The sequence below is a fragment of the Cryptomeria japonica genome, chromosome 7 (genome assembly GCF_030272615.1).
Source record: "Cryptomeria japonica chromosome 7, Sugi_1.0, whole genome shotgun sequence".
NCBI classification, from domain to species: Eukaryota; Viridiplantae; Streptophyta; class Pinopsida; order Cupressales; family Cupressaceae; genus Cryptomeria; species Cryptomeria japonica.
In genome coordinates this window covers 51,139,834-51,427,976 of record NC_081411.1, presented here as the reverse complement: position 1 = coordinate 51,427,976, position 288,143 = coordinate 51,139,834, and the positions used below count along the sequence as shown (strand labels likewise).

Genomic DNA, 288,143 nt, shown 5'->3' with positions numbered 1-288,143 from the left:
GCCTAGCTTCATCACTTCAAGTTGTTTTAAAAGGTGGTCTTCAAGGGTGGACGCATCATGGAAGGGATTTAATATTTCTTAAGGTCTAAAATCTTGCTTATGAAAATGGGTGCCAACTTTATGAAGAGAAGTGAATTAAAATAAAGGTTAATTAAGCTTTTAAAAGTGGCGCTATCTCTTGGAGGAAAATTCAAATGTGAAATTAGGGCACACTTTCTAGAAGCCTCTAGAGATCCCTTGTTAAGCTTATAAATGGAGGCCTCTTCCCTTCATTTGGCATCTTATGTCTATTGTAATGTTACTCTGATCGGAATGGTATTGGGGTTGCTTTGAGGAATGAATGCCTCCTATCCTTGGCATTGCTTCTTGCTTGAAAGATAGCAACTAGTGGTGATTTAGTGTAGTTGTGAGAGTTTGTAGTGGGGATTGCATTGTAGCTTGAGTTGTGCTTGAAGTTCAGTTATTTGCAGTTCATTTCATTTTTGGGAGTCGCGGTTAGTAGGGCAGATTTGTATTTTCACTCATATATTTCAAAATAAAAACATATTCATTCTAGGTATTGCATATTTCCTCTTTTTTTGGCTGGGCGCTCCTTTGTGCAAATTTGCAAATTCTAGCATGAAGTGTTTTATTTTATAGAGAAGAATCGCCATTCTTGCCTGACGTCACTGCTGGGAATTGCCTTGGGGTTTGTGATAAATAATTTGTTGGGTTAATGTCTAATTTCTTGGTATTGGTTGGGTTGCCTCCTTCATAGGAAGCCATTGCTTTTGGTTTTGGGTCATTCGAACTAGTATTGAGAGAGTAATGAGCATTTTAGTGATTCCATGTGTTGCTGATTAAGCATTTCACGTGCAGGTTTGTCATAAATTAGAATATTAAGATTGATCCTTGAGTAGAATTTCTTGGACTTATCATTTTTGTTAAGCCCAGGAGAGCTTTCTATATTGTTACAGCATTGTATAGTCTTAATCCTATGATCTTGGCAAGCATTTACTATCATAGTGTAAGTTGAACAATAGTACTAGCAGCATTTCTTCTCATTTTCATTTCACGCTTGTTATTTACATTTAATTCCATTTCTAAGTTCTTAGCATCTCCGCCATATGGTAGCTCCATTCCCACCCTGGGTTTGAAAGCACATGCTTGGTGTTGAGTTTTCCTTTCAGCAGTTGTAATTGTAAAGATCCTCCGACCATATGTTAGTCCATCTTGGGCACATTCTTGGTTAGAGTTACTTTCAGAATGCTTTAAGACCCTCTGACCATATGCTCACGCCTTGCCCAACCTGGGATCCTGGTGTACATTCTTGGTTAGAGTTGTTTTCCGCATCATTTTGGTTTAAGTGCTAGCCCTAACGGATGTGTGTTGCATTACTCTTTGTAATTGAAAAATTAAAAAAATTGGTCTGGGATATTTCAGATGTTGTAGATACTTCTGTTAATATTTCTGTTAATATTTTACCTTCATGCATCTGGGATCATGTGGATGGGGTACATTGGGTTCCTTCCCCTCATTTTTCTCTCCCGAGTGGCTCACCTTTAACCCCATCGATTTATTGACCACGACTGTAATGGCCCTGGTTCGTTTTATATTTTCTTTTCTGTAGAATGCAGTTTTGCAAGACAACCTTATTATGGGAACTTTAAGGGAACCGATCTCTAAGTCTTAGATGGAGTCGATACAGACGGCTTCCTTCCTTCCATGGTATAATATGGCTATATGGTTATCCTAACTTTGACTATGCACGAAAGCATTGCTCTGTGTTTGCAGAATTCAGAGTTCAGCTCGTTCTTCCTTAGCTTGGTCAGCATTCAAATAAATCCTTGGTCTCCCCACTCGTTCCTTACCACCTGAAGGATTCACCCACAATTTAGATCCTTGATAAAGAAGTTATGTTTAAATTATCGACAACAAGATGTATTGTTCAAATTATTATTGTAATCCCTTAAGAAGTCAGATTTCTAGCTACCGGGGACATGTAAATTATTCCAAGATTTTCCTTGGGCAAGACCAGAGGTTTTCTTCATTCAGTTCTTTCTTACCGGTGCCCACATCGAACTGAATTTGTACAATATTTATTTCAAAATTAATAAAGTTTACGGCCTCGACCCTTTATCGATCAAAAAAAAATAGTGGTTTCTCTAATCATATGACTGATGATAGAATAAAATTAATTAATCTTGAAAAGTAGAATGGTGGATCAGTGGAGTTTGGTAGTGAAGAGGCTACTCATATTTGTGGCAAAGGGACACATTACTATCTATAGAAAGAACAAAACAAAGGATTCTCTCTATGTTAAAGGACTGAGACATAATCTTCTAAATGCCAGACAAATTGAAGCAAAGGATACACGCTTACATTTCATGAAAATGGATGTGAAATCAGGAAAGGAAGCTCTAGAAGACTAATTGCAGAGGGTACAAGGACTAATGGAAATATCTACCATCTAAAGGAAGACGAAGGAGGAAATTGTCTAATTTCCCAAAGCAATAAATGATGGATTTGACTTGAATGGATGGGACACATCAAATTTTATAACATGGTAAAAATCAACTCTACACATATAGTAAGAGAAATGTTCAAGATTGTCAAGCCTACCAATGCACTATGCAGGTAGCGTCAAATGGGGAAGTAGACAAACACAAGATTCAAGAACAAAGAATATTCTACAAAACTTTTGGAGTTGGAACACATTGATCTATGCAAAACCACTAAAGCAAGATCACTAAATGGTGAAAGAAGCTTAATGATACTTATTCATGATTACTCTAGAATGACATGGATTACTTTTCTAAGAGAATTTTTTGAAGCATTAGATAAGTTTAGAGCCTTTAAATCAATGGTTGAGAATGAAATGGATCCTGATATAAATTACTCGAGGTCTGATAGAGGAGGTGAATTTACATCAAATGAGTGTAACAAGTTTTGTGAGGATCATTGTATTAGAAGACATCGATTTGCTCCTAGGATCCCTCAACAGATTGGGGTAGTAGAAAGGAACAATAGAATAGTTCAAGAAATGGCTAGGACAATGTTAAAAGATGCTAACTTTTTTTATGTTTATCGGAAAGAGGTTGTGCATAAAATAATTTATATTATTAATAGAGTGCAGGTTTGAAAAGGCAATTCAAAGATTGCTTATGAGTTGTAGTATGGAAGGACTTCCACTGTTGAGTACTTCAAAATCTTTGGAAGTAAGTGCTACATTAGAAGAGATGAAGAAGATCTTGGAAATTTTGATTCAAAAATTGATGAAGGAATCTTCCTAGGATATTCAAAAAGAAGAAAGAACTACATATTCTACAACAAACGACTCAAGAAGATAGTTGAGAGCACAAATGTAAAAGTGAATGAAAATTGGAACCAAACCACTTAAGAACCTAAGGATTTTGGAATAGAAAGTGTTTCCTACTTTGTAGAAGAAGAAGAGGAAGAAAAGGAAGAAAAAGAGGAAAAGGAAAAGGAATCAAAAAGACCCATAAACATTTGTCAAGATACGTTCAAAATAATTATTTTGTAGATCATATTATTGGTGATAATAATGGAGGTGTGAAAACCAAAAGAAGAATTGACATAGCAAGTGAACAAGTGAATATTTGTCTTCTATCAAAAGTTGAACAAAAGACACTTTTTTGTGCTAGAGAGGATGAAGGATCGATGAAAGCCATGAAAGTAGAGCTTGATGGTATTGAGAAGAATGAGACATGGGAACTTGTTCCTAGATCTACTAAAAATAATTTTATTAGAATCAAATTGGTGTTTAAGAACAAATTTAATGAAGAAAGAGATTTGGCAAGGAAGAAAACCGGATTGGTCATGTGTAAGGGATATTCTTAAGTCTAAGGAATTAATTTTGAGGAGAACTTTGTGATGATATCTAGAATGGAAGCAATAAGAATGTTTCTAGCATTTTCTACTCACAAGGACTTTAAGGTGTATCACATGGATGTCAAGTCAGTTTTCCTAAATGAAGATCTTGAAGAAGAAATATATATAGAACAACCTGTTGTCAAAAGATCCAAACATGGTGTGTAGATTGAAATAGGCATTATATGGTCTCAAGAAAAACCATAGGGATTGGTATGCAAGGTTGGACAAGTATTTACTACAACAAGGCTTCAAGAAAGGTACAAAAGATAGTAATCTTTATTTCAAGATTGAGAATAACAAACTATTGATATTTGTAGTATATGTTGGTGACATTATCTTTGAGGAGATAATAAGGTATACAAGAGATTTGCAAGAGAAATGTAGAAGGAATTTGAGATATCAATGATTAGTGAGTTCTCTTTCTTTCTTGGTTTTCAAGTTTCTTAGTTAAATGATAGAATCTTTATCTCTCAAGCAAAATATGTTAAGGATATGCTAAAAAAGTTTGGTATAGAGAATGCTAAACCGGTAAGTACCCCCATGGCTACTTCTTGTCACTTGAGAAAAGGATGATGAATATTTGAAATTTGATCAGACTCTCTATAGGTCTATGATTGGTGGATTGCTATATTTGACTACTTCTTCTTCCAGACAAAATATTAGGCATGCAATATGTATGGTTACCACATATCAAGCTAATCCCAAGCAATCTCATGATAAGGATGCTAAAAGAATATTTAGATATTTAAAAGGAACTAAAATTATGGTCTATGGTACAAAAAGATAATGATCTCTATTTGAAATCGTACATAGATGTCGATTGGGTTGGTTGTGTTTATGACAAAAGTACTAGTGGAAGTGCAATTTTATTGGGAGGAAGATTGGTCTCCTGGTTTAGTAAGAAACAAGATTCAATTTTCTTATCCATTATAGCTGCATAATACATTGTTGCAACATCCTACTACACTCAGGTTATGTGGATGAAGCAGACATTGAAAGTTGTTAAGGTAATTCATGGTGAGCCCATTCCTATCATGTGTAATAATACTAGTGCCATAAACATTTCAAAGAATCTAGTGATGCATTCAAGTACCAAACATATTTTTATCTGACACTATTTATTAAAGGAAAAAATTGTAAAGAAATAAGTTAGGTTGGATAATGTGCCCACTAAGGATCATATTGTAGGCATATTCACTAAGGCACTTTCAAAAGATACTTTTGAGTATCTTAGATAGAAGCTAGGGGTTATCTTCCCTCCTTCTAACTAGATGCATATATTGGTGCATCTATCCCAGTGGATAATTTCAAGGCATGTCCTTTGTCTCCTAGATTGATGTTAATTGTTTCTCTTAGGGGCAAAAGATGGTTGGTTATTTGTTGTTGAAAGGGAAGAATAAAATTAGAGAAAGTGAAAAAGGATATGAATAAAGAATTAGATGAAGGTGTAGCGTCCTAAAATTGCGACACTTGCAATTTTGACTGCATTTCGGTCTTCACGATGGCGACGCAACACGAAACCTGAATTGAGAACCCGAAACTTGCTCATGGCATCAAAAACTGCATTTTTCCAGCACCCTACCTGATCCCTCCTTGCACCCTACTGTCTCGGGAGGTGGGACCAGAGTGCCCAGCGCCCTGGTCCTTCAGGACTAGGGCGCCCAGCGCCCTGGTCCCCCAGGACCATGGCGCTCAGCACCCTTGTCCCTGGCCATATTTTTGGGCCCGGTCTCCTATGGGGCTTCGGGTCTTTTTGTTTGTGTTGGTTGAAAATTTTGTACACTTGGGGAAATATACAAAATTGTGGTTTCAACCACAGCACATGAGTAAAAACTCTCCTAATTAAGGGAAGGCTCCCCCTATCTAACTACAACTTGGAAAGTAAAATGGGATGGGACAGCAACCTTTCTTCTTTTTTCAAGAAAGACAATATCCTTTTCTCTTCACAGAAAAGGATAGCGATTGAATAACAGCAGTAACCACTTTAAAGTGAAATAAGAGAAAGGAAATGAAGTTTCCTGAAAGCGCAAAGACTTCCGTCACTTCCTTCGGGACGGGACAGCAATATCAAGCTCAAAGACTTGACTATTGGAAGTCCTATCTACCCTTTTCTATACTAAATTTTACAATGAATAAACGACAACAGCTCAAAGACTGGAATAATTTATTCTTTTAACACAAAGACAAGAACTAATGCAAGCTCAAAGACTTGCTGCTATTTCTTATCAAACAGTAACTTTTCCTCAAGAATAGACGCAAGCTCAAAGACTTGCTGCTCCTTCTAGAGATTTTCCTATTTTAATTAATCTTCTCTACTTGCAGCTCAAAGACTTCAAATCAGATTGGACTAAGCTCCTTTAGAAACACTTTGCATAGAAGAAATAAAAGATTCAAACCCAAACATGTAGCTCAAAGACTCAAAACTTGAGTAATCCTTCTTTATTATTCTTCAAAAACTTTCAATCCACATACATAAGCTCAAAGACTTCTTGCTGTAAATTTGGCAGAGTTTTTGCTTGCTTTCCAAAAGATAAATATTACAATAGACTCCTCCAGTATTTATAGAAGAGGAGCCTTGAGAAAAAGGTGGGAGGATCCTAACTAACTTGAGAGATTCTCTCAACCACCAAGACTCATTCAATAACTAACTGAGACTTCATTAACTAACTAAGAGTTACTCCAACTAACTAAGACTTATTCCAACTACAGTCCTAATCGGACACAACTTGTAGTTGTCTTACATGTAATTACAAAAGTGCAAGTAATGTGTAACTTGCATTTTACAAAAAATATTTTTACATGTAACTTGTCAAAACGAAATTACAAATGCATAACTAAAACTATTCCATGTGTCTAAAGACACGACTCTAACTGCATCATCCTTTGTCTGTGATGATCTTCATGTCGCTTCAGGATGCTAGAACTTGAAGTATTCTAGATTGGTAAAGACATCTTGAACCGGAACGGGAACTTGCATCCTTGTCTTCTTGCTTGGGGTAATACTAGCTTTTCAAGAGGGAACGGGCTGCCTTCCTCTTTTCATGTCATGACCATCTTTGTCTTGAAAGCATTCTATGCTCTCAACCATGAATTGTTGTTGTATCTCTTCTTTGTATCATCCTTCATTCTTGAAATCTTCTTGCAAAATAAGGCCCATGCCTTAATCCATTGATTTGGTAGATCGTGTGTGCAAACCGGACTGACAAGGGAAGGGATAAATTGATGCGAAAATGGGCTCACAAGTGAATTTCGGGTTTTGGAAGCTGCATTACATGTGTGGGAAAAACAAGAGCATTAACTTGCAAATGTGGGAACAAACATGCAACTTCATATGTGTAATGGGTAACTACAAGTTTGCACTTGTAATTGGTCCTTTAAAACTCATTTTCAAGTGTTTTTTGAGTGCATTTTGGACCAATTTCGGGTTCTGGATGGCTGACTGCAAGTAGACTTTAAATGGGGAAAATGAATGAAGGTGTGAAATGAGTGGATGAATTGGTATGTACGGATGAGGGAATTGGAAGCGGATAGGTAAAAATGAATTTCAAGAAGATCACTTGGAACTTTGCCAATGCAAAAATGGGAAGAACTTTCAACTTGCAACCCGGATTTCAAAAAAAAAAGATGGTTAAATCTTTTATCCATAAGGGAAGAACAATGATTTTCATCCAACTTGTAATCGGAATTTAAAATCCCGAATACAAGTAAAGAGGGAAAATGGGGAAGAACAATGCAATTCTAAAATTGCTTTACAAAAGGGAAAATCTCTCTCACAAAATCTGATTTTTGGGGAAGAACCAACCATTTACAAATTTACAACTAGAAAGAAAAAAAACAAGAAAACAAGAAAAAAGAAACAAGAAGAAAATAAATCTTACCTTGCTCCAATGTGAAAATGCCTCTCCAAAAGATAATCAATCTTTGAAATAAAGAAGAATATCTCTTAAAAAGAAATTAACCGTATTCCAAAACCCTAGCCACGTTTTTGAAAAAATGGCAAAAACTGAAAAACGTGGCAGCAAATGCATGAGAAATGGCATGGAAAATGGCCAAGACTCTTTCTAACCTCAATACCTTAGCATACCAAGCCAAAACGATTCATAACATTGCTGATTCGTGGCATTTTTAATGAAGAAAAACGTGGTTTTTTAGCAAAAATGTGTTTGCTGTTATAAACCTAAAAACCAGCAAACTTAACCTCCATGTGGCGTGAAAGGTGTCTAAAAATGAATGGAAATAGGAAGGAATCCAAAACGCCTTCTATCTCCCAAAAAATCTCCACAAAAATTTGCTAAAAATCTTCAAAAAACATGTTTTTCCTTGCAATTCGGGTTTTTTGGAACAAATAGCAAGTTTAAAATGTATGAAACAATGAAAATCGGGTTTTTTGGAGGATATGACAAGTTTAAAATTTCACTTTTTCAACATGTTAGGCAAAATCGGGATTTTTTGGCCAAATAGCAAGTTTAAAATGTCAAAAATGCACTTTATGAGCAAAATCGGGTTTTTTGGAGCAAACTGCAAGTTTTAAATACTTGTAAATGGGAAATAAAATCCCTACAACAAGTTATACTTGCTTGCACATATGTAATGGGGATTTAAAATCCCTATTACATGCAAAAACCATTAAAGTAGGGGTTTTTTCACCAAACTGCAAGTTTACTTGCACATATGTAATGGGGATTTAAAATCCCTATTACATGCAAAAACCATTAAAGTAGGGGTTTTTTCACCAAACTGCAAGTTTACTTGCACATATGTAATGGGGATTTAAAATCCCTATTACATGTGAAAACCATTAAAGTAGGGGTTTTTTCACCAAACTGCAAGTTTACTTGCAGTTGAGCCAAAAAATCCCTATTTTAACTAAAAATGACCAAAAAACAATAAAAAGATAAAAACAACAAAGGGGAAATTTAAAATAAATTACAAGTAACATATTTGAAATAAAAGTGCACATGTAATTGGTCAAAAATTCCCCTACAAAGACCAAAACAATGAATATCATTAAAACTTGCAGTTTGAAGAAAATTCTCCACCTGCAGTTGGGGTTTTAAAACCCGACTGAAGGAAAGACATAGCAAACGAACCCAGAATTTGACGAAATTCGAAACGTAGTTCGAGGATGGACTGAGGATTAAGCTAGTCCAAGGATTAGTCAAAATTCTACCTCGGGAAGCGTGCCATAGAGTAAATTTTTTCATTTTTTCACAAAAATTTCATGTAATGGTCCTTCATTTTTGAAAACAAAAATGAAGACAACAGTTTGCAAATTGGAAAATACTCTTTCCTTGTCAGCCCAAGGTCGGAAAAATCAGTCTATCAACCCTAATTGGCAAGTATATAAACTACATTTCCTCTCCCATTTTGTAAGAGGGAAAAAAGGCGGAAGCGATATTCAAACATTCAAGCATTCCTTCAAGCAATTGATCATTCTAAGTCTCCATTCAAGGCTAAGTGTTGCATTCAAGACAAGGATTCAACCATTGAAGAGGAGATCACATACAACATACAACATACAACATACAATATACAACAACATCTACACCTTCGCATGTAAGAATACAAACATTCTTACAACAAGGTACTAGTACTTGTTTTACAATCATTTACATTTACAACATTTCTCATTTCTTGGTTAATTCCAAAACCGGGGTTTGACCTAAGGGCAAACCCCTAATCCCTAACCCCCCAATCGTCTTCACTTTTTTGTGTGTAGGTTACAGGTACGCGGCTGTAATTGAAGATCTGGAATCCTTGTGCAGAGACGAACAGATCCCCCTTCGTTTCGCGGATTTTTTGGAGGACCATGTGCACGCCGGGCGCCATCGTCCCGTCAACTTTTGCTCAAATTTGTAGGACAGCGCCATCTCGACATTTTACTGCTAATTCAAGGTCCGCATCTTCATCCTATATCCCTATCTTAGTTTATAAGTGAATCTTTGTCACTTTCTATGTATTCCTAGCTTAATCATTCTATCCACATTCTTTACAAAAGAGGGTAGCCTTGCTGTCTTAACCCTTGAAACTCATTTAGAATCCAATCTTGCATTGTGTGGGATCGGATCTTGTGGGTTTCAACCCCTCTTTTGAATGTAAAGTCTCCCCTAAGTGAAAACCGACAATCCTAAGTGACCTCCCCTTTCCCCTTTGGAGTAGTGGAGGGAACACTTAGGGTTCGCTCGCGATTTTCCGCTTTACATTTTGGTGAACCTGACGTGAACATCCTTTCTGATTATTCATGGTTAGATCTGAAAATTGGATGCCTTGATTACATTTCCATGTTTGATCTTTTGCAAATTTTAGAGGTTAATTGCATAAAAACCCTAAATTTTCTTTTTAGTAATTGAGCTTGCGAAATGTTTAATTGTTGATGCTTGTTTCAGATCTACCCTTCTACTGCAAATTATCAAATCATATCTATGCTTTAATTTTGAAAATTAAGTGGTTAAGTGTCAAAACCCTAATTTTTAAAACCCTCTTGATTCAACATTTGTCCGACAATTTCATTGATCAAAACATCTCCAAATCAGCTGTAACTTTGGATTCCGCAATAAAATCATAATATCTTTCATCCCTGAAAATTTGGAAAAAGTTGCGAGGACCGTGTGCACTCAGAGCGCCATCATCCCCAACATTTTTTCCGAAATTTTGGGAGCTAGATCTTACTGTATTTTTCTGCTAAAATCCAGAATTTTGGCTGATTTTATCAATTCTAACACTTTCAAAATTACAGTCAAAGTTGGTCTAGTGATTGCTTGGATTAAGGCTCCTAATCATTCAAAAATTGTTGAAATTGAAATTTTGTGTCAAAATTGTGTTCTTACTATCCTAAATCTGAAAAGTGTGTTAGCATTCATTCGAAATTTCAGTGCTTTATTCAAATTCTTGCAATTTGTGACTTTTGAAATTAAGTGTTCAATTACAACAACTTTGATTTCCGCTTTCAAAATTGAATTTTGCATGAAATTGAGTCAACTTTTAAATTTCAAAACTTTCATTGCTTTTGGTATTCCCTCTAGAATCATAAAATTCAAAATTTCAGTTTCCCTCTCTTTTTCAAAATTCAAATTTTGCATTTTTCGACAATCTGGGTAGGGTTCAATTTTGAGATTGCAACTTTAATTTGGCTTATCTACAGATCATAAAATCACTCAATTTTTTCAGATTAACTTTAAAATCATCATAACTTTCATCCCTGCAAATTTTGAAAAAAGTTGTGAGGACCGTGTGCACTCCGAGCGCCACGGTCCCTGACATTTTTTCCGAAATTTCGGGAGATTGTCGTGATTGCATTTAACAGCTTAAATCTAGAAGATTGGCTGATTTTACTGAAATTTGCTACCTCTAAATTCAAAATCTTCTCTCCCTCTCTAGTGCATGAGTTTTACAACAATAAGCCCTACTTACACTATTCCCGTTAGACGAAGCCTTAGAATTAAGTCCTTCCAAGGTTTAATTACTGAGGAAATGGAACCTAATTTGAATAGCCTTTTTAACGAGGACATAGGTAATTCCTCTAATCCTCCTAATGATGAAGAAGCTCTCCATGAGGTTTCTGTAGAACAACTTTCGAAATTGGATAACCAATTTGATGATTTTCGACAATGGATGTCTCAAGAATACCCCGATAGTCAAGCTCTTCCTTTAATTGAGGGTCTAAAACGCATGCTTCAAAGTGATAAGAATGGAATTGATATTTTGCGTGGTATTGCACACATTGTGGATTCGAATGTGACACCTATGAAGAGTTGTGCCAAAACTTTAGGTTATACACAACCTCCCACTCAAGTCAATCATTCTATTCCTTTGACAACTTCTATTGCTAGCATACCTACCTTTACATCAAACATAATGGCTAGTTCTATACAAGACATTCCGCCTATGATCACCAGTCATGGGGGCAATCCTTCTTCTTCAATTAACCCTCTTCCTTCATTCAATCTGACTTCTTCATTCATTCCTTCAATGAGTGTCCCTATTACATCTCCATAAATGAACATGACATAAGGGGGCAATTCATTCAACCATTCCATTCCTCCTTGTAGTGTTCCTCCTTTCCAATCCTCTCCTATGACTAACTATCATAGTGTCCTGCCACCTTACTCTTTACCTTCTTTCAATAACATAACACCTCCATCTCAATCTAACACATCTAATATGAACTCTTCGACTGAAGCGACCATTAATAATCTTGCACAAACTGTCTCTTCTTTACAGCAACAAATTGCCTCTATGAATCAATCTAAGTTTAGTGTGCCCACATTTGATGTTGCGAGCCCACTTGCTCTTGACATTGTTCGAGCTATTCCCCCTAAACATGTTGAAATCCCACATTTGGAGCTTTATAATGGTAAAGGAGATCCTCTAACACATGTTAAGACTTTTCAAACAATATGTACCGATTTTGCTTATGACCAAAGGTTGCTTGCAAAACTGTTTACTAGAACATTAAGAGACAAAGCCCTACAATGGTATTGCTCATTGCCTTCTTATTCTATTACTTCTTTCGAACAACTTGCAAATACTTTCATTCAACAATTTCAAAACAATATAAGTCCTAAAGTTACTTTGATTGATTTAATGCATTGTAAACAAGGTGTTAAAGAAAAAGTGACTGATTTCATTGGTAGATATAAGCATTTGTATGCTCAAATTTCTTTTCCAGTGCCTAACAATGATATTCAAAGAATCTTTATTTCTAATTTACAAAAAGATATTCGAGACAAACTTCTATTTTCTGAGTTTACTTCTTTCCAACAGTTGTGTGCAACTCTTCACAATTATCAACTGACTGTGAGTCAAATGGAACAATCACATCCTATGGCTCCAAGTGATAAGGGTGATAGTAGTCAACAACCATTTGGGAAGTTTAAACTGAATAGAGATTCCATCAAATTCAATGAAAACATCATCAACAACAATGTGAATGCAGCATCAGGTGTGCCTCCTATTTCTAAGTTTTTCAAGAAAGAAAGAAAGTATACTCCTTTGAATGAATCATTGCATAGTATTATGAATAAGCTATTGGAACAAAATGTGCTTACTCTTCCTCCTATAAGGCAAATAGATCCTGCAAAGATTAATTCACCCTATTTTGATAACAAATCTTTTTGTCAATTTCATCGTCAACCTGGGCATGATACTGAAAAATGTTTTGCTTTAAAGGGTAAAATTCAAGATTTGATTGATAATAATACTATCTCTGTTTTTGGAGTGAATGATAAAGCCAACACATCTGTAGCTCCTCCTAACCAAAATCTTCAGATTTTTACTGATCCATTACCTTCTCATACCTCTAATGCGATTGAGACTAATGATTCCTCTTTCTCATCTGATGGTCTTGTGTCTATGACTCCGAATGTGATTAACTTTGTAGAGCAGCAAGAAAACCCTAAAGAACCTTCCATCACATTTGATTCTAGTGAAACTATCAGGGCACCTAATGGTCCTTTATACATAGTTGCAAAAGTCAAGAATACACCTTGTCGTGGAGTGCTTATTGATCCTTCTTGCATGGTTAATGTTATTACTGAAGAATTTCTTTTTACTTTGCAATTGAATCAAGTGATCTATGACAAAATAGATGTGATTGTGAAATTATTTGATGCATTTTCTTCTCCTGCAATTGGTTCTATTACATTACCTATTGAGGTCCATAACAAATCCCTTGATGTGAACTTTGCTATTATTGCTTCATCCAAACAATTTCGTGTGAAGCTTGGCTATCCTTGGCTATCTTCCATGAAAGCTATTGCTTCTCCTAGTCATAAGTGTTTGAAATTTCCCCATAATGGTGAAGTTGTTACTGTCAATCATAGTCTCTTTAAACCAGCTGAAAGAACTTCTAGTGTTCCTATTGATTATTTTTGGCCTAAACAATTCCAATCCCTTCCTCTGCGAAGTGATCATCTTTTCAAATCTTATCAAAAGTGGAAAACAGATATGATCCTATCTCTAAGTGAACCTAGAACACCCAAACTTGATATTCCTATCGTTCTTGAGAAGGAAGTTCTTCCTTTGAAAGATAAAACTAATGTCTTTCCTCAAGAAGATTCCCAACCCATTCCTATGGATGTGACTATGTCTATGCCTAATAAACTTTCTAAAAGCAGACCTATACCTCCTCGTCATGATGGACTTGGTCTCCTTCCTAAACCAAAAATTCCTCCTTTTTATGGAGCAGTTCCTCCTCCGTCCTTTTATAGAGAGAAGAGACCTTCTTCTTCCCCTATTATCTAGCCTAAGAGACCACAACCTAAACACCCAAGTGATAAGGATGAGAACATTCCTCCTCCTCAATCTTCTCCACTTCCTACTAAGACTAGATGAAATTGTTCTGCACGTGAACGTCGACGAAAGCGTCGTCTTAGAGCTCAGGCAGCTGCTTCTCAAACTCTACAATCTCCAAAAACACCTTCAACAAGCATTATTCCATTTTCTCCAAAATCTCCTAAACATAAGATACATGATGATCTTGATCCTGTGCGAGTTAAAGATCCTATTTTTATAAATCTTGATGATGATATAGATGAAAATGTTATTCATGATGAAAATGTTACTTCTCTTGCTTCTGATAGTGAATATGAACTTGTTGATATTGATAACCATCTATCTAACAAATTTTCTAAAGCACTTATCCTAGCTCCTAGACAAGAACAACGTGGCTTGGAACATGAACATAGCCCTTGTTTGGATCTTGTGATGGCTCCATCTGCTGTGTTGGATGTTCTTCCTCTAGCGTGTTCCCTGCCTTCCCGAAACATTGATCAGCAAGATCGGGGGGTAGATGACATGCTAGACTAGTTACATTAGCATAGCAGACTCTCTCCTCCTCTCTTTTGTTACTTCTTCTATGTGTTATTCTCATTCTTCTATTTGTTGTCCTTAGTGTTGTCTACTTGAGGATGATGCAAAGCATTGAGATCTCTTTTGGTCTCTCTCATGTTGACTCAAAAGACACATGTGTTCCCTTCTTCTAGGTGACCTTCCTTGATTGGGGAATGAAGAACAATTATGCATACATACATATGATATACATGAATTATCATACAGCATACTGACCCTGAGGAAAGCGAAGTCACCTCGTGCTTTGTGTTTTGTATCTATTATCCTTGGGCTTATCTCACACTTGGGGGCTAAATCCTTGTGATAACGTGCTCCTTTCCCTTCTCATTTCCTATATGTATCACTACCTTAAAGTAATCACCCCCGTTGAGGCGTGTGTGATCGCTTTAACATAGGGGGGCATACACCCCGTCTATCCCTTCAGGATACTTGAAAATTTCTTGGCGAACTTAGCCTTACCTTGAAAATTTTTGGTATTTCTCTTACATGACTCATAGTGAGGGAACCTTACTACTGACAGTCATGGTTCTCCCTCGTGATCTTCCCTTTTACTTTGTCAATCGAAGTCGTAAGATCCTTAGTCCACTGGGGGCTTGGTGTGTCTTGCCTCCTTGACGTGGTGAAAGTCTTTCAATGTTGTTTCCTTGTACTTTACTGGAAGTATGAGTGTATGCTTATACTCCCGCTAAAGTGGGGGCTAAATGTAGCATCCTAAAATTGTGACACTTGCAATTTCGACTGCATTTCGGTCTTCACGATGGCGACACAACACGGAACCTGAATGGAGACCCCGAAACTTGCTCATGGAATCAAAAACTGCATTTTTCCAGCACCCTGCCTGATCCCTCCTTGCACCCTGCTGTCCCGGGAGGTGGGACCAGAGCGCCCAGCGCCCTGGTCCTTCAGGACTAGGGCGCCCAACCCCCTGGTCCCCTAGGACCATGGCGCCCAGCGCCCTGGTCCCTGGCCCTATTTTTGGGCCCGGTCTCCTATGGGGCTTCGGGTCTTTTTGTTTGCAAATTGGAAAATACTCTTTCCTTGTCGGCCCAAGGTCAGAAAAATCAGTCTATCAACCCTAATTGGCAAGTATATAAACTACATTTCCTCTCCCATTTTGTAAGAGGGAAAAAAGGCGGAAGCGATATTCAAACATTCAAGCATTCCTTCAAGCAATTGATCATTCTAAGTCTCCATTCAAGGCTAATTGTTGCATTCAAGACAAGGATTCAACCATTGAAGAGGAGATCACATACAACATACAACATACAACAACATCTACACCTTCGCATGTAAGAATACAAACATTCTTACAACAAGGTACTAGTACTTGTTTTACAATCATTTACATTTACAACATTTCTCATTTCTTGGTTAATTCCAAAACCGGGGTTTGACCTAAGGGCAAACCCCTAATCCCTAACCCCCCAATCGTCTTTGCTTTTTTGTGTGTAGGTTACAGGTACGCGGCTGTAATTGAAGATCTGGAATCCTTGTGCAGAGACAAACAGATCCCCCTTTGTTTTGCAGATTTTTTGGAGGACCGTGTGCACGCCGTGCGCCATCGTCCTGTCAACTTTTGCTCAAATTTGCAGGACAGCGTCGTCTCGACATTTTACTGCTAATTCGAGGTCCGCAGCTTCATCCTATATCCCTATCTCAGTTTATAAGCGAATCTTTCTCACTTTCTATGTATTCCTAGCTTAATCATTCTATCCACATTCTTTACAAAAGAGGGTAGCCTTGCTGTCTTAACCCTTGAAACTCATTTAGAATCCAATCTTGCATTGTGTGGGATCGGATCTTGTGGGTTTCAACCCCTCTTTTGAATGTAAAGTCTCCCCTAAGTGAAAACCGACAATCCTAAGTGACCTCCCCTTTCCCCTTTGGAGTGGTGGAGGGAACACTTAGGGTTCGCTCGCGATTTTCCACTTTACAGAAGGTATGCACCCTTTGTCCTTAATTTCAAACGGGGAGATACCATGTGAGAGAGATTCTATTGAAAGAGGGAGAATATGTAGATATGGAGGGAGAGAATATTACATTATATAGATCAATAAGTATTGTTGTTTATGGTAAATGGGGAGATTGTTGGCAATATGTGTTGTTAATGATGTCAACCAAATGTCTGATAATATATGTTGTCTTTGATTGTAGTTGTCGTTGATGATATGGTGATTGGTTGGATAGAGAATTGTTGCAATTGTTGAGGAAGTCATGATGAAGTTGTATACTAATGTTTAATATATATGAGGAATGTTTTGGTAGTTGATTATCATTTGTTGTCATTATGATTTTTATGAGCAGTACAAAGAGGTTGATATAGAGAATAGATGGATATTAGTTACAGATGGAATGTGGATGTCCACCTTCTTGGTGTCTGATGTCTACACTTAGTGAGATGTGTTGATACTAATGATGATGCTAACAATGAGTCTAAAGTAGAGAAAAAGGGGAAAGACTTGGTTAATTTCATATGTTAAAACATAAAACACAACAAAATCATTCAAATCAAACAAATACCTCTTTTCTCACCTCCTTCGATTGAGCTAGAAGTTGAATCATGCCCTTATCTCCATTTGATTTTCTCCTTGATGTTGAGGGATGTGGATTTTGTTAGGATTAATGACAGTTCCAAAGATATTGAGATGGGGGGGGGGGGGGAGGGTGGTGAATCAGTATCTAACTAGTTAACAGAATATTTGACCTTATTATGTAATTTGTATTCCAAAACAATGTACCAGTAAATACAAATTAATGCAGTAAATAGGAACAATAAAGACAACATAGAAAACACACCATAACACAAGATTTTTAATGTGAAACCCGATGTGGGATTTGTGACCCACAATATTCACTCACTAGCCAATGAATGGATATTACTTACAATGTGGTGCCTGCACATGCAAGAAGGCCAACTACCTAGAGCTCACTGTTTAAAAAAAAAATGGAAGTCTCACTAACTTACAAAATAGATTATGAGAATCCAATATAATGTACTACTACAATACAACATCTACTATGCCATGTTCAGTACCGGTTTAAGCTCATACTATGACCATAGCCTTATACAAAATCTGCCTTAATATTCGCTTATCACTTTTGCCTTATCCATCTTCTATATTCTCTATCATCTATATGTATAAATGATTTACAAGATCTCATACATATATGAGTCTATTACAATATGCCATGTTGACTTTACAAAAGCTATTTATAATTAAATATAATATTCAAAAGGTTTATTCATGTCGGCTGGGGTGCCGGTATACATTGTTGTCGCTGTCGATGAAGTGTCTGCTGGTGTTGGTGCTTGTGCCTTCCGGTGGTTTACCAGATGATTGCCACAAGGTTGCCATCAATGACAACACCTTCAATCACCTTCAATTCTCATTAGAGTGTATAATGCCAACAGATTTCTCCCCAAGATACACAACAAGATGATGATGATTGAGGGATGGCCAAATGGATTATATGTGGCAATATTTGGGCATGATAAGGGTATGATGGATGGATTTCTTGGTTCAAGTTGATAACATGGCAATATGAATGAGATGGATGATTTGTGAAGGAAGGAGACTCCAATTTATAGATTTGAGGGACCCAGAATGGATGGTTAGGATTGAAGGAAGATGGAGGGATAGGATTGAAAGAAGGTGAGATGGATTTGAGAGGACAAGTGGGAGATCCAAGTGATTTCCATGAAGGAATTTCTTATCTCCACACTTCTCAAGTACATGGTGAAGAGATCCCCAAGTACCTTGGGAAGAGGAGAAAGGAATTAAAAATTCCTTAGGAGAGGACAAAGGGAATTAAAAATTACGAAGAAAGAGGGGGCATTGGAAGAACAAAGAATAAAGGAATTAAAACTTCCTTGTGAAGAGGGGGCATGGGGAGATTCAAGGAATTCAAAAAAAATTAGATAGACAAAAGTGGGTAGCATTTAAGGCTTAGAGGTGAGATGGGAAAGTCATTTATGACAAAAAGTTGATCCATCCCAAATCATGATGATCAAGAATGTGCAAATGTTTAGTGAGTGTGATTAGGTAGGATAATGGAGGATTAGGATGAAAGTGGATGAATTAGGAGGATGGGACATGAGGAGAGAGAATGAGTGGAGGAATTTAAAATTGAGGGAAATGATGATCATGGTTAGGCTAGGATTAATTAGGCTGTGATAGGGATTAGGAGAACGATTTGTAGGAATCAAGACTTTAGTTAATTAATTGAAATTAATTAACTAATCAAGATAAGGTGAGAATATTGACTAAGGTTAGGAAATTTTAGAAGAATTGGGCATAATTAATTTGATAAATTAATTATATGACTATAGTGACAAAATTAATTAAAATATAATTTAATTAAATTTGAGAAGAGTGAGGATTGGCATAATTAATATGATTAATTATGCGAAAAGGATGAATTAATTAATTATTAATTTAATTAATTTTAGATGTCTACAGAGTCTAATAGAAAAAATAGAAAGATGAGGATTAGATGCATGGCAATAGAATGGAGATGTTGTATTGAGTAGGAAGGTGATGTTTCCAGGAAATTCTGGTCCTTGGAAATTTGATAAAGCAAGTTGGTGCACAAGCATATATTCGATGTTTGTTTGGAATAATTCTCTTCATTCCTCCACATTCCTTTGCATTTGGCGATATGGTCTTGCATACATGAGCATATTGTTTATGCTCTGTGGATATTGTACTCTTATCTTTTTAGGCCCTTGGTGTTGTAGCTGATATGGTTGGTGATTGATGTTGTTAATAGTATGGATGTCTCTCAAAATTAGTTTGGAAAATGATTTGTATTTCTCTATGTTGATGTATCTATGTTTCAAGTGTTGCATCTTGGAGGACATGTTTATAACATTTGTGTTGTGTCTTAGTTTATTTTTCAGAAGTTGGTGTTGTCTACAATTAGTGATAATGGTGCTTTGTATATGATTGTCTCTTCAGAATGAAGTGTGTGGTGCTAGTGTAATTTTAATATGGAAAGAAGAAAGAAGGCTTTGATAATGTTGTTGGATGTTCAAGGAACGTCCCAGGGTGTGATCTGCATAACACTATATAGTCTATTTGATGGAACCTTATGACTAAAATGTGTATTTCAAGGTAACTGCTCTTGTCTAACCCACAAATGTTGTTCTTAAGCTTGTGGTGAATCCTTGGGTGTCTCTACTTGCCTTGAAGATTATGTTTCATTAATGTTGGGTCATATCTTAGCATGTGGGGATTTGCATTGGGCTTGTTCATCTAGACAATATGTTTTGGGCCAGCTAGTCATGTTTTTCTTGGTGTAGCTACACATTAACTTGTTGCTAACCTTGGAGGATGTGTGATTACATGTGAATTGTTTTGAAATACTTAGAAAGAAGTGATACAATGTTTTTAGCTCCTCTCTATCTCTTGCATTAGACCGTTTCACCACATTTATATTTTCATGGCCAACTTGATATGACCTATGTTTTTCCTCTTCTCTAGCCAACCTAGTTGATGTTCTCAATGAAGAAGATGGTATATATAGAAGATCAAATTGATGTTGTTTGTGTGGACGAGTGTGTGGATTAATGTTAGTGTTATTCTTATATTTTTATATCATTTGCATAGTCAATGATGTGAAGTTATGATAGAGGAAGTGTGTGGTGATTGTTGTGAAGTTGGTTGCTTGAGATAAAGATTCAAGGACAACTTCATACTTGGAGATGTCTGAGCTTGAATTTCATCCTTAGAATGTTACTTGCAATAAGTTAGTTTCACAAAATACAATGGAAATGCATACAGGAAATCCAAAATCCACTAATGAAACTACATGAAATACATATTAAAATAAATTATTATTTTACCTTCATGACTTATGTCTCATTGTGTCCTAACTCCACTGTTCCTGGTTGCAGATGGTGTGCTCTCAGACAATGCATTGTTGGCTTCCAAGATGACATATGAAGAATGGACTGATAACTTGTAGTTAACTGATAGTATGATATGAAAAGCTACATGATTATGCTAAAATGATAATACTATATGATTATATTGCTAAAATGATATTTGCTATTTGCTTCAAAAACTCATGGATGCATAAGATTGGCTTGCAAAATGCACTTGTAGTTTCTTGAAGTCTAACTTGAAGATTAACTCTCTCAACTGAAGCTCTTGATTTTATAGACCTTGAGAGGAATAGATGATGTGGCTCAGATCAAGGGTCATGACCAGATTTGCAGATTTGAATGGTTGTGAGCAAAGGTGAAGGTTGAGAGAAAGGGGGAACGAGAAGACAAGTGTCACTCATCTCACCTTGACTGGGTTGCTGACTGAGGGAATCTAGGGATGGTTGGAGGAAATTTAGGCATGGTAGGACAAGTGGACTCAAGTCCTTCCCAAGATGTAGGAGGTGTTGGAGAGAATATAGGAAATGGTTATGAAATATGTGTACGTACACAATTTCATTAATTTTGGAGGTTGAAGATAAATGATGAATTAATATTTAAGAAATATTAATTTCCTTAGCCACATGTTTGATGAGTTGGCAAAGGGAAGATGAAGTGGAGATGGAGGGTGAGTTGGATAAGGGATTAAATAATTTAGGAATTATTTAATATTTGAGACTATAGGATAGGAGAATAACTATTAAATATTATATATTTAATTGTTTGGAGAAGATAATTAAATATTAGATATTTAATTGATTGGAAGAATAGGATAAATGAATTAATTAATTAAATATTAATTAATAGAAAGACATGAAAATGAATTAAATAAATTAATCTTTTCAAATTAATTATTTAATAGATGAATAATTATTAAATAAATATAAAATATTTATTTAATTGCTCATAGCCAGTTTTAGGTGTATACATTTTGCCCCTCTTTGAAGTGAGGTGTGATGACACGTTGATTCAAAGAATAATTTCATTTGATGATGATATTGGTTTGATAGGATGCCCCAGACCTTGTTTGATAAATTGTGGTATGATGATGCCCCCTTGGGAGATCAATTGAGATAATTGATTGGCGAAGCGGTTGGATGATTATGAGATTGATGTCCCGATTAGAAAAGGTTTGATTCTGCAACTTTGATTGATGAAAGTGCGAGTTCTTTGATCACAATGGTTTAATTTTCTATTGATAAGATGAGATCGATAAGATCTAGATATAGTCTGGTTTCAGGAATGACACCTCCTGTATAAGACAAAGATGATCAAGAGTGTCTGATTTCAGGAAAGATATATCCTGTATAAGATGTGATCAGAATGTCTAGTTTCAGGAAGGATACATCCTGTATAAGACATGATATGATAGATCAGATGCGATCGATTGATAGAATGGATTAAGATTGATTGGATAAAGAACTGAGAGTTTGTTGATATCAGGTTGCAGGATCAATAGATATGTTGATGGTGATTTGGTTGAGGGGGTGATATAAGATTGGCGTTGGGTTGACAATATCATGAGAGAGATGAGTCATCAATTTGATTGTGTATACACTTATGATGATGCTTCAATGATTCTTGTGATGGATTTAGCCTTGGATAAGATGAGCTTGTAGGATCCCATTCAAGAATGAAATGCAAGCTAAAAGCAAATGAAATGCAATGATTTATATACAACTAAATGAGATGGATAATGATTAAAATGATTCTAAAAAAATGAATGCACCTATAATGATTAAATGCAAATTGTTTTTGTTGTCCAAGTATACTCAATCTTTATTTATGACCATTGATTTGTTAATGAAATGATATTCTTATAATGCAACTAACAAATGAATGCTTATAATGCAAATGAATAATGAACTAATGAAATGATCTAACTAAAAATTGTACTTTCCATTCTTCATATGCTATCGGGTAACAGTGCTTGTTTTCATCATTGAGCTTTAAAATGTTGTAAGAAAAATACAAGCAACTTGACATAATGATTCAAGATGACTTGAGTATTCCTTACATGGATTTTGATATAGCAAGTTAATACAAGCAACTTGATATAATGGATCAAGTTGACCTAAGTATTGCTTGCAAAATAGACAAGGATTATCTCTTTTCATGCATGACTTGGAACATCCTCCTTGATCTTTTGTCGATCATATCCTGAGACAAGTTCATACCGTAGTAAGAAATAAACTACAGACATCAATCAAAGAAAATAATCATGCCCCATCATATCTCCTCTAGTCATGGACATCCTTGAGTCGCATAGAGTACATGATTAGCAATAAAAATTAAGATATAAACACTGAATCTTGTATGTCATTCACATGTTCTAATGGTCATTAACTGATATAATCATCTTGATGAATGATCTTTGATAATACTTTATAGCTTGTTGATTAATTCTTTAGTTTCTAAGTTTAATGATTCAGTTGTTGATGAGATGCCTTGATTTTCATTGCTTTGTTGCTTGTTATCTATTTCAAAACCCTAGATGTTTTTGGTTTTTCTAAGTTTTTCGAATGTTTTGGATTTTTTAAAGATTCAAAAGATCACCTTAGCAAAAGGAATTAGGATTTTTCCCCCAGTAGAAACAAAAAATTATTATGGATGTATGAATTGATCAAGATCTAAACCATGTCGGGATATAAATGCAGATATGATTGATTTTGATAAAATCTAAGACAGTGACTATGACAAGTATGTCAAAGATTGATAATTGTTAGTAAGCTGCATATTTCTTGCTAATGGTTCAGAGCAATGGATGTGAAAGATGGAATGGATAAGCTAAGATAGATGGAAGCGATAGATGTGATAGGATGGAGTGGATAGGTGTGCAAAGTGATCTCATAGATGAAAGAACATTTTGATTGCACATTTTTATTTGTTTTTCCTGATTTTTGAGAGATGAAACATGTCCTGCCATCAATTGATAAAGATAAGACTACCCAAAACAAAATCCAACAGTCATACTGATCTATGTCATTGTTTTGCTTTGTTTGATGATTGATAAAATTGTCTGGTTTCAAAGAGTGAGTACCTCGTGTAAGACCGATATGTTTGGTTTTGAGTGTACCTATCCTTGTATAAGACATGTTGATGTTGATAGATGGATTGATTAACTAGACATGCGATCAGTTTGATTGCAGTATTTGATAAGTGCAAAAGCTAAAAGTCACTTTGATGATTAGATTTAATGTGTTTGATGCACATGTATGATGAAATAAGTACTTGATTGATTGATTGATTGATGTTGTTGGATAGATTGATTTGATTGATTGATTTGATTACTTGATTGTGTGATTGGCTTGATTGCTCGATAGATTGCTTGATTAGCTTGATAGATTGCTTGATTGATTGCTTGACTGCTTGATGTTGATTTGATAGATTTGATTGCTTTGATTAGCTTGAGTAGCTTGAGTAGCTCTGATTAGCTTGATTGCTTGATATATTGCTTGATTAGCTTCAGTATCTCTAAGAAACTGATTTAGTTTCTGATGTAAGAGATGAGCAGAGTTTTGAGTAAACTCAGTGATTGATAGTAAACCATGATTGATAGGTTTAAAATGATTTGATAGCATAAGTTGCTTCAATTTGATTGGATAGATTTGATAATTGATGATTGATTTAGTTTGATTGGATAGATTTGATTGGCTCTAAGAAACCGATTTAGTTTCTAATGCAAGAGCTTAGCAAAGTTTTGATTGAACTCAGTGATTGATAGAAAACCATGATTGATAGGTTTTTAAAAAAATGATTTGATAGCTTAAGTTGCTTCAATTTGATTTGATAGATTTTATAATTGATGATTGATTCAATTTAATTGCAGACTTTGATAGTTTTCCTATTGTTGATTTGATGGATGGGTCATGCGCTCATGCTTTGATTTTCAATTTTGTTCTTTTTTGTTTTTGTTTTTAGACAGTTTTTATTTTTTGACCTTTTTGGATTAGAAGAAAGATGTATTTGGTTTCCCCAATGTATAGCAAGACAAGGAATGCATGAATTGTTGAGCTGAAGATGAATGGGTGAAAGATGGAGGTAGCTTATGAGGAGACACGTCAAGAGATTTTTTTGAAATCATGTTTTTGTCCTTAGTTTTGATCAAGATCAAGGATGTAAAAGGGGATATAGATAGGAGAAACAAGATCATAGATAGTGATAGATGAGGGAAGAAATGAATAGTTAGGATATATGGTATAGATTAGCATGAAGCAAGATCATAGATAGCATTGGATGAACTTAGATAGAGTAATGGATACTAGAGGAAGGATAATGGGAGATGTGGTATGAAGAATAGAGTGGATGGAATTTTGAGCCCAAGTATAGATGTCTCCATTTGTAAACAGGTGATATGTAAGATTGTCACAGTATTTAGCACCACCTGAATAAATGTTCCTGAACTTTTCAAAGATAGAGACCCAACCCACACTTAGAACCTCTAGAAAATTCAACCAAACATATCTAGCAACTAGGAAGCAGACTCAAAAGGGAAGAAGAATCCCAAATTGGATCATGGTACTTAGGCTTTGATTACCCATGTGTGTGCAATTGGGTTCATTCTAGCTCATATGATCATTGTAATCTTCAGAATCCAACGTGGCTAGCTACATGAGTTATCCTGACTTCAAAAGCATCCTGGATAGAGCCTCGCTGCCAGAAAGAATCCATAGCTCCAACGAGGTTGTCGTTGTAATATCGTAAATATTGCTCCATTGCCAGCCAGGTGTCCATAGCCTCGATGGAGTTATTCGCATATTCCCATAGCCAAGATTTTGATATTTGATTCTTTTCTTTTCTTTTTTGGATATTTCTTTTCCTGTTCATGCTTTGGATCTTTTGATATTGTCTTTTTCTTTTCTTATTTTGATTGCATTGGCTTGTAAGTAATGAAACTTACATGGGTCTGATAATTACAGTGGTGCTGAAGTAAGATTTTAGATTTTTCACTAGCCATGTCTTCGACTAAGAGATCACAATGATTTAGAGAAATTGATTAAGTGTATGAGATATAGTAATCAAAAGGTGTCGGTACCAAGATACGATAAGTGGTTTTCTGGATTGAGCGTGTATCCCAACCAAAAGATAATGTTGAAGAGGAATAAACTTGGATTCTGAATTGTATCATGAATAGATATCTAGGAAAAGGACTAAACATGAGATTCGAGCGTGGGCAAGCATGTGACAAAATGACACAAATGCCTATTTCATAGATGATGAACTTATGCAAAGGATTGAATGAAAGGGATGGAAGGATAGAAAATATGTGTTGGATAATAGATAGAATGTTTGAAGATTTGTGTGAGGATAGATGGAAATGTATTCAAGATGAGTGTTGGTACACAACTTGAGAAGTGATGAAGATATGGAAGAAATTGAATTTTGGGACATAAGAACGCAAAATAAATAAAGAAAATGATGGAAGAATAGTTTTGAAAAGATGTTTAGATAGATTTTTGAAAGAAGTTCAAAGGTGCGTGCCTTTATTGATCTTTTTTATGGATCATTTGAGGTGATGGAATGGTGGATGGAGTGAAGTAAGGACCCAAGATGAATGGAAGGGATAGAGAGTTTGAATTTGGAACGAAAGGACCTAAAATGGATTTGGAGGATGAAGAGTTCGAATTTTGAACGAAAGGACCTAAAATGGATTTGGAGGATGAAGAGTTTGAATTTTGAATGAAAGGACCTAAAATGGATTTGGAGGATGAAGACTTTGACTTTGGAACGAAAGGACCTAAAATAGATTTGGAGGATGAAGATATTTCTTGGTCTTGATCTTGACTTGGAGTAGGACCATTTGAGTTTGTGCTTTGCTCTTGATTTTGAATTAGATTAATGAAGGGGATGGAAGGGATACCATGCTCTTGATTAGGAGGTGGATGTTGAATGGGACTCTGCTCTTGAGATAAAAGGGGATCATCATGGATGGAATACCAGAATTTTAGGGGAACATCATAAGATTCTTGATAGGTAGGATCTTGATAAAAAATGGGATTAGATTGGCGAGCGATGATATATTGATCTTAATTTAGGCTAGGAATCATTTCCTTTGAATAAGCTTCTTCTTTTTCAAGTGACAAGGGATGATCACATGAGTGATCAAAGTTTCAGTTTAGATAGGTTGATGTTGTTGAATTGATGGATACTTCATTTTGGATACTCAAGCTCACTAAGTCGAATAGATGGTTTGTTCGATAGGGCCCTATGACAAAGTATGTCAAATGATATGGATAAAGTCTCTTGATATGGAAAATTGACTTGACTAACTTGAATACCTATCTAGGTATTGTTGTCGTTGAGATAGTTGGATGATATACTCTTGATCACTTGGTTTGATTTGGTGTTTCAAATGTTGGAAAACCTTTGTATTACCCTTTTGATCAATTTTTTTTTTTTTAGCAATTTGTTGGATTTTTACTCACTCATAGATGATAAGCTTCTTCAATTTTTGACCATTTGGAACATGTTACAGACATAGAAGACATAATGTTTAATAAACAAAATGCACAAGCAAGTACAATTCCTATGGTAGGCTGAGACAATAGTTGTTGAATCTCACATGGGGTTTCCCCCGAGGCTACGCTATTCAAAGCGGATATTTAGATGCTTGACCCCACTGGCTCCACCCTCAGCACTCACTTCTTCAGGGCAGCCAAGCACCAGTTTCCATGAAATCTCCTCATGGAAAACTTTATATCTCTACTAGGAACCATATGTGTGTGAGCCACTTCAGAGGTCTGACCTCCTGCGCCAACAACTAGAAGGTTTTTGGCAACTAGTACAAATAGTTTTTAGTAAAGGCTTCCGGTCATGTGGCCATACATGTGGCACTTTCAGCTCTGTAAATACAGAAGGTTCCCAGCCTATAGAGTTTACGCTCCATAGGGTTTATGGGGAAACATAGTGTCGGTATGAACTTGTCAGCACATGTTGTTTGAACTTTCATCACAAACGCGATTTATTTATAATGGATTGGAAGGACTCGATATTAGCCCGTTTCCACTTTAGGTCGTTCCCTTCTCACTGGCCCCCTCAAGGCAGCTCAGGAAGGCAGGCCCTCTAAAGGATTAATTGCTTGAAAGTAAAGAAAGTGTAAAAGAATGGGTTTGGCTTTTTGATCACCCAATCAAGGGGAGAGCATATACCTACCACTTTCAAGACATGGAATACAAGCGTTCTTTTTAAACCTTTTCAAAGCAATTTGTTGGCTAAGTCCTATTTGGAGATGTTGCTCCAACAAGCATGGTGTTCATTTTAGCCCCATATAGCAAATGCTTTTCTAAACTAGGAATTGGAAATCCTGGTCAACAAAATGAAAATTGTTGCAAAAAAAAGTAACTTGCTTTGTAAGAATGGACAAGTTGATTGTTCTTTTTAACTTGCAAAATATAAGATTGATTGTGCTTTTTACTTTTGCAAGAAAATAAAAGATTGTTGTTCTTCTTAGAGCCCAAAATTTGAGGTGTGAATCCTAACCTTGCAAGAAAGTAAATGTTCGATTTGTTGTTCTTTTTACCTTGCAAATGTGATTATTTTTAGAGCCCAAAAACAAGTGAGGTACTTTTTAGAACACGAAATAAAAAATGAAGTTTCTTTTTACCCAAAAGGAAAAATGAGTTCTTTTTAACCAACTTTGAAAAAGCTAGGAAAGAAATCACTAAATCCTAAATTGTCTTCTCCAAACTTGCAAGAAACTGTTAGAAACCTGCAATAAAAAGAAGTTAGTGAAAATCAAAACCTTAGGTGGGCTTCCACAAGCCTAATTTCAAATCGATTACAAGTTTTTGTCAAATGCGCTATCCTATGATTCAAAAGCGCTAACCTGCATCACACACGCGCTAATATTCATTACAAAAGTGCTAACCTGTGTTACAAAAGCGCTAATTTTTAAATAAAAGCACTAACCTGCATGACATATGCGCTAACCTATTGTGCAAAAGTGCTGATTTTCAAACAAAAGCACTAACCTGCATGACATATGCGCTAACCTATTGTGCAAAAGCGCTGATTTTCAGACAAAAGCGCTAACCTACATGACATATGCGCTAACCTATTGTGCAAAAGCACTAACCTATAATGCAAAAGCACTATCAGAATTGGCATATGTGTGAATCTGCATTAAAAATATGTTAATTTTATTTTTATTTTTATTTTTTGCAAAATTTTTAAAGGTATATGTGAGGTCTAGCCCCACAGTGGGTGCCAAAATGTGTGAGCTTGAATTTCATCCTTAGAATGTTACCTGCAATAAGTTAGTTTCACAAAATACAATGGAAATGCATACAGGAAATCCAAAATCCACCAATGAAACTATATGAAATACATATTAAAATAAATTATTATTTTACCTTCATGACTTATGTCTCATTGTGTCCTAACTCCATTGTTCCTGGTTGCAGATGGTGTGCTCTCAAACAATGCACTGTTGGCTTCCAAGATGGCATATGAAGAATGGACTGATAACTTGTAGTTAACTGATAATATGATATGCAAAGCTACATGATTATGCTAAAATGATAATACTATATGATTATATTGCTAAAATGATATTTGCTATTTGCTTCAAAAACTCGTGGATGCATAAGATTGGCTTGCAAAATGCACTTGCAGTTTCTTGAAGTCTAACTTGAAGATTAACTCTCTCAACTGAAGCTCTTGATTTTATAGACCTTGAGAGGATTGGATGATGTGGCTCAGATCAAGGGTCATGATCAGATCTGTAGATTTGAATGGTTGTGAGAAAAGGTGATGGTTGAGAGAAAGGGGGAAGGAGAAGACAAGTGTCACTCATCTCACTTTGACTGGGTTGCTGACTGAGGGAATCTAGGGATGGTTGGAGGAAATTTAGGCATGGTAGGACAAGTGGACTCAAGTCCTTCCCAAGATGTAGGAGGTGTTGGAGAGAATATAGGAAATGGTTATGAAATATGTTTACATACACAATTTCATTAATTTTGGAGGTTGAAGATAAATGATGAATTAATATTTAAGAAATATTAATTTCGTTAGCCACATGTTTGATGAGTTGGCAAAGGGAAGATGAAGTGGAGATGGAGGGTGAGTTGGATAAGGGATTAAATAATTTAGGAATTATTTAATATTTGAGACTATAGGATAGGAGAATAACTATTAAATATTAGATATTTAATTGTTTGTAGAAGATAATTAAATATTAGATATTTAATTGATTGGAAGAATAGGATAAATGAATTAATTAATTAAATATTAATTAATAGAAAGACATGAAAATGAATTAAATAAATTAATCTTTTCAAATTAATTATTTAATAGATGAATAATTATTAAATAAATATAAAATATTTATTTAATTACTCATAGCCAATTTTAGGTGTATACAGGAGATTATCAAAGGCACTATTGTTAAAGGCCTATTTATTTTGATTCCTATATTCATGTACTTTTCTTGGAGATAACATCTCAGCTCGCAAGTCTCTTATATCTTGCCTTGAGGTAGTGCATTTTAGCCTACAAGTCCCTTGTATCTTAGCCTGGGATAGTTCATTTCAGCTTGAAAGTCCTTTAGGGAGTAGTGTGCTTCCTTGGTAGTGAACATAAAAGAATATTGTGAGTTGACTCTCACTATGGTTTTTTTGGGTTTTCCACGTAAATCTAGTGTTCTTTTGTGCATGGCGATTCATTGTTTTATCTTTCATTGCTAATAATAAGGTTAAGATTATTTTAAGAATGAATTGTGAAATAAAGTTTAAGAATTTGGTCTAGACCGATTCACCCCTTGTTATTCCTAAGGTACGTTTAATAGGGTTGACACTTGCTATTATCCAATGCAAACTTATCCCAAAACAAAACCTTTTAATTGAAAATGGGTAGCTTCATGCACCATATGAAAATAATGAGTCACGACATTACTATTTAAGCCTCACTAATATGTGAAGTGGTGCTTTTTGATGTGGGTTTGTCATATTGTTAAACTAAGTCCTCAATCTATTTGAAAATATTAAAATAAAATAAAAAGAGGAATGCAAACCTTAGAAATACAAATAGTTATGATTCCGCCTCAAGGTTTACCATAGATGAATCTACATATACTTCAAGTTCAATGGAGATTTTCTACCATGTGACCTCCACCTATATTAGAAATCACTCATCTAGCTCATCCATGTGTTTTATTCCCACAAAGAAATTCCTCAAAGGGCATACAACTAGCTTATGTATTAATTATATGGTTTATATTATGTTTTGTTAGCTCTATAGTTAGCCCTTAACATATCTAATAGCATTTTATGTTAACACTGTTGGCAAGAGACACTACATGCATGTTTAGATGTTGTCATTGATGGCAACTCATATTAGTTATGGTATTCGCACTTCATGATTTCATCATTTCGATAGATTGAGTGAAGTTTGTTTGAGTCCGGTGGAATTTGGTAAGCAGAGCAAGTCATCTGGTAGTGTACAATTTTGACTAGTGAATTATCTTGGTTGTTTATTTTTCTATCTGGATTTCAGAGATGGTTTGTGGTTATGTAATTCATCTTATTCTAGGTTTATGGCCTCCACTGTTAAGTTTAGTGTTAGTTAGAAGATCTGGTAAACACATTTTTGGTATGAATAGTGCATATCTGTGGTAGCGTGTGATGATTCGCTTTGTGGATCTTGCAGATTGATTTTGGTGATTGTTTGCGTGTTCAAGGTTGATGAGCTATCATGTGGGAAGCGTGTGGACATTTTTTTTGGTCTGCATGTGCATTAAAATTAAATTTAAGCTTACTTATTTACATGTTTCATCTCTTGTGGCATATTCTTGAAGCTAACATGAAATGATTCACAATTTGGTTATGCAAATATATTAGGGGAGTTTATTTGATCATTTTATATATCGATGATTGTGTGGGATGTATGTATGAGCGATTATGCATAGTTTCATGTGTGCATGGTGAAGATTTGTGCTTCGGTATACAACAAAGTATCAGAAAAGAGAAGAGTCACAAAATTGAGTAAGGTCACATGTTTTGTACTTAACTGGAACTATATCCAGGCCTTTGTAGATTTTATCTGGTAGTTCAAATTATTTTGTAATCTCTTACATGCATTTGTAAGGCATTGTGCCTTCTGGGTTGTTGCCCTTATCTATAATTGAGTAGTGTGATATAGGTAGTGTGTCTAAATGCATGTGCATACCTCTTATGTAATATTTTTTTACTTCTAATAGAGTATACTAATATTGTGGGTTTGAATCCCAACATGGTTTTTCCCTTAACCGAGTTTCCACGTAAAAATCCTGGTGCTATGGTGTTGTTGTTCTTTGCTTTGTGTTTCTGCAATTTACTCTCTTTCATATGCTTAAAGTGGTTACAAGATTAGATTAATCAAGTAAGAAATTGTAGAACACTGATTCACCCCCTCCTCCTCTCAGTGTTCATTGATTCCTATAATTGGTATCAGAGCTTAGTTCCTTAGAAGAAGCTTAACAACTTGAGGTTGATTTGGGAAGGTGAATCAATTAATTTCAGTAGTTTGAGATAGCAGTTGGTGGTTTCTCTTGAAGATCTTGATCGTGCACATGATGAAAACCGACAAGTAAAGGCAAATCTTAAATATGATGAAGAATACATTGAGAAATTGAAAGATCAGTTGAACAAGTAAAGGGATAAGAGAAAGGAGCTTGTTGATAAGTTGAAGGAGAAAGAAAGTCAAAGCATGGATGAAGAAGCTCTGAAGCAGAAGATTGAAGAGTGTGACAAACTGAATAGAACCAATATTGTTCAAAAGAATACAATGGAAGCCATTGTGATGAGATTGAAAACAAAGATCGAGGAAACGAAGAAAAATGAAGAAAAGCTTGCTCAGTCCCTAAAAGACAAATCAGATGAATGTTACAGACTTGAAAATGAGATTGGACAGTTGAAAGATGAACTTCAAGATGCTAGAGATCATGAAGAAGATATTGGAAAGAAAGTTCACATACTTAGAGTAGATCTTGATGTTGCAAATGAATACAAGGAGAAATTCTGAAACAGTTCATCCATACTTGATGAGATGCTTGCAAGTCAGAAGAATCCTAATGAAACTTAGGGTCTTGGATTTGGAAAAGGTGAAAGCTCCAAGTTAGCACAACAAAAGAACAACTCAAGAAGGTCTCTGGTGAGGCAACTTAATTCCAATAAATTCAATGGTAATTTCTTTGTTTGCAATAAATTTTGTCATATGGCAAGTCAATGCAGAAATAAGATGATCAATAATGGCCCTACTTTTATCGGTCAATGTTTCAAATGCAACAAATATGATCATAAGTTAAATATGTGCATAATAGCCATGAATAATTTTTAGAATAGGAGAAATATCAGATGATATGCATGTGGTATGGTTGGACACATTGCTAACTAATGTAGAATGAGAGCAAATCAAGTGAATTTCAGGTCTATGCAAAGAAATGTTGTTTGATATGCATGCGACAAATAAGGTCATATTACTAAGTATTGTAGAAACAAAAACATGAATAGGAGTGGTTTGCAAAATAAGAACAAATTAGATGAGAAAGGTAAAGCCAAAGTTGAAGGAATCAGATATCATTTGAAGAATACATAGGTTAAGAAGACTGATTCAGAGGTAGGAAGTGGATCCGCACCTGATTCCGGTACTGGAATATCATCCGGTAACTGAATCTAGGCATTTGGCCTTGGGGGAGTAATAATGCAAATATTTCAAACCCCCTGATTGAGGGTTTGTGCCTATCTTTAGTAGGTTGTAGAGGTATGTATGATGATTTTAGATTATCTTGATGAATCTTCAAACTTCTTGAGCCAATCTGAGGATTCGGAAAGGAATTTCTATTAGACAGAGGATATCTAGAAGAGTCAAGGAAAAGTGTATTTATTGTAGTGAAGAGTTAGGTTTGCAATGGATAAAAGGTAACTTTTTCACTTCATTTCTCACAATGAAAATTGAAGAGAAGAAGCTTAGAGTGTTCTAAGAAGAAGGCGATCAACGAAGTCAAAGTGCATCTCATTTCTGAAGTGCTTTAGCAAGAAAACCTAATCCAACATCAGAGGTATTTCTCAGTATAAAACATTTTCGGTTGATATTTGGAATTCAAGTATGTAAAATGGTTGTGTCTAGTGCTTCAATTCCTCTCTCTATGAGTATCTTCAATCGTCCTCGTCCAAATCTGAAGGATCAAATATTCATTTCCATGGGCAATGATTTGAAGAGTGCCTTTTTGTTAGTACCCCACGAGTTATTATACAAGGAATATGTAAGAGCTTATGTTTAGTGTCTGATTGAAGAGTTGGGGAGTTCCCAGATGCTAAATTTATACAACAAGAAGTTATCTAATGGTGGATCAAAGTTGAAATCTAAATTTCTTGGTCTTGAAAGGAAGGGTTTTGTGTATTTTGCGAAATTCCCGATGGCATATGAGTAGGAATGGATCTGATACATCCTGAGTCGTATTCATGGTGAATCCATATGGTTAGATAAGCTGCACAAGATCATGAAGGGAGTGAATCAGGATGTCACAGGGTTGTGTGCATCCAGTCATCTACCCTCCTTGAAGGTTGCAAAAAATGACATTGTAACAAATGGAACTAGTTTGCAGTTTGATAGGAGAGCAATGACAATTGATCATATCTTAGAAGATGGCATTCACATTGCATCAATGGTTATTAGATATCGAATTTACTACTCAAGTAGAATGAACTTTGTCTCTAGTACCGCCATATATGTCGCATATGAGATGTTGAGAGAAGATAAGCAATATGATCTTTGTGAGCTATTATGGAGGGAGCTTATCAAGAATCTCAAGAAGATCAAAGAGAACAAGAAGAATTCATTCAAGTGTGGATATCTACTCTTTTGCATGTTTCTCTAGTTTAAGAATGAGATTCTGGGAGTTGGTCATGTTCAGTGGGGATTTGATAGACCTGTTGGAGTTTAGATATGAGAGTATCTCTATAGCTTTGGTGATTCAAAAGCCTAAAAATGCAAATTTGTGGGGATATTTCTAAAAATTTCAGATGGAGATGCATGACCAAGAAAGGATTCCAAAATCCATTGTTGAGAAATATGCTGATACAATTTACTTCATGGTTGATATCAACCAGTGCATAATGGAAGTAGTAGAACCTCATACATCATGGATATTATTGATGGATTATGAGGTTGAGGAACAAGTTTGTGAACTCTATGCTCAATATTTGTTAATGCAACCAGTGGATTTAAATGCAAAAAGGTTCAGAACCTATAAGGAGAAGAACCTAAAGTCTCTGGTGCAGAAACTAGTTATGCAGAAGAAAGCAATGAAGGAACCGACAATAGTTGCTAAGCCCAAAGCAAGAACCAGAAGCACTGCTCCTATTTCTCATCCTCCTAAGGCTGCACTTAGATCATCACCCAAGTCATCTGATGATGTGTAGAGATGAAATCAGTTAGATTTGTAGTGATTGATGATGAAGAGACAAAACCTGAAGAGGCTAAGGTAATAGGTCCTAAGGTTTTTGAGAAGCAATCCGACATACCTCAACCAAGCAAGAAGCCCAAATCTGAGCTTGACGAGGCATTGAGGACTAGGAAACTTCAAGGTAATTACACTATTGTGCCTCCCATTACATTAAATCAAGTTGTTGATACAATTGTTAAGGAAGGGAATTTGAAGCATGTATCTGATTGGTATGAGAACATTGATGAAAATGGGAAGAGGACATTAGAAGAAGCCATTGTTGAATATATGAATGTGTACAGGAAAGCCATGATAAAATTATCATCAATGATTCTAAAGGATCTATATGAAATTTTGGATGCCAGAAGGCATACGACTAATCTTGAAGATGAGAGAATGAAAGAGTATGTGAAGGTTATTTTATGCTCTATGATTTCTATGGTAAAAATAGGTAGAATTCTTAAGATTGCAAAGGGTAAATTTAAAAGAAAACGCAAAGTTAATAAGATTATGTATGGAAAGATTGATGAAGTAGTTCAGGAAACTAAAGCAATTTTAAAGAAAGTTTTGATTGAGAACCAGTATGAGGTGAATAAGGTGAATGATGACACCAATCCAGAAGTGCAAACACAAGATGATGCTTCCATTCTAGAAGTACAGATTGAAGTACCAGATGTGCAGCCAGTGAAACCAAGAGAGGATAAGATTGATGAAGCTGCAAATAAATCTGAGAGTTCAAAAGAAGAATTTGAGACCCCTCAGGTAAATGATGTGAAAGCACCTATGGAAAATGTTGAATCAAATAAGGCATGTAGGGGAAAGGTGAAGTTGAAGTTAAGACCGAAGCAAGAGACACTGTTGAGGCATCAAAAGGAAAAGAAAAAGATGATCCTGAATTATTCAAGGACCAATCAATCTTTCCTCCTTGTCTCCTATCCAAAAGTGTTAACTTGCATCATTTGCGCAGGCAAAGTCTAGTGAGGATCTGTTGAAGACTCACATCGAGGATAGTTTGTTATTAGGAATGGCATCAAGCATTTTGGAAAAGATTGTGCCATCGTTTCGGAGAGATCTATTTATTTCCCAATCTGGTAATTTAAAGAATTTGATTAATTTTGTTAGTTCCCATTTTGAATCCTTTGAGAAGGCAGCAGAAGATAAAGTCAAGAATGGGTTTAAAGCTAAAAGGTTTTGTACTTTGAAGAAGATTATTATTGAGGATAGAGATACATTGGAAGATTGAATCATTGAAGGTGGTAATTTGTATAGATCATTTTTATCTTTGAATAAATTTGTTGTTGATATTGAGAAGAAGTCTCAAGAATTCAGGGATGAGTTGGAGAGCATAACTCAGCCAATGGATCCTTTGAATAATTCAGTGAGTATTCATGAAAATGAGGTTATATCACTACTTAATAAGATATGAAGTTTGAGCCATGATAGGGAAATGATGATTAACAGAGTCGAAGAATTCAGGAGTCTCATAATTCCTAAGTTGGATATTATGGTCATTGCTATTCAGGATGCTCAGAATGTTCTCTAGGCAGACCCATTGAAAAACTTGAAGACTGTTGAAGAGCAATCTTATTCACTTAGTGGGTTTATAACCATTTTTAATAATTTTCACAAAGTTTGGGTAACTCATCTAGAATCATTGAAAAACACCTATACAAATATTGTTCCATTTTTGTGAGATAAGTAAGTATGTAGATAACATTTTTTTGGTTTCTGAAACTCTACCTTTGTCATTGATGTCAAAGGGAAGAGAACGAGTAAGTGAAAAATGTTGATCTAAGGGGGAGTTCTTTGATTACTTTATTCTTTAGTATCCAATGATCAAATTTTGGTTGCAATGTACATATTTTGGTTTTGGTCTAACACTTAGTTATTTTTCACCAAGTGTTGCCATCAATGCCAAAGGGGGAGATTATTGGCAAGAGACACTGCAGGCCTATTCAGATGTTGTCAGTGATGGAAACTTAGATCATTTCTAGTATCTGCACTTCATGATTTCATCATTCCAATAGATTGAGTGAAGTTTGTTTGAGTCCGATGGAATCCAGTAAGCAGAGCAAGTCATCTGGTAGTGTACAATTTTTATTAGCAGATTATCTTGGTCGTGTATTTTTCTATGTGTATTTTGGAGATGGTTTGTGGTTATGTAATTCATCTTATTCAAATTTTATGGTCTCTGGTGTTAATTTTAGTGTCATTTAGAAGATCCGGTAAACACATTTTTGGTATGAACAATGCATATCTGTGGTGGTGTGTGATGATTCGCTTTGCGGATCTTGCAGATTGATTTTGATGATGGTTTGCGTGTTCAAGGTTGATGAGCTATCATGTGGGAAGCATGTGGAAATTTTGTTTTGGTTTGCATGTGCATTGGAATTGAATTTAAGCTGACTTAATTACACGTTTCAACTCTTGTGGCATGTTCTTGAATCCGACATGAAATGGTTCACGATCTGGTTATGCAAATATATTAAGGGAGTTTATTTGATCATTTTATATATCGATGATTGTGTGGGATGTATGCATGAGAGATTATACGCAGTTTCATGTGTGCATGGTGAAGATTTGTGCTTTGGTATACAACAGAGTATCAAAAAAGAGCAGAGTTACGAAATTGAGTAAGGTCACATGTTTTGTACTTAACCAGAACTATATCCAGGCATTTGTAGATGTTATTTGATAGTTCAAATTCTATTGTAATCTCTTATATTAATTTGTAAGGCAGTGTACCTTCCGGGTTGTTGCCGTTATCTGTAATTTAGCAATGTGCTCTAGGCTATGTGCTTGAATTCATGTGTATTCCTCTTATGTAATATTTTTATACTTCTAATAGAGTATACTAATATTGTGGGTTTCAATCCCACTGTGGTTTTTCCCTTAATCGGGTTTCCACATAAAAATCCCGCTGTTATGGTGTTGTTGTTCTTTGCTTTGTGTTTCTGCACTTTACTCTTTTTCATATGCTTAAAGTGGTTAAAAGACTAGATTAATCAAGTAAGAAATTGCTAAACATTGATTCACCCCCCCTCTCAGTTTTCATTGATTCTAATAAACAATAAATGTTATTATTAGTATTATTCAAAATTGTTAATGTTTATTTTTATATTAGGTTTCCATTGAGATCTTGTAAGAGGGGCCTTTTTTTTCATTTTACACAACTTTAAAGGGAGTTTATTTTCTTTGCCATAATTTTTATCTATGTAGGCAAAATTTGACAAGATCAAGGTCACTGGAAATTTTTTTTTGTGTCAGTTTTGATGAGTAGTTGGTAGCTTAGGTTTTGCATCACCTTAGACCATTTTTTTTGCTTCTAGTGTAATCGTATTAATTATAGATCATTTTACCAAAATTGTTTGGTTAATAAATTTTGACTAATAGCTCAAAATTGAGCATCATTTTTGCAAAAGTTAATGTTTTGACATTTCCTATGCATTAGTCCTTGATACATTGTAAAAAACACTAACTTAAAGTGCCAAAAAATTGGGTCACCTAATATTAAATCAAGGGGGTGGTCTTGAGTCATAAACATTTCTACATTTCTATTTTACTATCATTTTTCTTGAAAGATGTCCTAAGTTGTGCCATTGTGCACTTTCATGAGTCATGTCATGAACACTTCCACACCTTCTTGAGTACTATGGTACATCACATGGAGATGAACAATGTCATCCTTTTACATGCATTATGATTTCAACATTTGTTGCTACATACGATTTTAGAAATGCTTCACACAAAGAATCAGTGATTCCTTATAACGATATATTCATTCATCTTTTTAAGTATTACATATTCAAAAGACATAATTGAGGAGGACATCAATATCTTTTCAATTATTGCATATAGTTTAGAGTTGCTTCATAGAGAGCATCCAAATATTTAACAAGGGATCACATCTTTTATTCCTATTTAGCATCACTTATTGCATGAGAATTCAAAGGCACTTCATATAGGTTATTTCTAGTAGGACATCACATGGAGCATTTGCACATCATCTTATTGGGGGTTGTATAGTCTTTTCCTTCTCTCTTAAGAGGAGAGAATTCATTTTTCCTTCTATGACCTTATAATGGTGGAAAAAATAGGGTTAGGGTTATATTAAAATAATAAAACCACTAAATGACCTAATTAACCCAATTACATTAGGGAGGAGAGGAATCTAATAGATATAGCCTTGATAGATTAATATTATGATCAAATTACAACCTCCTTGGATAGGGACTTCTCCTCCTTGAGTTGAGTTGAATTGAATTATTGAAGATTAGGGCAAAATAGGTGATTATTGAAGTGATCAGTCAAAAATAGCGAGTTATTGATGTTGTATGGAGACACCAACCAGGTTGTGGACAAAATAAGATGTCATAGATCTATTCCCAAAAGTATGACCTAATTTTTTAGGACCAAGTAGCATCAATTCAACATGGTCCTTCAAATTTCTCACCTTTGAAAGCTAAACCTATTCATATCTGTGAATTATGTCGATCCTCCTGAATGTAGATCTATACTTATTTATTACACATAGAAAGGAGGGAGAAATTGTTGGGAACAAGGGATTGCCTAAGTCAAACCCTAGTTTAGGAATTCAAATTAAATTAAATAATGAAAATATTGAAATAAATGTTGAATAGATATACCTCAGATCTGCAATTGTTGATGATGACACTTTGCTCTTTAAATGGAATCACAAATATTGTATGAAATGGCATGAACATGACAAAAACCTAATCACACACACATGCTTGCATAAGATTGATATAATGTTTCTCCACAATGGTTGATGATGAATATACAACCTTGAAGATTTCTGAAAAATGCTTGATGAATGTTTCACAGATGCATGAATACTCTAGGTAGATAATGGATGGATTATTAGATTTCTTAGAGAAAATAGGTCTATAAAATCTCTTTATACAAGGGTTTCTAGGTAGATTACTGATTAGGCCAAACCCCAATGGTCATGTGGAGCCATGCGAATCAAATCTTACCAATGAGATATAGCCCCTACCCCATTTCAAATTGGGGCTAAATTGAGTGGGGCCATGGTGTTTAGGGGTGCCATGGTCTAGACCATGGTGTTCCATGCCCTGGTCCGATGACAATCAGGACCAAAATAATGCTGAAAGAGGGTGGGTATCCCATGGTAGGACCCACAAAGGTTGTTTATGGCCTAAAATCTAGAGAATAGGTACAAATAGAACTAGAAATGAGATCAGTAAGGATAAGACACACTAAAGTAGGGGCACAAAAATGAGGTGTAAATTGGATCAATGATAATTTGTGATGCTACAAACCTACCTTTTTTGCTTGCACATTCACATTGTATCATTTCTCTTTTGGAGAGAAGTTTTATTTCTATTGGCTTTTCTTCTTTACTTTGTTTTGTGATAAATTTGTACATGGGCACCTAACATGGCTAGTAGTCAGGACCCATTATCATCATGCATACAATACTCCATAAGTTGCACTTAAGGATGATGTTGGTATAAATGGTGACTTTATCAAACTAGTTAGCTATTAGCATGCCTAGAAATAGTCTTATTCATATTACTTAAGTCCCACTTAGGGAGTTTTAGTATTTTATTTGGTTGAGACCTGTGTACTCAATTAGTGAGACACTAATTGCATGTACATTAGCAACTTTCTCATACACTTATCAAGTGTGCTCACAAGTGTCCCATGTTTGGAGAGCTAATCACTTGTTGTATCCAACTTGTCCACTTCATCTACTTTTCCTATACAATCAAGGCTCTCTATGTACATTGCTTACAGTCTCATTGTAAATGATACATATTGCTATTTGTGATAGTTTGGTTTCATTTGTAGAAGGTTGTTGTGCATTCTAATTTTTGGTAAATGTTAATACTTTCAATCAAAACGTTGATCTCCATGCAAACACCAGAACATTTTGGCCAAATGTTTTTATAGATTAAAATGTCTTAGTTGGCCTAAACTTTGATAAAATTTTGAAATTTCACCTTGCACTTTGTGCCTACATTACACAAATATCTATTAACATGTCACATGGATACTTATTGATACATCACATAGAACTTTTATTGCATGACATGTCTACATCACATGAAGATTTTCTGTCACATTACATGGAGAGTTATTATTAGATCGTGTGGAATTACACTATGAAATCAAATGAAGATCAATTTGTTAAATATTTGGACAACTGAGGGTGGGAGAATCAGTTGATAACAAAACCTTTTCTTTAATTCATTCACAGATCTGGAATAACCAACATCATTAATTAAAATAGATATAACATGAAAGCACATGCACAAGACATATCAAACAATGAACACCAGATATGACGTGGAAAACCCAAGAAGGGAAAAACCACAAAGAATGTTAGCTCTCAATATATAGCACTGGTTAAGGTAATTTTTACAAAAGGTGGCTCATTGCTAGAATGCTCACTGCAGGAGGGTTCAATGCCCATAAAGGCTCACTATCGAAAGAAGAAGAAAGAAAAGAGAATCCACCACTACAACATAGTATACAATACCAAATCTACTTTTGGTGCCTCTTAGCAGCAACACATTTCACATATCAACATCAATCAGATTTTTCTTTTCAGTTTCACACATCTTCCATACACCACACACCCTCATCCATTCAGATCATCCTCTTATTTATACCGATCTCCATACAACATAATATTCTAAGTTGATCAAATAGAGATTTGAAATAGGTCCGCATTAAACATTCCAATGGTGGAAAGGAATGAGAAGTAGACCATACCACAAGACACTTCATCAGACAGATCAACATGTTGCATCCATCTGAAATACTAGACCCCAAAACTCATATACTACACAAATGTCATTACTCATTCTCCAATTTTGGATCGAACTGAACCCAAAATAACACTACTCAACTTAACAAGAATACAAGTGGAACCAAGATACTCACGAATACAATCGATCAATACCATATCTAGTAAATAGAAAAAATTGGATCACCAACAATACGATCAATCAACACTAAATATCATCTGTAGCACATCTTCCAAAGCACCAAACATTTTGCATCTTTTGGAGGACCAAACATTCTAGGAAACACATTCCAGATTGCCAACTTAACGAATCAGTATAAAAACAATATGTTGACATCAATGACAACCATCAACATCACATTTGCAACATAATTACATGGCCATATTGCATTGTTACATTACATAGAGTATTATCATTTCACTATCTATACAACCAAACTTTTCTAAACCTTCTCCCTCCTATATTATTTTTATTTCTATAGAGAATTAAATTAACTTGCATCTTTTTCCTTCCTCGAGGATTGTAATAATAGAAGCTAATCACTGCATATCTTTTATTTGTTTGGCAAGTTTCAATGGAGCACTCATACCAAGGGGAATATGCATATGATTATTTATCCTTTTTAAATATAATATGTTATTATACATTCATTTTTTATATTGGTTCTGAATTTCTATATACTTTGAAATATGTGCTTATGTTACAATCATCCACCTCAAAGTGGGGATAAAAATTAATGGTAATATTATTAAACCAATGCTAATTCTTATTTAGTTTTGGGACCATTTTAACGAGAAACATCCTTATACAGTTACATATTGACAAGTGACACATTCCAGTGCTAAATTTGGCTCATACCCTAATCTATATCTATCCCTATTTGCTTCCACTCGCACAACCCATCACATTCATCATTTTCCCCTCATTTAATACAACCATACTTGCACCCTCTTCTAAGAATTTGCTCGTTGCTTGAGATTAACACTTTCATATGATTGTTGGATTTTGTGTTCATTGAGATTGATTAATCTCATAGAGCATGGAAATGAACCTAAAACAAATCAAATTCAAATAGAGGGCTAAGATTGCCACCTCTTTTTACTAGTTATTAGACCGATTAATCTCATAGAGCATGGAAATGAACCTAAAACAAATCAAATTCAAATCAAGGGCTAAGATTCCCACCTCTTTTTACTAGTTATTATGAGCAAACTTAACACATGACATATTATATGTTTTGATATTTAAAGATATTCAATGTGTAATTAGTTCATATAGATATAAAGTGAAATCATCATATTACACGCCAATTTTCTAAGAGAACAAATAATTTTCATGTAAACCATCTACATGTCAATGAATGTTACTTTCAAATCTTTACTCCAAGTTGTAAAGTCAACCTAATGAAGGTTTTGTAAATCCTTGAAAAGTGATGACAATCAAAACAAAAACTTTGAAACATTTTTAACCTTATGATGAATATTTTTGCTTGAAACCTAGCCACAACATGTATAACAACTCCAGGAACTTCCTAGTTAATTTGTTTTGTTCTAGCCTTTCAATTTTTTTTGTTTTAATTGTTTCCATAATATACCTATTTTTTTTTTGTAAATTGGAATCTCCCAAAAGAAAGGAATTTTGGTATAAAATTTTGCCACACCATGTTCAATGAAGTAATAAATGATCTTGTAAAATGATTTTATTATGCTCAAAATGTTTCTTCTAAAATTAATTGTTTCAGTCAAATTGGGTCAAATTGAAGATGGGAAATGCGTAATGACAACATTTTGCAACTACAAATGCAAATTAATGACCTATATTGACAAGTGACTTGACACGACATTTTGATATGATGCATGAATGATTTTTTCACTTAGATGTGAAAATATTTTGTAGCATTGTAAATTGTACACCTTTAATTAGAGTGTCCAATTTCACACTCTCCTAGCACTCATTTTAGTATTTCTCATTCCCTTATGCATTATAGGACCTTTTATGTATTCAATTAATATTTAATTCAATATTATTAGTCATATTTCACTTCAAATACCTCAACACTTTATTATTTGGGTCCTTATTTTAAGGTGGGCCCTTTTATCCTTTATTATTTCAATTCATTATGAATCCTACCCCATTTCAAATCTCAAGACACGAACTTCCCCCATCTAAACATTATATCTTTTCATAAGCATAGATTTTTGGCATTAGGATCCTCTTTTCTCACATCCTTAAAATTTTGGGCCTATTTTGTTGTGACAATGTTGGTATTCCATTAGCATTTGACATTTTTTGGCTAGAATTTTGGGAGGATAATATGTCAGTCTTGCCATTTCTAAAACTATCCCCAATGCAAAAATATGATAATTCTAAGTCGCCCAAAAGGTGATTTTATTATAAATCCTAACAAGGCGTCCCTCTTAATTTATTTTAGTATCTATCATCATCACATTATTACATTATCATTCCAATTCAAGAGCAATACTTCAAGAGCAGATCTAAGTAACAGAGCAACAAAATACATCAAGGCATCTCCACTTATGTTTCAATTAGGATTTCATGATGGATTTTAGGACAATTATTATGTTATTGTATCAACACATGGATGACTTATCCTAAGAGCATTTCATCATCAATCGAAGGCATAATAATTTCAATCAAGCATTTCCTTTCAAACATTTAGCCTCTACCCTCAAAAGACACACTTTTCCTTTCAATTTCAATTTCAATTCAATTAGGGTTAATTCCAAACCTGGTATTTGACATAGGCAAATCCCTATCAACCCAAACACCATTTTTCTCCTCTTGTGTGCAAATCCAGGATCAACTATAGACTTCTGACAAATCAAAGACGAGAAACTGCCAACACCTAGAGACATAGGACCCCTCCAAGTTTCAACAAGAATGGACTGTGGCACAAAAGTGCCATTGTCCTCCCAATTTTGGTTAAAATTTGGCAAGAGGCAAGTACAATGTTTTAGAGCCCTAGATCCAACTTGATATATATATAAATTTATTTGTTGGATAGTGGTGCTAGATTGACATTGTCCATTACATTTTAGCTCAAATTTTTGTGATAGGTTCCTCTACACTCCCTTCCTAGATCTGTGTTTATTTTGTGAATATAAATTCTGCATTTACCTGTTTATACTATCTATTGTCAGTTTTGCACATTGTAGTCCTAATTTTCACATTCAATTCACATCTTTCAATAGTTCATTTTCAATTCAATTGAGGAGTATTGAATTCATCTTGTATTGAATTTTATTCTTATAAGTTTGAGGTTGAGCCTAATGAATTCACTCTCCTCCGTAATGTAATCATTGTGAAATAGGTCTTATTCCTAATTTGCATGCATAAACTTGTGAACCCTATTTCCATACATTACAGTTTTAAAATGCTAAAATTAATATAAAGTGGCCACACATATATTTATCTAAATTATTTTTAATCTTTTATTTACAATTATTTAATTTTTAAAAATGATGTCATGGTATTTTTACCCTAGTTCAATCCCAATTCTCACATTCAATTCACATCTTTTCATAGTTCATTTTCAATTCAATCAAGGAGTATTGAATTCATCTTGTATTGAATTTTATTCTTGTAAGTTTGAGGTTGAGCCTAATGAATTCACTCTCCTTCGTAATGTAATCATTGTGAAATAGATCTTATTCCTAATTTGCATGCATAAACTTGTGAACCCTATTTCCATACATTACAATTTTAAAATTCTAAAATTAATATAAAGCGACCACACATATATTTATCTAAATTATTTTTTATCTTTTATTTATAATTATTTAATTTTTAAAAATGATGTCATGGTATTTTTACCCTTACAATATGGGGGCTAGAGTCCTCCTTATGCCTCAAACCACAATAGCCATTGACTTCAGAATTCAAGCTATTCCTAAAAAAATTCAAAACTCGTAAGCTTGATTAATGGACATAATAGGGTGGAATGGTAGATGGGGGTTTAAACTTACATATTTTGTTCAAAGAATGCTATAAGGTACCTTTTTTTTATGACTTCAAGCTTGTCACGTTCATTAAGGTTGAAGAGTGGAGCAGAGACCGCATCTACACACACCTCTTTGAATGTTAAGTCAACAAACTCTTATTGATGTCTTCTATAAATTTTACTCTTGGATCAGTTGTTCACTTTCGAGATGTAAGATTTGAACTCCCCTCAACAGAAAGAGAACAATACTGTAGAAGCTAAGTTATTACAGTTAGATGCATACATTTATTTCCCGTGCATCGTTGAATGCAGTACTGATTCGTTCATAACAACAGAAGAAAAACAACATTTTGTAGTTTGACAAAGCTCGAAGAGCTTCTTTTTATTCAAGCTTGGCTTAATTTGCAGTTTGATAGATTTTACTGAAGCAGTAGTACAAATGGGAAAAGAGGTTGTGAACAAGCAAGTGCTCTTCAAAGATTATATTGAAGGTGTACCGAAGGAATCTGATATGGAGCTCAAGTCCAGCACTATTGCTTTGGAGGTGAAGGAGGGTACACAGGATGTTCTATTAAAAAATTTGTACCTGTCCTGTGATCCTTACATGAGAGGCAGAATGAGAAACTTCCACAATTCATACATACCTCCCTTTGCCCCTGGATCAGTAAGCACACCCTTTTGCTTCTCCTCCTTTTTCTTTTTTCGAAATTCCCGCTTTGTCTTGTTTTTTTGTTAAATTGGTTGGAGTACAATTAGAGATGCTTGTGCTTGCTCAAGTTGAGTTGTTTGTAGACAAAAGTGGCAATTGATAATATTACTGAGTTAATTTTCCCGTCTGTTACTTCAGTTTATCTTTAAGCATTTTCGGTGCACATTTTTTCATTTTAGGTGACTGATTAAAGATTCTTATAATATTATGAACCCATATAAATTTATCCCTCGCTGTAGTTGTTTGCTTGATTAGACTTTTCAGCTAGTAAGGCTAAGGGATAGAACACTAACCAGTTCAAACTGCTTCTTGTTGTTGTTGTGTCTCCTCTTCTCTTTCCGCTTTATATCAAATGAAGTCAACCAGAGATTGGTTTCCGAATTTAAGCCTGATTTGTATGGCACCGATTTATTAGGAAGTTTTATTTTTTCTGATAAGTATAGATTGTCATGGAGCTACATTTGGGTGAATATTGTTTCACACAAACTATTTATTCAAGGATGCTTCTAGTAGCGCAGACCATTATAATCTATCACAGTTTTTAGTTGCTTGCTTGATTAAAATTTTGACGTGATAAGGCTCAAGGATAAAGCGGTAACTAATAACCATCCCAATTCTAAAACTCAATGGTGGATAAGTTTTCTAGCAGAGGTTACAACCTGCTTACCAAAAGCCAGGGGATCTGGGTGACCCCAGAGATTGCACCTAATGCAGGAGGAACCGATCCAGACCTTAAAGAAATTGATAAAATGCTCATTGATTTCAGCTCCGCATATCCGGCAAGAATTTTTGGCCAAGCTGATTAGGCATCATTCTGGATTGCTCCCTTCCATTCATTTTGAGTGCAGCAGATTCACAGTTCATGTATAGACAAAAATTGTCATTATTTTTTGGTTAGTAAATTATGGGTTGCCTTCATTGCAGTGCAGGTTGAGCTTGGACTACATTCTTGAGATTGTAAACATGGTTTAAGTTTTAATTTACCTCATAATCCTAACACTGCAATCTCACCACATGTATGCTCGATTAATGGGCAATCTTATTGCAATCGAAGGGATTTGAGTTGTGGGTGAAATATATTATTATTGTTGTTGCAACGGATTTTGATGAATTTCTCCAAACTTTCTTCCCACCAATTCTATTTCTAGGATTCTTGTATACATGAGCAGACAATTGTCACATTGGTATTATTTAGTGTAAATTACCACAGTTTCTTGGCATCTGCATTGCTTAAGAGCCAACTAGAACTGTATGTCATCATAGTATTTCATTTGAAGCTTACCATGGTTTAAAGTTGATACTTGGATAACTTTTTTGACACCTACTCACCTTGCAGGATTTTTGTACAAATATGCAGCTAGAGGTCATATTGGCATTATTTAGTTTATGTTAGCCTGAAATCTTGTCAACTTCAACTGGGATTGTAGATTGCACAATATTTCATGAGATGAAGAGCTATAATGGTTTGCGCCTTTGAAGTCAATGCATGGATAATATTCTAGAAAAACTAAGAATAGAATAGACCTTTAGGAACAAGGAATCTGAAATAGGGGTTTTAACTTTTTACATGTTAGTAGAAAACAATATTCAAGACAAATACAAGGTCCGATCACGAGTAGCTATTTACGTGTGGGTGAAATATGACATTATACTTAACTATATTTGTTATTGAAATGCTTATCTTAATATTTCATGACCTTCTATGCTTGTTCCTTGTAATATCCCCTGCTCATATGGGACTCAATATGCAAGGAATATCGTCAAACAATTAGCTAGCAACCTGCTGTTGTGTTATGCTGAAGGGCTGTCTCAGAATTTTCAGATTGATATGGAGGTCATCCAACACATATTACTCATGAAAGATCAATTATGAATGACTTCTAACTGATAAGACAACTATCAAAGATGCACATGCCACTAAATTATGGAGTTTTAAACCAATTTCGACACAAAAACATTCACCTACAGCTGCTGTCATTTTATCAAACAGTTTGCATGAAACTTCTGACATTTATGAAATCAGGATGCAGTCTTATTCCTCCTTTATTGCCGTATATAATGATCAAGCAACTCATACAAATACCTTCAATGACTAGACACTTGATATCTAATACTCAGATTTTTCTGAGGACAATGGACAGCAATGGAGAATTACAACTATTGGAAATAATGTACAGGATGTTGCCAAAAGGAACCTGGAATAATTCGCCCAACTTGATGTGTAAAGAAGCAAGCAATATCATGCAATTTGATGCCTTCAATCTGCCAAACCAACCTTATCCAAAAATCGCTCGTGCTGCCATAATGATGGTCTGATAATAATGGATGAACAGCAGCTTACTTACAATCTTTTTACCAAAATAATCACCTTGGCTTCTCCAATGTAGCACTACCCTTCTCAGTGAAGTTTGATGCTAATATAGGGAGTTATGGGCAAAAATCGAAGGAAATAACAGTCTGCTATGATCTTATTTCAGACTTATTTTGTCACTTAATTCAACTTCAAGCTTCTTCAAAACACTTCCCTAGGTATCGCCCTTCTCCTCCAACGATTCCACTCCCTTTCTTTGTATGATTTGATACCCAAATGCTGAAGGAGGTGCAAAATCGTGGAATGGGGGTGAAGCCCGATTTTAGTTCAGACCTGCAATTCTTATTAGCTGTCACCAATTTAGCTCCTCCAATGATCTTAGAAGAAAATCGCCTTACTCCCTAAAAGGAATCAATGGTATTAGGACTTCCAATATGCTATTCTGAAAATTCCATGGACTTCCACCACCATGACAATGTAGTAACTCAATAAGCTCAATATGGAAGACTGATATGTCTCCCACTCTTAGCTGCAACCCTCGGAAGGTCTTCCACTCCCTTAGTTATGCAATCTATGAGATTTTTTGTTCCCAAAGATGAAGATCTGCAGAAACCCCTCGGTTCCACAAAATCCAATCAATATTCAACTCAACAAAACCAAGCTGCCTTGAAGCTTCAGTTAGCTCCCCCTTTATACTTTTTTTTTAATTCCATCTCTAGAAGCTTCTAGAAGTGACTTTATGATATAATATTTAATTAGTCACTTTATTAAATTAAATAAATATAAAGTCATCTTTTAATTTTTAAATTTATTTGACAACTTTATAAATAATTAACTTAATATTATTAATTAAAATAATTAATTAAGCTATCCATGAAAAAAATAAATAATAATTTGGACAACTGAACTAATTAAATTAATTAATTAATTCTTCTCCAAAAGTGGGGACATTACAATTTGCCCCTCCTGAAATTGCTTGTCCCCAAGCAATGCAAGCATAATCACCTCCACCTGGATCCCATGGAAAGATCCGTGTAATGTCCTTGTGATCACCATGCAACTCCTGTACCACCAACTGAATATGCTGAACCAACTCAATCACTTCATCTCGTGCCACTGGAGTATAAGCCTCATGAGGAAGGAAGTCAAGTGACTGACCATAATTGCCCCCAACCTCTGTACAAAGTGGACCATCAAATAAACCATCCAACACATGTGCCCCTAAATTGTGCATCTAAAATAAGTCATGTACATGAGGATCAAAGGTGAAGTTGTGTAAACTCCTCACTATGTAAACTTCTGAATTTCCCTCCATGAGACTCTTAAGAAATCCTGACGCACTAGAAGAATCCCAATCATCACTATCAGGAGACTAATCCACATCCGAATCATAGAGTGCATTATCCAACAACCATGAAGCATCAAAATCAAACAATGGATTGTCCACCATCTCATGCTCCTCCTGAATAACTACCTGTTTTGTCTTCTTGCTCTTCTTTCCAAAAAGAGAAATAGAGTTCAAGCTGCCATCTACAATTCCCCTCAACACATAATCCCTGTTATTTGATTTAAATTTCATTTCCAACTTAGGTACATTGAGGGTAAATTCTTCTATGTCTTGGAGCCATTTCATTCCCAAGACTACATCAACTGCACCCATGTTGACCACATAAAAATCAGCTTGTAGCTCATAATCATTCAACTGTAAGGTGAGATTTCCTATTCGGTTGGTGCACATGAGAGTATATCCATCTGCAAGTCTAACTCTAAATCCTTCGAAGTCCTCTATTTGCAACCTACATCTAGCCACAAATCCCTCATCAATAAAGTTGCGTGATACTCCAGTATTTAAGAGTGCAATACAACGTTGTCCATTGACTGTTCCTCTGAATCTGAAAATAACCTCATCTTACACGTCAGCAAATAAAGCCATAGGAGATAAATTCCATCCGGCTCAAACTTTGCTGAAGCATTTCCACCCTGATTATCTCTTGAAGCAACTGGCTGATCCGAATTTTTAGATCTAGGATCCTTGTCTTACCCGTAGGTCTCAAAGGGAAATCATGCTCTTTGCTATAAGGCTCCTTGCACCAAAAGCATAGTTTTCTTCTCCTTAGATCTTCTTGTGTCTCCTCCTCATCCATCATGGGTGTTGATTTCTTTTTCTTATCAACAAATTGTTGAGGACTCTCATTGTTGGTTGAAGGAGTTTCTTTATGCGAACCTTTGCTTTTGGGGGCTGCAAAGTCCATACTCCTAGCTTTTTTCATTGCTTCCTGCAATGTAGGTGGATCAAATGCTTTCAACCAGCCTCTTAGTGGCTCCATCAAACTCTCAATAAACAAGACAACCAATCTCCTTTCGCTAATGTTAGGAACCATAATTGATAATCTCTGAAAATCAGCAACATAAGCCTCAAGAGTTCCATGTTGCTTCAATTGTGCCAACTCATGAAAACTGACTTCAGGATCCTTGACATCAAACCTTTCAATCAGCTTATCAATAAATTCATCATATATGGTAATGAGATTGTGGCCAAGTGTGATCAAACCATGGGACAACCACTCATGAGCAGCACCTTCCAAATGTAATGATGCAAATTTAATGGCATCCTCTTCAGGCATTGGTCTCAATGACAAGTAGTTATCAAGCTCTTGCACTGATGACCTAGCTGTACACTTTTTGCTACCATCAAAATATGGCATAGTAATCTTACCAAGTGTTTGCTGATAATCATTTCTTGGTGGGATGTAATGATCATTTCTACCTCCTCTCCTATTCCTTTGATTCATAAATTGATCAAAGGTCCATTGATCCTTCAAATCAGGAGGTAGTACTCTTGGTAAGATTTTCTCGCTTCATCACCAAAAGTAGTAGTTGTAACAACTGGTGGTTGCTCTTCCCTTGATGTGAAAGTAGGGAAAAGGGTCTAGAGGCTGATCCTCTAGTAGTAGCTCTATGGACAGACCTTTCCCCATCATTGTTCCCACTATGTTCAGCTGTATGATGTTGTTGAAGATTACTATTTGTCTGTTGTTCCATCTTTGCCAATAATCGTGACATCATGTCAAGCATAGTATCAAACTTTCTTTCAATCTTCGCATCCTTATCTTCTTCCGCCATGGTCTGAATTCCTTTACCGGTATCTCTCTCCTTCAGCGCTGCTGAAAATGTATCCATTTCAGGTACCTTTGGATTCTGATATTGTTGCCTTCGTTGTTCTGTGTTATAATACCTGGTTTGCCTTGCACTCATTCACATAAATCTGATCACAGGATGGCAGGATGAAAGCTCTGATACCACTCTAATATCCCCTGCTCATATAGGACTCAATATGCAAGGAATATTGTCAAACAATTAGTTGGCGACCTGCTGTTGTGTTATGTTGAAAGGTTGTCTCAGAATTTTCAGATTGATGTGGAGGTCATCCAACACTTATTACTCATGAAAGATCAATTATGAATGACTTCTAACTGATAAGACAATTATCAAAGATGCACATGCCACTAAATTATGGAGTTTTAAACCAATTTAGACACACAAACATTCATTCGCCTACAACTGTTGTCATTTTATCAAACAGTTTGCATGAAACTTCAGACATATGAAATCAGGATGCAGTCTTATTCCTCCTTTTTTGCCATATATAATGATCAAGCAACCCATACAAATACCTTCAATGACTAGACACTTGATTCTAATACTCAAAATTTTCTGAGGACAATGGACAACAATGGAAAATTACAACTATTGGAAAGAATGTATAGGATGTTGCCAAAAGGAACCTAGAATAATGCCCAACTTGATGTGTGAAGAAGCAAGCAATATCAATTTGATGCCTTCAATCTGCCAAATCAACCTTGTTGGCATTGAGTTGTCATTGATGTCAACTGGTATCACAGGCTACTGGTAGAAGTATGTCAAACCCGTATGAAGAAGATTGAAGTGGCCTAAGGAAGATTAACATGAAGGCTTGTCAACCGGTATGATGGAAGACAAGTAGTTATTGAGACTATCAGTGACTTCACCGGTATGAGGTGAGATGCATGTGTGTGTTAGCATGTTGAGTAATAACCGGTAAAGCATAAACCGGTTTGGAGGATGGCTGCCTGTTTATGATGAAGAGGCAGAATGTTAAAATGATCACAAACCACTGGAGGTGAAGATGAGCTACCGGTGTAGTGTGCACTACCGGTTAGCAGGAGGAGAAGGTCTCACCGGTAAAGGCTTCTGCCGGTATGAGTTTGGTGAATGTTCAAGTGTAAACCGACCTTGTGTCGGTGAATTGAGTATATGACTGATGTGATGCCATGTGGAGCTAAGGTGGCAAGCATGCAAAGGTCGGTGAAGTTTCCATCGACGTGGTTGTTGAAACAGCTAGTCGACATTAATGAAACAACCACAAATCACAGAATGATAACAGATTTATGCGGGCTCGAGGAAGAAAGAATGACAGAGAAAGATTAGGGAGTAGTTGGCACCTGGATCGAAGAAAAGAAATCAGACTGCAAGATGACCTCGAGAAGGAAATAGTTGGACTATAAATGAGTCGACAGATTTCAAGGCAGAAAATCATGGACGAGATTGCTATCTTTAGCAAATATGTATTGGATGTTGGAAAACGCGTACAGAGGCATCCCTCGAGTATAGGTGATTGATCCAAGGCAGATTGGATCGGATCTTATGCAGATTTGGTCGGGTGAAGGAAACCCTAACCGCCCTAAGGCTGAAATTGTTTCTTGGTGGGAAAGCTCAAGTTTAAATATGATGACTTGAGACTGTGATTGTTGTTGTTGCAGAGTGAAGGCAAGTGTGAAATCGCTGTGTGAGAGCCAAAGAGATAAACACTTGAAGTGTTTATGAGTAAAGACTAGACCGGTAAGGATAAGCAGGATAAACCGGTGTAAGGAACAAACCGGTGGAGTAAGCATAGAACACAGAGGTGACAAGCCAGCAAAAGCAGTACCTAATAAAGAGTGATCAAGTGTGAACTGAGGAGTGAAGACATTGTGAGAGGGGATTTAGAAAAGTTATCAGCAAAGCCAAGTTGCAGAGTGGGTGGAGAGAATACAGACCGGTAAGGTTGAAACCGATAGAGCAGAATATTGTAAGGTTGCAAAACTTCATTTGCAATAGTGATTTCATTTGTATTACCGAGTTTTATATTGTTTTCACTAAGTTGGAGCTTAGTGCAGGGGTTGTAGCTCCTTTAGGTTGTAGCCTATAAATTGTGTAGGGGTTGGTGCTCCTTTGAGTTGGTGCCCTAAATATTGTAATCAAAGATTCATTGTGAGGCTAGATTGGAGCAGAAGATCTCCAACAACTGTTCTCACCGAGGTTTTTCCCACATTGGGTTTTCCTCGTATATATCTGGTGTTGTGTGATGCTTTCTTGTGCATGTGTTATGTTAATGTTTTAGCAAGTTCTTTCACACACCCTGTTTGCACTATTTGAGCTACCGGTTAGCACTCAGTTTGTTTTATATATTACCGGTATCTCCCTGTTGAAGAAAAAGTGTTTAAATCATTGATTCACACTCCTCTCAGTGATCCATTGTGTCCAACAAACCTTATCCAAAAATCGCCCCTGCTACCATAATGATGGTCTGATAACAATGGATGAACAACAACTTACTTACAATCTTTTTACCAAAATAATCGCCTTGGCTTCTCCAATGTAGCGCTACCCTTCTCAATGAAGTTTGATGCTAATATATGGAGTTATGAGCAAAGATCGAAGGAAATAACAGTCTACTACGATTTTGTTTCAGACTTATTTTGTCACTTAATTCACCTTCAAGCTTCTTCAAAACACTTCCCTAGGTATCACCCTTCTCCTCTAATGATTCCACTCCCTTTCTTTGTATGATTCTATACCCAAATGCTGAAGGAGGTGCAAAATCGTGCAATAGGGTGAAGCCCGATTTTAGTTCAGACCTGCAATTCTTATCAGCTGTCACCAATTTAGCTCCTCCAATGATCTTAGAAGAAAATCGCCTTCCTCCCTAAAAGGAATCAATGGTATTAGGACTTCCAATATGCTATTCTGAAAATTCCATGGACTCCCACCACCATGACAATGTAGTAACTCAATAAGCTCAATACGGAAGACTGATATGTCTCCCACTCTCAACTGCAATCTCTCGGAACGTCTTCCACTCCCTTAGTTATGCAATCTATGGGAGTTTTCGTTCCCAAAGATGAAGATCTGCAGAAACCCCTCGGTTCCACAAAATCCAATCAATATTCAACTCAACAAAACCAAGCTACCTTGAAGCTTCAGTTTGATCCCCCTTTATACTTTTTTTTATTCCATCTCTAGAAGCTTCTAGAAGTAACTTTATGGTATGATATTTAATTAGTCACTTTATTAAATTAAATAAATATAAAGTCCTCTTTTAATTTTTTTAAATTTATTTGACAATTTTATAAATGATTAACTTAATATTATTAATTAAAATAATTAATTAAACTATCCATGAAAAAAATAAATAATAATTTGGACAACTTAACTAATTAAATTAATTAATTAATACTTCTCCAAAAGTGGGGACATTACATTCCTTGCTCTTAGTTCAGGCTTCAGCAGACTTTTGTTTTTGCCAAATACTGGGATGTAGCATTGTAGAGTGACTGAAGCTTATTTGCAGAGATACACATATACCAAGCAGGAGTAGATTGATTGATATTCTCAATATACACTAAATCTGTGTAGGAATCTTGATTTCTTCTGCTATAGCCTATGTAAATGTGTGTGTATATAGTATATACTAATGTATATTATTGAGTAAGGTACAAAAATCTATCCATATTACATCTCCTCCGAAGTCTCCAATTGTTCATTTTGATCCAAGTGGCAGCCTACTTTTTGTTACAAGCATCAATTGCCCTCTTTTGAAGACTGCAACTGTTTTTGGCAACTGCATAGGATCAATGATGTTGCAACCCTTTTGCTTAGGGTACTTAAATTTTTTTCTGCTAATAGACAGTTTATTGTGTCAAACTTATGAAATGAGCTCACCATACTGCAGCCCATAAACCTAGTAATCTGTTTGAACTTTGACAACAGAACAATTATTCTAGGGTTTTGAACAGTTGTCATGGTTTATAATGAATAGTTGCTAGAAAGGAGGAGCTAGTTTGGTTAGAACATGAGATTTTGACATGCCAAATGTTGGGGAGTAACATAAAAGGAACATGGACAAGACAATCACTATCAATTTTTCTGTATTTCTTTTTGAATCTTTTGATAATAAGTGAGCATCAACACAAGCAATCTCACAATGATATCACTACTGTCATAAAATGCTATTACAAAGTAAGCAAGCTGATACAATATAGCTTTGATAAGTCACTTGCCCAAAGCCCCAAATCGATATTCCCACACCTAACTAGAAAACATCAGAGAAGTACCTTGATTTTATGAGCTGGGATGATCATAGCACGTCAAGGAATCATGGCATAAGCTGCTGATTGAAATATAACAGGTCTAATATTGCTTTCAGTCTTAAACACCACTGAAATAGATGCTGGAACAGGGACATATCAGTCTGCGGTGCTTGCTATAAGTGCTCAGAATCACATAGGAATGCACACATTCACACCCCAAACTACTAATGACTGAAATTACTCAACAATGATCCACAATCTGCTTACAAGAGGACTGAAATGTCTTCAAAATCCCCCTTGATATGTGATAACCAGAAGTGTAGGACTTGATATCATTAGCTGGGCTAACTATAACAGGGTTGGGAACACATTGTGAACTGCTGTATGAGGGAATAGATCTGAAACAACTTAACTGAACACTGCTGACATGTCTGGGACAACCAAACAACAGCCCAAGAAGCTCACTAAACTCACCAAAATGACCACAATCTGGATAGACAGCTTGGATAAGAGATAAAATGAATGTTGTAGGTCTGAGTAGCACATTTGCTGCTATATATCAGTCAATTCAAACATAAGACCAGTGTTGGTACTTTCCGGCCAGCCCACAAAATCACCCAATAATCATTCTAATATGATGAAGTTCACCTTCATTGATTGTAATTTGCAACCAGCTTTCCAATGCTGAGACGTCACCAAATAGTAACTATGAGCCCTCAAAGGGGCAGCATTTGACCTGGTACTCTGATGCCAGCCCATGAATAGTATGGCCAGCAAGAGAAAAATGGTACAGCCCCAAAAACTAGCAACCACCTCATATGACTGTAAGGCCTGCAATGACAAATATGGCTGGATCTAAAGCAAAAAGAAATAATTATCATTAAACCCTTATACCTGCCAAGGGTGTACGTGATGGGAATATTGTCATTGATGCCAAAATAGTGATACTCAGAAATATATGTATACAATAAATAGTCAGCAGTGATCAAATACACAGAACAAACTATCTACAGGACTACGATATGTATACAGCAATATACAGTGGTACAGAACAAAGCAACGATATAATGAAGCATATTTTTAAAGTATCAATATAATATAATATCCTGTCAGTACTCCTATGGTCACTGGTTGCAAACTTAGCAAAAATGATGAATCCCCTGATGCAAATCAGACTCTATATAGATCCATGATTGGAAGTCTCTTATATGTGACAGCTACCAGGCCAGATATAATGCAAGCAGTTAGTGTAGCAGCACGGTATCAAGCAGCACCAAAGGAAACACACGTACAGGCAATTAAAAGAATCTTCAAGTATTTGAAGGGTACAATGGATTTTGGATTGTGGTATCCAAAATGTGATGATTTCACTCTGAGAGCATACACAGATGCTGATTGGGCAGGTGACAAGGATGATAGCAAAAGCACTATTGGAGGAGCCTTTTTCCTTGGCAACAACCTTGTATCTTGGTTGAGCAAAAAATAGGCTTCAATATCTCTATCCACTACAGAGGCAGAGTACATTGCAGCAGCAGCATGTTGTATGCAAGTTTTGTGGATGAAACAAACCTTGCAAGATGTTAAGATTGAGTATGATCACCCTATCTCTATCTATTGTGATAATACAAGTGCGATCAGTATTTCAAAAAATCCAGTGATGCATTCTAGGACAAAACACATACCTATCAAAATTCATTTCTTAAGGGAAAAGGTTCTTGAGCAGCAAGTAAAGTTAGAATATGTTCCAACAAAGGAGCAGTTAGCAGATATCTTTACAAAGCCTCTTCCAAAAGAGACTTTTGAGTACCTAAGGGAGAAATTGGGAGTAATATCACTCTCATCTTCTCAGTAAGTGCTTCATATGAAGCATACATTAAAAAGGGGTAGGTTACAAACATCAGAATATCGTTTGCCATTGATGTCAAAGGGGGAGAAATTGAAGATAGGGGGAGTATTGGATTGAGGGGGAGCAATTTGACCTGAAAGGTTGCCATCAATGACAAAGGGGGAGATTGATGGGAATATTGTCATTGATGCCAAAATAGAGATACTCAGAAATATATGTATACAATAAATACTCAGCAGTGATCAAATACACAGAACAAACTATCTACATGACTACGATACATATACAACAATATACAGTGGTACAGAACAAAGCAACGATATAATGAAGCATATTTTTAAAGTATCAATATAATATAATATCGGTAAAAACAAAGAGACTTATATATATTTCAACAGAGATTATATTAGCAGAATAATACCATTGCCCGATATATACCAAGGAGCGGCTATATGCATATGGTCCGATATATTATTGATAAAGACGATGCAAGGTGGTGGCAAATAAACATATTCCAAAGTCAGATTCAAAAAAACATATTTCTATCAAAGCGGTGGTAAATAAAAATCGAAAACCTTGGCGGTGAGTACATCTGATACCATTAATGCTAAAGCAAAAGCAATATAGTTTATCGCATGGAGCGGAAAACAAATATATTAAAAATATATCGACGGTATCATATTTTTAAATACTTCAAAGTATATTATAGTGCACATTTTATAAAGCGTTGAATATTGGCGGAAAGAAAAGACTCTTATTATCGCGGAAGAGATATATGAGCATAAACATCACCATTATTTTATATCAACGATATATTATATCGAATATGATAAAACAAGGCAATCCAAATTATTAAAGACCGTGGTCAAAGATAAAAAGTGGCGGACATAATATATTATCTCAAAATTCGATGGATACAAACATTAATATATTTGCAAATAAAGCCTTAACTAAATAACACTCTTGTTAAATACGATTCAATGAAAAGTCACAATTAAAAACTTGAAGAGTCATGAAAGAAAGAGATGCAATAGTCCACGTGAAAAATCGTGATGCTTGGATAATATATATAAGATGAAAAACAAACACAAATGTATGAGGGCTGAGACTAGCGTAATGTGTGGTGTGCAGACTGGTATATTACTGTGTGTATGCTGTTGGTGAGATCAGAACAAATACAACATAGAGAAAGTGAGTGTGCAAAACAAAAACATATGGTGAATTACTTCAAGCACAAGGGATAATCATACCGTATGAAGGGATATATTGTACAGTGAAACATATAATCAGCAACCTGTCCAAAGTGATCTTTTTCAGATCTTAAGTGTGTTATATGTGAACAAGAAAGATATGCTGAATGCTTGATTCTAAACTTAGTTAGAACTTATTTCAGAAAATATTTTTCAGATTGACTATGCTGATATTAAAAGACATTATGAAGAGAATATGTGAAGATTGAATATACATGTGAAGGAAAGAATAGTTTATGGGGCATACGTGTGGACCTACTGAAATTGTCGCATCAGTTCAGGGACAAACTTATTGATGATTCTGATATACAGTTTGAGGACAGCTTGGTGACTGATTTTGAAATAAGTTACAACAAAGATTTATGCAGAAGTTGGGTGGAGTGGGTGCTTCATTTCTTTATAGTTGGTGCTTCATATTCAGAGGGTTGGTGCCTTGATTTTCAGATTGGGGAGTTGGTGCTTCCAGTGGGTTGGTGCTCACAAACATTGTAAAAGAAATATAAATATACAATATTCATTTTAGTGGTTTTCTCCCTCATTCGGTTTCCACTCAAATTCTTGTGTTATTGTATTTATGTGCATGATTGTTTTGGATAACTTAATTCTATCATATTAAATTGAAAAGTTTCATTATACTGATTCACCCCCCCCTCTCAGTATAATCGTGTGCTCTTCAGTACGACCTCCTGAAAATGAAGGGTATGGCTTGCAATAAGGCTTTCTAGTTGCCCTCAAAATCACTTTAATCTTACAAAATCTTCAAAAAACCTTCATCAGTGCTTGGTAAATTCTGCAACCCTGAAATCTATGCAGAAAACAACAAACTCTATTGAAGCTCCAGTGTGTTTTCTGAAGTGAAACCACCATAAACCAGCTAGGAAGGATATTTCACCACCAAAATCAGCAAACTCAAGAGGGTTTTGTCCTCAAGGTTTTTTTTGAAAAGAACACAAGTTCTCTCCAAAATGCAAAAGAAAAATCAAATTCATCAACTACCCGAACAATGAGCCCTCAACCTCCTTTTGTAACTTTTTGAAATATTAAAATATTACTTTTTTCTTATTTGCTCCAAAACACCCTTTATAAAATAAAACAATTAACTTTATGGAGCACTTCTCACCTTTTTGAGGAATAATAATGTTTTCTCATGAATAAAGTGCCCTTTCCAAGGCATCCATTAGAAATTCAAATAACTTTTCAACGCTTTTATAATGAGCTATTAGCCTATTACACTTAGTTGCCCTTTTTATTATTTCCAACAATAGACACCATAACCGAAATATTAAGTAGAAAACTCAATAATATATTGTGGAGAGCACCCAAATGATATAATTTTGCAATTTTGATCATACCAAAGTGATATTGAAGACTAGGGATGATGATGAAAAGGCAACTGGGTGACTTTCTAAAAATAGTTTTCTCTCAAGAAGTTTGGAGAGCACTCAAAAGCTTGGAAATCAATTCCAAAGCATCAAAGGGCTCCATCTAACCAACTGAACTCAATCCAAAGAATGAATGCTTTGCAAGATTGGTCAAAAGATTCTCCAAGAACATTGGAGTTCTCCCTAACTGACCAGTTATCTTGGAAGTCTTGGAAACTGGCCAAATGTCTACCAATTGGCTAAGGACATTAAATTTTCAGGCCATATTAACATTTCAGCAAAAATTGAATAACTGTAATCCCAAATCTATCAAACTAGGGTTTACTTTTATCCTAAGGAACCGAGAATTGAGTGCTTACAATTTTTTATTTAGTAAATCAGGACTGACAGATGGGCATTTCACCAAACAATTCTTGACCTAGCTTGATCAAGGATTCTTATGGAAAAGATTCTTTTCCACCCTACTATAAACTCATTTTATATCCATATTCATTATTGTAGTGTTATCAATGTTAAATTGGTGTATCAAAAATAAAAGGGAAAAGAGGGCCAAAAACATAGATCTGTTGGGGGTAACACAATTGGTGACAAACCTATCTCGAATCGCCACATTTCTATGGTTTTGTTGCAAATCTAGACTCAGCAAGCCTGCAGTCATTTTGATAGAGATATCTCACCAGACGTCATGTTGTGGAAACATTTGAAACTGAAGTGGATTAAAGGTAGAAAACACATTCCTTCCTTCTAAAAGCTTACTGGTTGAAATGACTTAAACTTTCATATGATAACTTTTGCTGGACTACTTTTAGATTTCTTATTATTTCAGTACTTCTGTTTTTGTCTTTTCAGCCATAGTTTGTTTTATTGTTCTTCTTTCCTAGGTGGAGCCCCCTATAGATTCCCCTAACTATTTAATTAAAGGAGGAGAAAATATTTTGACTGGGAAAATCTAAAAAGGAGGACTAGAAAAATTAATTTGCATAGAGCTAAGGTGTTGCAACGATTATAAATTACTTGTGTCTTAGGATCTCTAAATATTTCAATGGAGGAAAATGTATGCAAAAAAAAGATTGTAATCTGATTTATTTTCTTTTGAAAGGTAATCTCTTACGAGTTTTCATAATATGTAAATAAATAATCATCCCTTTAGAATGCAATTATTTAGAATGCAAACTGTCTCTTTGTATACCTGACCAGCTCTTACTAAGAGTTTGTGATTAACTGTTTGGAATGCCTGGTCTATATATTTTGTTTCCCTCTTTGACATGTTTCATCCCCAAAACATGAGAAGAAGCCAATTAGTATGATTGTCTCAAGTCATGGAGTACCAATATAATGCCATGACGATTCATCCCATCATCTGTAGTTGATCTTCATAGTGATTTTAGCTTGATGGTATCTAGATGCGTTCATTGGTTCACATTTTGTTTCACCCGAACAATTCCATTCTTCATCATAGCATTTCCTCCTTTTTCCACTATTGAATAGCTATTACTTCTTTGATACAATTGGTTGTAGTTCTTTCTTTGATTCCATACAAATCCATAGTGATTGGCTTGTTGTTTCCATGTATTATCATGCCTCAGTGATGGTCTCCTCCATAATTCTTGCCTCACAATGATGTGTTTGCCTATATAATGCACATTTTTCTAGTTTTGGAGCCGTCTTTTATTCCTCACCATTTGTTGCCACTTGTTTTGTTGGGTCATGAAAGGATATACTCTTTTCCTATTTTTCCTTTGCATCATACTTCTCTTCGTTTCTTATTTGATTCTTTAGTGCAATATTCAATAGATTCTTGAACTTGCTCTATCTTGACTTTCCTTTGGTTTTCATTATGCATAATATCTTATAGAGTAACTTTTTTCCTCCTAACCAAAGCTTCATGAACTTCTTTTGCACATTAACGTATATTGTTCTCAAAGATTCTAACCAAGGATAACCAAGAACAATATCCAACCCATCCATATACAAAGCATACAAATTTGAATGCGAAATATAGTTATCTTGAGAGAACTTCAAGCCTTCAAAATTTGAATATCCTTACCCTCTCCTCTATTTGAATATCTTTGTTTTGCTTTGCTTGTACTTTTAGTTTCTTGTCTGTTTCCACTTTCCATGTTGATGAAATTATACTTGTTGCTAGCATTTATAGAAACAATAACCATTGCCTTTTCATACATCCATGAATTGAAGGATTGAATCTTCCTTGGAGCTAAAATGCTTGCAATTTTATTCTTCATCTTCTCTTCACCATCTTTTTTTCCTTCTACATCTTCTCCTTTTTCCTTTTCTCTTTCTTTTTTTGTTAATAATACCGTATTTGGTGCCCAACGATTTAAGAAAGCTTGTTCTAGTTCATCCAAAGAAGAAAAGCTATTATGCAATGGCACATACTATTGCTTGGCTTCACCTCCTCAATGTATAGAAAATTGTGCTTTCTATATTATATTTTCACCATAAGATCTTTAAATTGGTTCCACCATTTTAATGCATCTTCATTTTCACAAAAAATAGGACACCTCATTGAACCTAGAGCTTTAAGAAACAAATCTTTCAATAGATCACTTTTCTACCAAATCTAGCTGACCAAACTTTGACCTAACCTTTTATTGTTGTTGTTGGTCTCAAAACCAAAAATACAAATGAAAGATCCCAAATAGCTTTTCACAAGCTTTCCAAAAATGTAAAAAAAGAAAAAACAGAAAATTTCCATGAGTTGCGGCTTGAAGAGAATTTTTTGAAAAAACATGAATATGCAATAGCTCACTTAATAGTTGATATTGACGATCCAAAAATTGAATTTTGGACAGTAGCTTCCTTATCTGATCCTTCAACTTCAATAAAAAAATTGCAGAAAAATTCTTAACCGAGTGGAAGAGATAAATGAATCTTCAAAAATTAGAGTTTTGTCCTCATCTTTTCTCAAATCGTAGCTTTGATACAACTTGTTATTATTCTCACATACGACAATTGCAATAAGATAATGCAAAATAAATATCATCACAAACAAGAGATGTTTATCGGTTAACATGCCCTAATATCTGTTGATGTGTTTTTTATGCACATGCGAACACATAATAAAATACCATAAGTATCTTATCCTCTCTTGAACAAAATCTCTCAAATGCTGAAGATTAGCTTAAGGATCACTTAAGAAGACTCCAAGGTTCATGAATGTAGGGTCACTACGTGTGGATAAGCTTAGTTGGTTTGATGTGATTATGCTGGAATCACAAGGGGACTTACATTCAAATGCCTGAATGCTTGATTTGCTGGAACTCAAGTCCTATCTACTCAATTGGAAGATAAAAAAGAGCAAAAGAGGGAGGGTTTAAGAGAGTCTATTCTAGTCCTATGAATGTAGGAAGATAGATGAATGACTAGGTGGAATCCTACTAAGCTAGGTCTCACCATCAACTTGAACAATTTGACACAAGCTCAGTGCAATCTTCTAAGGATGTTTCAAAGATTCTCGAATCAATACCATCACACATTGATCACCATTGAAGTTAATGCATAAGCAATGAGTGTAGAACGATTCAAAGTTAAGCTCATATCATTCCAGTTGACCACACAAGGCACACTTACAATCAACAAGAGGCTAGTGGTATGGATTAGGTGGATTCCACATAAATACATTCAACAACTTCTTCCATCCAATCTAATCAACATGAAAATAAATTGAGAAGTAGAACCATGAGGCTTGTTGAAATAACAAATTTCACCATAACTTCAATGAAAAGAGTATCTCATTTACAAGTCATACCAATAATTCTTCCTTCTCTTAATCTACTCTAATTGCTATTCTACTTACTATTAGCTATTCTATTCACTACTAGCTATTAGTCCACTATTCACTATTAACTATTAGCCTTTACAAATGAAGAGCCTGAGCTTTTATAGAGAGCTCATTTACAATGAATGGCCAGGATTTTACAATAAAACCCTAATTAGGGTTTTTTACAACAAACTCTCCTTATCCAATGAGAAAATTACATTCAATGAGCATGGACCAATAGATAACAAGGTTAGGTGCCTCGGATTTCGTGCCATCACTGGTGAATTAGGTACGTTGAATCAAGACATGCAGAGGTAGACCTTCCCTGATTGGCAAGTGGTAACTGGGATGATGATTAGGATGCCACTTCACACTTTGTAGGTTTGATCTTCTAACTTTGATTAACTCTTTTGAAACTGTCTGCTTCTTCAATCGTGCTCGATGTAGGCTTCAATCATATATGTATGAGGTGTAGATCTTACAATTTTCCTCCTTTTGCTTTGCAATCACCCTCTCCCATCTGCAAAACAAAAACAAACATGATATCAAATACATAATATATAACTTTGATAGTTCTTCTTAGCTTGATATATCCCTTGATTTTATGTGTTTTGCAGGTTTGATAAGAAGATCTAGAGGAATTTGTCTTCACGAAGGAGCTTCTTGAAGTTGATTTTTCGCTCTTAGAGAGGATCTCTTTAAGTGTATTCCATCCTTGGTGTTCATTAAGCTTTCCTTGCCTTAATCTTCTTCATTTTCTTGAACTTCGCTCATACCCTTCAAATTGTGAAGTTTTCTCATGTAGGTCAAATCATGAAGTTTACTTTGCATACACTTCGTTCTCCTTGTTTGATTCATGATCTTCACTTCATTCTTTCAACTCCCGAAGTTGTCAACTTCGCTCTAGTCACTCAACTCATGAAGTTAGAAAACTTCGCTCCAAAACCATAACTCATGAAGTCTAACTTCGCTCTCTTCGTTCAATACATGAAGTTGTAAGATTGCTTAAAATCAGTAGCTTGTTAAATGAAAACTTCGCTCCAAATCATGAGTTCATGAAGTAACAACTTCGCTCCAAATTGGTGAAACATGAAGTTGATTTGATTATCTCTCCTATTTATATCCAACTTCATTCACAAATCGCTCTACTTAACAAGATCATGAACGTCGCTCCTTATCCCAAACACATGAAGTAGTAAACTTCGCTCCAAAACCTCAACTCATGAAGTAACAATTTCGCTCCTCCTTAGCAATTCGTGAAGTGGAGGATTTCGCTCCTCTCTGGTCAAACATGAAGTAAAGAATTTCTCTTGAAGCTTGCAGCTGCTGAAGTTATCAACTTTGCTCATAAACACCATTTCATGAAGTAAGAAACTTCGCTCATCTATTTTGATACATGAAGAATGAATTTCGCTCCTAGTTGCTTGAACCCGAAGTTCGCTCCTATCTCCTTGAAGTTGAAGTTGTAAAATCACTCTACTTCGCTCCTCTTAGTGAAATCATGAAGTTTGCTCATCTTTCTCAACTACCGAAGTTAAAACTTCGCTCACTTCCTTCAACTCATGAAGTAAGCACTTCGCTTTTCTCCTTCAATGCACGAAGTTGATTTATTTCACCTATTTATATCCAACTTCATTCCCAAATCGCTCTACTTAACAAGATCATAAACTTCGCTCCAAAGTGCTCAAAAATGTTGTCATTTCGCTTGAAAATGCAAACTCGTAAAGAAAGAAACTTCGCTCCATAGTGGTGAAACATGAAGTTCACTCCTATATCCTCCAACATGAAGTTCGCTCCAAAGTGCTCAAAGGTGAAGTTCGCTCCAAAGTCCTTGAACATGAAGTAAAAACTTTGCTCCTCTCACTCAACTCCCGAAGTTGGAAATTTTCGCTCCAAAACCCGAACTCATGAAGTTGGAAAACTTCGCTCCAAAACCTCAACTCATGAAGTTATTTGATAAGTTAGTCTCTCCGTCAGGATTCATATATGGAATATAACATCTAAGTATAAGTGAGATCACTTATACTTTAAGTTATATTTCATATATATTGTCAGGATGTTTGAGAGTGGTTTCGGACCTCCATGAGTTATAATGCAAAATCTAGTTTTTGGAGGATCCTTCAAATTTCCAGACTTAGTCAAATTTCAGGACATTTCAAGATCAAGATGACATTCCAGACTTCTAAGGGGAGTTCACATTGACCTTGATGTAAGGGATGGGACCTAGGAGGACACTATGCATTCAACCAAGATTTGATTTAGCAACTTGAAGTGTGACCTGGTAGTACACAAAAACCATAGGAATGATCTAAATAACCCCTAATCACTCAACTGACGTGACCTCTTTCACTCCACCTTGAGGAGATCCACCTGGCTTGATGACCTTTGAGAAACTCAATCCCTTCATTGCAAAGGCTAAGACACTAAAACGACCAACAACAAAACTAAAAGAGCTAACTCTAGAAAGCAAAAAGTGGGGGTCCCCATTTGCAATGGGACGATGTGTGAATACCTCACAACAATATCTAGTATATGCCGAAATTTAATGAACCCTTGAGGTTGGGGAACACCATGTAATAGTCCCTATGGAAGAAGACACTCTATGATATATCTCCAAGAAATCCAAAATTCTTCACATATCTGTTGACGTGTATTTTGTACACCATCATACACAGAATAAAATACCTAAAGGCATCTTATCCTCTCTTGAATAAAGTCGCTAACTGCTGAAGATTTCGCAAGAAGGATCAGTTAGGATGACTCCAATGTTCTGGTTAGTAGGGTCTCTACGTGTGGATAAGCACCAGTGGTCGTTGTGATTTGCTGTGTCCTCAAGGGGCCTTACGTTACCGAAGTTTTTGCTAGACTAAACAAGCTTTTCAAAAAATAACAAAAGGATAGGGTTTTGCGAGATGTCTAATCTAGTCTAACCCTAAGAATGACTTCATGTGGACAAGACTTGGCAAGATTCTACCAACTTCAATTTTGCCATAAAATAACAACTCAATTGAAATTGATGCGATCTTCTAAGGTAACAAATGATTTTTCAATGCATCAAAGATCAAAGACACTACCACGAAGGTACATATCCAAGATACAACAACGATTGAAGGTTAAGTGATTCAAGTATCTCCAGTTGACCACGCAAGGCGTTCCTACAATCAGCAAGAAGCTAGTGGTTTGGAAAGCGAATCCTACCAAAGATCAAGTCCCACACTTTGTCCTTCGAATTAACACACTACTTTGATTGAGAATGATTCAAGTAAATTGAACAACCATGAAGATAACTAAGAAAGTTGCAACAAAACACCATAACTTCAATATTTCATTGATTTCAAAGTCATCATGTACAACAATTGTTTGAATCCCTTTCCTCAAAACTCAATCTTGCTACAAAAGTAAATTGCTTCTAAATTCTAATCTCTCTAATACATCAAACTCTCTGATATCTAACTATTATCTAATAACAAAATGAAATGAAATGAGGGTATAAATAGCATCCTCAATTACAATGAATGGTCCAGATCAAAAAGCAGATCAACGGTCAAGATCATGACACCTAAACCCTAATTAGGGTTTGTTACAAATGGCCTCCTTTTTACTGAACAATATTAAATGCATAGCCAAATATTAAATTTGGCACAAAAACCTAGGAGACATAAACCAATGACAATTAAGGTGCCATGTCATCTATAACAACCTCTCATCTAGAATCTTATTCCCTTTCCAATGCTCTTTTTTAGCATATGCAATGAATCTTGACACGATTCCTTCGATCTCAGCAATTGGAATCTCGGGAAGATTCTTCATTCTTTCTTCCAAGTGGATGACCTGATCAAATGCATCTAGAAGAGCTGCGTCCCATGTAAACTCAAGTTCCTTAGTCCTTTCAATCAGGAGCATGGTGGCAAACATCTGGTCATGTTGCTCATCTGTGATATTAGCGTCCTTGCAAAAGATGATCTTGATTCTATCCTCCAATTCCTGCAAATCCACATCTGTCTCGACCTCGATCCTCCTGCCAAGAATGGTACGTAGTACCTCAAATACTTTGTCCTGGATCGGATTGATCACCTCCTCAACATGGCTACATCTAGTACTGATGTCCTCAAAGAGAACACTCTTCATCTGGAGTAAGGTTGACCATTGAAGCAAACTGTGAGGTCCTCCATCCATGATCTTTTCCTGTGCTAAGACCTTCCTCGATGTTTGTCTAATTACTTTCAATACAGGAATGATAACATCTCTGGTATGAGCAAAAGCGGCTACTGTTATCATCAAGTTGTGGATTATCTCAAGAACCTGGATAGCCCTATGAATAGTCTTCATCATCCTTGTTACAAATTCTACGGCAACTGTATGAGATTTGTCCATCCAAGTACTCATACGCTGGACCATACTCCTGAATCTCTCTGCCTCATTAATTGATTGAAGGGGAAGTGCCTGCACTGGTGATCTAGCTGGATCCTGACGCCCCAAAGGCTCATTGAGATGACTGAAATATGTCCTCCATGCACCGACCTCTCTCTCAAGCTTTCTATTCTTCTCCATTTCTTCTCTAAGCTTGTCTTTCAATGCCTCAAATGAATCAGTGGCATCATCTAGTGTCTGTTCGGCTGTGGATGGTCCTAGCTCAAATGTCTCTATATCATATTTCTCTGCTAGGATCTCCCCTTCATACTTGTCCACTGCCGGTGTAGCTATCTGTAATTTTCTGGATCCAGTCTCATCTCTAATCATCTTGGACATCTTGGTAGCCTTCCTCTTCTCTGTTACTTCTTGAGAACGTCCAACAAGGCTCTCTAAATCAATTACATTGTCCTCGTCCTCTATCACGATCACCTTGGTTAATCTTTCCTTCAACCAATCTGGGATGGCCGATCTTGTCTCTTTGACTTGAATCTCCTTACGCAATACTTCTTCTTCTCTGGGAGGAGATGTTGCCTCGTTATCTTCTTTATCTTCATTTAGCTCATAATCTTGGAGAGATCCATCTGGTGACCCTTGCAGTGCTTGTCCTTCTTCCTGCCTATCGTTCTGTACCATCGACTCCATAGACTCTTCCACTTGAAGTGTCCTTTTCTCTGGTCTAGAAGATGTGCTGGATGAACGATCTCGATTGGCCCCTTGCTTCTTCTTGGAAGATTCTTTCTTTTCAGGTCTCTCTTTTCTCTTTGAACCTCTTGGATGGAGATTGCCTTCACTTGCACTTCGAAGGTTACCTTCACTTGTATTTCTAGGATTAGGATTGCCTTCGCTCACACTAGCTCCACCTTCGGCTGGTTTCTCTTCCAAAGTGAAAGTCATAGCTATGCCTTGCTCTCTCAACTTCTGATGCTGCACATCAACCCACCTGCGAGTACAAGACAAGACTGGAGCCATCAAAGCATCTAGATCCACGACCTCGGGCTCATTCCAATCTAACCTTATTGATTTGCTTTCTCGGTCATAGGATGACTGGAGATGTCTGCCACTATCCTGTGCTTGGTCGGCCACTCTGTAAATCCTGCATTTCCTGATGAAATCCAAAGGCAATCTAGAATGCATCTTTCTTTTCACTTCAAGATCGTCTAAGAGATTCATCATAAAATCTTCTATTTGGTACTCATGCTTAAACTTCTTACCGACTGTCTCCTCTAAATATCCGTGTGGATCAAAGCTTTCTCTCAAGGCAAAGGATGAAAAAGAATACAAAGCTAACTCCTTCTCTGCGTCATCCATGGCTAAAGCATTAGGACATACCTCAACTGAATTGCCCAAAATGATAGGTACCGGAACTCCATTCCCATGTCTGTGTCTGAATGCCTTCGCATATGCTGCCAACTGTCTTGTTACTTCAAGTAACACAATTCTATCTGTCGGATATCTCGGCAACATGTATGGAGGTGAAGGACATCCATGTACTCTGATATAAGTAAACTTCGGAAATTGGATAAACCAAGCACCATACCTTTTTACTAGCTCCTGTGCATCCTGAGATAATCTGTTGTGAATCCCACCTTGCAACGTCCTCGTGATGTTCATCGTGAAGGTATCATTAACTAGCTTGTAGTTGCTTCCTGGCGGATGATGCAAGTGGACATAGGAATCACAAACTCTGACCTCACCGGGTCCTCTTCCAATCACTCCTCTCTGAGGTAGTCCTGCGTACTCAAAGATCCTAATCAAGGCATATATGACGTATGAACTCATGTAGAAGGACTTGGTAGCCTTGAGTCTCCTCAACTGTACGTCCAAGCAATGGCTAATCATCCTAGCCCAATGAATTGTTCCTTTTCCTTGAATTATCACCTGGATGAAGTAGAACATCCACTTCTCAAAGTAGAAGGCCTGAGGGGCTCCTGTGACTCGGTTGAGCATTGTGATCAAATCTCTGTACTCCTCCTGGAAATCAATCCTATGCGGTGTGTTCGGGATCTTGCTCAGGCGAGGACGACTCTTGAGTAACTAGTTCTTGTTGATGATGCTTAGACAAGCATCTGGATCATCTTCGTACATTGACCTGGCTCCTTCTATGCTCTTGTATATCATGTCTCTGTGCTCTGGAAGATGAAAAGCCTCACTTATAGCTTCCTCTGAAAGGTACGCCAAAGTGTTTCCTTCATTGGACACGATCGTTCTGGACTGAGGATCATAATGACGAGCACACTCGATCATCAACTCATGGCACTGAACTGCTGGAGGGAAGCCGGCCGCCTTAATGATGCCACTCTCGATTATCCTCCGGGCGACAGGTGATGGCTTGCCAATGTAAGGGACCTCTCGAAACTTCTTCGTGCTGAAGTTGCCCAAGTTGGTATCTCCAATGTTGCTCCATTTGGACACGATCTTGGTCTCCACTTCTTCGGTCTTTTGATCTTCCTTCATGAGAGCTGGATGACTGGTGGATGCTCCCGCCTTCGGGGTCGCCATACCTACACAACATTTCATAATAAGAACTAGATTTTGCAATGCATAACATAGATTAGATTAATTTTAGGAAACCTCATGATAAGTCCTTGAGTTATCATTTCCTAAAAAACGATTGAGCTAGTGGAATTCAAAATTTCAAAATTCAAAAATTGAAGTTATGACGATCAAAAATCAAAACAATAAATCCATATCGCCATACCTTTCTTGAGAGCTAACTCTAGAATGCAAAACAAGGAATTTGCCTAGGCAAAATTAATATTTGATGGCTTCAACGTGATCTCTCTCAAGTTAGCAACTTCGCCACCTTTGGGGGTCCTTGACGTGGTTTTTAATGTCTTTGGCAAGCTCGCCTTAACTCTAACCAAGGTTCGCATGTACTCTCCTTTTGATAATGCTTCGCACCACCTTGCTTTAATGAAATTCGCACTCTTTAAACACAATTCGCACTTCTCCTTCCAAGATTGCATGTGAAAGATGATAAATGATGATGTGAAAATGAAAATTTTCACCTTCCCTTTATAGGCGCTTACCTCCCTTCACTACCTTAGGCCGACTTTTACAAAATGAGGCAATTTAAAACGATTTTAAATAAATAACAAAGGCCGACTTTTATAAAAAATTGAAAATTAAACCCAAGCGCTTAATTTGATTTTTAATTAAATTAATAATTAATCAATTATTGCCTTCGTTTTTTAATTAATAAACTCGATTTTTAAAAGGCAAAAATTAATTAATTAATGTTTTAGCGCAAATTTTAAATGCTTTTTTAATTGAATTTTCAAACTTATCGATTTTTAGCATTTAAAATAAATTCAAAAAATGTTTAGCGCCAAAATTGAAAAAGGTAAGGACACAAACCATAATCGCCCTAGTCCCTGACTGAGGGACATGAGCGAATTACTATTTTGATCTTGATTCTTGTGCTTTTGTCGTTCAAAACCTCCATATCTACGTTGAAACTGGCATATTTGCAAGGAATTTCGAACTTGAATGACTTGATTTCGTAAATGAATGGCTCCTGAGGTTGATATCGCCCTGGTCCCTTGGTGAGGGACAGGAGCGATCCCTATGTTCTAGCCAAAATTCTTCGTTTTGTAACCTTTGTTTCTTGTTCATTGCCTTCCAAACGATATCCTTGATCTTGTGTATCTTTGCCTTGTCATGATTTTGAAGGAAAAATGAATGATTTTGTGAAAATCGCCCTGGTCCTTGCCTGAAGGACAGGAGCGATATAGGTTCCTTGTTCAAATTGATCACCTTTTAACGTTTGGCCTCTTTGCACATCATCTTCTTAAGATACCTTTGATACTTTGCAACCTCGCATAACCTTGACTTGGCGTGATTTTTGAAGGATTTGGCTAGTATGGTAAATATCGCCTTGGTCCTTGCCTGAAGGACAGGAGCAATTTTAGATATTCTGGGCTCATCCTTGTTCTTGTCAACGTGCACTTGCCTTCACAATGTAAAACGAGGTCCTTTGATCCTCCTTGGACACTTGAAACTTGATAATCCTTCAAAACTTAGGCCCTCATGAAGATTTCGCTCTGGTCCCTAACTGAGGGACAGGAGCGATCTTGGGTACATAATGAAAATTTTCCATCATCTTAACTTGTAATTGTCTTCAAAGTGCAAAATGATGTTCCTCACTCCCTTTCGAACAGTTAAAATGCGAATGGCAACCCAAATTTGGCCTCATTTGAACACTTTCGCTCTGGTCCCTGACTGAGGGACAGGAGTGAATTTAGGCATTCTAGTGCAAATCCTTTATCTTTGGCGATCTTCATAACTTCGTCCTTCGTCAAGACGCTTCAAAACATCCTTGCCTCCATGTATCCTGACTTGGAATGGTTTGAACTTGAGTGGAAGGCAAGATAATCATCATTTCGCCCTGGTCCCTGGCTGAGGGACAGGAGCGAATTTGCACTTGTAGGCTCCATCATACTTTGCTAACTTCAAAAATTATCTTCAACGATCTTATTGTGCACCTTTTCATTCATCCTTGGCAGGGAGTTTGTTCAAACTTGGCAAGAAATTGACCTAAGGCAAAAATCGCTCTAGTCCCTGACTAAGGGACAGGAGCGCCTAGGCCAATTTGAGTCTTCTATTGATGTTTTGTAATCTTCAATTTGCCTTCAACGGGTTCATTTCATCCTCCTTTCTTGCTTCAAACTCAAAACTTGCTCAATCTTTACCCAAATTTTGCCCTATGAGGAATTTCGCTCTGGTCCCTGGGAGAGGGACGGGAGCTACACTGAATTTCGCCCTGGTCCCTGGCTGAGGGACAGGAGCGAATTTTGCATTTTTGGTCCGTTTTCCTTCACGAAGGCACTTCAAGTTATATTCAATTGATAAAACATATCTCCTTTGATCTCTTCAAATCGTCAAGTTGTTCAAATCCTGCAAGGACAAGGCAATGTTTGATTTTGAGCTCCGGTTCTTCACTGAGGGACAGGAGAGATTTTTTTACTCCTGGGGCATTTCCGTGCTCATGAAATTCTTCAAATTATATTCAACGGAAAGATCATGCCTCCCTTTACCACTTCCACTCGAAAAATCATCTTGATCCTGCAGAGACAATAAGATTTTGAAAAACGAGCTCCGGTCCTTCACTGAGGGACAGGAGCGATTTTGATCCTACAGGCCAAAATATCATGATTTTAGGATTCTAATCACTTCATAAGGCAAAAACAAGTCATTTCCAATGCCCGGGATCAAATATCAAAAAACTCAAAATTTGGTCAAAATTACTCAATTGGACAAAATTCACAATTTCATCATCAACACTTAGACAAATTTATTCAAAATTCCAATTGAAAATAGACCAACTCACTTAGCCTCTGGCGAATTCACTTTATTCAAAAAACTGCATCCTACGAGAGGAAGCTCAAAAAGCTCTCAAGACTGACTGGATTTTGGCCTGAAAAGATCAAAACGGGAACCCTAAGGCTTGACCCTAATCCAGACAATTGACAAACTACCAAAACCCTAAAAAGCAAAGCGAAAAGCGAGCAAAAACGAGCAAAAAAAAAGGGGGTCCCCATTTTAATGGGGCGATGTGTGAAATGGTCACAACAATATCCTTACAATGATATTCGCTTAGTTCGCATACTCGGACTTGGAGAGTACTTAGCAAGCCCAAAATTTTTGACTCGGCAAAAATTGGGCAACTTAGAAAGTACTAAAAATTAAAATTTCTTAATTTTTTTCTTTTTTGCCAAATTCAATTACAAAATGTATTCAATTAAAAAATGACATCTCAAAAGAGAAAATGCATATTTTTATAGTGAAAAAAGGTGTGAAAAATGCATTTTACTTGTATAGGCGATTTTACCCACGATTTTCTTATATCTATAAAAACTTGCAAGTTAAACTTGTAAAAACTAGCGAAGCAATAAAACAGATTACTTGTCAACTCGGAGAGTACTTATAGAGTTTGCAAACTATGGATCAGCGTCTCCTTTATAAAGAAGGAATGCGGTGGGGAAAACATAATACAATGACAACTGTGATACAGGAATTGGAGGTAAAGCTTTGCTGAGTAAATGCCCCTTGCTCAGGGCTCTATAAGTAGTGTTTTATCTAGTGTTCCAAGGGGGCATGTCCCTTTCTCTTTGGGGATGTTCTAGATGTTTCATGGATGCCAGTGGAATGTACTTTATGTCATTGATGAATAAATCGAAGGGGTCAATAATGTTTGATATTTATGTGTAATGTGGAAGGCTCCAAGGCAGTTGGGATATTCAAAATACAGACACATGAAAGGTAATTAAAGACCTTACAAATATGTTTGAGTTGTAAGTTATAGCATTAGGATTTTTTCGATTCTAACCTCACCTTGCAGATTTGTTCAATAAAAGTATCAAATTTATTCTTTGACATATTTCTGCATCTAGAGATTTGTTTGTACTGATATTGATGCTTGAACATGAGCTTCCTTTTTGTCTAGTGAATGAGGATGGATTTTTTTTTTAAAAAAATATTTCCATGTTAGGATTTTTGCAACTTGTTGATGTGTTTTTTTATGCACATGCGAACACATAATACAATACCCAAGAGTATCTTATCCTCTCTTGAACAAAATCTCTCATATGCTGAAGATTGGCTTAAGGATCACTTGAGAAGAATCCAAGGTTCATGAATGTAGGGTCACTACATGTGGATAAGCTCATTGGTTTGATGTGATTATGGTGGAATCACAAGGGGACTTACATTCGAATGCCTGAATACTTGATCTGCTAGAACTTCGATCATCTGATGTTGCAATATAGTGATGCTCTTTGATCCTAAACTAGCTAGAGTGTGAAAAAATGGTGAGAAGATGGATGAATGATTAGATGGAATCCTACCAAGTGAGGTCTCACCATCAACTTGAACAATTTGACACAAGCTCAGTTCAATCTTCTAAGGATATTTCAAAGATCTTTGAATCAATACCATCAAACATTGATCACCATTCAAGTTAATGCATAAACAATGAGTGTAGAATGATTTGAAGTTAAGCCCATATCATTCTAGTTGACCACACAAGGCGCACTTACAAGCAGCAAGAGGCTAGTGGTATGGATTTGGTGGATTCCACATGAATACATTCAACAAATTCCTCCGCTCAATTTAATCGACATGAAAGCAAATCGAGAAGCAAAGACCATGCAAGTTGTTGAAATAACAAATCAAATTCACCTAACTTCAATGAAATCATTTGTTCTTTACAACCATGTTTGGCAACAATCTTTGCCTTCTCCTACTCTAACTTCTATTTTAATTGCTATTCTACTCTTCTTCTACTAACTATTTTCTACCCACTATTCTAGCATTATCAACTATTCTCCAACTATTAACTATTAACCTTTACAAATAAAGAGTCCAAGCTTTTATAGAGAGCTCGTTTACAATGAACGACCAGGATTAAATTGCCATCAATGGCCAAGATTTTACAACGAAAACCCTAATTAGGGTTTGTTACAACAAATTCAATTTGGCCAATGAAATGATTACAACTTTTTAGGATAACCAATAGACAACAAGGGTAGGTGCCTTAGAGTTTGTGCCTCCATATATGAGCTTGATTCTTTGAACTTAGACACGTTTATGTGGACCCCTCAGATTGGTGGAGTAGTGATTGGGATGCCATCTCAATTCGCTTGTAGACTTGGAAGATTTGATACTCGACATTACAAGCTTGCTCGAAGTAGTGGTGATTGGATATATTGAGGTAACTGAGTCTTTCTTTCATCCTCACTTGCTTACCTTGGAGTGATTGTATAACTTTTCTTTCGCACTCCTTTGATCTCTTCATGTCTCCATGGTGCGGGGAAGGTTGAAATTCCTCTTGGGCAAGAAGTTTCTCCTCTTGCACGGTGGTGTAGGTCTTACAATCTTTCTCCGTTTTTGCTTTGCAATCACCATCCTCTCCCATCTGCAAAACAAACAAACATGATATCAAATACATAATATATAACTTTGATAGTTCTTCTTAGCTTGATATATCCCTTGATTTTATGTGTTTTGCAGGTTTGATAAGAAGATCTAGAGGAATTCGCCTTCATGAAGGAGCACTTGAAGTTGCTTTTTGCTTGTGAAGAGGAGCTCTTGATGTTTAATCCACCCTTGATGTTCATTAAGTTGCCCTTTTTCATTGAAGTCACTCACTTCATTGAGATCATGAAGTTGTTAATGTAGATCAAATCATAAGGTTTAACATGAAATTCACTCATGAAGCTTGATTCATGAAGTGAATATTTGCTCATGCAGCTTTTGAAGATGAAGATCGCTCTAGTTGGTTTGCCCATGAAGTTGTTTCTCTCATCTTGCTCATCAGGTTTGTCTTTCCCTTCCAACTCATGAGGTTTGCTTATGATTTCTAACTCACGAAGTTTGTTTAGGTGAAGCTTGCTTGTGTGAAATTCGTTCCAAATCGTTGAGTTGTGAAGTGTAATTTTTATGAGCTTCTCTCTAAATTCCCCAAACATGATGTTCACTCCAAATCGTCAACTCATGAAGTTGACATTCATCTCACCAACTCATGAAATTCATTCATCTCATTAACTCATGAAATTCATTTATCTCAAATTTGCTTCATTCCTTTATGTCTAATTTTCATTCATGAAGGCTTCAAGGCAAAATTCTCTCCAAATCCCCAACTGATGAAGTTCGCTTCAAACTGGCAACTCATGAAGTTGCAAATTCGCTCCAAATCTTGAACTCATGAACTAGGAGGTTCTCTTCAAAACAGCAAGTCATGAAGTTGTAACATCTCATCCGAAGGGTTGTACACATGGTGTCTTATTTCCATTGCCTTGTTTGCTAAGTTTGCTTGTCTTCTCCAAACATGAAATCCGCTCCAAACTGTTCAAACCTGAAGTTCGCTCCAAAACAATCAAACCTGAAGTTCAACTTCGCTCCAATCCTTCAATTCATGAAGTAAGAACTTCGCTCCAAGTTGAGAGATCATGAAGTTCACTCCAAATCCTTGGGTCAATCGCTCCAAACCTTCAATTCATGAAGTTCATTGGCATTGTATCTACTCAAGGCGATCATTCTTCATCTCTCACTCAACTATGTTCATGCATTGATGAAATTTACTCCAAAAGGTGGAATCATGAAGTTCACTCCTAAAAGCAAAGTCATGAAGTTCAAACTTCGCTCCATTCTTGCAACTCACGAAGTTCAAGCTCGCTCCAAAGGGTGGAATCATGAAGTTCGCTTCAAAATGATGACTCATGAAGTTGTGTTTTCTTATTCGCCTCATCTATTTATACCCAACTTCACTCTTAAAGAAGTAAATCACTCCAATTTGTGAGGTCATGAACTTCGCTTCAAAACACCAATTCATGAAGTTGTCAACTTCACTCCAAAACTCAATCTCATGAAGTTATCAACTTCGCTCCAAAAATCAAACTCATGAAGTTGGAAATTTTTGCTCCATAACCCAAACTCATGAAGTCATCAATTTCGCTCCTCTTGGTCAATTCATGAAGTTTGTATTTCGCTCCATCCTAGCAATTCATTAAATAGAAGATTTTGCTCCAATTTGCTCAAACATGAAGTTGACATTCTCTTAGAGGCTTCAAGCATGAAATTCGTTTTGATCTCCTTGCATCTTCATGAAATCATGGAATTCGCTTCAAATATATCACTCCTGAAGTTCGCTTCACTTCCTTAACTCATGAAGTAGGAAATTTGCTCCAAAACAGCAAGTCATGAAGCTGTGAAATTCGCTCCAAAGCATGAAGTCATGAAATATGATCGCTTCACTTACTTAAGTCATGAAGTTTAGCTTCAATTTGAATCCATCCAAGGTGAAATGTTATTCATCATCCTTCTCTCCTCTATTCCAACTTCGCTCATGTGGACTTGCTCATGTGTGTTCATTGATGAAGTTCCCTCTAAAAGCTTAAGTCCTGAAGTTCGCTCCAAAGTTGCAACTCATGAAGTTCGCTCCAAGAAAGCAACTCATGAAGTTCATCTCTGTGTGAAACTCACTCCATTTCATGAAGTTGATATGAGGTTCACTCCAAAATTCCAGCTCATGAAGCTGATTCTTCTCCAACATGAAGTGAGTGCTTAGATTTTTCCATTCTTCCATATTCATCATGAAGAAGTTCGCTCCTAAACATGAAATTCGCTTTGATTTGTTAGTTCATGAAGTTGACTTCAAAACATGAACTCATGAAGTTCACTCCAAAACATGAACTCATGAAGTTTGCTCCTGTTGACGTGTATTTTGTACACTATCAAACACAGAATAAAATACCTAAAGGTACCTTATCCTCTCTTGAATAAAGCCTCTGAATGCTGAAGATATTGTGAAAAGGATCAATCAGGGTGACTTCAAGGTTCTTTGCTGTAGGATCTCTACGTGTGGATAAGCTCTCTGTGGTATGATGTGATTTGCTGGAATCACAAGGGGACTTACACTTGATGACCTGAACATCTGAGTTGCTTTGAATATTGCTGGAACACAGGATTTTTACTAGCTTAGATTTGAAAAAAAGGAAAAAGGACGAGGGTGAGGAAAGGATCTAATTCTTATACTAAGAATGTAGGAGCAATGAATGATCTTTGATGAAATTCTAACTAAGTCTTGTTTTGACATCCCACGACTATCTCCACAAGGTTAGTGCGATCTTCGAAGGAAAACTTTATGATGTTCAGATCATCACTACATGCATAGACACCATCATGTTGATGCATATCAATGAAGAATCGACAATTGAAGTTAAGCTTAAGTTGAATGATTCCAGTTGACTACACAAGGCAAGTCTACAATCAACAAACTGCTAGTAGTATGGATGTACGAATTTCACCATCAATCAAACACATTTCTTCCACTCATCTAATAACATGAAATCAAATATGAGAAGTATAGAGACCATGCAAATTGTTGAATCGACCCATAAATTTCACCATTTCTTCAATGAAGTTTTACAAGTCTTTTACAACAACACCTTGGCAACAATCTTTGCCTTCTCTCTCTACTCTACTCTAATTGCTATTCTACCAACTTGACTAGTTCACTATTCTAACTACTGACTCTCTATTCACTAACTCCCCTCTAACTGCCTTTACAAAATGAAGAGTCGGGGCTTATATAGTGCCCTTAATACAATTCAATGGCTAAGATCAATTTGAGATCAATGGCCAAGATTCAACAATGAAAACCCTAATTAGGGTTTGTTACAACGATTACATAACATTTAATGCTTGACCAATGATAAAATTACATTTTAAGGACACATGTCTTCTCTGGAAAATTCGACCAATAGATAGCTGGGGTAGGTACATCGAAGTTTGTGCCACCTCCCATGAGTTAGGTACATTGAATCTGGACATGCTGAGGTGGACCACACCGACTGGAGAAGTGATGACTGGGATGCCACCTCGTCTGACACTTGGTTGATGCCAATTTGATGTTGCTGAGAAGCTAGCTTTAATTAACTCTTTTGAAACTATCTGCTTCTTCAACGAACCCTTGCTCTGACTTATTTTGTCTTTGATGTCCAGGATGATGATGAACCTCGCCTTGGAATGCCGGATTGGAGAAGGCCATTCCTGATGATGCTTGACTGAAGAAGGCCATCCTTGTCGATGCTAGACTGGAGGAGGTCGCCCTTATCCTTGCTTGATCATCTTTGATGATACTGAGCAGGAGGAGATCATCTTTGTCCTGGATGGGATCTTCCTTGATGAGAGCCTGCCGACTTGTAGATCTTCAGTCTTAGGAGTCACCATCTTGATACCTACACAACATTTCAAAATTAGTTCTCAAGCATTATATCTTGAAGTGTAGAAATCTAAACTTAAAAGGAAGATTTAAGATTTTAATTAGGAAATTTCATGATAAATCTAGAGTTATCATTTCCTAATTAACCATGCAATACTTAGACTTTTCTAAAAAAATGTCTAAAAATCAAACCTTGAACAAGGGTGTCAAGATGATTTTGCCATACCTCCTCTTGAGTATTAAACTCTAAGAAATGATGCAAAAATAGATGAATGTCGCTAGGCAAAGTGTAGATCAAAGCCATCTCTAGGATGAATTGCGCTTCCTCTAGCTTGAAAAGAATAAACTCCACTTCCTTCTAGCCTTCAACACTTAGTAGAAATTTGCTCCACTCCAGCACTATTTCGCACCTCCAATTAGCTCTCCAATTTCTCACTTAAGGCAATGATTGAATGATTTGAAATGTGAAACAAACCCCTCCAATATATAGAGCGCTCACCTCTCTTCTCTCCAAGGCCGACTTGCCAAATAAAAGGTGAAATAATAAATAAAACCTCAAAAGAGTAGGCCGACTTATCAAATAAAGGCAAAATAATGCCTTGAGCGCTTTATCTTTAATTTTAATTTAATAAAAAATTAATTTTAAATGCCTCGAAAATAAAAGTTTGATTTTCCCAAGGCTTAAAATTAATTTATTTAAATGCCAAAATACTTTTGATTTAATGCTAATTCAAATTTCCCAAATGCCTCAAAATTAGTAATTTTGGCGATCTAATGCAATTTGGAGAGTATGAATTTTAGAACAAGGCTTGATGAAACTCCATGATGATTTCGCCCTGGACCCTCTCTGAGGGTCAGGAGCGATTTTTGAATTTTAGCCTTGAATACTTCGCATCTTGACTTGAAAATCTCTTGGAGGGTAAATTGATATCCAGTTAATGTGTTGCACTTCAAATTCGACATTTTGTATGATGAAAAATAGGTGGAAATGTCAATTTCGCTCTGGACCCTCAGCAAGGGTTAGGAGCGATTTTTCATTTTCTAGCTGGAATCCACCTCAACTTGATTGTTGACCCTTCAATATCACTCCCAAAATCCATTTCCTTGCACTACCAAGTCAATTCATCAACAATTTTGGAGGAAAAAATGTCCTTAAAGGCAATTTCGCCCTGGACCCTCAGCAAGGGTCAGGAGCGATTTTTGCAAATTGGGCTTAATTCTCCATCTCTTTTCATTAAAACTTTATTCATCACTAGGCAATGATCTTGCTTCAACCTCTCCATCCAAATTTGCTTCGTTGTTGTAAGGTAAAATGAGGATTTTCAACATTTTCGCTCTGGGCCCTCTCTAAGGGTCAGGAGCGTTTTTTCATTTTGTGACCAAAATCATCAAGTTTCAAAAGCAAAACATTATTCATCATGCTTTTGGAGGTCTCTTCGTCTTATCCTAACCTTGCCTTAGCACCATTTTGAAGAAAACATGCAGTTTTTGTGATTTTCGCCCTGGACCCTCAGCAAGGGTCAGGAGCGACTTTTTGGTTCTAGGCATATTCCTTCATCTTTTGGATTCCAAATCGCCTCTAAGGCATAAAACATCACATCCTCTTCCTATCCACACAAGATTTTGTCTCAATTCCATAAACAAAGGAGAGAATCATGAAAATTCGCTCTGGACCCTCTCTGAGGGTCAGGAGCGAATTTTGTAATTGCCTTCAAAATCCTTACTCTTAACGATCCTTTTTCACTTCAAGGCAATTTAAACATTATTCCAAACTCGTGCCTTGGCTTAGATTTGTCCAAACTTGGAGAGAAAGGCTCAATATTAGATTTTTTGCCCTGGGCCTTCACTGAGGGTCAGGAGCGATTTTTCATTTTTGGCCTGATTGCCTCTTTGTTGATCATCCAAATTATATTCAACGGGTAGAACATGCTTTCCTTCATCCCTTCCAATCATAAAATCACTTTGATCCTGCAAGAATAATGCACATTTGAAAATCTCGCTTTGGACCTTCTCTGAGGGTCAGGAGCGATTTTTGCTATCTGGACCAAAATTTTTCACTTTTCATCTCAAAATTTCTTTGCTAAGGAAGATGTCATCTCGTTTCATGCTATGAATAGAATTTCATGCCCAAGAAAGGTTTAAAAATGTGCTTGTAAAGAATTTCGCTCTGGACCCTCAGCAAGGGTCAGGAGCGATTTTGGTGATTTCAACAAAATCCTTCATTATTTCAAGCTAAAACTCTTTCAGGAGGCAAAAGGAAGTTGCTCTTGTTTCACTCATGTCCAAAACTTGACTTTTTTCCATGCAAGATGAGAGCTATTCAAAATTTCGCCCTAGGCCCTCAGCAAGGGTCAGGAGCGATTTTGCTTTTATTGCCCAAAATTCATCAATTTGCAAGCGTCCAAACCTTTGAATGATGTTCAACCTTCCTTCTAGGAGACCCTGCACATAAAAATTTAGCCAAAATTAGTGACAAATAGGCTCAAATAAAATTTTCGCTCTGGACCCTCAGCAAGGGTCAGGAGCAATTTTCACAATCTAGGCTAAACTGCTCAATCTTCAAGTTTCAAATCACTTCACAAGGCAAGGTAAGATCGTTTTCAAGGCCAGGAAAAAGGTTTTGAGTTCAATCAAGGTGGCAAACGAAGTTTATAATGAATTTCGCTCTGGACCCTCAGCAAGGGTCAGGAGCGAGATTCGCTTTGGACCTCCTGAGAGGGTCAGGAGCGAAATTCGCTTTCGACCCTCAGGAAGGGTCAGGAGCGAAATTTGACTTTTTGAACTCTCTGTCAGGATAATTTTATGGAATATAACATTTAAGTATTCCATATATACTTTCAGGATGTTTGAGAGTGGTTTCAGACCTCCAGGAGCTATATTGCAAAATCTAGTTTTTGGAGGATTTTGAGTTTTCAGACTTAGTCAAATTTCAGGATCAGGACATTCCAGACTTAGCCAAATTTCAGGATCAGGACATTCCAGACTTAGCCAAATTTCAGGATCAGGACATCACTCCAACAGGGCCTACTATCCAGGTGATCCCCTTGGTGACACTCAAAATGCAAAGGCTAACTAACAAAACCCTAAAAGACCTAGAAAACAAACCCTAAAAAGCAAAAAATGGCAGGGGTCCCCATTTGCAATGGGGCGATGTGTGAAATGGTCACAACAGCTCCAAAACATGAACTCATGAAGTTCTGAAGGTGGAATTCACTCTTGAGGCTTTGAGGATGAAGTTCGCTTCTGAGATTAAGTTCATGAAGTGGATTTCAAACCAAGATCAAACTCCCTTTTGTTCATTTTTGCTTATGCTCTCAACTTCAATACCTTGTAACTTGCTCAACATGAGATCTTAGAGTGAGTCTTCTGTCATGCCCCCTCCTGGATCGTTATATATATACGGAGAGAGAGAGAGAGACCCTAAATGAATAAATTATTATTATTAATTAATATAATAATTACCAATGAATGATTATTTAAAATTCATTAATTAAATATTATTTATGAACATGACTTGAATATTATATATTATCAACATAATTTATATATTCAATAATAAATAATAATATAGTTCAGTGGTTCTATCCACTTCTATCAAAAAAAAAAATATACACATACGTATCACTAAGAGATGCGAATTATCATCTATACGTATTACTAAGAGGTGCAACTCTATTTATACGTATTATGATAAATTTATACGATTTGTTTATACGTATTACGAAGTCAGTGATTTGTCAAGGAGAAGATGCGAATTAATTTAAGAGCAATTAGATTATGAAGTGGTGCGATTTCTTAAGGAAATGTTTTATCTTTAAAACAAATAATTGTTTAATGAAGAGTCATATCATTTGTAAAAAGCTATACCTTTCTAGGTTAAATGCAAGATACTAGAGTGAGAAAAAATCTAGAATGTGGAGGGAGAGGGAAGAATAATAATACGGAAATTATTTCAGACTGAGAAAATATTAGAGTGAAGTGAGATGTTAGATGCTGAAGAATAATCAGAAAAGAAGGTAATACCATTTCGTGGTGTGCATCAGACTGAACACATACAGATCAGCCACAAGAAGAGTTTATATGGAAATGAACAGCAGATTGGACTGAAAATTGTGAGAAGACTATCTACAAGTGTGTATGGTGTACGGAGTTTGAAAAGAAAGACAGATCAAAGATATACACCAAGTGTGTGTATAATAAAAGATCTTTGTGTGAGAGTGGTGTATGTGTAGAGTGAATAAAGAGATCTTTAATAGAATATCTTTCAGTTGTAGCTAAGATGATAAGGAGGACTGCTATGTGGTTAGAGAGAAAGGTCTGAAAGCTACGACAGCCGGTCACGCACAGGTAAGTCATGAATGAACATTTTATTATATATGTTAATAAATATAAATAATGAACATGTTATTACATATGTTAATGAATATAAATAATGAATACTTTAATACATATGCTAATGAATATAAGTAATGAACAGTTTAACACATATGTTAATGAATGATTTTCAGATGTTAATGAATATGTATAGACATATGTTAATGAATACATATCAATGAATAGTTAGGAATATAAGATAATAAATGTGAATATTTGATAATGGACATTTTCTGAATATATGTTATGGAATACATGTTAAGTTAGGAATATGTAAATGTGAATGGAAAGTAGTAATCAATTATAAAATGTAATATAAATGTGATTATATGATGGAGGCTATAGGGAGGAAACTCCCTTAGCCTAATGGAGGGATTATGATAATCCCTGGTAGGCAGTATATACTGAATATCTATATGCATATATATGGCTTCGTTGACTAAGGTCATCCAAGAAGAGACGGATCTGGCCGGTCCCCCTCTGGTAGACTTGGATGATGAGATGCATCATCCAAGGCAAGGAATGGATCATATAGGATGGTCTTCCTTGGTATGGCTTGGGTGTAAGAAATTACATCCAAGACAGGAATCGAATTAACCTTCGATTTCCTGGATGGCTTGGAACCAAGATGGGTTCCAAGAAGGCGAGTTTCACAACCGCCTAAGGATATGTCCCAGTACTGCACTTGTATCCTTTTTATTAAATAAGAATTGAGATTAGCGTTAATTAAGTAATTTAGGTTTAATTGCAAATTAGATTAGCTATATATGTATATTTGTTGTATTTCTAACAATCTGTTTTGTAGGGTAGTGGTCTCTAACTAGTAGGGACATTACATCTTCACTCTGTGGGAGAAGTGTAAGAAATTCACTACACAAGGAGTGTTCATGAAGTGAAGTTCGCTCATCAAGAGTATTACTTGAAGTGACCTGCAAATTGACAATTCTTCTTTACTCATGATTGTACTTTTGACATCTAGACTTAAAAAACTTACTTCACACTCATGCAAGACTATCTACCTGACTCCTTAGCCATTCTTGACGACTTACACCCTTCGAATGCAAAGGCTAATAGCAGAAGACTCGACACTACCTAGAAAGTAGGAAAAAAGTGGGGGTCCCCATTTGCAATGGGGCGATGTGTGAATACCTCACAACTCAACCATTTGCTCGAAGTTTTAGGAGTGAAAATGTAATGTCCCCATTTTGGAGGAGAATTAATTAATTAATTTAATTAGTTAAATTGTCCAAATTATTATTATTTTTCATGGATAACTTAATTAATTATTTTAATTAATAATATTAAGTTAATTATTTATAAAGTTGTCAAATAAATTAAAAATTAAAAGATGACTTTATATTTAATTAATTTAATAAAGTGCTTATTAAATAATATATCTTAAAGTCACTTCTAGAAGCTCTTGGATGTTGGGGTGAAAAAGTATAAAGGGGGATCTAACTGAAGCTTTGAGGCAATTTTGGATTTGGATTGTGATATTGAATTGAGTTTTGTAGAACCAAGAGGTGTCTGCAGAATATTATCTTTGGGAACGGAAACTCCCATAGATAGCATAACTGAGGGAGTGAAAGACCTTCCGAGGGGTTGCAGTTGAGAGTGGGAGACAAATCAGTCTTCCATAGTGTGCCTATTGAGTTTGCTATACTTTCATGGTGGATGGATATTCATGGCTATCTCAGATTTTCAGATCTAGTGTCCATTGTGCATCTATTTTGAGTGAAGGAATGAGGTGATCCTATTGAAGGATATCTTGGAGTTAACTTGTGAGTCTACTGTCATAAATGCCAGGTCGGAAGCAAGTTCGAATTCCTCTCTCCTTGTCCTCGATTTTGATCATATCATTTCATTAAGACAACAAATCATCCTTCTGAGGCCATCGATAGATTGGGAGAAGATAGGCAATACTTTTTTGAGCCAATTGGAGGAGGTATCATGGGAGAATCGGGGCCATATCAGTCTGAAACCAAATCTACCCAGTCAGCCTACTATCTTCGATTCTGCTCATAACTCATTCATTTGGCATCGAATCTCTTCAATAAAGACAGGGCTTCATTGGTAGAGGGAAGGCGATTCTTTTGTGACAAATTGGAGTGTGTTTGAAGGAGGGATTAGAGTCTAATCAGTCTGAGACAATTCGTATCAGTCAGCCTACACCTTTGATTTTGGCGTACAGCTCTTTATATAGGCATCGAACCTCAATAAGAAAGGAAACACTGCTTTGGTGATGATAAGGTGATCATTTTAAGAAGGATTGAAGCTAGCAGCAGGCTGTCATTATTCTCAGACCATCCTACTACAGCAAAGGGGACGATTTCTGAAGACAAAGGTTCTAAAGCTGATTGGAGGTTTCAAAGTCAACGATATTGCTTGCTTTTTCAAGGCGCCAAACTCCAGGTTCATTAGACATTAATCATTCATTGTAATTTCAGTTTGAATGTACTTGTCTTCAGAAAACCTGAAAGTAGATCTTAATAACAGTCCATGTGTCTGACATAAGACTGTCAATGTAATGTCTTTTGATCATCATATGAAAATTAAAAGTGGAAGGAGAATTGGTTGCATCTTCATACATGTTTTTTTCTGAGGATGTATGACAACTGTTTGTCAAATGTCAGTTAGCTGTTTGTCTATGATTGTGAGCCTAATTTAATATAACACATCTCAAGAAAGTTGTTTATGCATTCTTGGCAATCATTCAATCAATTCTAGTCATTGTTAGTAGCTAAATCTGTCAAAACATGTGTTGAATAGCTTCCCTATTAAACTGAAATTCTGAGACAACATATCAGCAAGACATAAACTTGGTATCGGCAGGTTAAATAGACAATTGTTCGCAAATATTCCTTGTGTTTTCAGACATATCACTACAGGGGATATTTCAGAAAATCTAAGCCTATGGATTCCTTTCATATAAACTAAAAGGACAATTTTTGACTGTCAGTAACTCAGCAGTTAACATAGTCACGCATTATGCTGAGCATTTACTGTATAACACTGCTAACAAACCATAATAGGTTACAGAATGCTTAATTATGATCTCTTTTATGTATATACTGTGTTCTTGAAAATTACAAGGATATATAATGTTGGTAGCTGATAAGAATGATGAACATCTCTTGGAAATTGTAGTAAACAATAGACAACGAAGCCCATTTTGTCCACTATTAAGTTTTCTGAATTTCAATTGAACTGTAAGAAATATTAAAATTTTGGAGCTATACTTTCTCTTGGTTTTTGATGTTCTTTTACATACAGGTTCTACAAGGTTTTGTGGTGGCTAAAGTGATTCTTTCAGATCACCCGGATTTTAAAGAGGGTGATTTAGTATCTGGAATGTCTGGATGGGAAGAGTACTCCATAATACCGAAAGGAAAGAATTTAACAAAGATCACACGTACTGATTTACCACTTTCATATTTTGTGGGTATTTTAGGTACAGTTTATAATTTTATTTCACTCTCAATTTTGTACAATGAACAATTTTGCATTTTCTTGTCAATCATATAGTATTGTATTATCTCTTCATATTGCAAATGAACTCAGCTAATGTTGTCTCTTGCCTTATCAACTTAAGGATTTAGCCATATATTTATATCGAGGAATTCATGTAGGATTATTTTGCGTATTTTATAAATTCTTTTAGTTCCGAATTATTTAACTATTTTTTTGTTCGTATTTTTGCTTTGATATCACTAAAGGTTTTTCTCAAACACTTTCTACAGGAACGATCGAATGCATTTATATGCACTTAAGTGTTAGCATATGCTTGGTCTTCTTCTGCTTAACTAGAAGAGATAAATTGTTTATTTTTGCATTTGTGATTTCTATGTAGCTCTCAGTCCATATGCATTGCAAAGAAAATAAAAGGGAAAATTTTGTTTTGAAATATTTGGTTTCATGTACTCTAGAGCGTGACTGAAAGGCTTAGGTATTGTTGGTATGAAATATTGGTCCTTGAAAATAAATGCATTGGGATTCAAGTCAATACCATCAAACATTGATCACCATTCAAGTTAATGCATAAGCAATGAATGTAGAACGATTCGAAGTTAAACTCATATCATTCTAGTTGACCACACAAGGCGCACTTACAAGCAGCAAGAGGCTAGTGGTATGGATTAGGTAGATTCCACACAAATGCATTCAACAAAGTCTTTCACTCAATCTAATCGACATAAAAGCAAATTGAGAAACAAAGACCATGCGAGTTGTTGAAGTAACGAATTAAAATTCACCATAACTTCAATGAAATCAATTGTTCTTTGCAACAAGTCTTGGCAACAATCTTTGCCTTCGCCTAATCTAACCTATTAACTATTAGCTAACTACTCACTATTAACCAACTATTAACTATTAACTATTAGCCTTTACAAATGAAGAGCCTGAGCTTTATATAGAGAGTTCATTTACAATTAATGACCAGGATTGATTTTCCATCAATTGTCAAGATTTTACAATAAAAACCCTAATTAGGGTTTGTTACAACAAACTCCCCTTAGCCAATGAGAAAATTACATTAAAAAATGTGAACCAATGGATATCAAGGGTAGGTGCCTAGGAGTTTGTGCCATCATTGGTGAGTCAGGTTCATTGAATCAAGACATGCTGAGGTGGACCTCTCTGGTTGGAAGAATAGTGACTGGGATGATGACTGGGATCTTACCTCCAACTTGCACTTCGTGGACTTGGAAGATTTGATACTTGATATTACAAGCCTACTCGAAGTAGTGGTGATGGGATATATTGAAGAAATTGAGTCTTCCCATCATCCTCACTTGCTTGCCTTGGAGTGATTGTATAACATTCCTTCTATATATGAAAAATAAAGCAAGTATAGTATCAAATGCATATGATATAAAGCTTATATAATCTCTTAACTTGACATAATCTCGGACTTTGTGAGACTTGCAGGTCTGATAGGTCAGAATTCGCTCTAGGAGGCTCTGCAAGGTATACATTTCAAAAAAATTTGCTCAAAAGTCCTCATGAGGTATAGTACTTGATGAAGTTCACTTTGAACATTTGATAAGGTATACATTTGATGAAATTCGCTCTAGAGGTCTTCCAAGGTACATCAATTAGGTAAGTTCGCTCTAGGAGGAGTGCAAGGTACATCATTTTGTGAAACCCGCTCCTAGTCTCCTATGAGGTAGACAACTTACTAAAATTTGCTCTGAAAAGTGTGTGAGGTACCTACTTGAACAAATTCGCTCTAAAACCTTTGTGAGGTACAAATTCAAAATTTTTCTCTAAGAGCCCTCCAAGGTACATAATTCCAAAATTTCGCTCTGACTTGCTTGTGAAATACACATTTTCACCAAATCCGCTCCAAGCTGCTTGCAAGTTACATGCATAATGAAATTTGCTCTAGAAGGCCAGCAAGGTACATGGTTTGATGGATTCACTCTAGACAGGCTGCAAGGTACATGTATAAAGAAATTTGCGCTGGGACCTCTCTAAGGTACATAGGAAGAATTCACTCTAAGACCCTTGTAAGGACAAGGCAAAGACATGTTCAAATTCACTCAATGACCATCAGCAGATTGTTCTGGATCCTCAACAAGGACAAGGTTAAGGTAGGTAAATTCGCCCAATGTCCTTTTAAGGACATGACCTATATGATCAAGTTCACTTGGTGACCAGCCTAAGGACAAGACTTGAGGTGAATTCTCTCTATGTCCTTAGTAAGGACAAGACCCAAAGTGCAGTTCGCTCTTGGACCAAGGTAAGGACGAAGTTAAGATGTGAGAATTTCGCTCACCGTCCCTGTTGTGAGGTATTCACACATCGCCCCATTGCAAATGGGGACCCCCACTTTTTGCTTTCTAGGGTTAGCTCTTTTAGTTTTGTTGTTGGTCATTTTGGTGTCTTAGCCTTTGCATTGAAGGGATTGAGTTTCTTAGAGGTCATCAAGCCAGGTGGATCTCCTCAAGGTGGAGTGAAGGAGGCCATGTTAGTTGAGTGATTAGGGGTTATTTAGATCATTCCTAGGGCTTTTGTGTACTACCCGGTCACACTTCAAGTTGCTAAATCAAACCTTGGTTGAATGCATAGTGTCCTCCTAGGTCCTGTCCCTTACATCAAGGTCAGAGCGAACTCACCTTAGAAGTTTGGAATGTCATCCTGATCCTGAAGTGTCCTGAAATTTGATCAAGTCTGGAAATTTGAAGGATCCTCCAAAAACTAGATTTTGCATTGTAACTCCTGGAGGTCCGAAACCACTCTCAAACATCTTGACAATATATATGGAATATAACTTAAAGTATAAGTTTCTCTTTCTTATACTTAAATGTTATATTCAAAGTTACCCCGAGTTTTCGAGACGGGGACGACAGGGGACAGCAAATTTTTTTCCCAAATTTGGGGACGGCGGGGGACGACAAAGGGGACGGCTATATAAAATATAGGAAAAATTTAAAATATATAGGAAAATTTCAAAATTCTAAATGTTCATATGAAAACATGGATAAAGCATGCATACATACATTATATTCATATGAAAACAATAAAACATGGATATAGCATGTGTATGATACTATGAAAAGTTGAAAACATTTTAGAATGTAAATTCTGAACATACAACATTGTTACATAAATCAGAATTTCAATTCATTCACATTGTCAATATGCATATCAATAGACTCGTAGGTTAAATTTTCCCTACTTCTATCGATGCAGTTTCCCCCCATATTTTTCAATGGGGGTTTGTGGGCAGCACCCCCAAGGTGGGGTTAAGGGGCAGCGTCCCTTGCGTGCTCCTTGTCGCGATACAGGGCGGGGTCGACGGGCAGCGCTCCGCGAGGCCAAAAAAACTTATTCTTTAATAAAGGTGTTGGGTGTTATTTTTCTATTGACTCGCCGAGTTTGGCGATTTTCTAATCTCTGTGTCAAAATGCCCAAAGGCTATACTGCTGCCATATAGTTTCATTGTCAAAATTATGAATTAAATTAATAAATTTAAAATTTAATTAATGTTATCTTTAATTTTTTTAATTTTTAATAACAATTTTGAATTAATAAGGGGCCTATATTAGAAAATTTAAATAAAAAATTGAAAATACAACTTTTTAAATTTTTTTAATATTTTTTAAGGGCCTTAGATATGGGGGACGTCTGGCCGTCCCCGGGATGGATTGGGGACGTCCCAGCCGTCCCCAGCCGTCCCCGGGACGTACGGACGTCCCCCAGAGCTAGGGCAGGCGTCCCCCCGTTTTGGGGACGTCCCCTCAAAATTTAGGACAATTTGGGGACGGGGGGAAACGTCCCCTAGCCGTCCCCAAGTCCCCGAAATGTCCTCGGGATGGGGACGGGGGTTTTCAGGTCGGGGATGCGTCCCCGGGTAACTCTGGTTATATTCCATATATAAATCCTGACAGAGAGACTAACTTGTCAACAACTTCACCTTTGAGCACATTTGGAGAACTTCGGGTTCAAGACGAAGTGAGCGAACTTTGGGTTCAAGTGGAAGTGAGAAAACTTCGGGTTTAAGACGAAGTGAGCGAACTTCGGGTTCAAGTGGAAGTGAGCGAACTTCATGTTCAAGGGGAGATGAGCGAAGTGCAAGGTTCATGTGTTGAATGAGATAAGCGAAGATTTAACTTCATGTTCGAGAGGAGGTGAGCAAACTTCATGTTGAAGGAGAGATGAGCGAACTTCATGTTGAAGGAGAGATGAGCGAACTTCATGTTGAAGGAGAGGTGAGCGAACTTCATGTTGAAGGAGAGGTGAGCAAATGTAATGTCCCCTACTAGGATTTGGTCTATTTCAACCATAATTAATCTGTTTCAAATTACTTATAGCTTAAACTAACTTGATTTAGAGTCAAGACTACCTTAACATAAATCAAATCTGGATTGTTCAATGTTTCTATAGTCCATCAAGTACTAGCTATCTTACCATACTAAACAGATAATCTTATTCTGATTTATTCACAGATCGTTAGATCGTTAGATATTTACTAATTTATATGAACTATTACTAATTTCTAAAGGTATTATATTAAAATTTATTATTATCAATATCTATACTTACAATCGTTATATTATTCCTTACTCTGATTTGAATATATATATACATAAATAAATAAATAAATAAAGTAATATTGCCACCTATTGTATAAATTACTAATACTACTACTTAAACATTACTTGTTAGTAATATGTTTGGTGGCTGGTAATGGCAGACAGGTCTGACATGTGTCAGATCTGATGTGCCACTGCATATGGAATTAAGGATGACTGTCATAGTTTATACGAATATTACCATTGCATAAAAACATCATCAGACTTCGTATATTAATCATACGTATTAAGCACATCACTATGCAAACCCCCAAGAAAAAGGATATTACTGCCTGTAACTTAATCATGGTTCTGATCTTATATGATCTATCGTCTGATCTCCTTTTGTGAGTACATACTATACGATAATTACCCATCTATAAGATGGTTCCGGATAACCTCCCCGTTGCACACAAACTTCCAACCTTATCTTTTCTCCGCCTAGATGGCACTGATGTTCCCGAATCCATCTTAGACTTGCACAACACAACCTACATTCAAATATAAATGGCCACAAGTCCCCAAATGCAGTTTACACAATTCATGCTACTTCCAACTCTTAGTCTTTCATGACAATTCCAACAATCACTAGCGTCGATATAAATTCCAACAAATGTTGCAACAGATTGAGCCAATATGATTGCCAAAGCTCATGCAAAATATATGTATAAATTTCACACAAAAGCTTGTTTATTCAGAATATATAAAGTGACACATATCAATGTTCACAATCTAGAATATATTAAAACTAATAATAATCTCCAATCCCAATGTCATTATTATAATGCTATTTTTCCTTTACTTCTCAACAACCTTGCGTACTTAGGAATTATATGGCACCTATCATATAGCTTTCTAGCTGTTAGTCAACCGTTTGATCCCGCAGTGTGAATGTGTGATATTTAACATTTATCCCGATATCGATAGCAGGTTGCTTAGTCCTGTGAGTCCACTTCTTTAATATTTACAATATTCCCTCACTCATCATGATCGAATATCGATAGCAACTGGCTCACCAACTATTTCTATGTTGCTCCTAGACTTAAATGATCACTAAGAATATAACACTCCAGATCAACACCCGATAACAAATGTGCGCTAGACGACTCTAGGGGATGTGTGGTACACGGTCATTGCATCGTATTTGTTCAAACCACAACCTTAGACTTCCTTTTGTTTATTCATGAACTCCAATGTTATAAACCTGATTGATGAATGAAGTGCTTTAACTACGTCTTAATGGATTGTGTGTTATATTTCTCATATAATTTTCATATTTACCATAGACAAAACGGGAAACAGAAAGAACGACATTGACGACTTCTCCATCGAAAACAACAGGTAAAAATATACTTTTTATAGATTCCAATTGCATGTATTATCTTTGTGTTTCTTTGAACACAGATTCAAACTCTTTTCTTTTTCCCTCATTTCTTTCCTATTCCTCCCCTCCATTCGGAATTATTATGATCGTCATCTTATATGATGTATTTGGAATGATAAGTCCCTTGGTAAGAGGTGCGTCCCATGTCCTTTAATACTTAACTTTCTTTATACAGCTATTAATCGCACCTTGTGAAATATCGTTAAGATCTGTAATCTTGACTTATGATGATAATAATTATTAATTCCTTATTGAGTTAATAGTTATGGTAACCGTTGTCAAGCGCTATCTATCACCTTGACACCAACTAATGATCATTCTTTCTAATCTCTTCGTATCACAACGTTAATCTCAAGGATGCTTAAGGGTAATTGGAATCGTCTATGTTCACAAACGCTCCCCCTCATACGATAGTTGACTTAATAGTTCTCAAGATGATGGATATCATTCACTCCTAACGTAGCTCTATTCTATGCCAATATGATTCCTTAGCATTACTCGATATTCGAAATGGTCTCCTCTTAAGCTGTAAAATATACCTTCATCAAGATGTGTATGTATTCTATACTCGGAAATATCCGAGTCTATAATATACTGTAGGCTGATTGTTAATAAATAACATAATTAATTTATAATAATATTATGTTAATTTAAGATTATTAATAAATATGTTAATTTAAGATTATTAATAAATTATGTTTTATGTAAGTAATAGATAATCGTAAATAACAAATTAATAAATAATAATATTAATATTATTTTTATATCAATGAATGATTAATATTACTATTAATATTATTAACATCAATTATTAATTATATAATAAATGATAATTTATTATTATGATGAAGAATCACAAAATCTATTATTAATTACATCACCAGGATGTGGGTTTATGACAACCCTCTCACTTTAGAGGAAAATCGTGAAGTCTCATAAATGAGACGATTTTCCAATCTTATTCAATGTTAATTAATAAATGTTTTAATTATCGTATTTAGCTATCGTATGTTGAAGGAGAGATGAGCGAACGTCATGTTGAAGGAGAGATGAGCGAACTTCATGTTGAAGGAGAGATGAGCGAACTTCATGTTGAAGGAGAGGTGAGCGAACTTCATGTTGAAGGAGAGGTGAGCAAACTTCATCTTTAAGGAGAGGTGAGCGAACTTCATGTTGGAGGAGAGGTGAGCGAACTTCATGTTGGAGGAGATATGAGCAAACTTCATGTTGAAGGAGAGGTGAGTGAACTTTAACATTAGAGCAAAGTTGCTTTCTTCACAGGTTTACATTTTAAAGCAAAATTGACTTCATGTTCAAGCACTTTGGAGCAAAATTCATGACCTAGCAAAATGAAGCGATCTTGAGAGTGAAATATATCAACTTCATGTATTGAGCAAGGAGAGTGAAATTATGCTTCATGAGTTGAAGGGAGTGAGCGAGGTTTTAACTTCGGTAGTTGAGAAAGGTGAGCGAACTTCATGTTGAAGGAGAGGTGAGCAAACTTCATGATGGAGATGATAGGAGCAAACTTCATTTTTCACCACTATAGAGCGAAGTTCATTCCTTCATAAGTTAGCATTTTAAAATGAAATTGACAACTTCATGTTCAAGCACTTTGGAGCGAAGTTCATAACCTAGCAAAATGAAGCGATCTTGAGACAAAATATATCAACTTTGTGCATTAAGGAAGAAGAGCGAAGTGCAAATTTCATGAATTGGAGGACATGAGCGGACTTCTTCACGTTGAAATTAGAGGAATGAAGGAAATTTCATAGCATTTACTTTATGAGTTGAGTGAGGAGAGCGAATTTCAAAGAATAAATTTTGTAAACACATCACTTTTGGAACAAACCTCATATGCACACCACTAAGAATGAACTTCATGAATTGAGGTAGGAGAGTGCACTTCATGAAGTGAGGTAAAAGAGCGAATTTCATGCAAGTGAACTTCATGAGTTGAGAAAGATGAGCAAACTTAATAAGCAAGGTGAGAGAAATGAACTTCATGCACATGCCACTTAGGGTGATCTTCATGTTAAAACCCACTTGAGCGAATATCAACTTCATGAAGCAAGCTTCATGAGTGAATTTTAACTTCATGTTTGAGATAAGCAAGCTTCATGTAGGTTGCTTCAACGCAAAATTCCAACTTTACAAACCAAGGGATACGAATGAACTTCAAGAATTAAGACATGAGCGAACTTCATGATTTGATCTACATTAACAACTTCATGATCTCAGTGAAGTGAGTGACTTCAAAGACAAGGAGAACTTAATGAACATAAATAATGGAATACACTTTAGAAGCTCCTCTTCATCAGCAAAAAAGCAACTTCAAGTGTTGCTTCATGATGGCGAATCCTCTCTATATGCTTTAATCAGCCTATATTAAGTATGTGTAATACTTGTTTGTTTCTTTTGCAGGACATGAAGAGAGTCACAAGAGAAAGGATTTGGAGTTTCAAAGGAGAAAGACAACAGTGACATCAAAAGTACATTAGTACTTCAAAACTAAGATCTACACCTCGCACATCTATGATTGAAGCCTACATTGAGCACGATTGAATAAGCAGACAGTTCCTGAAGAGTTAATCAAAGTTAGAAGATCAAACCTACAAAGTGTGAAGTGGTATCCTAATCATTATCCCAGTCACCACTCACTAATTAGGGAAGGTCTACCTTTGCATGTCTTGATTTAACGTACCTGATTCACTAGTGATGACACAAACTTCGAGGCACCTACCCTTATCATCTATTGGTCATGCCAAAGTGCTGTAATTAGTTCATTGGCCGAACTGAGTTTGTTGTAACAAACCCTAATTAGGGTTTTCATTGTAAAATCTCGACCATTGATTTCAAATGGATCTGAGCCATTGAATTGTATTGAGAGCATTATAAAAGGCTCAAGTCTCTCATTTGTAAAGGTTAATAGCTAATAGGTAGTTAGCTAATAGTGAATAGAGAAATAGATGGTTAGTAATAGAATAGCAATTAGAGCAGATTAAGAGAAGGAAGAATTGTTGGTATGACTTGTAAATGAGATACTCTTTTCATTGAAGTTATGGTGAAATTTGTTATTTCAACAAGCCTCATGGTTCTACTTCTCAATTTATTGTCATGTTGATTAGATTGAATGGAAGAAGTTGTTGAATGTATTTACGTGGAATCCGCTTAGTCCATACCACTAGCCTCTTACTGGATTGTGAGCGCACCTTGTGTGGTCAACTGGAATACCATGAGCTTAACCTCGAATCGTCCTATGCTCATTGTTTATGCATTAACTTGAATGGTGATCAATGTTTGGTGGTATTGGTTCGAATATCTTTGAAACATCCTTAGAAGATTGCACTAAGCTTGTGTCGAATTGTTCAAGTTGATAATGAGACCTAGCTTGGTAGGATTCCACCTATAGTCATTCATCTATCTTCTTGCATTCTAGGATCTAGTATAGACTCTCAAATCCTACCTCTTTTGCCCTATTTTATCTTTCAATTGAGTAGATAGGACCTAAGTTGCGACAAATCAAGCATTCAGGTATTTGAATGTAAGTCCCCTTTTGATTCCAGAATAATCACATCAAACCAACTAAGCTTATCCACACGTAGTGACCTTACATTCATGAACCTTGGAATCTTCTCAAGTGATCCTTAAGCTAATCTTCAGCATTTGAGAGATTTTGTTCAAGAGAGGATAAGATACTTTGGTATTTTATTCTGTGTTTGCATGTGCATAAAAAACACATCAATAGTCCCTTGGAAGGACAAGGTCAAGATGGAAAATTTCGCTCACCGTCCTTTGGAAGGACAAGGTCAAGATGTGAGAATTCGCTCTATGACCTTCGAGAGGACAGGACTTAAAGACAAAGTTCGCTCTTGACCCTTGGCAAGGTATGGGAGCTAAATGCAAAAAATCAAGGGATACCATTCAAACAACCAAGGCTTGTTCTTGCAACTAGAAGTATGATCAAATAACACAAGAAACCTAGGCATGATACAAAGGAGTCTTATTTACCTATCATGCTCAACTCTCTTGATTTTCTTAGTTCCTCATTTCAATTATAACCCTGCAAACAAGATACAAGTCATTCATTTCAAAAGCCTTGACAACTGACTTTCTTTACTCCAACCTCAGGAGACCACCCTGACTTGATGAACCCTCTAGCTACTTGAGAAACTCTATCCCTTCAATGCAAAGACTAAAAGCAAAGACTCTAAGACAACCTAGAAGGCAAAAAAAAGGGGTTTCCCATTTGCAATGGGGTGATGTGTGAATACCTCACAACAGGTCCATCGGAAATTTGCTCAAAAACATGGGGGAAAAATGTCCTCCATCGGGAATTTTGACATTTAGACCTTTAAAACTTGTTTTCCATCGGAAAAATGGTGATTTTCACATTCAAAAACATTTGGACACCTCGAATTTCATTATTTTCCATCAGAATTTAGGCCAATTTAATTGTATTTTGAGTGGGAAAATTAAAATTCATCAGGATAAAATGCAAATTTGACTTAGTTAATCTCCTAGAAGTGAAAAGACAACTCCTAAAAGATCTCTTAACATTCAGGCACAAGAATATCACCAACCTACCATACTTAGACGTAACTATGCTCAAAATCAAAACTCATTACAACTTCGTGACTTAGGCAAAATCAGGATCACACAATCATTTTGACATTTTTAAAACACTCGATCCTATTGACTTCTCATTTCAAAACTTGCAACCCTAATTGCAGACCTAGACATTATCATTTCGAGATTGAGACTCGGTCAAAAATTGCCATCTCGCTGCCAAAACCCTAAACTAACAAGACGCGGAAGCAGGAAAGAGGGGGTCCCCGTTTGCAATGGGCAATGTGTGAAAAGGTCACAACACTATGCAAGGTCATCCTCACCTAAGATGGGGTCCTCAACCTTAGTGATCCAATATGATTGTGGATCAACCTCCTCTAGAGTGGTGGGAGATATGTTAGTCCTATGTGTTTCTTGTGAGATAAGTTGCACCTCTTGGAGTGCATGCATTTATGCTTACACCAATTGTATTAGAATTTGAAGTGTTGCATGGTTGGCTTAAGAATTATATTGCAATCCTCTAAAGATCTTAAGAATTATATTGCAATCCTCTAAAAATTTTGCATCTTAGCAGCAAATCTTTGCCAGCATGCATCTGAAAAAAAAAGAACTCAATCTCATTGTTCAAGTTCAAGTCTCAACATTAAGATAAGAAAAAAAAAGTTTTAAACTTATTTATCCTCTTAATAGACTTTTACCTAGCTGCAATGTTGTTTGAGTTGCCTTGCCTGTATCTCAAGTAAAGAGGTCCCCTTTTGTAAGTTTATAGATCTCAATCTCAAAGATGATCTTTGCTCTAAGTTGAGGATTAAGTGCCTGTTGATGTGTATTTTGTACACTATCAAACACAGAATAAAATACCTAAGGGTACCTTATCCTCTCTTGAGTAAAGCCTTTGAATGCTGAAGATATCGCGAAAAGGATCAATCAGGGTGACTTCAAGGTTCTGTATGTAGGATCTCTACGTGTGGATAAGCTCTCTGTGGTATGATGTGATTTGCTGGAATCACAAGGGGACTTACACTTGATGACTGAACTTCTGATTTGCTTTGAATATTGCTGGAATACAGGATTTTACTACCTTAGATTTGAAAAAAGGGAAAAAGACGAGGGTGAGGAGAGGATCTAATCCTAATACTAAGAATGTAGGAGCAATGAATGATCTTTGATGAAATTCTAACTAGGTCTTGTTTTGACATCCCAGGACCATCTCCACAAGGTTAGTGCGATCTTCGAAGGAAAGCTTTATGATGTTCAAATCATCACTGCAGGCATAGACACCATCAGACTGATGCATATCAATGAAGAAGCGACAATTGAAGTTAAGCTTAAGCTGAATGATTCCAGTTGACTACACAAGGCAAGTCTTCAATCAACAAACTGCTAGTAGTATGGATATACGAATTCCACCATCAATCAAGCACATTTCTTCCACTCATCTAATAACATGAAATCAAATATGAGAAGTATAGAGACCATGCAAATTGTTGAATCGACCCATAAATTTCACCATTTCTTCAATGAAGTTACAAGTCTTTTACAACAACATCTTGGCAACAATCTTTGCCTTCTCTCTCTACTCTACTCTAATTGATATTCTAATCACCTTCTAACTACTCTCTATTCACTAACTCCATTCTATTCTCCTTTCTAACTCCTTTTAACTGCTTTTACAAAATGAAGAGTCGGGGCTTATATAGTGCCCATAATACAATTCAATGGCTAAGATCAATTTGAGATCAATGGCCAAGATTCAATAATGAAAACCCTAATTAGGGTTTGTTACAACCATTACATAACATTTAATGCTTGACCAATGATAAAATTGTATTCTCAGGACACATGTCTTCTCTGAAAAATTCGACCAATGGATAGCTGGGGTAGGTACATCGAAGTTTGTGCCACCTCCCATGAGTTAGGTACATTGAATCTGGACATACTGAGGTGGACCACACTGACTGGAAAAATGATGACTAGGACGCCAACTCGTCAGACACTTGGTTGATACTCAATTTGGTAATGTTGAGAAGCTCGCTTTAATTAACTCTTCTGGAACTATCTGCTCCTTCAACGAACCCTTTGCTCTGACTTTTTTTGTCTCTGATGTGCAGGATGATGATGTACCTCGCCTTGGAATGCTGGATTGGAAGAGGTCGCCCTTGATGATGTTAGTCCGAAGAAGGCCGTCCTTGTCAATGCTAGACTTGAGGAGGTCACCCTTGTCCTTGCTTGATCGTCCTTGATGAGAACCTGTCGACTTGTAGATCCTCCAGGCTTTGGAGTTGCCATCTTGATACCTACACAACATTTCAAAATTAGTAATACATCTTGAAGTCTAGAAATTAAACTTAAAAGGAAGATTTAAGATTTTAATTAGGAAACCTCATGATAAATCTTGAGTTATCATTTCCTAATTAACCATGTAATACTTAGATTTTTCCAAAAAAATGTCTAAAAATCAAACCTTGAACAAGGGTGTTAAGATGATTTCGCCATACCTCCTCTTGGGTTTTAAACTCTAAGAAATGATGTCAAAAAAAATAGATTTCGCTAGGCAAAGTGTAGATCAAAGCCTTCTCTTGAACAAATTGCGCCTCCTCTTGCTTGGAAAAGAATAAACTCCACCAGCCTCTTAAAATATTTGGAAATTATCCTCCAATCTAGCAAGAAATTCGCCTCTCCAATAGCCTTCACAATGAATTTCGCCCTCCTTAGTCTCCACATTAAGTAGAAATTCGCTCCACTCCAGCTAGATTTCGCACCTTCAATTAGCTCTCCAAATTCGCACTTGAAAGGATGATTGAATGATTTGAATTGTGAAAAAACACCTCCAATATATAGAGCGCTCACCTTCCACTTACCCATGAGGCCGACCTTAGCACAATAGGCCTTAAAAATAAATAAAATTGCAAAAAGGAGAGGCCGACTTGATAAAATAAAAAAATAAGCCCTCAAGCGCTCCATTTTTAATTTTAATTTCACAAAAATTAATTTTAAATGCCTTTATAATAAAAATTCGATTTTTTGAGGCTCAAAATTATTTTATCAAACGCCAATGTGCCTTTATTAAATGCCAATTTAATTTTAATTTTTTCAAATACCCCAAGTTTAGCAAATTTTGGTGAATTTCAAGGAATGTCAATGTTCAATTAATGCAAAAAATGAAGGATATTACCAATTTCGCCCTGGACCCTTGGTGAAGACCAGGAGCGATTTTTCAATCTAGACCTTGCATATCTCCTTTTTCTTGTCCGAAACTTCATCTAGGCATTAAAACTGCATTTTTAATTGGAATCTTCAGTTTAATTTCACTTGATCTCTAGGAGGAAAGTGCCTTTAGGACTTTTTCGCCCTAGACCCTTGGAGAGGGACAGGAGCGCCTTTTCACCTTTTCTCTTAATCTTTCATCCTTTAATTGCCAACTCTCATTGTGGGGTAAGTAATGATCTCTCTCATCCATTCCATATATGTTTAGTTTGCTTTTTGCAAGGCAAAATAGGTGTTTCAAAGACTTTCCCTTTGGGCCTCTAGTGAGGGATAGGGGTGACTTTTGTGTTTCAGCCTAGGATTATCAAGTTTTGAAGTCAAATCTTTGTTCACTATGCTTTAGAAGACCCTTTCCACCTTTGCACAACCTTGCCTTAGCGTAATCCTGGAGGAAAGTTATTGGTTTTGTAAAAATCGCCGTGGTCCTTCAGTGAGGGACAGGAGCGCTTTTGAGTCCTTTGCACAAATTCTTAGTCACTTCAACCTTCAAATTACCCTCAAGGCATAGAACATCACTCTTCACTCCCTTTTGAGTCTTGGAAACAAAAAGTTATCTCGAAATGCAAGGAAAGTGGGCACACTTAGAAATTTCGCCTTGGACCCTTGGAGAGGGACAGAAGTGAATTTGCAAATTGTCATCAAAATTTGTAATCCTTGCATCTCAATTCCACTTCAAGGCATTTTAAACATCATTTCAAACTTGCGCCTTGGCTTAGATTTGTCCAAACTTGGCGAGAAGGACTGGATATTAGGTTTTTCGCCCTGGTCCCTCAGAGAGGGACGGGAGCGATTTTATCCTCTCTGGCTAATCCATCCAAAATTTAAGTTTCTAATCACTTCACAGGGCAAGGTAAGATCATTTTCAAGGCCAGGAACAAGGTTTCAAATTCAAGTGAGTTGGCAAACGAAATCTACAATGAATTTCGCTCTGGACCCTCAGCAAGGGTCAGGAGTGAAATTTCTAATCTTGGCCAAAATTCATCATTTTCTTCAAGGTGTTCAATCAATTCCAAAGTCCAAACAAAATGCTTTGCAAATCAAAATTTGGTCGAAAAAGGCCAGGAATGAGTCCTAGGTTGATTTTCGCCTTGGACCCTCTGGAAGGGTCAGGGGCGAGATTCGCTTTGGACCTCCTGAGAGGGTCAGGAGCGAAATTTGCTCTGGATCCTCAGCAAGGGTCAGGAGCGAAATTTGACTTTTTGAACTCTCTATCAGGATAATTTTTATGGAATATAACATTTAAGTATAAGAATTCTTATACTTTAAGTTATATTCCATATATACTTTTAGGATGTTTGAGAGTGGTTTCAGACCTCTAGGAGCTATATTGCAAAATCTAGTTTTTGGAGGTTTTTTAGTTTCCAGACTTAGTCAAATTTCAGGATCAGGACTTTCAGACTTAGCCAAATTTCAGGATCAGGACTTTTAGACTTAGCCAAATTTTAGGATTAGCACTTCACTCCAGCAGGACCTGCCATCCTATTGATCTCCCCGACAGCACTCATCTTGCAAAGGCTAACAGATAAAACCCTAAAAGAATCTAAAACGACAAACCCTAAAAAGCAAAAAGCAGGGGTCCCCATTTGCAATGGGGCGATGTGTGAAATGGTCACAACAGTGCCATATGCCATATGACTATGTAGGCCCAATTAAAACCTTCTCATCTGCCTTGAAATCTAGGCAAATTGGAACATTAGTTTCAAGAAATAGGCAGTTGCATGTAAAGGGGCTATGAAACTAATGGTGTTATCATTGATCAATGATGTCCCATATGAGACAATTTATTTCATCAAGATCACTATAGATAGATAATGGTCTTGTTGGTTCTATCCATGCCCTCAAATCTAGTCCATTATGGGCTTCTCTCCATCAACAACTTGAAGGAGAACAACTAAAGGCCATGTAAACTACAGTTTTTATTAAACATTAACATAAATAAATAGAATGGAAAAATCTAAGTTGCCTATTCGGGTGAGGGTATCGAAACCTGATACAACAAATTTGTTTTCCAGGGGTATTGTTGATGTGTTTTTTATGCACATGCGAACACATAATAAAATACCAAGGTATCTTATCCTCTCTTGAATAAAGTCTCTCATATGCTATGCTTCGCGATCGAATGAGACAACTCCAAGGTTACGAAATGTCAAGTCTTGACTTGTGGATAAGTTTAGTGGTTTGATGTGATAATGCTGGAATCACAAGGGGACTTACGTTGTACATGAATGCTCAATCTTATCATGGATCGGGATAGGTATGCCGATAACTTAGGATTTGGCAATGAAGCTCCAGACTTAATTCTTACTAAAAAATGGGCAAAAGGAATACGGTTCAGGAAATCTATTCTAAGCCTAGGAATGTAGGAAATAATGAACAAATCTAGTGGAATCAAACTAGGCAAGGTCTCACAAACAGGTATTGACACAAGCTTAGTGCAATCGTCTAAGGTATACTTCAGGATTTTCAGACTATCACCATCAAACGTTGATACCATCCAAGTTGATGCTTGTCAAGGGACGCGTAATAGTTGAAGTTAAGCTTACTTAAATTTCCAGTTGACCACACAAGGCGCACTTACGAGCGGCAAGAGGCTAGTGGTATGGATTAAGGATTCCACACAAAATATGTTCAACAAATCTTTCACTCAATCTAACATACATGAAAAATAAATTCTAATCTAACTTGGAGGAATGGAGAACCATGAATGCAAAGGCAACACTTGAAGAGCAAAATCACCAACAATTGAACAATGATTATGATTCAAATAGCTGTAGCATATACCAACAATTCTACAAAAACTCTCCCTTACAAATGAGAGGCAATGAGGTATATATAGTCTCAAAAGAAATGAATGGCTCAGATTGATTTGAGATCAATGGCCAAGATTACAAGATAAAACCCTAATTAGGGTTTGTACAACCACCATTACATTGGCCAATAAGAAACGAGGGTAGTGTTGACGTGTATTTTGTACACCATCATACACAGAATAAAATACCTAAAGGCATCTTATCCTCTCTTGAATAAAGTCGCTAACTGCTGAAGATTTCGCAAGAAGGATCAGTTAGGATGACTCCAATGTTCTGGTTAGTAGGGTCTCTACGTGTGGATAAGCACCAGTGGTTGTTGTGATTTGCTGTGTCCTCAAGGGGCCTTACGTTCCGAAGTCTTTTTTAAACTAAACAAGCTTTTTAAAGAAAAATGACAAAAGAGTAGGGTTTGCAAGAGGTCTAATCTAGTCTAACCCTAAGAATGACTTCATGTGGACAAGACTTGGCAAGATTCTACCAACTTCGATTTTGCCATAAAATAACAACTCAATTGAAATTGATGCGATCTTCTAAGGTAACAAATGATTTTTCAATGCATCAAAGATCAAAGACACTACCACGAAGGTACATATCCAAGATACAACAATGATTGAAGGTTAAGTGATTCAGGTATTCTCCAGTCGACCACGCAAGGCGTTCCTACAATCAGCAAGAAGCTAGTGGTTTGGAAAGCGAATCCTACCAAAGATCAAGTCTCACACTTTGTCCTTCGAATTAACACACTACTTTGATTGAGAATGATTCAAGTAAATTGAACAACCATGAAGATAACCAAGAAAGTTGCAACAAAACATCATAACTTCAATATTTCATTGATTTCAAAGTCATCATGTACAACAATTGTTTGAATTCATTTCCTCAAAACTCAATCTTACTACAAAAGTAAATTGCTTCTAAACTCTAATCTCTCTAATACATCAAACTCTCTGATCTCTAACTATTATCTATTACAAAATGAAATGAAAATGAGGGTATAAATAGCATCCTCAATTACAATGAATGGTCCAGATTGAAAGCAGATCAACGGTCAAGATCATGACACCTAAACCCTAATTAGGGTTTGTTACAAATGGCCTCCTTTTTACTGAACAATATTAAATGCATAGCCAAATATTAAATTTGGCACAAAAACCTAGGAGACATAAACCAATGACAATTAAGGTGCCATGTCATCTATAACAACCTCTCATCTAGAATCTTATTCCCTTTCCAATGTTCTTTTTTAGCATATGCAATGAATCTTGACACGATTCCTTCGATCTCAACAATTGGAATCTCGGGAAGATTCTTCATACTTTCTTCCAAGTGGATGACCTGATCGAATGCATCTAGAAGAGCTGCGTCCCATGTAAATTCAAGTTCCTTAGTCCTTTCAATCAGGAGCATGGTAGCAAACATCTGGTCATGTTGCTCGTCTGTGATATTAGCGTCCTTACAAAAGATGACCTTGATTCTATCCTCCAATTCCTGCAAATCCACATCTGTCTTGACCTCGATCCTCCTGCCAAGAATGGTATGTAGTACCTCAAATACTCTGTCCTGGATCGGATTGATCACCTCCTCAACTTGGCTACATCTAGTACTGATGTCCTCAAAGAGAACACTCTTCATCTGGAGTAATGTTGACCATTGAAGCAAACTGTGAGGTCTTCCATCCATGATCTTTTCCTGTGCTAAGACCTTCCTCGATGTTTGTCTAATTACTTTCAAGACAGGAATGATAACATCTCTGGTATGAGCAAAAGTGGCTACTGTTATCATCAAGTTGTGGATTATCTCAAGAACCTGGATAGCCCTATGAATAGTCTTCATCATCCTTGTTACAAATTCTACGGCAACTGTATGAGATTTGTCCATCCAAGTACTCATACGCTGGACCATATTCCTGAATCTCTCTGCCTCATTAATTGATTGAAGGGGAAGTGCCTGCACTGGTGATCTAGCTGGATCCTGACGTCCCAAAGGCTCATTGAGATGACTGAAATATGTCCTCCATGCACCGACCTCTCTCTCAAGCTTTCTATTCTTCTCCATTTCTTCTCTAAGCTTGTCTTTCAATGCCTCAAATGAATCGGTGGCATCATCTAGTGTCTGCTCGGCTGTGGATGGACCTAGCTCAAATGTCTCTATATCATATTCCTCTGCTAGGATCTCTCCTTCATACTTGTCCACTGTCGGTGTAGCTATCTGTAATTTTCTGGATCCAGTCTCATCTCTAATCATCTTGGACATCTTGGTAGCCTTCCTCTTCTCTGTTACTTCCTGAGAACGTCCAACAAGGCTCTCTAAATCAATTACATTGTCCTCGTCCTCTATTACGATCACCTTGGTTAATCTTTCCTTCAACCAATCTGGGATGGCCGATCTTGTCTCTTTGACCTGAATTTCCTTATGCACTACTTCTTCTTCTCTGGGAGGAGATGTTACCTCGTTATCTTCTCTATCTTCATTTAGCTCATAATCTTGGAGAGGTCCATCTGGTGACCCTTGCGGTGCTTGTCCTTCTTCCTGCCTATCATTCTGTACCATCGACTCCATAGATTCTTCCACTTGTAGTGTCCTCTTCTCTGGTCTAGAAGATGTACCGGATGAATGATCTCGATTGGCCCCTTGTTTCTTCTTGGAAGATTCCCTCTTTTCAGGCCTTTCTTTCCTCTTCGAACCTCTTGGATGGAGATTGCCTTCACTTGCATTTCGAAGGTTACCTTCACTTGTATTTCTAGGATTAGGATTGCCTTCGCTCACACTAGCTCCACCTTCGGCTGGTTTCTCTTCCAAAGTGAAAGTCATAGCTATGCCTTGCTCTCTCAACTTCTGATGCTGTACGTCAACCCATCTGCGAGTACAAGACAAGACTGGAGCCATCAAAGCATCTAAATCCACGACCTCGGGCTCATTCCAATCTAACCTTATTGATTTGCTTTCTCGATCATAGGATGATTGGATATGTCTGCCACTGTCCTGTGCTTGGTCGGCCACTTTGTAAATCTTGCATTTTCTGATGAAATCCAAAGGCAATCTAGAATGCATTTTTCGTTTCACTTCAAGATCATCTAAGAGATTCATCATAAAATCTTCTATTTGGTACTCATGCTTAAACTTCCTACCGATTGTCTCCTCTAAATATCCATGTGGATCAAAGCTTTCTCTCAAAGCAAAGGATGAAAAAGAATACAAGGCTAACTCCTTCTCTGCGTCATCGATGGCTAGAGCATTAGGACATACCTCAATTGAATTGCCTAATATGATAGGTACAGGAACTCCATTCCCATGTCTGTGTCTGAATGCCTTCGCATATGCTGCCAACTGTCTTGTTACTTCAAGTAACACAATTCTGTCTGTCGGATATCTCGGCAACATGTATGGAGGTGAAGGACATCCATGCACTCTAATATAAGTGAACTTCGGAAACTGAATAAACCAAGCACCATACCTCTTCACTAGTTCCTGTGCATCCTGAGATAATCTGTTGTGAATCCCACCTTGCAACGTCCTTGTGATGTTCATCGTGAAGGTATCATTAACTAGCTTGTAGTTGCTTCCTGGCGGATGATGCAAGTGGACATAGGAATCACAAACTCTGACCTCGCCGGGTCCTCTTCCAATCACTCCTCTGTGAGGTAGTCCTGCGTACTCAAAACTCCTGATCAAGGCATACATGACGTATGAACTCATATGGAAGGACTTGGTAGCCTTGAGTCTCCTCAACTGTACGTCCAAGCAATGGCTAATCATCCTAGCCCAATGTTTGGTTCCTTTTCCCTGAACTATCACCTGGATGAAGTAGAACATCCACTTCTCAAAATAGAAGGCGTGAGGAGCTCCTGTAACTCGGTTGAGCATTGTGATCAAATCTCTGTATTCCTCCTGGAAATCAATCCTATGCGGTGTGTTCGGGATCTTGCTCAGACGAGGACGACTTTTGAGTAACCAGTTCTTGTTGATGATGCTTAGACAAGCATCTGGATCATCTTCGTACATTGACCTGGCTCCTTCTATGCTCTTGTATATCATATCCCTGTGCTCTGGAAGATGGAAAGCTTTACTTATAGCTTCCTCTGAAAGGTACGCCAAAGTGTTTCCTTCATTGGACACGATCGTTCTGGACTGAGGATCATAATGACGAGCAGACTCGATCATCAACTCATGGCACTGAACTGCTGGAGGGAAGCCGACCGCCTTAATGATGCCACTCTCGATTATTCTCCGGGCGACAGGTGATGGCTTGCCAATGTAAGGGACCTCTCGAAACTTCTTCGTGCTGAAGTTGCCCAAGTTGGTATCTCCAATGTTGCTCCATTTGGACACGATCTTGGTCTCCACTTCTTCGGTCTTTTGATCTTCCTTCATGAGAGCTGGACGACTGGTGGATGCTCCCGCTTTTGGGGTCGCCATACCTACACAACATTTCACAATAAGTAACTAGATTTTGCAATGCATAACATAGATTAGAGAGTAAATTTTAGGAAACCTCATGATAAGTCCTAGAGTTATCATTTCCTAAAAAATGATTGAGCTAATAGAATTCAAAATTTCAAATTCAAAATTTAAGGCTATGACGAGCAACATTTAAAATCAAAACAATAAATCCATATCGCCATACCTCACTTGAGAGCTAACACTAGAATGCAAAATAAGGAATTTGCCTAGGCAAAATTAACGTTTGAAGCCTTCAACGTGATCTTCAAGTATAAGGAACGTCCTTCCTTTCAACTCGCCACCCTTGGGGATGTCTTTGACGTAATCTTTCAATATCTTAATTCTAACCAAGATTCGCACTCCCCTTCAAAGTTCGTATTCCTATTTGATGATGCTTCGCACACTTTGCTTGAAACAGAAATTCGCACCACCTTTGGATAGAAACTCGCACCTTGAACACAATTCGCACTTCTCCTTTGTATTCTCCAAATCGCATATAAGAGATGATAAATGACGATGTGAAAATGAAAGTTTCACTCTCCCTTTATAAGCGCTCACCTCTTATAATTACCTTAGGCCGACTTTTGTAAAATGAGGCAATTTAAAACAATTTTAAATAAATGACAAAGGCCGACCTTTATATCCAAGCGCTCCATCTGATTTTTAATTAAATTTAATAACTAATTAATTAAATGCCTTTGTTTTTTAAATTAATAAACTCGATTTTTAAAAGGCAAAAAATTAATTAATTAATGTTTTAGCGCAAATTTTAAATGCTAATTTAATTGAATTTTCAAACTTATCGATTTTTAGCATTTAAAATAAATTCAAAAAAAATTGTTTTGGCGCCAAAAAATTGGAGAAGTGGGAAGATTCAAACCTTATCGCCCTGGTCCCTGACTGAGGGACAGGAGCGATCTACCATTTTAGCCTGGAATCTCGTGCTTTTGACGTTCAAAATCTTCATCCTTACGTTGAAATTGGCATTTTTGCCAGGAATTTCAAACTTGGTTAACTTGACCTTGTAAATGAATGCCTCCTGAGGTGATATCGCCCTGGTCCCTTGGAGAGGGACAGTAGCGATCTAGGTGTTTTCTCCTTGATCTTGCTTGTTCGATCACCAATCTTTATCATAAGGCAAGCAATAACGTTGGTTCTTCATTCCACCCTTACTTCACTTGGCATCTACAAGACACTTTGATGTTTGGAGGATTATCGCCCTGGTCCCTTGGTGAGGGACAGGAGCGAACCTTGTATTTTAACCAAAATTCTTCGTACTTAATCCTTCGTTTCTTGTTCAATGCCTTCCAAACGATATTCTTAATCTTGTGCGTCCTTGCTTTGACATGATTTTGAAGGAAAATGAATGACTTTGTGAAAATCGCCCTGGTCCTTACCTGAAGGACAGGAGCGATATAGCTTCCTTGTTTAAATTGATCACCTCTTGACGTTTGAAATCCTTGCATATCATCCTCTTAAGATACCTTAGACCCTGTGCAACCTCGTATAACCCTGACTTGGCAAATATGGTGAACATCGCCCTGGTCCCTGACTGAGGGACAGGAGCGAACTTCAATGTCCTGGGCTCAATCTCGCTTCCATCAACTTGCAATTGCTTTCATAATGTAGAATGAGGTCCCTTTGATCCCCTTGGACACTTGAAACGTGATCAACTTTCAAAATCTAATCCTTTGTGAAGATTTCGCTCTGGTCCCTGGCTGAGGGACAGGAGCGAACTGGGACATTTGGTGCAAATCCTTCAATTTGGTGGTCTTTATAACTTTGTTCATCATCGAGATACCTCAAAAATGTCCTTGCCTCCACGTATCTGGACTTGGAGTGGTCTAAAACTTGGGATGAAGGCAAGATAACTAAGATATCGCCCTGGTCCCTGGCTGAGGGACAGGAGCGAATTTGTACTTGTAGGCTCCATCACATTTTGCCAACTTCTAATTTTATCTTCAACAGTCTTGTTGTGCCCCATTTCATTCATATTTGGCTTGGAAATCATTCAAACTTGGCAATAAATTCGTCTAAGGCAAAGATCGCTCTGGTCCCTGGGAGAGGGACGGGAGCTACACTGAATTTCGCCCTGGTCCCTGACTGAGGGACAGGAGCGATTTTACATTTTTGGTCTACTTTCCTTTCACGAAGGCACTTCAAGTTATATTCAATTGATAAAACATATCTCCTCTGATCTCTTCAAATCGTCAAGCTGTTAAAATCCTGCAAGGACAAGGCAATGTTTGATTTTGAGCTCCGGTCCTCCACTGAGGGACAGGAGCGATTTTGACTCCTGGGGCATTTCCGTGTTTGTGAAATTCTTCAATTTATATTCAACGGAAAGATCACGCCTTTCTTTACCACTTCCACTCGAAAAATCATCTTGATCCTGCAGAGACAGTAAGATTTTTGAAAACGAGCTCCGGTCCTTCATTGAGGGACAGGAGCGATTTTGCTCCTACAGGCCAAAATATCATGATTTCACAAGTTTAATCACTTCACAAGGCAAAAACAAATCATTTCCAATGCCCGGGATCAAATATCAATAAACTCAAAATTTGGTCAAAATTCACTCAATTGGACAAAAATCAAAATTTCATCATCAACACTTAGACAAATTTAAACTCTGCGTTCAAAATTCCAATTGAAAATAAACTAACTCACTTAGCCTCTGGCGAATTCACTTTATTCAAAATTGCATCCTACGAAAGGAAGCTCAAAAAGCTCTCAAGACTGACTGGACTCTGGCCTAAAAAGATCAAAATGGGAACCCTAAGGCTCGACCCTAATCCAGACAACTGACAAACTACCAAAACCCTAAAAAGAAAAACGAAAGGCGAGCGAAAAACGAGCAAAAAGAGGGGGTCCCCATTTCAAATGGGGCGATGTGTGAAATGGTCACAACAGGTAGGTAAGATAAATAATATTTGATGTAGTGCCATTTGTCACCTATTCCCTCCTTGAATGAATGTTGACTTGGCACCCTTTGATTGAACGGATGGTGACTAGGATGCCACCTCAACGTGCCTTGTACACTTAATCAATTTGCCTTGTACATTCTTCATCTTCACAATGTTTGGAATCCTTTATGATACTTTGCATTCCATCCTTATGTTAAGGAATTCCATGAACCGTTCCCTCCTTATGTTTGGAAAATTTCCCAATCTTGGAATCCTGAAATATTTCCTTCCTTGATGCACTTTGATATTGGAAGTCCTTGATGTAGTTCTGGATTTCTTGATGTAAAATCCTTTGTGTTCATTTCTTGAACTTGCTTTCCTTCATTTGTTCACCATCAAAGTGAAGTCTTCTTCATGATTGATCTAGTCCTCATCTTCACCTTCTGGAATCTCTATCCGGAAATCCCCATCCAATCTTTGAAGTATTGATCTTCCTCATCCGCATTGCATGCATCCTCCTTCACCTCAAGCCTTGATCATCGTGCTTCCTTTCCTCGTAACAGTTCTGCAAAACAAACAAGCATTGAATCAAACACCCATGTGATAAACTTGATCTCAACCTCGGTGGGAAATCCATCCGCATATGGATTGATCATTGCTCACTTGGTGGAAATTTGATGCCTATCTGGACAACTTACTTCCTTTGTAATTCCACCCTGCAGTGGAAATCCGACCCTCATCTAGACTCATTGTCCTTGAAAATCTTGTGGAGATTGGATCATCATTCCATGGAGTGGAAATCCTGACACCATCAGGACTTTGTTTCTGACATTTGTCCCAACATGTGATAGGTAGTCTTAGAAAATTGTAACACCAACTTTGGAAAATAAGAAGGTCTGGATTGAAATCTGGAAAACTCTCCTCAAGAAAACCTGATTTTCAGACTTAGGATAAGTCTGATCACAATTGCTAAGTCTGAAGACACTCATGTAAACTTAGAAAATCAAGTACTTGGAGCCCAAAAATGAATGTCCAGGTCTGAAAATATCACTTGGAGGTCTGAAAACACTCAGAAAGTGACTGATTTTTGATATCAAAGTTGTAATAAAAGTCTGATTTTCTGATTCTTAAGTCTGAATACACCCTCCGAAAGTCTGAAAATGGCTCCAAAAAGTCTGAAGACACTCTAAAAATGATGAATATCAATGGCTGGAAGTGGTCACAGTCATGTCACATGCTTGCATTTGAATTATTTTGACCTTCAAAACTCAGAAATGGTCACATTTGGGCACAACTATGTGGCTGGAAATGAAGTTTCAGTCTGAAGACAACTTGGTATACTCATAAAAATGTCAAAAATGGTGCCCGGAAGTATACCACAATTCTGAAAATGCTTGGAAAAGGGTGTGGAAAAGTCTGATTTTTAGTTCTTAAAGTCTGAAGACACCCTTCCAAGGTCCAACAATGGCTGCCCAATGTCTGAAGACAACCTGCAAATTCAATAAATTAGTCATTTAAACTTGTCGCAGTCATAGGAAACACCTGTATTTGATGAATTTCACCTTCCCAAAGTGAAGTTTGTCAAATCTGGACACAAACAAAAGGCTGGTAAAAAATACTTAAGTCTGAACACAAATCTGAAAGTGAAGTTTCAGACGTAGATCAACAATGGAAGCTCCACCATATGCCCAAAAAACTCATAAGAAATGACACCCAAGTAAAATTTTCCAAGTTGGCAAGTGGCTGGAAATGAAAATCAGTCTGAAGACAACCTGCAACTATGGAGTTTCAGACTATAACAACAATGGTAGCCCTTGAAAATGCACTGAAAATTCACTGAAAATTCCTCCAAACAGCCCTTTACCAAAATCACCTTAGTGTGGATGAGCTGGGCAATGAAGAATAATTCTGAAAATGTGTTCCCAACCAACAATGGAGGTCAAATCACTCCTAGCAATGGCACCCAACAAGGTCTGAAAATAATGGCAGCCCCTTAACACTCAAAAATATCACCAAATTTCATCAAGATATGGAGGAATCGGCCTCCCAAATAAATTCACCCAACTTCAGCCATGGCGCTACCTCCCAAATCTGAAAATTACTCTCATAAACTTGCTCCATTGGCTGCCAAGAAATATCGCCCAGCTGAGAATGAAAAATAAAACTAACTTTTAGCTCCAAATGTGTCAAGTAGACACTTCACCAAAATCGCCCAGCTGGAGAAAATCACCCCAATCAGCAACTTAGCAATCACACTCAGCAAATATAATGATATTTTAATGCTGGTCACCTCTCTTTAAACATGTTTTCACCTTGAGTTTTCATCACACAAGCAATGTGGGATAAAACATTTGCACTTTTACACTTGTGTTGGAAAAATAAACTTGCCTGGGAAATAATATTTTTATAATTTTTTAAAACATTGCAAATCATTAAATAATTGTTTTTAATTTTTAAATAATCGTTAACACTTGTAAAAACAATTAAATTTGGGGTCAATTCATTTAAATTATTCCAAAATTTAGCTTAAAATTAAGCCTTGGGGGAAAATCACCCCATGTTGGGATAAAAATCCCAATAAAAACTCATTAAAAATCATTAAAATGCTCTTGGGGGAAATTCGCCCCATGTTGGGATAAGAATCCCGACAAAATTTCATCAAACTTGCACATAAAATAGGCCAAGGGAAAATCGACTTGGGCATGGATAAAGAATCCACACAAAAATTCACTTCATTTGCAAAAAAAAAAACCCTTTGGTGGAATTTCGACTTCAGTTTGGATGAAAATCCAGACTCAAAATTCATCATATTTCTCTTAGTGGAAAATCGACTTGGGTATGGACTGAGAGTCTACACAAAAATCCACATTAACTTGTCACAAATACTTGGTGGAAAATCGACCCAGGCATGGAATCATCCTTAACTTCATCCACACTATAGTTTGCACTCCAGTCCGTACTCCTAGTGGAAAATCGATGACAGTCTGGAAAAATCCTGACACTTAACCAAATTTTAGCACTTCCAGGGGAAAAATGACCCAGGCATGGATAAACAGTGGTGGAAAATCATAGCCAGTATGGATTTAAGGGGAAACCCATGTGTAGTGTGGATTTTGAGCGGGGGAAAAGGGTGGGTAGTCTAGAATATGAGGGGAAAAGCACCTCTAGCATGGAATTTGACCTTTTAACCCTTGAAATATGGATTTCCCTTAGGAATTTGACATTTTAACCACTCAAAATCACTTAGAAACTTCAAAAATAGACTGAACTCAGGCAAATTTTCTAAAAAATTGAGCGAAACACTAGGAAATTTTCGGGATAAAGTGCGAAATCAACTTAAATAATACCTTAGAAGCGAGAAAACAACTCCAAAGGGTCTTAAAACACTTTGGTACTTTAAAATCACTGATATGCGTGTTTAAAACATGTTAACGCTCAAGAAGGTCAACACTAAGCAAGAATAAATCAAAACCCTAAGGCAACCCCTAGACTTAGGCAAAACTTAGGATTACTCTAACATCTTGACATTTTAAACACATGATCCTATTCAAAATTCAAAAACCCTCTCATCGGCAAAGGCAAACACTAGGAAATTAGGCAAAACTTCTACTCTAAAAAGCAAAAAGTGGGGGTCCCCATTTGCAATGGGGCGATGTGTGAAGACATCACAACAGGTATATATATATATATTTCAAAATCATAAATTGTAAGAAAAATGATACTCATAATTGCCAATACATAGAATATTTAAGTTCTATTTTTCAATAGATTTTTTATCAACCATCTACAACCATAATTATAATAATAATTAAATATCATTAGTATTACAACTAAAAATATAAAAAAACATAATTATAATACCAATTAATTATTATTATTATACTAATAGTACTGAATAATAATACCAAAAACATAATTATTTTTATAATGCTAAGTAGTCATTTGTATTTTATTTAGTTGTAAATTTAAAAAAGTAGATACCAACACCTATACTGACCATGTGAAAAGACTAGAAAGAATCTACTAGATTGATGGATCATTCATCATCTTCTTAAATTTTTCTCACTAAAACAAAGGCTCAACATGCAAGCATCTGCCCCATTTTGACAATTTCACAGGTAGCAGAGATGTGTGGCCATCATGATGTGTGTATTGCAAGAGGTTGGTAAAGAACTGCTCTGCATTTGGCGGCGGATTTGTCAAGAATCTAGGAGCAAACCTGTAAAGAGCTGGGACCTGAACTAGACCCATATAGGTATGATGGGCAAAACTAAAGGACCTGGTAACATAAGGAAAAATGAACAAAAATAGAATAGAAATATGAACTTAATATCAATGATCTTCACTAAAAGCCAAAAGCTGTGCTTGTTGAAAACCCTATCACCACATCAACCCATGCAATGGTTTTAGTATATGAAGTTGTAGACCACTCTTTGCTAACAAACATATGCCTCAAGGAAGCCTTTGTATAAAAAAAATATTGGAACATAATAAAGTTTGTTGCAAAAGGAGGTATTCTAAGACTCGCTTGTTAAATTAAAAATAATCAATCCAAAATTAAAATAATCTTAGAAATCATTTCCCTTACTATGACCTTTAGCCTATAGGAAATGGGGATAAGCTAGAGGTCTTCTCCATGTCTATATTTCTAAAATGGGACATGACAAGGGCCCACAAAAGAAACATTTGAGCTAAACCCATTATGGATCTAATTAAGATCTTTTTGTTGACTGACTTTGGGGTGAATCCACCAAGCAAAATTTTCTCTAGCACATTTTTCTATTTCCCATTCTTGGCTGGAATGGTCTTGCCTTACTTGTCCTATCATGTTCATCCATAGTCACCTCACCATTATGTCTAAAAACACTCGATTTGATTGTCATTTGTCTATAGCTCCTAGTCTTTCATATTTTATGAAATATGTTTTTGAACAAATCAAGTTTTAAATCCCCATTTACATCTCCTGACTATTAAATTTTAATCTTTGAAGTTTGAACTGTCATTGCTTAGCTTTTTTCTGATGACTATTACTTGCAATTGCAAGCCCTATCAATGAAACTTTTTCTCCATATGAACCTTGACAAGGAGAAGATTTATTTGTGCAAACAGTTTTTCTTTTTGCAAAAAAAATTAGAAGATTAGTTATTTTGCAGCTTTCCTGTAATGTGCCCTTCTTGAGCATGATCAGTTCGAAATGTTCACCCTTGACATTCTTTTTTCTGAAAGTGTTGGCAAGAATGAAATGCCAATATGACTGTTTGCTGATTGTTTTATTTTGCAAGTTCATTCATCATTTAAGACATAGGAAACATTGCATTTGAAGACAATACAAACCAAATTGCACAGAACAACATATTCGCTTTACTTTCATAAGCATAAGCATACAATCTAAAATCAAAATGCAATTAAAATTGCATACCTGGTAATTAAGCCACTGAAGAAGTACTAAAGACCCACTTGGTTCAACAATACATTCCCCTTACCCTTGTTTAAATGGCTAAAGTGCTGGTTAGTACTTTTTTATCTCCACATCTTTCAGCTTCTTGGACTCCAAAATCCCAAACTAGATGAAGAATAAACACTCAGAAATTTTCTGTCATACCAAAAATTGCACAGGAGCAGCAGGGGTGATTTGATAATAAATTGTTTCAATAAATTTCTGCACTTCCAATCCTTACAAACTCTCAAACCCACCTCTGTTATACCTAGGCACCACCAATGAGCAGTTTTTTGCAGCTTCAAATGGAAGATATGAACTTCTTACCTCCCCACTGAATCACTGAAAATGAAGACCAGCACACTGATAAAGCATCCAAAGGTGATAAAATGAGCTTCAAAAGTGGACACCTAGGGAAAAAGGGGGCCTTTACATGATAAAATATTGGAATTATTACTTCAAAACTATGAAATTTTATCTCTAGAAAGCTATATAAGGAGGATGTAGGCTCATTTTTGAGATTAGATTGGGAATATTATGCGCCTATGCTTTTGGAGGGAACCTGAGTTCTTCTTGAGGACAAAAACCCTTTTGGAGTTGTTGGTTTTGGGGATGAAAGCACCCTAGCTAGATGGTGTGATCCTATCCAGGGGTCACCATTGTGCTATAGATTGAAGTTTCACATTTTGGTTTGTGGATATGAAGATATTTGCAGTGTTTCAATGTCTAAAATTTCTTATTTTCTGTGTTGAGATTGCTGAAGATCCTTTGAGCGATTTGAAGGATTTTTTTAAGGATTCGCCATATCATTATTCCATGCTAGGCTGTACAAACTTAGCATGCCGGTATAAGGGTGTTTTATTATAATTTTATTGACCGTTATTGTCTCTATTATCTTTTCTTTGTAGGCCGTTCAAATATGGAATGTAGATTGCAAATTTTTGAGGCCATACCACATGCTGGATTATGCTTTTAAGGGGATGTTTGAACACATGTAATGAAGTGCTGGGGTTTTGAAGCATTTTCATCATAAAAGGTGGCACCTAGATCCCTGAAGGATGTTTGCACGAGTTTTAGGTTGCACTTTTGATGTTAGCATGCTCAAAAGGGGGTTGTACAGTTTCATGGTCTCATTGTTCCTGCTATTTTAGTGTTATGACGGACATGCTTACGTTTGAAAGTAATTTACAGATCGATACATCCTCTTTCCAATGAGATTTGATTAGAGTTGGAGCTATTCTTGAAGTGGTATTCTAGCTTATGTTCATGTTGTGTGTGTTTGGACAAGAGTTGGTGAGATTTTTGGGGTATTTTCCTGCTGTCCAGACCTGTTGCAGCATATTTCCAGTGTATTATCAGACCTGTACCAGCAAAACATTCACCATTCATCAAAGTATATTACTGTTGTTTCAAGCTAGGTGGGTTTGTTCATGATTTTGGGTTCTATTTGGGGTGTTACAGCAGTTCTTTTTTACATCAGCACTTATAATCAGTAGCTAATCATCTTACTTTGGTGTTTATGATGCATATCAACTAACTTTGAAGTGCTTTGGATGATCATACCACTAAAAACTATTATTTCTATGCATTCTATATTGTAAACAAAACATAGTAGTATCAACAATAAGTTAAAACTTGGTTATTGCTGTTGTACTTACCCCACTGAATAAGTGGTTCTCTTGTACTAAGTTTTCCCACTGAATAAGTGGAAGTGCCCTTAAGCTTTCCCACTAAATAAGTGGAACTACCTCTTTGTTTCTGTTGTGACCATTTCACACATCGCCCCATCGCAAATGGGGACCCCCTCTTTTTGCTCGTTTTTCGCTCGCTTTTGCTTTCGTTTTTAGGGTTTTGTCAGTTAGTTAGTCGTCTGGATTTAGGGTCAAGCCTTAGGGTTTTAAATTTTGTCTTTTCAGGCCAAAATCCAGTTGTTTTTGAGAGCTTTTGAGCTTCCTTTTCTAGGATGCAAATTTTGAATGCAATGAATTCGCCAAATTGGTCTAATTTTCAATTGGAATGTTAATGCAGAGCTTAAATTTGTCTAAGTATTGAAAGTGAAATGTGAATTTTTGTCCGATTGAATATTTTGACCAAATTTTGACTTTTTTTGATTTTGATCCTGGGTATTGGAATTGATTTGTTTTCGCCTCGTGAAGTGTTAAAATGTGAAAAATCATGTTATTTTGGCCTGTAGGAGCAAAATCGCTCCTGTCCCTCAGTGAAGGACGGGAGCTCATTTTCAAATATCTCATCGTCCCTGCAGAGTCCAGACAAATTTCAAGTTGGAAGTGATGGAGAACGGCGATATCTTTCCATTGAATATAAATTGAAGATTTTCATGAGCACAGAAATGCCTCCAGGAGGAAAATCGCTCCTGTCCCTCAGTGAAGGACCGGAGCTACAAATTCAATTTCGCCTTGTCCTTGCAAGATTTTGATGACTTAATGATTTGAGGACTTCCAAAGGAAGATGCTTTGCCAAATGAATATAATTTGAGATGCAGAAACGAAGGAGAATGACCTATATTGACCAAATCGCTCCTGTCCCTCTCCAAGGGACCAGGGCGAGGTACCTTGTAGCTCTCGTCCCTCTCCCAGGGACCAGAGCGATTTCCTTCATTATGCAAAATCCAGACAAAGGTCAAGGCAAGTTTACGTTCAAAAACAAGGAAAAACATGAGATAAATGCGTTGAATATAAATTGAAGATTTTTGGGACGTCCATAACAGTGCTAAATGCCTAGTTCGCTCCTGTCCCTCAGGAAGGGACCAGAGCGATTTTTGATATAAATGATTTTCTTGCAAAGTTACAGATGATGTCAAGGCATGGACGAATGTAATGAAGAAGGACGAGTCCGTTGAATATAAACTTGGAACCTGGCAAAGTGAGGTAAAGGCTACAAAAGGAGGATCGCTCCTGTCCCTCTCCAAGGGACCAGGGCGATACAATGGTGATATTACTTCCTATGCAAGTTCAAGGTCGATCCAAGTCAAGACAAGGTGGTGAGGGACACTTCAAGACCTTTTTAGCAAGCACAAACATTCAAGGGTCGTCGCAATGATGAAATTCGCACCCTATAGCCTAGATCGCTCCTGTCCCTCAGGAAGGGACCAGGGCGATGTTGAATGCATTGGTCATTTCATGCAAAAGTTACGTAAGGACAAGATGTTGCAATGTTTTAGAGGGTCCATGGTATGATAAAAAGATGATATACAAGGGTTTTGAACGTAAAATGATCATCATTTTGAGCATGGAGACTATATCGCTCCTGTCCCTCTCCAAGGGACCAGGGCGATTTGCTTTGGATTCCTCGTTTTGCTTCAAAGTCAAGCTAAGTCAAGACGTCATAAGATAGCATATGGTCCAAGGCATCGTTTGAAGATAATTCGCAAGAATGTTGAACGTCCAAACATTGCCAATCAAGGTAAAGGCTCACATCGCTCCTGTCCTTTGGACAAGGACCAGGGCGATACTATCAAAAACACTCACGTTCCTTCAAGATCAAAGCGAAGCGAGGTTAGGAAGAGTGAAGGACGGCGTCTAGAGGACATTGCAAAGGAGATCAAAGTGTAAAGTTGCCAAGGTCAAGGAAAAGAACGTGGATCGCTCCTGTCCCTCTCCAAGGGACAAGGGCGATGGTCCCTTTAATACGTCCAAACACATAATGAAGACAAATGGAATAAGCGCAAAAGGAATGAGCATAGATGTTATTCGCTAACAATGAAAGATCGAGGAGCAAAGATGCATATTGAACGTAGAAATTTGGAGATCGCTCCTGTCCCTCTCCAAGGGACAAGGGCGATGAACACTCAAAAGGCATTTAAGTACGCATGCAAGATGATCAAATTCGAAGGACTCATCATGATGATCGATTTTCAACGCGAAGATGAAGGAGTTGGACGTAAGAAATGCAAAATCAAGACCAAAATCATGGATCGCTCCTGTCCCTCTCCAAGGGACCAGAGCGATGAGGTACGTCCCTTCCTTTTTCCAATTTTGGCGCCAAATAAACAAATTTAAATTTCCTTAAATGCTAAATCGATTAAAAAATTGAAAATCCATTTTATTTAGCATTTAATATGGCGTTATCTTTTATTAATTATTTTTTGCCTTTATTTAAAAATCGAAATTCACATTTAAAAAACGCAAGGCATTAATAATTAATTAATTAATTAATAAAAAATCGATATGGAGCGCTCAATTAAGCAAGTCGGCCTTGTTATTTTATTGCAAATCATTTAAAAATGGTTTTATTAAGCAAGTCGGCCTAAGGGGTGAAAGGATGAGCGCGCTATATATGAAGGGTGAGAGATTTCATTTTCACATAATCATTTTTACCTTTCTTCATGCGAATTAAGAAGAGGCGAATATAGTGCGAAGTGTGTTCAAAGGTGGTGCGAATTCAAACCAAGGGTGGCGCTTAGTTATCAAGGGTGGTGCGAATCTGAAGACCACATCAAATGCGAACTTGAGGATACATTAAGGCGAATTTGCTAAAGACTTGGAGGATTTGTTTGAGCGATTTGTCGAGGGCAAATTTGAAGATCATTTAAGACCACGTCTAAGGCGATACTTGAAGATCACGTTCACTCCAAGGGTGGCAAAGTCAATTTTGAGGAGACCACATTGAAGACTATTTTATACCTCAAATTTTGCCTAGGCGAATTTTGTTTTTGCATTCTAGAGTTAGCTCTCTATTGAGGTATGGCGATTTATTATTATTGCTTTATTCATTCATCGTCGTATTTCAAATTTTGAAGTTTTGAATTTTGAATCTCTTAGCTCAATCGTTGTTTTTTAGGAAATGATAACTCTAGAGACTTATCATGACGTTTCCTAAAAACTTCTCTCTCTTATTTACGCTATTTATTGCAAAATCTATTTCTTATAGTGAAATGTTGTGTAGGTATGGCGACCCCGAAGGTGGGAGCATCCACCAGCCGCTCGGCTCTCATGAAAGAAGATCAGAAGACCGAAGAAGTGGAGACCAAGATCGTGTCCAAGTGGAGCAACATTGGAGATACAAACTTGGGGAACTTTAGCACGAAGAAGTTCCGAGAGGTCCCTTACATCGGCAAGCCATCACCTGTCGCCCGGAGAATAATAGAGAGTGGCATCATCAAGGCGGCCGGTTTTCTTCCAGCTATTCAGTGCCACGAGTTGATGATCGAGTGTGCCCGTCATTACAATCCACAGTCCAGGACAATTGTGTCCAATGAGGGAAACACTTTGGCGTACCTTTCAGAGGAAGCCATAAGTGAAGCTTTCCATCTTCCAGAGCACAGGGACATGATATACAAGAGCATTGAAGGAGCCAGATCAGTGTACGATGATGATCCAGATGCTTGCCTAAGCATAATCAACAAGAACTGGCTGCTCAAGAGTCGTCCCCGTCTGAGCAAAGTACCGAACACACCGCACAGGATTGATTTCCAAGAGGAGTACAGAGATTTGATTACCATGCTCAACAGAGTTACAGGAGCACCTCATGCCTTCTATTTTGAGAAATGGATGTTTTATTTCATCCAGGTGATTGTTCAAGGAAAGGGTACAATACATTGGGCTAGGATAATTAGCCATTGCTTAGACGTACAGTTGAGAAGACTCAGGGCTACTAAGTCCTTCCACATGAGTTCATACGTCATCTATGCCTTAATCAGGAGCGTTGAGTACGCAGGACTACCTCACAGAGGAGTGATTGGAAGAGGACCCGGCGAGGTCAGAGCTTGTGAATCCTATACCTACTTGCATCATCCACCAGGGAAGAACTACAAGTTAATCAATGATACTTTCACGATGAACATCACAAGGACGTTGCAAGGAGGGATTCACAACAGATTATCTCAGGATGCCCAGGAGTTAATCAAGAGGTACGGTGCTTGGTTCATTCAGTTTCCCAAGTTCACTTACATTAGAGTGTATGGATGTCCTTTACCTCCATACATGTTGCCGAGGTACCCGACAGATAGAATTGTGTTACTTGAAGTAACAAGGCAGTTGGCAGCATATGTGAAGGCATTCAGACACAGACATCAGAATGGAGTTCAGGTACCTATTATTTTGGGTAATTCAGTTGAGGTATGTCCCAATGTCTCAGCCATGGATGATGCAGAGTAGGAGTTGGCCTTGTATCCTTTTTCATCTTTTGCTTGGAGGAATAGTTTTGATCCTCATGGACATTTAGAGGAGACGGTCGGTAGAAGATTTAGACATGAGTACCAAATTGAAGATTTTATGATGAATCTCCTAGATGATCTCGAAGTGAAACGAAAGATACATTCTAGATTGCCTTTGGATTTCATCAGGAAATGTAAGATTTACAGAGTGGCCGACCAAGCTCAGGACAACGGCAGGCACATCCAATCTTCATATGATAGAGAAAGCAAAACAATAAGTTTGAATTGGAATGAGCCCGAGGCCGTGGATTTAGATGATTTGATGGCACCAGTCTTGTCTTGTACTCGCAGATGGGTAGACGTTCAACATCAGAAGTTGAGAGAACAGGGCATAGCTATGTCTTTTACTTTGGAAGAAAAGCCAGCCGAAGGTGGAGCCAGTGTTAGTGAAGGCAATCCTAATCCTAGGAATTCAGGTGAAGGTAACCTTCGATGTGCCAGTGAGGGCAATCTCCATTCGAGAGGTTCGAAGAGAAAGGAAAGATCAGAAAAGAAAGAGCCTTCCAAGAAAAACCTAGGTGCCAACAAAGATCAAACACCAGGTACTTCTTCCAGACCAGAAGATAGAACAGTTCGAGTGGAAGAGTCCATGGAATCGATGGTACAGAATGATAGACAGGAGGAAGAACAGGCACAGCATGTTTCATCCGATGGATCTCTCCAAGACTATGATTTAGATAATGATAACGAAGTAACATCTCCTCCCAGACAAGAAGAAATAGTACACAAAGAAATTCAAGTTCAAGAGACAAGATCAAATATCCCAGATTGGTTGAAGGAAAGATTGACTAAGGTGATCGTAATTGAGGACGAGGACAGTGCAATTGATTTAGAGAGCCTTGTTGGACGCTCACATATGACAACAGAGAAGAAGAAGGCTACAAAGATGTCCAAGATGATTCGAGATGAGACTGGATCTAGAAAACTGCAGATAGCTACACCGGCGGCAGACAAATATGAGGGTGAGATCCTAGCAGAAGACTATCATATACAGACTATTGAGTTGGGACCATCCACAGCAGAGCAGACTCTAGATGATGCCACCGACACATTTGAGGCATTGAAGGACAAGCTTAGAGAAGAAGTAGAAAAGAATAGAAAGCTTGAGAGAGAGGTCGGTGCATGGAGGACATATTTCAGTCACATCAATGAACCTTTGGGACGTCAGGATCCAGTTAGATCACCATTGCAGGCATTGCCCCTTCAATCAATCAATGAGGCAGAAAGATTCAGGAACCTGGTCCAGCGTACATGTGGTTGGATGGATAGATCTCACACGGTGGCCATTGAGTTTGTTACAAGGATGTCGAAGGTCACCCATCAGGCTATCCAAGTTCTTGAGATAATCCACAGATTGATGGCAACAGTAGCTGCATTTGCCCATACCAAGGATGTTGTCATTCCTGTCTTGAAAGTTATAAGACACACATCCAGAAGAATTTTAGCACAAGAGAGGATCTTGGAAGGTGATTCTCACAGTTTGTTTCAGTGGTCAACCTTACTCCATATAAAGAGTGTTCTCTTTGAGGACATCAGTGTTAGATGTGGTCAAGTTGAGGAGGTGATCGATCCGATCCAGGACAGAGTATTTGAGGTACTTCGTACCATTCTTGGCAGAAGGATCGAGGTCGAGACAGATGTGGATTTACAAGAGTTTGAGGATAGAATCACGATCATCTTTCGCAAGGACGCAGATGTTACAGATGAGCAGTATGATCAGATGTATGCCACCATGCTCCTGATTGATAGAACAAAGGAACTTGAACCTACTTGGGACGCAGCTCTTCTAGATGCATTTGATCAGGTTATCCACTTAGAAGAGAGTATCAAGAATCTTCCTGAGATTCCAAGCACAGAAATCGAAGGAATCGTGGCAAAATTCATTGCATATGCTAAGAAAGAGAATTGGAAAGGGAATAAGATTCTAGATGAAAGGTTGTTACAGATGACATGACATCTTATTTCTCATTGGTTGATACCTCCTAGATTTTTGTGCCAAATTTAATATTTGGCTATGTATTTAATGTTGTTCAGTAAAAAGGAGGTCATTTGTAACAAACCCTAATTAGGGTTTAGGTGTCATGATCTTGTCCGTTGATTTACTTTCAATCTGGACCTTTCATTGTAACTGGGGATGCTATATATACCCCCATTTTTCATTTCATTTGGTAATTGTTAATAGTCGAATAGTCAGATAAGAGTGAAATAGAGAGATTAGAGTTAGAAGCAATTTCATTTTGTAGCAAGATTGAGTCTTGAAGAGAGAAATTCAAGCAATTGTTGTATATGATGACTTGGAAATCAATAAAATATTGAAGTTATGGTGTTTTGTTACAAATTTCTTAAGTTATCTTCATGGTTGTTGGATGTACTTGAATCACGCTCAATCAAAGTAGTTTGTTAATTTGAAAGACTAAGTGTGAGATTTGATATTTGGTAGGATTCGCTATCCAAACCACTAACTTCTTGCTGATTGTAGGAACGCCTTGCGTGGTCGACTGGAGAACACTTTGAGTCCTTAATCTTCAATTATCATTGTGTCTTGGATATGTACCTTCATAGTAGTGTCCTTGGTCTTTGATGCATTGAACATCATTATTACCTTAGAAGATCGCACTAATTTCAATTGAGTTGTTATCTTATGGCAAAATTGAAGTTGGTTGAGTCTTGCCAAATCTCATTCATGCTAAGTCATTCATAGGGTTAGGCTAGATTAGACCTCTCAAACCCTATTTTTTGCTTTTTTTTTTGAAAGTTCCTTTAGTTTAGTAAAATCTTCGAGCCTTTGGAATCCGTAAGATGCCTTGGAGGAAACAGCAAATCACATCATACCACTAAAAAGCTTGTCCACACGTGGAGACCCCACTAAAAGAACCTTGGAGTCCATCTAACTGATCCTTTTTGCAGATCTTCAGCAGTTAGAGACTATTTTCTCAAGAGAGGATAAGATACCTATTGGTATTTTATTCTGTGTATGATTGTGTATAAAATACACGTCAACAGTTTCCCACTGAGTAAGTGGAGGATTTGTATTCACTCACCACTAAATAAGTGGAAGAGCTTATTTTAATTTCCATAATTGCAAATGCACTCCATTGAATTAGTGGTATTGGCTGGCTTGCCACCCAGTGCTTTACTTTCAGATGCTGCAATTTATTTTGATATGTAAATCTTTTCACCACATGTTATCATCTTGCCCATCATGGGAATCAGGTGATCAGAAAGTGAAAAACATAATTGCATTGTAATCTCACTTTCAGTTGATGTGATTTCAAAAACAAAATCTAGGGTGGTTATTACATCGCCAGACTTTAGAATGCATTCAATATTATTTTGAATCCAGAATCCTTGGTGTTTGATGAGGTGTTTTGTAAAGTATATGCATGAATTCAAATCCTTCCTAAAGCTAAATATCTAAATGAAAGTGAAGATCCAATTAGGGATTTTCAAGAAGAACGACAAATAATTGAGATCAGAAAAAAATGCTAGATTTAAGTACACAATGGCACACTTAAGTAAAAATTTAATCTCACCACACACCTTTTTAATATCCAGAATGATGTTAGATTGTAACAACAATTTATCCGAGTAATATATCACAAATAAATCATCAACTTACCTTGCATTCAACAAATCATTACGTAATCACAATTGGAATTAAACACATCACATATAAAACAATAAAGCAAACCTAATGGCTACCACGAATCTTCTTGGGTAGGCCCTTTCTTGGTTAAATTAATGTATAGATCAGTCTCCTTAAACTGGTACTTGAATTTTATATAATGAATATATGTCTTTCCATGATGAATTGTTGAGTGTTTGCACAAAAACTATTCTAAATTCCATGGAATTTAGTACTTGCCTATCATTCTATGCTTGCGTACATGCTAGGAGTTGTCAATCCTGTTGCAACAAACTGTAAATCAGATTGCCACCTAATTATTCCTAAAACTGCCTCTTTTATAAAATTCCCATTTTTTAACTTCAGCTCCAAGTGGTTCAGCTGTCCAAACAGCTCTTCAACACTACTTTCTTTGATTATGAAACACATTAAAATCTTTGAAACTTTGTGCATGTTTTTGGGTTGTTTGTCATGCTAATTCATTGTGTGGGACTTGATGTCCTAAGCAACAAATTGGTTTGGATATCTGACCAATCCATTTGTGGTGAATATTGTCTTGCACAGTAAAAGAGGTTGTATGTGCAGCCAAAGAGTACGATGTATGACAAAGAGACTGCTTGCACAACCAAAGGAATACCTTGTGCAACAAAAGATACTTGCATGGCAAGACAATCTCTTGTGGAGCAACAAGAAACTCTTGCACAAAAACTAGAATCTCTTACACAACAATAGGAAACTCTTGTACATCAACAAGAATCTCTTGTGCAGCAACGTGAGTGCCTTGCACAACAATAGGAATATCTTGTGCAGGAACAGAGGTGTCTCGCACAGCAACTTCACTTCTTCTTTGCACCTTTACAATTTGTCAAATGCAACTATACATACAACTTGTACCAATTTTGGCTTATCGGTTAATTTCACCATTTCTCACTTAGGAAGTATGTAATGTTCTTGTTGATTAGTCTTTTGTACACGACCAAACACAGAATAAAATACCTAAAGGTACCTTATCCTCTCTTGAACAAAGCTTCTTGACTGTTGAAGATCTCACCGAAGGATCAGTCGGAGCAACTCCAAGGTTTTGATATGTAGGTTCTCTACGTGTGGATAAGCTCTTTGTGGTACGATGTGATTTTGCTGGAATCACAAGGGGACTTACTTTCGATGACCTGAACGTCTGATTTGCTGGAATCACAAGTCCTATTTACTAACTGGAAGATAAAGAAATAGCAAAAGATACAGGGTTCATGAAGTCTACTATAACACCTAGAATGCGAGAAGATGGATGAATGACTAGGCGGAATCCTACTGGGCTGGGTCTCACCATTAGGTTGAACAATTTTACACCAACTCAGTGCGATCTTCTAAGGGATGTTTCAAATATGTCCCAATCGTACACCATCAGATACTGATCACCATTCAAGATAATGCGTGAACAACAGAGGTGTTATGACTCAGGATTAAGCTCGTTCTATGCCAGTTGACCACGCAAGGCGCTCTTACAGTCAGTAAGAGGCTAGTGGTTTGGACTAGGTGGATTCCATGCGAGTGCATTCAATAACTTCTTTCATTCAATTTAATTATCTAACATCTAAAATGAAGATTCAACAAGAGACCATGCATATTGCAAAGAAACAACACGCTTCACCATAACTTCAATGAAAATGGAATTTATTTACAATCAATGGCAACAATTTCTTGCATTGTCCTCCTAATCTACTCTAATTGCTATTCTATCAGCTGACTATTCACTATTTCTAACTATTCACCGACTATTAACTATTAACCTTTACAAATGAGGAGCCAAGGCTTTATATAGAGAGCCCTTTACAGATAGACGACTTTGATTGACTTAGAACCAATGGCTAGGATTACAAGATAGAAACCCTAATTAGGGTTTGTTACAACAAACTTCCTTAGCCAATTATAAAATTACATTCCCGGAGCGAGGACCAATAGGAAGCAAGGGTAGGTACACCAAAGTTTGTGCCGCCTCCGATAAATTAGGTACATTGAATCTGATCATGCTGAGGTGGACCAATCTGACTGGAGGAATGATGACTCGGATGCCACCTTGTCTAATGCTTGTGACTTGGTTGATCCTCTTCTGTCTTTGATATGATGAATGATGTACTTCCTTTGCTTGACCAGGCTTCCTTATTGTCAAGTCTCCTTTCTCCAGTAGCATATCTCGCCCTAAAGTGCTGGCAAAGCCTTTCTTTGTCATCTTGTGGTACAATGAGGTCTTGAGGCTAACTTGAACTCCTTGAACACCCCTAGTCTTCCAACGCTTCAAAGCACCCTGAGTCCTCCTCTTTTGCATGTGGAACGTCCTTGATGATGATGGACTGGAACAGATCGTCCTTGCCCTAGCTTGGTCTTCTTCCATTTGCAAAACCAACCAAAAGGTGATTAAGGACACATAATAAATTCATTCCAACATAACATTTTCTACCTTAAATCACCAACAAGAAGAAATTAAAATGAAGTTCGCTTGAAATCCTTCCCAGGGATAGGCCCCATAAGGGATTTCGCCCTGGACCCTCTGGAAGGGTCAGGAGCAAAATTCTTGATTTAGCCTAAAATCTTCATTTCTGGTGGCCAAAATCCATCCAAGGGCAATCCTAGGGGCATCTCCCAACTTTTTTCACCCTAGTCTAGGCTTGGCTTGGCACACATTTTGGAAGATAGAATAGGTTTTAGGATTTTCGCTCTAGACCCTTCGGAAGGGTCAGGAGTGAAATCCTTGTCCTTGAGCTTATTCCTTCATTCTTCCACTTCAACTCACCTCAAAGGTCAAGGAAACGTTGCTCCATTCTTCCCTAAGCCATAAAAACCAAAAGCTTGACTTGATTTTTGAGGGAAATAGGTGATCTTAGGAATTTCGCTTTGGACCCTTTGGAAGGGTCAGGAGCGAAATTTTAGGTTTTGCTCAATTCCTTCGCATTTGTTGATCACTAGCAACTCAAAGTCATTCCTAAGGACAAATTCAATCCTATCTGACCCTGACCCACACTTGACTTGGCACAAAATTGGGAAAAAAGAATGGTTTTGTGGAATTTCGCTCTGGACCCTTCGGAAGGGTTAGGAGCGAAATTCACACTCTAGGCTTGATATTTCATCTTTTCAACTCCAATCTTCTTTGCAAGGCAAATATACATCACTCTACGTGCATCCACACCATAGGAACCAAGGTCTTGACCTCATCTAAGGAGAAAATGGGAGTTTTCAAGAATTTCGCTCTGGACCCTTTGGAAGGGTCAGGAGCGAAATCCATGTTCTTGGTTGGTTTCTGTTGATGTGTCTTTTGTACACGACCAAACACAGAATAAAATACCTAAAGGTACCTTATCCTCTCTTGAACAAAGTTTCCCGACTGCTGAAGATCTCGCCGAAGGATCAGTTGGAGTAACTCCAAGGTTCTTGTATGTAGGTTCTCTACGTGTTAATAAGCTTCTCGTGGTATGATGTGATTTTGCTGGAATCACAAGGGGACTTACACTCGATGATTTGAATGTCTGATTTTCTTTAAATGTTACTGGAACATAGGATTTCACTAGCCTAGATTTTTGAAAAAAGGAAAAAAGAATGAGGGCGAGGGAAGGATCTAATTCTGACACTAAGAATGTAGGAGCAACGAATGACCTTTGATGAAATTCTAACTAAGTCTTGTTTTGACATCCTAGGACCATCTCCACAAGGTTAGTGTGATCTTCGGAGGAAAGCTTTATGATGTTCGGATCATCGCTACAGGCATGGACACCATCAGGCTGATGCATATCAATGAAGAAGCGACAACTGAAGTTAAGCTTAAGCTGAATGGTTCCAGTTGACTACACAGGGCAAGTCTACAATCAACAAACTGCTAGTAGTATGGACATACAAATTTCACCATCGATCATACACATTTCTTCCACTCATCTAATAACATGAAATCAAATTCGAGAAGTATAGAGACCATGCAAATTGTTGAATCGACCCATAGAATTCACCATTTCTTCAAATGAAGTTTACAAGTTTTTTACAACAACATCTTGGCAACAATCTTTGCCTTCTCTTTCTATTCTACTCTAACTGCTATTCTATTTGTTATTAATCATTAGCTATTCTAACCTCTATGAACTAACTATTAACCTTCTAGCTATTGACTCACTATTCGCCTTTAGAAATGAGGAGCCAGGGCTTATATAGTGCCCTCAATTTAATTCAATGGCTCAGATCAATTTGAGATCAACGGCCGAGATTTTACAATGAAAACCCTAATTAGGGTTTGTTACAAAAAACTCAATTTTGGCCAATGAAATAATTGCATTATTTGGACACGTCTTCTCTAGAATATTCAACCAATGGATAACCGGGGCAGGTACATCGAAGTTTGTGTCATCTTTGATGAATCAGGTACATTGAATCTGGACATGCTGAGGCGGACCAATCCGACTGGAGGAGTGATGACTGGGATGCCACCTTGTCTGACATTTGTAACTTGGTAGATGTTTCAATTTGATGATGCTGAGAAGCTAACTTTAATTAACTCTTCTGAAACTATCTGCTTCTTCAACGGACCCTTGCTTTAACCTCCTTTGTCTTTGATGTGCAGGATGGATGGTGTACCTTTCCTTGAAATGCTGGCAACGTCCTTTATTGCCATCTTGTGGTTCTTTAGTGCGGCAAAGTGAAGGTTCTGGAGGTAGCTGGCGAATTGGTCGTCCTTGATGATGTTGGACTGGAGGAGGTCGTCCTTGATCTGGCTTGGTCTTCTTTCATCTGCAAAACAAACCATAAGATGATTAAGGACACATAATATATTTATTCTAACATAGCATTTTCCACCTTAAATCATCAACAAGAAGATATTAAAATGAAGCTTGCTCAAGATTCTCCCCAGGGATATGCCCTATAGGAATTTCTCCCTGGACCCTTTGGAAGGGTCAGGAGCGAATTTTGCATTCCTGGCTCAAATTGTTCTCACTTTGCAACTGTACTTGCTTAGATACATGCCCAAGGACGCCCTTATTCTCAACCAACACCAATCTTGATGCAAATTTGGGGCAAAAGAGAGGTTTCTAAGAATTTTGCTCTGGACCCTTTGGAAGGGTCAGGAGCGAAATTCACCTTTTAGGACAAAATCTACCATGTTTCCACTCCAAAATGCCTTCCAAGGCAAGCATACACTAGTCCTCTCTCTGCCAAGGTCTGGGAATCCATCCCCTGGTCTTCATCATGAGCAATTTAGGTGTAATTGTGAATTTCGCTCTAGACCCTCTGGAAGGGTTAGGAGCGAAATTCACGTTTTAGGTCACAACTCTTCATTTCCTTCACTTCAATTCATCTTGCAGGGCAAAGTAATTGTTACCAGATTTTCACCTATAGGCTCAATCAGGTAGAGCCACTAAGTTTTTGAGCAAGTGGTATTTAATGGCCTCTCTATGTTGCATTTCATTACAAGTGAAATAACCTCAAAAGAATGCAGAAAACAAAGATTGCAAAGAAAGCATTTCATTGATATAAATGTACGAAGGATAGAAAGATTAGGCAAGTCTTTCGAAAAAAGTGTAATCTTTATTAAAATGATAGAATGCATGTCTCACACAATAAGCCGTGAGACTGACCAGGTTCATTCAATATGCATGATGCACATGAAAACTAAATTACACATGAATAAGTAAATGCTAAAAATGCATGTCTAGAGGGGGACCAGTCATTGCCTGAATGACTGGCGCTTGTTGGCTGATCCATAAATCTGTTGGTGTCGTCCTGCTCATCCTTGCTTCCCAGGTCCTCAGCGCTCCTTTTTCCTGCATGATTCAATAGGCAATAAGTTAGAACTGTGTTCTAAGCAATGAGAGGTCATACACTATACATGAGCATTCACTTATACATGTATAAGTCAGTCCTGATGTGCAAAGAAAGGAGATGCATATTTTAAAGTATCCAAGAGGAATCAAGAAAATCATCATATGTAGGCATATTATTTCTAACATGTTTGCTTCATGTGCAGCTACAAATCTGATCATGTTCATTTTCAGCATGTGGGGTGAAATGGGCTCCCACAAGGGTTGAGCTCAGCGTGCTACAATCTAGTGTTTAAAAGGAATTATGGTTACTCTGATATGTCAGCCTAACTAAATCAAATAGGGTTTCATTATTCACAACAGTGAATTAGTCAATTCACTGGTATAAACAACAAATCACTACTCCAAGGAGCCACGCTGATATATTAGAGTACCAAGCAGCTACAGCTATAGAATGACTTCAGAATTATGGCATGCAGAAAATTCAGAGATGGGAAAATCAGTCATGACATAAAGTACAATAACCAAAGAGCATCAATCCAAATGCACAGAGCAAAATCAGGCATTCATAGCAGTAAAAAAGACAATCATATATGAAGTTACCGGAGCTTTCAAAGGATAGTCATATTTTGGTGCATTAACCTTCACAGTTGATAGTCATATATGAGTGTTTTTGAAAAATGACTGTCAGTGCATATGCATGTACAAGGGTTTTAGGGAACTCTACATCATTGGGCTTTATTTTAAAGAAAGAAGTACTGTCAAAGGATAGTACTTATGAGGTGGTTTGTAGCTAGAGCAGTCATAATGCTCGTATTATAGTCAGGAAGACAATACAAATCACATAAATTTTAATGCTCATGATGCAGGGATTTGATAACCAAGGTAGGGGTCGACAGATTAACAATCAGGTTCACAGTAAGGTTTAGAGCAGTATGAATAAAAAGATCAAATATTTAAAAGACCTCTATCAAGATTACAGAATAGTGATCAAACCAGGTACATTCATGGCGATGCAATTGTGATGAAAAAAATGTCTAAGCTATCAAAGTATCCAGGCAAAGCATTATAGTTGAGCCTGAAGGTTACAATATCATAGTGCAGTAAGTACTAAAAATAAGTATAGAATACCAAATGACTGTGCGAAATATAACACCTACAGGTATGTTGATGACATTTTGTGAGTACATAAATGTTCAATTTGAAGCTACAACTGTTGGGGATTTTTATATTATCATTTCTAGAAATTTGAAGCAAAAGATATGCCATGGCGATCAAAAGATAAATCAAAAGATAATGCCCAGCAGTATGCGAAAATTTTCAGTCATGTTTCCGAATTTTGCTAAGAAGGAAAAGGAAGGTGCAAGAGGATCTTATTTCTTTTCAGTTTTATGCTGGAGGCAAGTTTTCAGAAAATAATTTTCAGAAAGGAATTGCTATGTAAATCGACTTTCAGAAGTGGAAATATGCATAAAACCAGTCAAGGCCGTGACCAAAAGATATCCCGAAATCTCTTTCTATCTACAAAAAATGGGGTCGGTTTCCAGTTTTGTAGCTTACCTCGCATTCCATGCAAAGAGACTTGTGGCAAATACTCAGATTTCGCAGCCCCTGTGAAAGCTCATGGCGGCCACAATACACCCAGCTCGCAAAAGACCACGCCTAGTTTTCAGAAGATGCAAAGAATGTACAGAGAAACAGCCTTGCGAAATTCCTTCATGGCGGTTACTTCACGCCACAGCAGAAAAGAGGACATCAAATGCCAAGGAGAATACAAAGAGGTTCATATGTTTTACTCCTAGCACTCAGAATCGCGCCCAGCACAGAACAAATGACCAAATTTCTTCCTTTCGTGCCCAGTTCGAACCCTAGCATGGCGTGGAGTTCCCAACAAAAAGGCAGAGGCAAAATGAAAGTATCGAATGGAGGAGGAATGAAACCTTTTAGGGTTTGTTTCCCCTAAATATTGCATCGATATTGCATTGGCATTTTTTATTTTTTGCCTTTGTTTTATTTTTCTTTCTCACCTCCAAATGCCTCGTGAAATGCCTTAGGAAGTCATTCAAATGACTTATATAATTGACTTAGCAAATTTTCTTTTATGAAGACTAAGCATAGGTTTTTAAATGTAAATGAATACATATTTATTAAAGTGGTCTAAAAATTTACTACTTAATTAAACATTTGTTTCATCCCTTTTTTATATTTAAAGTAAAAAATATAATAAATATAATAAGGAAAATTATTTATTAAAGTGAAAAAGTTTAAACACTTTATTAAATATATTTTCTAATTACATTTATTATTTAATAAATAAAGATAACGAAACTACCTATTAAAGTGATTTATTTTATTTATCACTTTAATAAATAATTTTATTATTTTTATGCTATTAAAATCTTGACTTTAAATATAAAAATAAAATTAAACAAATGTTCAAATTAGGTAATGATATTTTTTAAATCACTTTAACAAATATTTATTTTCATTTACTAGGAGGTCAAAGAAGATATTTCTTGCATTAATGAAGGCTTGCAGGCCTGTCTGGGGATATTTATGGGTCATTTATGATGCAATTAAGGGCTTTTATGGTAGCAGTTTGGGTTGGCTTGACTTTTGTTCAAGTATGTTCCCTTTCAAACCTGTTTGAGGGCCTGAAAGGTGGATTTTTTGGTTTTGCTCGCCCAAGAGGAGGTGGAATACTTTATTCATTATTTGCTTTTTGGAAAGCATATATACCTCCTTTAGTCTTCTTTTTAGGGGTTCTTCTTCATTGATCTTTTAGCAGACTGTAATTTCTGAGTTCTCTCTGTAGGAAGGAATGTTTTTTGTAACACATTATCAGGAATAAGAGAGCATTGTAACAACTTTGAGCAGTAATAAGCAGTCCATACCTTCCCATATTCTTTTGTCATTCAGTACTTGGTGTTTATGCAGGTTTTTTGTGATATCCTTGTCCTTTAAACTGTATGTTCATGAGGGTACTTTATGCATAAGCATAATTATTTGCAGGTTATAAGTTGTGTGAAATAGCAGTCTTAGGTTGTGAGAAGTGTTTTTCTCTTCCAAGGACTGACTTTAGCCTTCTTATAAATTATTCATGCAAGGGTTATGACTTACTGGGTTGTGTAGGTGAGTATTATTACTGTCATATTGTTTGTTGTTTGTTGTTTTTCTTCCTCAATATATTTAGTTTGGTGCATCACCTGTTAGACAGTAGGTTCATTTTCATGTTTTCCTTCTCTTTTCTCAACAAAATCATCAAGGTAGTCAGAATTAGGTGATAACTAGTTAAGAACCAGCTTTCTCTGGAGGTTCACTCCAAATTTTAGGCGACCCACAGGCCTAGGAGCGTTCCCATGTGTCACAAACCTGCTGAGTTGATAGCTTAGCGAACAGGGGTGCAGGTTCAAGTGATAACAGTAACATCATTTCAACCTCAACTATGCCTTAGGACTCCAAGTCTTGACTTGACACAAAGGGGAAATAGTGATTTTGAAGAATTTCGCTCTGGACCCTTTGGAAGGGTCAGGAGCGAAATTCACTTTTTGCTTGCTTATTCACACTAAATTTCACTTTCTTCACTTCACTTCATCTGGACTCCCTCATATTGAATCCACTTCTCAACTTGGCAACATTGGTTTGATCTTCACAAGGCCCAAAAAGGAGAATTCGCTCAAAAACCTAGCCAGGGATAGGACCTATCTAGAATTTCGCTCTGGACCCTTTGGAAGGGTCAGGAGCGAAATTCCAATTTTAGCTCAAAATCATCATTTTTAAAGACAACAATCAATTCAAGGGCAGTCTCAAGGGCATCCTTCACCTTGTTCTAGGCATGGCTTGGCACAAATTTGAAAGGAATAGGTAGATTTTAGAATTTCGCTTTGGACCCTTTGGAAGGGTCGAGCGAATTCTTGATTTGGCTCAATTCCTTCAATTTCAATGATTTCTAGCAACTTGAAGTTACTCCTAAGGACCTCTCCCATCTTAATTCACCTTAGTTTGCAATTGCCTTGGCATAAAATTGAGGAAAAAAGGTGGTCTAGTGAAATTTCGCCCTGGACCCTTTGGAAGGGTCAGGAGCGATTTTCCATTTCTAGGCTTGATTCTTCATCCTTTCAACTCTAATCCTCTCTAGAAGGTAACTAAACATCATTCTTCACCCAAGGGACAAGGTTTGTGGTCCAAGCAAGGTTAAAAAAATAGGCTTGTAAGGAATTTCGCTCTGAACCCTTTGGAAGGGTCAGGAGCGAAATTGACCTTCTTGGCTAAAATCCTTCATTTTTTCAATCTCACTCTTCCTTACAAGATACATTTCATCATTTTTCATCCAAGGAACAAGGTTTCAAGCCTAAGCAAGGTCAAAAAACTAGGTTTGCAAGGAATTTCGCTTTGGACCCTTTGGAAGGGTCAGGAGCGAAATTTCCTTTCTTGGCTAAAACCTTCACTCTTCAACGTTTTCAAACATTCCCAAAGGCAACAACATGTCCATTCTTCCTTTCAAGATGTCTTGCAAATCAAAATTTGGTCAAACTAGGGAGGAAATGAGCCTTAGGAGGATTTTCACTCTGGACCCTTTGGAAGGGTCAGTAGCGAAAATCATGATTTAGGCTTTGATTGCTCATTTTTCTAACTTCAATCTTGTTTGGGAGGCAAACATAGATCATTTTCCACTTGAGGAACCAGGTATTAAGCCCATTCAAGGTAGCAAATGAGGTTTATAGTGAATTTTGCTCTGGACCCTTTGGAAGGGTCAGGAGCGAAATTGATCTCTTAGGCAAAATCTTGATCATCCAAAGCATCCAACTCCCTCTCAAGGCAAGAACATACCCATTCATCTTCCATCATGTCAACACCTAGCCAAAACAAGGAAGAAAATAAGAGCTACAAAGATTTTCGCTCTGGACCCTTTGGAAGGGTCAGGAGTGAAAATCATGTTTTGCGTTTGATCCTTGACTTTTCCAACTCTCATCCTCTTTGGGAGGCAAACATAGATCCTTCCTCATGCATCTCCACCAAGATCCTGACTTTGGCTAAGGGAGAAATCATAGTTTTAAAACTCATGGACTCGCCACGGACTCGCGAGTCCATGGGAGCCACGAGTCGACTCGCCAAGGACTCGCGAGGCGAGTCCTAGCAAGTCCATTTGAAAGACTCGCGAGTCTTTTGCAAGGACTTGCGCGAGTCTTTTGCATGGACTCGCGAGTCTTTCAGATGGACTCGCGCGACCCAGAAAAAAAGTCATGCAAGCTTTAAAATTGAGTTTAACATGTGAAAAAATTTGGTCTCTCTGTCAGGATTCATGTATGGAATATAACATTTAAGTATAAGAAAGAAGATACTTTAAGTTATATTCCATATATACTGTCAGGATGTTTGAGAGTGGTTTCGGACCTTCAGGAGTTATAATGCAAAATCTAGTTTTTGGAGGATTCTTCAATTTTCCAGACTTAGTCAAATTTCAGGATCCTTCGGCGATGCCCCTTGACCCCAACTTGGGGGCGCTGCCCCCAAACCCCCGTAAAAAATATAGGGGGAAATTGCGCCAATGGAAGTAGGGAAAATTTAGCCTTTGAGTCTGATTAGGCTCCATATAAAAGCATAATTTGCAGTGAAGAAATCTTGGTATTATACATTTTAGAGTTGAAAGTTTGAAACTATGAGTATGTGACATGTGTAATGTTTCAATTATGGCTCTTATGTTCTCTAAATGCATTAATTTCTTTATGTTTTTTTGTAAAACTACGGTTTTTTTTTTGCCGAGTCCTTGCCAAGTCTTTCACGAGTCCGAGTCCGAGTTTTTCAACTATGGGAGAAATGAGTGCTTTCAAGAATTTCGCTCTGGACCCTTTGGAAGGGTCAGGAGCGAAATTCATGTTTTAGGCTAGAATCTTCATCTTTCAATCTTTACAAGGCTAGAACATTCAAAAACACCTCCAAGCATGCCTTCGAAACTATGAACTTGGTCTTGACAAGTGATAAATTGAGGTGTATAAGGATTTTCGCTCTGGACCCTTTGGAAGGGTTAGGAGCGAAATTCCTAATCTTGGCCAAGATCCTTCACATTTTCACATCCCATCACCTCAAAACTAGAACATTGGTCTAAACAAGGGAGAAAATGAGGTGCTTTCAAGAATTTCGCTCTTGACGCTTTGGAAGGGTCAGGAGCGAAATTCCTACTTTAGGCTAATTTCCATCATTTTGTCACCTCAAATCTCCTCTCAAAGACAAATGTGCATCAAAACCTTCCCATCACGCCCTACAAGTCAACAAACTTGGTCATATCAAAGAGCAAAGTGGAGAAAAATGAATTTCGCTCTGGACCCTTTGGAAGGGTCAGGAGCGAAAATCATCCTTGGGCTCAAATCCTGACTTCATTTTCACATTTCCTCATTCAAACAAGCGTTTTTACCTTCATTCAAGCCTAGGAGTGCGTTAGTTCTAGGTTTTGGTCAAAGTAGAATGTCTTATGGAGAATTTCGCTCTGGACCCTTTGGAAGGGTCAAGAGCGAAATTCGCTTTGGACCCTTTGGAAGGGTCAGGAGCGAAATTTGACATTTTGGTCTCTCCGTCAGGATCATTTTATGGAATATAACATTTAAGTATAAGAAAGAAGCACTTATACTTTAAGTTATATTCCATATATACTGTCAGGATGTTTGAGAGTGGTTTTGGACCTCCAGGAGTTATAATGCAAAATCTAGTTTTTGGAGGATTCTTCAGTTTTCTAGACTTAGTCAAATTTCAAGATCAAGAAGACATTCCAGACTTAGCCAAATTTCAGGGCATTTGAAGATCAGGATGACATTCCAGACTTCATCACTTACCAACTCGACCTAACTTAGACCTTCAAAAGACAAAATTTCCTCATCAAGATTCAATGACCTCCTGACACCATAAGCAACAAGAGCAAAACCAGGCCCTAAGGAAGACTCTCAAAGAAACCCTAATTTTGGGGCCCCTTGGACTCACCCTGGCTCAAGCAAAGCCTGCTATCCAGTATTCCCCCCGACAACACTCATCCTGCAAAGGCTAACAGACAAAACCCTAAAAGACCTAGAAAACAAACCCTAGAAGGCAAAAAAGCAGGGGTCCCCATTTGCAATGGGGCGATGTGTGAATACGTCACAACAGTTTCCCAGTTCCTTCATCCAATTCTCCTTCAAACTTGATCGAATTCAAGCTCCTTTCCTCTCACTTAAGTGAATCTATCATCAAATTAGCTCAAGACAAGGTCATTTTCATCATTTTAGGCAAGATAGGGGGTCAAACTGAGGATTTCGCTCTGGACCCTTTGGAAGGGTCAGGAGCGAATTCTCCTTCTAGGTTAATTTCCACCACTTCATCACTTCAAACCTCCTCTCAAAGACAAATATGCATCAAAGCCTTCCCATCACGCCTTTGAAGCCAACAAACTTGATCATATCAAAGAGCAAAGTGGAGGAAAAGTGGATTTCGCTTTGGACCCTTCGGAAGGGTTAGTAACGAAATCCATGTCTTAGATCAAAATCTTCATCTTTTAATGCTTTCAATCACTTTTCAAGGCAAGAACATATCAAAACCTTCACAACATGCCTTGGAAACTAAGACCTTGGTCTAATCCAGGAAGGAAAGGGTGTCTTCTAAGAATTTCGCTCTGGACCCTTTGGAAGGGTCAGGAGCGAAATTCATAAATTAGGTTGATTTCACACTCCATTGCCTTAATTCACCTTCAAACTTGATCAAATTCACCTCAACTCATCACCATCAAGTCTATTTGCCACTTACTTAGCTCCGAAACAAGGTCTTTCCAATGTCCTAAGCAAAATAGAGGGTCAAATGAGGATTTCGCTCTAGATCCTTTGGAAGGGTCAGGAGCGAAATTCATTCTAGGTTGATTTTCACCATTTCATCGCCTCAAACCTCCTTTCAAAGGCTAGAACACCTCAAGGTCACTCCAACCATGCCTTAGAAGTCCAAAACTTGGCCACAACAAGGAAGATGATGAAGGTTATGTGAATTTCGCTCTGGACCCTTTGGAAGGGTGAGGAGCGAAATTCCTACATGGGCTCATTTCTCACCTTTTTCCTCCCTTTCTTGGTTTGAATATGACTTCTTAGGCCTCCTCCTACCATCATCAAGTAAAATTTCTCTTAAAGTGGCATTTATTTCAAGGTCTAAGTGAGAAAATAAGGTCATTCAAGAATTTCGCTCTAGACCTTTGGAAGGGTCAAGAGCGGAATTCATATTTAGGCTCAAATCTTGACTTCATTTCTCACATTTCTTCATCCAAACAAGTGGTTTGCCCTCAATAATGCCTGGGAATGAGTTAGTTCTAAGTTTGGGTCAAAGTAGAATGTCTTATGGAGAATTTCGCTCTCGACCTGTTGTGACCATTTCACAAATCGCCCCATTGCAAATGGGGACCCCTACATTTTTGCTTTCTAGGGTTTGTTTGCTGGGTCTTTTAGGGTTTTGTCTGTTAGCCTTTGCATTTTGCGTGTCGCCAAGGGGATCACCTGGATAGCAGGTTCTACTTGAGTTAGGTCAAGTTGGTGAGTGATGAAGTCTGGAATGTCCTGATCTTGAAATGAAGTCTAGAATGTCCTGATCCTGAAATTTGGCTAAGTTTGGAATGTCCTGATCCTGAAATTTGACTAAGTCTGGAAAACTGAAGAATCCTCCAAAAACTAGATTTTGCAATATAACTCCTGGGGGTTTGAAACCACTCTCAAACATCCTGAAAGTATATATGGAATATAACTTAAAGTATGAGTGATATGAAGAAAGAAAGAAGGAAATATCACTTATACTTAAATGTTATATTTCATAAAATGATCCTGACGGAGAGTTCAAAAAGTCAAATTTTGCTCCTGACCCTTCCAGAGGGTCCAGGGCGAAAATCAACCTAGAACTCATTTCTTGCCTTATTTGACCAAATTTTGACTTGCAAGGCATTTTGAAGGGAAAATTGGAAATGTTTGAAAACCTTGAAAAAATGATGGATTCTAGCTTGGAAGAGGAATTTCGCTCCTGACCCTTCCAAAGGGTCCAGAGCGAAATTCATTATAAACTTCATTTGCCACCTTGTTTGAGCTTGAAAACTTGTTCCTAACTTGGAAAACCATCTAACCTTGCCCTGTGAAATGATTTCAAACTTGAAAATTGAGCAGTTTAGCCTGGGATGAAGATTTCGCTCCTGACCCTTCCAGAGGGTCCAGGGTGAAAATTCTATTTGAGCTTATTTGTCACTAATTTTGGCTAACTTTTTATGTGCAGGGTCTCTTGGAATGAAGATTGGACGTCACTTGATACATTTGAAAATTTGGAAGCATGCAGAATGATGAATTTTGGACAAGGAAGGCAAATTCGCTTCTGACCCTTCCAGAGGGTCTTGAGCGAAATTTTGAATATATCTTATCTTGCAATAAAAAAGGTCAAGTTTTGGGCATGAGTGAAACAAGGACAACTCCCTTTACCCTCCTGAGAAAGTTTCAACTTGAAAGGATGAAGGATTTTTGCTTAAAACCTAATTTTCGCTCCTGACCCTTCCAGAGGGTCCAGGGCGAAAATCTCTATAGGAGGCATTTCTTGCTCAGTTTGGTCGAATTGAAATGTCAAAGACATGATGAAAGGTGGAAAGGGCACGTTGAAATCCTTAGGCATGTTTGGAAATGAAGAAAACAAAGGATTCTGCCCAGGAAAGGCAATTTCGCTCCTGACCCTTCCAAAGGGTCCAGAGCGAAATTCCTCATAACCACATTTTTGGCCTTCCTTGGACATGAGACTTTATTCCTAGCATGATGAAAGATGAAAACCTACCTTGCAAAGAAGTTTCAAGTTGGAAAAATGATGATTTTGGTCAAGAATGAAAATTTCGCTCCTGACCCTTCCAAAGAGTCTAGAGCGAATTTTCTCAAAATCACTCTTTGGTATCAAGTTTCGCTAAGGCAAGTATGGGACAAGGTGAAAATAGAAGGAATTGAGCCCAAATGAGAAAATTCGCTCCTGACCCTTCCAGAGGGTCCAGGGCGAAAATTCTTCAAACACCTATTTTCCCTGGCGAAATCAAGTGAAACTTGGGTTGAACATGCAAGGAGAAGTGTTTTTTTAGCCTTGAAGGTGAATTGAAGTTGAAAGAATAGAGGAGCATGCTCAAAACTTGAAAATCGCTCTTGACCCTTCCAGAGGGTCTAGGGCGAAATTCCTTCAATCACTTGTTTTCCTGGCAAAATCAAGTCAAGCTTGGGTATGGATGGGAGAGGAATAGTGTTTTCTTCCTTGGAGAGGAGAAATCAACTTGAAGTGATGATGGAACTCTTGACGTGTATTTTGTACACAATCATACACAGAATAAAATACCCAAAGGCATCTTACCCTCTCTTGAATAAAGCCGCTAACTGCTGAAGATATCGCAAAAAGGATTAGTTAGGATGACTCCAATGTTCTTTTTAGTAGGGTCTCTACATGTGGATAAGCACCAGTGGTCGTTGTGATTGCTGTGTCATCAAGGGGCCTTACGTCGCCGAAGATTTTTCCAAACTAAACAAGCTTTTCAAAAAAATATCAAAAGGATAGGGTTTGCAAGAGGTCTAATCTAGTCTAACCCTAAGAATGACTCAATGCGGACAAGACTTGGTGAGATTCTACCAACTTCAATATTGCCATAAATTAACAACTCAATTGAAATTGATGCGATCTTCTAAGGTAATAAATGATTTTCAATATATTAAAGATCAAGGACACTACCACGAAGGTACATATCCAAGATACAACAACGATTGAAGGTTTAAGCAGTTCAAGTATTCTCCAGTCGACCACGCAAGGCGTTCCTACAATCAGCAAGAAGCTAGTGGTTTGGATAGTGAATCCTACCAAAGATCAAGTCCAACACTTTGTCCTTCGAATTAACACACTACTTTGATTGAGAATGATTCAAGAAAAATGAACAACCATGAAGATAACCAAGAGAATTGCAACAAAACACCATAACTTCAATATTTTATTGATCTCAAAGCCATCATGTACAACAATTGTTTGAATTCCTTTCTCAAAGCTCAATCTTGCTACAAAAGTAAATTGCTTCTAAACTCTAATCTCTCTAATACATCAATAATTTCTAACTCTCTGATTCTCTAGTTACAAAAATGAAAGAAATGAGGGTATAAATAGCATCCTCAATTACAATGAACGGTCCAAATCGAAAAGAAGATCAATGGTCAAGATCATGACACCTAAACCCTAATTAGGGTTTATTACAAATAGCCTCCTTTTTACTGAACAATATTAAATGCATAGCCAAATATTAAATTTGGCACAAAAATCTAGGAGACATAAACCAATGACAATTAAGGTGCCATGTCATCTATAACAACCTCTCATCTAGAATCTTATTCCCTTTCCAATGCTCCTTTTTAGCATATGCAATGAATCTTGATACGATTCCTTCGATCTCAGCAATTGGAATCTCGGGAAGATTCCTCATTTTTTCTTCCAAGTGGATGACCTGATCAAATGCCTTGAGAAGGGCAGTGTCCCATTCAGGTTTGAGTTCCTTAGTCTTTTCAATCAGGAGCAAGGTAGCAAACATCTGGTCCTGTTACTCATCTGTGATAACATTAGCATCCTTGCAAAAGATGACCTTAATTTTATCCTCCAATTCCTGCAAATCCACATCTGTCTCAACTTCGATCCTCCTGCCAAGAATGGTACGTAGTACCTCAAATACTCTGTCCTGGATCGGGTGGATAACGTCCTCAACATGGCTACATCTAGTACTGATGTCCTCAAAGAGAACTTCCTTCATCTGAAGTAAGGTTGACCACTGAAGCAAACTATGAGGTCCTCCATCCATGATCTTTTCCTTCGCTAAGACCTTCCTTGATGTTTGTCTGATTACTTGCAAGACAGGAATGATAACCTCTTTGGTATGAGCAAAAGCAGCTACTGTTATCATCAAGTTGTGGATGATCTCAAGAACCTGAATAGCCCTATGAATGGTCTTCATCATCCTTGTTGTAAATTCTATGGCAATTGTATGAGATTTGTCAATCCAAGTGCTCATATGCTAGACCATACTCCTGAATCTCTCTGCCTCACCAATTGATTGAAGGGGAAGTGCCTGTACGGGTGATCTTGCTGGATCCTGACGTCCCAAAGGCTGATTGAGATGGCTGAAATATGTTCTCCATGCACCAACCTCTCTCTCAAGCTTTCTGTTCTTTTCCATTTCTTCCCTAAGCTTGTCTTTCAATGCCTCAAATGAATCAGTAGCATCATCCATCGTCTGTTCAGCTGTGGATGGACCTAGCTCAAATGTCTCTATATCATATTCTTCTGCGAGGATCTCACCTTCATATTTGTCCACTGTCGGTGTAGCTATCTGCAACTTTCTGGATCCAGTCTCATCTCTAATCATCTTGGACATCTTGGTAGCTTTTCTCTTCTCTGTCACTTCCTGGGAATGTCCAACAAGGCTCTCCAAATCAATCACATTGTCCTCGTCCTCGATCACAATCACCTTCGTTAATCTTTCCTTCAACCAATCTGGGATGGCAGATCTTGTCTCTTTAACCTGTATTTCCTTGAGCAATTCTTCTTCTCTGGGAGGAGATGTTACCTCATTATCTTCCCTATCTTCATGCAACTCATTGTCTTGGAGAGATCCACCTGGTGCCTGACCTTCTTTATCATTCTGTACCATTGACTCCATAGACTCCTCTATCTCAAATGTCCTCTTCTCTTGTCGAGAAGACGTACCGGATGAACGATCTCGGTTGGCCTCTTGCTTCTTCTTGGAAGATTCTCTTTTTTCAGGTCTCTCTTTCCTCTTTGAGCCTCTTGGATGGAGATTGCCTTCACTTGCACTTCGAAGGTTGCCTTCACTTGTATTTCTGGGATTAGGATTGCCTTCGCTTACACTGGCTCCACCCTCAGCTGGTCTTTCCTCCAAGGTAAAAGTCATAGCTATGCCTTGCTCTCTCAATTTCTGATGCTGCACATCAACCCATCTGCGAGTACAAGACAAGACTGGAGCCATCAAAGCGTCTAGATCCACAACCTCGGGCTCATTCCAATCTAACCTCACTGTTTTGCTTTCTCGATCATAGGATGATTGGAGATGTCTGCCACTGTCCTGAGCTTGGTCGACCACTCTGTAAATCTTGCATTTCCTGATGAAATCCAAAGGCAATCTAGAATGCATCTTTCTTTTCACTTCAAGATCATCTAAGAGATTCATCATAAAATCTTCTATCTGAAACTCATGCTTAAACTTCCTACCGACTGTCTCCTCTATATATCCATGTGGATCAAAGCTTTCTCTCAAGGCAAAGAATGAAAATGAATATAAAGCTAACTCCTTCTCTGCGTCATCCATGGCTAGAGCATTAGGACATACCTCAACTGAATTGCCCAAAATGATAGGTACAGGAACTCCATTTCCATGTCTGTGTCTGAATGCCTTCGCATAAGCTGCCAACTGTCTTGTTACCTCAAGTAACACTATTCTGTCTGTCGGATATCTCGGCAACATGTATGGAGGTGAAGGACATCCATGAACTCTAATATAAGTAAATTTCGGAAATTGGATAAACCAAGCACCGTACCTCTTTACTAGTTCCTGTGCATCCTGAGATAATCTATTGTGAATCCCGCCTTGCAACGTCCTTGTGATGTTCATCGTGAAGGTATCATTAACTAACTTGTAGTTACTTCCTGGTGGATGTTACTTCCTGGTGGATGATGCAAGTGAACATAGGAATCACAAACTCTGACCTCGCCGGGTCCTCTTCCAATCACTCCTCTGTGAGGTAGTCCTGCGTACTCAAAGCTCCTGATCAAAGCATATATGACGTATGAACTCATGTGGAAGGACTTGATAGCCTTGAGTCTCCTTAATTGTACGTTCAAGCAATGGCTAATCATTCTAGCCCAATGAATTGTTCCTTTTCCCTGAACTATCACCTGGATGAAGTAGAACATCCACTTCTCAAAGTAGAAGGCCTGTGGGGCTCCTGTGACTCGGTTGAGCATTGTAATCAAATCTCTGTACTCCTCCTGGAAATCGATCCTATGTGGTGTGTTCGGGATCTTGCTCAGGCGAGGACGACTCTTAAGTAACCAGTTCTTGTTGATGATGCTTAGGCAAGCATCTGGATCATCTTCGTACATGGACCTGGCTCCTTCTATGCTTTTGTACACCATATCTCTGTGCTCTGGAAGATGGAAAGCCTCACTTATAGCTTCTTCTGAAAGATAAGCTAAAGTGTTTCCTTCCTTGGACACGATCGTTCTGGACTGAGGATCATAATGACGGGCACACTCGATCATCAACTCATGGCACTGGACCGCTGGAGGGAAGCCGGCCGCCTTAATGATGCCACTTTCAATTATCCTCCTGGCGACAGGTGATGGCTTGCCAATGTAAGGGACCTCCCGAAACTTCTTCGTGCTGAAGTTGCCCAAGTTAGTATCTCCAATGTTGCTCCACTTAGACATGATCTTGGTCTCCAGTTTTTCGTTCTTTTGATCTTCCTTCATGAGAGTTGGATGACTGGTGGATGCTCCCGCCTTCGGGGTCGCCATCGTAACACCTACACAACATTTCATAATAAGTAACAGATTTTGCAATGTATAGCTATAGATTAGAAATTAAATTTAGGAAACTTCATGATAAGTCTTTGAGTTATCATTTCCTAAATATGATTGAGCTACTGAAATTCCAAAATTTCAAAATTCAAAATTTAAGGCTATGACGATCAACATTCAAAATTCAAGACAAAGGATCACATCGCCATACCTTACTTGAGAGCTTAACTCTAAAATGCAAAACAAGGAAATTCGCCTAGGCAAAAATCAAAATTTGAAGCTTTCAACGTGATTCCCTTCAAACGAACGTTCCCCTTAGCACTTCACCACCTTTGGGGTCTTTGACGTGATCTTAGCAAGTTCGCTCAACTCCAGCCAAACTCGCACTCCCCTTTGATGATGTTCGCACCTTGTATCCTTGATAAAATTCGCACTCTCCTCTAATGATAATTTCGCACTTCCTTGTCTTCTTGATATTTCGCATGCAAAGGATGTTTGAATGATAATTTCGCACTTCCTTGTCTTCTTGATATTATCTCTAGGCCGACTTGGTGAAATAAGGTAATTAAAACAAATTTTAAATAAAGAATCAAGGCCCACTTTGTAAAAAAATATAAGATTTAAAACTCAAGCGCTCCAATTTTTATTTAAAATAATAATTAATTAATTAATTAAATGCCTTCATTTTTAATTAATTCGATTTTTAAAGGCAAGAAATAATTAATTAAATGCTCATGCGCAATTTTTAAATGCTAACTTTAATTGGATATTCAAATTTTATCGATTTTTTAGCATTTAATAAAATTCAAAAAATGTGTTAGCGCCAAAATTTGGGAGAGGTAAGGGTACAAAACCATATCGCTCTGGTCCCTGGGAGAGGGACAGGAGCGAATTAGCACTTTAACCTTGATCCTTTTGCCTTTTACGTTCAAAATCACCTTCTTTACGTTGAAACTGACACCTTCGTTGGGAAACTCGAGCTTGATTGATTCAATTTTGTGGAAAAATGCCTCTTAAGGTCAATATCGCCCTGGTCCCTTGGTGAGGGACAGGAGCGAACTTAGTGTTCTTCCTTGATCCTTGTTTCTTTGATCATCAATCTTCATCATAAAGCAAATAACAACGTTATTTCTTCATTTCATGCATACCTTACTTGTCGTTAACAAGGCACATTTGATGTTTGAATGATTTTCGCCCTGGTCCCTTGGTGAGGGACAGGAGCGAACTTTGTATTCTAGCTGAAATTTATCATCTTTTGAACTTAGCTTCTTGCATATCATCTTCTCAAGAACACTTTTGACTTTGTACAACTCTGCATGTACTTGGCTAGACGTGATTTTTGAAGGAATTGGCTAGTGTAGTGAATATCGCCCTGGTCCTTGCCTGAAGGACAGGAGCGATCCTTGGTGTTTTGAGCTCATCCTTGTTCCTATCAATTTGCAATTGCCTTCACAATGTAAAACGATGTCCTTTGGTGCTTTTTGAATGTATGAAATTAATATTCAAAACTTAAGCCTTTATAGAGATTTCGCTCTGGTCCTTGACTGAGGGACAGGAGCGAATTTGGGCATATAGTGTAAATCCTTCATCAATTTGACTTGCAATTGTCTTTGAGGCGCAAAATGATGTTCTTCACTCCCTTTCGAACACTTGAAATGTGAGTGGCAACTTAAATTTGGACACATTTGAACATTTCGCTCTGGTCCCTTGGAGAGGGACAGGAGCGAACTTGGGCATTTCCATCACCTTTGCAGTCTTTGATACTTCATTCTTCGTCGAGACACCTCAAACGTCATTGCCACCTTGTACTTTGACTTGGAATGACTTTAAACTTGTAAGGAAGGCAACATAACCAATATTTCGCCCTGGTCCCTGACTGAGGGACAGGAGCGAACTTTCATTTGCAAGCTCAATCACATTTTGCCAACCTCCAAATTTGTCTTCAACGGACTCGTTGTGCTCCCTTTCACCTATCCTTGACATAGAATTCGTTTCAACTTGGCGAAAAATTCTCCTTAGTAAGAAATCGCTCTGGTCCCTGGCTGAGGGACAGGAGCGCCTAGGACAATATGGAGTTCACCTGGCATTTTGCAATCTTCAATTTATCTTCAATGGGTCCGTTACACCTTCTTTACCTGCCTCAAACTTAAAACTTACTTGATCTTCGCCCACATTTTGCCCTATAAGGAAATTCGCTCTGGTCCCTGGGAGAGGGACGGGAGCTAACATCAAATTTCGCCCTGGTCCCTGGCTGAGGGGCAGGAGCGATTTTGCTTCTAAGTCTAATTTTCCTTATGATGACATTTCCAAGTTATATTCAATTGACAGGATGTACTTCCTTGGTTCTCCTCAAATCGCGAAATTGTTGAAATCTTGCAAGGACAAGGCAATGTTGGATTTTAAGCTCCGGTCCTTCAGCGAGGGACAGGAGCGATTTTTGCTTCTGGCACATTTCCATGTTTGCGAAATTCTTCAAATTATATTCAACGGAAAGGACATGCCTCCCTTTATCTCTTCCAATCCAAAAATCGTCTTGATCCTACAAGGACAGTAAAATTTTGAGAAACAAGCTCCGGTCCTTCAGTGAGGGACAGGAGCGATTTTGCTTCTGTAGGCCAAAATATCAAGATTTCAAGACTTTAGTCACTTCACAAGGCAAAAACGAGTCATTTCCAATGCCCAGATTCAATTATCACAATTCTCAAAATTTGGTCAAAATCGTTCAATCAAACAAAATTCCAAAATTCCATCATTTAACACTTATACAAATTTGGACTTGCATTCAAAATTCCGACTGAACCTAGACCAACTCACTTGACCTCTGACGAATTCACTTTATTTCCAAAATTGCATCCTACGAGAGGAAGCTCAAAAAGCTCTCAAGATTGACTGGACTCTGGCCTAAAAACATCAAAACGGGAACCCTAAGGCTTGACCCTAGTCCAGACGACTAATAGACTAACCCAAAACCCTAAAAAAGCAAAGAGAAGAACAGGCAAAGAAGCAAAAAGAGGGGGTCCCCATTTTTAATGGGGCGATGTGTGAAATGGTCACAACAGGAACAAACATGAATTGAGAAATTCGCTCCTGACCCTTGCTGAGGGTCCAGGGCGAAAATTTCTATTGGAGTCATTTCTGGCCTTGTTTGGTCAAATTGAGGTGTTTAAAACATGAACGAACGGTGAAATGAACATGATGAAGCCCCCAAACTTGTTTGAAGATGAAAGAATGAAGGAGTTTTGCCCAAGAAAGGCAAATTCGCTCCTGACCCTTGTTGAGGGTCCAGGGCGAAAATCTCAAAATCCCCTATTTTGCCTTGCAGGAACAAACCAAGCTTGGATGGAGTGAAAGAAGGAGACCTTTGCCTAGCCTTGAGGGGTGGATTCAAGACAAAATGATGAAGGAGTAAGCCTAGACAAGAAAAATCGCTCCTGACCCTTCCAAAGGGTCCAGGGCGAAAAACCCTAAATCCACTTTTTTCTCCAAGTTTTGAGTGAGACTAAGCCTGGACCTTAGTGAAAGGTGCCATTTGGAATGCCTTGGTGAGGTTTTGGACTTGTAATAATGAAGAATTTTGAGCTCAAGAGAGAATTTCGCTCCTGATCCTTGCAGAGGGTCCAGAGCGAAATTCCCAAAAATGCAATGTTTCCTTCAAATTTTTGATGAGCTAGCCCAGTGATGGAGGTGAATGAACCCTGGAGATTGCCTTGAAGGAGTTCAATGATCAAGCTAAGGTGAATTTTGGCCTAAATTGAAAAAATCGCTCCTGACCCTTCCAGAGGGTCCAGGGCGAAATCTTGAAGAAGCTTCACTAAGCCCCAGTCAAACCTTGATATTCCCAAATTTCGCCAAATTTGCCAAATTTAAAACATTTGGGAGGATAAATTAAATTCGCATTTATTAAGGCTTTGGCAATTTAATAAATTAATTTTTAGGCCTTGAAATAATTAAAAAATCCACCTTGGAGGCATTAAAATTAATTTTGAAAATGAAAAAATTAAGTTGAGCGCTCAATATTTGTTATTTGCATTTATTTGCCAAGTCAGCCATCCTTCAAAAGGGGGTTTTTATTTCATTTTATTTCCCTTTTGTCAAGTCAGCCTCAACAAGAATTAGGGTGAGTGCTCTATATAATGGGGGAGTATTGCTTCAAGTTTCAAATCATTCATTCATCCCTTCTAAGTGCGAAGTTGAGGGGCAATTTGAGGAGCGAAATCCAGTAGATTGGAGGTGAAATTTTGCTAAGTGATGGAGGCTAAAGAAGGAGAAGCTCTTTTGAAGGCTAATGGAGGCGTAATTCATCCAAAGGAAGACTATAATTTAACCCTTGTCCAGCAAAATCCGGTCTTCTTTCATCATTTCCAAGGTTTTATATTTAAGCATTCAAGGAGGAGGTATGAAGAATCATTTTTTGAAGTTCTTATTCAAGACTTATTGTGATTTCATAGCAATTTTGTAAAGTCTAAGTCTTGAAAATCCAATTTCCATTCATAATTAATTTGAAAATGTATAATTCTTGATTTATCATGTCTTTTTCAAATTAATATCTTAAGTTATATCCTTGAAAGGTCTTAAATTTCGTGCTTTAAGGTTTGATGCTCAAAGACTAACTTTAAATCTTTTGTGTAGGCATCAAAGGACGACCCCCCCAAAGCCGGAGGATCAATTTCTTGGCGGACCCTCATCAAAGAAGATCAAGTCAGGACAAGGACGACCTCCTCCAGTCTAGCATCGACAAGGACGGCCTTCTTCGGTCAAGCATCATCAGGAATAACCTCTTCCAATCCAGCATTCCAAGGTGAGGTACATCATCATCCTGCACATCAAAGACAAAAGAAGTCAGAGCAAGGGTTCGCCGAAGAAGCAGTTAGTTTCAGATGAATTAATTAAAGCTAGCTTCTCAGCATCACCAAATTGGCGTCAACCAAGTGTTAGATAAGGTGGCATCCCAGTCATCACTCCTCCATTCAGATTGGTCCACCTCAGCATGTCCAGATTCAATGTACCTGGCTCATTAAAGGTGGCACAAACTTCGATGTACCTACCCTAGCTATCCATTGGTCGAATATTCCAGAGAAGACATGTGTCCAATTAATACAATTATTTCATTGGTCAGAATTGAGTTTGTTGTAACAAACCCTAATTAGGGTTTTCATTGTAGAATCTTGGCCATTGATCTCAAATTGATCTTAGCCATTGAATTGTATTAAGGGCACTATATAAGCCCTGACTCTTCATTTTGTAAAGGCTAATAGAGAGTAGTTAGAAGGTGAAAGTTAGCTAATAGTGGATAGTCAGTTGATAGAATAGCAATTAGAGTAGAATAGAAAGAGAAGGCAAAGATTGTTGCCAAGATGTTGTTGTATTTGACTTGTAAAACTTCATTGAAGAAAGGGTGAAATTTATGGGTCGATTCAACAATTTGCATGGTCTTTATACTTCTCATATTTGATTTCATGTTATCAGATGAGTGGAAGAAATGTGTTTGATTGATGGTGAAATTCGTATATCCATACTACTAGCAGTTTGTTGATTGCAGACTTGCCTTGTGTAGTCAACTAGAATCATTCAGCTTAAGCTTAACTTCAATTGTCGCTTCTTGATTGATATGCATCAGCCTTGTGGTGTTTATGCCTGTAGTGATGATCTGAACATCATAAAGCTTTCCTCCGAAGATCGCACTAACCTTGTGGAGATGGTCCTAGGATGTCAAAACAAGACTTAGTTAGAATTTCATCAAAGATCATTCATTGCTCCTACATTCTTAGTGTTAGGATTAGATCCTTTCCTCGCCCTCGTCTTTTTTCTTTTTTTTCAAATCTAAGCTAGTAAAATCTTGTGTTCCAGCAATATTCAAAACAAATCAGACGTTTAGGTCGTCAAGTGTAAGTCCCCTTGTGATTCCAGCAAAATCACATCATACCACAGAGAGCTTATCCACACATAGAGATCCTACATACAAAGAACCTTGAAGTCATCCCGATTGATCCTTTTCGCGACATCTTCAGCATTTGGAGACTTTATTCAAGAGAGGATAAGATATTTCGGTATTTTATTCTATGTTCGCATGTGCATAAAAAACACATCAACAGGACCCTTTGGAACGGTCAGGAGCGAAATTGAAATTCGCTTTAGACCCTTTGGAAGGGTCAGGAGCAAAATTTGACTTTTTGGTCTCTCCGTTAGGATTCATATATGGAATATAACATTTAAGTATAAGTGACTTATACTTTAAGTTATATTCCATATATCGTGTCAGGATGTTTGAGAGTAGTTTTGGACCTCCAGGAGTTCTAATGCAAAATCTAGTTTTTGGAGGGTTCTTCAATTTTCCAGACTTAGTCAAATTTCAGGATCAGGATGACATTCCAGACTTAGCTAAATTTCAGGACATTTGAAGATCAGGATGACATTCCAGACTTCATCACTCACCCATTTGACCTAACTTAGATCTTCAAAGATGATATTCACTCACCAAGCTTCATTGACCTCCTGAAACTCAAACAAGACACTATTAGCAACAAGAGCAAGACTAGGCCTAAGGGAAACTTTCAAAGAAACCCTAACCTGGAGCACATGCTGACTCCCCCTGGCTCGAGCAGAGCTTTCCATCCTAGTGATCCCTCTGGCAACACTCAGCATGCAAAGGCTAATAGACAAAACCCTAAAAGACCTAGAAACAAACCCCAGAAAAAAAAAAAAAAGAGGGTCCCCATTTGCAATGGGGCGATGTGTGAATACGTCACAACAGTTCCCTTTTGGGAAGACACTAAATCTTGCCCACTATACTTGTAGAATTATTGCAGGTTATGTATTTTCAGTCTGCTGCGGTAATTTGAAGTTTGAACAGATTCATTTCGACGTCGTTTCCCTCTTAAAATGCACAGGTCTGCTGTTTATATCAATCTGATCTGCTGCCTATACTAAGATATATATATATATATATATACACGTGTGTGTGTGTGAATTTTCAGTCTGCTGTGGTAATTTGAACAGATTCAATCCGATGTCGTTTCCCTCTTAAAATGCACAGGTCTTCTGTTTATATCAATCTGATCTGCTGCCTATATATATATATGTGTGTGTGTGTGTGTGTGTGTGTGTGTGTGTGTGGGTGCGCTTGCGCATGTGCGTGTGCGTGCGTGCGTGTGTGAATCCTTTCTATTCCATAAGGTCTGATTCTCTGGTTATCAATTTAATGTTTCCTCTTCTTTTCCTTCGATACTTGCTTGATTATTGTTTGCAGATTTGTATTTGTGTTTTGATCTCTTTGATAAATGTTCATATCATTCTTCCAAATTTTCTTATAATTCTAATTTAGGTCTGCTCCTAAATCTACTTCTAATGCTTCAGATATTTTGTTCTATTCCATGGATCCTTCCTTCTCAAATGAAAACTTCTCCACTTTATATCCTCCAATGTGAGGGAGAGTCACAGCTCTTCTTAATGGTCACAACATTTCACACTTACCACCCTGCAAAAGGGTCACAACCTTTTATCATTGCTGCCCCTTTGAAAGAGTCACTTTTTTATCTTCTTCCCATTTATGCTTCTTTAATTCCTTTGTTCTCTTCTTTCTTCCTTCATCCCTTTTCTCCCCAAATGAAGTTTTCTTCTCTCCCTTTTATATCTCATGTTTGAGGGAGTCACAACTTTTCATTTCATGCCTTTTGACCATTCATTAAACTTAACTATTAATTTATTATTATTATTTATTAATAAATCCTATTTCAACAAGGGGACATTTCAAAGTAATCAACTTGTCTACGATAAATCTAATATAAAATATAAATCACTTCATGGGTACAATATGGATGAAAAAATACTAGTCGATTGTTTTTTAAGGTCACAAAAGTATGTCTAGAGATAGACAGTTCACACAATCATATATATTTCTGGGGCTCATCATAGACCCCACCTAGTATCACTTCGTCAGACTCAGACTCATTTACATTTCGCATCAGTAAGGTTATTGAAGGCATGTACTCATTTATTCATACTCCATTTATTTAATTATTTTATTTTCTTTTTTGGCTTGTGTTGTACCATCTCTCGTTGCACTTCATAACGAGCCTCACGAAGGCATATATATGCTCCAAATTTGCTTTCTTAATTTGTTTTTTCAAGGACAAGCTCTCAAATTCTCGATTGAGGTCTGCTGGCAGGTATTCTGCCAAGTTAATGGTGGATAAGCATCACAATATACAATCATTGTGAATTCGCTGATATGGAGCTTTGGAATGAAGTAAGGCCTTGTGCACAACACTATGTAGATCATGGTTAAAGGTGACAATTGGTTTACATGAGAAAGAAGATCCTATTACCACTATAAAAAATGGACACCAATGGGTTATGCTTGATTTAGTTATAGAGGCACTAAACGAACCATGTATATTTCATCATAGGTAGTCTATTCTCATTGTGAATTCCAGTGTGTGATATGACTGAAGTATTTCCTGTGTAGATCATTTACCTTGTTCTCCAAAGTAATTCAAAATAGGAAGTGAATACTGAGCATCGAACTGACTGTTTGTGTGTGTGTATATCCCAGTGGTGCTATCAATCTACAGATATGTTTTGATATGTTTAATATCTCCTCTATATGCTTTACACTACAGCGATATATCTTTTCAGGACTCGATGAGCATCTAATATGAAACCTAAATCCTTATGACAGGGATGCCGGGAATCACAGCTTATGCTGGATTCTTTGAGGTTTGCTCTCCTAAAAAGGGAGAGCATGTTTTTGTCTCTGCAGCTTCTGGAGCAGTTGGTCAGCTTGTTGGACAATTTGCAAAGTTGATGGGTTGTTATGTTGTCGGGAGTGCTGGCAGTAAGGAGAAGGTAGGTCTAACTTTTTAGCTGGTATTTCTTACATTTTTTAATGTATTTTTTTTCTTTTTTATTCATATATCAAAAGATAAATTTAAGCAACGAACCTTATGGTGATTTGAGAAAATAACACATGAACTTGAATAAATATGGTTATATTCTATGAGTATATACTTGGAAGCTATTTAATAATTTATTCACATGCCAAAACGCAGGCCTAGCTTTTTAGTTCACACTTTTTACATTTTGAAATCTAATTATTTTTTGTCACAAACCAAAAGATTATTTGCAGCAATGAACCTTGTGGTGATATAAGGAAACAACAGATTAACTTGAATAGATGTTTTGATAATTTTTTGAGTAAATCCTTGAAAGTTCTTTGCCACTTGCCAAAATAATATTTTTACCAATGGACCTCACGGCAGTTATGAAAATAACAGATTTAACTTGAATAATTATGTTGGCATTTATCGAGTAAATGCTTAAAACTATGGTTGTCAGTTTCTTAATTTTTGTTTCACTCATTAGTGGCGCCAATATAACCATTAATGGAATTTGCGTAAAGTTTGCCTAAATTGGAAAACCATTGTGTATATCAGGTGGACTTACTGAAAAATAAGCAAGGTTTTGACAATGCTTTCAACTATAAGGAGGAGCATGACTTGAATGCTACTCTGCAAAGGTTTGTCATTCTCAAGCTCAATATTTTGGTAGTGTCTTTTTTTTTCCAAATTTCAGTTGTGAAGGATATTAACAGTTCTTGTTTTAAGAGTAATATAATGTCACAATGCTATGCATAGGTAAGTTTTTTTTTAAGACATTTTTGCTATTTCAAGCTTCTTTTTGCTATCTTTTCTAAACATGTTTGTAATATTACTGGAAATTGGTGTTACAAGACTTGCCGAGACCCTTGGCGAGTCTCCCATTTCCAAGTCCAAGCAGGCCAAAACGAGGCTTGCAGGCTTGTTTTGCCAGACTAGTTTGGATCAATTTTCTTAATATATCATTCCTTTTGTAAAGTATCTCTATATGTTGCTTTTCTGAATTTACAGTGTCTACGCCATTTTTTTGCAATCTTTTACTGAGCCAAAGATCAACATGTCTACTTAGTGCTAAGTCCGAGTCTGTTAACTATGCTGGAGAATACTGTAGCAGAAACTCCTAATTTTTTGCTAAATGAACCACAATAGGGACCAAGCAATGACATGCATATGGGGAATTTTCTGCTATCATTGATTATGATGTAAGTTACAAATGTTTGATTTTTCTGTTACAAGTCTGATATGATTTTGCAATATATATCTTTTTTCTATTATGGGTGTTGCTTATATGCATACAACGAAAGAGTCAATACTTCACCAAATAAACGTTCAACTGAAATACATTTAGAAATTCCTTGAAAAATCAATAAGAACTTGGTTGCGGGTCTACTATTGCTAATGGCAGGGCATATGAGCATCATTGGTCTTCAAGAAATTCATCATTCCATGACATGAGTTGATTCCTTGCTATAGCAATAAGCTAGATGAACGCCCAGCTCCACTCAATGTTCAACAATGGTTGACAAACTATTAATTTCAGACCTGGAAAATAATGAGTAACCTGTGCAGGCCTGCTGGTCACCTCTGGCACTCAGAAACAGCCCTGAGAAAACTCTACAGCTGCAGCAATAGATGTCATATGTCTCCAGCTCCTCTAAAACACAGCCAGTGACAATGGCAAACAGCTACAGGACCATAAATAAATTTTATTAACTCCAGTTCAGATCTGTGCATTGGAGAAAAGGGCAATTTGACTGAAAATATTTCTAATTCCTCACCCAAACTCTGTTATCTCTATGGCCCAAGGTCTAAGTAGGTTGAGCATGCCTAGATGCCACCTTTTTGGCCTCAAGCCCATCAAAACATAAGGCACTGATCCCTGCAACTGTCACAATAGGTTCCCAGGCTACAACGCTTATGGATGTCATTCAAGAATGCACCACATAGCAATTAAATCTCAAGGAAAAACCTGCAAAGAAGTAGCGTTGCCCTATGAGTCACTTAGCGCTAGTTTCCAAGCCTTCAAATCCTCAATTTACTTCAAACTGACCAAGTAGTACGGCCCAACTAGGGCATCATTAGGTGAAAAACACAAACTGTAAGACCTGCAATGAAAGAACCTGAAACACCACCCAAAAACTCTAATCACCAAAAAGGAAACCCACAAACCTGCAATCAAAAAACCATGAAAATCCTAATTTTTTTTGAAACCTTGAATTTTCAAAAACTCAATGAAAAGACTAGTGATTCCTGTGTGAAATCACTCCAATCAGCTAAGGACCATTTCTTAGATAAGAAACTAATGATTTGATGAGAATTTTTGTCCTCAATTAATCCCTTGAAGAACTATCGGTTCAATCTGGCATTGCATTATGTGTGCTTCTTTAATTATCTAAATGAGAGCTAAAATCCTCCTTTTATAGAGTTGGGGAAAAAAGAGCAATTTCAGATTTGAAATAATTCGTTTTCCCTCAAAGGCTTTTTTGCAATTTAAAATTTATTTCTGACCAAGTCACCTTTTTCCTTGGGTGTCCACATGAGGGGACATGATGTTACTTGATTAAAATATAACACTAAAGTAAATAATACAACATTAACATTAGACTTTAGTGCCTATTTTAAATATTCAAAAACAAATTGTGGAAAGCTCTGCTAAGGCACCAAAATTCAAAACTGAACATGCCAAGAGGTAACTAGAGCTGAGGAATGATATTGGTTGCTAAATATGGAACTTACTAAAAATAGGCATGCTCTCCAAGGAGTGTGAAGAACAATCTAGAAGGTCAAAAATGCTTCAAAAAGTGTCACAACAAACTAAAGCATCAACCAAACACAACACTGCTGATAGAAGCCAAGAAAAACTGATTTTGAGTTCTCCAAGAAACCTGGAGCCCCCTAAACTCCACCAAACCCAAGAATAGGCTTATGGTCACAAACAACAGTCTAGGCCGAAGAAGGGGACATTACAGTCCTCCCTCCCCAAAATTGCTTGTCCCCAAGCAAGAGAAAATCTAGATGCTGTTATATTTGCTCACTCTTCCAAGTAGCTTCCTCCATTGGTAAGTTCTTCCCCTTCACCAAATAATCCTTGATAGTCCTCTTCTGCAAACTACTCTCCCCGTAATCAATCATTGCCTCTAGAACAAATACAAGGTTTCCTTGCTCATCCAAACAGGGCAACTTAGAAGAGGAAACAACATTATATCTAAGCGCCTTCGTGAGGCGAGCAATGCAGAAGACATTTTGCACATTGCTACTCTCGGGTAACTCCAACTCATATGCCACCTCTCCAATCCTCTTGCAGATCCTAAATGGGCAATAAATATTGTGGCTTCAACTTCTCCAGTCCACTCTTCTTCAAAGTGGACTGTCTATAGGGTTGCAATCGCAAGTAAACCAGGTCTCCTACCTCAAATGCATGCTCAACATGGTGCTGGTCTGCATACAATTTGTGCTGATTTTGAGCATGTTGGATGTTGTCCTTCAGAGATTTCATTATGTCTTGACTCTGTTATAATAAATCCATGGCCTTAAGCACTCTTCTATTAGCAAACAACAAATCAACGAAGCTAGGAGTTTCATATGCATGCAAAGCCATGACAAGAGACATCTTAATGGACATGTGATAGGTGGAGTTATAACAATACTCTCCCAAATGCAACCACTTCACACATGCCCTTTGCTGCCCTAGAACATAATTATGAAGATACCCTTCAATCCACTTGTTGACAATTTCCATTTGTCCATCTGTTTGTGGGTGGTAACTACTGCTAGGGGTAATCTCAGTCATACTCAATCTAAACAACTCCTACCAATATAAGCTCAAAAACTTGATGTCCCTATCAATAATAATGTTTTTTGGCATCCCATGCAACCTGAATAGCCCCTCGAAGCACAAATCTACCACTTGTATCACTGTAAACAATGCTGAAATGGCAAAAAAGCGAGCAAATTTTGTCAACCGGTCCACCACCACATATATGCAATCCTTCTCTTGCACCTTGAGAAGTCTGTAAAAAAATCAATAGAAATACTTTTCCTTTTTGATCGGGAATGAGTAGGGGTTGCAACAAACCAGCAAGATAAGTATGCCGTACATCCCCTTAAGCTGTCATGCCAACATCTAAGACTGCTGTACATGTTGGATGCATAAGAGGTATTTAGAAGATTGTTATTTGGACTGTGGGAAGCTACCATGAGGTCAACCAAGTAATAACATATTTTTTCTGTGATGTCGGAAGCTCTGTGAATTATGCTTGTCATATTCAATTTATTGTAGCTGCTCATAAACTCTTAAATAAATCTCTGTTTTAGCTCATTTTAATTTTTAATTGAAATTCATTTGAGAAAGGAATATCAGTTGATGAATTGTGATCAGTATCTTCAATCTTGCCAAAGATTGGCAAGCATTCCGTTTGTTTTTTGGAAAATTCATCATATCATTGTGGAAATGCATATATTTTCAGTTATCCAACTATCCCTTCAACTGTTTGACAAACTTTCTGCTTAGTAAAACTGTGAAATAATTGCAAAAGAAAATTTGGTTTGAACCAAGGTAGTTATTATAGGTCATGTGAAAAGATGCACAGGAGTTAATCAGCTGTGCACCTTTTGATGCATGTGTAGCCAAGGTTGCAACAAAGGCATCACCATCATCTTAAGAGGATTTCCTAGATTCATCATCAAAATCTCTTTTTTTTTCCTTTTTCTTTTCCTCCTCACAATCTCTTCTATAATATGTAGTCTTGTTGTAGTTTCAACATTTTGCCTACTTACAAAAGATTTAGATCTCACAAGATCTAAATCTACACTTGTCTCACCTCTTGTCCTTATGTTTGCCATTTTCTTTCTGTCTAAATCAATAGTTAAAGCCTCCTTAGCAGATTCAAAAGTCTTTCTTTGCATCTCTTCCGAAAGCAATGATGCCATCAACTTATCCATTTTCAACTTGGTGGTATTGCTCCCAATAGCCAATACAAGATGGTCCCATGAATCTGGCAAAGAACACAACAAATTCGTGCTACTATCTTTCTTTGTTTTTACCTCAATGAAGTGTAATTGTATAACAACCATGTTAAACACGTTCAAGCCACCATCTTGTATACCGAGGTATGCAAATTTTTTCTCAGAAAGAGTTTGTTAACTAGAGATTTAGCTTCATACAAATCTCTTAATTTTTTCCAAATGACTGTCGCAGCGGTCTCTTCATGTAAATTCAACAATACTGAATCAGTGAAAATAGTCTAATGAGACTCTTAGATTTTCTTGTCCATTTTGTCCTAGTATTCTTGTAATATGGCAATAGGTTTGAATTTAGATATTGCAGCACATAAATCTCTATCCACAAGTTGTTGGCAACAACAATGAAGGAAAACTGAGAGAGGGGGGAGGGTGAATCAGTTTTCACTGGATCATACAATTCAACCTTAAATCCAAATCTGATCAACTAACAAAGATAAGCAAATTAACAACACAACACATAACACCAAGATTTTGATGTGGAAAACCCGGTTAAGGGAAAAATCACGGTGGGGCCTTATCTACAATGAGATAATACTCTGCAGTAGTATGTGAAAATGTTACAATGGGGATTGCACATGCATTTAGGCACACTGCCTAGAGCTCACTGCTCAAAATACAGTTACCCAGAAGGCTACAACCCTTAGGGAAGGTTCACTACCTTACAAGGAAGTCTCACTGACTTACAAAATATTCAAACAACAATCCGGAATCAAATGAATTGAAAGAATAACATCTCTATATGCCTGATGACAGTTCTGGTTAAGCACAATTGTCTGCTCTGCAACGCTTCAATCTCTACTCAATCACAACACTGAAAGATTTCTTCACTTGTTCGCACATATACAACTCTCTGATAATACATACACTTCACCGATACACAAATTATATGAATAATACATCTATATATACCGATCATCAACCTTGACAACAAGGGCGGCTCAACCCCAAAAGACCTAATTTCAAAAATCTCATCTCACGATACAATAGACAACCATTGGACCAATATTATGATATGAATGACATAACATGGACCCAAATGAAAATCCCAAACACGCAACACCACCAAAAACTCTCCAAGATCAACCGCAACACACTACACCACCAAATAGGTCTCATACCATGAAGAACACCACCGGATCAGCAAGATCACCAATACTGCGCACAAAAATCAATGCAGACCATCAAATCAAATAGGACACAATTAGGAAACACCAGCAAGCATGTTGGAATCATCCGCAACAGCTGCACCAACACCACTTATCAAATCTTCATTGATCAACACCTGAAACTCAAGAACACACAAACAGCAACAACTGCCACGTGAAAAGATAACCCGTGGAGCACCAAATCACAAACCATCTGACATGAAGATATACACGAACATCTCAAACAATCTCCCAAAATTGCAGCTCAAGATCAGATCCCACCGGAGCATATAGGAGGAAATACCGAGCTTTGCAATAAACTGATCAGAAGAATCAAACCATTTATTGGATCAAATAATATGATCAAGCAAGCTCCTGGATCTCTGAAACCATTAAGGAATAACACGATGACACTGAACCACAAACCCAATAAACCAATCTGTAACCACCAGAGCAATAAATCACAGGAATATGTTGACATCAATGACAACATATCCTAGCTGCAACAATATCCAACACAAACATATCTTCCATCTTAAGCTTCCAAAGCTCAATTTTGTGCTTGAGAACTTGATTTTTATTGTAGATGGGCTTGCCATCTCTTCTTGTAATAAGATCAAACCCTTCTATACCAAATTTCACTCAAATGAAGATTAGTACAAAAAACTCTACCCAACACTTAGAATTTGAGTTGATTAGGTTGTAATACCAATTGAAAGGAAGCAAGGTATGTAGAAATTCTCCCTAAACTAATCTTAAAGGAGAGTATCGTGTAAATTTTATGATCTTTAAAATTACAAAAAAGAAAGAAACAAATAAAAAGCGTAAACAAAATCAGCCACAACATAGTTGTATATGAGGAAGACCCTTTTGAAAGACACACCTCACACTTCTGAAGCAACCCAATGTAGCATTCAATGATCTAAACATAGTTACAATACACTTGTAGAGTAAGCCTTTATAGGAGCATCACTAACAAAAATTCTAGAGTAATTCTAGCAACATAACGGTGCCTATAAACTCACTATCCAATACCTCCATCTCAAGCACCTTGTAATAGGGATAAATAGCAAACAAAACCATCAAATGGTAATTACAAAAAAAACCATTAACTACAGCCACCCAAAAAGTGGTATCCGAATACTTAGTTAGAAAACTAACATCCAAATCAAAAGACGAATTCAAAAGTAGAAAATGGTATATTCCTTCCACCTATCATAAGTGTGTCATAAACCACTTGCCAATTAGGGTATTCCATTTTGGCTTCATTGTCTCCATAGAAAGATGTCTTATGATGTGTTATAACTTGCATCATAAGTTGGTCAGCAAGTGTAATTCCCTCTTATAGCTCCTTTTTATGTCTTGAACATTTTTTACATTTCCAATATAGGAGGAAAAACTTCTAGAGGCCATAACTTTTGATCCAAGAGGCTGTTAGAATCCATATTTTTTAAACCTAAATTTTTGTTTTGTCCAAAAACAATCTGTAGCCTAAAAAATGAGTTTTCGTGTTTTACAGTCTAAATATTGTATTCTTCATATATTCAACATTAGGAACAAGGTTAAGACACCTTTCTAACTAAAACACTATGGTAGGAATGAAATTTATTATGTAGACCACACGATAAATTTTGTTTTACTTTGATATTTTAAATTTTTAAGTCATAAATATTCTTTTAATGTTTTTGAATTCTACTCCATGTTTCACTGTAATGTTAAAGGTGCAAATTTCACACCAACAGACACTAATTGGGACTTCCAAAGTCATCTGTATGTTATTTTAGTCATCTTTTGTGGTGTAATCTCAGCTTCTTTTGCTTATAGATACATATTGGCGTTCCCAAAATTCAAACTCAGTCCAGCTGGTGATTCTAATTTGCCCTTATATGATTCTTTTGTTGGCGTCGTAGTTCTCCATAATTGCATTTGTAACATTTTTCATAGGTACAATATTTTCATCAACTGAATTCTTTGGAGACTATCAAGCTAATTGTTAAATTTTATCTTGTTCTTATTATCAGGCATTTTCCAGAAGGAATTGACATCTATTTTGATAATGTGGGAGGTAGCATGCTTGATGCAGCACTTGTAAATATGAAAGTCCATGGTCGTATTGCTGTTTGCGGTGTTATCTCCCAAAACAGTTTCCAAAATGCACAAGCCATACACAACATAAACATGGTTATCCCCAAACGCATAAGGTTGGAAGGCTTTCTTCAGTCTGATTACGCGCACTTGTACCCTCAGTTTCTCGAGAATGTGATAAATTATATCAAAGAAAGGAAGATAACTTACATTGAAGATGTTGCTGAAGGACTTGAAAATGCACCAGCAGCTTTTGTGGGGCTGTTTCATGGTAAAAATCTTGGCAAGCAAGTAGTTCATATTAGTGATGAATAATGGAATTGTATGTTCTGATCTGGGAAGATTGTTTGGTTGATTTTGTGTTAGAAATGCAACTGAACAGATTCTATATTTCCATTTCATTTTACTATCGATTTCTTAAACTGTTCAAAGGAAAACTGAGAGTGAATTTCATGTTCAAGTTCCACTTCATGTTATATTGTCTCTTATACGAACTTAACTCTGATAGTCAAAATTACTTTTACCTTCCATCATAGTCTTTAAATGAATTGCACTATTCTATTTAAGTTTATTGTCAATTTTTTCATTTTTTTAAATGACAAATAATATACTACTCGTGCATATATTTTTATCTTACTGTAGAATCATATAATATGCAAATGTCCTACTTAATATCTATTGATCTGGTTAGTTGCGTGCAGTTGAAGAAAGCAAGCATGTATGTTCCTGCCATATGTGAAGCACATGTTCTTGAATGTTCACCTGTTTTAAAAAGATTTACTGGACCTTAAAGATATGATACCTTTGTTGGTTGAATTTATGTGTTGCAATAAATGGATTATATTGATTTCAGTAATAAGAAATATATACTAGTACTTGCACCAAAACAAGGTGTAAGGGTTACGCCAATAGTAAAATATACTTTAATAATATATTAAAGGGTAAAAAATCACATAATATAAAAACTACATTACAATCACTTCATTAACCAAAGTGCAAACAATAACAAACAATAACTTCACAGAGTGTCAAAATGGAGAGTTAAAAAAAAAATCAATATTATTGAGTTGATGAATCTAGACCTACTTCCACTTTTAGGCAAGAATGATCATAAAATTAATCAAATATTATATCTATTTTGCCACAAAATATATTAAACAAGAATACTTATTGAATCTTTCACTTTCAAAGTGTCTATATGACAAGAAGTATTTACAATTTTGGCACAGGCAGGAGGATGCTTGTAAAGATTGTACAATTTGACTTCACACTTGCCAATTGTATTTGCTTGAAAATTTCTAAAGCATTTTCATTAAACTAGGATTCTAACCTTACTTAAATTTTAACCATAATTGAACCCCAACCGTTATCTTATTTGAGACCCAAACCTAATCATAATCCTAATTTTTATTATAGAACTTAAACTTTAACCCTAATTAAACCCTAGTTGAAATTAAATTGAACCCTAACTTTAACATTAATTCTAACTCTAATCTTAATCATAGTCATAATTTAACCTTGATCTTAAATGAAACCTACCCCTAACCTTACCTCTAACCCTAATTGAACCCTAATTTAATCTTAGCCCTAATTATTTGCACATTCCTCAAAACATAGGCCAACAATGCTTTATAAGTATGTTCACAATGTTTTTTTTTGAATAAAGGGGTAAAAACTTTATTGAAAATTAGACACAAGAATTACAAAGAGAACCAGAGCCTCAAGGCCCCATAAATGAACCACAAAACTAGCCCCAGGTCAGCCAGCTTCATACCTATCCATATCTTCAACAAAAATCTTCTGCAAGTCCTGACAATAATCCAAGGAGAGATGCTGCCAACCTTCAACTTTCCAATCACTACCATGTTTTGAGGCCCACTTGGCCAAACAATCAACTGCTCTATTCCATTCACGAGGAATGTGGATGAAAGACACTTGCTCAATTAAAGAACTAATTTGAAGAATCTGCTAAACAATCCCTGCCAACTGACATTGAATCACACTCACCTTTTGCTCAGTCAACAAGTTAACAACAATTTGTGAATACGATTCACAAATAACCTTCCTTCATCCCAACTCCCAAGCACACTCTAGGGCATAGAGAATCGCAAATCCCTCCATAAAATTATTAGATTGTCACCCTTTATGCACCGAAAAGAGGAAAACCACCTCCCCCATGCTATTCTTGCCAACACCACCAACTCCAACAGGGCCTGGGTTACCCATAGAGGAGCCATCGGTGTTAATCTTGATAAACTCATCCTGAGGGGGTATCCACCTTCCCACCCTTTGCACTTCTTCATAGCACGTCTACCTCTCCTGACACAAGCTGAGGCAGGGGACAACTCCTGTAGACCAAACCTAATCACAATATCTGTCTCGTCTCTACCTAGAGGAAAATTCACCTCACATTTAGCTTCCACCGTCTCCCAAATCATAACAATGATCCTATTGCAAACTTGCTAAACAAACAATCTGACCTCACGAAAGATCCTCCTATTCCTCTCGAGCCAGATTTGCCATAGAATGAAGATGGCTCCAATATACCAAACAGTCTAGAGGAAGGAGGACAAGATAGGAGGTCTGCCCAAACTACTCCAAAACTCCACCAGAGAATCCGTGTGAACACTGTTGGTATTTTGGATATGTTGATATGGTTTTGTCATTGATGTCAACACTTATCAACTTTGGTCAGCCTACTGGCACTTGGAGAATTGACAATGTTCACCGGCAGGCAAGTGACTTATGCACAGTCACCGGTAGGATATATTGTTCACCGGCACTTGGAATCACTTGGAGAATACTTGGTTATGTCGAAGACATTGTTTGGACACTTTGTCTTGAAGATTTGCTCATTGGTTTATTCAAGTTTGCATATTTGTTGTTATCGACAAATAGGTCCAGGATAAGCATCGACAGGCTTATCTATTCCAGATCAGCACGACACGCTATGGAGATGATTTATTATTGTTGTAAATGCATTAAGCGGACATGTTGTATCGGTTATTGCATCGATCATTAATTTACTTGTACATTGATTTTATTGTAATATCTTTTAGAGCCAACCTACTCAATTGGTCTTAGGTTATGGTATAAATGTAAGATCTCATTTGTGAGATCAATATGCGAATGTAAGTAAGATTATAATTTGGTATATGCGAAGATAAGCAGAGCTATACACGCAGACATCTCTTGAAGGTTGAAGGAAAGATTTTGTGAAGGCATATCAGAACTAAATCGGTACTGAATCCAGCATAAGAAGATGCTATTTTGAGCAGTACATCATCATTGAATTTAACCATCCAATTGTAGTCAGTGAGACTCCCATTTGTGATTGAGCAGTGAGCTCTAGGCGCTTGGCCTTTCTGCATGTGCAGACCCCATTTGTATACACATACTATCTGCAGTAGTATCACCTGATTGTGGGTAAGGTTTCCCACCGTGGTTTTTCCCCTTAAAGGGTTTTCACATACAAATATTGGTGTTATGTGTTGTGGATGTTATTATCTTTCTGTTTCTTGCATTAATCTTTACCGGTATTGCAATTAACTAATAAACTGTCTACCGATATTAAGTTTTGAGCATTAAGGTTGGATAAGTTGTTTTTGGTTTGAATTTATTTGACAACTGATTCACCCCTCCCACCCCCGCCCTCTCAGTTGTCTCCGGGACCTAACAATTGGTATCAGAGCTTAGTCCTCTTTTTGCAGAAGTTTAATAGCTTGAGGAGATCCAATGTTTTCTAACTATTTCAAGAAGGACAATCCTAAACTTGATGGAACCAACTATGGCATATGGAAGATCAAGATGGAGACTCACTTGAATTACATTGGAAAGGACGTCTAGGAAGTTACAAAGAATGGCTATACTGCTCCTACTCAAAGTTAGCCTAATCCACCAAATCTGACTAAAAGAAAATGATTGCAAAGTAAGAGAAACACTTTTGAGCGCATTATCAGATCAACAAATCATGGGATTATTAGATATGTCTATTGCTAAAGCTATTTGGGACCATTTGGAAACATTGAATGAAGGAGATTCCACAATCAAAATTGCAAAACTTGAAAGCTTCCAGGTCAGGTATAAAAATCTGAAAATGGAAGAAGATGAAAGGATTTCTGCTTTTATAGAAAGAGTCAATGAAATTGTTTTAGGTATTCAATGTTGTGGAGGAACCTTAAGTGAAGATGAAATTGTTTCAAAAATTTTAAGAGGATTGCCACCGGCATACAAAATGAAAGTTACTGCTATAAATAAGTTAAGAACAATGCCTAATACATCAATAACTAGGGACACATTGATTGGAAAACTTTCAGCTTTTGAAATTGAGGAATTTGGTCCTATTGCTACTATAAAGACAGATTTAGCTTTTAAAGCATCAACATCATCTGCATCATCTTTTGACAAATCTGATTGGAAAGCCTTTTATGCAAGAGAACTTGAAGAAAGCGGGAGAGAAAATGAAGAACTTGAAGCACTATTTGCAAGGAAAATGCCTAAAGGTGCAGTTGGAAGTAAGTATGAAGGTAAAGTACCCTTTAAATGTTTTAACTGCAATAAGATTGGTCATATGGCTTCAAGATGCCCTGATAGACATGAAAGATTGAAAGAAGAAGCTAGAAGAACATACAAGCCTAATCCTGAATATCAGAGATATAGATTTAAGAAGAATAAAGAGAAGTCTTGTTATCTTGCTGATGAAGTAGTCACTGATGATTCTGATGAGGATCCGACAGACAATGGATGGGTCTTTGTTGCTATAACAGAAGATCAACCGGCACCTACTGTTCAGCCGGAAGAGTAGGCCCTGACAACTAAAATAGAAATTAAGGATGAATGGATCATTGATTTAGGATGTTCACATCATATGACTGGTGATAAAAGTAAATTCTTAACCTTTCAGGAATACAATGAAGGTCTAGTAAGATTTGGAGATGATAAAGCTTGTTTGATCAAAGGAAAAGGTACAATATCTCTTGATGATAAGAATAATACTGACAATGTTTACTATGTTAAAGGTCTAAAGCATAATCTTTTGAGTGTTGGTTAATTAGTTGAAAAAGGTTTTCAGTTACAATTCAAGAATAGTAAATGCAAAATTATGAACAGAACTGGTCTGGAAATTGCAACCGGTAATCAAACTAAAGGTAATATTTTTCATTTGAACAACAATGAAAAGACATGCTTGATTGCACATATTGATGAAAGTTGGTTATGACATAAGAGACTTTGTCATGGAAATTTTGATTGCATTGTGAAAATTAGTACAACCAAGGTAGTAAGAGATTTACCTAAGATTGTTAAACCTCACAATCCGGTATATAAGGAATGTCAATTTGGAAAACAAGTTAGAGCATCTTTCAAAAGTATTCCAGAAAAATCCAATAATGCTCTTGATCTAATTCACACTAATTTATGTGGTCCAGCTAGAACTAAAAGCTTACAAGGTGAGATATTTCATGCTAATCATTGATGACTATTCTAGAATGTGTTGGGTTACTTTTCTCAGAAAACAATCAGAAGCACTTGGGAAATTCAAACTATTCAAGGCAATGGTAGAGAATGAAACCGGTAAGAAAATCAAATGTCTAAGATCAAATCAAGGAGGAGAATTCACATGTAAGAAATTTAATACATTCTGTGAAGTTAATGGAATCAAAAGACAGTTATCAGCACCCCGGACACCACAACAGAATGGAGTTGTAGAAAGGAAAAATAGAACTATCTTGGATGCAGCTAGAAGTATGTTATCAGAGGTGGAGTTATCAGCACCCCAGACACATTCAACAAAGTTCACATCAAAGGTGAAACTGGTAAGACCCCTCATGAACTATGGTTTGGTATTACTCCTACTCTTAAATATTTCAGAATATTTGAAAGTAAATACTATATTAGAAGAGATGAGTATATTGGCAAATTTGATCCTAGAAGTGATGAAGGAATATTTCTTGGTTATTCATCTAAGAGCAAGACATATAGATGTTTTAACAAGAGATTGCAGAAAATTGTTGAAAGTACAAATGTGAAGATTGATGAATAGTTTAGAGGAACTTCAAGGTATATAGACTCTGAATCGACAACTGAGATATTGACAAATGAGCCTACACTGAACACACTAGTACAAAATGAATATCCAGTTACACCAGTATCATCTGAAAATTCCACTGGAACTGAAGAAAAACAACAAACAAAGACACCCCGGTATGTAAGATTAAACCACTCTAAAGATCAGATAATTGGGAACAAATATCAAGGAGTTACGAGTACAGGAAGATTGACAAATGAAGAGGTATGTTCTATTTCTCAAATTGAACCAACATCAATTAATGAGCCATGTGAAGATAAATACTAGATTAAAGCTATGGAAAAAGAATTAGAACAAATTGAAAAGAATAACACATGGACATTAGTTCCCCGGCCTAAAGACAAAAATATAATTGGAACAAAATGAGTATTCAGAAGAAAACTTAATGAAGATGGTAAGGTAATCAGAAATAAAGCAAGACTAGTGTGTAAGGGATATTCACAGAAAGAAGGAATTGATTATAATGAAATTTTTGCATCGGTAGCTAGAATTGAGGCAGTTAGACTATTCTTGGCTTTTGTAGCACACAAGAACTACAAAGTATATCATATGGATATTAAATGTGCATTTTTGAATGGAGATCTTGAAGAAGAAGTTTACATTGAACAACTTGATGGATTTTCTTTGACAGATGACAAGGATATGGTTTGCAGGTTAAGGAAAGCTTTGTATGGATTGAAACAAGCTCCAAGAGCTTGGTATGCTAGATTGGATAAATATCTTTTGAAGATTGGTTTTTATAAAGGTAATGCTGACAGTAACTTATACTATAAAGTGACTAATGATGACATCTTGGTTATAGAAGTTTTTGTTGATGATATAATCTTTGGAGGAGAAGATGGGTTATGTAAAGACTTTTCTATTGAGATGCAGCAATAATTTGAAATGTCTATGATTGGAGAGATAAAATTCTTTTTAAGATTGCAGATTTCACAGACTGATAAAGGTATATTCTTGAGTCAATCTAAGTACTTAAAGGAGTTACTAAAGAAATTTGGAATGAAGAACTCTAAACCGGTAAGCACACCTATGACTACAAATGACAAATTATCACTAAGGGATGAATCAACGCCTGTTAATCCGACTAGGTACAAATCCATGATAGGAGGTTTACTATATTTGACACAAACAAGACCTAATATTATGAATGCAGTATGTATTGTTTCAAGATTTTAGAGTAATCTTAGAGAAAATCATGAATCAACAATAAAAAAGATTTTCCGGTACTTACAAGGCACTATAAATCTTGGCTTATGGTATCCTAAAGATGAAAACTTTGAATTATGTGCATACACAGATGCAAATTGGGCAGGATATATAGATGACAGAAAAAGCACCATTGGAGGAGCATTTTTTCTTGGAAGTAGATTAATTTCTTGGTTGAGTAAGAAACAAAGTTGCACATCCTTATCAACAACATAATCAAAATATGTTGCAGCAGCAACCAATTGTACACATGTATTATGGCTTAAGAAAATGTTGAAGGACATAAAGGTAAAATGCAAGGAACCTATAACTATCTATTGTGATAATACAACAACAATTGATATATCTAAGAATCCGGTACTACATTCTAAAACCAAACATGTTTCTATCAAATTGAATTTTCTGAAAGAAAATGTTGAAGCAAAAGAAGTAAAACTGGTTTATGTGAATACTAAAGAGCAGATTGCAGATATTTTCACCAAGCCTTTGTCTAAAGAGACTTCTGAATATCTCAAAGATCAGCTTGGGGTCATACCCCCATCGGTAGAGACTTAGATAGTTGATGTTTGTCATGAACCGACATAACTGACAAAGAAATCTTTTACTCCGGATTTGATGAGGAGAGCTACTTCTTAGGGGGAGTAGTTGGTATACTAAATAAATTGGTATTTTGTATTTGAACATGTTTTTGTATTGCTTTGGCATTTGATGTCAAAGGGGGAGAGATTGATATGGAAAAACACATGTTACTCCTAGGGGGAGAGATTGTTATTTTGGGAGAGATTGATTACTCTCTGCATTTGAATTTTGTTATGATCTCTTTTGGGAGATTGTTGGTTTTTGGTATTTAGCATTTCTGTTTTGGCACTTTGATGGTTTTTCCATCTTGTGTTGCCATTAATGCCAAAGGGGGAGATTGTCGGTATTTTGGATATGTTGATATGGTTTTGTCATTGATGTCAACACTTATCAACTCTGGTTAGCCTACTGGCACTTGGAGAATTGACAATGTTCACCCACAGGTAAGTGACTTATGCACAGTCACCGGTATCTGGTTCATCGGTAGAATATATTGTTCACCGACACTTGGAATCACTTGGAGAATACTTGGTTATGTCGAAGACATTGTTTGGACACTTTGTCTTGAAGATTTTCTCATTGGTTTATTCGAGTTTGCATATTTGTTGTTACTGGCAAATAGGTCTAGGATAAGCATCGGTAGGCTTATCTATTCCAGATTAGCACGAGACGCTATGGAGATGATTTATTAGTGTTGTAAATGCATTAAGCTGACATGTTGCATCGGTTATTGCATCGGTCATTAATTTACTTGTACATTGATTTTATTGTAATATTTTTTAGAGCCGACCTACTCAATTGGTCTTAGGTTATGGTATAAATGTAAGATCTCATTTGTGAGATCAATATGCGAATGTAAGCAAGATTATAATTTGGTATATGCAAAGATAAGTAGACCTATACATGCAGACATCTCTTGAAGGTTGAAGGAAAGATTTTGTGAAGGCATATTAGAACTAAACCGGTATTGAATCCAACATAAGAAGATGCTATTTTGAGTAGTACATCATCATTGGATTTAACCATCCAATTGTAGTCAGTGAGACTCTCATTTGTGTTTGAGCAGTGAGCTCTAGGCGCTTGACCTTTCTGCATGTGCAGACCCCATTTGTATACACATACTATCTGCACTAGTATCATCTGATTGTGGGTAAGGTTTCCCACCATGGGTTTTCCCCTTACAGGGTTTCCACGTACAAATATTGGTGTTATGTGTTGTGGATGTTATTATCTTTCTATTTCTTGCATTAATCTTTACCGATACTGCAATTAGCTAATAAACTGTCTACCGGTATTAAGTTTTGAACATTAAGGTTGGATAAGTTGTTTTTGGTTTGAATTTATTTGACAACTGATTCACCCCCCTCCCCCCCTCTCAGTTGTCTCCAGGACCTAACAAACACAAGGATGCTTCCACACCTCCCACTAGTAATGTCAAATAAGCAAAGAGAAGGGGCATTTGAAGAACAGGTGTGAGGAATCTTCCTCCTCATTACCACACAAAACACAAATAGAAGGTCCCAAGAATCCCCACTTGCGGATATTGTCCCAAGTTAGGCATCTATTCAAAGCCAAAGTCCAAACAAAGCAATTACACTTCGACCAAGAAAAATTATTCCACACCTGTTTCCACCAGTGCACCTCTCTTCCCTCTAGTCTTCGGTTCAATAGTTCCCAGTATCCACTAGCCACAGTAAAGACACCCTTAGGATTTGGAGACCAAGAAAGCCCATCCCTACCCTTGAGGGAACTACAATGTCTACTCACCAGAATGCCATGCAACTCAGCACACTCTTCCTCCATCCCAACAACCGACCACTCATTAGGAGCCTTTCACCTCTCCAAATCCAGCTGCCCACACCTATAAACAGCCTTGAAGTCACTCATCCTTGATCACCCCACCTTCAAAAACCTCTGGCATAGATTCCCAAGGCTAGGAAACCGATCAAGGATGGGGGGTATCCATCCCAAGAGTCATTCCAGAAAAGGACCTTTCCCTCCTCCTGCAAATCCAAAAGAGTCCCACCTTAATGAGAGAAGCCCCCCTCTTGAGATTATACCAGATCGTTGAGCCCTTTCCCTCAAGGAGATATCTAGGGATTTCCTCCATCGGGATCCTCTGCATATATTTGTTGGCCAAAATCCTAGCCCAACCTCGATCTTGCTTAACACACCACCTCTAGTACAATTTAGCTACCAAAGCTTCCCCAAATAAAATAGACTGCCTTAAACCAAGCCCCCCCAATTGCTTTGGGCTACACACCAAGTTCCAATTGACAAGACTCCATTTGGAAGAGGAAAGATTGCCTGCCCATAAGAATTGCCTAGCCAGAGAATCCAAACCCTTCAATAATCACTTAGGAGCCACTTGAAGCATACATCGATAGATTGGAAGAGCCTGAACCATCAATTGAATCAGTTGAACCCTCCCAGTAAAGGATAGCCATTTGTGAGTCCAGTGCTCAACCTTCGTGTGAAATTTATCCAAGATACCTTGCCATGACTCCCTAGGAGGGTTACCAGGAGAAATAGGAATACCCAAATAAGTCAAGGGCAGAGAGCCAACTTGGAATCTCAAGATAAGAGCAATCCTCCTTTGAATAGTTCCAGGAGTGTTGAAAAAGAGGATAGAAGATTTATCCTCGTTGATCACCTAGCTCGAGGCTGCAAGATAAACATCCAAAACCTTACATAGATTAGTAGCTTTTCTGATTCGAGAAAGACCCAAAGACCCATAAGGGTCGTGTCATCAACATACTACAAATGAGACTGCGACTGTAAGTCATTACCCCATCTCCAACCCTAAATAATACCTAGACCCACATTATGCTTAATCAGCCTCCCCATACCCTCAGCCAAAAGAATGAATAAATAAGGGGAGAGGGGGTCCCCTTGGCGAAGACCCTTAGAAGCACCAAATAGCTCAGTATGATCTCCATTGATTAGTACAAAGAAAGAAGTAGACGTAACACAACTCATAACCCATTGGATCCAATCATTAGCAAAACCAAAAGCCCTTAGGATCTTCTGGAGGAAGGACCACCAAACTCTATTGTAAGCCTTAGCCATATCTAGCTTGATAAACATAGCTTTTTCCTTAGAGGTTGCCATAGAATGAAGGGTCTCCATAGCAATGACCACACCATCCAAAATTTGGCACCCTTCCACAAACCCACTCTGCTCCTCAGAGATAACGGTCCCCAGACATTTCTTCAACCTATTCGCTATCAGCTTAGAGATGATCTTATAAATCACATTGGAGAGAGAGATAGGGCAGAACTGGCCTAACCGATCGGCCCCATCACACTTGGGGATTAGAGCAATGAAAGTCACATTCAAAGCCTGAAGCATCTGCTTATTCATTTGGGACTCACTAGTACATTTGGGTCAAAATTTCAACGGCAAATCGTCGGAATTCCGACGGATTTTTGTCACACTACCGACAAAAAAAGCCGTCGAAAACTTTTTGTCGGAAGTTCTGACTATCCTTGTGGTCGTTGCAATTCTGACATCAACCCCATCCTTTCCGACGGTCGCCATTGATACTCATACCCAGAAAGAATACCGTCTCGATCTGGGGTTACCATTAGAATTCCGACATCAAAGCGTAAACATTCCGACAAAGGAGTGTCGTCGGATGCACAACATCCTCGTCGGAACTCTCGTGGAGGCCGTCATAATTTTAACCCTTTGGTGTCGGAATTACGATGGCCTCCAGGAGAGCTCTGACAAGGATGTTGTGCATCCGACGACACTCCTCTGTCCGATTTTTTACGCTTTGATGTCGGAATTCTGACGGTAGGTCGATTTTTCAGAAAAAAAAAAATTTATTTAAAAAGATTGGCATTGGTATCTCTATTCTATCTCTCTTTTCTATCCCTCTCTACTATCTCTCTTCTCTCTCCCCTCTCTAGGTCTCTTTCTTCATCCCTCTCTTCTTCTCTCCCTCTCTACTTCTCTTTCTCTACCCTCTCCAAGTCATTATCTCTTCCTCTCACCCTCTCTCTCTCTCTCACCTCTAGTCTGTGCATATCAGCCTTTCAAACCCACTCGAGGGTAAAATAGCCCTAAGTTGGCCTTATTTTGAGGAAAAATTCAAACGTTTAAAGGATAAAATCAGTAATTTTCTACATTGTCGACCCCAATCTGTGCAAACCTTCTTGTTATTTGTGCCTAAATCTGTGCATGAAAGGAGTCCAAACCCACTCAGCAAGAGAAGAGCACCTTAAGTCAGCTAGAAGGAAGGTAAATTCATGAATTTAATAAACAATTATTGGGCTGGCCGACCTATGGAGGTGAAATGAAGGCAAAGGTAAAAAGGAAGCATATAAAACAAAGATCAAATCCTCATCAAATTCAATTTGCAACCAATTAAGAGGAGAAGAATTAGGGAGTAGGTTTGTGAATTAGGGTATAAAATCAGATTAAATTTATTTGTGATGCATTATTTGTTTTTCATTTCACTCATGATATGTTCTTTCTTTCTTTCAGGATGTGAGGACTTCATTACAAGGAAAAGAACACCTTACCCAGCACGTAGAGCATGCCAACATCATGCTTCAATGCAAGGATGAAGACACTTGATGAAAGGAGGCTTCAAGGCATGAAAGAGGACATTGGCATCATGGAGGGTTTTCACATCAATATCAACACCAAGATTCACGATTTTAGGATGGCAACATGAGGAGCTAAACCTATTCAAAGCTTTCAACAATGTAATACAAAGGAAGGAGCATCTCAAGGTGCAAGGACAATGTCAAATGATGATCAAGATATTATGAGGAATCAACAAGGAAGAAATAGAAGACTATCTTGCATTCCCTTCGAAAATCCAAGAATAGCAATCAGTAGAATAAGGAGAAATCAATAAGGATTGCTTTAAAATGAAGGGATCTACAACACGATAGGCCATATGTAAGACATCAATCACCAATGATCAAGGTATTCAAGTTAGAGTTACAAAGGTGATCAAGGTTGGATAGATCAAGAATAAGTGGGTTCTACATCAAGCCTAGGCATTACAAAGTCTATATCGAACATATTCACCAAGGTGAATTACCCCACAAAGAGGTAGATTTTTTAATCTCAAAGAGGATTTCATCAAAGCAAGCCATTCAAGTCAAGTATATGCACCATGAAGTTGAAGCAAGCATCATCGGTATGGAGATGCAACAAAAGGAGGACCAAGCATCATCAAACATATACTTCATTAAGCACACAGTCACATAAAAGGATCAAGAACTATCAGGAAGATGGAAGGACACAAACATGATCAAGTAGATAGTTTCAGAAGAATTAATCAAAAGCTAAGGACTTGATCATCCAGATGATACAATTTGGGAATATGTCCCACCACCTTCATCATGTTGAGAAAACTATATAACGTTGAGTATCAAGAGATATTGCTCAATCACATAAGCTTTGTGATGATCGACTTGGCAAGTTGAGTTGGCATCCAATCATCGTCAACCTAATCAAGTGAAGCCACATTGACATGTCCAAGTTCATTGTACTTGATTCATATAATGAATGAGCTAGTGACACATTGCAATGCATCAAAGTTTGTTCAAGCATACCTAACCTATTTCCTCATTGGTTAGAATTCAAGGTGGACATGTGTCCTATTCAATGTAATTATTTAATTGGCTAGAATGGAGTTTGTTATAACAAGCCCTAATTAGGGTTTCACTATATTATCTCGACTGTTGATTTGATAGTCAATCTGGGTCATTCATTATAATGGGGGTCTATAAAAGGCCTAGCCTTTTCATTTGTAAAGGTTAATAGTTGCTAGTCAACAATTAATAGTTCATAGATAGCAAGTATAGTAGAGTAGGAGGAAAGAAGGAATTGTTGCCAAGACTTGTTGATTTTAATACATGATCTTCATTGAAGCATGGTGGATTTCTATGTGTAATTTCTACATGTTGCATGGCTTCTTGTTACTTCTCAAGTTTAGATAAATTTCATATATTGCAATGGAGAAATGTGATGATTTCTTGATGGAATTCTTGTTCATACTATTTGTAATTTGTTGGTTGTAAGTTGCAATGTACGGTTAGTCTGAACTTCATCAAGCATAAGTTCAATTGTGAATGTTCACTTAAATTGCGCTAGTTTTGGGTATTCGAATGAATGTTCATGATATGAAAACCCTTTGTTATTCCTTAGAAGATTGCATTAGTTTTGTGTACTTGTTTCTGCATGGCACAACAAAGCTTGATTATGGAATTCGTCTATCAAATAATCATCCTTTATTGTCACCGTTCTTAGGATTAAATTAGATCTCTAAGCCCTTTATCTCTTTTGTCTTTTATTTTCCAAGCAAGTTAGTGTAGAGTCCAAGTTTCGGTAGAGTTCAAGAAAAATGTAAGCCCCTTTGTGATTCCAGCAAAATCACACCATATTCACTAAGTCTATCCCATGCAATTAAGTTGCATAGTTTGTATTTTAAACCTTGGAGTTGCTTTGATTGATCACTTTGTTTAGCATTCAAAGTTTCTTTGTTCAAGAGATGATAGAATACCTTGGTATTTTATTGTGTTCGCGGTGCATAAAAAAACATCAATAGGTGGTTCTAGATGAAAGATAGTTGTGGGTTTGCATGCATGTTTAGTGCATGATTCAAGGAGGTTGTTTTCAACTTTCTCATTGAGGAGATGTTGGTATGCAATCATTAGTCCCTCATCATCTCTACAATATTTTCTTGATGGATTCCTTGACTAGTGGAATTGTTTGGCAAATCGGATTTGGAGTTGATTTGGTGTCTTTGTCTTGAGATCCATATGGTATTTCTTTGTATCTCAGTTTGCAAGTTATTGATATGATGATGAGTTTTACATGCGTCATTGTTTTATATCTACAAGTTATGCAGTTGTATAGATTTAATCCACCCATTGGTGATGCAGAGCCCTTGTTGCTGAGACAGGATCCTTCACTCAAGAACCCCAAACAAGGACCCTACAACTTCTACAAAGACATCAAGGGTTGGATTGGTTTCAATTTGATTGTTTTCATACCTCTCCCCATACTAAGCCATCTGGACAATGCCAATCCCACAGTGTCTCACAAAAGTCTCTCAGGACTCAAAGGCCACTACACCCAACCAAAGGTGGACACACACTTCCTAAGGAAATGGGGACCTCCAATACCTTGATTTACTATCCTATAGGGTTAATAGACCTATTCCAATCATCAAACATGATGTATTGAGAAAAATTAGTACTGCTGCTACAATTAGGCCTGTCACGCCTAGTAGCCCTGCCAGTCTGAAAAACTTAAGGTTTCTTGTTAATTTCTCAAAAGAACTCTACAAATGAGAGTGGATTTTGTTTCATTCAAGTTAGTTCCAAAGGATTCCAAAAGGGTTTGGGCAGATCCAATGTCTAAGGGTTATAAACCCAACTTCACTCCTAGGCCTAATAGCCCTAATTAGGCCACCTTAACAAAGGAAGTATACTCAAAACCTGCTGCCTGGGCAAAGTAAGACCTGAGACATGTGGGGGACATGGATACAACATAAATTACCAAGTTATAGCCCTTGGTTCCACCGCTATCATCATTTGTGGGGTCAGATGCATACCCAACCAAGGTGGTCACATAGAGATGCCCACCTCTAAAACTTCAAACCCTCGCCTTTACCTGTCACTTCCTTGCAAAAGGTCTTGGAAATATTAAAGTACATTTTCACCACTTTCTTCACCCCAAAGGCCATATAAATCCCATGAGGTATCAGCAAGAAAAACTCATGTTTGCTGTCAAACCCTAGGTAGATTGTCAAATCTGGGGTACCTTCACAAAAAACCACTTTTCTCACGGCTCCAGAAGAGTTAGAGGCTTAGAATTGTTGCATTGGAAAATTAAGACACATGAATTTCATATTCAAGAGGTTTTATGCCCTGGAGAAAGCCATACTGTACGAAATATGGGAAATAGCAGCAAAATGCAAGAAAAAGATAGATTTTTATTGGTTTCTTTGTTCACAAAACTTTCATTTTCCTCCAAAAACCTTTCCAAAGGTTGTAATTCGACCTTTAATGACCCTTCCAATATTTATCAATTGATTTTGGAAACCAACATGGCGGTTTGGAGGAAGTTGCAATTTTGGGTTAAAAGTTGTCATAGTTGCTTGACAACTTTTGACAACTTTTGACATTTTGTCCTCCTAAACACACCTAGACACTAATTGACCCTTAAGACACTTAAAAATATTCAAATGCACTAAAAATTCCTTCAAGGCATGAATAACCCCAATTGCCATATACCCAAGGTGGTTTATAACACACCTACCTAGGGCATAGGCTTACAAGGTGGGGTGACTTATTACATCAACATGAAAATAAACCAAAACTATCCTTAAGTGTTTCAAAACTTGAAAACCAATCAAGAGGAGTTTGATTCTTCAAGAATCCCATGATTTGAATTTGAAGATGCCCCTGCATCAATTGGCTATAGTGAGATGACTTGAATGTGGACTGTCTATATCCACAAATCTATGGTCATTTGTGCATTGGTATGTTGCACTAGGATGGGAGGAAGGAATATTAGAGTACCTAGATAGTTATATATTGCCACTCTTAGTGTGGGCCACTATTAAGGGATTCTTGAATGGTCATGGAAGGCATACAATTTAGTTTGCAACAATGAAGTTCCCTCAGAGGGCATGATGCCAAGCTTTTTTGGGGGGAGTTACCTCCCCATTTGATGGGGAAGTTGCAGCTTTTTGGACAAGACTTGGCTTTGATTGTGAAAGTTATGCTTGCATGATTATGAAAGGATATAAGTTTTACACGTAGGATCTAGATGCTTTCTTTCCTTACCTATGCGGGGAGAGATTTTCCTTCAAATCATGCCCAGCCGAGGTAAACCTCTTTGGAATAATAATAACAAGCATTTCTTTAACAAAGTAAATTATATATAAGAGCAGTATATGCATGGATTTACAAAAGTGTCATGCAGAATGTAGATCTATACCTTGTTACTTAAAAATAGAATTTCTTCTCCGTGTTCATTTTTCCATGATATAACTTGACCTCGGGCAACCTTTTGACTGTCAAGAAGTGATTGCCTCAGATGAAAGTAGTGATAAATGTCACTATCAACAAAACAACAACCAATAAATGATAAATTTGCAGTGAGATCATAGTGCCTAAATCAGTCTAAAAGCTTATAAGGATCAGAACCAAGCCATATAAGCTTCAAGAACAATTTGAGAGCATCAAAGTCATCTACCAGACATTAGAAATTGTCAAATCAATGACACATTCATATCAAGCATCTTTACTTTTTTGAAAAGTAGACCACATTTTAGATCTAGATGACACCATAATGACTTTGATTTCCTCTTGCAAGATATTCCTCCATCATGTATTGCTTCATCAAAGTTCAAATTTTCTTCTTCAAGGGCTCTCAATGATTCTCTATATAGGATTCTTCGTGTCTATGAGATCCACTTCATTGGGAGGCCTACTTAAACATTTCACATCTGTTTGTGGACTCTCACCTTTCAAACATTTCACATCTTATAATTGAGCTTCGCTTTGTTTCGAGAATAGTTTAATATTCTCTACTTAATAGGGCCAACCACGTGAAGGTGGAAGCTCATTTGGCCCCTCCCCCCCCCTAACATCACTCTAAATTCCCCGTTAACATCTAACATTCATTCATTCTTTCATTCATTCTTTCATCCATTATTAAAATATAACATTCATTCATTATCACATCACGTTCATTAACACATAAAATTCATTAACTTTCATTAAAACACAACATTCATCAATAATCATCAACACATATCATTCATGAACATTCATTAGCACATAATTACATTCATTACACATAAAAATAAGTCATTATCAAATAAGGTAGATTACAATCATTTCTTTCTTTGTTTTTTTTTTGAAGCTATGAAAAGACTAAGTGGAACATTGGTTTCTTCATCATTTCCCCCATCTGTGGATGTTATGCCCTCTTCTCGTGCTCTTGATGTATGCCTAGTCCTATACAAAGGACGAGGATGTTGAACCAAACGGAGGTCCTCTGCAATAACAAAGAATTGGGTTAAATTCAAAACATTTTTTAATTATTGTTACAAGTATTTCATTAATTTAAAGAACACAATCATTACACTCTTTACCTGATGGGGCCACATCATCTTCCACATCATTTTGTCTAGCCTCAACCTCGACATGCTGAGCACCCTCTAGATCCTCTGGAGTTGAAATACGAAATGTTACATTAATCAATACACCAATTGCAATTAAATTTGTTTAAAGGAATAACAGTGGTCCTCTTTACCTGATTGGGGAACATCACGTTCTTGATGTTGTCTACCTAGATCATGCTCCACTTGGTCACCACCAACTACATGCTCTAAAATATTAACAATAAAGGTTACATTAATTACTACAGTAATTTTCAATTTAAGATGTTTAATTGTATTAATAATTACATAAAAAAATTTGAATAGCAAATGAATACCTCCACTACTAGGATGCACATCCGGACCTTATGTACAGGTTCTGTTCCACGATTATCATGTTGCATTGCAATGTCATGCGCAGTGTTATCATTGCTTGCTTATTTAAAAAAAAAATAGTCACTTTATGTTGAAACTTAACATCAAATAGATTATTGGTTAAGTATTCAATTTGAAATAATTTTCATTTAGCTTAATTATCGTTGTGACAAATGCATCAGAATCTCGTGTTTGCCCACTCAATTCTTGTAGCCGTTCAGCCACGGCTATATAGCCCTTCTGGTAGCCAATTCTCTTGTCATCTTCCGTGGGCGCTCTATTGAATTCAGAGCCCTGCATTTTTGCTTAGTATTGTGAATTTTGCTTGTATTGTTTGATAAAAAAAAAATTGTTTACAATTTATAAATATTTTGATGTGATACTTAATTTATTGATTCTTACAATTTGTGCGGCAAGTTTCATATAACCACCAGAGCTGAGTTTGTGTTGCCCATGCTTTTCTTGTCTTGCCTTGGTTGCCTTTGACGTGTCACTCAATCTATGAAAAGTTTGAAATATGTTAGATTATATAAATATAATGAATAATTAGTACATATTCACATTCTTAATAGTATCACATACCTTCTTCTAGCATTTGGTGGTGTATTTCCTTTTTTCCTTTCAATTCTCTCCTTTGCATCCAAAATTAGGTCCTTCCACTCCCTCTCTGGAATCATGGGGGGACACTCATACTTTATGTTCTTCTCTAAATGTGTCCTGTATTGGTCCCTCACATACTTCAGATATATGCCAGCTTTTTCCAGGAGCTTAGTCTTGTCGAATGTGTCATTTCCAAACAACCCTACCATACGGTTTGTGAGTTCATCTTTTAACTTTTTTTCTTGGTCATTCCACCTTTAAAGCAAAAACAAACCTGTTAGATTTAGAAAGAAACTGAAGCTACCTTTGATATAGTTCAAGAAATGGATAAAAGGAAAACTATTCTAGCAATGATATGAAATCAAAATAGTGGATAAGGGTTAGTTCACATATGATGTTCCACCTTTTACGTATGGTGGGCCCAAATATCTGCAATGAAATGTCATTAAGATTTTTATAAAAAATATCATTTCCTGCAAAAAAAACATGGGATCATTAGTCCAAAATGAGTGATCAATAAGTAAATTACAATTAGACTATATATAATAATATTTTTAAAGTACTTGGAACCTTCTGTATCTTCAAGGGAATCAATTCTTCATCGCTTACCACCAATGTGGCTTTCAACGTTCCCGTACTAGCAATACGGGAAGATCCAGGAAATGATGGTATGTTATCAGCAGTACTCGCCTCTGGCGCATCCTCATGTGCATCTCCTGCCACAGTAAATGAATCCACTATGAAATGCCTCCAAGAAAGAACACTTCAAGGGTAATAAACACATAACAAAAGAGAGAGAAAAAGAGGGATCTACCACCAGTGGGCGAGTCAACATGAGCTGGTGCAATAGATGATGTCTGCATGCTACATGTTGCCAACATTGCAGTCAGCAATACAGTTGGGCTCGACCTCGGACCCATGTCAACACCTGAAGAGTAATACATTAAATATGTAAAACATTAAAAAAGCAAGTTCAAAAGTCCAAAGGAGTGGTTTTAATATATAGAACATGGTCATCACCTGAACTACTCACAATACCCTGATCATCGCCACCAGGATGATGAGGCCCTATAAATTTCTGTAAAAACAACACATACATATTTTAGTTAATGACATAAAAGAGATAAAAATATAAACCATTATTGAACTTTTGTTATGATTAAAGCTTTCATTACTACTTACTTGCAAGTTTTCCATTGTCGTCAACAATAGTTGCACCCTCTTTGTTATCTCATCAGTCTGAGGACTTATGGTTGCTAAATCAAGAATCTCTTGCCTAATTTTTCTAATATTCTTATGTACAAATTGCATAGGGTTTGCGGTAAGTGCGATGTCATCAGTGCATAACACTGTCAAGTGCCCCACATCCCTATGGAGGTGCTGAGGTACTGCAAGTTCCTTTCCCTTATCCTGAACATCCGTCTGTGACAAGAATATAATTAACACTATCAAAATTACTTCAAAACACTCAAGAAAAGATCATAATGTAACAGTTTGATTCTATCTAATTTGTACAATTACAATGAGGTTTACCTACTCCGTAGAAGTGTCGGGACCTACACCCCTATCTGTGCTATGTGGTGGATTCATGTGGCCCTGTGACAAAGAAAAAATATAAAAACGTTAGCGAAATGAAACCAATAGACTTAGCAAAAAAACTTAATAATACAATGGTTTATTGGATTCATTAATTGGAAGTTGGCTTAAATGGTATATATATAGTACATACCACCCCCATGATAGTAACTTTGTTTGTATCTATATGATTCAAATTGTAATCGATTAGCAGCTCTTCCCCTGCACTTATTGGTTTTATCGCACATACAAACACACAATTTCCCTCACGTGCCTCAAATATGCAATTGGGTTGCTTATTAGTTGACCCAAGTCATGTACTATTTATAAAACCTGCAATATTTCCTGTTGCTTTTGGCCTTCCATCAATGTATACAACCACTCATTTACTTTGATCATTATCTTTTTGTTGTATATAATTGGTTGACAGTGCATACCTATGCATACTTTTTTTATATCAAACAATCTGCATCCAATCATTATAATTGTAACAAGGTCCAACAAACTCCATCAATTCAACAACTTTGTTGTAACAGACCTTTATGTTGTCCATGGAAAATAGGCCCAAACCATGTAATGACGAAGGTGCTATGCGATATATCCTCTCATTAACACAAAAATCAGTGTTTATTGGAGGAAGTTCCTTGGGTACACATTGTTTCAGTAGATGTTTGTACCTCAAGGGCACTTCAATGTCGCCTTTGGTCTCATCATCATAAGAACATGACCCCCCTTGAGCAAGAAAAAATTCCATGCATTTATTGAATTTTCTTCTAATCTTTTGATCTCTAGTTGATCTCCCTATTTGAGATCTACTACATGTCTCACTTTCCTCTTCTATTCCTGCATTTCCCTCACTCGAGGAAGACACATCTGACAAATACCTATTTGGTGATACCTGTGCACCATCAAATGAGAGAGTTAATTGGTAATGAGAGAGATATTTTGCAAATGAGGGTAATATTGATGAAGAAGTCGGCAATAAAGTTGATGTTGAGATTAAAATTTGAGTAAGTCCAACTGGGGCCTCAAGTGTTGATAACTGTATTAGATTTGCTGCTAATGTTGATGTTTGAAAAAATGAGGAAGTTTGTTTTTCTTGTAATTTTTTAAAAATATATTATTTCGATAAGGTGTATTGACTTATACCTGTCGATCCATGAGACTATGCGGGATCCTTGTCAAAGGGGTTCAGGTTCCTGCACCAACAATTGAGCATCATAAGCATTACATTTGTAATTTGATAAACAATAAATACTGCAGTATCATAAGCATCATAAGCATCATAAGCATCACATATGTATCATCATATATGTAATTGAGCATCATAAGAATCACATATGTATCATCATAAACATGTAATTCATCACATACGTATCATAAATCACCATCCATCACATAGCTAATAAGTAGTCCACATTCCATAAATAAACACAAAGTTCAAAAAATATCACATGTATCATCATAAGCATGTAATCCAGCACATATGTATTTTAAATCACCATCTATCACATAGCTAGAGGTGCATCATGAATTAATTAAGTAATGGCATTAGAATTCAAAACATATGAATTATTTATGTAACCATATAAGTCAAATCAATTTCTATCAAGATATCAATATTAAATAGATAATATAATAATCGCATCTCATACATTTCATTCATGTCATTGATCTTCTTCTTCATCCAACTCATCATCATGACCATCATCATCATCATCATCATCATCATCCTCATCATCGTCGTCGTCATCGTCGTCGTCGTCGTCGTCATCATCATCATCATCACCATCATCGACACCATCACCATCACCATCACCATCACCGTCATCATCAGCAACACCACCATCATCATCATCAACTTCTTCTTCGTGTACATTTCCATCAGGAACATCATCGAGTAACTGTTGATCGTGATCATCTATATCATCTTCTACTTCTTTGGTATCTTCTTCTTCCATCACATTATACATTATTGGCCTTCCTCTTGGATCATGTCTAACAACAAATGACCAACCCGGTTTATGTGGAACCTCCGAGTAAAATACCTGCTCACATTGACTTGGAAGAACATAGGGCTCATCCCCAACTCGTTCAAATGACCTTGTATTAACCATTGTAAATCCATTATCATGTTCGATAACAGTTCTATCAGGATCATTTATATTTAGTCGTAGCCTATACCATTTGATGACGAACATAACTAATTTGAAGGAATTAAAGTCACACTCAAGTATATCATCCAAAATGCCATAGTATCGATTTTGAGACACTTGAGGATGTATGTCATTTTTAGATGAAATATTGGTCACCTCAAAGACTGCAGTTATCCTAGAATCACAAGTTTTCTTCGTGTCATCCAACTATTTGACGCGAAATTTATGACCATTGCAGCACATAGCCTTGTGGTGTTTGACCTACAATATGTCTAACATATTAAAATTATTGCATCATGAGTTGATAAACATATTGGTGATCAATAAAATTATACATACCTGTTGATCTCTTAAACCATATGCTAAATCAATTTCCCTTTGTGTAACATTGGAATCTCCATTACGATGAGCTTCTTTAACCAATGAAGCAACACCATCCCATGTTAATGTGCGACCAGAATGTTGACATCGTTCAATCCACACCGTCATCCAATGAAGATTGTTTGCAATATACAAATGTAGCGCATCCCACTCCCAACCAACTATACAAATAATTAATAGACCATTTACAATTGATTTATTTAGAAGATGAAGAATTAATTTACTACAATAACATCTTATAATTACCTCTCACTTTCTTCAATCTACCTTTCCCCATGAAGTGCTCCCCTTCGAATTTATTAATGGGGTTGGGATCCCAAATGCGATCTATGTGGATTTTTGCTGCAAACTTAGGAAGATATTCAGTAATGTACACCATAGTTTGGTATACCATATATCCCTCCACCATAGAACCCTTAGGATGTGCTCTTTGTCGAACCAAAGCCTTCAAAAATTTCAAGTGCCTCTCAACCATCCACATTGACCTAGTGTGTATAGGTCCACACAATTCGATCTCCTCAACTTGGTGTATGAGGTAGTGTTCTTGTGCATTGAAAAAAGTTGAAGGTAGACACTTTTGCATTTCACACATTAGATGAGGGATTTTTCTCTTCCAATATTTTATATCTTCCTTGTGGATTTCTTTAGATGACAACCACCTAATTAAAGAGATTGAAGATGCAAAAATATATAAACAAGACTTTACAAAATAATATACAAATATATTGCATAACAAGTAAAACAAATGGCAAATATAATATCTATACAACAAATTGAACAAACATCACTACTTACCTCATGTATTTTCCAAGATCATATATGACTTGCTTGATATTATTGTCGAAGTGGTCTAGGAGAGATAGAGGTAGAATGTACTGCAACAATTATAAAATGATATTTTCATTGTTTTCTAACATAATACAATGAAAAGTACATGCGCAATATACAAATGTATAGTAAATATACAAGAACGCGAATTACCTTAATGAAGGTATGCCAATCATGTGTTTTCATCCCTAGCCCAAATTCACTCTTCTTTGATATGAGATTGTTTATGTTCGCAGCAAATCCTGTGGGAAATTGAATTTTTCGTATGACTTCTTTTATAGAATTGCTTTGCTGCTCCGTTAATAACCAAGGAAGGGCACTTATATTAATCTGATCTCCATTGCTATTTGATTGAATGACATTTTTCATTGCATGATTGGATTCCACAATGTCACTACAAATTTTGACAATTTTTTCTTTGTCACGCCTTCCATCCAATATTTTCCATAATATCTCTGTTATATTCTTTCCAATATGCATTGTATCAAACAAATGCACAATTTGTAGCTGCTTGTAGTAAGGCAACCTACTCAATTGTTTGGGATAACTTTTTAGTCCCTTTGGAAGGTGGTCATCCATGCCTTGACGACCTTCAGTATCATCAATTACATCATCAGCAAACAAAACACGATAGAAAAATTCAAATTCCAAACATAAACCATTAGATGGAATGACATTACCTTGACGATTAGTTCTATTATATTCCAACTTCCATAAATGAGGAGTCATTCTTCATGGCTTTGATGTAGTCTCTTCTTTCCCATTAAAAAGATGTTTTTCAGTATTCCAGTACTTATGATTTTTGTGAAGGAAGTGCCTATACTCATCAAACACCTGCTTTCCTAAACTTTTTGAATGACGGGATTTCATCTTTGGACCACAAACTAGACATGCAAATTTTCCCTTTGTTTGAATACCTACAAGATAATGTATAATTCTATTAAATCTGTTAATTTTTATAATTATAATTATCATGCGCAACTTGAACACTATAACGTACCACAAAAATGTGTTAGCCCTGTGGCATCATGTATTGTCCATACAAGCATTGCATGGAATTGAAATTGTCTTTGTCCTATTGGTCTAGAGATGTCATACATGGTCACACCATTCCATAACTCCAGCAACTCGTCGATAAGAGGCTCAATATATACATTCATATCTTTAACTTGGTACTTGCCTAGTGGAATGAACAAAAACATTACATAATTATTATGACCATTTTACTGCAATATTTATAATTAAATGTAGATGACTATTAAATGATAAAATACCTGGAACAATCATTGCCAACATTATGTGCTCCCTCTTTATTGACATCCATGGAGGAATATTATTGTTGATAACAAAAATAGGCCACACCGAGTAAACAGATCTCAACTCTCCAAATGGATTGACACTGTCCGTTGCCAATGAAAGCCTGAGATTACGAGGTTCTTCTTTAAAGTGTGGCCACTTTTCCTCTATGTCCATAAATGCTGAACCATCCACAGGCATTCGAATAATGTCATCTCGACTTCTATTGCGTGCATGGTAATCCATAAATTGTGCCAAGCTAGTGCACCTGAATAATCGTTGCATACATGGAATAATGAGAATATAATGAAGAACCTTGCGAGGCACCTTTTTTGTTATTTGATCTGTTCGATATCTACTAATATGACATTTAGGGCATTCTATTCCAAATTCATGTTGTTTATGATATATAATATGATCATTGGGACAAGCATCTATTGTTTGATACTCCATTCCAATATCTTTCATAATGGCAGATAATTCTCGGTATGAGCGAGGTAGAATATTTGATGGTGGTAAGAAAAACTCACCTATCAATCTACAGCAAAAAAAAAAGTTTGAGGTGTTAATATAAAGAATATTAATGGTACATGATTCACCATTTATTAACTGTAATGACATGTATGACACACCTTAACATACGAGAGATTGTTATGTTGGATAAACCATTCATAACCTTCAAGTTCACCAACAACAATACAATAGAGAGAAGAGTTGTTTGGGAGCCTTTGTAAAGGGGCTCATATGCCTTCTCAAGAAGAGGTAAATCATGAACATCAAGGTCATCCTGATCATCATGATCAGCTGTGCCAGTACTAAATGTGTCATGGATCAATGTATTTGTACCATCATCTTCAATTGTGCTTTCTGGTACATGATCGTCATCTTCCATGGGATCATTATCTTCAGCTTTGATATTCACACCTCCATGTTCCTCCACTTCCAAAACCATATTCTTAGGGTTTTGTTGATCCATACCATGTGCTCTAGGGTGCTCCACCTATATAAAATTGATATACATAAATAAACCGTGATCATGATCTCATTATCAAGTGATTTCTTATGTATATAAATTGTTAAAACGATATAATGAACAACTTACCAGTGGATGATAATCATGTCCCCCTTCAATGTGACCATGCTGCCTACAATGTTTCTTAGTTGTTTTGATTATAAGTCTTCTAGTCTTTAAGCCCTTACAAATTTTGCAGGGACAATAACATTTCCCATCACCTTTTCTTTTCAAGTTAGACCATAATCTAGCAATTGTCTCCTTATTTTGTTCTTTGTTGATATTATCTGACATGGTCTTTCTTCATAGGCGAAAAAATCAGGCTATGGAAACTTCAGTGCAAAATCTTCACAAAAATTGCAAATAGAACCAAAACCATTTAACTCTTCTTTTTCATCTTAAAACATTGAACTTAATAGAGAACGTATTTAATGTAGCTGATTGTGTGAATTTTTGAGCATTGTGTCTGCAAATTCTTACTAAAAGTTTGCCTGTTGCAAACTTTCTTAGAGACATTTTTGAGTATTCTAAGCTAATTAGGCCATGAAAAGACGGTTTTACACCTTCCAAGGGTTAGAGAACAAGGTTTACAAAAGTTGCTCATAAGGAGTATGCAACATTGACAACTTTTCCTTTCTTGCTTTCTACAAACACATCTTTAGTATGAAAACCAATTACATTCTAGAACATGAGAACATGTCTATCATTAGAGACACAAGAGAATCACATTAGCCCTACACAAAAAGGCATTGGCAATTACAAAACAATAAGTTGTTCACTGTCAAGTTAATTATGACTACATTTTTGCCCTTTCATTGGTTTTTCACTTTGGACCTGCACTTTACACTGTCTAAACTCTTTCCCAAAGGTTTGATCTATGCTCTTTATTAATTCCCTATCTTTGGATGCTTGTTGTCCTTCATACCTGCTATTTGGAAGAGGAAGATAGCATAAACAACTTCAACAAAAGTATAAAAATAAGTCATAATTGACTGTGATAGCCAGCTGGGCGTTACTACTTTGCCTAAAAGATCATTAATTGATCTTGGCAACCTCAAAACCCATGGGCAGGGTCAAAAACCACTCCTTGATCTTGTTTGCAAACAAATAGAAGGAGGTTTAAAGCTTTACAAACTCCAATGTATGGTGGAGAGTAAGCAAGTGAATGGAAATCAACTCCAAAACAGTGACTCACTAGTATTCTAAATGATCATTCGACTAAAGCTACAAACATTAACATGATGCGTTTCTAGCATGTCTACATGAATATCTATGGTTACTGTAATGTATTTCTATCATCATGAGATTTCTACTTTTTTGGTCAGTTTAGAATAGGATGTGTGTAGATGTATATATGTAACCACAGTTATTACTTCTGACACATAAAATAGACCACAGTAGATAAAGTATATATGTAACCACAATTATTACTTCTGACACATCAAATAGACCTACAATTCTAGGTACTAGTTTGGCTAATTTTCCCAATGATATAGAACTCTTATGAGGTTTAACCCTCAAAAAGACTTTGTTTTGAAAGTCCCATTCTTACGTGCATAGCTCTTCTATATGTTTTCTACCTCCTTTAACCACCCCTTGGTTAATCTCATTTCATCATGTATCTCCTAAGGATATTTGAACCAATTCCAATCTTGTCTTCAACTAGATATCCCAAATGATATGTGTACAATACTTTCATCCATAAAGATATTTAAATGGTGTCATACCCAAAGATGCATGATAGGAGTTATTATATGCAAACTCTTCCAATGGAAGATACTCCTCCAACATAGACTATTAATCCATGGAATACATCCTAAGGAGGTCTTCGACTACTTGCTTCACTATCTTTGTTTGTCAATTTGTCTGTGGGTAGTATGTCAAACTAAAATTCAATATTATCCCAAATATTTCATTCAATATTTTCCAAAATTTAGAAATTATATGAGTATCTCATTTTGATATGATCATCTCAAGTACTCAATTCAAATGAAATATCTCTCAGATAAACTTCTTAGCTAATGTAAACAATCCATCCTAAAAAATCCTTTGGGTGAAGTATGCTACCTTGGTCAACTTATCCACAACTACCAAAATGACATCATGTTTATTCTTTTATATCAGCAACCCTTAAATAAAATCCATGCTAATAACTTGTCATTTATATTTAAGTATGTCATGTGAGTATACAAACCCTACTAGGTGTATATGCTTAGTCTTGGCTTGTTTGCACTCCAATCATCAAGCTACAAATTCAATCTCATCCTTCTCGATTCTTGGCTAAAAATATAAAGATCTCAATTTTCCTACCATCTTGGCTAGTCCTAGGCACCTTGAATAAGGTGTGCTATGGATCTCCTCTAACATCAACCTCCTCAAATCCCTAAGTTTAGAATGTACATTCTCCCTTGGTATCTTAATAATCCATCTAACTAAAACAAATATCTATTGAATTGATGGTGCAAGGGGTTTTTCTCTACATCTTTCTCCATTATGGAATGATATCTTTGAAGATTATGAACCAATTTCTCAAATTAGACCTTTTAATAATAATGGCTGCTAGATGCCTTCTTCTACTAAGGGCATCTATTTTTCTATGTTTCATCTCCTTGTATTAATCATGTTTGCACTCCAATCATCAAGCTACAAATTCAATCTCATCCTTCTTGAGTCTTGGCTAAAAATATAAAGATCTCAATTTTTCTACCATGGTGTGTTGTGGATCTCCTCTAAGATCAACTTCCTCGAATCCCTAAGTTTAGAATGTACATTCTCCCTTGGTATCTTAATAATCCATCCAACTTAAATAAATATCTATTAAATCGATGGTCCAAGGGGTTTTTCTCTACATCTTTCTCCATCATGGAATAATCTCTTTGAAGATTATGAGCCACTTTTTCAAATTAGACCTTGTAGTAATCATGGTTGCTAGATGCCTTCTTCTACTAAGAGCATCTATTTATCTATGTTTCATCTCCTTAATGTATTCAATCCCAAATTTATATTCAATAGGAAACTATATCCATCTTATTTTGTGAGCATTGAGATTGGGTTGAGTAAATATATATTTAAGGCCTAGGTCGCCCATCTTCAATTCAAAAGGCTTACCCAAAAGATAGTGCCTCCACATCTAAAGCACATGAACTATGGCTAATAACTCTAGGTCATGGGATGCAAAGTTTAACTTATACTATTTCAACTTGGACTAGACTAATAAGCAACCACTTGCCCATTTTGCATTAGCACTCCTCCTACTCCTTATCTTAATTCATTTTGTTATCACCATGAATTACCCATTTGGATTGGCTACAGTCAATATAGGATCTGAAATGAGCTTCTTCAAAAATTGGAAAGCTTGGTCACACTTCTCATTCCACTCAAATATTTTCCCTTTTTGTGGAGTGAAGTGATTGCTGCTACAATTTTAGAAAATCCTTATACAAACTTATTGTAGTATCTTGCAAGTCCCATGAAGCTTTAGATTTTAGTTACATTATGTGGTGTAGGCAACCCCACAATTGCTTTTATTTTCTCTAGATCAACTACAATCCCTCCCACTAAAATCATAAGGTGTAGATAATTCACCTTGTCCTTGTAGAAAGTACACTTGAATAGCTTACCAAAGATCTTATTCTCCCTTAAGAATTATAAAACTATCCTCAATCTCTTGGTGCAATGTTCAATAAATTCATGAAAGTTGTAGCATTATTTGACTCAAATGACACTAATGTGAAATCGTGGTAGCCATAATAAGTCCTAAAATCTATCTTTTAAATATTCTCTTCCTTAATCCTCAATTTGTGGCAGCCATATCTAAGGGACCTATCTTAGATAATATTATAGATCATCTCATATGATCAAAGAGATCATTAATCCTTCATAGGGGATACCCATTCTTGATTTTTACCTTCACAATTTATGAGACTTCACAATTTTCTGAGGTGTTTGAAATGATCGATTAGGTCAAACAAATTATGGTATCTGCTGTTTTTTGAATTTGGTAAACTAATGATTGGGTATGTGTTGTTTTGAATTGAGCAAGTTGGAAATTAAATGCTTGTGTATGTATGTTCTATCGAATTGACCAATTAGCTGGCATATGCAGGTATTTATGGGCCAAGAGGTGTGCAAGTCCTTGATCCTCTCCAAACAGTGTTCATGAGATGGGGTAGTTATCCCTTCAGTCTTAGTTCCTATTCACATGTTGCAGTTGGGGCATCTGGCCGTGATGACCTAGCGAAGAATCCTCTAAAAGAAGATTTAGAGGCTGCCAATATAAAGACATAAAAGCATTTATGTAAAGATAAGCGATGATGAAATTTGAAACTGTTTGTTACAAATTAATTTTGAGTACTCGTTCTTTCTATTCACATCATTTGATTTAATTAATTAGAAATGATATATTAGCAGAGAGCGTGGGAGATGGTAGGGTTTTTTTTGTAGGAGAGGCCACCAATAGGCGTTACCCTACAACAATGCATGGTGCATTCTTGAGTGGCTTGAGGGAGGCAGCAAACATTTCTAGAGTCAGTTAAGAAGGTGATTGTCGTTGTTTTAGATTAGCTAATAGATTTTATTGGCACAAGAATAACAATGAATCCACCATACATACATACCAGGAAACAAAGATGAGGCCAGAGGTGGACAAAAGTGAGCCAGAGGTGGAAACTTTAGCCAAAAACCCTTGCTTGCAGTGCAGAGATTGCTCCGGCGGGGGGGGCAGGCGCGACTTGCTTTCAAAATGAAAATGAGTTTTCTTTTTTTTTTTTTTTTAATAAAATGCCCAATGTCGTCAGAATTCCGACGAACACGGGCATTTTAAAAAAAAAAAATCAAATTTTTACACAATGCTCCTTGTCCGTTGGAATTTGACCCCAAATGTATTAGTGACTCCTGGACAACTTCTAGTAAGTCCAGTTTGATAATATCCCAAAACTCTTGAAAGAATTCTACTGGGAACCCAATTGGTCCAGGAGCTTTTCCTTTCCTCATGCGAAAAACAATCCTCTCAAGTTCTTCAAACAAAATAGGACCCAAAAGTTGCTCATTCATCTCCCCCGTGACAAGAGAAGGAATGCAAGCAAGAACTTGATTCTCCTCCATCATTTCCCCCTGAGAGTCCTCACTGAAGAGGGACTGGAAATACTGTAATGACTCCCTAGAGATCTCCTGCAAGGATAAACACTGCTCACCTCTATCATTGACCAGAACAGGGATGGAATTTCCATGTCTTCTTGCTTTCACTGAGTTGAAGAAGAAATCAATGTTCTTGTCCCCCACCTGAAGCCAATCAATAGGAGCTCTCTATTTCCAGTATATTTCTTCCCTAAGCTCCCATTCCTCTACCACCTTGACAACCCTGTCTTCCTCCCTAAGCAAGGCCTCAGACAAACCATGCTCTCTGATTTCACTGGTGATGTCATTCAACAAAATTTGAGCAGCTTTCTTAGCATGAAAAATGTTCCTGAAACCCTGACGGTTCCATTGTTCAAGCTGAAACTTAACAAATTGTAGCTGCTTAGCAAAAGTGTACATGGTAGTGCCAAAGGCTGACCTCCCTTTCCTCCACCACTCTACTACAAGAACCTACAAAGTAGGATCCCGAAGCCATATAAGTTGGAATTTGAATGAAGGAGAGCGAGCAACCCAAGCCAAAGAAGAAACCAACTTGATGGGCCAGTGATCTAACCCTCTCCAATAAAGAATCTCAGAACTTGTGGACCACTCCCCACCAATCCAAAAACTAGAAACCAGAAAATGATCCAACCTCTCCGCAATCCAATACTCCCCCACCCTCCTATTATTCCAAGTGAACAAACCATTACCAGGCTTAATGTCAACAAGCTACAACAATGATATACTATCCTAAAAAAGGAAAGAAGAAGGTTCCAACCGCATAACACCCCCTTCTTTTCACTCAACTCAAGGATAGCATTGAAATCTCCTACCATAATCCAAGGATGAAAAAGGACCAGCCTTTGCATACAAGAAATATGAGACCATAAGTTCTGCTTACCCTGAAGATCAGTAGGGCATAGATATTAGAAAACAAGATGAATTCCCTAGTCTCAAGACTAGAGACAATCCCGGATAACGAAGATCTGGAGGCAACCTACCAGATAGGGCAAAACCTTAAAGGGTTCCAAAGACAGGCCACCCCTCCAGAGGAACCAGCTGCCCCAATACATTGACACTCGCCTCACCCCCACAACTTTGACACCAGACCCATCATAGTCTCTGTAGCGTCCTAAAATTGCGACACTTGCAATTTCGACTGCATTTCGGTCTTCACGATGGCGACACAACACGGAACCTGAATGGAGACCCCGAAACCTGTCCACGACACCAAAAACTGCATTTTCTTGCACCCTGGCCTGAACCTCCTTTGCACCCTACTGTCCCAGGAGGTGGGACCAGAGCGCCCAGTGCCCTGGTCCCCCAGGACCATGGTGCCCAGCGCCCTGGTCCCCCAGGACCATGGCGCCCAACGCCCTGGTCCCTGGCCCTATTTTGGGCCCGGTCTCCTATGGGACTTCGGGTCTTTTTGTTTGCAAATTGGAAATAATATTTCCTGGTCGGCCTAAGGTCGGGAAAATCAGTCTATCAACCCTAATTGGCAAGTATATAAACTACATTTTCCTCTCTCATTTAAAAAGATGGGAAAATAGATGGAAAAAGGCATGAAAACGATATTCAAACATTCAAGCATTCAAGCATTCAAGCATTCCTTCAAGCAATTGATCATTCTAAGTCTCCATTCAAGGCTAAGTGTTGCATTCAAGACAAGGATTCAACCATTGAAGAGGAGATCATTTACTACATACTACTACAACATACAACATACAACAACATCTATACCTTCGCACATAAGGATACAAACATCCTTACAACAAGGTATTAGTACTTGTTTTACATTACAAACATTTACATTTACAACATTGCTCATTTCTTGGTTAATTCCAAAACCGGGGTTTGACCTAAAGGCAAACCCCTAATCCCTAACCCCCCAATCGTCTTCGCTTTTCTATGTGTAGGTTGCAGGTACGCGGCTGAAATTGAAGATCTGGAATCCTTGTGCAGAGACAAACAGATCCCCCTTCGTTTCGCGGATTTTTCGGAGGACCGTGTGCACGCCGGGCACCATCGTCCCGTCAACTTTCACTCAAATTTGCAGGACAGCACCGTATCGACATTTTACTGCTAATTCCAGGTCCGCAGCTTCATCCTATATCCCTATCTCAGTTTATAAGCGAATCTTTCTCACTTTCTATGCATTCCTAGCTTGATTCTCCTATCAACATTCTTTACAAAAGAGGGTAGCCTTGCTGTCTTAACCCTTGAAACTCATCTAGAATCCAATCTTGCATTGTGTGGGATTGGATCTTGTGGGTTTCAACCCCTCTTTTGAATGTAAAGTCTCCCAAGTGAAAACCATCAACCCTAGCAACCTCCCTTCTCTCTCCTTGGAGTTGGAAGAGGGGAGAGCAACTAGGGTTCGACCGATTTTCTGCTTTACATTTTGGTGAACCCGACGTGAACATCCTTTCTGATTATTCATGGTTAGATCTAAAAATTGGATTCCTTGATTACATTTCCATGTTTGATCTTTTGCAAAATTTTAGAGGTTAATTGCATAAAAAACCCTAAATTTTCTTTTTAGTAATTAAGCTTGTGAAATGTCTAAATGTTAATGCTTGTTTTAGATCTGCCCTTCTATTACAAATTATCAGTTCATATTTGTGCTTTAATTTTGAAAATTAAGTGGTTAAGTGTTAAAACCCTAATTTTTAAAACCCTCTTGATTCAACCTTTGTCCGACAATTTCACTGATCAAAACATCTCCAAATCAGCTGTAACTTTGGATTCTGCAATAAAATCACAATATCTTTCATCCCTAAAAATTTGGAAAAAAGTTGCGAGGACCGTGTGCACTCCGAGCGCCATCGTCCCCGACATTTTTTCCGAAATTTCGGGAGCTAGATCTTACTGTATTTTCCTGCTAAAATCCAGAATTTTGGCTGATTTTATCAATTATAACACTTTCAAAATTACAGTCAAAGTTGGTCTTGTGATTGCTTGGATTAAGGCTTCTAATTATTCAAAAATCACTGAAATTGAAATTTTGTGTCAAAATTGTGTTCTTACTGTCCTAAATCTGAAAAGTGTGTTGGCATTCATTAAAAATTTCAATGCTTTATTCAAATTCTTGCAATTTGTGACTTTTGAAATTAAGTGCTTAATTACAACAACTTTGATTTCTGCTTTCAAAATTGAATTTTGCGTGAAATTGAGACAACTTTTGAATTTCAAAACTTGCATTGCTTTTGGTATTCCCTCTAAAATCATAAAATTCAAAATTTCAGTTTCCCTCTCTTTTTCAAAATTCAAATTTTTGCATTTTTCGACAATCTTGGTAGGGTTCAATTTTGAGATTGCAACTTTAATTTGGCCTATCTACAGATCGTAAAATCACTCAATTTTTTCAGATTAGCTCTAAAATCATCATAACTTTCATCCCTGCAAATTTCGAAAAAAGTTGCAAGGACCGTGTGCACTCCGAGCGCCACGGTCCCGGACATTTTTTCTGAAATTTCGGGAGATTGTCCTGATTGTATTTAACAGCTTAAATCCAGAAGATTGGCTGATTTTACTGAAAATTGCTACCTCTAAATTCAAAATCTTCTCTCTCTTTCTAGTGCATGAGTTTTACAACAATAAGCCCTACTTACAATATTCCCGTTAGACGAAGCCATAGAATTAAGTCTTTCCGAGGTTTAACTACTGAGGAGATGGAACCTAATTTGAATAGCCTTTTTAACGAGGACATGGGTAATTCCTCTAATCCTCCTAATGATGAAGAAGCTCTCCATGAGCTTTCTGAAGAACAACTTTCGAAATTGGATAACCAATTTGACGATTTTCGACAATGGATGTCTCAAGAATACCCCGATAGTCAAGCTCTTCCTTTAATTGAGGGTCTAAAACGTATGCTTCAAAGTGATAAGAATGGAATTGATATTTTGCATGGTATTGCACACATTGTGGATTCGAATGTGATGCCTATGAAGGGTTGTGCCGAAACTTTGGGTTATACACAACCTCCTACTCAAGTCAATCATTCTATTCCTTTAACGACTCCTATTGCTAGCATACCTACCTTTACATCAAACATAATGACTACTTCTCCTATGATCACCAGTCATGGGGGCAATCCTTCCTCTTCAATTAACCCTCTTCCTTCATTCAATCCGATTTCTTCATTCACTCCTTCAATGAGTGTCCCTATTATATCTCCACAAATGAACATGACGCAAGGAGGCAATTCATTTAACCATTCCATTCCTCCTTGTAGTGTTCCTCCTGTCCAATCATCTCCTATGACTAATTATCATAGTGTCCCGCCACCTTACTCTTTACCTTCTTTCAATAACATAACACCTCCATCTCAATCTAACACATCTAATATGAATTCTTCGACTGAAGCGACCATTAACAATCTTGCACAAACTGTCTCTTCTTTACAGCAACAAATTGCCTCTATGAATCAATCTAAGTTTAGTGTGCCCACATTTGATGTTGCGAGCCCACTTTCTCTTGACATTGTTCGAGCTATCCCTCCTAAACATGTTGAAATCCCGCATTTGGAGCTTTATAATGGTAAAGGAGATCCTCTAACACATGTTAAGACTTTTCAAACAATTTGTACCGATTTTGCTTATGACCAAAGGTTGCTTGCAAAACTGTTTACTAGAACATTAAGAGACAAAGCCCTACAATGGTATTGCTCGTTGCCTTCTTATTCTATTACTTCTTTTGAACAACTTGCAAATGCTTTCATTCAACAATTTCAAAACAATATAAGTCCTAAAGTTACTTTGATTGATTTAATGCATTGTAAACAAGGTGTTAAAGAAAAAGTGACTGATTTCATTGGTAGATATAAGCATTTGTATGCTCAAATTTCTTTTCCAGTGCCTGACAATGATATTCAAAGAATCTTTATTTCTAATTTACAAAAAGATATTCGAGACAAACTTCTATTTTCTGAGTTTACTTCTTTCCAACAGTTGTGTGCAAATCTTCACAATTATCAACTGACTGTGAGTCAAATGGAACAATCACATCCTATGGCTCCGAGTGATAAGGGTGATAGCAGTCAACAACCATTTGGAAAGTTTAAACCGAACAGAGATTCCATCAAATTCAATGAAAACATCATCAACAACAATGTGAATGCAGCATCAGGTGTGCCTCCTATTTCTAAATTTTTCAAGAAAGAAAGAAAGTATACTCCTTTGAATGAATCATTGCATAGTATTATGAATAAATTATTGGAACAAAATGTTCTTACTCTTCTTCCTATAAGGCAAATTGATCCTGCAAAGATTACTTCACCTTATTTTGATAACAAATCTTTTTGTCAATTTCATCGTCAGCCTGGGCATGATACTGAAAAATGTTTTTCTTTAAAGGGTAAAATTCGAGATTTGATTGATAATAATACTATCTCTGTTTCTGGAGTGAATGATAAAGGCAATACATCTGTAGCTCCTCCTAACCAAAATCTTCAGATTTTTACTGATCCATTACCTTCTCATTCCTCTAATGTGATTGAGACTAATGATTCCTCTTTCTCATCTGATGGTCTTGTGTCTATGACTCCGAATGTGATTAACTTTGTAGAGAAGCAAGAAAACCCTAAAGAACCTTCCATCACATTTGATTCTAGTGAAGCCATTAGGGCACCTGATGGTCCTTTATACATAGTTGCAAAAGTCAAGAATACACCTTGCCATGAGTGCTTATTGATCCTTCGTGCATGGTTAATGTTATTACTGAAGAATTTCTTTTTACTTTGCAATTGAATCAAGTGATCTATGACAAAACAGATGTGGTTGTGAGATTATTTGATGCATTTTCTTCTCCTGCAATTGGTTCTATTACATTACCTATTGAGGTCCATAACAAATCCCTTGATGTGAACTTTGCTATTATTCCTTCATCCGAACAATTTCGTGTGAAGGTTGGCTATCCTTGGCTATCTTCCATGAAAGCTATTGCTTCTCCTATTCATAAGTGTTTGAAATTTCCCCATAATGGTGAAGTTGTTACTGTCAATCATAGTCTCTTTAAACCAGCTGAAAGAACCTCTAGTGTTCCTATTGATTACTTTTGGCCTAAACAATTCCAATCTCTTCCTCCGTGAAGTGATCATCTTTTCAAATCTTATCAAAAGTGGAAAACAGATATGATCCTATCTTTAAGTGAACTTAGAACACCCAAACTTGATATTCCTATCGTTCTTGAGAAGGAAGTTCTTCCTTTGAAAGATAAAACTAATGTCTTTTCTCAAGAAGATTCCCAACCCATCCCCATGGATGTGACTATGTCTATGCCTAATAAACCTTCTAAAAGTAGACCTATACCTCCTCGTCATGATGGACTTGGTCTTCTTCCTAAACCAAAAATTCCTCCTTTATATGGAGCAGTTCCTCCTCCTTCTTTTTATAGAGAGAAGAGACCTTCTTCTTCTCCTATTATCTAGCCTAAGAGACCACAACCTAAACACCCAAGTGATAAGGATGAGAACATTCCTCCTCCTCAATCTTCTCCACTTCCTACTAAGACTAGACGAAATCGTTCTGCACGTGAACGTTGACGAAAGCGTCATCTTAGAGCTCAAGCAGCTGCTTCTCAAACTTTACAATCTCCAAAAACACCTTCAACAAGCATTATTCCATTTTCTCCAAAATCTCCTAAACATAAGATGCATGATGGTCTTGATCCTGTACGGATTAAAGATCCTATTTTTATAAATCTTGATGATGCTATAGTTGAAAATGTTATTCATGATGAAAATGTTACTCCTCTTGCTTCCGATAGTGAATATGAACTTGTTGATATTGATAACCATTTATCTAACGAATTTTCTAAAGCACTTATCCTAGCTCCTAGACAAGAACAATGTGGCTTGGAACATGAACATAGCCCTTGTTTGGATCTTGTGATAGCTCCATCTGCTGTGTTGGATGTTCCTCCTCTAGCGTGTTCCCTGCCTTCCCGAAACATTGATCAGCAAGATCGGGGGGTAGATGACGTGCTAGACTAGTTACATTAGCATAGCAGATTCTCTCCTCCTCTCTTGTGTTACTTCTTCTATATGTTATTCTCATTCTTCTATTTTTTGTCCTTGGTGTTGTCTACTTGAGGACGATGCAAAGCATTGAGATCTCTTTTGGTCTCTCTCATGTTGACTCAAAAGACACATGTGTTCCCTTCTTCTAGGTGACTTTCCTTGATTGGGGAATGAAGAACAATTATGCATACATACATATGATATATATACATGAATTATCATACAGCATACTGACCCCGAGGAAAGTGAAGTCACCTTGTGCTTTGTGTTTTGTGTCTATTATCCTTGGGTTTATCTCACACTTGGGGGCTAAATCTTTGCGATAACGTGCTCCTTTCCTTTCTCATTTCTTATGTGTATCACTATGTTAAAACAATCACCCCCGTTGAGGCGTGTGCGATCGCTTTAACGTAGGGGGGCATACACCCTGTCTATCCCTTCAGGATACTTGAAAATTTCTTGGTGAACTTAGCTTTGCCTTGAAAATTTTTGGTATTTCTCTTGCATGACTCATAGTGAGGGAACCTTACTACTGACAGTCATGGTTCTCCCTCGTGATCTTCCCTTTTACTTTGTCAATCGAAGTTGTAAGATCCTTAGTCCACTGGGGGCTTGGTGTATCTTGCCTTCTTGACGTGGTGAAAGTCTTTCAATGTTGTTTCCTTGTACTTTACCGGAAGTATTGGCGTACGCTTATACTCCCGCTAAAGTGGGGGCTAAATGTAGCGTCCTAAAATTGTGACTCTTGCAATTTTGACTGCATTTCGGTCTTCACGATGGCGACGCAACACGAAACCTGAATGGAGACCCCGAAACCTGTCCACGACACCAAAAACTGCATTTTCTTGCACCCTGGCCTGAACCTCCTTTGCACCCTGCTGTCCCGGGAGGTGGGACCAGAGCGCCCAGCGCCCTGGTCCTTCAGGACCAGGGCGCCCAGCGCCCTGGTCCCTGGCCCTATTTTGGGCCCGGTCTCCTATGGGACTTCGGGTCTTTTTGTTTGCAAATTGGAAATAATATTTCCTGGTTGTAAGGAAATTCGCAGCCAATTTTATGACAATTTCCACATAACCCAAATTCAGATTTTAACCAAATCAACACATAAGATCCACATGCAAAGAATAGACAACATACTCACAAAATGTGACACAAGATATATCCTGGGAAAACCCTCATGAGGGAAAAACCCAGCCTCCAAAAGCATCATCCACCATGTATTATCAGCAATGCGTCCATTACAATACAACTATGGAAAGCCTTCAAAACCCAGCCATAACCAAGCACTCCATGTGATCAAGCATGAATCCACACATCCCATGCCATGCTTCCTTCTTCACAAATGCTAACCTGGCTTCATATATCAAACAACTACCCTTGTGGTGCTTTTATAGAAACAAGCAACCACAAAACCACTAAGTGGTATTACATCAAAACCATGTGCCCAAAACCATGTGACAATAAAATAATATTTTCCTTAACTACCCATGACCCACATTTAATATTGGGTACTTTATCACAATTACATTCCCCAATATAAAATAACAATACCAATGTGTCAATACAACTCATCAAGTGGTTACAAGAATATCCAAAAGGATCTCTACATGTTGCACGTCCATCTAGGTGCTCCTAGGTGCAACAATACAATGATATTACAATTTAATTCTTTGTCCACCTCACACAATAATAAAATAATATAATAATAAACCATTATTATGCAAGGTGTACAACACCATTTCCCAACATTCTCCCACTTGTTGTATACATTGCATAAGGGCCAAGAAGTAATCTGCCACATGAACAAGAGATTGATCTCTCCACGCACATATACCATCATGGAATCCAAGTGCTCCATGTGCTCAACCAAGATACCTGCAACAAGAACAAAGTGACCACCATCTCATACATGAATGCTCCCACCCTCCATCATGCCACTGCCACTGGACATAAAGAGGCCATCCAAGAGAAAGCCACACAACCTGTCGCAACAAATGATAAGTCCTGCACCAACTGATATCTGAACACAAACACTAATCCAAAGGTATCCAATGCAAGAGTAGCTCTTTTACATAGCTGAAACAACACCCATATCAAGTGCTAACACATCAACTATACATGCCTCCTAGGCATACAATCAAGTGAATAACATTTCATCAACATATGCAACCTGTAACATGCAACCACAAATCCCAAGTGCAATACCTGCCACGTATGTACACCAAAGAACTCCCACTGCATAGGTAATGTCAATATCAGAAATGAATCCACTAAACACACATCATAGAAGTGTAACCATGTAGTATCAAGAACATCCACATCAAAACTGCAAGTACCATGTCTCCAACATTCTCCCATGTTCTCCACACCAACAAAAGAAAGAGATAAAGGAGCCACCATGTCATCTCCCACATGACATATCATAAATACAAATCAATAAGCATATAGCTCCAAACAACCTCCAACCAATGTAATGTGAATACAAACATCCAGGAAGATAACCGAAACATAGAGAGAAACACTGCAAACCAAATTCTGTAGTATGCCCTTCTACAAACACCTCTAAATAAGTCAAGTATGATCTCCTCCATAGAACCCCAAATGAGAAGCATAACAACACCCAAAACACCATTCAATCCCTTGGACCAAACAAACATATATATCATGTAAACAACATGGATGTAAGCCTCCCATAACCAAGAAGATCAAACTAAATATCTATTCCCAAACCATAGGAATATGCCCAATAAACCATCTCCAAACTAATATCAATGACTGCCACCATCATAATAATAACTCAAATGCACAAGGAGATAACCAATGCCATACACCTCTCAAATGAATCCTCCAAAACTAACCATTAATCCATAGCTCAAGATCCATATCTATGAAAGATAGCATAAACATAATGTACCTGACAGGAACAATGGGCAATACCTCTCAAGTAGAAAACTGCCAAGTAGACCAAGAGTGGGGAATGAGAATGCTTACCAAGTCATCATGACTCATACTAGGAACACTCTCCTCTCAAGTCCATAAACCAAGTGAATGCTCCTTGGACTTCCTGCTGAAACCATAAACCATTCCAACACATGTCTCTAATCACAAAAAACTACTAGCATCACCAACATCCTCCAAGTATCCATGAGTACCTATATCCAATCAATCCATGCCAAACTCCAAATGCAACATAGCATCACCATGAAGTAATCAAGCAAATGATCATGTACCCAATACAAAGAGAACTATCAAGATCAATGTCAAAGCTCCAACCGCAGAATCAGGAACATAACATGACAACATGATCTAATCCATCTCAACCAAAGAGATAACATGCTCCATATGAACATATCAAAAATAACCATATCATGCCAAAACTCTAATCTAGAATCAAGAGTGCATCATGACATAATATCAACCATCCAATCAAGAAAAGGACAACATGTCAAATGAAAGCATAAACCACATCTCAACCAAGGACTCCTTGAGCCCTCAAGATGCAAACATCCTCAAATATCATGAAGATCACCATCTCCTACTAGTGAACCAGCAAATGTGAAAGACCCTTCTGCAGCAACAGGATCTAAGGCATCCTCCAAACATCTACACACTAAGAAGATCATCCACCATCCAATGGTGAATACACATCACTGCCACAAGCTCCCACTAAACTGTGGTATCAAGCTCTCCAAAGCATCGTGATAACCATCTCCTAAATGAAGATCATCCAGGTCTACACACATACAACTGAAAAGTCAATAACATCAAGTAAACCATGAACTCCATCTCAAGAAGATACAAAACCACCAACAAACAATCAAGATCAAATCCTACACCGCCACATCACCACTGTCAAAAGCTCCCACTGAAAGTGTAATCAAGCTATCCATGACAATATGATTAAACCATCTTCTAACCATGAGAATCAACCAAGAACAACTAACAATTAAAGAACTCAAAGTGCACATCATGAGCTCCCTAAAAGCCAAACAATCCATGATCCTCAAACAAGAAGATAAACTGCCATATCAATCAGGAATCCAAATCAAAAGATTATCAATTAAAGCACCTGCAAATTCAACCATGTCATGCCAATGTCCCTAAACACAAGGAACAATCATGGCATCATGATCATCTCCATGAAAACAAGCATCTAACTCTCAATGTATCCAACCTGTCAGCATCACATAGTCAACCATGTAGGTCCCTCATCATGACTGTACCTGGTAACAACATCTCTCCTCCTCAACATGATAACAAATCAACAAAACAATGACTAAAACAAGCCATCAAATCTGAATATGCATAAACAATGAAGGATCTATGGGCATAGACAACCCATATCCAAGTCATAGGTGAAATCCTGTAAGTAAAGACAGCTCACAAAACTGCACAACTTGTAGACCAATCAATGCAACATACATACTCAAACCAAAATTGATATCCATGTCATCATAAGAGTAATCAAGATACAACATCGAGTATGCAATGACATCAAATCCAAATCTCCATTATGTAGCATGCCATAAACTCATCATGTCACCATAGTCAAAAGAACCCATAACCAACTCAAGTCAAAATATCAGCATATAAATCATTCCAAAACTGCCCCAAACCTGAGTCAAACTGTAGTGCTCTCCAAGAGCTTTCCATCGACTATTCGAAGTCCAAAATATGACTCCGTATGCTCAAGTTATGACCTCTCAAAGCCATAAAGGTACCTGTCACTTCCAGCTGACATTTCACTGTCCAAACAGCAAAATCTGGAAAAACTAATGATAAAAACATGAAGTTCATTCAACCACCTTTCCAATGACTGTAAGAAGTCCAAAAACTGACATCATGTGCCCGAGTTATGCTCAGTTGAAGAAAAACAGCTAATTCAGCTATAAATGCAAGTCTGGACTCCAAAAAAATATTCACCAATATGCCATAATAATAATTTTTACAATTTCTTCCCAATATGCCAAAAATCCATTAAAAATTTCTCTCCCCGGGTCGGCCCTTGGCCTAGACCCTCTTCGAAAAATACATGGCATATTGAAAAAAAATTACATGGCAAATATATTAAAAATATTACAAAGTTTTTTAAAAAACTTTATTAAAAATTCGAATTTCGAAAAATCCGAAAATTTGGGCGGATTTTAAAATTGTTTGAAAAGGTTTTTTTTTTTAAAAATTTAAAAGTTTGTTTAACGTGGGTTTAAACCCCACGGGGGTTTACCCCTTGCGGGGCCCCCACCACTGCCACGGCAGTGGGTGCAGTGGCCGGTACCACTGCCGGCACCGACAGCGGTACCGACAGTGGTACCGTCACTGGTACCACTGCCAGTGCGGCAGACAGTGGGAGGGGGAGTCTGCGGACCCCCCACCACTTAAAAAACACATTTTTTTTTTTTTTTTCATTTTCAAATCACCTTTTCAATTCGCCTTTTCATCATTTTTTAATTTTTTAATTTTTTCCAAAAAAGCAAATCCGAAAAAATATTTTTGCAGGTAAAATAAAATTTTGACGAAATATGCAGGCGGTACGGTCGTACGGCCGTACCGTCTAAAAAATTTTCGAACCTGGGCCAACTTCACCGAAATAGGGCGAATTATATATCAAAATTCGTCTCTCAGCCAACCTGAATCCATCCATGAGGTCCATTTTGTGCCACGGGGTCTTCTATGAAATCTCACCCCCAAAACCCTCATTCGAAGCATTTTTCAATGATGCCCTGGATTGACCAAAAATCTTCCAACCCTAAATCTGCAAACAACCCATCACAACAGCAAATCCAAATAACATAGATCTGCAATAACAACCTGCAAAATCATACATCTTGTCTTGTCTTTCCATTCCTTCATGCATTCATGGATTCCACATAGGGTTATAAACACCATTAAAACCATATAGCTCTGATACCACTTGTAAGGAAATTCGCAGCCAATTTTATGACAATTTCCACATAACCCAAATTCAGATTTTAACCAAATCAACACATAAGATCCACATGCAAAGAATAGACAACATACTCACAAAATGTGACACAAGATATATCCTGGGAAAACCCTCATGAGGGAAAAACCCAGCCTCCAAAAGCATCATCCACCATGTATTATCAGCAATGCGTCCATTACAATACAACTATGGAAAGCCTTCAAAACCCAGCCATAACCAAGCACTCCATGTGATCAAGCATGAATCCACACATCCCATGCCATGCTTCCTTCTTCACAAATGCTAACCTGGCTTCATATATCAAACAACTACCCTTGTGGTGCTTTTATAGAAACAAGCAACCACAAAACCACTAAGTGGTATTACATCAAAACCATGTGCCCAAAACCATGTGACAATAAAATAATATTTTCCTTAACTACCCATGACCCACATTTAATATTGGGTACTTTATCACAATTACATTCCCCAATATAAAATAACAATACCAATGTGTCAATACAACTCATCAAGTGGTTACAAGAATATCCAAAAGGATCTCTACATGTTGCACGTCCATCTAGGTGCTCCTAGGTGCAACAATACAATGATATTACAATTTAATTCTTTGTCCACCTCACACAATAATAAAATAATATAATAATAAACCATTATTATGCAAGGTGTACAACACCATTTCCCAACACTGGTCAGCCTAAGGTCGGGAAAATCAGTCTATCAACCCTAATTGGCAAGTATATAAACTACATTTTCCTCTCTCATTTAAAAAGATGGGAAAATAGATGGAAAAAGGCGTGAAAATGATATTCAAACATTCAAGCATTCAAGCATTCAAGCATTCCCTCAAGCAATTGATCATTCTAAGTCTCCATTCAAGGCTAAGTGTTGCATTCAAGACAAGGATTCAACCATTGAAGAGGACATCATTTACTACATACTACTACAACATACAACATACAACAACATCTATACTTTCGCACATAAGGATACAAACATCCTTACAACAAGGTATTAGTACTTGTTTTACATTACAGACATTTACATTTACAACATTGCTCATTTCTTGGTTAATTCCAAAACCGGGGTTTGACCTAAAGGCAAACCCCTAATCCCTAACCCCCCAATCATCTTCACTTTTCTGTGTGTAGGTTGCAGGTACGCAGCTGAAATTGAAGATCTGGAATCCTTGTGCAGAGACGAACAGATCCCCCTTCGTTTCGCGGATTTTTCGGAGGACTGTGTGCACGCCGGGCGCCATCATCCCGTCAACTTTTGCTCAAATTTGCAGGACAGCGCCGTATCAACATTTTACTGCTAATTCCAGGTCCACAGCTTCATCCTATATCCCTATCTCAGTTTATAAGCGAATCTTTCTCACTTTCTATGCATTCCTAGCTTGATTCTCCTATCAACATTCTTTACAAAAGAGGGTAGCCTTGCTGTCTTAACCCTTGAAACGCATTTAGCATCCAATCTTGCATTGTGTGGGATTGGATCTTGTGGGTTTCAACCCCTCTTTTGAATGTAAAGTCTCCCAAGTGAAAACCATCAACCCTAGCAACCTCCCTTCTCTCTCCTTGGAGTTGGAAGAGGGGAGAGCAACTAGGGTTCGATAGATTTTCCGCTTTACAGTCTCCACTGAAAGTTTAGTTTCTTGCAAGAATAGGACATCAGGTGAATGATTGCTAATCAATTCTCGAACAAATTTTTGTCTAGGGCCACTGTTCAAACCCCTCACATTCCATGAAAGCACAATCATTTTGGAGGATTAGAAAAGTGAGAATCCAAAGTCTTTACTGACCCTGACTCAACCAAATTCTCCCCCATCAATTTGATCTTATCCAAATCTTTCTTTCTACCAACCTTTGAGTTCTTCTCCGAAGCACTTTTCTTAATATCTTTATGATGTAGACTCAGGTGAACGAAGGACTTATTACTTTTACCCCCAACCAGTTCCAATTTTAGAGCTAACGGAGAACCCTCCCCCCCGACCACATTCATCTCCAAACTAGAAGTGAGTCCCAACTAGACCCCTACTAGCTGATCCATCCATTTGCTGGCTTCCCACCACTTGTTGAGCCTAGGAAAAGTCCTTAATCACTCTTTCTGGAGCCCCCCTTGATGCACCATGGTCCAAAGGGGTTAACCTCGGGTTCACCTCCTGCTAGCTAAGGTCATCTAGGGCCTCAAATCTGTTAAAGGTATCCTCCTCCTGTCTCTCTTGTAAGGACCTCTTTTGTTCTTGATTCTTGTTCTTTGTCTTAACTGAAACAAAACCATCAGCACTCGCAACCTCGACCGACATAACAACTTTTCCTTTATCAGCCCCATCAAGGTTGTGGGTCAGCGGTTGAGGTTGGTACACAACCAGTTTATATCTAGGGCACTTGCACTATAAATGACCATACTCATGACGTAGACGACACCGAAATGGTAAAGTCTCATAATCTAACTGTTGAACCCAAGAATAAGAGCCCACACACATATCTATAGCATCTGGTAAAGGTTTACTAAGATCAATTTCAACATAGATACATGCAAAGGTCATTACCTTTCTCCCCAAGGTTTGTGTTGAAGATCCCACTGGCTTCCCAAGTAGTGCAACAAGCATCCGAAGCACATCCTCCGGAAAGCGTGGTAAGCGAACCCACACTGGAACCCTATTCGGGAGCTCCTCTAAAGGGTTAAACCCCACATGCCAAGGTTTGATGAACAACCCCACCTGTTTTTAAAAATACGGGCCTCCTTCAAAAACCCTATTGCGATCCTCCATGCAGTTGAAAGTAACCATGAAGTAATTGTTTGCCAGCAGTATAATCTCGATTTCCCCTTCCGGTGCCCAAGTCCTCTGCGCCCAGTTTTCTAAGAACTGCAAAGAAACCCTCATTCCTAGAAATTTTCAATATAGCAAGTGTTTTGAAAAGTACTCAATGTCTTCAGCTATCATCTCTGGAGGAGTTACTAGCCTTGGCCTCTCACTGCATCTCTCCAAACAACCATTAACCTTCATAAGGTGAGAGCTACTAGCACTACCCGACCCCGAATTTGAGGAAAAAAGATTATTGTTAAAAGTCTTGATGCTCTGGGATGGGGATTTAGAGCCCACCGCAACATGAAAATCCATGGTGGGAGGTACCTTCGAGGCCTCACCTCCAAAACTTGACATTAGATCTCAAAAAAGAGACGAAACCGCACCCCAAAGGGGCCCGCTAGAATGCATGACACCCAAGAGCCCACCCAGGCAAGCACCACCAGGATGAAGATCCAACCGAAGCTCCCAGTCCCACTGGAACCCTCGGCCTATAGAAAAAAAGAAGAACTGAACTCCAGCTACACAACCTACACCCCTCTTGTAGCCCACCGCTCAACACCGAGTTTTCAGCTGTCAATCTTGACTAAGTGCAATTTGTCTAAAAATGTTGATCCGAGTGATTAACTTAATCCTTGATCGTGCTGCTAATGACAAATCAATCGAAAAAATCTACAGCATAGCACATGAGATGATTTCGATGGAAGTTCCAAACAAATAAAGACTACTGACTAATGCTTTGTACGCACGTTTTTTAATTTTTAATGTTTTTAAGGCATTCTAATTTTTTTCAGGCTTGAGAGAATTTTTTCGAAAAAAGTAGTGGAGCAAGTCCACTTATAACAAAAGCCTATTAGATAACAAGAGATACAAGCATTCTCTACTTACTTTAAATGGAAATACATGTATGCCTCTATTCCAATGGAGAATGGCTAGGCCAGGGAATGAAACCAAGAACAATTCAACATAGCTTGAAGCCATAACATAACATGCCTATATTATCTTATTCAGATAGTTCTCACATCGTCAATATTAAGTCGAGGCTGTAAAACTTGAAAGTGTATAAGGCAAATGAAAAAATAATCTTCTTTTTAAGGCATTTTTCTGTCGTGTCTGAAGAATCTATGTTCTTAGCATCCGTGAAGAACATGTTCCTGAAAATTCATTTGTTTTAAAAAGATCCACTAGAGCTTAAGTATATGATAAATGTGCTAACTTTTTTTGCTAGATTTATGTACTGTAGTAAATAAATAACATAACTACCAAGTAATATGTACAAGAGAAAATAAATATAAGCCTACTCTAGTTATTCTAAAATAAAAAACATGCCCTACTCTGTTCCAACTTAGAAATAGAGAATGAGGGCGAGAACTACTTTACATGACTTAAATCCATAATATATTATCTTATCTAATTTAGAAGATATAGAACAGAGAATGAGGGTGAGAACTACTTTACATAGCTTGAATCCATAACATATTTTTATTATCTAATTTAGAAGGCACGAGGTTCTATGATTTGATATACTTTGAAATTGGGGGTTAAGTTGGTTAAGTGGCATTTTTTAGATTTGGCATTAAGCGTCTCAGGCTCTTTCTTGGTTGGATTCTTGGGATGGTAATCCTCCTATGCTTACTCAGTATTTGCATGTCTAGTCCCTCTATGATTTTATGGAGACTGGTTGAGATAAGGTTAGGCATTATAAGGTAGCTTGTAATTTTGGTTAGGTTGTTGGTTATAGATGGAAGCATTCTATAGAATCACCACCAGGTGGTTTAGAGGAGGATTGGAAAGAGTTGGCTCAGATTCTAGCTTCTTGTGAGTGTAATGTTTTGGGCAGGCATGATGTTCTTGCTTGGGAGAGTGATTCTTCTATTAATTATTATGTCTCTATAGGGTATGAGAAGCTTGTTGGCCAAATGTTTCGAGACATGGAGGTTCCTTGGTGGAAAAAGGTATGGAATAAATTATCATGGCCTAAGTGTAATGTTTTCATGTGGTTGGTCATTCGAAATTGGTGTCTTATTTGGGATAATTTGAACAAATGTAGGTTTCAGGGCCCCTCAATGTGTGTTTTGTGTTGTAATAGTGCAGAGATTGTTTCTTATCTCTTCTTTCAATGTTAGAGATTGTTTCTTATCTCTTCTTTCAATGTTCCTTTTCAAGGGAGATCTGGCACTTCTTGTGGGGTGTGTGGAATGAGACCTATTGGCATGCCTCTTCTTTGGCTGAGTTTTTTGCTCGATGGTGTAGAGCCTCTATTAAGACTTCTTTTTATGTTGTTTGGGCTCTTGGTCCTACCTTCATCATTTGACATCTTTGGTTGGAGAGGAATCATAGGATTTTTTAAGATGCTAAGATGGTTGTCAAGCATTTGTGGTGGAAAATTCTTCACTCTTTTCATGAAATTGTTTCGGTCAAGTGTGACTTGGCTAAACATGTGGATTAGGGAGATATTATTCTTTGTGATCGCCTCAATATTCCTCTTCTAGGGGCACTTCAAGAGTTCAGTAGGTCATGGGAAATAGGCATCACCATCCTCTTCGAAAGATAAGCATGGAGCAGCATTGGCGCCCTCCACCTCAGCGGGTTTTTAAAATTAATATTGATAGTTCCTCTCGTAGAAATCTGGGTCATGCTAGTATTGGTGGAGTTGGGTGAGATAGTTATGGTATTGTTTGGTTTATTTTATTTGTTTATAAGGGCCAACATTGTAACAATTTGATGGAGGCACTTGCCATATTATATGTTGTGGAGCGTAGTTGTCCTCTTGGGTGGTGAAAGGTCATTTGTGAGTCTAATTCCCAAGTTGTGGTGACTTTGTTGAGCAAGCAATAGTCAAATGATGTTTGCTGGTAGCTAGCTTTGGTTATTAAACAAATTCTTAATTTGTGTGCTTCTTTGGATTTTGTGACTTTCAATTGAATATCCCTAGAGAATGGAATGGTGTCACGGATTTTTTGGCCAAATGGGGCTTGAATCAAATGTACAATTGGAATATTGTGGATCGGGGTCAATTACCCTCAGAACTGTCCCAAGAGTTGGACTACTTAGGGAAGATTGATAGGGTTGGTTAATGTTTGTGCTTTGTATTCTTCTTGTTTCTAAATAAAATTTTACCCCATTTTAGTATCAATTTAGAGGGCATGGAATCTATTAATGAAAATTTGAAAATATAAAATTGATTGTCAAAACAGATGGGGGTTCAATTACGACCGAAAGGGAAAAAATGGCTCTGCTAGGCTTTTGGAATATTGTTTACCTACTTTGTTTCCTCATTGTTTTCTATCCTTGCATCATATCATATTTATTGTGGGATTTTATGTTTTCTTTTAAATGGCCTTAGTTGGCTTCAAGACAACAATTTATGTTGGTGTTGAAGGTTAGGCGACTTTGAACAATGTAGAAGTTGATGATCAACCACATGAACCAAAAATTATTTGGAAGAAAAACACTTATTACACACAAAAGATCAAACGAAGATAATATGCTTCATAACAACCAGAGAATAATATATTATTGCACAAAGAATGATTGAAGATACAATATTAGAGGTGATACAATTACAATGTGAACAAATCCTTATAAAGGATGAATGAAACCTTGGGTGCAAACCCTAATGCTAAAATTAGAAGAACCAAAGCAATGCAAAGTAGGAGCTAAATTAAGTCCAACTACATCTAGAAATAAAACTAGAAAAACAAATTCTAGATAATAGAAAGCACCTAAGTTTAGCTTAAGTGAAAGAATAATTAAAGGACGTAATTGATAAATAATTAGATAATTGTCTTAAAATTACTCCAACACCCCCCCTTAAGATTAACTTAGGGATAAGCTAAAGAGATAATGAATAATGAAAAGTGCATGCAAGGATGGGTACCAACAACTAGAGGCCTAATTAGGTACCCATACACAAGTCAATGAAGTCTCTCTAAGTGGAGAGAAGGAGAAAATCCATGTGGGAAAGAAACCTTCTCCAAAGGTGAGAGATGTTTGAAATGAAAAAGGTACTACATGTAACTAAGATGAAGGAATCAAAGTGGCCCCCAAGTACAAAATTAGTCACAAAAAGTATAATGAATACCCCCCCATAAGAGAGAGAAGGGATGACGTATCCCCCCATAAGAGAGAAGCTCCAATACCAAAGATGAAGGCTCGAGGACATATGCTAATGGAGATCCAAGAGTAGAAAACCACATGTCTCCCCTTAGGAAGAAACAAATCCACTGGCCAAGGCTGAAGCAACTTCATGAAAGGAGATGGAAGGAATAATCTCAAGATGTGTGCCATGGAAGATTGCTTAATTGTCCATGTGTCAGAATTATGATGTCCTAGATCAATTGAAGCAAATCCAAACAACTGTGAAGAAACTTGATGAATAATCTCAAAAGCCATTGAAGATGAGATGACAAGAATGCTCAAACTACCATCAAAGAGGAGGTGAAGATCCTCAAATATTTACCCAATGTTTTCAATGTGTGACTCAACAAATAACACCACAATATTTGGCAAGAAGTCATCCCACAAAGCTGAAACTGGAAGGGAACAATCAACCTGCTGACTTTATTCAATAGGGGCTATGTATGAGCCAATACCAATATGATCAGGAACAACAGAAGATGATGAAAATTGAGATGGTTTCAAAATATGAGGAGTGACATCTAAGATACAAGACTTGGATCCATTAGAACATGGACGACTTGTGATACACTCAAGCATCTCAAAAGTACCATAATCATAGGATATGCACTTTGCACACGCAAAGGGAATGGCACAATTTTCTGCAAGATCCTCTAGAAATGGAGAGACATGAGGATCTCCATAGATCTCTCAAAGTTGAGTCCAAAGTGTGCAGGGATATTCAATATCCATCAAAGCACACATAGTGTCAAGATCAACACTAAAACCAATCACTCCTACATGGTCATTAATTATGCTCCAAGCATACTTACCTCTCTCTAAATTTAATTGAGGGACAAGTTCATATGTACATAAAGGGCAAAAAATCAAGCCACCTAAGATGTTTCAAGATACCCTTTCTTCAAGATTCATAATTACCCTTTGCAATGCCAATAATAGAAGGATGAATAGAAAACCCCATGATACCTCCTCAAATGAAAATACTAGACCCCAATAATCTCAACACATGTAGAGCACATGAAACATAGCCCTCTCCAACAAACAGATCTAGGTCAACTACAAAAACATCTAAGTTATTAACTAGATAGTGAAAAAATGAAAATTTAAATAGAATGTAATTGGAGCACAATCTGCAAAAGTTAGTAGTAGACCTAGATAGATGACTCTAAGAGATTTTCGGTGATAATGCAAAAAAAAAAGTATGTTTGCCCAAGATATGGCCCTGGAAGTGTGAAAAATAAGTCTGATTTTGGAGGTTTGTAGCAAGAACTTGGAGCATAATCTAACAAAACTACTACAATGCAAAGATCTGTGCTAGAACCAAACTTTCTAACAATATGCAGAAGTAAAAAATTAGAGCCCAAATGACCAAGTTATGAGAAAAAAACCGAAGGAAACTTTGTATGGCTTGAGAGGTTTGAAGGGTTCCAAAAAAAAAACAACTTTTCAAAAATAGAAAGTTTCCAGAACTAGAAACTTTTTAAAATAGAGATTTTTCAAAAATATTTATTTTTGAAAATAGGAAGTTTCTAAAAATAGAAAATTTCCAAAAACAAAAACTTGCCAAAAACAAAAACTTTTCAAAAACAAAAACTTTTTGAAAATGGAAACATTCTGAATTTTTTTGCAAAGAATTCCTCAATCTCTGATTTCGACAATTTGACTTGGGATTTTAAGGTTCTTAGGCCTCCTAAACATGATGTTGACCTTTGTTTCATTCCAAACTAGCCATATTTTTTAGCTACCTCTAGAAATTACCTCAGAAAATGTGCCTTCAACCAATTTGACCCCAAATTTCAAGTGCTTGGGTTTTGTTGAAATGATAGTGAATCTTAGGGTTTTTTGATGTTGTGGATGCAATGGTGATGCTCACTTTTCTCCAAAACTGATTAAGAATTTTCCCACCTTTAGATCCACAAAAAAACAAATCTGTGACCATGCAATACTTTTGAGCAAAGAAAACCCTCAAAGCTTGAGAAGGGGCTTGCTGAATCCAAGCTCAGATATCATGTAGAAGCTAATGATCAACCACATGAACCAAGAATAATTTGCAAGTAAGACACCTATCACACAAAAGAGATCAAGAAAAGATAATATGCTCTATAACAACCAAAGAATTGTGTATTATGCACACAGAATGATTGAAGATACAATATTGGAGGTGGTACAATTACAATGAATGAATGAATTCTTATAAATGATGAATAAAACCCTAGGTGCAAACCCTAATGCTAAAATTAGGAGAACCAAAGCAATACAAAGTAGAAGCTAAATTAAGTTCAACTATATCTAGAACTAAAACTAGAAAATCAAACTCTAGTTAATAAAAAACACCTAAGTTTAACTTAAGTGAAAAAAATTTAAAGAACCTAACTAATATATAATTGCCCTAAAATTACTCCAACAAACAATGGCTCCTTTGAACAAGCGTCCTTGAAAATTTGTATTAGAATTCTCTCATGAGGTATGCCTTTGAAACCTTTATGGATGTGGTGTTACACACTCTGGATTTCAGTTATGCATGTCAATGGCTAGAGTAGCATACTCTTATTAGTTATTTTGTAGCTAGGTTCCCCCCTGAAAACATGCTAAGGGATTGGGTTGTCAAAACCTAGGACCCTCTGATGGAATCAAGGATCACTAAGAGGGGGGTTGAATCAGTGATCTACCGGTAATCAAATTTTCAGCTTTGTCCTTAAACCATTAGAAACATAAACATGAAACTAAAATGCAAAAACATAAAACAAACAACCACAAAATCATAATACCAATATTTTTGCATGGGAACCCAAATGGAAAAAACTACGATGATATTTGAACCCACAATATTATTCCACTATGGCTAGTAGCAAAACAATATTATAATAGGGGAATGCACTTGCATTCAGACTCACTGCCTAGAGCTCACTACTCAATACAAAAATAGGGCTACAACCTTGGAGAAAGGCTCACTGCCTTACTGGAGATTACAATGAAGAAATGAAATGAAAAAATACAATGAAAGAACTCCAAAATAGCATCTAACAATGGAAGAATGAGTTCCGGTTAAGTGCCAAATCTTTGTCTATATCTGTTCTGTAATTATGCTTTGTTTCTGTCTTAGTCAGCTACCAGATCATTTGAGAATCAAATTCACACGTGAAATTGCGTTCAATTCCCTGAAAATAGGTTACCACATTATTTCCACACTGAAAATATTCACCAATTTGATCTTATATATCCGCACACACCAAAAATAATTTCCTTCAAGTCGGCTTCCATATATATGAAAACATGTAACGTGTAGTTGCAAGTCGGCTTGAATCCAAATCAAAACTTATCACCGAACCAAGACATATGAGCACACGCTTTCAAAAGGTCCCACATAACTTCTAAATACATTTACCAATCACTTGAATTACCAGAATGCTTATGGACCAAAACTGCTTTGTCCAAACCTGAAATACTGGTTAACATCTACTTCCGGTCAAGAAGAATAATGGCTACCGGATCGAATCATCATGAAGAGTTGACATCAATGACAACCCTAAACCAATAATAAATCACCAAATGAGTGTCAATTGTCAACAATCTCCCCCTTTGGCATTGATGACAACATTCATGAAAAATGGCTAAGCGTTGAAACTTGTATACTAGATGAAAAATTCTAAGATAAGCTCCCCATTAGACCAAAAACCCAAAATTGCATAACAAATTCTATACACTCCATTCTCATTCAATCTGTACATTTTTCACCTTAACTCTCCCCCTTTGACAACAATGCCAAAGATGGTTTGCAACCCAAAACTTATGTACAAGGGGTATCAACCAGATACATCATACATATTTAAAGATATCTGCAAAAATGGTCTTCAAAAATCCTAAATGATTATCCCATCTAGACTTCAAATTATCCAAAACTGTAATAAAAGAACTGAAAACATACACATAAACTTCTACATCCTTCAGATCAGATAGAACTCCTTGTCCCATTGTTTTCAAACAATCAATTTTATTACTAAGCTTGGTGTCCATCCGGAGAGAAATTAGGTTCCGGAGTTGACCAACTCTCCTCAAAATTTTGTCCTTCTTTGCATTGAGGCTCGATATTTGATCAATTAGAGCCATTATCTGTCCTTCAATGCTGCTGGTAAGAGCTATGTTGGAGTCAAAATATTGTGAAATGCTAGCTAACTTACCTTGACAGATACTTATTTGCTTGCCTATGTTAGTAGTGAATTTAGGTAAAATCAGATAAGACTTATATATTTTACCACATTCTGCTAAAGCATTAGAGATAATTTGCAAACTTTGATTCAATTTGACTCGGTCATCTTTCATCATCTTCCTAAAATTTTGCATTCCAATCTCTTTAAACCTATCCAAAACTCGGTTTGTAGCAGATTTATTCAATGACTCAAAATTTGTATTTACACTGTTAACTAATTGTAATAATTTACTAGAGGGGTTAGTGCTTGGTTCTAAATTCACTTCCGGTACAACTTTTTGCAAGAAATCAACAGTCATTTGTATAAGCGTTTTGTCCTCACTCTCCAATTTAACAAGGTCTTGACTGGCTTGGACTTGAACTGATACAACTAGCATAAGCTTTTCTACAAGAGACATCTTCCCAATATCCAAAGGCCCATCAAAATTTATTGAAATCTGAGGTAGGGTCTTAACATGAGGAGTGTCAATTGTCGGAGTATCAACAACTCTCTTACCCTTGTCCACCTTAGCTCTCTTCTCATGCACTAGAGCCTACACAGATTCTCGTTTATCTCCCTCTATTGCACCAGTGCTGCCACTTGGTGCAAGTTTGACCATAGGATCCTCATAAATAGTATTAACAGTTTTTGCCACCAGAGGATTCTGACTTGCATCAAGAGATTGATCTTCCAGATGTCCCTCGGTCTGAGTTTCATCCTTCTGATCATTAAAGACACCTTCCTGAGCTACCAGATGAGTGGTTTCACTTTTCAGAGAATTATTATATAGAGGGTGGCTCTTGATAATCTTTTTCCAGATGTCCTCTATTTCCTTTGTCACTTCTTCCACTCGCCCAATCATCAACCTGTTCACTCTATTTTGGCTTCTAAATTCTTTCTTATTTTCCTCCTCAATGAGCGATTTGGCTTCATCTTGGGATACACAGGTGCATATATTAATCAATTCTCTTTCCTTCATTTCTTTATCTACTTTTTGAGCTACCAATCTCCTTACATCAATAATATTGTACACATCCTTTGGGATACTATGCTCAAGCTCAATCAAGGACTTACTAAAGTTATGCAAATACAAAATGACTACTTCCTCAACTTTTCTCTGATCAGTCTTATCTAGATTCTCATAATACACTTCAATATTCTTCAAATTCCCATCAACAATTATTTTATCAATCAATTGATCTGTTGTCAATGGAGGAATCAAAGCATATTTACCTTACTGATCACCAGACTCAAGATCTTTATCAAATTGAGTCTTAATTCTTCTTCCTCTCTTGGGTCTTTCGGCAAGGGCAGGTTCTGATTTAGCTTTCCTTCTCTATTGTACTTCATTGGACTGAGGTTTCCTCACAACTCTGACAAACTCACTCTTTTTCTTGGCCTTACTGCCTCTTCATCTGACTTAGTCTCAAAGGCCACCGAAGATACAATAACATAAGTATGCTTAGGATTCTCCTTTTGCTTCAAAATTTCCTTATCGGATGAGTTATGTCCTGTAGATGATGCAACTAGAGTAGGGGTAGACTTAGTTTCTTTTGGTTTAGCTTTAGAGGGCACTGGTTTCTTGGTTTCCTCCTTAGCCTCCATCTTTTCTTGTTTCTCCCTATCCTGCTTCACCTCCTCCCGGGTGAATCCCATCTGAACTGCCACTTGTTTGGTCATCCTAGATAATTTCCTCTTCCTTGCAGGTGCAGTAAACTGCTCATGCAACTCTAAGTCCTTTTCCTTATAAGTGTTGAATCTTGGTTCTTTCTCATCAACTGGTTGGCTCAACATATGTTGAGCATACATATCAAGGGTATTGGCATCAACTTTGTACCCCATAGGAAGAATCCACATAATTCTGGGTTGAACTACTTCCATCAAACATCGGTCCTTGTTAACCATGAAGCATATTGTTTTCTCATATTTTTCAACTATTTCCTTTGGAATTCTTTCTTTGCTCTTCATGCTAGTTTGGAAGGTTTTGAAATAACCCCATAGAGAAGATGTTCTCATTAGACCATCACCTATCCTCATAATCCCTTCTCTTATTTGCATAGCAATTGGCTTATCATGGCCCTATTGCACCTTTCCTTTAATACCAAGAATTTTATTCATAACATACAAGGCTAATCAGATAATGAGAGTCCCAAACTTAAATGAGTGTTTCTTATCCTGCTTAATTTTCTTTAAATTGCTCAATAACTCATTCAACAGAACCGTACATAGATCATGCCTCTTGTTTTCTTTAAATTGCTCAATAACTCATTCAACAAAACCATACACAGATCATACCTCTTGTTTTACTTCAACATTAGATAAGCAGAGTATATTGTAGTGCCAAAGACAAAGTTTTGTTTGCTAGACTGGTATACCTTGTATTCGACCATCATAGATGCAAAATGGACATCATGCTCTAGAATGTCATTGATTGTCATTGCTCTGCTATCAAATAGAGAACCAATGGTGGCAATCATGATTTTGTTAGATATTTTCCTAAAGTTGGGAACTTCACCAGATGAGCTCAAACAAGTCATGGCATGGATAGCTTTCTTAGTGAACTTGTAAGGCTTGTCCAACCATATAAATTAATCATGAACTCTGCTAAGTACATACCAGATCCACTCCTTCTCGTCAAAAGTCAAGAAATGCACAAACTAAGAAAAACCCTAGGTCTACAACTGTTGATATTCTAGCTTAAGATTGCCAAGGCTGTCCACCAGATACTTGTTATACAAGGTCAACATGTCAGCATTTTTGAGTTCCTTAAGATCACAATGAATATGCGCCCTTATATCCTCATTGTGATAGGGCACTGATGAAAACACTCCTTCGGGATCATCCTCAATCGATTTAAAAGGATGCCTCTTGAAAATGGGATGAGCCCTATCCTTAATCTCTACCACCAATGGAGTTGCAATTCCAGATGCTGAAGCTGAAGCCATTTCAACTTAGGGTTTCCAGAAAATGATAGCACAAAATGGATAAATACCTTAACTTGCAACCAGACATTGATATTTTCTCAAGAATCACTGAAATCTTTGTCTAGATTGCTAAATACTTTGCTCTTCTATTCTACACATCTCTTCTTGATCACATTGTGACAAATAAATCTTTCAAATGCCTTTTTACCCTTCAAAAACCTAATTTTCTATTGTAGTAAATGCTACAACCAATTACCTCAATTTTCATAGTCACTTACCGGAGCATCAAATCATCATCATAACTTCTAGATACCATCTACATACACATTCTAATCCTTTTGCAACCTTTTGGAATTGATTGCAGGTCGCTGAAGAGGGGGTTCTTAGAAATTTGCATGAAAAGTTCCCCCTTAAGGCAAAAAAGCCCTAGTTTTCGGATGAGGGTTCTACACCAGATTAAGGTACAGATCCACTAGCTTCTTTAGATTCATCTTTTCTCACCCATATCTTCTCATGCTTGTTTCTGATCTCTTCTACCTTCGCCTTTCCCTTTTCATCTGATTTGTTTTTGTCTATCAGAGCATTGTTTTTTCTGCTACAGTATTTTGTAATGTAACTAGTTTTATTTCATGCACAACAAACAACATTCTGCATCGGTCTGAAGTTCATTTGATTTAGTCTCATCTTACATTGGTTAGAAATATGTCCAAATATCCCACATGCATAGCATCTCTTGTTTTGGAAATTGTTCCTTATTGCTCTGCACATACTTGCTTTGTGAACAAAGTTATTGCATACAAAACACTAACCGGTAAAGATAGGACCATTGTTCATGTTGTTGTTATTCATCATTCCATTATTCATCTTACTTTTGCATTGATTTTCTATATGATCATATTTATTGCAAGCAAAACATCTACCATTAAACTTTTGGGTATTAGGTTGTCTTACCAGAGGGTTCTTGCTCTTTTGGTGATTAGGTTTAGCATTGTTCTGACTAGATCCAGAGGATTCTCCCTTCTCATATCCAAGTGCTCTAGATTCCTTTCCATGTCTTTGATTATCTATCATCTCTTCAAGCATTATTGAGCTAGTTTTAAATTTGTCTTTGTATTCATTTGCAGTAGCAAGTTCATCTCTCAAAGTTGTAATCCATCTTTCAAGTTCTTGGCCATCATTCCTTGACCATGTCAATTCTAGCTTCAACTAATCATTCTCATAGGTAAGTCTGAAACATTCATTTGATCCATCTTTCAGTGATTGAGTTAGTCTCTCTTCATTCTTCTTCCAATCTTGAATCTCCTTAGTCAATTTCATTACCACGGATTGCATCTCATTCTTCAATACAACATTCTCTTTGGCAATCTTTTCACATTCTTTAGATTTGCTTTGATCTTCTACACTTTGTTCTTGTTTTTCCTTTAGTTTATTCATTAGTTCCTTTCTCTTTATCTCTTGAAGTGTTAAGTTGATCTTTCAGATCTTCAATAAGATCTTCAGTTGCACCCAAGTTCCTTTTCAAAGAAATTACTTCATTTCTTGCTGCATCAAGATCTTCAAGTGCCACACAAAGCTATCTCTGCAAAGCAAAGTCCATTGATTCAATCTCTCAGACCTTCCTCAAGCCGTTCATATTTCCCAGAGGAACTAGGTTTTGATACCAATTGATGGAATCAAGGATCACTGAGAGTGGGGGTGAATCAATGATCTACCGATAATCAAGTTTTCAACTTTGTCCTTAAACCACCAGAAACATAAACATGAAATTGAAATGCATAAACATAAAACAAACAACCAAAAAATAATAACACCAATATTTTTGCATGGAAACCCAAATGGAAAAAACCACAGTGGGATTTGAACCCACAATATTATTCCACTATGGCCAATAGCAAAACAATATTACAATAGGGGAATGCACTTGCATTCAGGCTCACTGCTTAGAGCTCACTACTCAATACCAAAAAAGGGCTACAACCCCAGAGGAATTCTCATTGCCTTACTGGAAATTAAAATGAATAAATACAATGAAATAACTCCAAAATAGCATCTAAAAATGCAAGAATGAGTTTCGATTAATTGCCAAATCTCTGACTGTATCTACTCTGCAACTATGCTATGTTTCTATCTCAGTCAGCTACCAGATCATCTGAGAATCAAATGTGCACATGAAACTATGCTCAATTGCATCAAAATAGGTTACCACATTATTTCCACACTGAAAATCATTCACAGATTCGATCTTATATATCCGCACACACCAAAAACAATTTCCTTCAAGTCAGCTTCCAAAGATATGAATACATGTAACGTGTAGCTACAAGTCGGCTTGAATCCAAATAAAAAATTAGCACCAGACCAAAAACATATGAGCACATGCTTCCAAAAGGTCCCGCATAACTTCTAAATACATTTACCAATCACCAAAATCACCGGAATGCTTCTGGACCAAAACCGCTTTGTCCAAACCTAAAATATTGGTTAAGTGGCTACCGGTTAACATCTGCTTCTGGTTAAGAAGAATTATGGCTATCGAATCGAATCATCAAGAATATTTTCCATCAATGACAACCCTAAACCAATAATCAATCACTAGATGAGTGTCAATTGCCAACACCCTCATGGTGTCCACCTTGAGGGTGTCAAAAACCTCACTAAGGGGTTTTTATCTTTTTCATTTTGCTGAAGTTAGTCATGTCCAGGCTATTTTTTAGCACAACCCTTGGTATGTTGAGTCATCTCTTTTGAAATTTTAGCCTTGGACTTGAGACTTCTCAGTCTTGGATGATAGGAAACTTTGAGTGCCTAGTTGGCTTGAGTTTGGTGGTCTCCCTTTTTCTTGTTGGCATTTTCTTCCCACCATTGCTTCTTCCTTGGGAAAGGTTATTTGTGTTGAGCTAGACCACTTTTATCATGCTCAACCCTAGAAATGGTCTTGTGTAGACATAGATTTATCTTGAGATATCAGGGAATCAACTAATATTTATGTTGGTAGCCTTCGCCATACCCAGTTTGTGGTTTATCTAAACTTGCCAAACACTTGTTTCTGGTGCCAGTATTTGGAGCATAAAACTCAAGGATTGTTTGTTGATAATTCCTAGATATAAGACTCCTCTATGGGTCTTTGACCCTCCAAAAGCTTCTAAAGTTTCTAAACCAGTAAAAATTGGACTATGATGACTCTCAAGGGGAAAAACACCATGTTCGATAGTGTACAAATTAAGTCCAAGGAGCTTGTTGTTGTGTAGCCATAGCAAGCTAGTTCAAACCCTTCTCAAAAGGGGAAAGAGATTTCTCCTCCCACAACTATAGAGGATCTTGTTCGACCAAAAATTGTGTAAACACCTTAGTTGACATCTGGAACATGTCATGTTATTTGGCCAATTGGCTTGGTTTTTGCCTCCAACTATGAGGCTATTTGTGGAGGTGTTGTCACTTTGATTGTGCCATAGTGACAATCTTGTATGGTTGATCTTTGGTCCAATTTGACTCAATGTCTTGTTTGGATCTTTGTAATGTCCCCTTCTCATTAGTACATGGATATTCAAAGGATTGGCCTCTTATTTGGCCCTCGTAGGCCAAGGAGTTGATAAGGGGGTCATCTTGGTAGCTACTCATGGCTTCACATTTTATTTCTACATGATTTTATGGTGAGATAAGGATATTACACGTATGAGGTCTTAATTACACTTTATAATATAATGTTATTTAATAATATCTAAAGTGCAATTAAATTAATAATGTGTAATAAAATAATAGTGTAATAAAATAATATGAGTTTGTTGGAGGAGAATCTTCTAGAAGGGGTGATAGAGAGGCTACCTAATCAACCATCAATTAGTCTTCTTTGATGGTTTGCTCCTATCCCTTCCTGGGTTTCAAGTCTACTCCACTAGACTCCTAAGGGCTTCCCTACCATTTGTTTCTTATCTCACCTTCCTCAAGCTCACAAAGTAAGCTTTCTCACTACATCCTTGCAGGGGTGCAGGACACACACACATATGTTCTCTTATTGTAAAACCACCCATCTTGTTTGGTTTAGAAAACTTTTCTTTATTGAATTCATAATGTCACGGTTTCAGGCTTGTAGCCTTCTGGAACTTCTAACACTTCTCAACAGATCCTGTCCCTGCAAGTTATCTTCATTACATTACTGAACCCTAGCCGGACTACTTCCAAGCTCACATAGGCTCAATATGCATAAATGGCGATTGTCATTTCCTAGTTTCCTCCTACTGCTATTTTACTCATACTGTACATTTTTGGCTCTTCCTGAAGTACTCCAATGGCCATGTGGATTGCATAATGGAGGTTCAAAACAAAGCCATATTTACAATGTGGATTCAAAATAAAGAACAAACAACAACAAGGAAACTCTAGTTGCAAAACTATAATGAAAAACTTAGCAAAACAATACAGAACACTATTTCAGCGATCGAAACCAGAAAACTGACTTTTGTATTTCTTTTTGTTTATCCAAATGATCCAACCTCTAACCCTTTACAAATGCCCATAGAGTCTTTTATACATTTTCCCTTCTGTTATGAACTTCTCCTATTGGACGAGATAAATCTCATTATCAACGGTTTCCATTTGTAACTGTCTTATAGGTTCCATCGAGTCATCAGTGTGACAACAAATCCTAGCTTCCGATGGCAATGGCGACTTTCCGTACTCCGCACTTCCCATCGGGTTGTCAGCATAACATTAAATCTTAGTTTTCGATGGCTGATGGTGACTTTTCACTTTCCGGACTTCCTATCGAGCTTCAACGTAACCTCAACACGGAGCCACCGATGTCTAATGACTATGTCCACCGCTTGCACTTTTTCTATCGGGCATCGGGATAACAAGAAATCCCTTCATCTGATAGTCGATGCTTGTCTCCGCTCTCTAGGCATTTCCATCAGGTCATCGAGGACCCACCAAATGGGTTAACCCGATGGCTGATGTTCCACTCTGTGATGTTCCATCAGGCATTGGGATAACAAGAAACCCTTTCATCCAATGCTCCTCCTCTTGTGGTTTGTCATCGGGTCATCGACCTAAAATGAAAGCAGTCCTCCCAATGACTAATACAAATAGGTTCGCACCACTTTCATTATCATCAATAGCCTTAGAAGTGAACTCTTGAACCTTGAACCATTTGAACCACTTTCAAAATTGGTTCAAAGTTCAAGTACGAAAAATAACTTAAAACATAGACATCTGCTCATTATGCAACAACACATTATCACGCCTTACAATAGACATTTTGAACCTTGAAATAACTTGGTGCTTTCTTTTCCATCGGGTCATCAAGGTAGTGTAAAACTACTCTGTCTGACACCCGATAACTCCACTCCAACCACTGGCGACCGCATTGGGACAAGTCCTGCCAATCGGGGTAGGTCTTATTGATAGGCAAAATTTCAAAAACTTCAAACAAAAAGGACTTAGAGCTAGTCCATAGTGTGTACATGCCAAAATTGGTTAAGGGAATTCCAACCCTTAGGTGCTCCTACACCATACTCCCCTAAAAACAAAGACGTCAAGTGACTACGCATGGCAGTAGGGAGAGATCAATTCCCGACTTGACAAAGTTGGATTCAGGGACCCAGGTCGCTTCAGAATTAGGTTTATTCATCCATTTGACCAAATGTTCCATGTAGACCTGGTGTCGAGTCTTCTTGAAAATGTGGGAATCCAGCACTTTCTAAGCCTGAGGCATGTTAGAAGAAGGTAAGGGTAGATCGACAAGTGCCTGTTGAACCTCTGAAACTCGTGCATCCTCCTTGGGAAGTTTCCCCTTGTAGGCAACCAAATCTACAACATTGAAAATGGGCGACAAAGCAATATCAAATGGCAAATCGATCTTATAGGCATTAGAGCCATACTTGGCTAAAACTTTACATGGACCTGTTCTCCTCATTAGGAGCTTGTTGGGAATCCCTTTCTATAGTCGAGCCTTGTTCAAATGTACCATTTACAAATCTCCAACAAAAAATTGCACATCTCTCCGTGTGGCATCAACTCTGGCTTTAACCTTATGTGAATAATCTTGGAGAACTCTCCTGACTTGGTCATGAACATCCTTCATAGATTGAGCAACATCATCATCTTGACCACTTCTATGCGACAAATTACCAAGATATCATAATTCCATAACACCTCGTGGGTGCATACCATACACTATTTCAAAAGGACTCTTCCCAGTAGACCTGTTGACACTGCCATTGTAGGCAAATTCTACCTAGTGAAGAATCTGATCCCAACTCTGCCCATATTCTTCTGTTAAGCACCTTAAAAGGTTTCCTAGTGTCCTATTGACCACCTCTATTTGACCATTTGTCTGAGGATGATAGGCTAAACCAAAAGATTAGTTAGTTCCTAGTCTTTTCCAAAGAGTTTTCCAAAAATGTCCAAGGAATTTGACATTCCTATCTGAAAAAATACTAACTGACAATCCATAGATTCTTATAACCTCTTTGAAAAATAAGTGTGCAATGTGACTAGCATCATGGGTAGTTTTACAAGGAACAAAATATGCCATCTTACTGAATCTGTCAACAACAACAAAAATGCTATCACAACCAGGCTTTGTTTTGGGTAAACCAACCACAAAATCCATACTGACACATTCCCATGGCCTTGTAGGAATAGGTAATGGCTGATAAAGTCCAGCATTAGTAGTTGTACCTTTGGCTATATAACAAACCATACACTACTCAACATACCTTCTAATATCCCTTTGCATTCTGGGCCAATAGTGGAACCGTTGAATAAGTTCCAATGTCTTATAAAGGCCAAAATGACCACTCAAACATCCATTTGCTTTTCTTGGATCAGATTTTCCCTCATCGATCCTTTGGGAACACACAACTGTCCACCTTTAAACAACAAACCATTATGCAAAGTAAAGTCAGCATACTCACTATGAAAGTGATTCTGAAATTCTTGACAAACCTCATAAATGGCTGCAAAATCATCATCATTGGGGTACAAATCTTTGAAGTAATCAACTCCAATACTTTGAATCTGCACTTCTTACACTATTAGTAGCCTTCTACTCAAAGCATCTGCTACTTTATTACACTGTCCTTTCTTATGCTTAATAGGAAAAGTATATGACTGCAAATACTCAATCCATTTAACATGCCTATGACTCAACTTATCTTGTGAATTCAGAAAACTTAAAGCTTGATTATCTGTGTAAACAACAAACTCCTTAGGTAACAACTAGTGCTTCCACTTCCTAATAGCTTGAACAAGAGCATACAACTCAAGATCATAGGATGAATAATTCTTCTTGGCATTATTGATCTTCTCACTAAAGAAAGCTACAGGTCTATTCTCTTGACTCAAAACAAAACCAACTGCTATATTACTTGCATCACACTCAATTGTGAACAACTTATCAAAACTAGGAAGAATGAGTACTAGTTGTGTAGCCCTTTTGTTTCAAAAGTTCAAACCATGTATTGGTTGCATTGGTCTACTGAAACTTAGTCTTAAATCCTCCTTTGATGGTATCCAACATGGGTGCACAAATCTCACTGAACCCTCTGATAAAATTCTTGTAGAATTGTGCCAAACCACGAAAACTTCTTACTGCACTCGCTGTCTTGGGTGTTGGCCAATTTGTGATGGCTTCCACCTTTCATGTGTCCATCTTCAAATCTCCTCCTGAAACTACAAATCCAAGATAGACAAGTTCCTACTTCATAAACTCACACTTCTCCAAGTTTATTGTTAGTTGCTCATCATACATTTTTTGCAATACAATACTAAGATGCTCGAGATGTTCCTCTTTAATTTTACTGAAAATCAAGATGTCATCTAAGTATACAACAATAAATTTACCAATAAAATCTTTAAGCACTTCATTCATTAGTCTCATGAATGTAGTGGGAGCATTACTAAGACTGAATGACATAACAAGCCACTCATAAAGTCCTTCATTGGTTTTGAAGGTTGTTTTCCATTCATCATCTTCCTTTATTCTGATTTGGTGGTATCCACTCTTGAGATCAATCTTAGTGAAGTAATTTGCACCTTCCAAACAATCCATCAAGTCTTCAATTCTTGGGATAGGAAATCTGTACCTGTTAGTGATTCTATTTATGGCTCTTGAATCTGTGCATAGCCTCCGCATTCCTCCTTTCTTGGGTGCTAACACTGAAGGTAGGACACAAGGACTTATACTCTTCTTTATCAATCCTTGGTCCAAAAATTCTTGGACTTGTCTAGCCACTTCCTTGTTTTGTTCGGGAGTCATCTTATAGGCTGCTTTGCTGGGTAATGATGCTCCAGGAATAAAATCAATCTGATGGTTGATGGCTCTAACAAGAGGTAGGGTTGCTGGTGCTCCATCACTTATAGTTTCTTTGAATTGGTTTAGTATCTGTTGCACTTCATGAGGTATTGGAACCTTCTTTTCTTTCTTTGCTTCCATTGGTTTCACTATAAGAGAAAACCCCACTCCTCCTTCCTTAAGATTGTTAATGAACTCTTTTTCACTCACCAATAACACATTTGGGATTTTAGTTTTGCTGCTCTCTCCTTCATCACATAAGGATTGAATATGGTATGTAACTCCATCCTTTTGAAAATAATAAGAGTTCTTCTCTCCATTATGAATGACCTTTTTGTCAAACTACCATGGTCTACCAAGAAGTAGATGGCAAGCATCCATAGGCAGGATGTCATAGAAGACTTTATCCTTATAACTACCTATGTTGAACTCAATCCATGTTTGTTCATTTACTACCACATGCTACTCCTTGTTGAGCCAAGTGACCCTATATGGATTACTATGTGGAATTCTTTTCAACTTCAATTTACTTACTGCTTTCTCTGACCTAATGTTGTCAGTAGACCCTGAGTCTATCACCACTCTACAAACCTTACTGAGGACCTTGCATTTGATCCTAAACAAAGATCTTCTTTGAGTTGGTTCTTCTTTGATTGGTTCCTTCATCAAGACTCTTCTCATCATTAAATTTTCTCCATCTTCAGGAGCTAAGCTCACACCTTGTGTCTTGCTACTTTCTGCATCTTCTTGCGCATATGTCACTCTTCTTTCACCTCCTTGAGATGAAGAAGATTTCTCAGGACATCCATAGGCAGGGTGACCCAACTTTTGGCAATTGTAACACTTCATGGTGGAGAAGTAGGACCCTCTTCCCGGTCCACTAGATCTACCTCTTCCTAGGTTGCTAGATGATCCCCTTCCTCTATAGCTACTCTTTCTATGTGAATCCTCAGTTTGCTCTATAAGTTTGGACTCTCCTTGGGACCTTTGATTTTTTCCTCTTCCACCAAAACTACCTCTTTGGCCTCTACCATCTTTTCCTCTACCTCTTCCTCTGTTGCTTTGTTTTTGCTTCTTCTTGCTCTTTTCCTCCACCTTCAGTACCAATTGATAACACTTATGCACGGTGTTAGGACTTAACAAACTCAAATCCTCTTGAATATTCCATCTCAAGTCATTCAAGTATCTGGCTACCTTGATACTCTCATCCTCTACCACCTTGGATCTCAGATACAACTTCTGAAATTCCTCAGTGTAGCTGCTCACATCCAAGTCTCTTTGTCTCAGGTTTTGTCTCTTTTTGTGTAATTGGATCTCATAATCTTCAGGGATATAGGCTTCCCTTACTTTGGCTACCATTCCTGCCCAACCGGCTATTTGGTTTTTACCCTCTTTTTGCCTTTCTTCTTGGATAAATTTCCACCAAGTCAAGGCTACTCCTCTCAATCTAGATTTAGCTACCTTCACCTTTTGGGATTCACTAACTCCATCACACTCAAAGTGATTCTCCAATCCTTCAATCCATTCCAAGACTATTTCAGGCTCCATTTTCTCATAGAAAAGTGGCACTCCTTCCAAGGATTTTCCTCGTAAGGATATAATGGCTTTCAAGAAAGGTTCTTCAAGTAGAATAGGGTTTGGGGTAGCTATCCTATCCTCTTCTACTGATTCTTTTCCCTTCCCTTCATTGACCTAGATTGCTACTTTTTCAGTTTTATCCTCAACGGTGTCTAGTTTTCTCTCTAGTTGTATTAATCTTTCTCTCGGGAGTCTCTTCTCTTCCTCCTGATCTTCTACCTTCTTAGCTAACTCTGCATTAGTCACCATTCTGGAACTATTTTCTCCCACTGACTCAGTTTCTGAAATCAACTACTTTCTTCCCAAGCCTAAACTAGCTCTGATACCAATATGATAGAGAGGCTACCTAATCAACCATCAATTAGTCTTCTTTGATGGTTTGCTCCTATCCCTTTCTGGGTTTTAAGTCTACTCCACTAGACTCCTAAGGGCTTCCCTACCATTTGTTTGCTTATCTCACCTTCCTCAAGCTCACAAAGTAAGATTTCTCACTACATCCTTGCAGGGGTGCAGGACATACACACATATGTTCTCTTATTGCAAAACCACCCATCTTGTTTGGTTTAGAAAACTTTTCTTTATTGAATTCACAATGTCATTATTTCAGGCTTGTAGCCTTCTGGAACTTCTTCCAGTTCTCAGTAGATCCAGTCCCTGCAAGTTATCTTCATTACATTACTAACACCTAGCTGGACTACTTCCAAGCTTGCCTAAGCTTAGTATGCAGAAATGGTGATTGCCATTTCCTAGCTTCCTCCTACTGCTATTTTACTCATACTGTACATTTTTGGCTCTTCCTAAAGTACTCCAATGGTCGCATGGATCCCACGGTGGAGTTTCAAGACAAATCCATATTTATAATGTGGATTCAAAATAAAGAACGAACAACAATAAGGAAACTCTAGTTACAGAACTGTAATGAAAAACTTAGCAAAACAATATAGAATAGTACTTCAATGATTGAAACTAGAAAATAGACTTTTGTATTTCTTTTTGTTTATCCAAATGATCCAACCTCTAACCCTTTACAAATGCCCATAGGGTCTTTTATACATTTTCCCTTCTATTATGAACTTCTTCTATTGGACGAGATAAATCTCGTTACCAACAGTTTCCATTTGTAACTGTCTCATAGGTTCCATCGAGTTATCGGTGTGACAATAAATCTCGGCTTCCGATGGCCAATGCTGACTTTCCGTACTCCACACTTCCCATCGAGTTGTTAGTATAACATTAAATCCTAGTTTCTGAGGGCCGATGGCAACTTTTCATGCTTTGGATTTCCTATCGGGATTTGATGTAACCTCAACACGGAGCCACTGATGTCTAATGACTATGTCCACCACTTGCACTTTTTCTATCGGGCATTGGGATAACAAGAAATCCCTTTGTTCGATAGCTGATGCTTGTCTCTGCTCTCTAGGTGTTTCCATTAGGTCATCGGGGACCTACCAAATGGGGTAATCTGATGACTGATGTTCCACTCTGTGATGTTCCATCGGGCGTCGGGATAACAAGAAATCCCTTTGTCCGATGCTCCTCCGCTTGTGCTTTGTCATCGGGTCCTCGGTGTAAAACGGAAGCAGTCCTCTTGATGATCGATACAAATAGGTTTGTGCTACTTTCATTATCATCAATAGCCTTAGAAGTGAACTCTTGAACCTTGAACCATTTGAACCGCTTGAACCTTTTGAATCGCTTTGAAAACTGGTTCAAAGTTCAATTATGGAAAATAACCTAAAATAGAGACATCCACTCGTTATGCAACAACACATTGCTGCGGCTTACAAAAGACATTTTGAACCTTGAACTAACTTGGTGCTTTCTTTCCCATCGGGTCATCGCGGTAGTGTAAAACTACTCCATCCGATACCCGATAACTCCATTGCAACAACCAGCAACCGCATAGGGACAAGTCCTATCAATCGGGGTAGGTCTTGCCGATAGGGAAAATTTCAAAAACTGCAAACAAAAAGGATTTAGAGCCAGTCCATAGTATGTACATGCCTAAATTGGTTAAGGGCATTTCAACCCTTAGGTGCTCCTGCACCAAGGGGACCAATTGGTTGGAGAAAAAGAATAAATAGAGGGGGTCGGTTCATTGTTGATCATCGATTATTTGACATCTTCTCTTATGTTTAGACTTGTGGAGCCAAGGGTTTATGTAGACTTGATCATCGAGAATGATACCTCCCTTTGATTTGCATAACTGAGGTGGTGAGAGATCCTCCAAAGGGTTGCAACTAAGAGTGAAGGATATCTCAGTCCTTCATATTTGTGCTTATTGATATTTTATGGTAGCTTCATGGTAAACAATTTTGAGGGTTCAACTCATTGCTATTTTGATTCCTATGTTGTATCGATTCAATTGAGAAGGCAAGGTGATTCTCCTAGTAGTATTTTGGGGGAGATTTGAGGTGGTTGTAGGTGTTGTATTAGGTTTGAATCAAGTTCAAACCAAACCTCCATTACCCACGATTTTGCTCCTATCACCTTGCTTGAACATTGAAACCTTCATGTAATTGAAGCACTCTCATTGGGGAATGACAACAATGATGATAAGTGATTGAAAGGAGGCATAATTGCTGGCAACTATTTGTTATCAAATGACAAATTTGTAGCAGAGGTGATTTTGGAAAAATATTCATTTTGGCTAAGGGGAGGCTCAAGGTGGAAAGATATTGCTTGCTTGTTCATTCAAAGACCTAGGCGCTACTTCTAGGTTCAATTGGCATTAAGATTTCATTGTATTTTTCAGTTTGTATGCATGAATTCATGGTTTCTATTTGTCTTCAGACATTTTGAAAATTATTGTTGAATAGCCAAGAGTCTTGGCCCTTGTTTGGACATTTGTAATCAGTCTATCACTCTAATAAAAAAGAGAGATAAGGTTGAATCTCATTCACATATTGTTATATTGTTTCATGCTAACAGTTTGTCAAAATACTAGTTAGTTGTAGGTGTACAATTCTTGTATTTTGATTCATGTAATTGCATAAAAAAACACAAAAACAATTGCACATTCATCCTAGAGGGTTGTCCTGTTGTTTAGTAGCTTTTTGCAAGTCATAATTTGATTGTTAATCAAAATTAATGCTATCAAAAAAAGTTTGAAGTCTTTGTATCAACCATATGCCAAGTGTTTGACAAAATATCTAAGGCCAAAAATCAAAAAATTCATATCAGAATTGGTAAGGGATATTACAATGGTAAAGCTATCATCCCGTGATCAGATAAATGTTGGACGAGTGCAAGAGAAATCAAGTATTATAACATGGAACAAAGAAGACAATAGTATCAAAACCCATAAGTACCAAACGTGGATATATTTTCAGAAGCTTTAAGGGAAAGAGATACTAGCAAAAACAATTTAGACTATGGTGGAAGAAGACAAGGATGCAAAAATTGATAAGAAATTTGATACCATGCTTGACATGATGTCATGTTTATTAGGGAAAATGGAGCAGAAAACAAACAACAACCTCCATCAATGTTATGCAGCTCAACATAGTGGAAACAATGAGAATATCAGGAATGTTGAAGGGGAAAGGTCTGTCCACTGACCCACTAGAGGGCTAGCCTCTAGACCACTCTATGTCACTTTTACACCAAGAGAAGAACAACCACAAGTTGTTGTATCTAGTTTCCTTGGTGATGAAGCAAGGCAATCTTACCTAGAATACAATGTTTTACCTATGGATTTGAAAGATCAATGGACCTTTGATCAATTCATGAATGAAAAGAATAGGAGGAATGGTGGGAGGAATGATCATTATACTCCACCAAGGAATGACTATCAACAAACACTTGGTAAGATCACCATGCCTTATTTTGATGGAAGTAACAAGTGTACATCTAGGTCATGGTTACAAAACCTTAATAATTATTTGTCATTAAGACCAATGCCTGAAGAGGATGCCATAAGGTTTGCTACATTACATTTAGAAGGGGGTGCTCGTCCATGGTGGTACCACGGTTTGATCACTCTTGGTTACAATCTCATCACCACATATGATGAATTTACTAACAACATGACTGAAAGGTTTTATGTCAAGGAACCCAAAGTAAGCCTCCATGAGTTGGCACAATTAAAGCAACATGGATCCCTTGAAGCATATGTTACTGATTTTCAACAATTGTGAGTCATGGTTCCTAATATTAGTGAAAGGAGATTAGTAGTTCAATTTATTGAAGGACTAATGGAACCACCATAGGGTTGGTTGAAGGCTTTTGATCCTCCATCATTATAGGAAGCAATAAAAAAAGCACGAGGCATGGAGTTTGCAACACCTGCCAGAAAATTTTCATCCAAAGTGTCATCTTCCTATCGGGACAACAAGAAATTTCCCAAGAAGGAAGAAAAGGAAAAGGGGAAATCCTCCTAACATACAAGAGTTGAGGATCTAGCATGATAAATTCTCCGACGTGATTCCACCTGGTAGACCTCCAAAGAGACGGATATAACACATCATCGAGTTGGGGGAGGGTGCTAAGCCCATGATAGTTACTCCCTATAGGAACCCTAAGTGTCTCAAGGATGAGATAGAAAAGACTATTAAGGAGCTGCGAACTATGGGACATATCCAACCTAGTAAGTCACCATTTTCTTCATTCATCGTTTTGGTCAAGAAAAAGGATGGTACGATGCGGATGTGCATTGACTACAGGTTGTTGAATAAGAAGACTATTAAGAATATGTATCCTATCCCTAAGATTGATGAGTTGATTGATGAGCTATATGGTGCCCAATATTTCTTCAAAATTTACTTGAGGTCAGGGTATCATCAGATTCGTGTTAGGGAGCAGGACATAGAGAAGACAACATTCTATTGTCATTGTGGACATTTTGAGTTCATGGTTATGCCATTTGGGCTAACCAATGCTCCTCCTACATTTCAATCCATGATCACTAGGGTGTATATTCACAATTGAGGAAATTTGTGTTCGTATTCTTTGATGACATTTTGGTATATACTAGAACATGGGAGGAGCACATTGCACATCTTGATACAGTTTTGGGTATTCTTGGAAAGGAGTATTTATTGGTGATGGAGCACCTAGTTTTATTGATGCATTTTCAAAATTTTGGAGTGATTGATCATGTTTTGGATCAAGGAATGAATAATGGACTTTTGATAGGTCCACAAGTATGTTTTTGAGTTATTTGAAGAGTGTTTGTCACCAAGGTTGGCTTGTTTTCTCAGTTTCGGCCAATATGCCCTTGTAAGCCAAAAATGGCATTATTTTGCAAAATAGTGTAAAACTCTTTGTAAGGCCTCATTAGGAATTTGGTCATGTTAGTTTTATGTTAGGGAACCATCCTAGGGGGTTTAGAGTGAATAGTAATGCATAAGTTACAAAAATACAAAATGGAGCAAAAGTTGTCATTGTTGCTTGACAACTTTTTGCAACTTTTTGAGCAACTTTTCAAAATTGATCAAATAGGTGGTTAAGAAACTGATGGGTGGTTGGTTATGAGTAAGGGGGAATATAAATTTTTTTTGCAATGATTGTAAATGGGTTGGAAGTTCCGTGATCAAACTTTGAATAGTATTTTGAAGGCAATTTTTTAGGTTTTTGCATAAAATTTGCAATTGTGGTGATAGCAGTTCGTACTAGATGATCTGATCTTAGTGCTGTCATTTAATGGTGGTTTAGTACATGTTGTTGTGGTGATCAGGAAGTGATTTTATTCTTTCTTAGTCCAGGTTTAGTGTTTGATTACAAATTGTCTCCTACTGCACTGCTCTCGGTCTGAGCAAGGGTTTAAGACCCTAGACATGGTTCCAACTTGAAATCCCATTGTGTTTGTTCAATGGCCCTTGGGATTAAAGTCATGGAGCTTGTGTATATTCTACATATTCTTTTCAATATCCTGGAAGTTGCTTGGAAGCCATTTGCGTTCATATCCTAGGCAAGTTCTGCCATAGCCTGTCTAGGGATATGACTGTCATTTTTGTTATTGCTTGTAGGGAAGATAAAGTGTGGATGTGCCAAGTGTTTGGAATGAAAGAAAGAATCTTGTTGGAGTCCCAGTAGAAGCAGGAAGGTGTGATAGGGTGTAGAAACCAATAAACCCTATTGGAGAAGACTAGTAACCCTTAAACCCTCAAAAGAGCCATTTTGGGGCCCATACTTGTACCATTGTACCAGACAGCCTAACCTATTGAATCTAAAAGTTTTTCCAAAAGGGTATTCGGTTCACTAAATCTCTTAGGAGGTATTTTGGAAGTTTTCTGAGTAATTGAACAAAAAACATGAAGGTAGGGCTAATAGGGGCTACTAGGCCTAGAAAATAGGAATAAGAGAATGCGATGGGAAAATGGAGAGAAACCAAATAGAGAACCACATGAATGGAATTGAACACCTTCACTACACTCTCTGAGACTCCTGCAAGTGTATGTTGGAGATTTTGACAACTTGATGGTTGGATTTACTCTAGTGAATCCCAACCATGCTTGTGAGTAATAGGAGCAAACAAGTTGATAGGGAGCACTCCAAAGGAGTTTAGTTGTTTGACTTGATATTGAACAAGAGAAGGGTTTGAACAAGGATGGAATCCCACTAAAACATCTTTTACCTACCCATTAATCAAGGTGCAACTCTTTTGTGAGATCCTCTCCATCAAAGTGGTATCAAAGCAAGTTAAGATTTGGGAAGAAACCAGTTGATGTTAGAGACTAAATTAGTAGGTGAAAATAGCCTCAGGATGGTGACTAACGCAGAGTTAGCCAAAAAGGTAGAAGATCAAGAGGAAGATAATAGACTCCTCTGGGAAAGATTGCAACAATTGGAGAACAAACTAAGTGAAGTAGAAGACAAGACTAAGAAGGTAACTGTCAACGTTAATGAAGGAAAGGGTAAAGAAGTGGTAGAAGAGGATGACACACCTGAATCGGATCCTATTATACCCGAGGAACCTTTCCTCAGAGCCATCAAAGCCTTAGGAGGGAAGTCCCTAGAAGGAGTTCCAATTTTTTGTGGGAAAACAAAACCAGAAGTGATCATGGAGTGGATTGAAGGGCTGGAGAATCACATTGAATGTGAAGGAATTAGTGAAGCACAAAAAGGTGAAGGTAGCCAAATCTAGATTGAAAGGAGAAACCTTGGCTTGGTGGAATTTCATCCAAGAGGAGAGGCTAAAGGAGGGTAAAAACCCAATTGCCATGTGGAAAGGAATGCTAGCCAAGGTGAGAGAAGCCTATATCCCTTAAGACAATGAAATTCAATTACAGAAGAGGAGAAAAAATTTGAGACAAAGAGAATTAGATGTGAGCAGCTACACTGAAGAGTTTCAGAATTTGTGTTTGAGATCTAAGGTGGTGGAAGATGAAAGCATCAAGGTATCCAGGTACACGAATGGTTTGCGGTGGAATATCCAAGAAGAGCCAATTTTGTTGCATCCTAGTACTGTTCATAAGTGCTATCAATTGGCACTCAAGGTGGAAGATAAGAGTAAAAAGAAACAAGAGCAAAGAAATAGAGGTAGAGGTAGGGGAAGAGATGGCGAAGGTCATAGAGGTAGCTATGGTGGTAGAAAAAAGATCCCAAGGGGAATCCAAGTTGGTAGAGGAGAGTGGGGATTCCAATAGCAAGAGCAGATATAGAGGAAGGGGATCTAGCAACTCTAATAGAGGAAGGTCTAGTGGATGAGGAAGAGGTTCTTATTTTGCCACAATGAAGTGCTACAATTGCCATCAACGTGGACACCCAGCCTATAGATGTCCTGAGAAGTATTATTCATCCCAAGGAGGTGAAAGGAGAGTAAATCATATTCAGGAAGATGCAGCAAATGTGAAGACATCATAAGTGAGTTTAGATTATGAGGTTGGAGAGAATCTCATGATGAGAAGAGTTTTGATCAAAGAATTGGTTAAGGAGGAACCTAGCCAAAGAAGATCCTTGTTTAGGATAAAGTGCAAGATCATGGAAAAAGTGTGTAGAGTGGTGGTGGATTTAGGTTCAACTGATAACATAGTGTTAGAAGAAGCAGTAAGCAAACTCAACCTGCAAAGAATTCCACATAGTGATCCTTATAGGGTTACTTAGCTCAACAAGGGGCAACATGTTTTAGCGAATGAACAAACTTGGGTGGAGTTCACTATAGGAGGCCACAAGGAAAAAATTTTGTGTGACATCTTGCCAATGGATGCATGACACTTACTCCTAGATAGGCCTTGGAAATTTGATAGGAAAGCAATACACCATGGGGAAAAAAATTCCTATACTTTTCAAAAAGATGGAGTTACCTATAAAATTTAGTCCATAGGAGATCAAGAAGAAAATAGATCTAAAGGTTCCAATGTGCTACTAGGTGGTGAGAAGGCGTTCATAAACACTCTCAAGGAAGGAGTGGGGTTTGCCCTTGTTGTGAAACCAAAAGAGGAAAACAAGGACAAGCAAGTATGTATTCCTAATGAAGTGCAGTAAATACTAAATCAGTTCAAGGACATCATAAGTGATGGAACACCTGCAACCTTGCCTCCTCAACGTGTCATAAGTCACCAAATTGACTTCATACCCGGAGCCTCATTGCCTAATAAGGTAGCTTACAAAATGACACCGGAGCAGAATAAAGAGATAGCTAAACAAATCCAAGAACTCTTGGACAATGGTCTAATAAGGAAGAGCATCAGCCCATGTGCTGTTCCCACCATTTTGGCACCAAAGAAGGGAGGTACTTGGAGACTTTGCACTAATTCAAGAGCCATCAACCGGATTACAATCAAGTATAGGTTTCCCATTCCAAGAATTGAAGATTTGATGGATTGTTTAGGGGGTGATAAGTATTTTACCAAGATAGACCTCAAGAGTGGCTACCACCAAATCAGAATCAAGGAGAGAGATGAATGGAAGACAACATTCAAGACCACAAAAGGACTTTATGAATGACTTGTTATGCCATTTGGACTCACAAATGCCCCTAGCACATTCATGAGACACATGAATGAGGTACTCAAGGATTACATTGGTAAATTTGTTGTTGTTTATTTAGATGACATCTTGATCTTTATTAAGTTTAAAGATGAACATCTTAAGCATATTAAGATTGTATTGAAGAAATTATGTGATGAGCAACTAACTATCAATTTGGAGAAATGTGAGTTCATGAAACATGAGTTGGTATATCTTGAGTTTGTAATCTCAAGTGGTGATTTGAAGACGGATACCTCAAAGGTGGAAGCCATAATTAGTGTGCCTACACCTAAAACAACAAGTGAAGTGAGGAGTTTTCATGGTTTGGCACAATTTTACAGGAAGTTCATCAGAGGGTTCAGTGAGATATGTGCACCTATGCTTGATACAATCAAAGAAGGTGTAAATGCTAAGTTTAAATGGACAAAAGAGGTACAAAAAGGACTTGATCTTTTGAAGAAAAAGGTGGCTACTCAACCTGTTTGTATTCTTCCAAGCTTTGACAAGCTCTTCACCATAGAGTGTGATGCAAGCAATATAGCAGTTGGAGTGGTCCTAAGTCAAGACAATAGGTCGGTTGCATTTTTCAGTGAAAAGATCAATGAAGCCAAGAAAAGGTATTCTTCCTATGATTTGGAGTTATATGCACTAGTTCAATCACTTAGGAAATGGAGGCATTATTTGTTGCCTAAAGAATTTGTGATTTATACTGGTAACAAAGCTCTTAGTTTTCTCAACTCACAAGAAAAGTTGAATCATAGGCATATCAAATGGGTAGAGTATTTGCAGTCCTATACTTTTACCATTAAACATATGAAAGGTCAATGCAATAAGGTTGTTGATGCATTAAGTAGAAGGTTGCTAACAGTTCAATAAGTGCAGGTCAAGAGCGTTGGAGTGGATGGTTTCAAGGGGTTATACCAAGATGATGGAGATTTTGCTGCCATCTACAAGATTTGTCAAGAGTTTAGAAATCATTTTCATGGTGAATATGCAGATTTTATCTTACAAGATGGTCTTTTGTTTAAACGAGGACAACTATGTGTACCTAGAGGGTTCGTTAGAGAAAATTTGTTGCAAGAGAAGCACAATGGTTGCTTAAGTGAATATTTTAGGTTGAATAAGACTTTGGAACTTGCCCAAAGATTCTACTATTGGCCAAAGATGCAAAGGGATATTAGAAAATATGTGGAGCAATGTGTGGTTTGTCAAAAGGAAAAGGGGGCCTCTGCTAATGCTGGACTCTATCAGCCTTTACCTATCCCAAACTGGCCATGGGAATGTGTAAGTATGGACTTTGTTGTTGGTTTACCCAAGACCAAATCAGGATTTGATAGTATCTATGTTGTGGTAGATAGACTTAGCAAAATGGCCCATTTCATTTCATGTATGGTGACTTATGATGCTAGTCATATTTCTCATTTGTTTTTCAAGGAAGTCATTAGGATTCATGGCTTACCTATCAATATAGTATCAGATAGGGATGCAAAATTATTGGTCATTTTTGGAAAACTTTATGGCGGAGATTGGGTACTAACTTGTCTTTCATCTCAGCTTACCATCCCTAAATGGATGCACAAATAGAGGTGGTAAATAGGACACTTGGGAACCTTCTCAGGTGTTTGAATAAGGAGTATGGACAAGCTTGGGATCAGATCATCCATCAAGCCAAATTTGCCTACAATGATAGTGTGAATAGATCAACTGGTAAGAGTCCTTTTGAAGTAGTTTATGGCCTTCATCCAAGAGTTGTGTTGGAGCTTAGAGATATTGGGCAGATGGAACAAAAGAGTGGACATGTTGTTGACATGGCTCAGTCCATGAAAGATATTCATGAGTGGGTTAGGCAGGCTTTACTAGACAACTCTCAAAGAATCAAGGACAAAGTGGATGAAAAGAGGAAGGATGTTCAATTTGTTGTTGGTGAATTGTTAATGGTTAATTTGAGAAAAGAAAATCTTTAGAAAGGTGTCCCTAGAAAGCTTCAAATGAGGAGGATTGGACCATGTAAGGCCTTAGCTAAGTATGGGCAAAATGCCTACAAACTTGATATACTCGAGGACATGGCTTTATCTCCTATTTTTAATGTTGCAAACTTGGTGTAGTACAAAGTCACACTTCCAGAGGAATATAGTAGAGTCTCAGAGGTCTCCCAATCACTTTCAAACCTGCCTTTTCCACCTACATCTATGCTACAAGCAGAGAAGGTATTGGATACAAGAATCCTCAAGAAGACTAGGCATATCGCATATATGAAATATTTGGTCAAGTGGCAGCATCTTCTAGAATCTAAGGCCACTTGGGTACCTAAATTACACTTTCCTAATCTTGGAATCTAGCTCTCTTTGTTTCCTAAAGGAGTCACTTAACTTCTTTCTCATTGGGAGAGTATGGTGCAAGAGCACCTAGTTTTATTGATGCATTTTCAAAATTTTGGAGTGATTGATAATGTTTGGGATCAAGGAATGAATAATGGACTGTTGATAGGTCCACAAGTATGTTATGGAGTTATTTGAGGAGTATTTGTCACCAAGGTTGGCTTGTTTTCTCAGTTTTGGCCAATGTGCCCTTGTAATCCAAAAATGGCATTATTTTGCAAAATAGTGTAAAATTATTTGTAAGGCCTCATTAGGCATTTGGTCATGTTAGTTTGATGTTAGTGAACCATCCTAGGGGGTTTAGAGTGAATATTAATGCATAACTTGCAAAAATGCAAAATGGAGAAAAAGTTGTCATTGTTGCTTGACAACTTTTTGCAACTTTTTGAGCAACTTTTCAAAATTGATCAAATCGGTGGTTAAGAAACCGATGGGTGGCTAGTTATGAATAAGGAGGAATATAAAATTCTTTTGCAATGATTGTAAATGGGTTGGAAGTTCCATGATCAAACTTTGAATAATATTTTGAAGGCAATTTTTCAGGTTTTTGCATAAAATTTGCAATTTTGGTGATAAGAGTCTGTACCAGATGATCTAATCTTGGTAGTTTCCTTTCATGGTAGTTTATTAAATGTTGTTGTGGTTCTGAGGAAGTGATTTTATTCTTTCTTAGTGCATGTTTAGTGTTTGACTACAAATTGTCTCCTACTGCACTGCTCTCGGTCTGAGCAAGGGTTTAAGACCCTAAACATGGTTCCAAATTGAAATCCCATTGTGTTTGTTCAATGGCCCTTGGGATTCAAGTAATGGAGCTTGTTCATATTTTACATATTATTTTCAATGTCCTAGAAGTTGCTTGTAATCCATTTGACTTCATATCCTAGGCGAGCTCTACCATAGCCCGACTAGGGATATGACTATCATTTTTGTCATTGCTTGCAGGGAAGATAAAGTATGGATGTACCAAGTGTTTGGCAAGAAATAAATAAGCCTTTTGGAGTCTTAGTAGAAGCAGGGAGGTGTGACAGGGTGTAGAAACCAATAAACCCTATTGGAGAAGACTAGTAACCCTTAAACCCTCAAAAAGAGCCATTTTGGGGTCTGTACCTGTACGGGCATACCAGATAGCCTAACCTACTGAATCTAAAAGTTTTTCCAAAAGGGTATTCAATTCACTAAAGCTCTTAGAAGGTCTTTTGTAAGTTTTCTGAGCAATTGAACAAAAACCACGAAGGTAGGGCTAATAGGGGCTCTTAGGGCTACTAGGCCTAGAAAATAGGAATAAGAGAAAGTGATGGGAAAATGTAGAGAAACCAAAAAATGAGCCACATGAATGGAATTGAAAACCTTCTCTACACCCTCTAAGACCCCTTCAAGTGTATATTGGAGATTTTGACAATTTGATGGCTGGATTTACTCTAGTGAATCACAACCATGCTTGTGAGTAATAGGAGCAAACAAGTTGATAGGGAGCACTCCAAAGGAGTTTAGTTGTTTGACTTGATATTGAGGAAGAGTAGGGTGTGAACAAGGATGGAAGCCCACTAAAACATCTTTCACCTACTCATTAATCAAGGTGCAACTCTTTTGTGAGATCCTCCCCATCATTAATATGCCAAGGAATCCAAGTGTGACTTGGGTATGATAGAGTTGCTTTATTTAGGTCACATCATTAATGCTGAAGGAGTGCATATGTATCCTGACAAGGTCAAGCCAATCATAGAATGGCCTACACCTATGAACCTTACACAACTTAGAGGGTTTTGGGGCTTATGTGATTTCTACTACAGATTTGTTAATGGTTATTCACGACACACAACTCTACTCATAGATTTGACCAAGAAGGGAGCTTTTGTTTGGACTCTTGAGGCACATGAATGCTTTGTTGGCAATTGGCACCTGGTTTAGTTGTGTTGTCATTGATGGAAACACACATTATTTTGGGTTGGACACTCACAAGTATTCATTGTTTGGCAACCAACATTCAAGTCATCTGGCATACAAAAGAATCGGCAACTGACAGACAAGGGAACTGACAAACTAGGAACCAGTATATGAGGGTGACATAGGAGATTGATCCAACAGGTCTACACAGTAGAAATTAGTGACATCGGTCACAAAGTTTAATACATTTATTTTTGTCTAGACCGACATGTAAATAAAATGTAATATCATTGTAAGTCGACATAAGGGATTTATGTTTATGATTAGGAAAGGGTATTTAAGTCAGTCCGATTAGGTTATTTTGAATATATAAGGTGATATAGGTGTGCAAGATTATGTGAGTGATCTTGATCGACAAAATATGAATATAATAATTTGTAGTTAGTCTTGGATATTATCTTAGAGGTTTGGGAAGCGAAGTAAGATACCGATAAGGGAGGACACAGTGAAAACTGGTACAGACTATGCTTTAACCGGAACTCATCTAGCATAGAAGATGCATTCTCATAGTTCAAAATTTTGTTTGTAACTCCACATTTGGTGTTTGTAGTTAGTGAGGCTCCTTTTGTATTGAGCAGTGCACTCTAGGTTGTTGGCCTTCCCGCATGTGCAAGCCCCTATTGTAATATTTATACATTTGACCAGTGGATAGATATTGTGGGTCACCAATCCCACCGTGGTTTTTCCTCTTTGTAGTTTTCCATGTATAAATCTCTGTGTTATGGTGTATGTTCTTGTGATTGCATCATTTCTACTTGCTATTATATTCTTTAATGGTTACCAGTTACTGAAATAGTTTGTTAATAAGGTTAAAATTGATCTCACTGATAGAACACTGATTTACCGCCCCCCTCTCCTCCCCACCCCTCTCAGTGTTTTTGGATTCCAACATGATTTGAGATGTTCAAATGACTTATGACCACTTGTCCAGTGCTTGCATTGCCAGATTTCACTAAACCCTTTGAGTTGCAGTGTGATGCTTCGGGAGAGGGGATTGGAGTTGTCCTTATACAGGACAAACATTTGATTGCATTTGAGAGTAGTAATCTAAGAGGTCTTGAGAGGAGCTACAATATATATGACAAGGAAATGTAGGCCATCATGCATGCATTGGCTAAATTCAGGTAATATTTGGTGGGTAGTAAATTCACTGTTAAAACATACCACAACAGATTGAGACATTTCCTTGGGTAGCATGATCTTAATGATCAACAATAAAAATGGGTGAGCAAGTTGCAATCATATGACTAATATTTCTTTTGTCAAAGGTACGCAGAATGTAGTTGTTGATGCGCTATCTCGTCATCCACATTTGAGCTCCATGGCAGAGGTTTCTGAGGATTGGAGGCATTTGATTGTGGTAGAATATGCCAAGGACTCTTGGGCTTCAGGCATCATCGAGGGGTCAGTACATGATGATAGATATTTCATTGTAAATGATCTTATCATTTACAAGGGGGGGTGGATATTTTTGACCCTAGGATTGGAGGTGAAGAACATGCTGATGAGGACCTTTCATGATGTACCTATGGTAGGTCATCTCAGATACTTCAAGACATATAGATAGATACATGAAAGGTTCACTTGGAAGGGGCTGAAATCAGATGTTCTTTGATATGTTAGAGAGTGTCTTGTTTGCTAGTAGAATAGGAGGACCACACATACCTTGCAAGCTTGCTTCAACCACTTCTGATTCCTGACAGGAAGTGGGAATGCATTTCGATGGACTTCATCACTGGGTTACCAAAATCTCAGGGTAGAGATTGCATTTATGTGGTGGTTGATCGACTGACCAAGTATGCTCACTTCTTTCCGATCACTACTACATATTCAGCTACGCGAGTAGCAGAGCTATTCTTCCATGAGATATTCAGACTTCATGGGTTACCTCAAAATATTGTGAGTGATAGGGATAGCTGGTTCATGAGCCATTTTTGGCAAGATATTTTCAGACTTTGTGGGACCAAGCTCATTCCAAGTACCAGCTACCACTCGCATATTGATGGATAGACAAAGATAGTTAATAAATGGGTGGAGGGATATCTTAGGAGCTACATTGCAGGACAACAAAAGGGATGGGTTAAGTGGATATATATTTGTGAGTATTGCTACAATACCACTTACCACCTTTCTATTCAGATGATACCATTCAAGGCTTTGTAAGGGTATGAGGCGCCTAACTTTCTTGATTTGTTGATGAGTGATAGTAGAGTGCCTATTGCTAGAGACATGATGCAAGAGAATCTGGATATCATGAGGGCTCTTCAAGAGAATATCCAGAAGGCACAAAATTAGTAGAAGCAGTATGCAGATCAGAAAAGAGTTGAACATTCATTTGAGGTAGGTGACATGGTGTACTTGATGTTGCAGCCTTATAGACAGTCCACTCTCAAGAAGAGTGGTGCAGAGAAGCTTAAGACACGTTATTATGGACACTACAGATTTATTTTTGGGAAAATGGTGTTGTACACCTTGCATAATAATATTTTATTATTGTATTATTTTTTTATTGTGTGAGGTGGACATAGAATTATTTTTTAATATCATATTATATTATTGCACCTAGATGGACGTGCAACATGTAGAGATTCCCTTGGAATATTCTTGTAACCACTTGATGAGTTGTATTGACACATTATTACTATTATATTGTATTTATTTAATATTGAGGAATGCAATTGTGATGAAGTACCCAATATTAAATGTTGGTCAAGGGTAGGTAGGAAAAATATTATATTTTATTGTCGCATGGTTTTGATGTAATACCACTTGGTGGTTTTGTGGGAGTTTGTGTTTATAAAAGCAACCACAAGGGTAGTTGTTTGGGTTGGTCAACTAGCTAGGTTAGCATTTGTGAAGGAGGAAGCATGGCATGGGATGTGTCGATTCATTCTTGGTCACATATAGTGCTTGGTTATGGTTGGGTTTTCGAAGGCTTTCCATAGTTGTATTGTAATGGACGCATTGTTGATAATACATGGTGGATGATACTTTTGGAGGCTGGGTTTTTCCCTCATGAGGGTTTTCCTAGGATATATCTTGTGTCATATTTTCACGGGTATGTTGTCTATTCCTTGCATATGGATTCTATGAGTTTATTTTGATTGAAATCTTTAATGGGTTATGTGGAAATTGTCATAAAGTTGTCTGCAAGTTTCCTTACAAGTGGTATCAAAGCTATTGGTTTTATGGTGTTATAACCCCAGGTTGAATCCATGAATGCAAGTTAGAATGAAAGATAAGACAAGATATGAGGGTTTGTTGCAGGTTGTGGGTTGCAGATTTGTGGGCATTTATTACAAATCTAGTGTTATAAAAATTTGTTTCAAAATGTGTTTCCATTGATTTGCATTTTGGGGGTTTTGGGGGTGGAGTTTCAGATTTGAACCCGTGGGACAAAACGGACCCTATGGCTATGATTAGGGAGGCTGAGAGATGAATTTTGATATATAAATTGCCCTATTTTAATGATAGGAGAATGAGTTTAGCCCATATGGCTGTATGGCCATACAGACTATGTTGCAAGGTGTCGTCAGAAAAATAATTATTAAAATATTCCTTGCATAATTAAACCCGTCAGTATTTTTATCAAAAGTCAAAAAATTAAAAAAAATTAAAAATCCGAAAAGAAGAAAAAAAAATTAAATTTGGGGGGCGAGGGGGAGCAGGGTGTCTACACCCCTATACCTCACTACCATGGTAGTGGAGGTACCATCCACTGTCTACAAATAGTGGTGGTACAACCACTGCACATGGGCAGTGGGCGGTACCTCCACTATCCACAGATGATAGGTGATACTCTCACTGTCTGCGTTAGCGACAATGGGGACCACCTACCTCGTGGGGTGTAGATTTTGTACCCCCACGTGGGCTTTCAACAAACGATTTAAAAAAAAAAAGTCTTGCCAATAATATTATTTAATGAAATTTTATTTTTAATAAAGTTTTTTAAGGAAAACTTTGGAAACAAATGATTTATTATATGCCATGTATTTTATTTTATATACCAGTTTATGTGGTGGCCAGGCCCAGTCAGTGGGCCCCACTCAGATGGGAAAAATTATTTATTGGTATATTGGGAAAAAATTTTAAAATATTTTATTATGGCATATTGGCATTTTTGGAATCGTGTTGGCTTGCATGTAGCTTAACTGGCTATTTTCTTTCACAGAGCATAACTTGGGTGTATGATGTTGTTTTTTCAACTTCTTATAGTCATTGGAAAGGTGGTTCAGTATACTTCATAGTGATATGATCATTTTTTTCCATATTTTGTTGTTTGGTCAGTGAAATGTCAATTGTAAGTGGAAGTTACCTTTATGACTTTGAGAGGTCATAACTTGAGCATATGGAGTCAGACTTTGGACTTCGAATAGTCGACGGAAAGTTATTGGAGAGAACTTCAGTTTGTTTCAGGTTTAGAATATATTTGACATGATTTATATGATGACATTTTGAATTGAGCTAATTATGGTTCCTTTTGACTATCGTGACATTATGAGTTTATGGCATGCTACATATTGGAGATTTTGATTTGATTTCATTGTATACTCAGTGTTGTATATCATATTTCTCTTATGATGGCATGGATATTAGTTTGGTTTGGGTATATATGTTGCAATGGTTGGTCTATAAGTTATGCAGTTTTGTGAGTTGTCTTTACTTACAAGATTGCACCTAGGACCTGGATATGGGTTGTTTATGCCCATAAATCTTTCATTGTTTATGCATATTCAGATTTGGTGGCTTGGCTTAGTCATTGGTTTATTTTTTTGTTGTCATGTTGAGGAGGCGAGATGTTGTTACTAGGTATTGTCATGATGGGGGACCTACATGGTTGACTATGTGATGCTGACAAGTTGGACACATTGAATTGGATGCTCAGTTCAGTGGATATGATCATGGTGTTATGGACGTTTCTTGTGTTTAGGGACTTTGTCATGGCATGATTGGATTTGTAGGTTCTTTTATTGATGATTATTTGATTTGGATTCCTAATTGGCCATGGCGGTGTATCTTCTTGTTTGAGGATCATGGTTTATTTGGCTCTTAGGGAGCTCATGATGCGTGCTTTTAGTTCCTTGATTGCTTCATTATTTTGGTTGATTCTCATGGTTAGAGGATGGTTTTATCATGATGTCATGGATAGATTGGATACACTTTCAGTGGGAGCTTTTGATAGTGATGATGTGGTGGTGTAGGATTGGTTCTTGATTGTTTGTTGGTGGTGTTGTGTCTTCTGGGCTTGGAGTTCATGGTTTACTTTATGTTATTGATAGTTTAGTTGTATGTGTGTAAACCTGGATGATATTCATTTAGAAGATGGTTATCACAATGCTATAGAGAGCTTGGTATCACACCTTAGTGGGAGCTTATAGCAGTGATGTGTATTCACCATTGGATGGTGGATGATCTTCTTAGTGTGCATATGTTTGGAGGATTCCTTAGATCTCATTGCTATATAAGGGTCTTTCACATTTGCAGGTACACTTGTAGGAGATTGTGATCTTCATGATATTTGAGGATGTTTACATCTCAAGGGCTCAAGGAGTCCTTGGTTGAGGTGTGGGTTATGCTTTCATTTGACATGTTATCCTTGTTTGATAGGATGGTTGATATTATGTCATGGTACACTCTTGATATGCATTTAGATTTATGGCATGTTACAATTATTTGATATGTTCATGTGGAGCATGTTATCTCTTTGGAGGAGATGGTTAGATCATGTTGTCATGTTATGTTCCCAATTCTGCGGTTGTAGCTTTGACATTGGTTTTGGTGGTTCTCTTTGTATTGGGTACATGATCATTTTCTTGATTACTTCATGATGGCGCTATGTTAAATTTGGAGTTTGGCATGGATTGATCAATTGCGGGTGCTCATGGATGCATAGAGATGTTAGTGATGCTGGTATTCTCACGTGATTAGAGATATTTTTGGGAATGGTTGATGGTTTCAATAGAAAATCTGAGGAGCATTCACCTAGTATGGAATTGAGAGGAGATTGTTCTTAGATGAGTCATGATGACTTGGATGTCTTGGATGAGAATTCTCATTCCCTACTCTTGGTCTACTTGGTGGTTTACTACTTGAGAGGTATTGACCATTGTTCCTTTTAGGTGCATTATGTTTATGCTTATCTTTCATAGATATGGATCTTAAGCTACGGAGATGTTTTGTTCTGGAGGGTTTGTTTGAGAGATGTATGGCATTGGTTATCTCCTTGTGCATTTGAGTTATTAATTATTATAATGGTGGCAGTCATTGATATTAGTTTGGGAGATAGTTTATTGGGCATATTCCCTTGGGACTGGGAATGGTATTCTTTTGATCTTCTTGGTTATGAGAGGCTTACATCCATGTTGATTACATGTCATATATATTTGTTTGGTTCAAGGGACTGAATGGTTTTGGGTGTAGTTATGCTATTCTCATTTGGGGTTTTATGGAGGAGATCATACTTGACACAATTGACATTTAGAGGTGTGTGTAGAAGGACATGATACAAGTTTTGATTTGTAATGTTTCTCTCTTTGTTTTGGTTATCTTCATGGATGTTCATATTGACATTACATTGGTTGGAGGTTGTTTGGAGCTATGTGTTCATTGGTTTTGTGTTCATGTGTTGTCATGCAGGAGATGACATGGAGGTTCCTTTATCTCTTTCTTTTGTTGGTGTGGAGAACATGGGAGAATGTTGGAGACATGGTGTGAGCGTGGTACTTGTAGGTTATTGGCTCACATGATGTTCATATTGATGTGGATGTTCTTGATACTACATGGTTACACTTCTATGATATGTTAGTGGATTCATTTTTAATATTGACATTACCTATGCAGTGGGAGTTCCTTGGTGTATATATGTAGCAGGTATTGCACTTGGGAGTTATGGTTGCATGTTACAGGTTGCATATGTTGATGGGATGTTATTCACTTGGTTTGTATGCCTTGGAGGCATGCATAGTTTATGTGTTAGCACTTGCTGTGGGTGTTATTTCATCTATGTAAACAACTACCTTTGCATTGGATACCTTTGGATTAGTGTTTATGTTCAGATATCAATTGGCGCAAGAATTATCATTTGTTGTGACATATTGTGTGGATTTCTCTTTGTATGGCCTTTTCATGTCCAATGGCAGTGGCATGATAGAGGGTGGGAGCATTCATGTATGAGATTGTGGTCACTTTGTTTCTTGTTGCAGGTATCTTGATGGAGTACATAGAGCACTTGGATTCCATAATGGTATATATGCATGGAGAGATCAGTATCTTGTTTGTGTTACGAATAACTTCTTGGCAAATGGTGTTGTACACCTTGCATAATAATTTTTTTGTAATGTGGTGAAAAATGGTGATAGAGAAGTCAAGAGGAAAGCTTTTCTCTCCTCAAGAGGAGGAGTGAAAGTTTCACAAAAGATTCTCCTCAACCTCTCACACACATAACATTTAAAAGAGGGGGGAGAATTTCTAGATCCAATATCAAGAGATTAAATGCTAAGTGAATTGTCAATAAATTTGGAAAGTGAAAGTAGCCCCTCTTTTAGAATGCGATAGATAGAATTATGCGATTTAAGACTAAGTGTAAATGTGACAAAGAAATGATTATAAGTTGAGATAGAAATGTGGGATGAAGATGTGCACCTGGAATGAGAAGTAAAATGATGAGACAAAGCTCCCTTGCAATTTTGGGTGAAATTTGTCAGGACCATGTTGAAAGTGCACACGATCCTTTGAAAAATCCGTGCGCTGAAAAGGGTTTTTTCGCCTCTAAAAATGAAGTCCAAATCTGCAAATATAGCTGCGCACCTACAACCTATACACATAAAAGAAAGGAAATATTGTTGGGATTGGGGGTTTTCCTTCAGGTCAAACCCTAGTTTTGGAATTAACCAAATGATGAAAAGTACTTGCAAGTAATGAAAGTAAATGATTGAAGTAGAATTAACCTCAAGAGAGGATGCAATTGAAATGTTGATAGAGTTGTTTGAAAGGATATGTAGAATTGAATGTCAAAAGAGATCTCCACTTCAATGGTTAAATCCTTGAATTGAATGCAACACCTAGCCTTGAAAGGAGACTTGAGAATGCTCAATGCTTGAATGCAATTTCTCTTAGGATCACAATTTCCACTTATTGAACTCATTAACTTATATAAATAGGAGGAGGAAATGTGTCTTATATATTTGTCAATTAGGGTTAATGGACTGATTTTTCTTTATAGGCCGACATAGGGAAACTTTTCCCGCTTCCAAAATGCAAAGCCCAATGCAAAATTTGAATGGAAGGGGCCCAAAATAGGGCAAGGACAAGGGCGCCACACCCTTGTCCTAGGGGGGACAGGGGTACCACGCCCCTGTCCTACCCTAATTTAGGATAAGAAGTAGCAATAGGGAGTGTGGGGTGCGAGGAAATGCAAGCTTCAGGTAGTTTGAGCATGTCTTGGGTCTCCAATCAGGCTTAGGGATTTGTTTTGCCAATGTGAAGACCCAAATGTGGTTGAAAATTATTGTAAGGTCACAATTTTATGATGCTATAGTTTCATTGTTGTTTTATTTTATTATTGTGTGAAGTAGACATGGAATTATATTATAATATCATATTGTATTATTGCACCTAAGAGCACCTAGATGGACGTGCAACATGTAGAGATTCCCTTGGAATATTCTTTTAACCACTTGATGAGTTGTATTGACACATCGATATTATTATATTGTATTTATTTAATATTGGGGAATGTAATTCTGATGAAGTACCCAATATTAAATGTGGATCAAGGGTAGGTAGGAAAAATATTATATTTTATTGTCACATGGTTTTGTAACACATGATTTTGATGTAATACCACTTGGTGGTTTTGTGGGAGCTTAAGTTTATAAAAGCAACCATGAGGGTAGTTGTTTGGGTTGACCAGTTATCCAAGTTAGCATTTGTAAAGGAGGAAGCATGGCATGAGATGTGTGGATTCATGCTTGGTCACATGGAGTGCTTGGTTATGGCAGAGTTTTTGAAGGCTTTCCATAGTTGTATTGTACTGTATACTTTGCTAATAATACATGGTGGATGATTCTTTTGGAGGCTGGGTTTTTCCCTCATGAGGGTTTTCTTAAGATATATCTTGTTTCACATTTTCATGGGTATGTTGTCTATTCTTTGCATATGGATTCTATGAGTTTATTTTGATTGAAATATTTAATGGGTTATGTGGAAATTGTCATAAAGTTGGCTGTAAGTTTCCTTATAGTTATCATGCATGTGGCAGATGTGGCTTACAAGCTTGAGTTACCAGCAGATAGCAGGTTGCACAATGTGTTTCATGTATCTCACCTCTAGAAGGCATTATGACATCATGTGATTCCTTCCACAATCTTACCACCCCTGGATGATGAGGGTAAGCTAATTTTAGTACCTGAGGCTATATTGGATGTCACAGAGAAGCAGTTGAGGAAACGAGTCATCAGGGAATATTTGATCGAATGGAAGGACTTGCTAGTTGAGGATGCTACTTGGGAGTGTGAGGAGATTCTGCAACATCTAGCATTGAGATTGCTTAAGGACAAGCAATTTCAGGGAGGGTGGAATTTAGTGTCCCCTTCTCATTAATACATGAACATTTATAACATTGGCCTATTATTTGATCCTCGTAGGCCAAAGAGTTGATAAAGGGGGTTGTCTTGGCAGCTACTTATGGCTTCACATTTTATTTCTACATGATTTTATGGTGAGATAAGGAGATTACATGCATGAGGTCTTAATTGCACTTTATAATATAATATTATTTACTAATATCTAAAGTAAAATTAAATTAATAATGTGTAATAAAATAATTAAGTTTAATAAAATAATATGAGTTTGTTGGAGGAGAATATTCTAGAAGGGGACCAATTGGTTGGAGAAAAAGAATAAATAGAGGGGGTTGGTTCATTGTTAATCATTGGTTATTTGACATCTTCTCTTTTGTTTATACTTGTGGAGCCAAGGGTTTCTGTAGACTTGATCATTGGGAATAATACCTCCCTTTTATTTGCTTAACCGAGCTCGTGAGAGATCCTCCAAAGGGTTGCAACTGAGAGTGAAGGATATCTCAGTCCTTCATATTTGTGATTATTGATATTTCATGGTAAAATGTTTTGAGGAGGGTTCAAATCATTACTATTTTTACTCCTATGTTGGATCGATTCAATTGAGAAGGCAACGCGATTCTCCTAGTAGTATTTTGGGGGAGATTTGAGATGGCTGCAGGTGTCATATCAGGTCTGAATCAAGTTCAAACTAGACCTCTATTACCCATGATTTTTCTTCTGTCACCTTGCTTGAGCATCAAAACCTTCATGTAATTGAAGAAATATCATTAGGGAATAACAATTATGATGATTAGTGATTGAAAGGAGGCATAATTGTTAGCAACTAGCAGATCTGCAATAGGGGTGATTTTTTAAGAATATTCATTTTCTTTAAGGGGAGGCTCAAGGTGGAAAGACATTGCTTGCTTCTTCATTCACAGACCTAGGTGCTATTTCCAGGCTCATTTGGCATTAAGATTATATTTTATTTTCAGTTTGTATGCATGAATTCATGGCTGCTATTTGTTTTTAGACATTTTGAAAATTATTTTTGAATAGCCAAGAGTCTTGGCCCTTGTTTGGACATTTGCAATCAGTCTATTGCTCTAATAAATAGGAAAGATAAGGTTGCATCTCATTCACATGTTATATTGTTGCATGCCAGTTGTTTGTCAAAATACTATCCAGTTGTAGGTGTACTATTCTTGCATTTTGATTCATGTAATTGCATCAAAAAACACAAAAAGAATTGCACATTCATCCTAAAGGCTTGTCCTATTGTTTAGTAGCTTTTTTCAAGTCATCATTTGATTGTTAATTGAAGTTAATGCTATCAAAATAAGTTTGAAGTTTTTGTATCAATCATATGTCAAGTGTTTGATGAAATATCTAAGGCCAAAATCAAAAAATTCATATTAGATTGGCAAGGGATATTACAATATTTATGATTATCGACAATCATTTGGGACCATTAATATTTATACTCCCAATTATGTTGTGGATAGATCTACTCTTTGCATATGGATTTAGGATTCAATGCCCCCATGGGGGCTTCACTTAGTGTACCTAGGTTATAGCATGTGTGTTCATGGCATACTAAGTAATCCCTCTATTTTCAAAAAATATTGCCATAAAATCATTTCTTGTGACCTTCTCCCAATACACAACCCAAATTAAAAGCCCCCTATTTTCACCGATAGGCAATAGATTGCACCCTCATTTTTGGGATATTAAACTCCCCAATATGAATGCATGTGATATAATATTTCATATCACGTGAATGCCCCTAGCCACTTGGGTTTTGTGCAATGAATTTAATATGGTCGAGGTGACTTCTAATACAAATGTGACCTTGCCTTTTTTCTTGACAACTAGTGCATGGGAGGTACAATTTTACATGTGAAATAAATTGGGCCTTTATGATCCTAATTCACATCATTGCCACTCTCAGACTAAATAGCATACATGGAGCAATATAGAGTTCTTAAACAACTCGATCGAGCCATGTTTATAGTGCAATATTTCTTCTCATTTGCCTCTTGTCATGCCTTACCAATTATGCCACTTTCGAAGGGAACCTTGTAAGACCACTTTCTCATCGAGTTTAGTATTAATTGGCAAGTGGGATTGACATGCCATTCTAGAATTCAATTTTAACTAAACATGTTTTTGTTGATTCACTAGCCCACATTTGCACACATTCAAAAGATATGGAATCTTTAACATTGTCCTACTTAAAAATTTGGTTAGATTGCTTGGTGGAATAGTGTCATCCAATGTACTACATTGCACTTTCTCTACATTTATTATTGTCAATTGGTCATTTTCACTAATGGTCATACAAGGCCACCACCGATTTTTGTGCCATGAAATCTTTTGTTGAGGCTCCCTTCTCTCCTACCTGGAAAGTTCATGTGGCTCAACTTCATCAACAAAAATAAATTATAGATAGTTATGCTATTAGAAAAGCTCAAGTTAAGGCCAAAATTCATTGGGATAAGGTGGGTGACCATGCATCTAAAGAGTATTTTATTTCTCTTCGTGCACATCATTCCTGCCTAGGCATAAAAAAATCAAGGCCAGATGGTGTTTTTTGAACATCTAGACATTCTCCAAGTTTTTGTTCGCCATTATGAGAAGGTTTTTAGTGCTCTTGACACTTCCCCTAATTGAGGGCATGCTCTTTAATATTGCCTCGTACTTGTCCCCTGTTGACTCTCTAAAGCTCAAAAGTTCTTTTATGAGAAATTGCTCTCCATTGACAACCTTAAGGAGGTTGTTAGCTCTATAGTAGATGAAAAATCATTAGGATTTGATAGGTTCCCCTGTGAATTTTACAAAGCTCTTTGGCCTTGTGTGGGCTTTGAGCTTCATAAGGTCTATCTTAAGGCCTTTCATAACCAATCTTGAGGGAAATTGTTAAATAAAGGAAATCTTAAATTCATACATAAACTTTAAGGATTCCTAAGGATATTTGTTACTAACAGTCGATCATGATACTTAATGTATCATATAAGATTATGGCCAAGGCTTTGACCTTGAAAATCCACCACATACTTTCTCAATTTGTTTGTTTTGAGAAAATTGGTATTATTAAGTCCATATTCATCTTGGATAACATCATTATTCTGGGATGACATGAAATAGGCCTAGCACTCTAAACAAGCCATGCTTTCAAAGATTTATTTCACCAAAGCTTGCAATCATATTGAGTGGCCTTTCATTCTTTCTATGTGTATTGGTTGGAAATATGGGTGTTCACTAGTTTAGCTATGTAAAAAATGAACTGACGCACTTCTAATTACCATTACCTAAATGGACGAATAAATGCAATACATCCAACCCCAATTCTATAAGAAAAGGATGGAAGCTAATTGAGTTCCACTCCCTCTTTGATTGATTTGAAAATGAACTATGGAAAGATGTAAATTGAATGTGAAATATAGAGCTAAAGATATGAAATTGATAAGAATCAACATGTATAGGTAGTCTCAGGTCCAATATGTAGACATAAGTACAAATCTAAAAAGAGGAAGCATAGAGGAACCTCTGCCTAAAATCTAGAATCAAAAGTGTGGGACAATGGTGCTTGTGGTGACCTTGTCCTCGGGGTGTTAGATGCATACAACAAATAAACTTTTATAGTCAAGATATTGCTCTGAGTGTTTCCCTAAAGATTTGTTGGAAAAGTGTCAGGCTATGGTGCTTGGGGAGACCTTGTCCTCCAATTTCTGCCTTGGCAAAACTTGAAATTGTGTGTCTCTGTCTATTCTTCCCAAATCTATATATTTTATCTTAAGATCTTTCCACCTACACATACAAAGGAGGAATATGGTGTTGTTGGTAGGTCTTTGCCTAGGTCAAACCTTGGGTATGGAATTAACCCTTTAATTGAATTGAAATCGACATGAAATTTTTGATGTAAAATGCTAAATATTATACCTCAAGCTTTCTATAATTGATGATGGTAGATTATGTAATGCTCCTTGAATGTGATCACAAGTATTGATGCAATAACATGACATGACATGACAAGAAATAAACAAACCAATCAATAAACACATGCTTGCATGAAGATTGTGTTTATGTGTTACTCCATAATGCTTAGATATGAAGAATGCTTGAAGGATATGGTAGGATGAAATGCCACCTTGATGTTTAATGGATGTGAGTGGATGATAAAGAACATGGATGGATGAAAATGAATGGAAATAATTCTCTTATATAGGTTTCTCAAGGTATTTTATAAATTAGGATGACCTCCAACAATCATATTGAGATATTGGGACCAGAAACTAATTGGCGGGAAGGGGCACTAGCATGTTCAAATTTTGGACTAGTTTTGAGGGACAAGGACACCCTAGCCAACCTTGTCTAGGACAAGGTTCTCCAAACACTCTTGTCCACCCAACATAGGGTGAAAAGGCTATTGATAAGGTGCACTCAACTTTGGACAGAGGTTTAGATCATCATGCAGACATATGACATTGATTTTTTAGTATAAAGGGCAGAAAAAGTTTTGGATAAGAGCTAAGTGAAAACACACTAAGATAGGGGCATGGAAAGTAGTGTAAAATTGTAAAGGGTTACAATTTACGATGCTCTATATAGCCCCTACTTTAGTGGAAGTATGAGTCTACACTTATACTCATGGTAAAGGAGAAGAAAGAGATAGAGGCATGAGCTACTAGGAGAAAGATTACAAAGATATAAGACATCATGAAATTCAAGGGAACAATCCCCCAAGCTTAGGATCTCATTTCATGCAATCACATACAAGGGCACACAAAACTAATGAAAAACAAAAGGCAAAAAAAAGACAAACAAAGATAAAAGACACACAAATAGGGTTAGTTTAAAAAAAGGCTCCAAGTCAACTATTTGAGAGACCTCAATAATCAAACTCTATTGCTAATATCATTCTTAGAATGTTATTGCAAGAGAAAGTGGTCACATGGAAAAAGAAAGAGAATACATCATGTGATGAGACAAGAAACCATGATCCAATGACTAACAAAGTGTCTTATGTTATGTGTTCATAGGGGAAGGAAAAAGGAAATATGGATTCCACGGGATAGAAAGTTGTGTTATGCTAGGTGATCCATGGAAGAGAGAGAGATAGAAGGAACATGGATTCCATGGGCTAGCAACTCGTGTTAGTCTAGGTGATCCATGAAAGTACGAATTCTATAGGACAAGTTATGTTGTGTGATATATGTGAAATGAAGAGTCAAGGGGTCTAGCAATTTATGTTATGCTAGTCAACTCATCTTGAGAGAAGTAAATCTCCACGAAAAACTTTCTTATAACTTGGAAATTGAACAATGCAAGTTGAATAAGGAGTATAAAAAGGTCTAGCAAATTGTGTTATGCTAGTCAACTCATCTAAAAAAAGGGAAATTGCCAAGCAAAATTTTATTAGGGTAAGTGCACCAAGATGGTGTGCAAAAAAGTGGACACCCCCCCAAAAAAGTTGAAAAAACATATAATGCACAAGGGCTATTTCAAACTTTAAAAACCCCATATGCACTTAGGCTCATTTTACCAAGCCTAAATGAAGAAAAACCGCGTACAGGGTTTATGTTATACTAAACGCATACACAGTTTAGTTTTAAAAACCTCGTACGTGTTTTCTATCAATAATTTTTTTTTTTATTATGGTCGCCTGGGTCATTTTCACTCGTGGCCACACAAAACCATTTTGGAGGGTTTTAAAACAAGCAATACGTGAATGAGGTTTTAAAGAGAAAACACATCCACAATAAAAGGGAAACCAAGAGGTGTGAGATTGAGTTTTTTTCTATTTTATCCATTTGATAAATCATATTCAGATTTTGAATGTAAATTTATTATTTATTATTATTATTATTATTTTGTTATGAATGCATGTCAGATTCTAAAAATACTATCTCCCAGCAAGACACACCTCCTGATAAATTAGGGAAAAACCCATAGGAGAACCCACAACCAGAGCCTCAAGATACAAACCCTTTAGCTCCTCCAATAGACCATTCACAAGATACACAAGAAGATTTGATAAACCAATTAACACAAAACATTGCCAAAATAACTAGATTGGTGAATAGACTGAAGGCATCCAAGCATGAGCATCATGCATCCCTTGCCACAACTCTAGAATCATTAGTGAGTAGTGCCAATGAAGTTTCCAAACAAGTTACAAAATGGGGAAGGTATAGGGATCGATGTCGTGTTTTTTATGCTAGTGGGTTTTCCTATAGTGAAGTGAAAAAAAAAACATAAGTAAAGCACAAATATGTGCTCTTTTTACTAATCCCAAAACTATTGATACTTTACCTCTTAATTCAAAGAGGTTTCCTATACACTGGTGTAACCATTTGTTGATGAAAAATGCTTTTTGTAATAGGTGGTGGATGGTCTTTGACCAACCACCTTGTAATAATTTTGAGGTTCCATTATATTTTTTGAGGAAACTATATTATGAGTTTATCATCAATGAGTGGCTAAACTATTTTGATATGAGAGAGTTCCAGGGTAGAGGTGGAGGCTCTGCCCAAGATAGACCTGGAGCACAGAGGGTACTAAACCCCAAAATTTGCATTCCCTAGCACCAAAACCTATGGTCCATGTCACAGTCCCAGTAGCCCTGAAAGATTTGACAGAGATACAGACTCTTTAGGCAGCCACTGAATTGACTGATGTCATCATTCAACATGGCAAATAGTTATCACACCCTCTTGGCCCAGATGATGATGCAGTAGCCGAACCATTTGGCCTTGGTGAACCCATTTAGCATGTGTGTCATCGTTGTTCAGGTATATGCTCTAAGATGTATGTCGAGGCTAGTGCATATGGTTCCACGTCCCATTTGTGTACATGTTGTGGGGATAGATGTCAGACTAGCACTGCAGAGGATGTGGCGTTGATTGATGATTTGATGGATATGGTGTTTGGTGGTCAGACACAGACACAGGTGTGTTGTTTTGAATTGATAACATTTTATTTATCAATCACTTAAAACTTGTAAATGTAAATGGGTAAAAACTCAAAACTATGTCATATTTTAGGCCAACTTATGAGCACAAGTGAATTTATGTAAATCTAACTAAAAATTAATTTTAGTCAAACATATTGTCTATAGAGATTCATTATAGTTATCTTATATATGGGCCACTACTTTTCCAATTGGAATTGTCTACTAAATGTATATTTTATACCACTTTGCGTCTAATTACCAATTTTATTTTTATTTTTTAAAACTCAATGTTTCAACAACTTCTACTCTTATAAATAATATTTTTTTTAAATATAAAAAATACCCTTTTATAAATCTATGAGTGAATTTTCCAAAATATATATCCTTTACTATTTTAATTAGTTTTTATATTTTATATTTTATTTTTATTGAAAGTAGGTCATCAACACTAAAATATAAGGTCGATTGTCTTGTAAAGGAAAAATACTATTTTTTGTTTTTAAATCTTGAAAACAATAAATGCACTAGAGAAAAGAGTCTATGTCAAGATGACATAATTATTTTTTAATTTGGATAAATAATTAAGAAAAAAAGGTGACCCAAATGGAAAGAGTTATATTTCAATACACAACTTTTTAAATTTATTGAAAAATATATATACATAAAAAAAATGTTAAAAATATATTTTTGCACTAAAATTTCAAGTTATCAATATACATAAAAAATTGAAGAAAAAAAAGATAAAATCTACTATATAAAGTGTGACGCCTGTTAGGGTTTCAATCAGATCTGAAGCAAATATGAACTAACAATTATATGTAGATTTAAATACAAAAGATAAAGAAATAAAACAGGACATAGATAACACAGAGATTTAACGTGGTTCACCTAGAATGGGTTACGTCCACCATACACAGCCATCCAATCTTTCTTATTATCCAGCAAAAATAGTACATCAACCTTACAATGCCTTAAGCATCCCAGACGCTTATAACATGCATTTTTAGGGCAACAAACAAAGTCGGCCTTTTTAGGGTTTTATTACAATGTCAGTTTTCATCAACGAAAAATGATAAAAAAAAAATTTCTCAGGGGCTGCCGCCCCCGAACCCCTATGCGGGGCCCAGCCTGACCCCAAACCCCAGCAAGGATACGTGCTGAGTGTATAGTACTTTGCTGATCAGTCACCACATTTCAACAGTCTCCCACTTGGAGGCTGATACTACATGACACCACTGTACATGCAACATCCGCTAGATAAAACACTAGGACTTGACTGGTATAAATTCCACAATTATCAATCAAGAAGACCAACAGAAACTGATGAAGAAATCAGCTTCTCCTATGGAACTGCCTTTGTGAACATATCGGCAAGATTCTCACTTGTGTGAATCTTCTCAAGCCATAATTGACCCTCCTCCAAAACAGTCCGAATGAAGTGGTACCTGAGCTGAATGTGCTTTGTCCTTGAATGAAAAGCGGAGTTCTTTGCAAGATGAATGGCACTCTGGCTATTAGTATACAATGGGCTATCCTCTTATGTCTGACCCAATTCCTTCAGAAAACATTGCAACCAAATCATCTCCTTGCTGGCTTCTGTAGCAGCAACATACTCAGCTTCAATGGTTGAAAGTGCAACAACATTTTGCAGCCTAGAAATCCAACTGACTGCAGTTCCCCCTATAGTAAAAACATACCCTGTAGTACTCCTCCATGAATCAATATCACCCGCCAGATCAGAGTCAACAAATCCACTCAGAGTAGCATTAGATCCTTTGAAACATAATGCCTTCGTAGTAGTTCCTTTCAAATACTGAAGAATCCATTTCATAGCATTCCAATGTTCCATACCCGGATTACTCATAAACCTACTCACAACTCCCACTGCATGTGCAATATCTGGCCTTGTGCATACCATTGCATACATTAGACTGCCAATAGCTGATGAATACGGGATGTTAGACATTTTATTAACCTCTTCATGTGCCTTTGGGCACATCTCCTTAGTCAATTTGAAATGACTAGCCAAAGGTGTACTAACTGCTTTTGCATCCTGCATGTTAAATCTTTTCAACACCTTCTTTATATACTCACTTTGGGACAAATTCAAGGTTTTATTTTTCCTGTCCCATGTAATCCTCATACTGATAATTTGCTTAGCTGCACCCAAATCCTTCATAGCAAATGACCTAGCTAATTTCTATTTAAGATCATTTATATGTTGCATGTTAGACCCAGCAACAAGCATGTCATCAACATAAAGCAACAGGATAATATAACTGCCATTATCAAATCTCTTAAAATATACACAATGATCAGAATGACATCTATGATAACCGTGTCAGCCATGAAACTATCAAATTTTAAATACCATTGTCGAGGTGCTTGCTTTAGGCCATACAAACTTTTCTTCAACCTGCACACCAAGTTCTTCTTACCTTTGACCTCATATCCCTGTGGTTGCAACATGTAAATTTCCTCCTCCAAATCTCCATGGAGAAAAGTTGTTTTGACATCTAATTGTTCAAGATGTAAATCATCTACAGCCACAAGACTAAGTACAGTTCTAATTGAAGTCATTTTTACAACTGGAGAAAATATTTCATCATAATCTATACCCTTTTTTCTGTGCAAAACCTTTTACCACAAGTCTGGCCTTATATATTTTCTGACCTCCTTCCTCCTCCTTCAACCGATAAACCCATTTGTTAGGCAAGGCTCATTTTTCTACAGGTAAAGGGACTGAGTCCCACGTCTTATTTTTCATCAAGGAGTCCATCTCCTCTTTCATGTCGAGCTCCCACTGTTGTTTGGCATCTACCTGCATTGCTTCTTCATATTCTTCTAGTTCACCAGAATCCATTAATAAAATAGAATACAAAGAAGGAGAAAATATTTCAGGGGGTCTACTTGTCCTCGTAGAATGTCTAACACTTGCAGGAGTTTGTGGGACAATCTGTTGTTGCTGAGCATCAGGTACCTGTGACATTTCATTTTCAAGAATCTCATCCAACACCACATATTCTTGTTTGTCCTGTTCATGCTTCTTTTCCTACATCTATTCTTTATACATAACCTTTTGTTAAATATAACATCTCTACTTCTAATTATTTTCTTATTTTCAAAATCCCATTACTGATAGCCATATTCATCTATCCCATATCCAATGAAGGTACATTTCTGAGATTTAGCATCAAGCTTGGTTCTGTTTTCTTTATCAACATGGACAAAAGTTTCGCAACCAAAAGTTTTTAGAAAATAATAATTTACCTTTTTACCAATCCATGCCTCCTTTGGAATATCACCATCCAAATGGGTTGAAGGTTCTCTATTTATCAAATAGACAATAGTATGTACAACATCTGCCCAAAAATGTAAGGGCAATCCAGCATGCAATCTCATCCTCCTCGCACGTTCCATGATAGTCCTATTCATTCTCTCTGACACACCATTTTCCTGTTGAGTTCCTGGAACTGTCTTCTGCTTTCGAATCCCATTTAAGGAACAGTAATCTTCAAATGTTTTGTTGCAATACTCACCTCTATTATCCGATCTGAGACACTTCAACTTTTTTTCTGTCTCATTCTCAACCAAAGCTTTCCATTTCTTAAAAGTTTCAAAAACATCTGATTTTTGTTTTAGGAAATATACCCATGTTTTTCTGGTTGAGTCATCAATAAAAATAACATAATAACAAGAGCCACCAAGAGATGATACCTAAGTTGGTCCCTATACATCTGAATGTACAAGCTCTAACTTCTCACTCTTCTTCTCTTTCCCAACCTTGAGAAATCTGACTCTTTTCTGTTTACCATAAACACAGTTTTCACAGAACTCTAAATCAATCTTCTTTAGTCTTGGCAATAGATTTTTGGAGTGAAGGATTTTCATCCCTTTCTCACTCATGTGCCCAAGCCTATGGTGCCACATTATCGAATCTATTCTTGCAACATTTATTGTTGTTGTTCCTGTAGTAACTTTATCTGTAGCAGCTAAGGTAGAGTAAGTGTTACCAGTACACAGATATAATGTGCCTACCTTCACGCCTTTAGCTACTACTAATGATCCTTTAGTGACCTTACACATATTGTCTGAGAAGGTAACTATGCAACCTTCACTACCTAGTTGCCCTGCAGAAATTAAATTTCTTCTTAAATTAGGAACATGTCTTACCTCCTGTAGAAACCAGTCATTACCATTCTGCAACTTGATCTTTATCTTTCCTTTTCCAACAATTTGACAGGGCTCATCATCACCCAAATATACCTGTCCAAAATTACCTTGAACATAATCTAGAAAATATTTTCTATGGGGTGTAGCATGAAATGAAGCCCCAAAATCTATTACCCAGGAATCATTAACATTATCCAAACATAAGATTAAAGCATCTTGTAAAGTATTACTTGCAATATTAGCTTCCTTACTGTTATTTTCATTTTTGTCTCCTTCTTTGTTTTTCCGAGACCAATAGTCTTTCTTTAGATGACCAGGCTTTCCGCAATACCAGCAATCTTTCTTTCCTCTAGATTGAGAGCGTCCTTTCTTTGACTTCCCTCGTGACTTCTCATTCCCAGGGCCTTTCCCTCTTTCCTTTGATCTTCCTCTGTTCTCCACATTCAAAACACTACCCGATGATGTTGGAGTCTCACCTGTGCTTTTCCTTCGCATTTCTTCGCTTAGGATAACACCAACAATATCATCAAATACCAAAGTATTTTTACCAAAGAAAGAGTTACTTATAGCCATAACCAAGCTATTCCAACTTTCTGGCAAAGAACATAAAATCAAGAGAGCCCTAACCTCTTCTGCAAAGGTAATTTTTACCGAAGACAATTGACTGGTAATTGTATTAAATTCATTTAAGTGCTCCGCTATAGATCCTCCCTCACTCATTTTCAAATTAAACAAACGCTTCATAAGAAATACCTTATTCGAAGCCGAGGGTTTCTCATACAACTTAGCCAATGTTGCCATCAAATCTATAGTCATTTTTGCTTCTGTTATATTGAATGCTACAAACAATGCAAGGCACAATCGAATGGATCCCAGTGCCTTTCTATCTAAAATGTCCCACTCTTCATCTGATATTGTGGTCAGTTTCTTTTCCTTTCCTTCCAATGGCCGCCACAAATCCTTTTGATACAGGTAATCCTCCATCTGCATTTTCCATAACTGATAATTCTGTCCGTTAAACTTTTCAACCTTGAATTTGGAATCCTCCATTGCTCCCACTCAAATCTGAAAGTCCTACCAATTTATAGAAAACCTCACTCTGATACCAATTGTTAGGGTTTCAATCAAATCCGAAGCAAATATGAACTAACAATTATATGCAGATTTAAATACAAAAGATAAAGAAATAAAACAAGACATAGATAACATAGAGATTTAACATGGTTCACCCAAAATGGGTTACGTCCACCATACACAGCCGTCCAATCTTTCTTATTATCCAGCAAAAATAGTACATCAACCTTACAATGCCTTAAGCATCCTAGATGCTTATAACATGCGTTTTTAGGGCAACAAACAAAGTCAGCCTTTTTAGGGTTTTATTACATTGTCGGTTTTCATCAACAAAAAATGGCAAAAAAAAAAAATTTCTCGGGGGCTGCCTCCCCCGAACCCCTACTTGGGGCCCAACCCGACCCCAGACCCCGGTGAGGATACGTGCTGAGTGTACAGTACTTTGTTGATCAGTCTCCACATTTCAACAAAACCTTGTGTAACTTCAATTTCAACATTCTATCAACAACTAAATTATAGTGTTTACTTTATAAGAAAGTATATTCAAGTAATTTTTTAATTTTAAAAAAAAAATACAAACATAAAATATACATTTCATTAGTTTACATCATTTCAAAATTCAAAACATATATTTCAGTTTGTATTGATTCAATTTAAAAAGTTGAATCAACATTGGCCATTTTCTTTATAAAAATGTGACACAACTATGTGCTTTTACCCAAATAAATTTTTATTTATAGATCAATTTAAATTGATACAAACAATTTGCATTTTAGGATGCAGTAGTGGTTGTTAATATTGTTCATATGTGGCAACTAATCAACAAAGTATTGTATGCATGTTATAAGCGGCTGGGATGCTTAAGGCATTGTGAGGTTGATGTATTGTTTTTGTTAGATAATAAGAAAGATTGGATGGCTATGTATGGTGGACGTAACCCATTCTGGGTGAACCACGTTAAATCTTTGTGTTATTTGTGTCCTATTTTATTCCTTTATCTTTTGTATTTAAATCTGCATATATTTGTTAGTTCATATTTGCTTCGGATCTGCTTGAAACCCTAACAAATACACCATCTTATATTCCTTTTGCAGTTGTTGCGGCTATAGCTTCGACGCTTGAGGTATAAATTTTGTAACATGTTAAAATATAATAGTACCTTGAATTCAATTTTTTTTTGTAAGATATACTAACTCTCTTTAATGTATATTTATTTTGTGTTGTATAGGCATTGTCAGGGGATCAAATGTCCCATATTAATAATGTCACGCTCTTAGCCATCAATTTTGGCCTAGAAAGCTATATGGTATCATATTTTGTACACCTCTTATTTATGTATTCTTTTGATTGAATATGCAAGTCATTTAAATTTTGATTTGTTAAATTATATTTAATACTATATACTAATATCTCTTGTGTTAATTTTATTTTTTTAAGGGTACCCCACATGTGTCTAGGTCACCTCCTGGGCAAAAGAAATCCTCGAGGACGCCTAAACATCTAAAGGTAATTGAGCACATTTTTAATTGACACAATTGTTTGAAAAGATTCAAATTGGAACTTGTAGATTAATTAGTCGTTTCTTTGTCTCTTTTTATGTACAATGGCAATTGGGCTTTGTAGAATTGATGAATGTACCTGATACGTCAGAGGATCAAGTCAGGGAAGAGGTATGTATCTCTAGATTATTTTCTTGATTTGATGATTATATGCACATGTACATATGAGCTTTAGATAAATTATAATCTTATCATTTTTCATATAGGAAATAGCCATAGTTGCTTCACCAATGGCAAGCCCTCCTAAGTCAACAGGAGAAGCATCTTAGGCTCTGGTACACTTTTTTCTATATATTGTATATTTTTAGTGTTTTTGATATATATGCTATTATCTTGTATTAATTGTATTTAACCTACAATAGGCCCCTTCGTGGTTTGGTCATAACGTGGATCCTCTCAAGTTCCATTTTAAGAGGACTTCGAAGTCTGACAAGGCAATGACAAAAAAGATGGTAGATCCTAGATCAACAGATGAGGCAATCTACAATTCAATTGCAAAGAAATTATAGTTGAATTTATAGTTATACTAATAATTGTGAATTATTTTCTACAAAAGAATTCTAACTTGGCCTTTGAATTGTTGTTGTGTAGCCATTTACAGAGCTGCGTATTGCATCAAAGAGGCTCGATTTTAATGATCCACCACAACTATAGAATCATATATTGTTAGTTGTGGTCATCGAAGGACCATTACATCTACTTATATTCTTCTTTTTTATTGTATATTGATCTGGACATGACATATGCCACATTTAAAAAATAAAATTATTGACTTGGCATATATGCCATTTTTGTATACATACACAATTATTTTGCATTTTGATATATAAATGTTGATATTCGATCCAATAAATGTGCATTTTGTTGATATTGATATTGATATTCGATACATACACAATTTATTCATTGTGTTCATTATTGTGCATTTTGATATATATAAATGTTGATTTATAATTGATATAGTTAATTTTTTCTCAAAAAAAGACATACAATTTATTATGTGAGCAATATATCCAAAGTTCTCAATGAAATAAGTCTGAATGACAACAAACAAGCTTACAAAATTGTAATAAAAGAGCCTCCAACACACAATCATTAAAATTTGTCTCTACCTAAAATAGTAGTTGCAAGCTAGGTATTGCCAAAACTAGTGGCTTTCTAATCAATTACTTCAGCTAAACAAATGCCTTTTGTTGAATTCTACCTCATATAAAAGACTTAACAATTGCCATCAAGGAATATGAAGCATTGCAATTGTGGAATATGATTTGATAAAATTTCTCAGATATTGAACCACCCCTAGAAAACTCCATGTCTCAATCACAATGAAAGTCTTGGATCACTTCAAAATAACTTCCACTTTTATTAAATTCCTAACAATAGTTGGATCTTTGTCTGATAAATTTTGATCTCAGCTACTCCATAGACTTGGCTAATTATGGATCTCAAACTTAGACAACTATTCAATGTATTCGATGACTACCCTTTTATAAAGTTGAATGGGAGGAAAATTAGATTTTGGGAAGATAGATGGATACTGGATAAATCTCTAGAGGAAATCCCTATCATCAAAGATTGGAAAGACAACTTCAAATGCAGGTATGGTGAAATGGTTAGAGAATACTGGAATAACGGGAATTGGATTGACTTTAGCCAGTAGAGTCCAGATCTCAAGTTCCTTCATATTGCTCTTTCTACTAAAATCCCTACAGACAACAAAGAGGACATTCTAATATGGGGGAAAACTATGGATGGGAAATACTTTGTTTCCTCTGCTATAGCTATTCATAATGTCTCAGAGGAAGCCACCCCCATCTGGGCCAAAGTTTGGAATAAGAATTTAGTTCCCAAAATCAACATCTTCTTTTGGATTTTCATCCAAAATAAAATTTTAACCTTGGATAATCTTCATAAAAGAGGCATCATTTTTCCTAACATGTGTACTCTTTTTTGTAGGGAAGAAGAAACAGCTTGCCATATTCTCAATCAGTGCTCTTTTAGCCATGACATATGGAAAATCATCCTGACCAGGTGGAACCTGAGCTGGGTCTTCCCAAATTCTCTCGGTGATAATTGGCTTCAATGGTATTGTCCCAACTCTAATCCTAAAATTGTGGAGATATGGAGACTTACTTTGCCAATTGTCATCTGGAATATTTGGAAAGAGCAAAACAACAGGATTTTCAAAGATAAAAGGGCTACTCCTGAAGTGGTTGCTGACAAGATCTATAGGAGTATTTTCAAATGCCTCTATGGTACTGATCAGGGAACTGCTGCAAAAGAGGATTTCAAAGACAGATGGAACCTTTCCACCACCACTACTAGCAAGGATAAAGGCAGAGAAGGTCTTGTATGGTGTTTCCCCCCACAGGGATGGATTAAGGCCAACTTCAATGGGGCCTCTAAAGGAAATCTGGGTAAAGCTGGATATGGGGGCATAATCAAGAATTTTGCTAGAAGTTGCCTTAAGGCGGTTGCTGGTCCTCTGGGAAATCAAACTATCCATTTTGCTGAAGCCTCCACTACCCTGCATACTTTAATCATAGCCAAAAATCTCAATTATGATAAAATTTGGCTTGAGGGGGACTCACTTAATATCATTAAGTGCTTAAAAGGGGAATTGGAGCCTTCTTGGTCCATTGAGAATATCATCATGAAAGCTAGAGAGATTATCGCCAGTTTCAAAGAAATTATTATTCGACATGCCTACAAAGAGCAAAACAGTGTTGCTAACTATTTAACGAATGAAGGAGTTAATTCTGACGTTCAAATGATTTGGCACGAGGATGACCTCAATTCAAACATTAAAGAGATCCTCAAAAAGGACCGTTACATGGGGAGAAAAGGACAATTAAATCATGACAAGTAAAAAGCACCACTCGCGCCTCGCTGGAAAGGCCATCATTACCTGGCACCACGACAGATCTCCCACTATTTCCAAAAAATTTCCACACGCTTTGTGGGTTATTCAGGGCGATAATTTGAGTTGCAAAGGGAAAGAAATTCTAAATTTGCAAAGAAACAGAGTCGACATCCTGCATCCGAAAATGGGAGGAGATCTTAGATGCAAAGAACTTGAAAACACGTCAACTTGGAAAGCTATGCCTAAAGGCTGGGCAAAGCTGGAGAAGGGCCATCTCACTAGCTTCATGGAAAAGCTTGAGGACTACGACAAAGGTAGGGTCAATCTCGCTATTTCCAAGATTTCTGAAAACTGGTCTAATGGTTCTTTTAAACTTTACAGAGTTAAATTTAAATTGGATGTTGGGCTTATTTCTACTATAACTTGTATGCCCCACTCTGGGCTCAACTTCTTTCGAGACCTCAAGGTCTCCAACAATGTTGTTTCCCTATTCCCATGCAAAGAGAAAGAGCGGGCCAAAATCGACAAGGCTACTGGGGGCTACTATGATGTTGCAAACATCAAGAAGTTGTGGGGTTGGGTCCTGAATGATATCATGGAGAATATTACGGTTGAAGGCCGCTACTCCAGAGCCCACACTTACCACTTCATGCTCTTGAACCATTTCAGACACGACAAAAAAGTGTCTTTGCCCTACTACCTTTTTCGATTCCTCTCCAGGTCCCTGAACAAGCACATGACGAACCCTTCTAGCCTGATTCTCCACTGTGGGCTCCTGCTACTCATCTATGAGCATTGAAAAACCCTTGCTCTGCAGGAAAATAAGTGGATTTCCGCCTCCCCTGGTAAAAGGAGGATGGAAGAGGGAGACACCAACAAAGAGAAGGCATCATCCAACAAGAAAAGGAAAAGCTCCCCTAGGCTGGAAACTGAGGACATTGTCAAGGAAAGCAGTGGTATGGAGACAGATGACTCTAATGGAGAAGACAACTGGAAGGAAGAGGAACTGGGCAACAAGGAAGAAAGTGGAGATTTCGAGCCTGGTCACAAAAGCCCTATTCCAAGTGATCACCCTGGTAAGGACAATAGCAATCTGATGGAGGAGACGACACCCAAGGATAATGAGGAAACTGAAGTTAATTCTAAGAAGGAAATAAACAAATGCTCTAAGAAGAACTTGGCTGAGGAAGGGGATAGCAAGGATAAGGATAGTGTTGGCGAGGGGCTTATCCTGGATAATCTCAAGAAGCTCTCGGAGGCTAGAATGAATTTCAACAGAGGGACTTACGAAACTCTGAAAAACCTAGAGAAGCATGGGATAAACTCGGACAAAAAGAGGGAGGATGAAAACAGAGAGCATGCTAACTGGAAGCAGGAAATGGAGAACAAGGTAAAATCGCTGGAAGAGGGAAAAGAAGCAATGAAAAATCTGATGGGAATTATCCCAAGCATCCTCTCCATTGTCACCAAAAACCTAGAAGACATTGCTAAGGTCTTTGACCATTCCTAAATCAGTTCTAGACCTTGACCTGGAGGAGGAGACTATCCAGACTGGAAGTGCTGGTGATGCTACCCCGGCGGGCGGAACAACTAAGAGAACCAGGGCCTATATCAAGAAAGTTGTGGCTATTGCGGCCAAGGACCCTCACAACCTCAAAGACAACATCAAATAGCTGCAAGAAATAAGCAGTGCCCTAACTAAAGCCCTGGATAAAATCTGATTCCTGGACGGCCTGCTAGCTTTCAGGGGCTTTTGCTGGCTTTTCTCAGTTTTTTGTTGGTTTTTTTCCTTTTGTTCTGTTTCTTGCAGCTTTGCTATTTTAAGCTTGTAAAGGGTTTCGGGGTCCCTTCAAAACCTTCTTTTTCATTAATCAAAAACAATATGTATATAAACAACAAAAATCTATTCTCTACAATCATGGGTTAAACTCTATATATCTCTATGTTGTTTTTTTCCAAAAACTCTTGTACTTTTGGTTTGCTGATTTTTTCCCCCAAATGATTTTTGTTGCTATGATATAAAACATTGCGATTGTGGAATATGATTTGATAAGCTTTCTAAAATATTGAATTAACCCTACAAAACTCCTTGCATTAATCATGATAAAATTTAATGGTAATGATCACATTTAATCCATGGTGATGATCATTGGATGCTTTTGATTCCTTTCCTTTATTTCTAGTCAATGTGAGTGGTGTGAGAGAACCCTCATGATCAGAATGGTAAAATTTGTATTTTTGTCTTGTTTTGTGTTGTTTCATTTGAATAAGGTCATTTGGGATCATTAATGATTATTTGGAGTCATTTGTGAAAGTTTGGGGTCATTTGGATAAAAGATGTAAAAGTTGCTCAGTTGTTGTCAAAGTTGTCAAAGTTTGGGGTTGGATGATGGAAACCACTTGTGTGGTCATAAATAGGCATATTCAACGACCCAAGGGTTGAGAAACTTTGTATTGAAGTTTTGAATAAAGTGGCAATCAATTAAGAGACTATTTCTATGTGTTTTCTTGCAAGATTGTTTCTCTTTCAAATTGTGTGGATTGTATAGATTAAATACAGACCCGAGACTTGTTTTAAATGTTAGATATGTCAATCTAGTTTCATCTACAGTTGTTTTCATCAATTTTCACCCAATACTTTAGGAGATATTGCAATTTCTTTAAAAATTGTGTGAAAATCGTCAGATGCATGTTGCAAGATAGGCTAAATTTGATTTCGTTCATCGTGGGCATGAACCAATAGCATGAACATGTTTGGGTGGGTGGTTTTATAGTAAGCATTCTCTTGTTGTGCCTCTTATCTCACAGGAACATTCAGAGCCACACCCTACTAGTGCGATCTCTCAAGTTCCCTAAGTCCAAAAAATTTTCAAACTTCGACAAACTGTTTCTCGCAATTCACTATGCATACGATTGATCTATTTGAACCTATAGGTTCATGTGAGGCCCATCTACAATGACCTACCTATTAGCCATTTGATGGAATTTATTATGTGTTGCATCGATGTTTTGTCATTGATGTCAACACTAGTTGTTTGGATGCTTTACCAGAACCCTTCTAGTCCCGGTAGGTTGAGTGGTTTCTAGTTGATTTGGATTTGGCATGATCTGGTAGGCTTCGGTATAGATTGGTGATGGAATTGGCTTGTTCATGATACTCATTATCATATTCAATAAGTTGGTTTTGGTCTAGTGATCGGATACTACCCTGTTTTCTTAGAAGCTTGGTTTTTGGTTCTAATGAGGGTTTTACCAGCAGAGCTTTTGATGAAGATCTTTGATGAATTGCATAAGTGTTGTTGGTGCAACTTCTGGTGGAGTTTTTGGATGTTTTTGGTGATCATGTTTAAGACTTGGCAGATGGAGATCATTGATGTAGCCTGTGGACCTATATTGGGTCCCAATTGATCTAGGTTATGGACTGACTTTAATGTAACATGTGGATTGGACCTCTCGATATGTTTCCGGGATGTTTTATGTGTTGGATATTATTTGTTTGGTCTAAGGTCGAAATGGTTTGTAATTATGTAATTGGTTTATTATCTGGTGGTTGACCTAATTGTTTATGGTCGAGGGTTTGTATATATAGATGTAAGATCTCATTGTAGATCATCATGGTTATGTTGGAGGTCATGGTCAAGGAATGTAATGTGCGAATAATGTAATATCATTCAGGTAGAGGATTTGGTCCATCATTGGAGATTGAATTGGGTCTATGTAAGAGGATTTAGTCCTCCGATATTGAGCTTAACTGGAACTGTACTCAGCCATAGGAGATGCTATCTTTTGCAGTTCAACACTTCTCCAGATTGTAGTATGGATTTCTATGTAGTCAGTGAGGCTGCTTTTGTGATGAGCAGTGCACTCTAGGTTGTTGGCCTTCCTGCAAGTGCAGGACCCTCAATTGTAATTCACATACTTACTGTAGAAGTATTAACTGACTGTGGGTAGGCTTCCCACCATGGTTTTTCCTTTTACCGGGTTTTCCACGTATAAATCTTGGTGTCATGTGGATGGTATTTATTCTATGATTATTGTTTATGCTTAATTGGTTTAACTACAATTCCGGTATTGAAGTTTTAATTATTAATGGTTTCGGTAATCTATGACAAATAATTCACCCCCCCTATCATTTGTCTTCTGATTATTTGAACTGTCTAACACTATCTCATTTTTTGAAGACTTAGAGTCATTTTCACATGGTAGCATTTTTTCAGTTGGTGCAAAACTGTCAGATGCATGCAATGCAAGGTTGCAAGATAGGCTAAATTTGATTATGTTTGTCATGGGCACAAATGAGTAGCACAAGAAAATTTGGGTGGGTAGGTTTATGATAGGCATGCTCCTATTATGCCTCCCAACTTGTTGAACGTCTAGACCCATACCCCACTGATGTGATCTCTCAAGTGCCCTAAGTCCAAAAAATTGTCAAACTTTGACAGACTATTTCTCACAATCCAACATGCATATGATTGATCTATTTGAACCTATAGGGTCATGTGAGGCCCATTTACAATGACCTATCTTTGTTTTTGAAGACTTAGAGACATTTTCACATGGTAGAATAATTTTTTTAGTTGGTGCAAAAACTGTCAGATGCATACAATGCAAGGTTGCAAGATAGACTAAATTTGATTTCATTCATCATGGACATGAATGAGAAACACAAGAACGTTTGAGTGGGAAAGTTTACAATAGGTATGCTCCTATTGTGCCTCCCAACTCACTGGAACGTTCAGAGCCATACCTTACCGGTGCGATCTCTCAAGTGCTCTCCAAAAAATTATCAAACTTTGACAGACTATTTCTCGCAATCCAACATACATACAATTGATTTGTTTGAACCTATAGGGTCATGTGAGGTCCATCTAGAATGACCTATCTTTTATTTTGAAGACTCAGAGCCATTTTCACATGGTATCATTTTTTCAGTTGGTGTAAAAACTGTTAGATGCATACAATGCAAGGTTGCAAGATAGGCTAAATTTGATTCCATTTGTCATGGGCATGAATGAGAAGTACGAGTGCATCTAGGTGGGTAGGTTTATGGTAGGAATGCTCCTATTGTGCCTCCAAACTCATTGGAACGTCCAGAGTCAAACCCTACCGACGCGATCTCTCAAGTGCCCCAAGTCCAAAAAAATGTCAAACTTTTAAAGATTGTTTCTCTTAATCCAACATGCATACGATTGATTTGTTTGAACCTACAGGGTCATGTGAGGCCCATCTACAATGACCTATCTTGAGTTTTGAAGACTAGAAGCCATTTTCACATGGTATCATTTTTTAGTTGGTGTGAAAACTATCAGATGCATGCAATGCAAGGTAGCAAGATAGGCTAAATTTGATTTCGTTCATCATGGTCACAAACGAGAAGTACAAGAACGTCTAGGTGGGAAAGTTTATGGTAGGCATTCTCTTGTTGTGCCTCCCAACTCACTGGAACATCTAGAGCCATACCCTACTATCGTGATCTCTCAAGTGCCATAAGTCCAAAAATTTGTCAAACTTTGACAAATTTTTTCTCACAATCTGGGATTATACGATTGATATGTTTGAACCTATAGGGTCATGTGAGGCTCGTCTACAATGACCTATCTTGGTTTTTGAAGACTTGGAGCCATTTTCACATGGTAGCATTTTTCCAGTTGGTGCGAAAACTGTCTGATGCATGCAATGCAAGGTTGCAAGATAGACTAAATTTGATTCCGTTCACCATGGGACCAGTAGCATGAATGCATCTAGATGGTAGGTTTACGATAGGCATGCTCCTATTGTGCCTCCCAACTTGCTGGAATGTCTAGAGCCATACCCTACTGAGGTGATCTCTCAAGTGCCCTAAGTCTAAACTATCAATAACCAACAGCCATAACCAACACTTGAATCTCATCTAACACTAAACCACCCTTAATGCACTTTTTGCAATAAAATTGCATTGACAACTATTTGTTAATATTGACAACTTTTACTCAACTTGACTCCAAACCCAAAATAGGACCTCTATGACTTTAAAACATTATGAACATAGTCAAATAGGCCCAAATACCCTTCATACATGATGAAATACCCCCATTTTGATTCCTTTGACACACTTCCATGCTGTGATGACAATTTTGACAATCTTGACTACAAATTGGACTCAAACATTACAAATTGGTCTCAAGGACCTTATTACATGAAGAATGGTCATTCATGACCTTATTACATCTTGACATGATATAATATTTTTTTTAAAAGTATAATAAATGGAGGTGAAAAATATGATCTGAAATCTTATGAGAGAATATTCGGATAGATCAATCACCCAACAATGGAGTACCTATAGGAAAAAAATACATGCAAAGAAAAACAAACAATATGCACCACACACATACATTTAACAAGAGTTTGTCTCCATTGCACTTCTATCTATCAAAGTCTTATGTTTGAAATTGATGCTCTTCAAAAACACTACACAAGATGCTATGAAGAACGAAGATTTGAAAGATAAATGTAAATGATATGGAAGCTATGAAAATCAACGAGATGATGAACTAAAATGCAAGAAAAATGATTTGAAAATGCAAGCATGCAAATGATAGAGATATTTTCTAGATGATTGAAAGAAAGAGGGGCAATGTATTTATAATATTCTTAGGGTGGAATCCAGGTTTCAAGATGAATGTGGGATAAAAGGTCAGTTGTGGAAATGTAAATGTTTATCCCATATTGATTAGGTGGATGTAATAGATGGATATGAAAAATGATAAATAGGTGATGGATTAAGAAATGAATTTAATAAATAATAATGGTATTAAATGGATTTATTTAATATATGATATAATATGAATATTATTATATAGAGAGGAATAATGGAATAATAAAAATGAATATCATAAGATAATGGAAATTAATGGGATAATAAGATATTATTTAATTTGGATCCACTTGACAATGGGAAAAAATTGAGGTCGATTGCTAGGATAACTGTAATGAAGAAAATTACGTGTCTACAATAAAAATACAAAATGCATCACAAAATTCAATTTATGCACAAATTTACATATACAAAAATTCGCATATACAAAAATTTACATATATTCAAAAAATTTAAATATGGACAAATCAGCTCTTGGCTATTTAAATATACAAACAAATTATTTACAAATCAGCTCATGGGCATTTATATACTATTTGGAATTTTAATATGCAAAATCCAACTTATGGCCATTTGAATATACAAAATTTGGCATTTAAATATGTACAAATCAGCTCATGGCCATGTAAATATACAAAATTTTGCCTCTAAATATGCACAAATTAGCTCATGGGCATTTATATATATATAAAATGAATATAGAACAATTCATCGACAATATATACAAAATTCTCAAAATCATTCTACCCTAAACCATAGAATCATTGTAATGCTCCAACAATTGAACACTTGTAGATAACCCAAAATCAATCAAGTGAGCCTTCTAGATCAGCTCTAACCCATATTGTGTTAAGTATTGCCTCATGGTCATATTCATAAACTTTCCACAAATTCTTGTTATGAGGTCTACCACGATACTTAATCAATTGAATATTTGTTGCAACAACAAGGTTGGAGAAATGAAGAATACGTTTCTGTGTTTCAAAGTCCTTGAACAACCAAACATCAAAATTATTGATAGGGTATCTCCTAATCCATGTGCATGTCATGACAACAGACCCTATTTGGTACTCAATAACCTCTCCATCAATGATTATGGTTGTCAATTTTCTTTTAGGCTCAATATAATGGCATAAAAAGTAATCAGTTCATTCTTCATTGTTCTCTTTTGCAACAACTGTGTACACATGACTTGGATTTTATTAAAGGATAACTAATACCAAAAATAATGTGTGATGTAACAAAGTGAGCCAAAAAAAAATTCCTGCAAAAAAATTAACCAAAAAAATCACCTCGTTCCACTAGGTCGGATACATGGTTGAAATCCATTGATGCTTCCATTTGGTTCAATTGCAGTGCTTTGGGAACTTGATATGTATCAATGGGAACCAATGATCTACAAGACCATTTGTCAACCCACTCTTGTGACTCACATTTTTTCCACAAAAATTACATACATGAATAGAAAAAACATACAATCTGTCTAGTATAAATTACTAGTGAACTTGCATTTGAACTTCTAAATGAGTGCATGCCACTCGATCCTGCAACTTTACAACAATCTTGATAGTTTTCAATATTAGATTCACTGATCAACCAAAAATATCTATGAACCATTGACGTACTTGCATTACTTAGTCCCATTGTAGAGTTACACCATCGCACAATTATTGTTGTATCTATCAACTCAACACCTCCTTCATACTTCAATTCTTCGATAGCTAGGGCTCTTTTTATGCATGCTCTTGCACCATCGTTCTCTCCCTTTCCATGTCTAGCCTCAATGAAATTCCAAAAATGTTGTACATCGCTTGTCACATGCATCCTATTCAACCAATAAACCATCCTTGCATTCTTGAACTGTAAGATGAAATTATATGACCATATTATGTGTTGGTTGTATCATATGTTTCTTTTCCTTAAATTATCATAGAAAACTTTAAAGCATTCTTGCACAAACTCTGATGAATGAGTACGATCATCACTTAAGTAGAAGTGATACTCTCTTACAACCTTTCTATTATCCTCTATGCTATCATCTACATGCATGAATGCTATGTGTACAAGAATATAAACTTGTATAGAATGGTAATACATAGATTGCACTTCATTTTGAGGTTGTAGTGTGTAATTTTTAGAAAAATAACTGTTAGAGACAATGGTACCAAAAGCAAATGTGTCCTTACATAACTTGAATTTCTCATCTAACCATCGAGCTCTATGTGTATGCATTATGTACTCATAAACTAGTTTCTCTTGAAGCATTTTCATAAATTTAGCTACACATATATTATTTTTCACTAACTAACATCTCTTCAATTCTTTTGCATCTTTAACCCCATATGTGTTTGTCTTGTATTTTTCAAAAGAAACTAGTTTCTTAGCAATTTCATGTGTTCTCTCCAAATGTACACATCTTGGTAAATGTTGCAAACCACCACATGTAGCACAAAAACCTTTCAAACACATCATCTTATAATAAATGCAACCATCATGTCTTTTACATAGCACACTTGAAATAAATTATCTTGGTGACGTAGGAGGTTCTTGTATATTGCATTCTTGCAAAACATCGTTAGTGTGCAAAGTACAACATATATGATGATAAATATCATAGTGCATGAAAAATTAAATATGCATCCTACAACAACACATGGTGTGTACAAGATTAATCTTAACATAAAAAGGTTTTGCCATTTCAAAAAATGTTTGACTAATTCTTATTTGAGGAAACTTTTAAAGGGATATTTCATAAAATTTTGTTTGAGTCATATCCAAATAGTGTTTGGCATGTGGCTCAAAATTTCTAGATACAATTCACCTTCTAACAACATATCTTTGGTTGGGCGAAACCCTTGTGTTGTCATGCAAAAAAAATTCAATAAATGTTCTTAGTACGTCAACAACAACCTTGTCTTTTCTTGGTAGTCTACCTGAGAACGCACAAAGAGAATTATTGTTAGGATCCTCTATTTTCTCTCGCCTCTCTAATGCTTTACGTAATCTTGTTCTACATATGTTTAATTACTTACTTGTTTGGCTTATCAAACAATCTTTTTTTATTTTCTTGCTCATTATGGTTGATGTAATAATACATTGAGTAACATTAGAATCTTTAGTATGTGATTTTGAACTAATAGCTTGATATGCATAAAATAGATTTATCACAATAGTTCTTTCATTATTACTTTCATATGATCTTAGGCATAGAATTTTCATTGTCTCTCTAAAATTCAAATTTTTAATCATTTCAACAATTAATTGGCATCTTGCAGTTTGATTTAAGTTTTCAAAATAGTGTTGCCATATTCTTTTAACCATTCTTCTACAAGTTCATTCATGTAATTTATTGGGCATTGGCTTCAAAATATTCTCATCGATATCAATTAGATACTTTGGTTTCCTACAAATAATTCTAGGAGGTGTTAACATTGTTGCATTACGTGCATTAGGTACATTCATCGCATCAAATTGAGTTGGTGTATGTTCATCATTTGATTGATTATTCATTATGGTTTCTTCTTCAATTGCATTAGGTTCATCTGGTAAATCAAATGTTGTTGGTGCATCTTTATCATTTATTTGATTATTGATTGTGATTTCTTCTTTAATTGCATTAGGTTCATTTGGTAAATCAAATGTTGTTGGTGCATCTTCATCGTTTGTTTGCTTATTGATTGTGATTTATTCTTCAATTGTATTAGGTTCATTTGGTACATCTAATTGAGATGTTGTAGATTACATACCTTCTTGTTCCATTGTTCTTATTTCAAATAATTTCTTCATACACTGCTTTTGTCTTTCCTTTTCAGCCTCTCATTGTTCGATTGTTCCTATAAAGCGGAAAATCGCGATTGAACCCTAGTTGCACTCCCCTCTTCCAACTCCAAGGAGAGAGAAAGGAGATTCACTAGGGTTGATGGTTTTCACTTAGGGGAGAGACTTTACATTCAAAAGAGGGGTTGAAACCCACAAGATCCAATCCCACACAATGCAAGATTGGATGCTAAATGTGTTTCAAGGGTTAAGACAGCAAGGCTACCCTCTTTTGTAAAGAATGTTGATAGAAGAATTAAGCTAGGAATGCATAGAAAGTGAGAAAGATTCACTTATAAACTGAGATAGGGATATAGGATGAAGCTGCGGACCTGGAATTAGCAGTAAAATGTCGATACGGCGCTATCCTGCAAATTTGAGCAAAAGTTGTCAGGACGATGGCGCCCGGCGCCACGGTCCTCCGAAAAATCCGCGAAATGAAGGGGGATCTGTTCGTCTCTGCACAAGGATTCCAGATCTTCAATTTCAGCCGCATACCTGCAACCTACACACAGAAAAGTGAAGACGATTGGGGGGTTAGGGATTAGGGGTTTGCCTTTAGGTCAAACCCCGGTTTTGGAATTAACCAAGAAATGAGAAATTGCTGTAAATGTAATGTAAAACAAGTACTAATACCTTGTTGTAAGGATGTTTGTATCCTTATGTGCGAAGGTATAGATGTTGTTGTTTGTTATATGTTGTATGTTGTATGTAGCATGTAGTATGTGATCTCCTCTTCAATGGTTGAATCCTTGTCTTGAATGCAACACTTAGCCTTGAATGGAGACTTGAAATGATCAATTACTTGAAGGAATGCTTGAATGCTTGAGTATAGTTTCCACGCTTGTACACATATGTCCTCCTTCCCAAATGGGAGAGGCAAATGTAGTTTATATACTTGTCAATTAGGGCTGATAGACTGATTTTCCCGACCTTAGGCCGACCAAGAAAGATAATTTTCCAATTTGCAAACATAAAGACCCGAAGTCCAAAAGAGACCAGGCCCAAAATAGGACCCAGGGACCAGGGCGCTGGGCGCCATGGTCCTGGGGGACCAGGGCGCTGGACGCTCTGGTCCCACCTCCCGGGACAGCAGGGTGCAAAGGAGGTTCAGGCCAGGGTGCAAGAAAATGCAGTTTTCAGTGTCATAATCAGGTTTCGGGGTCTCCATTCAGGTTGCGTGTTGCGTCGCCATCGTGAAGACCGAAATGTAGTCAAAATTGCAAGTGTCACAATTTTAGGATGCTACATTTAGCCCCCACTTTAGCGGGAGTATGTATGCTCATACTTCCGGTAAAGTACAAGGAAACAACATTGAAGAACTTTCACCACGTTAAGGAGGCAAGACACACCAAGCCCCCAGTGGACTAAGGATCTTACGACTTTGATTGACAAAGTAAAAGGGAAGATCACGAGGGAGAACCATGACTGTCAGTAGTAAGGTTCCCTCACTATGAGTCATGCAAGAAAGATATCAAAAATTTTCAAGGCAAGGTTAAATTTGCCAAGAAATTTTCAAGTATCTTGAAAAGATATGAACGGGATGTATGCCCCCCTACGTTAAAGCGATCGCACATGCCTCACCGGGGGTGATTGCTTTAAGGTAGTGATACATATAAGAAATGAGAAAGGAGAGGAGCATGTTATCACAAGGATTTAGCCCCCAAGTGTAAGGTAAGCCCAAGGATAATAGACACAAAACACAAAGCACAAGGTAACTTCGCTTTCCTCAGGGTCAGTATGCTGTATGATAATTCATGTATATCATATGTATGTATGCATAATTATTCTTCATTCCCCAATCAAGGAAGTTCACCTAGAAGAAGGGAACACATGTGTCTTTTGAGTCAACATGAGAGAGACCAAAAGAGATCTCAATGCTTTGCATCGTCCTCAAGTAGACAACACTAAGGACAACAAATAGAAGAATGAGAATAACATATAGAAGAAGTAACACAACAGAGGAGGAGAGAATCTGCTATGCTAATGTAACTAGTCTAGTACGTCATCTACCCCCTGATCTTGCTGATCAATGTTTCGGGAAGGTAGGGAACACGCTAGAGGAGGAACATCCAACACAGTAGATGGAGCTATCACAAGATCCAAACAAGGGCTGTGTTCATGTTCCGAGCCACATTGTTCTTGTCTAGGAGCTAGGATAAGTGCTTTAGAAAATTCATTAGATAAATGGTTATCAATATCAACAAGTTCATATTCACTGTCAGAAGCAAGAGGAGTAACATGTTCATCATGAATAACATTTTCATCCATATCATCATCAAGATTTATAAAAATAGGATCTTTAACTCACACAGGATCAAGACCATCATGCATCTTATGTTTAGGAGATTTCGGAGAAAATGGAATAATGCTTGTTGAAGGTGTTTTTGGAGATTGCAAAGTTTGAGAAGCAGCTGCCTGAGCCCTAAGACGACGCTTTCGTCGGCGTTCACGTGCAGAACGATTTCGTCTAGTCTTAGTAGGAAGTTGAGAAGATTGAGGAGGAGGAATGTTCTCATCCTTAGCACTTGGGTGTTTAGGTTGTGGTCTCTTAGGTTGGATAATAGGAGAAGAAGAAGGTCTCTTCTCTCTATAAAAAGAAGGAGGAGGAACTGCTCCACATAAGGGAGGAATATTTGGTTTAGGAAGGAGACCAAGTCCATCATGACGAGGAGGTATAGGTCTACTCTTAGGAGGTTTATTAGGCATAGACATAGTCACATCCATGGGGATGGGTTGGGAATCTTCTTGAGGAAAGGCATTAGTTTTATCTTTCAAAGGAAGAACTTCCTTCTCAAGAATGATAGGAATGTCAAGTTTGGGTGTTCTAGGTTCACTTAGAGATAGGATCATGTCTTTTTTCCACTTTTGATAAGATCTGAAAAGATGATCACTTCGCGGAGGAAGAGATTGCAATTGTTTAGGCCAAAAGTAATCAATAGGAACGCTAGAAGTTCTTTCAGCTGATTTAAAGAGACTATGATTGACAGTAACAACTTCACCATTATGGAGAAATTTCAAACACTTGTGAATAGGAGAAGCAATAGCTTTCATGGAAGATAGCCAAGGATAGCCAAGCTTCACACGAAATTGTTCGGAAGATGGAATAATAGCAAAGTTCACATCAAGGGATTTGTTATGGACCTCAATAGGCAATGTAATAGAACCAATTGCAGGAGAAGAAAATGCATCAAATAGTTTCACAATCACATCTATTTTGTCATATATCACTTGATTCAATTGCAAAGTAAAAAGAAACTCTTCAGTAATAACATTAATCATGCACGAAGGATCAATAAGCACTCCACGGCAAGGTGTATTCTTGACTTTTGCAACTATGTATAAAGGACCATCAGGTGCCCTAATGGTTTCACTAGAATCAAAGGTGATGGAAAGTTCTTTAGGGATTTTCTGCTGCTCTACAAAGTTAATCACATTCGGAGTCATAAACACAAGACCATCAGATGAAAGAGAGGAATCATTAGTCTCAATCGCATTAGAGGTATGAGAAGGTAATGGATCAGTGAAAATCTAAAGATTTTGATTAGGAGGAGCTACAGATGTATTGCCTTTATCATTCACTCCAGAAACAGAAATAGTATTATTATCAATCAAATCTTGAATTTTACCCTTTAAAGAAAAACATTTTTCAGTATCATGCCCAGGTTGACGATGAAATTGACAAAAAGCTTTGTTATCAAAATAAGGTGAAGTAATCTTTGTAGGATCAATTTGCCTTATAGGAGGAAGAGTAAGCACATTTTGTTCCAATAACTTATTCATAATACTATGCAATGATTCATTCAAAGGAGTATACTTTCTTTCTTTCTTGAAAAATTTAGAAATAGGAGGCACACCTGATGCTGCATTCACATTGTTGTTGATGATGTTTTCATTGAATTTGATGGAATCTTTGTTCGGTTTAAACTTTCCAAATGGTTGTTGACTGCTATCACCCTTATCACTCGGAGCCATAGGATGTGATTGTTCCATTTGACTCACAGTCAGTTGATAATTGTGAAGAGTTGCACACAACTGTTGGAAAGAAGTAAACTCAGAAAATAGAAGTTTGTCTCGAATATCTTTTTGTAAATTAGAAATAAAGATTCTTTGAATATCATTGTCAGGCACTGGAAAGGAAATTTGAGCATACAAATGCTTATATCTACCAATGAAATCAGTCACTTTTTCTTTAACACCTTGTTTACAATGCATTAAATCAATCAAAGTAACTTTAGGACTTATATTGTTTTGAAATTGTTGAATGAAAGCATTTGCAAGTTGTTCAAAAGAAGTAATAGAATAAGAAGGCAACGAGCAATACCATTGTAGGGCTTTGTCTCTTAATGTTCTAGTGAACAGTTTTGCAAGCAACCTTTGGTCATAAGCAAAATCAGTACATATTGTTTGAAAAGTCTTAACATGTGTTAGAGGATCACCTTTACCATTATAAAGCTCCAAATGCGGGATTTCAACATGTTTAGGAGGGATAGCTCGAACAATGTCAAGAGAAAGTGGGCTCGCAACATCAAATGTGGGCACACTAAACTTAGATTGATTCATAGAGGCAATTTGTTGCTATAAAGAAGAGACAGTTTGTGTAAGATTGTTAATGGTCGCTTCAGTCGAAGAATTCATATTAGATGTGTTAGATTGAGATGGAGGTGTTATGTTATTGAAAGAAGGTAAAGAGTAAGGTGGTGGGACTTTATGATAATTAGTCATAGGAGATGATTGGACAGGAGGAACACTACAAGGAGGAATGGAATGATTGAATGAATTGCCCCCTTGCATCATGTTCATTTGTGGAGATATAATAGGGACACTCATTGAAGGAATGAATGAAGAAGTTG

General features: G+C 37.1%; 1 protein-coding gene across 2 annotated transcripts; it reads left to right on the top strand.

Moving 5' to 3' along the window:
• The first annotated feature begins 45,901 nt into the window (after positions 1-45,901).
• LOC131046460 (2-alkenal reductase (NADP(+)-dependent)) lies at positions 45,902-165,739 on the top strand. 2 transcript variants are annotated; one of them, XM_057980212.2, is made up of 6 exons: positions 45,902-46,488; positions 88,274-88,451; positions 156,726-156,892; positions 157,480-157,562; positions 164,913-164,953; positions 165,110-165,739. In XM_057980212.2, the coding sequence occupies exons 1-6, from the start codon at positions 46,264-46,266 to the stop codon at positions 165,178-165,180; spliced, it is 765 nt and encodes a 254-aa protein (XP_057836195.2). In that variant the 5' UTR covers positions 45,902-46,263; the 3' UTR covers positions 165,181-165,739. The 2 variants fall into 2 exon arrangements, with proteins under 2 accessions (XP_057836195.2, XP_057836194.2); XM_057980211.2 differs by lacking the exon at positions 164,913-164,953 and having other exon boundaries at positions 45,905-46,488.
• Positions 165,740-288,143: the final 122,404 nt, after the last annotated feature.

What these genes read in the sequence shown, in the direction of transcription:
- LOC131046460 (XM_057980211.2), top strand. Translation starts at nt 46,264, where the DNA reads ATGGGAAAAGAGGTTGTGAACAAGCAAGTGCTCTTCAAAGATTATATT. An exon ending in ATATTTTGTGGGTATTTTAG is followed by an intron (nt 88,452 to 156,725) that starts GTACAGTTTATA and finishes TCCTTATGACAG; the next exon opens with GGATGCCGGGAATCACAGCT. An exon ending in GTGCTGGCAGTAAGGAGAAG is followed by an intron (nt 156,893 to 157,479) that starts GTAGGTCTAACT and finishes TGTGTATATCAG; the next exon opens with GTGGACTTACTGAAAAATAA.